The 220030-nt window shown below is 43.0% G+C and overlaps 1 protein-coding gene across 6 annotated transcripts; it reads left to right on the forward strand.

Annotated features, from left to right (window-relative positions):
- Positions 1 to 2049: 2049 nt before the first annotated feature.
- On the forward strand, positions 2050 to 199719 carry gtf2ird1 (GTF2I repeat domain containing 1). 6 transcript variants are annotated; one of them, XM_072243217.1, is made up of 32 exons: positions 2050 to 2373; positions 5343 to 5469; positions 49367 to 49507; positions 52637 to 52778; positions 56208 to 56354; positions 57776 to 57959; positions 59578 to 59894; positions 79858 to 79956; positions 92152 to 92235; positions 110692 to 110875; positions 113081 to 113106; positions 115423 to 115531; positions 129275 to 129303; positions 130362 to 130442; positions 133747 to 133836; positions 134686 to 134739; positions 136153 to 136212; positions 141500 to 141683; positions 147072 to 147130; positions 149241 to 149321; positions 155628 to 155696; positions 155780 to 155869; positions 159192 to 159284; positions 161637 to 161720; positions 164440 to 164623; positions 167466 to 167494; positions 174068 to 174115; positions 180432 to 180509; positions 181977 to 182169; positions 186584 to 186621; positions 188124 to 188239; positions 199503 to 199719. In XM_072243217.1, exons 3-32 carry the CDS (start codon positions 49373 to 49375, stop codon positions 199569 to 199571), a joined length of 3156 nt encoding a protein of 1051 aa, XP_072099318.1. In that variant the 5' UTR covers positions 2050 to 2373; positions 5343 to 5469; positions 49367 to 49372; the 3' UTR covers positions 199572 to 199719. The 6 variants fall into 6 exon arrangements, with proteins under 6 accessions (XP_072099318.1, XP_072099319.1, XP_072099317.1 ...); XM_072243218.1 differs by lacking the exon at positions 2050 to 2373 and adding an exon at positions 2456 to 2547; XM_072243216.1 differs by lacking the exon at positions 2050 to 2373 and adding an exon at positions 2949 to 3465.
- The last annotated feature ends 20311 nt before the right edge of the window (positions 199720 to 220030 follow it).

Consider the following 220030-nt stretch of genomic DNA (forward strand, 5'->3'; position numbering starts at 1 on the left):
AATCTGAAGCTCTCAACTACCTCCACCTCAGCACTGTTGATAAATAAAAGAGGGTGTACTCCACCCCTCTTCCAGAAGTAACTGAACAGCCCTTTTGTTTTGCTGACATTGAGGGAATAGTTGTTGTCATGATGCCATTTTACTAGGCTCTCCTCTGCTCTTTCTTGACATCTGGCCCACTACTTTGATGTCATCAGCAAACGTTCAGATCCAGCCAGAGCAGAGTCTGACCACACATTGGTGAGTGCATACAGAGCAGAGTAGGGAGCTGAGGTCGCATCATTGTAGGATGAGTTTGCTTGAAGTTATGATACTGAAGGTGGAGCTGTAGTTAATAAATACGAGTCTGGTATAGACATCTTTCTTATCCACCTGCTCCAGAGATGACCGTAGGTCCATGGAGATGGGATCTGATGTAAACCTGTTTCAGCAACAGGCAAATTATACTGGGTCAGGGTTGTCTGAGAGGTTGTCATTGATGCCTCTTAAAGCACTTCTTAATAGTGGATATCAGGGGTCAAGGCGTGTTACCTTATTTTTATTTGGTATCAGGATGATAGTGGCATCATTAAAGCTGGTAGGAACCTCAGATTGGAGTAGGAAGAGGTTAAGTATGTTTGTGAATAATCCAGCTACTGATCTGTGCGGGACACAGTCAGGGATATGGTCCGGGCCTGATGCTTTCCATGGGTTTACACTCAGCAAGGTTGGTCTGACACCTGCAATACTGACAGTGGCTACAGGAGTCTGGTGTCACTGTATAGAAATGCATTGGCCTTGTTGAACTGAATTGATTTTATTTCTTACATCCTTCACATACATGAGGAGTAAAAATTTTTACGTTATGTCTGTAAATGTGCAATGTCCAATCATAGTAATTGATAATAATGTATAATAAATAGAACAGTCAGTGTAATATAGAGTACACTAAGTGTGAGTTCATCAGTCTGATGGCCTGGCATTAGAAGCTGTTCCGGAGCCTGTTGGTCCTGGCTTTTATGCTGCGGTACTGTTTCTCAGATGGTAGCAGCTGGAATAGATTGTGGTTGGGGTGACTCAGGTCCCCAGTGATTGTTCGGGCCCTTTTACACACCTGTCTTTGTAACTGTCCTGAATCATGGGAAGTTCACAACTAAAGATGCGCTGGGCTGTGTGCACCACTCTCTGCAGAGTCCTGCGATTGAGGGAGGTACAGTTCCCATCCCAGGCAGTGATGCAGCCAGTCAGGGTGCTCTCAATTGTGCCAGCCAGTGATATCGCTCACCTTTGCTTTGCAACACCCCCCCCCCCCATCACTTGCAAGGCTTACCACAGCTGAAGGCTGGTCTGTGACTCTGGTTTGGTCAGGTATATCTCAAACGTTTAACAGATTTCCAACACAAAGTACCCCAGACATTCTGGGGGGGGGGGGGGTGTCAATGACCAGAAACTGGAATACCGTGGTTATAAGGGCGGAATATGCGCTGTGCTGAGCAACTTGCCCCCTGACACACCAAACCTTGTCACCATCTATAATGCACAAACCATCAGCGATGTGATGGAACACTCTCCGCTGGCCTGGATGCATGCAAGCCTCAACCCTATCCAGGACAGTGCAGCTCAGTTGATTGTCACCACGTCAATGACTTCTCCTGTGCACAGCGGCTGCAGTCCAGACCATCGACAGAACACAGAGCAGTGACCCATCTGGGCGGCTCTGTCCAGTATCTCCACCGCCACGAAGGACAAGAGAACCAAGGACACCACCGTCTGCAGGTTCCCCTCCCAGATGTACACGGCTCAGGCTTTGAAAATGGTGTTGCATTTCCTTTCACAGTTACAGCGGCCACATCCAAGGACTCCCTCCCTGCCACTCTGTGGGAGTTCCTTCACCAAAAGGATTTGCAGTGGTTGTTGACTGTGGCTCACCACCAACTTCTCAAGGGCAATTAGGGATAAGCAATAAATACTCGATTTACCAGGGACGCCCACATACCAGAAATGAATACATAAAGTCTTTGCTCAGCGGGAAGGGAATCTTTGGAATTTTTTACTGCAGAGGATGGGGGTGGCTGGGTTTTGTCCACCAGTTTGTTAACAATTTAGATTAATAGATTTTTTCTCAGCGTTAAGAAATCAAGGGATGGGGGGCTTAGATTAGAAACCGATATCATTGAAGGATCACTACTGTTCCTCTTGAGTAGTGGAACAGATCAGAGAGGCATGACTGAAACTACTATTTATGTTTTGAAGGAAGCATTCTTTTAACTGTGTACAATATAAACCTCTGGGATTAAATGAAAAGTCTTCAAGCGCATTGTGACTGAGCTCAAGCAAGTGGCCCGACACAGCATTCAAAGAGTTAACAGAATGGCTACCAATTGAAGATGTGAGGTGAGTTCAATTTACTTGTCAGCTGTCCGCAGAACTGAGCCGCCGCCGCGCTGCAAAAGTTAACTCCTGGATTTGTTTTTTTTAAAGACGTATTATATATTGTTTGCAGAGGAGCGCGTTATCTGCCGACGATTCGGGACTTCCGCTGAATATGCACATTATGCTTTGCAGAAGGTTTGCTCGCTTTCCTTACGGTCTCGACGGGATGGCGAACTGCGGACTCAGGGTAACAGTGCAGTCGGCCATTTGATGTGAGCGTATCTCTCTCTCTTTCCATGGGCCCCGTGGGAAGATCACATGGTCTCGCTCGCTCTCTCTCTCTGTAATCTACACCCAGAGAAGAGCACTGGAAAAACCCTGCAGCGCCTTTACATTTTGCAGATTAACCAACGTGGTTATTTGATGCATCCTCTTCATAAACGCAAATTAATATGGTTCTTTATTAGAATTTTAAAAAAAGTAAATGCCCCCAAAATCTAACACTCCCTAATTGAGGAGTGGTTTATCCCTGCGCACCCCCTCCCTGTATATTTCCGATTGTTTTTTTTCTTTGTGGGGTGGATGGGGCTGTTTTAATGGAAGAAAATGACGCGCGCGGTTTCACGCGCTCTTTCTTGTCAATTTCTCGTCTCCCCGCCCCCTTTTTCTCTCTTCTTGTCAATTTCAAGGTGCCGTAATTTGGCGAAAGAATGGGACATGTGTGTGCCTTAATCCGTATGTAAATTACAGCCAATGAAGGAGTGTGTAGGACTGGAGCTGGGATTAGCAGGGGCGAATGAGTTTCTGGTTTACTGGGATTAGAGAACAAAGGCTAGTCTGAGCAGAGCCAGCAAAAAAAATCTGCCAAACCGTGCCTACTCTGCAATCAGGACAAAAAGATACACCTTCAGGAAAAGACCTCGGATTGTAATTCTCAAAAAATCCAGAAAATCAAAAAAAAATCCGGATTGCTCTTAAGGAAAAAAAAACTAGGACGTTGGGAAGTTTTTTAAAATTTTTTTTAAACCCAAGGAACTCCTGTATGTTTGTATGTGTGTGTGTTTTTGGGAAAGAAGAGATCAGCGCTGTGGTGGGTCGTCTAAATTTAAAGGTGTAAGTAACAATAACAGAAACAAACCAGAACAAGTTGTCACAATGTTTCATATTTTAAAGATACATATTGTATCCTGCGGTGACACGTGACTTGCTTGGGGTGCAACATGCAGTCAGTCAGGATTTCAACCGAGTTCTAATGGGGGGGGGATTTTATGGAAATCGCTGGTTTATTTAATCTGACATTTTATGCGCGGCACCCCTTCCCCCACTGGCGACTCTTGGCACTTCCAACTCCGATCTGTGTTGTGCAGCAGTCTGCTATGTGTCTCAGAGAGCGGGGGGGCGGGGGGGGAATGAGAGCACGCAGGCCAGGACACAGTACTGTACCCGGTCATTCACCAGAGTCCGTCAGTTTTCAAATTTAATCGCAGTCGGTTTCCGCAGTTGGTGAGCAATCCCGAGTGATAAACAAGACCATTGCTCCCACCCGCACCGCCTCCAAGAACTACGCGGTGTTTATTCCCGATTCTTAACATCTCTGCAGGAGCGCCCGATTACACGAATTTATTGATTCTTTAATTGCCTGAAATGTGCTTTTGCTTTCCTTTTTATACGTCACGCTTTTGATTTTACTGACCATGATTGAATTTGTTCTCTCTCCCTTTGACTGGCCTTAATCTCGTGTTATATTTCAGCGTTGCCGTCCTTTCAAAAGCAACCAATTTAAGGGGTTCCTTAAGGTCACAAGCTCTTCCGTGTCTTGTATTTGCTGACTTGGATGTTATCTGTAAAACAGTGTCTAAGAAAGCAGCAGTTTCTGCGGTTTTCACTGGGATGACTGATGCTATCAGCATTTAGGAAGGGAGGTGGGAGTTATCCAGGTTTTGGGAGATTGTTGGGGGACTTTCTAGGTAGTGAGGCAATTTCCACATCGAAAAATTGTTTTAGGAAAATGTCACTATTGGCAGTGATCCTCGGGATGATACTGGTGTCAATTTTTCTCCAAAGAGAATAGTGGGGTCACTGGCCTGTTCGACCTCTCCTCTGGGCGGTCTGTTAGAAGTTTCCTGAGCCAGTGCAGAGAGCTATTCCATGGTCACCTCTGACATGAAAATTTGGCATGGAGCGAAACTTGCTCTGCACAGGTGGCCATCGATAGCAATACCGGCAAAATTTACCCATTTATAATTGCTCCTGAGAAGGTGATGGTGAGGTACCTTACTGAGCTGCTGCAGTCCCCGTGGTGAAGGCTTGCCACAGTGTTGTTTCCTCTGTCTCCTGTCACATCCCCCCCCCCCCAAACTACTTCACAGCGAGCAAGCACCCGTGAACTCCAGTAACTTCTGTGGGAAGTGCGAAAGTGGATTTGTGGAGGGAGTCCCCACCAGACAGTAACGTGATCAGACAGTCTGTATTTAATTGTGTTAGTTGAGTGATAAATATTTAGCAGGAAGCTCTGGAAGCCTCCCTACCTTGGATAATGCTGTCTCCTCGTCCAAAGGATGTTACCTTGGACAGAGCAAAGACCCTTTTGAAACTGTGAGGAATGAGCCAATGTTTTCATGTTCAGACCCTCGGAGCCATGGCCTTCCGAGGGATACGGGAAGAAAGACGGGAGGTGCTGCCACAGAGATGCAGTTGCTACCTGATATGTAAGATGATGCAGTGTTATTGTTACATCTTGTCAAAGCTTCCAACACAGTTGGCTGCACTTGTGCTTAGGAGTGGGTTGTAAGTTCACTTTCTCTCTCCTTGGGCAGATGGTACCAATGCAAGGTGATGGGAGTTAAGAATTTGAGCAGAGCTATAGTTTTCTCTCTCACATAGGTGTAAAAGAATTGCCTGGGACTAAAAAACACTTCTCTTGCTTTTGGCTAAACTGATACATCATTCGAGACCAGCAACATTAAACGTTTTTGTATATTTATTCACAGGATGTGGCCATCAATAGCAATACCAGCAAAAATTGCCCATTTATAATTGCTCCTGAGAAGGTGATGGTGAGGCATCCTACTGAGCTGCTGCAGTCTGTGTGGTGAAGGCTCTCCACAGTGTTGTTGGGTAAGGAGTTTTGGCTGTCTGCCCATGATCATGTTGTACACGGTAAACCTGCATTATTTCCTACCTCATAAAAGTAGCTGTAATTCAAGCTTGCCCTTATTGGCCGTAAAGTGCTTTCGGTCATCGAGGTTGTGAACGTACGCTTGTCGTCTTTTTATTTATTTGTAACGACTAGGAGAACCTCAAGGATCTTCTTGGTATCATGACCTTGCATTCTGTGGTGCTCTGCAGGATATGATTTAGATGTTATCTTTACAATGAATTTTTAAAAAATTATACTGACTATATTACTGTAGCACAAAGATTTCTTTGTTTCTCCCTCCAGTTTCTCATGAAGCCTATTGGAGGTGCTTTGTTTGTCACGTGTATGTGGAAACATGCCGTGAAATGCATCGTTTTGCATTAAATCAAAACTCAGCAAGGATTGTGCTAGGTAACCCACAAGTCTTGCCGTGCTTCCAGCACCAATGTAGCGTGCCCACCAACCGTGTGAGGAAATGGGAGCACCTGGAGGAAACCTACGCTGTCCTGGGGAGAACGTACAAAGTCCTTCCAGACTGCGGCAGGAACTGAACCTGGGTCGTTCAGCTGTAAAGCGTTGCGCTAACTGTGGCTACGGGCTGCGCCGCAACAAAATTATGGTTGCTAAACCAGCAACTTCTATTTCTACATCACTGTCAACAAGCTAAGTAGCCTGAGATGCTTCTCATGGCGGGGGGGGGGGGGAATGTTGCAAACTTGCAGATTGTCAAAGAAACCTATTTTAAGACTGAATGAGAGGGAAAGGAGAGGCTTAGAGAAGGAGCTCCACAGCATAAGACCTGGACAATTGAAGGCAGATGCACTTGCAGATGCTGCGGTTCAGAGAGCCATAGATATCTTAAAGGGTTAGAAGGCTAAATGAGGTATCTAAATTTGAGGGTGAAACTATAGAGGACAGTTAAGTAAGGATGGTGAATGAACATAAGTTGGTTGAGTAAAGGTAGCAGAGTTGAGACAGCTGCTTCCCTTCAACCATTCGATTCATGAACCAACCTGTACAACCCTAATTACGACCTCATTCTCCCAGCATCGTGACCACTTTACACCACAATGGAACGCGCATAAAAGTTGCTGGTGAACGCAGCAGGCCAGGCAGCATCTCTAGGAAGAGGTACAGTCGACGAAGGGTCTCGGCCCAAAACGTCGACTGTACCTCTTCCAATAGGTGCTGCCTGGCCTGCTGCGTTCACCAGCAACTTTTATGTGTGTTGTTTGAAATTCCAGCATCTGCAGATTTCCTTGTGTTTGCGTTTTTAAATGAGTTAGTGCTGACGAAGGGTCTCAGCCCGAAACGTCGACTGTACCTCTTCCAATAGATGCTGCCTGGCCTGCTGTGTTCACTGGCAACTTTTATGTGTGTTGCTTGAAATTCCAGCATCTGCAGATTTCCTCGTGTTTACACCACAATGGACTTAGTTTCTTTTTGTTCTTAATGTGCTTATTTTCATATAATTTTGCATAGTTTCTGTTTTTCTTGTGAATGTTGTACATCAGATGATATGTGCTGCCACAAAGAAATTTTTCATTGCACCTGTATAGACATGCACTTGTGCACCTGACAATAATTTGACTTTGAGCTCAAGTTAATGGAGGTAGAACACGGGTGGCCAGTCAGGAGCATATTGGAATCATCTAGATTTAGATGTAGCAAAAATATGGGTAAGGGTTTCATCTGCACATGAGCTGTGCCAGAAGTGGACTTAGAGAAAGGCAGCCCCAGTATTGGTGGATATGTAGGCAGATGCTCATAATTGGGTCATCAAGGCAACAGGTAACTCCACTCTCATATAGTTGACAGGATGAGAAATGATGTGGTGAATGTGGAAAATAGTGAGAGGAGCTGATGACAAGTGACTGGTTTGCCTAATACAGTGGGGGCAGCGGGAATTTCTAAGGAAGTGATAAAGAGAAAGGAGGTGGTGAGGGGTTCACAGCTTGGGAAGGGGAGCTGAGGGATTACAGACTTATAATGAGTAATTAATTTCTTAAATTAAGCATTTGATCCCCTGCCTCATAGTTGATCACAATGATCACATAATCATCTCATCTCTTGCTGAGCCACCATTCTCTTAGACTTTGGTCAAAGCATGTTACAGTTGTTGAAAAGCAATGTGACACTTGTGTAATTGGCATATCATGGGAAATCTGGACTGAAGAAATTATGTTATTTCTCAGCCTGGCTCGCACATTATTGCCGCTCACTACTGTAGCACAGTGTTAGTACGATTCCCATACTCTGATCACACAGTGACGCAATTCCTGTTAATTAGGATAGGGGCATTTAATGGGGTAAAGTTCAGAATCTTGATTGCGTTTCTGCAGTGCACAGCCCAACCGAGATATCACTGCCCCACTTTATGTACCTTCAGGCAGAGAGGCGGGTTTTGCCTGAGCTATGATCACAGTGCTTGAGGTTGGACTTAAACAACAGACGACTGACCACGATAGTTAATCCATAACGAAAATGGCAGAAATGAAGAAGTGTAGATAATGTAGTGTGGAGTATCTGAAATATGGATTTATACCAGCTCCAAGCAACCAACAGCAGCCAACGAGTCTGTTGTGTGAAAAAGTTTTTATTCAATGAGGCAATGAAACTGTTCAGGCTTCTTGAAGAGAATACACTCTGATAAAGCAAACAAGACTTGGCTTGTGTTCAGTCACTTCGTGAAAACTTTCAGAAATGGAAAAGACTTCAAAACAGGTTTGCCATCACTTCTCAACAGAACAGTGATGGTTTGTGTGCTTCATACAACATTTCAAGTTTATTGCCGTCTGATTATGTATGACTGAACGAAACAACATTCCTCCAGACCATGGTGCACCCACACAGCTCATGAAGCTGAAATATTATACTATAAATAAGTTAATAAAATATAATTCAATATGCCTGTAGTAAAGTGCAGCACAGATAAACAGTAAACAGTACAGTAAACAGCTCACTGTCCTAGTGACGAGGCCTCGATGGTGGCAGGGTATTCATTAGTCTCAGAGCCTGAGGGAAGAAGCTGTAACCCAGTCTGGCAGTCCGAGTCCTGATGCTCCTGTACCTCCTTCCTGATGGTAGTGGTTCAAAGAGATTGTGCGATGGGTAGGGATCCTCAACAATGCTTTGTGTCCTTCATAGAAAACGCTTCTGGTAAGTGTCACAAACAGAGGTGAGGAAGACATCGATGATCTGCTCAACAGTTTTTACTATCCTCTGTAGTGTCTTGTAGTCTGCTGCCTTGCGGCTTCTGTACCACACGGTGATGCAGCCAGACAGGATACTCTCGATGGTGCTCCTCTAGAAAGTTGTTAAAGTGGGGACGGGAGCCTTGCGCGCCTCAGTCCCTTCAGAAAGTATAGACACTGCTGTGCCTTCTTGATTAGTGAGAAGGTGTTGCGGGACCAGGTTAGACTGTCTGTTATGTGCATACCAAAGAATTTTGTTGCTCTTCACGCTCTCCGTGTGCAATGGGGAGTGGTCAGTCTGTCCACAATCATCTCTCTTTGTCTTGTCCATGTTGAAACTCGAGTTGTTTTCACACCAACCGACAAGCCTGTCTACCTCCTCCCTGTATGCCAACGTCATTGTTACTGATGAGGCCAACCACTGTACCATCGTCAGCGAACTTGGTGATGTGGTTTGAGCTGAATCTGACTGTGCAGTTGTGAGTCAGGAGCGGCTTGAGCACACAACCCCGGGGAGTGGGGGGGCACCAGTGCTCAGCGTGGTTGAGTTTGAGATGTTGCTGCAAACTCAGGCTGGCTGGGGTCTTTCTGTCAAGAAGTCCAAGATCCAGTTACAGAGAGGGGTGTTGAGTCCCAAGGAGGAGAATTTACCCACCAGCCTCTGAGGGATGATCATGTCAAGTGCTGAGCTGAAATAAGTAAACAACATCATGGCGTGTAAGGTATTATTTGCTTGCTGGGACAGGACAGAATGGAGGACTGAGGCTATGGTATCGTCAGTGGACTAGTCTGAGCAGTAGGCAAACTGAAAAGGGCCCAATGTAGCTGTAAGGTGGGATTTTATACAATCCATTACCAGCTGCTCAGAGCACTTCATGATTGTTGAAGTCAGTGCCGCTGGGCGGTAATCGTTTAGGCCAGATACCGTTGCTCTCTCGGACAATGATGGTGGCTGCCTTAAAGCCTTCAGGCACAGGGTGCTGTTTCAGGGAGATATTAAAGATATCCGTGAAGACCGCTGTTAGCTGGACCGCACAGTCCCTCAGAACCTGACCTGGTATGTTGTTTAACTCTGCAGATTTCCATGGGTTTACACTGGCTAGGATCCTCTCCACCTCAGCTGTGGACAGATAGCCTGCCTGTTCCTCAGGGAGAGAGGGGGCTTTCCCTGATGTCACATTTGGTCAAATCATGCATAGAGAGCATTCAGCCCATCTGGAAGGGAGACATCATTGTTGGTGAAGCTCAGGGTGGACCTGTAATTGGTTATGGTGTGTATACCTTTCTACGTAACCCACGTGTCCCTGGTGTCACAAAGATGTCTGTGGATTTTCTGTGCATACTCGGACTTTGCCGTCCTCATGGCGCGGGAGAGCATGGCTGTTGCTGAGCTTGGGTTTGTCCTGCCCCCCGATCTGAAGGCAGCACGCTGATCTCTAACCTGTGCATGAGCTTCTGATCATCCATGGTTCCTGGTTTGCCCTGGCAGTGTAGTGTTCAATCATGATAACGTCCTCAATGCAGCCAGACACTGATCCCACATATTGATGAATGTTGACGTAATGTTGGTAGATAGCCGTCTCCCTGAATGTGCTTTCAAAGCAGACCTGTGACACTGAGCTGGCATCTTCAGGCTAGGCCCTGATCTCCCTGTGAGCTGGTTTGACTTCTTTTACCAGTGGCCTCTGTTCAGGGATTAGCAAATGGCTACATTAGATTAGATTATGAGGACAAGCAGTCCTCTTTTATTGTCATTTAGTAATGCATGCGTTAAGAGATGATGCAATGATACATGGTCTGAGTATCTGTGGTGGGGGTGGGGGGGGGGTTAGCCTTCTAGGCTCCACAAATATTGGCATAAACCAGCTCTAATATATTCTCTCCTCTGGTTGCAAAGTTGACGTGCTGGTAGAAGTTTGGCAGGATTGTTTTTAAGTTGGCATAATTGAAGTCACCAACCGCAGTGAAGACTCCATTGGGGCGAGTGGCTTCGAGGTTGCAGATTGTGCAATAGAGCTCCTGCAACACTTCCCCAGCACTAGCACCGGGGGCGGGGGGGAACGTAAATGCCATTAATCACAATGGCAGCGAACTCCCTCTGTAATAGAAGGGACTGCACTTCACCATTTTAAAAACTCTATCTGCAGTGAGGAGATACATCTGTGGAGATACTATATTGGAGAACATGGTGCAGATAGAGTACGGCAGGAGACATTACTTTTGCCATGCTCACTTGGGATATACTGTAATTTGTACCTGTAGCACACCTTTTGAAACTGGAGCATGTGCTTAAAACAGGGCATGAAATTTAATTGGAGGAAATTGAAGATTTGGTGGGGGCATGTTGTCAAACAAGAGGAAAGTAGGATTGGAGGTGAAGTGGCGGTTTGGGTATTGAGGTAGTACGACTGATTCGAAGAAGACAGAAGTAGTATTTGAGGGGCAATGTATCCATGTTAGTCAAACTGGAAGACTGGTTAATGATTTACTGGGAGCATCTGGCAGTTGGGACCAGTTTAGAGAGGGTACAAGGGAAGGGACTAGAGGAAGATGTGATTTTAGTATTGGACCTGCAGAGAACTCCAGGGAAAGTTTGGTCTAGTTTTAGAGGCAGCTGGTCATAGTTGAAGTTGGCAAAATGGTGAGCCAGTTTGAAAAGACAACAAGCATAGAACTTGCACTAGGCAGTGTAATGGAACAGGGACTTTGGAATACATAGTGTACAGGCCCTTGAAGGAGATGCTGCAACCTGAGTACAGGGACTGGGGCATTGTATTGCAGATTGTGAGACTGCACTCGGAGTATTGTATACAGTTTTAGTCACCCTGTTACAGGAAAAATGTGAATAAACTGAAAAGGGTGCATAAGAATATATGAGGTTGTTGTGAGCCTGGCCGGGCTAGGTCTTTATTCCTTGGAATGTAGGAAAACCTTGTATATTTTTTAAAAATTTGTGAGAGGGATAGATAAAGTGGATGGTCTAGTGTTTTCCCCAAGGTAGGGGAGTCCAAAATGAGGGAGCATAGATTTAGATTGAGATGGGAAAGATTTACAAGGGACCTTGCGGGCAACTTTTTCACATGGAGGTTGGTGAGTACTTGGAGTAAGCTGCCAGAAGTGGTTGAGGCAAATACAGTAGGAAACGTTTAAGAAGCACTTTGATTTGTACGAGGAGGGGCAGGCCTTGGAGGAATATTGGCCAAGTGTAGGAAATTAGGACCAGTTGGGTGGTTGCTCCACGCTGCAGTGTTTCTAAAACCTTGAGCCTCTTGGAGGTAAGGCTGCAGGGGAGTGAGTTTGGATGATGATAATTGCAAGAAGAAAGGGAAGGTGAATCAGGTTTAGTATCACCGGTGTATGTTGTGAAATTTGTTAACATTACAGCAGCAGAAAAATGCAATACTTGATCATAAAGAAAAAAGCTGAATTGCTCTGTGTGTGTGTGTGTGTGTGTGTGTGTATACACATACAAAAATGTAAATATGTATATTAACTAAGTAGTGCAAAAATAGAAATAAAAAAGTAGTGAGGTAGAGTTCATGGGTTCAATGTCCATTCAGAAATCAGATAGCAGAGGGGAAGAAGCTGTTCCTGAATCACTGGGTGTGTACCTTCAGGATTCTGTACCTCCTACCTGATGGTAACAGTGAGTAGAGGGCGATAGGGGTCCTTATTGATGGACACCGCCTTTTTGAGGCATGACTCCTTGAAGATGTCTTGGATACTACGGAGGTTAGCGCCCAAGATAGAGCTGACTAATCTTACAACTCTCTGTAGCTTATTTCGATCTGATGCAGTAGCCCACCATACCAGACGGTGATGCAGCCAGTGAGAATGCTCACCATGGTACATCCGTAGAAATTTGCAAGTGTTTTCGGTGACAAACCAAATCTCCTCAAGCTCCTAAAACTGCATTCCAAGACGTAGTACAGTGCTCCTCATTTCTCTTTCGATAACATTTAAGTGCAATGTATGACCTGTCACAGTACAGCTGGTTCCTTTCTGTGGACTTGGCACAAAACGTCGCTCCCAATGCTTGCACTTGCTGAAATACACATTTCACAATTCTCAACTTTTTTTTGTCTCGTATCACTTTAATTCCCCTTCCCCATGCCCAGCAGTATTTTTTTCTCAGAATGCTGTCTACCAACTCCTCAATGCTCCTTTCACTAGCCAGTGCACCTCCTCCATGAAATTCTCTGTGAGTCTGTAGCAGCCTAGTTATCAAACCACTTCTCCTGGTTTGTTCGATCTGGTTACCCTGCTGGGTTGCTGGGTCACACCGTCCTTCCTTCATGTGACTTTCACCAGGACTATACCAGATCCAGAAGAAGTAAACTGTCTCTGGAGGATTTTGGGAGGAACTTGTTTCATTTTGTTTAGTGCCACATCACAGTGCTGGTGAACACTTGACAAGGCATTGGTGAGTGTGAAAGGATGGGAAGAGGCCTGCCTACCATCTTCAAAGGACCATGCTTAGCTGCTTAAACCTGTTCAAACTCACTTTAATGGATAAGCCCTCCCATTAGTATGCTGAGAGAGAATATACTGAAAATGTACTCCTTTCAGCACAGTAAGTAATTGATGCAGATAATATTTTTCCCTTTCCTGCCCGTTAGAGAAAATCTGGGTAAGGCTGTAGGGATGGGAAGACTCGATCCTCATTTTTTTTTTAAACATGTGACTTGCAGGAATTGGGCTCGCTTGGGAGGGATTCTTGTTGTAATCCCAATGTCGTGAATCATCAGCCTTACAAAACCACCTGATTGTATCTGGTGGTAAAGTGAGGTTGGGGATTGGGAAAGGTGAGATTGTGGAGAAAATATACTAAAATGAATTTGGTCTTTCTTTTTGATTAACTCCTTGGGAATGTTACATTTTCCCAAGGTGGATTAGCAATCATTCTTGTTGCTTCCTCTGCTCTCTTGGTTATACCTTATCTCGGTGAATTCAGTGTAGAGCATGTGAACAATATGCTCTGTTCATTGGAGCTGATGGACTGTGAGTGAGCCCTGACGCTGGGTCTCTTGGCCTCAGGAGGATGCTGATCTTAACTATCCTTTCAGTGGATGTGGAAGATTTTGCTGCCTTGTGTTGGAGAGGTATCCTTCCAGTGTCTTTAAGGTCCCTCTTGTATCAAAAGTATACAGAAATGTTGGGGGTGGGGGAGGTGGTAAACCACGAGTATAGTCCTAGATTTTGATCTTCAAGCACAGCCAAAGCCTGTGCTGGCATTTTGACAGTAATGGTGAATCAAGGTCGACCTTCAATGAGGGTCGGCCCCTGTGATATGTAGGTGGTCCGCAATTTTCTGAGGTGGATCTTTACTGCTGGAAGGCGAAGTGCACAGTAGGGGCAGGTTGGTAGACCGCCTTTGTGGATGTCAGGTGTGAGCCTAATCTTGTCATTTAATTGCTGACTTTACCATTATGTGCATGTGCAAGCATCGTCTGCATACTGCAGTTTGATGGCTGAAGTTGGAGTGATCTTCATTCCAGAGCGTGTGAGATGTAGGTTAAACAATCTCCTCTTAGAACTTGGAACAGAAAACAGTACAGCACAGGAACAGGCCATTTGGCCCACAGTGTTGTTCTGGACCGGCTAAAGAGCAAATCAAAAACACCCTCCTACCTACACAATGTCCACATCCCTCCATCTTCTTTACATCCAAGCATTTCTTAAGAGCCTGTAATGCACTTGCCTCTTACCACCGTACTGGGCAGCACATTCCAGGCTTGGATAACTCTCTGAGTAAAAAAAAAAAATTTACCCCTCACATCCCCCTGAGTCTACTTCCTCTCACCTTCAATGCATGTCCTCTGGTGTTAGACATTTCATCCCTGGGGAAACAGGTACTCCCTGTCTATCTATCTATGCCTCTCGTAATCTTGTAAACCTCTATCAGATCTCCCTCAGCCTCCACCGCTGCAGGAAAAACAACACAAGTTTATCCAGCCTCATGATTGTATGTGCCCTCTAAACCAGGCAGCATCCTGGTAAACCCCTTCTGCAGCCTCCAAAACCTCAACATCCTTCCTATAGTGGGACAGCTGGAACTGTATGCAGTAAATCCCTTGATTAGCTCCACTTCCTTACTTGGTCCCCTTGGCTCCCAGTGGAGCAGAGACCGTTGATGACCTCCCGTCTCCATTGTCCTCTGAAGTCGATGGTATGGTTGGAGTCCACCAACGCTTCTGCAATCCTTTGCATCCACTGTTCAAGGGATTGGTTTATACAGCTTCACCAGAGCCCTGCTGGCTGGCCTTACCCGTTTCCACCTCTCATGACGGGGACCTAGGGCTGGACTTTGAGAGGCATCTCCACTCCCACAGGAAGTTTATTGGAAGTGAAATGCAATGTTGCAGGAAGAACACTTGAGAAATGCTTTGGCATTGATGATGCACCCAGTCAGTTTTGGGACTGGTTGAGGTTAAGCCTTGTATACTATAATATAGCAGGTGTACGGTACTGGACAGCCGCTTTGAATAAGGATGCTCCAAAGGCCTCTGGAATGATGGAATCAAAAGGTTTTCATGAAATGTCCCACATACAGCGCCTGGGAATGTGACCAAGTGGTGATTTGAAATGAAACTTCCGGCCTCTCCTTCACAACTGTCTGAGACAGCAAGTCCTACCGGTAACGCAGTTGGCTCTGCTCCACATATTTTCTCCCTGACCTCCGATAAACTAACCTCACTTGCTCCCACACTGCTAGATAGCATTTAGTTGCCAAGGAGATGCAGGAAAGGTTGTTTAATACCCCGCAAGGACGGACCAGGCTAGTGATGCAGCTGGTCTTTTCCAATCTGGTAGTTCTGTACCTTAGTATATAACGTAGGATATCCTGGTGGAGACACATCTCGACTATATTTACAGCTGGCGGGTCTCCCTTCTGTTCGCAGGCACTTCATTTATTTGTGTTTGTTTATGAATCAACAGCACGCTTGTGCTTTGCTGTTCTGGGACGTGTAATCATGGAATAAACTGTGCAGATAAAAAGATCAGACTCCGAGAGATTAAACACCACAGTTACATTGTTCAAATACCACAAGATTAGTTTCCTAGGAGATGAATCACAGTCACCATGGACACAAGGGTCCTGGAATTAGGATTGCGAATTTTCTACCCTGGTCACATAAATATAGAGGGACCTGAGGCATTGAGATAAAAGGACCCAGTATGAAGCCTACAGCTTGTCTCAGACCCACTGTGCTCCGCAACTACAAGAGCAGCACTCTGCAGGCTGTAGGTGCGGTGTCTTCTCCCTTCCACCCCCCTACCCCACCTTCATAATATCATTCGCACATACTTTTTCAGCACAAAGAGCATGCACCGGAAACAACAGCAGCCTCTTGGTCCTGCCCGTGCTATTGATTTCTTGAGTGAGGAATTTTGAAAGTTTAAAGTAAGTTTTATTAACAAAGTACTTATAGTACATGTAACTATATACAACCCTGAGATTCTCTTTCTTGTAGGCATACTCAATTAATCCTCAGAATGGTAACTATAACAGGATCAGTGAAAGGTCAACCAGGCTGCAGAAGGCAGCAAACTCTGCAAATGCAGACATAAATTGGGTGGCAGAGTAGTGTAGCGGTCAGCACGGCGCTCTACAGTACAGGTGACCCCGGTTCAATTCCCGCTGCTGCCTGTAAGGAGTTTGTACCTCCTCCCCGTGACCGGGTGGGGTTTCCTCCGGGTGCTCCAGTTTCCTCCCTCAGGGAGGTTAACTGGTCATTGTAAGTTATCCCCTGAATAGTCAAGCGTTACATCAAGGATTGTTGGCCAATGGGGCTCAAAGGGCTGTATCTCAGTAAAATAAATAAATAAGATAACGAACCCCTGAAATGAGTTCATTGACTGTGGGAACAAGTGAAGTTGAGTGTAGTTATCCCCTTTTGTTCAAGAGCTTGATGGCTGAGGGGGTAATAACTGTTCTTGAACCTGATGGTGTAAGTCCTGAGGCTCTGATGGCAGTAGCAAGAAAAGAGAAAGGCCTGGGTGGTGGGGGTTTCTGATGATGGATGCTGCTTTCCAACAACAGCATTGATGTAGATGTGCTCAATGGTTGGGAGGGCTTTACCGGTGATGTACTGGCCTGTATCCACTACTTTCCGTGGGATTTTCAGTTCAAAGGCATTGGTGCTTCCACCCCAGGCTGTGATGCAGCCAATATACTCTCCACCACACGTCTACAGAAGGGTTTTTGCTGCAAACAATGAATAGCTCCTCTTTCATCCCAAGCTGGTTCTTTTAAAATGCTTTCTTCTTTTTTAAGGCTTGTTCACTTTATGGGGTGAGGGTCAGGTCTGGTGCCACTGGCAAAGCCAGCTTTTGTTGCTCTTCCCTGAAAGAGTTTGAGAAGATTTAGTGAGCTGTTGCCGTCAGTTGCTGGGCTCCTTCGGGTGAAGGTGCCCTCAGAGTACTGTTGAGGAGAGAGTTCTGGGATAGAGACCCATTGACAATGGAAAATCTGGCAGTAAGACTGGTGTACAGCTTGGAGAGGAATCTACAGGCGTTGATGTTTTTTTTTGCTGCCTTGTCCTTGTCCTCTTCGTTGGTACAGATGTGCTGTCAGAATAGCTGAGATAAGTATCTGAAATGCAAAGTTCAAAGTAAACTTGTTATCAAAGTGCATGTCACCATATACAAACTGAGATTTATTTTCTTACGGCCATACCCAACACATCCAATAACCATAATAGAATCAATGAAAGACCGCACCCAGCGGGGTGGACAATCTGTGTGCAAAAGGCATCAAACTGTGCAAATACACAAGAAAAAAAGAGAAATAATTATAATAAATAAGCAATAAATATTGAGAATGTGAGATGATGTGCCCATAGGTTGTGGGGACAGTTCAGCGATGGGGTGAGCGAAGTTATCCCCTTTGGTTCTGGAACCTAATGGCTGAGGGGTAATAACTGTTCCTGAACCTGGTGATGTGGGTCCTGAGGCTCCTGTACCTCCTTCCTGATGGTTGAGGGTAATAACTGTTCCTGAACCTGCTGGTGTGGGTCCTGAGGCTCCTGTACTACCTTCCTGATGGCAGCAGCAAGAAGAGAGCATGGCCTGGGTGGCAGGGGTCCCTGATCATGGATACTGGTTTCCTGTGTAGATGTGCTCAGTGGTGTGGAGGGCATTACTTGCAATGGACTAACCCATAACTACTACTTTTTGCAGAATTTTCCATTCAAGGATGTTGGTGTTTCTATATCAGGCTGTATTGATAAACTTGTATGCGCCAACCAATCAGTAAGCTCTCCACCACACATCTATAGAAGTTTGCCAAAGTTTTAGATGACATGCAGAATCTTCACAAACTTCTTTTTTAAAAAATGTAGAGGCGGCGTGACACATTCTTTGCAATGGCACTGACATTAACTCCCATGTTGTTTCGTGCTGCAGTTTCATTAGGCCAGCACTTTAATTTTGTGTGACTGAAGCGGTTTTCCATGCCTTTCAGGATTTGTCCTTCAAGGTGGATAATCCGTGCTGGATAATGAAGCTCGAGTGGGGCATATGCTAGGCCACGGAGTTCAGATTGGAGTAGTAGATGTCAATGCCTCACAGTTGTCAACTGCCAGATCAGTTCAAAGACCGTTCCATGTAGCGTACGATATAGTGGAGGGTATCTTCTCATATCATTTGCTCTGCTGGTGTTTGTTTATTTATTTATAGTAAAACAGTCCCTTCCGGCCCTTGGAGCCCTGCAGCCCAGAAATCCCTCAATTTAATCCTAGCCTGATCACGGGACAATTTACGATGACCAATTAACCTACCAGCCGGTACGTCTTTGGACCGTGGGGGAAGACTGGAGTAAGCTCGCACGGTGCACGGGGAGAGGATTCAAACTCCCTACAGGCAGAGGCAGGAGTTGAACCTGGGCTGCTGGTACTGTAAAGTGCTGTGTTAACTATTACACTGCGTTGAGGTCTCCCTATCTGCTTCTCTGACATACCCCCGCTGGTTTTGCTCATCTGTCCGGTTTTATTCTTTCTCTCCTTCACTCTAGCAGGAACAGTGCATCCGGTCATTTCAGGGGGCACTTAATAGTCACTACAACACAGAACACACCCCCTTCGACCCACTGTTATCACCCTCCCATCTTTAATGATGCAACATTCATCCTATTTTTAATTTGCCTAACATTTTCGCCAACTACACTAGAGGCAATTTACAGCAGTTAATTAATCCACCAATCTGCATGTCTTCTTGACTTGAGACGAAACCACAGTCCTTGGTGGAAACTCCACACAGTTAGGACCAGAGGTCAGCATTGAACCCACATCTCTGGAGATGTGAGGCAGTAGCTCTACCATGTGCACCACAGTCCCGCATTGGTAGTTTCAATAGGCTAGACTTTCCTCTTTTGAGGGACATTAGGAAACCAGTTGTGTTTTCACAATAACTTGCTGGTTCTGTGGTCATTATTGTTGATGGCTAGTTATTTTAAAACACTGCATTATCAACTGGATTTAAATTTTGGGAGCTGGTGATGGGTGTTTTGAACTCCGGTATAACACAGCACAGAAATAGGCCCTTCAGCCCATTTCATCATGCATCCTTCCTGCTAGTCCCAATTGCCTGCATTCAGCCCATAGCCTTTCAAGCCTCTCTCCTCTCTGTACCTATCTACGTGTCTCGTAAAAGTTGCATTTGTATTACCTCAACTACTTCCAAAGAAAACTTGCCAGGCATCTGGGAGAGAAAAACTTGCCGACTATAGAGATTTGGGACTGAAGTGATTCTTTACAAAGGGCCATCATGGATTCAATGTGCTGTATAGCCTGTAGCAATTTGGATTCTACACGCTGCCCTTTATAAGAACATTTCTGCTGTGATTAGGGACTCAGACTACGCATTAAATTATCTAAGATATCAAGAGATCATTTTCTGGATGAGTTGGTGTTAATGGTGTACACATTGGAAATGCTCATCTGATCAGGTGACATCTGTGGATAGAGAAGCAGAATGAATTTTTTGGGTTATTATAGTCCAACTGTAATGAAGGGTCATGAATATGAACCATAACTGCTATTCCTCTCTCCGCAGTTGAGGAGAATGTTTCTAATGTTAACAGAATCTTATTTATTATCTCTGACAGTTGTCTGATTTGATAGTTAAGGCCTGCCAGATGATTGCTGTGCCTCATAAATTACTATTCCTTCGTCGTCCCCCACCCCACCCCACCTCACTGCTTTCTAAGCTTTCCAGTATCTACTCCCTGTGTTGATTTTACCATGAAGTTCTGTCGGAGTGGATTACTCCACTAGGATCATTGGGAATAACGCAGCGAGTGAACAGAATAGTTCAGTCACGTTACTATTAAAGGGAATGAACTCAAAACTTTAACAGTCAGAAACATGAAGTCTGCAGGTGCTGGCAATCCAAAGCAACACACACTAAATGCTGGAGGAATTCAGCAGGTCAGGCAGCATCTATGGAAATGAATAAACAGTCAACGTTTTGGGCTGAGACCCTTCTTCAAAAATAACAGTGACTTAAAAGTTTTAGATACAAGTCAGGTTCAACAGATGCCTTTCATAACATCTTATTTATTGATTGATTGATGTACAGTGTGGAATAGGCCCTTCTGGAAGTTCAAGCCTCACTGCCTGATTTAATCCTATTCTAATCACGGGGCAATTTACAATGACCAATTAACCTACCGATCGGTGCGTCTTTGGACTGTGGGAGGAAACCGGAGCACCCGGAGGAAACACACACAGTCACGGGGAGAACGTACAGACTCCTTACAGGCAGTGGAGGGAATTGAACCTGGGTCATTGGTACTGTAAGGTGTTGTAGGCTTTTAGACGGGCATGTGAAAAGGTGGGGAAATGGGGGAGGGGGACATATAGACAAGGTGCACCCAGATGGAATTAGTTTAAATTGATACCATGACCGTTCCTGTGCCGTTTTGTTCTGTTGTGATGAGTGCTGAGCCTGCAGGACACCAGGGGTACTCTTGCCAAGTATTAGCGTTGCTAGTTAATGATATATCTTCATCTCTTGCTTTATGCCAGCTGATTTTTATGTACAGTGACATAAAGGCAATAGACTTGTCCCTTCCTATTTCCTCATCACACCATTGCTGGCTGTGGCATCAGCTGATCTAAACTCAGTCCCCCTCGTTTTAGGAAGTTATTAGAATCTCTGTGACATTCTGGCTAGCTGTCAGTCTTTTCTGATTTTTATTTCTGTATAGTAATGTTTGCGATTTCTTCATGTTAGAGCAGTTGTGTAAATGCAGGCTGTTTTTAACCTTTTGGTCTAGGAGTGAGAATCTATCCTGCTCCCTCGTATGTCCCATTTATCATGCTGGATAGGTGGGTTGGATTATAGGTGCTGGACACTCAGACAGCAGTTGATGGTAAAATCATCATGGGAGAAGGTGGGGCGGGGGGAGAGACAAAGGAATATCAATTCGGGTATTATGTGATTCTTTTCAAAGTCTCATACTTGGACTTGTTCAAAGACTGGACCTTTTGAGAAAGATAGTGAAGGATAATTAAGGTCAGTGGCCCCGGCGAACAGTTGATGCGTTCTGACTGGAAGCATCTCCGCCTGGTACGGAGGTGCCAATGCACAGGATTGAATGAAACAGCAGAGCATCGTAGACTCAGCAAACTCCATCACGGGCACTACTTTCCTCGACATCAGGGACAACTTCAAAAGGTGGTACCTCATGAAGCCTGCATCCATCATTTGGGCTCTCACCACCTTGGACATGCCCTTCTCTTGTTACTGTCGTTGGGGAGGAGGTATGGGAGCCTGAAGACCACTTTCAACATTCCAGGGCCAGCTTCATCAGATCTTCGAACGGTCCATGAACATCACCTCCCTAGTTCCTCTTTAGCACTATTTATTTTGTATTGTCACTTCCAATATTTTTTAAGCCTTCCACCGTACTGCAACAACACAACAAATTTCAGGGCATGTGTTGGTGGCAATAAATCTGATTCTGATGATTTCTAAGTGGCAGTGTTGACCCCGGGAGAAAAGTGGAAGGAGAATAGAAAGTATTACTCCAATTAATGCCACGATCTAGGCTGATAACCTGATTTTCATCTCAAATCCTAATCATAATTCAACAGAAAAGATCTTTAGTTAGCTCTCATTTAGTGCTGCTGATTAGAATGGGTTGTACAAGTTCAAAGGCACTCCTATGATTTACTTTGCAATATTTTTGTTATATAATTTATCAGGTGCTCCAGTTTTCCGGGCTGAGCTCGTTGATCTCACTCCTTAATTGCAGCTGGGATCCTTTCCATCCCTGTGCTCTGCATTCCTTCCTGCTGATCAGTTGATGTCCTGGGCAGAGATCAGCCTAAAACCATTTACTTTCTTTTTGTATGTCAATGCGCAAATGTGATGTTGTACCCCCGTTTTCTCTGTGGCAGGGGTCCCCAACCTTTAGCACACCGTGGAGCAGTTTAATATTGACGATATTCTTGCAGACTGGCCGACGGGGGGGGAGGGGGTGTTCAAGTTCAACAGTATGTGACAGGGAATGAGGAAAGGTGCAGCTGACTCGTATCGTTTCCGCGTGGCCCGGTAGCACATGCTGGTTGGGGACCACTGCTCTATGGAAATAACTTTTAAAATCCTGAATGGAAAAATAGTGTTCCTTTTGTACCCAAAGCAGTTTGCAAGATGTTACCAATTATAAATGTAAGTGGGCATTCATAGTGAGAAGCTGTTATTTACAGCAACATCGCAGGTAGGAGGCTGTCCTCTGGGTGGAGGAGCAACACCTTGTGTTCCATATCGGTACCCTCCAACCCGATGGTATGAATATTGATTTGTTCTGGTGAACAAAATTTCTGCCCCCCCCTTCCTCTATTCCTCACTTCTTCACACCTGCCTATTATTTTCCCCTGGGTCCCCTCCTCCTTCCATTTCTCCTATTGTCCACTCTCCTCTCCTATCAGATTCTTTCTTCTCCAGTCCTTGATATTTCTCACGTACCTGGCTTCACCTATCACCTTCCAGCTAGCTTCTTTCCGCTCTTCCCCCATATTTTTATTCTAGCATCTTCTCCCACCACAACCACCCCCCCCCCCCATTCCTCCTCAGTCCTGATGAAGGGTCTCGGCCCGAACTGTCGATTATTAACCCTTTGCTACAGATGCTGCCTGAACTGCGGAGTTCCTCCAGCATCTTGCATGTGTTGGGAAGGCCTTGTTAGGTGGTTGTATTTTCAAATGATAAACAAACTCAACCAGGCAAACAGGAGTAACTTGTAAATCATATAACAAAAAAATTGCAGAGTAAATTGTAGGGTGCCTTTTAGAACTTGCACAACCCATTCTGAGCAGCAGCATTAAATTTCATGGGCTTCAAAACAAGGGTATGTCATATGATGGACTCGAGTTAGGGTGATCATTTGTATTATCTGAGCTACCTGGAGAGGAAAATGTTTTTCAACATTATCAATCTTTACCTGACCAAACAGGAGCTGTGGTAAGAAGCCTATATTAATAATAGGTATATGGCAATACATTTTGCGTTTAATTTAGAACAAGGCATAATAGGTTTTTACATAATTAAGAGGAATGTAGCTGGACTATATTGCCCTGTGGTAAACTATAAAAGTTTCTATCAATCATTCTTATAAAAGCACAAATGATAGTTCCATTTTCAGAGTAGTGCCTAGCTGGTATTGATCACTGATCTGACTTAAATGCAGCCATCAGCAGTGTAATGGTAATGGGTGTTCTATGAACAAGTTAACCATGTGCCCATTTTGAACATCTGGTTCCATTTTAACTGGTGAAGGTGTGTGTGATAGCAAGCTCCCTACCGTTGAAGCATTGTGGCTGTGAGAACTCTAATCCGTTCCAGCGTATTTGTCTGGGTAACATTATATTTTTGATTGAATTAAGTTCTCTGGTATTTTTTGAAAAGAATTGCGGGGTTAAAACCGGTCTCTCAAGCAGTGCTGCAATCCATGCTTCCTCTGCTGTTAAAATTGATTCTTTCGATTGATACAACACTCAGCCTGAGGGTACATTATTTGATGGAATATGTTTTGCCAATATTGAAAGTGATACAAGAAGACAAACATAATGACCTCGCTATTAACCAAAAAGGCTATTGTATTTCTTCAAAAGTAGTTCTATGAAGTGTTATTGACCAATTGCAGACGTTTTGTGTTGTACCTTGTATGTGCCAAATCTTTATATTCCATATTAACTTACCACACAGAAGGAGGTCGCCTGACACATTGAATTTGTGCTGCCTCACAGAGCAATTCCATTCATCCTGTAATCTGTTCTCCCCTTGCCCTCGTCCATTTTACCAACCAAGTACTCCAGGGGCAATCTACAGTGGACAATTGCCAACAGTTTGCACAGATTTGGAATGCGGAAGAACTTTGCGGAGACCCACGCAGTCACAGAGAGAAGTGCAAACTCTATGCAGACAACACAAGAGTTCAGGATTGAATCCAGATCACGAGGGCTGTCAGTCGGCACCTCCATCAGTTGTGCTGGTGTGACTCCTGATAGATGTATTTATTTAGAAAATATGATCAGGGTTTATACGTGTATCTCTGAAGTAAACTGGTGGAGCATGCAAAATTGTATATGATCTGATAAACTGATTATTACAAGAAGCATCATTTTAGTCCTTGGATTGCATAATTCCAGAAGGAACAGCGGAATTTCTGGACTTGTAGGAGACACAATACACTAAGAAAACAATCTTCAAGCATGAGGACAAAAGAGTGGATTTCTAAATGGCTGGAAACTTTATTGATGTTTCGCTGCCCAAGATCTTGTTTTGAAGTCGGTTTATGGCCTTTTTGATTTCTTGTTAGTCTTGGAGGCTGGGCCACATCGTGGGGGTTAGAGTTGAGAGTGATGTCACAGTTGAGTTCTTCGCCTCCATTCTTTTCTCCTGGGAAGCATCTTTCATTGTTTGGGCTACAGATGGCTTTAAGGGTACTGAGGAATTCAGTTATCTCATGGTTAACCGTGAATTGCTTCATTCCTTCAGTATCTCTACTTGAGGTTATGAGTATTTCGTTAGTCATTGGCCTTTAGGTCCCTGTCAAGTTGTTTCTTTTCCCTTGAGGGGTAGTGGTGTTTCCAACCCAAGAATTTGCATTTGTGGTTAATTACACTGGTTTCTTGTCTTCATGCTCGTCGTGCTGGTATTTTCCTGTAGAGCAGCCTAGAATGTCTTCACACATGCAAATTGTGGCGGCTGTCAGGGTCCTCTGTAGACGTTGTGTGGCTTCTTTTGGATGAGGATCATCAGATTGTCTGTACAGCACTACTTGAGGAAGAACTTTCTTTTCGGAGGAAGAGAGACAGGCTAGCCCCTATTGACATCAATGGATCTGGGGTTGAGGGGGTGAACAGCTTGAAGTTCCTCGGTATACACATTACTGAGGATCTCACGTGGTCTTTACGCACCGGCTATGTGGTGAAGAACAGCACCTCTTTCACCTCAGACCGTTGAAGAAGTTTGGTATGGGCCCCCAAATCCTAAGAACTTTCTATAGGGGCACAATTGAGAGCATCCTGACTGGCTGCATCACTGCCTGGTGTGGGAACTGAATTGATCAGTCTGATGGCCTGGTGGAAGAAGCTGCCCCAGAGCCTGTTGGTCCTGGCTTTCATGCTATGGTACTATTTCCTGGATGGTAGCAGCTGGAACAGTTTGTGGTTGGGGTGACTGGGGTTCCCAATGATCCCTCGGGCCCTTTTTACACACCTGTCTTTGTAAGTGTCCTGAATAGTGGGAAGTTCACATCTACAGATGCGTGGGACTGTCTGCACCACTCTCTGCAGAGTCCTGCAATTGAGGGAAGCACAGTTCCTGTACCAGGCAGTGATGCTCTCAATCATGCCCTTGTAGAAAGTTCCTAGAATCTGGGGGGCTATAGAAAACTTCTTCAACCGTCTGAGGATTAGGTGAATGGGATTTGATGTAAAATGGGAAATAGATGGCATAGGACTAGTTGAACTTGGAGTTGTGTAGGTGTCAGCTGAGAGTTATCCATTAGACTCTAGAATGGTTAGGACTAGAAATAACATGAATATGGATGGACCTTGACTGCAGATGAACTGAAGTAAGGTTGAAGAATGACAATTAGGGATGAGAGAGGGTAATCAAAAGTAATTTGTACTTGGAAGGCAACATTGAGAATATTGTGTATAGTTCTGGATCTAGTTTCTGTAAATGGGAATGAAATAATTGAGGTTTCGGAGACTAGAAGCAAAACTGACTGATCTATAAAAAGAAACTTGTAACAATGAATTTGCTCTAATTGAAAGGGAACATGATCTGGGTTTTTAAATGCTGTAAAGAATACTAACGTAGTTAAAACTAATTGCTTAACTCTGTACCAGAAGACTGCCTGAGTTGGCAAGCAAAAGGATAAAAACATTTTCAACAAGGATTCCCAGTAAAGGTATTCCTTTTAGGGAAGGAATTTTGTGAATAGTGGTTTGAATGGATAAAGGATTGCAGTGGGATGCAATGGAGCTATTATTGTGAACTCTCATAGTGTAAACTTGAGCACTGGCAAATTGTATACCTTTTCATTTTATTTGTTCCCAGCTTTGACTTGGAGCATTCTTGGGTAGATAGAAATTGTCCTTGCCTCAGCCTCTGTCTCACTTCCCCCCCCCCCCACCCCCTGCACCAATATTCTGGCTACCTTTCCTCTTCATTCCTGGTCCAGAGGTGGGGAGTCAACCCAAATCATTGCTCGACCCTTTGTTTGTGCTAGACCCACTGAATTCCTCCAGCAATCTGTTGTTTCAGATCACAGGGATCTGCAGGAACGTATTTTGGTGGAAATAAATGAGGGTTTATTTTGGAGATCATGCACAAGGAATTAAGATAAACACCATTCGATGGGGGTTGTATAAAGGGGAGTGGAGAACTGTTGTTTGTAAAGTTGTCTTTTTAACCACACTGATTATTGTTTGCCATTTACATTATGAACTGAAGACTGGCTCCTGTTTACAACAAGAAGCTAAACAAAAAATATTGGTTGGAAGTTTTACTTAAAAACATCTCTTGGATCTCTGAAAGCTCACAGCTGCTATGTTAGAAAGCTGAGCTTGGCAAAAAAAAAAGGCCCCTTGGCCCTGGACGGTGAATATCCATTACACCACAGTATGGCCAACCTTTGTGTCATTTGCAAATACATTGTGCCCCAGCCAGATTTGTTTTGAAGGAATACAAAGGCTTCCATCTTAGGTGGGTGTATAGTTTAAAAAGAAAATCACACAATGGTTGCTGACCTGTCACATGTCTGCAGCTTTCACTGTTGGTTTCCATAATTAACTTACAAAATAACAATTAGTTAATGAATTTGAACCTACAACATTGCTGCTAAATAAGGCCTCAAAAGGCAAAAAACTATATTTTTTCCCTACTTGTGAAGTGTCCTACCAGCCTTCTAAATAAATTGAAGGCTAGCTCAACTAATAAGTGAGGATGATTCGGAATCAGGTTTATTATCGCTGACGTAAGTTGTGAGATTTATTGTTCTGTGGCTGCAGTCTAGTACAAGATGTAAAAATTACTATGTTGCAAAAATAAGTAATGTGAAAGAGGAATAGTGATGAACCATTCATGGGTTCGTGTTGTTTAGAAATCTGATAGTGACAAGGAAGAAGCTGTTCCTAACGCGTTGAGTGTATGTCTTCAGGTTCTGGTTCCCCCTTCCTAATGAGAAGAGAGCATGTCCTGGTTGGTGAGGGTCTGTAATGATGGATGCCACCCTGTGACTGTGACGGAGAATGTGACTCCTGCTGAAGGGTCTCGGCCTGAAGCGTCGACTGTACTCTTTTCCATAGATGCTGCCTGGCCTGCTGAGTTCCTCCAATATTTTGTGTGTATTGCTTTGGATTTCCAGCATCTGCAGATTTTCAAACGCAAACGGAATTCTGCAGATGCTGGGAATTCAAGCAACACACATCAAAGTTGCTGGTGAACGCAGCAGGCCAGGCAGCATCTCTAGGAAGAGGTACAGTCGACGTTTCAGGCTGAGACCCTTCATCAGGACTAACTGAAGGAAGAGTTAGTAAGAGATTTAGTAAGAGTTAACTGTACAGAGGTCGACTGTACCTCTTCCTAGAGATGCTGCCTGACCTGCTGCGTTCACCAGCAACTTTGATGTGTGTTGTCTGCAGATTTTCTCTTGTTTGCAATTGTGGCTCCACTGCTTTTAAGGAGCGTAATGTGTGCTGTGCCAGTTAGTAACATTGTTTTTAACTACCTGAAAGGAGAAACGTCAGATATCAGACAGAATTAATGAAGCTCAAGCATCATAGGAAGGTAGAGATGAAGTTATCTTTTTAGCTTTTTAGAGATGCGCTTTATGATTGCACGTGGACATTTTGTTGTTTCCTCTCCAAGGGAGGCCTCTTTAGAAAATGAAAGTGCTCTTATTTAAATGGCTTTTCCAGTGGCGAAAGGACCAAATTCTGATCATGATCTTCTGGCTTTGCTAATCCTTGGGTTCATTTCTGTATCCTGTCAGATAGGAAAGTTTTGTTGAAGCAGTCCTAAAGGTTCTGTGGCTGACGGAGGGCATTGCTTTGCATTGTGACCTAAGCAGACTCGTGGGATTGCTACACCTCACTAGTTCAGGCTAGGAGTTGGTGCTAACCAGAGCAGCCTGCAGTTCAAGGAGAGGCTGCGTGTGTGGCCAGCAGTTATAGCTGTTCTGCAGCACTTGGCATTGCTAAAGGGGCTTTGTTAGTATTACAAAAACCACAGCAGATTGTGTTTGTATTTCACAACAACGTCATTCAATTTAATCTTACCTAGTTCACTCAGAGTTTTACGACCGGTGACAATTGTTTCCAGCTTGTCTTTGGATCACTGAGGATTTTGTTTGCTTTCCATTTGAGAGCAAGAATTCAGAAGGGGCAGGAGGAGAGAAAATGTTCTGGGGGAGATTAGTTTCTGATGAGAATGCAGCACCTCAGATAAAGGAGGATGGTGAAGGAAGTAGTTGTGGGGAAGACAGAGCTTCTCCCTGAAATTCAGGGGGAAGAGTGGGGAGGAGCAATGTGATGCACGAGTGGTCAATTGCTTCAGAAAGAGTTGATTTGGGAACCCTTACCACCAATGAAGCAATACTACCTTGCTTCATTATAGCTTCAAAAAGAAACTTGAGAACTCCGAAGAACATTATCAAAGTTGGGTGCAAAATTACGTAACGAGATATTAAGGCAGATGACCAAAAGCTGTTGAGATATGTTTAAAAGGATGGGTTTATGAGTCAAAGAAGAAGTTAAAGAGCTTGGAGCCTTTTCAACTAGAAGGACCACCAAAGGACTGCTTTTCCTGATGGTGGAAGAAATTGCAGAGGGTCGTGAATGCAGCCAAGTCCATCACACAAACCAAATCTCCCCTTCTGTTAGCAACACACATCAAAGTTGCTGGTGAACGCAGCAGGCCAGGCAGCATCTCTAGGAAGAGGTACAGTCGACGTTTCGGGCTGAGACCCTTCGTCAGGACTGGATAGGATGGGGGAAGACAGCAGAATATAAAGGTGGAGGTGGGGGGAACAGGCTAACTGGAAAGTGATAGGTGAAGCCAGGTGGGAAGGAAAGTGTAACGTATGGACCTATTTCTTTTAGACCATTGGCTCCCCCCCCCCCACCTTAGCACTCTTTTGATCTGTTATCTACCCATGCACTGTTGTCTATGCATGTGCATTGTTCTCGTTCTCTCTGTCTCTGTCTCTGTCTCTCTCTCTGCAGTGTGAATACACCAGTTAAAGTCATCTCCTGCGTGTGTGCTTTTATTTAATCGATATGTAGTTGTGCAAAGACACAACAGAAAGGTTAAGGGCTGGAGAAGAAAGAATCTGATGGGTGAGGCGAAAAGGAAGGTGGAGGGAACCTGGGGGAAAGTAATAGTCAGGTGAGAAGAAGGAAAAGTTCAGAGTGGGCAATAGAAAGTGGGGGTGGGGGATTTGTTTATCAGAAGGAGAAATTGATGTTCATGCCAGCAAGTTGAAGGGTACGCAGATGTTTTGCTCTTCCACTCTGATGGTGGCTGCATTTTGGTACAAGAGGAAACCATGGATCAACATATCAGAACAGGAATGGGAATCGAAATTAAAATATTTAACCACCAGGAAGTCCTGCTTGTGGCAGATGGTGCGGAGGTTCTCCATGAAGCAGTTCCCCAATTTGCGATGGGATGCCTGGGTGAGAAAGCATATCTTATAAGGATAGGTTGAGTCAGCTATGGCTTTGGAGGAGAAGAGGTGTTTTGATAGAGGTGTACGAGATGAGAAGAGGCATAGATCGCATGTATATCTCCCCTTCTGTTAAGTCTGTCTACACTTCCCACTGCCTCAGGAAAGCAACAAACATAATCAAGGACCTGTCCCACCTTGCTTATTCTCTCTTTTCCCCTCTTCCATTGAGCAGAAGATGTGAAAGCGTGTAATATCACACTCGGACACGTTCTATCCCGCTGACATCAGACTCTTGGACAGACCTCTTCTACTCTAAAGGAGAGTCCTTGATCTCCCACTCAACCCTTTCATATCTCTTGTACTTTATTTGTCTATCTTCCCTGCACTTTCTCTGAAACTAGAACACCATCTTTCTTTGTTTTTTTTACTACTTTGATGTACTTAAGGCTGATTTATACTTGTGCGTCAAATCGACATCGTAGGTACGGCATAGCCACGTACCCTACACCATACCATACGCCCTAGCCTGACGCGCACCTTCCCAAAAATGTAACTATGCGTCGCAGCGACACAGACCGCAACAACTGTGATTGGTCCGCTTGGTAGCATCGCATTTCCTCCTATGCTGCAATAGCTTCCCATTGGGTGACTGAAGGGCAGGGAAGGAACACTGGCTGCAATGTTTTCCATAAAGCTTTACAGACCTCCGAAATTATGGAGGACCCTGTGCTTGACGCCAGTTTGTAGCTAGCTGCTACAGCCTGTTGACTTCCACCTGAAGCTAAAACTCAAATGGTGATTGTCTCTGAGTATACTGTGCATACACTGATGCAAAATAAATGGTTGGAGACGATGAACCAAATCGTCAAATCTACCCGCCGATATCCGAAAATATTTGAAATGCATTTCCTTTTCCATGTCTCTCAGTGGCCAGACAAGCACAGAAAATTCACCCTCCTTCAGTTTCAGTCGCCATTGTTTGAAGTTTGAGTTTCTTCGTGTTGAGTTTCAACATGAAGAAACTCAACACAGTGGCATAGAAACCCCACCGCCAACTAGCGTTTTGGCAGTGAATTGCAGAGCGACGCAGACGCACCAATGCACAAGTATAAATGCTCACAACGGCATAGGCCACTTGCGTAGGCTACAGCGTAAGCTAGTACGCACAAGTATAAATCAGCCTTTACTTGTGCCGTGATCATACAGATGAAGTTTTTAGCCATGTCGTGGTGCAGGTGACAATAAACCAATACCAATTTAGCCATTGACTCAAAAACTTCTGGGAGTAAATGAGTGTAAGGGGGTGGGGGGGTGTGGAAACGGGTGCTAAGGTGGAAATGCAAATTGAAGACTATGTCATTGAAAGTTGTTTTCCACAGAGGATGATCGGGTTGTTGGGAAGGGTGCTTGTGATTTAAGGAAATGACTAGACGCTGCAGTGCTTTGTGAGATAGGTACATGGAGCTTGGAAAAATAGAGGGCTATGTGGTAGGGAAATTCTAGGCAGCTTTTAGAGTAGGTTAAGTGGTCAGCACAAGATTGTTGGCCGAATGGCCTGTAATATGCTATGTTCTGTGAGGCATCTTGAGATGGAGTAATTTGAGGCTGTGATGGGCATGGTACCGAGCAGACTTCAGCCTAATCAATTTTTTAAAAGATTTATTTAGATTTATTTATTAATCACATGTACGTTGAAACTTGCAATGAAATGTGTTCTTTTGCATTAACAACTAACACAATCTGTGGATGTGCCGAGTTCAGCGCAGAAGTGTTACCCTGCCTTCTGGCAACATCATGGCATGCCCACAATGTTTAGGAGAAAAATACATCCCTCTGGCACTCTCACACTTCCTCAGAGCTCCGTCTTCCAGGATCGCTGGCCGGCAACTTCAGAGTGCTCCTTCCCCTAACTCCCTCCCCATTTACTGCCCCCGTTCTCTCACTCACCTCCTCCCTGTCCCTACCTTTAATTTTTCCTTACACTCTGTCCCCAGAAAACAGCGCTAAGAAGCTATAAAAGTAAGCCTGAGTCACAAGCCTGATGTTCATCACAGCCCTGCGCCATCTTGAAAATATAACACGCAACCTTTGATGTCGCTGTGTGTTTGTAGGTGCCGTCTGGTAGGAGCAGCATGCTACTCATGTCGGAGACACAAGAGACTGCAGATGCCAGAATCCGGAACCACAAACAACCCGCTGGAGGAACTCAGTGGGTCAGGAGGTGCCCGTGGAAGGAAAGGAATTGTTGATGTTGTTGATGCAGGGTTTCAATGGAAACGTGACAGTTCTTTTCCTCCCACAGATGCAGCTCGGCCTACTGAGTTGCTCCGACAGTTTGTCTGCAGCTATCTTAGTGTTGCTAAGATTGCCCAAATTATAGCTTGTAGTAGGTAACTTGGTGCTCAGTTCGTCCGGAACAAATGCTTGTTGCAAATCGTTTTAGTTTACCCATCTACCTTGGCCAAGAAAGCATTTCTTCTTTGTTTTTGTTTTCTGTACTGTAGCAGATAATCAGGCTTGTGCAACGGAGTGGTGTTGAGCCCTTTTTGCTTCACCGATCCTCTCTATGGCACACAAAGCTGTGGCCCAGAAATGGTGACTCGTACCTCTTGAAAATTCATCCACCCTGGCTCAGTTGGACTGGCAGAAAACTATAAACAGCAACATTACCCGCATCGTCTCCTGTGCCATGCTGGCAAGATTTTGCAAGGTCAAATATTAAACGTTACCTGATACTGAATCTGGAAATTACATATGCTCACAGTTTATGACATTTATAGTTTCCCTGGTACAAACGAAAGTAATCCTTTCTGCATTCCTGATTTTGACACAGCAATGCCTGTTTCTGATGAGGAAAACCTGGCTGATTCCCAGTCCAACAAGCTAAATCTATCCCAGCCAGAGACAGTCAGCTGAAGTTGGTTTATTTTTGGTACGGATTAACATGTTTCTGGACTCAGTCATATGGGACTTGAAGGGAATGGGGTTATGTCAATCAAATGATCTTACTTTCTCAGTAAGACCTTTGACCTCTTTCGAACATGTGTCCAGAATTGGTCTGAATGCATCAATTGAAACACAATATATTTTAAGGTTTGGGATAACTTCCATATTATGCTTTATAAATCTAATAATTGGGGCAGGTGAGTTAAAATTGAAAGGAACAGGGAGATTTCAGATGAGTATTCCAGAGGTTTGGATCAAGTTTGAAAAGGTAAAGAATTTAAATACATTGTAGTGTTGTTGCACATGTATGGATTTTATTGTGTTGCTAAATTGTCTCCAAGGTATTTTATCATCTCAAGAAGTTAGCTCAGTTCTCTGCAGAATTTGCAATTATCAGCTTCCTGTTGCCCCCAAGCCTGTGGCCAGGAAGTGGTGAATATTGAGAGAAAGCTCCTTTCAAATTAAGGGCAAATGTGCTGTGTATCCCTGGGATAATGACCGGCTTTACACAGTTACTAAATGAGGAATTTAATGTACATCTTTGGTTTTGATTGAACCCATGTTCACGGCAACTTGCTGCCCTCACACTCTGGTTGAGTTGGTCTTTAGCAAAAGAAAAAAATTGAATGTTTGTCAGAATGGCGTAACATTTTGATGAGGAGGATTTGTTATCTGAAAAAGCCGTGTTTACTGAATGCTATAAGCTTAATGTGCCCTTTGTACATCCATTATGAGACGTTGAAGTGGACCGCTGCATAATCTGCTTCCCTGGGAAAACGCAATTCCTCTGTGTTTAACCATGGCAGCAAATATTTCAATTATCCATGAAAAATGCAAAAGCACTTACTGATATTAATCTAGGGAAGTTTAGCAAAATAGTGCTCTAACTGACAGCATTGGACAACGCTACTAAAGGGCCAGGCAGTATTAGTAACCACACATTGACAAGTTAAGACTAGATTGCCTATTTAAAATACAACTAGATATTCTGTGTCCTCTTCTGCCACAATGAGGCTACCCTCAGGGTGGAGGAGCAACACCTATTATTCCGCCTAGGTAGCTTCCAAATTGCTGGCACGAGCATCAGTTTCTCTTTCCAGTAATTATTTTTCTCTTTTTATTTGCTTTTCCCCTCCCCCTTCCCTCTTTTTTTATATTCCCTGCTCTGGCTGCTTACTACTTCTCACCTGCCTGTCACCTCCCCCTGGTGATCCTCCTCCTTCTCTTTCTTCCATGGTCCACTCTTCTCTTCTATCTGGTTCCTTCTTCTCCAGCCCTTTAACTTTCCCGCCTACCTGGCTTCACCTATCACCTTCAAGCTTGTCCTTCTTCCCTTGTCCCCACCTTTTTATCCTCAGGAAAGATCTGGGTCTGAGACGTCAACTGTTTATTAATTTCCATAAATTCTGCCTGGCCTGCTGAGTTCCTCTAGCATTTTGTGTGTGTTGCTCTGGAATTCCAGCATCTGCAGAATCTCTTGTGTTTATTGTGTAAAACTATTGGTTAATCTGGAGTTCACTAAAACTAGAGTGCTGTGTGTATTCAATGCACGTGAAGAATTCATTAGGAAATGTTGTCAGCACAAGCAGAATAGTTATGCACATTGCAATTGTTCCATTGCCATTGTACATTGTTCCATGGATAAAGGCATTAAGTGAGATAAGAATAGAGGCAGCAGGCCTTATTGTCTGACTATGACAAAGGAGAAATTAAACTAAATTGGTAGACCCATGACTTGCAGAGATGGTGCTGGAGGAAGAAGAAAGATAATCTGGTTATGTACTTTAATGGGTACAGATCGAAGGATCCTTCTGGAAATGCAACCCAAAAAATTTGTGTCCCATCCAGAAATGGGCAGAACTTGTACCTCGAGAAGGACTGGTTTATCTTGCACTGGGCACACCATGTTTTGCCATTTATTTCATCAGAGTATTTCTCTGCTTCCTATTTCTGCCGTTGTCACCTACCAACCAAGTACTTTAACCCAAGTCTGAGGAGCATCTTTTATCCTGTCTCCATCTATGTTATTATTAGCTTAAACCCATCAAGGCTATAGTGACTTGGGGGAAATGAGATTATCTGATCTGTATTTGTCTTGGGAAATGACGGTTTCAAATTCAAACTAGTACAGTACCATAGTTCTTCTAGTTTTTCTACATCAAGACTTTTCAAAGGGGTGATTAAACTTTTGGAGTTTTGCTGTGTTTTGTATTAATCCAAAGTTTTGTGCGGACACCACTTGACTGTGGGACTAAGCTTTTTAAACTCACTGTTCTACGCGATCAGGCCATCTGCAAGCACTTCCTATCTTGGGGAAAAATATTTATTGTTATTTAGCAGATTGGAGTGAATTTGTAGTCCACCCTGGCTCAAATCCCATTGGACCAGCTGGTTTTCTTCCTCTCCTAGGGTGCAGACTGTGATGGAAAGTATTTCCAATAGGTGTTGTCTTCCTTGGGTCTGCAGAGATTCAAATATATCCCAGATTAGCTTTCATCAAGCTTTCACTGGATCAGAGTCTCAGACCAGCTGCCAGTTGTGGCAAAGCTTGGATGCTATAAGAGGCTACAAAATGAAGCTGGTCAGTATCACTGACCACAGTGCATCCCTTCCCAATGAGCTAAATGCATCAGATCAGCCATTTCTGAGAGTGAACCCCATGGAAAGCAGACGACCTGGATGGGATCCCCAGCCCTGTCTTTAGATCCTGTGTGGATCAGCTGGCAGGAGTATTCACAGATGTTGTTAACCACTCCCTACTCCAATCTGAGGTTCCTACCTGCTTCAGGAAGATTGCTATCATCCCTGTTCAGAGAAAAACAAGGTAACATGCCTTAATGACTGTCTCCCAATGGCAGTGATATCCATTATCGTGAAGTGCTTTGGGAGGCTGATCATGGCACACATCAGCTCTCAGCATACCAGACAACTCTGACCCATTGCAATTTGCCTGTTGCTGAAACAGGTCCATGGTAGATCCCATTTCCTTGGCCCTACACTCATCTCTGGAACACCTGGATACAAAAGGCACCCATGTTGGGCTCCTATTTATTGACAATAGCTTTGCCTTTAATACTATAATTTTAAACAAAAATCGTGTCCAAACTCGTCAGTCTAGGACTCAACACATCCCTCTGCAACTAGACCCTTGGCTTCCTAACCAACTGGCTGATGAATAAGGATAGGCCACAACACCTCAAATGTGATTATTCTCAATAGTGCCTTGCAAGTCTGCTTCCTTAGTTTCTTATTTTACTCCCTATTCAATCATGACCATGTGGTCAAATAATGTTCTAACTCTATGTACAAGTTTGTAGTTGACACTATTGCAGTGGGCCGGATCTGAAATAATGATGAGTCGGAGTACAGAAAGGAGATAGTCTAATGGCAAAATGCTATCTTTCCTTCAATGTCAGCTTCACAAAGCAGGATGGAGTACACCCTCTATATATTATCGGCCCCTGAATGTGGATATGGTTGAGAGCTTCAAGTTCCTAGGTGTAAATATCACCAATGGCTTGTCCAGGACCAACTACATGGCTGCTATGGCCAAGAAAGCTCAGCAGGGCATCTACTTCCTCAGAAGGATGAGAAAAGACGAGAATTATTCTAAGTCTATAATTTAAAAGCAAGCATGTAATGTTCAGGCTTTATAAGGCACTGGTGAGGCCTGTCTTGAAGTACTATGAGCAGTTTTGGTACCCTTATCTAAGAAAGGATGTGCTGACTGGGAGAAGGTTCAAAGGAGCTTCACAAAAATGACTCTGAGATTGAAAGGCTTATCATATGAGGAACATTTGATGGTTCTGGGCCTGTACTCACTGGAATTCAGAAGCATGAAGGGTGACCTCATTGAAATTTATCAAGTGTTGAAAGGCCGTGAAACAGTGGATATGAAGAGGATGTTTCCTGTGGTGCGAGAGTCTAAGACCAGAGGACACAGCCTCAAAATAGAAGGACGTCCATTTAGAACAGAGATGAGGAGGAATTTCTTTAGCCAGAGAATGAATCTGTGGAATTCGTTGCCACAGGCAGCTGTGGAGGCCAAGTCATTGGGTATATTTAAGGCAAATTTTGATAGATTCCTGATTACTCAGGGCATGAAGGGATATGGGGAGAAGGCTGAGAGAGAAATGGATCAGCCATGATGAAATGATATTGCAGACTTGATGGGCCAAATGGCCGAGTTCTGCTCCTATATCTTATGGTCTTATGGTCTAAAATTGACGTTTCCTCATTGACTCTTACCTATTTTTATAAATGCAACTTAGAAAGCATCCTGTTAGATGTGTCGTGGGTTAGATGTGTATGGCAGTTGGTCTGCCCAAGACGGCAAGAAATTGGAGAGAGCTGCGGACACAACATTGACTCTGTCTACACTTTCTGCAGCCTTGGGAAAGCAGCCAACATAATCAAAGACCCCTTCACCGCACTCCCAAATCAAAGGTTGAGAACACTTGCCTCCAGATTCAAGGACAATTTCCTGCTGTTATAAGACTCTTCAATGGACCTCATGCAATAAAGATGGTGTCATAGAATCATAGAGTTGAACAGCACAGAAGCAGGCCCTTCAGCCCAACTGATCCCTGCCAACCAAAGTGTCCCACCAAAGCTAGTTCCATCTGCCAGCATCTGGCCCATAGCCTTCTAAGCCTTTTCAATCCATCAGCTGTCCAGCTATCCTTTAAAAGTTGCTACTGGAGCTGCCTCAACCAATTCCTTTGGCAGTACATTCTACATAGATACCCCCATGTTGTGTAGATAAAACAAGTTGCCTCGCAAGTTCCTTTTCTGTAAAAGTCCTGCTTGGATTTCACTTTCCAAAACTTGCTGCTACTTATTATTATTTGTTTCATTTTTGTATTTGCAAAATTTGTCGTCTTTTGCTCATTGACTGTCAGTCTTTGAATCAGGTTTAATATCACTGGCATATGTTGTGAAATCTGTTAGCTCTGTGACAGCAGTAGAATGCAACACATAATAATAGAGAAAAAAACCTAAGTAGTGCAGAAAAAAAAAATGAGGTCATGTTCATGGGTTCAATGTCTATTCAGAAATGGGATGGCAGAGGGGAAGAAACTGTTCTGAATCATTGAGTGTGTGTCTTCAGGCTCCTGTACCTCCTTCCTGATGGTGGCAATGAGACGAGGGCACGTCCTGGGTGATGGGGTCCTTAATGAAGGGCGCCACCTGAGGTTTTCCATTGATTCTGTTGTATTTCATTGTCTTACTGTGAACGCCTGCAAGAAAAAGAATCTCGAGGTTGGAAATGGTGACACGTATATGTACTTTGATAATAAATTCGCATTGAACTTTGAAAATGCAACAGCTCACACTTATCCAAATGAAGCTCCATTTGCCAATCCTCAGCCCGCTTACTCAGCTGATCAAGATCCTCCTATAATTCTTTGTGGTCCTCTCCACCACCTATTGTGGTGAACTCTAGGTCTCTCATTCTTCCTCGTCGTGGCCTTTCTCTGCCGCTGTAATATTATATTCTGCATTCTGTTAGTGTGTTTCCCATTTTACCACCCCAATGTACTTATGTTTGCAATGATCTGTATGGGTGGCATGCAAATACTCAGTGCATGTGACAACAATAAACCATCTAACAATCTTCCTCTTACTCCAATGCTGCAGAATCTGTCCGAGGCAGTTAACCTAGGCAAATAACCAGAGGGAATTAGCATTTTCTCCTTGACAGTTGCATTAAATCCCTGGAATACTGGATCATTTTAAAACTGGCTGAGTCCTGCCCATTTCCAAGAGGAATTTATCTGAAAGTAGCTCCGTCCTTTAACAGCATTATGTTACCTACTAAAACCTGCTGAAATGCACCTGGAAGAAGATGGGGCCAGTGAACGATGTGACCAAGGTTGACAGCCTCCAGATGGTTCACAAAGCTATGTCTTTCACTCCTTTTACGTCTTTTTCTTTCAAATGTGTTCGGCTCCTGTTGGAACTTGTGAGCTACATTTTGGCGGTGTGATTTCGGACCGATTGAGTGATCCAGCGCTTTGCTGTCTCTGAGGGTGTTCGATGAGGTTTCAAGTGAATATGTGGCCTCGAGGTCAAGCAGCCTGAACAACATAATAGACTCCATTTCTCGCCAATCTCGCCCATTAAAGTGTCGAAGATTGAAATAATTGACGCATGAGCAGGTGTTAAGTGCCAACTTCCAGCCTCTTGCTGCTCCTGGAGGGAGGTCCCTGCGTTTGAATGGTCTCTCTCCCTCTCACTCAATGCTACTGGAGGATTGTGCTGGAGTCCTGGGTCTCGGGCAAAGTTTAATCGACGTAGTTTGTGAATTAGACTCTGCGGTACACGTTGTGATGTATTTCTGATTTCTCGTTGTGCCTTTTTTTTTGCTATTTTGGGCAATTTTGATCTGGGCAGCCTGCTGATAACGGATGACAGAGCGCTAGATTGAACTGAATTGAATATGTCTGGACTCCCTCGATTTTGTTTCTTGCTTGTTTGTTTTTCTTTTTGCCATTTGTGTGATTTTTTTTACACACATGGGTTGAGGGTTTGATGTTTTTCTTTGAACGGGTTCCAGTGTTTTCTTTGTTTTGTAGCTGTCTGTAGGAAGATCATATTTCGGTTGTATACGGCATACATACTTTGATACTGTACTTTGAATCTTCAAACTGGACAATTTTTATCAGTTTAATAATTGCAATCGCAATGAAGAACATTGCAGGGTCTGTTTGTCAATGACTCAATTTATCACAATCCAAATCAATCCTGAAAGACTCAATTTAGAAACCTCAGACCTTCAGCATATCTTTATGTTTAAATCACAGTGAGACTGATTAGTCACAGCTATATTATCAATTAATCAGACTTTGTTAGTATGTGTTGAACTGACTTTAAAATGGTATGTTTAAATTTATGTCTTGTACTTTTCTGGTATCCTACTGGCAGGAAGATAAATGGTAGCACCTCGGGGGAGAGAATGCTGTTCAGTATGGCAAGCACATGTTAAACTTTCCAACTGTGGTAAGACTGCTGAACAGATCCTGACCGAGATCTGGGCCGTACCCTCCAAATAGCTGGACCTGCCTCTCGGTTTTTTTGCACTACCTTACTTTCCATTTTTCTACTTTCTATTTATGATTTATAATTTAAATTTTTAATATTTACTAATTCTTACTATTTTTAATATTTGTAATCCAGGGAGCGGGAAGCGCAGAATCAAATATCGCTGTGATGATTGTACGTTCTAGTATCAATTGTTTGGCGACAATAAAGTGTAAAGTATAAACTGTGATCCTGAGATTCAGAGGAGTGTATGTTTAGAGACCATCTTGTACAAAGATCAGCAATTGGCTGTTTTTAACTTTTAATCTTTATAGAAATTCATGTCTGGCGAACATAAATGCAAGTTGATGGCTATTTGGATTGTTTGGCATTTTTAGGAGACATTGTCACTGACAAGACTGCATTATTTATTGCTAAGTTGTCAATAAGTTTTATTTTATCTGTTTTACATGGTTGGAGCAGATTTCCATTGAATCCATCGAAATCAGCAGGCACGAGAGATTGCTCATTCATCTTTTAATCTTAGTTAAAATGAGGGGAGAGAAACTTTCCACAATGAGGGGAGCTCCCCTATTAAATTAATTTTTTTTTTACTTACTTTACTGCTGTTATGCCACTGGCATTTTGGGCTGTAATGAAGGCCCTCCATCTTTGGCAGTGTTCAGTTTTTCCTTCATCGTATCTGTCGGTAGCTTCAAATGCATCTTTACTATTGCGATTTTGAAGCACATGACATGACCTATAAGTCATGAAATGCTTGTCATTAACTTCTCCAGAGAAAAAATGGATGGTGTAAGATTCAGACTCCAATGTGTTCAATTCCTCAATGACCGTCTAGATCTTGGCTGGCAGTAGAAAAGTACATCATCAAACATCAGATTGAATAGAGTTCTTGATAGTTACAGATACATCCTTCATCTGATAGATTATTCCTACCTCCTCCACTTCCCCCTACTGAAAGGGTTGATTCATAATGGGGCGTGGTTTATGGGTCCTTAATCCAACTGTGTTTGGGCTTCCATTGCATTTTGTCGATCACAAGCAAATGTGGTATTAAGATCCACCCTTCAATAGAAGGTTGACTGATTCAGTGTTCAGCATTATAACTTGGTTGTGAAAGCTCAGATTGTCCAGCATCTGCAACAGTTATGAGGCTGCTGATAAAGCGAAGCTCCTATTGAGAAGGAAATACTGTACAGGGAAGAAGAATGGCTGTATTTGTTGGTACTGCAGAAAGAGGTACATTTTGGAAGCTGATTGGATCAGTGTATGGAAGAAAAAGAAAATGCTATCTTGCCTGTGCTCTGGCACAGTACAAGTCAGGAATAAGCTTTGGTTTATCTGCAGTGAATTTAACCATACTTTGCTGCACAATTTTGCAATCCTTCCTTGTAATGAACCTGAACACAACTTCACTGTCGATTTAGGAGATTATCACAGAACACACAAAGAGAGCAGAAAGCATTTTGGCGATTGTTGTTCATGCACTTTCAAATCTGCAGAGGCGTACCTGTGTTGTAGCAGGGTATTCCTTGTGCTACGTGGTGTTTGCTGTTTAAATGGTCATTGAAAGTGACCGATGCTTTGGGTCAATGCATTGGTCATCTGAGCACTGAAACCTCATTCTGATATGTCTCATTTCTAGCTGCTTGCAAAAGGTAGCTCACAAAATGTGGCCTTGTATGCAGACTGGTGGCTAGACTGCTTGTCTGAGGGTGGGAGAAATTGTGTCAGTAGTAATTCTATCCCTAAAGGAACCAACATTAAAGAGAGAGGAGGTTTAATCTAAGTGCCTCCCTGCCCCAGCCTCATCAATATTTGTTAGTAATTCATGGTTTTGATTAGCATTCACATGCACTAGCACAGTGCTATAAGATACAGTGCCTTTCTTGTGAGCTGTGTCACAGAATGATGTGCTGCTCGTGTTGCTACCATTCCAAGTAGTACTTTTCTGGTCTCTTCTTGCATGTCCCAGCTCCTGCTACAACTCTCCGTGTAGATATGATGCCGAAACTTTGCAAACTTTTAAGGGAGTATAGGTGCTGCTGTGCTTTCTTCGTAATCGCCCTTGGAACTCTGGGTCCAGGACAGTCCTCTGAAATGATAACACCGAGGAATTTAAAGTTGCTGACCCATTTTGCATAATTTTCATTTTAATAATTGAAGCATAATAGATTTTGCATAACTTAAGCATATTAGCTTGGAAATTCCTGCACAGAATGTTACCAAGTGAATGTGGAATGCTTTCTTTTTTTTAAAAAAAAGTCTTTTCTTTACTAAACTACTTAAGTAAATAAGTTAAAAAGAAAATTAATTTGTCAGTTATTCAATAACAGTAATTTCCAGACTTGTATACTCTAAATCAAAATAATTTATAAACAAACTATTTATAGTCCAAGTCAATTCCTTCATAGGTATATTTTCTTATAGCACTTTTAAAAAAAATTTCCTAGGCTATAGTTGTTTCTATCTTTGTGTAGAATGGCGAGAAAAAAATTTACTATTGGTGATGCACCATCAATAACTCCAAAAGACTGGAAGTAGAGTAAATACTGAAAGGCTTTTATTAGCAGTAAAATGTGACCTCCAGCATTCTGAGTGTCTGCCCCTGGACTGAGAGGAGGAGCCATGGCCCAATCGCTTTTATTCAGGGGTCTGTGGGAGGAGCCACAGGGGCAGTCAGCAGAGGGGCGTTTCCAGACAGGTAACCCAGTTACAACATATATATGGTTTACCACAATTGGCCATGGAAGATATGTGCATTATAGCTTTTCTGGAGATAAAATCAACACCCACCGTTGCCTGTAAGAAGTTTGTACGTTCTTCACGTGAACCTGTGGGTTTCCTCCGGGTGCTCGGTTTCCGCCCACAGTCCAAAGATGTACTGTTGGCAGGTTAACTGGTCGTTGTAAATTGTCTCGTGATTAGTCTAGGATTAAATCTAGGGATTGCTGGGTCGCGTGGCTAGAAGGACCAGAAGGGCCTATTCTGTGTTGTATCCCAATAAATAAATATCTTACAGCCCTCCTTAGTCCACCAGTCACCTCGGACTCCTTTCTCACCACTCCCCTTCTCTGCCTGACACCAGCCATCTCACCTTTCACCTCTCAATGCTGAAGCGGTTTCGACCCAAAACATCGACAATTTCTCTCTTCTTCCCCCCCCCCACAGATCCTACTCAAGCAGTGAGTTCCTCCAGCAAATCGTTTGTTGCTCCAGATTCCAGTATCTTCAGACCCTTGTGTTTCCATAGATACTGCCAATTCATGGCATCAAAATGAGGTGGCATATCAAGTAGCCACGCATAGGAAATGCATCACCACAATGTTAATCAGAATTTACATTAGTATAATGTTCTATGGTGTATGATGTGTAATGATAAAATATCCATCTGAATCTGTGGTTCTTATAGTTTACATAGGCCATTTCAACTGTTTATATAGATGTGAAGATTTCTGACAGAAAAGCTGACAGGAAATACAAAGAGATACTTTTTACTGCCGCCTTCCACCAAAATGTCAAATTATTTTTTTAATAAACAAAGCTGCCATTTTTCTGCACCTGAAGATTTCTCTTCAATTGATACTGGGCCCGAGGCCAACCTGCAAATGCATTTGGCTTCTAATTAACTTCAGGATATGGACATCTATAGCAATATGACCTTTAAAGGGGTGAACAGGTTATGTCCATAATGATGTCATGTTCCTGCCTTTGTAAAACTGTGTGCTATGAATGAGAAGAGGGAGCTAGTCACTTGTTTTTTTTTAAAAAAGGACTGAAAACAACTATCAATTTACCTGCCACTGTTACTACAAAATATGATTTTTATTTAGAAGAGCTTAAGAAATTGTCTTGACGCACTTGGACCCTACCATTAACTTGGACATCTTTATTTCTGGCTCTGTAGCTCATTTAAAAAAAAATAAGGCTAGAGAGAAATGTTTTCAACTTAAGCTATTTTTATTCACTTTAGTGTAGGTAGTTTAAAATTAGTGGTGATGTTTCCACATTGCTGCTTTGTTTAAAACTCTATTTGTGTTTTCAATAGTTGGCATTTGAAGTAAAGAAGCTCCAGTCTCGCACCAGGTGTGCACCCTATTGAACCTGTTACATTACTGAGTGTGCTTGTGGTTATATGGGGTGGGAGTGGGATGTGGTAATGGTAGAAACTTAAATTCAGCTTTGTGTTTGGCTAGCAAATTTAAGTTGCCTCTCTTTGAGGTGGGGAGTGTCACATGTCTATGCCTGAAAAATTAACCATTCTCCTTCAGCATTGGTTAGAGTTCCCTTACTTCAGGTTAAAGTTACCTTACTAAATCCAAACCCTTGTCGCAAACAGGTTTGGCTTGAGCTATGATACCTCAATAAAATCCACTGCTCTTAACTACTCCAGCCGCCATAGCGGCACCTCGCCACCCTGCAGCCTGTACCGCCAAGGTCAAGGGTAGCAAGTGTTTGGCCGCTCTGCCAGTTGCAGGTTCCCCACTAAATCACGTACCATCCTGACCGGGACATATGTCCAGCAACTCGGTGGAAGTGCCTTCACTCCAAGGAATGTAACTCCGCTTCACCGCTTTCTGAGGAGAATTAAGTATGCTGACCCTGCATGGTCGTGGTACCAAAAATGAGAAAAGAACAAATAACTTGCCAGTTTACTTGGAGAGATACTGAAATAAAGAGCAGCAACTCGGGAGTGCTCTTTGGGGCAGAAAAAAATGACCTTGCATTAAAAAAACAGCCGACTATTAATATGTCTCCTCTTTTGTAATGAACAAATACTCCTTATCAGCCTGAGCTGGCTGTCCAAAGACAGAAGGTTAGAATCCCAGGAATGGATAGGATATTGCAAACATCCAAAGAAGGTTGTCTATTTTGAAGTCTGGGCATCTTTGCTTTGTAATGGGCCTTTCTGCTTCACACTCCAGCTGGGGAGAGAGCTGGGGCCTTGATAATTAGGTAAGGAGAAATAGATGCTTTTACTGTATTAAGCTATGCATAGTTTTATCTGCTTTATATAAACAAACCATTTACTGGTTCAAGACTTCTGTTGTCTTTGTTGCTTATTCTGTATGTCTTCTGAAAAGGGAGGAGAATTCCCATTGGGATCTTCCTGAAACATAAACTGTTTATTCCTCCCCATAGATGCTGCCTGACCTACTGAGTTCCTCAAGCTGTGTGTGTGTGTGTTCGTTCGTTCCCATGGGGATGTTACATTCCAGTAAAAAGTGTGCAAAGTAATGGTTTGTTATGTTTTGTAACTTTGACACATTAAAACTAATTGAAAGCAAGGCAAGGCGCCGGGAGTTAAGTATATGTACTTTGTCGTTACCTTAAGCAAGATGCACACGGATGACATGGTTGCGTGATGACGTATGCCATTTACGTACTTTTACAGATAACCAACAATACCTTATGTAAATGGCAAAGAATGCTTAGTCAAACAATATGTTTACAATATTACTCCTATTACTGAAATATTAAATACACGACGCCTTCCCATTATGATTTTATGATGAGATCCTCAGGTTGTTCTCAGGATATTCTAGACAAGCAAAGTTGCACTTGGTGTGGTTAAGATGTAATGTCCTCTGACAAAATTGGCTCATTGCTAAATTTAAAGAAAATGTAGATCATGACTTGTGGCACATTACCAGCATTCATGGTTAGTTTCATGAAACTGTGTACTACATCAGCATAACATTAGCCCTATTGTCTTTGTATTGGCTCTTTGGTAGATTAATGAATTAATGTTTCCCTTTTGTTTACTCTTTTATCCTCTCTAATTCTTTTTATCTTGTTTGTTTTTGAACATTATTATTGAATCTACTTCCACCTTCTTTTCAGGCATTGCGTTTCAAACTCCTGATAGTATACACAGTTTGAAGGCTTTCGTTCTCCTTAGTTTCTGGGATTATAGTAACCCAGTCTTGAAATATTGGGTGCATTACTTTGATTTTTCTTACTCTCCAGCCACTGTCCTCCAATACTTAAAAATCTGAACTCCAGGCTTCGCACGGTATTTCCCCTTCAATTTCTTTCCTGTGAATCTGATGCTGGCAGGAATCTGGGTCATGTGTCTTTCTCAGGGTTGTGTGTGTGTATATATATATACGTACAGCAATGAATGGACTTTTTCACCCTTGTTGTGAGAGTCAGGTTTAATATCATTGGCATACAACGTGAAATTTGTCCGTTCAGAAATCTAATGGTTGAGGGGAAGAAGCTGTTCCTAAAACATTTGGTGTTTGTCTTCAGGCTCCTGTACCACCACGTTGATGGTAACAATGAGAAGAGGGCATGTTCTGTGGGATGGGGGTCCTGAATGATGGATACTGCCTTTTTTGAGGGCATCACCTTTTGAGGATGTCCTCAGTGCTGAGGAGGCTAGTGCTCACGTTGGAGCTGGCTGAGTTTATAACGTTCACCAGCAACTTTCATGTGTGTTGCTTGAATTTCCAGCATCTGCAGAATTCCTGTTGTTTGCATTTAAATTCACTACTGCGAAGCCTCTTCCGGTGATGCCTACACCGAAGAAGTTTAGATCCTCTCTTCGACGGGAGTTCAGTGAAACCATCTCTCACTGATCCCCATCCTTCAGTTAGTCCTGAAGAAGGGTCTCGGCCTGAAACGTCGACTGCACCTCTTCCTAGAGATGCTGCCTGGCCTGCTGCGTTCACCAGCAACTTTTATGTGTGTTGCTTGAATTTCCAGCATCTGCAGAATTCCTGTTGTTTGCGTTTATAACTTTCTGCAGCTTCTTTCGATCCTGTGCAGTTGCCCCTCCATACCAGATGGCAATGTAATCGTCAGGGTGCTCTCAATGGTACATTGTAGAAATTTGCTAGAGTCCTTCCTTGGTGGCGTAGCAAATCTCCTCAAACTCCTAATGAAATATAGATGCTGTTGTGCCGTCTATGTAATTGCATCAATATGTTGGGCCCAGGATAGATCTTCAGAGCTATTGACACACTGGAGCTTAATTGCTCAACCTTTCCACCTCTGATCCTTCAATGAGGACAGGTGTGTATTCCCTCGACTTCCCCTTCCTGAAATCCACTATCAATTCCTTGGTCTTACTGGTGTTGAGTACAAGGTTGTTGTTGCAACACCACTCAACCAGATCTGTCTCACTCCTGTACACCGCCTCATCGCCAGTGAGCCACACTTGATGGAATGTTGCGTAAAAATATTGTGGAAAAATTGTCACCCTTACAAGTCTGACTTCCAATGGGAGTCGGTGTTTCAGAGTCACCGAATGATGCGTGACAGAGAAAGGTTCTTTGTTCCAGCCTCCTATTCACCCTAATCCGATGTTATTCCAACATTTTCACCAACTCTCCTCAGATCCTACCACTCATTTGCATGCGGGAGGAGTTTACAGTGGATAATTAACCTACCCAAACCATACGTCGTTGAGATGAACCAGAGCACTCACAGAGAGAGAGTGCAGGACGGAACCTGGGTTGCTGGCACTGTGAGGCAGTAGTTCTACTATATGACCCACAGTACAGGTTAGGTCAGGATGATGCCATGAGATCCAGCAGGCCATGAACTTAAACCTCCGATCACTGTTTGTACAATGCCCTCCTTAACCTTGCAGCCTCTAAAATCTCTCTTCTTTTGCAGTCTGAACTCCTTTCCAACAAAAGGATCATGCCTTCAGCTGCCCAGCTAATTGGAATCCCTTCACTAAACCTTCTTGCTTGCTCTGTGCTCCTTTAAGATCTTCTTCCGTACTTTTGCCCAGTGTTGGAGCATGTTACTATGTTAAATATATACAGATTTAATTTATATTTTAGTGTAATGTTCATAGCTGCCATTATTTGGTTAAGAGAACTTTGTCACATTCATTGTGGACAGGAGGATGAATTACTAGATGGAATGTATGTAGTACAATAGATGTGATTTCATTTTGAGGAGTGACCTGTACAAGAGGGACAGGTTGCACCCGAACTGGAGGGAAACCAATATCCTGGCCGCAGGGTTTGCTGATACTACTCAAGAGAGTTTAAACTAGTTATTTACTATTGATTTGTGGTGGGGAGGGAAGCAAAAGCTATCCCTCCTGAAAGAGATGGGGAAGATGATAGATCGGGGAGAGCACTATGTACAATGAAGCAACACACATCAAAGTTGCTGGTGAACGCAACAGGCCAGGCAGCATCTCTAGGAAGAGGTACAGTCAACATTTTGGGCCGAGACCCTTCATCAGGATTAACTGAAGGAAGAGCTGTACTTTTCAGCAATTTTCCTTTTGTAGTGCGGCTCTCAGTGGGATGATGATGCTGAAGGGGGTGATGCTAGTCCCCTGTGTATTTGGATAAATTTGGCCAACACACGTCTGTGGTAGGGTGGGAAATCCTGCTCACCATTCCGGAACTCCGTTGGGGAAATATGAATGAATGGAGGCAGAAGGAAGGCGGGATCGTGTTGAGCTGTGATTTCACTGTACGGTCACTGATGAATTTTGGGCGTTCGGAAAAATTCACAAGAGGCTGTTGGAATAGTACCAAGCGACAAGGCTTTTCCTTAAAAAAGGGAGGTATGAATTAGCAAGAATTAAATGGCTGCATTTAAAGAAGTATTTGTATCACTTGCCTTTAGACAGCTTCACAGCCAGCAATGTCATTAACATGTTTGGATTTCAACAATGGGGAGTCGTCAGTTCAGTCCTCATGTTTGCAGTTCAAATTTCAGAATAGATAGCCACTTGTTTTTTTAAATAAGTCTTCAACATGTTTGTCACTATGGTCCACATCGATTCAAAGATTCCAAGTACATTTATTAACAAAGTATGCATGCAGTATACAACCCTGAGATTCATTTTCTCTTCATATAGGTACAAAAGGAAGAAAAGTAACCATGGAACCAGCCTGTGCAAAGGAAAACAACTCCTCCATGTGCAAAACAAGAACAAATTGCGCAAATGGCTGTAATAAATAATAAGCAAAAGCACAGAATATATAACACAAAATTGAAAGAGTCCAGGCATATTTCAGTTCAGCTTAGTGCTTGTTATCTGTCGGCCAGCCCGATTCAAAATAGCAACAAAAAAAAAAAGGAGTGACCAGAAATACATCATATCGTGAACTAAACAGTTCAATCTACAAAATGCATTGATTAAACCTTGCTTCGGCACCATCCTCCGACTGTGTGTGTGTGTGTGTGTGTCGTGCGTGCGTGCGCGTGTGTGTATATATACATGTATATGTGTGTGTGTGTGTGTGTGTATATATATATATGTATATGTGTGTGTGTATATATATGTGTGTGTGTGTGTGTGTATATGTGTGTGTGTGTGTGTGTGTGTGTATATATGTGTGTGTGTATATATATGTATGTATGTATATATATATATATAAAAATTTGAACGCAAGCACCTTCCTCCGGCAAATGCAAGTGAGAGGCTGTAGACAGCCCTGCGTGGGACGGTGCAATGATAAACAGGGAAGGCACCTGGTTTCAGTAAGAGATGACATTTGTTGCTTTTTGCCTTCACAGGTAAGCATGGCACAAAGAGGAAATCTGGAAGAAGGAGCCAGGAGTAATAACTGTCATGAACAGCTACTGACGCGTGGAGTTCAGAGCCTCTCGGACAAGAAGGACATTATCACCTGCTTGGTCTCTGCCTTGGACTCAATGGTCAGTGGCGTCTGTTCTGTCACAGTAGTCACTCATGACCAGCATAACCTCTCAGTTCATGTTTCATCCTTGTGAATAGCTAAACACCTCTTTCCAGTCCCTTGATTCCTTGATGATAATGTGAGCAAAACTTTCACACTACTCCAGGAGAAGTTTAGTCAAAGTTCAATAGCTTTAGCATGTTTCTGCCTTCGATGCTTGCTTACATTTTGTTATAAGAACATAAGCCTGTGCCACAATTTTAGCAATGAATACACTCAGACCCCAACAGTGTGCAACAATAACTGCTTCAATAATGCATAAATGACTACTTGTGCCACTAAATGATTTAGTTTGCCTGTTAACTTGGGTAACACGGAAGGTAGTGGTTAGCACAATGTTTCACGGTACCAACCACCCAGGTTCAGTTCCTGCCGCGACTTGTCAGGAGTTTGTGCATTCCCCCTGTAACCGTGTGGATTTCCTCCCAGCGTCCAAAGATGTACCAGTTGGTAGGTTAATTGGTTTTTAGATTAGATTATGAGGACGCGCTGCACCTGGTCCATCCTCTGTCTCTCTCTCCCACCTTCTCCCCCAAAACACTGCACATACAATATCTTACAGATATAACAACTATCCCAATTGGTTCATAACATCTTCTTATCGGTAACGTAATTCACACAAACTGCTAGTGGGAAGGACTTTCTCAGCAGTTAACATAACAAAGAAGCCCTTTCAATTATAACATAACAAAGAAGCCATTTTAATTAGTCTACGCAGTGACAAGAAAAAAAGAAACCCCTTACATTTACTTGTAGACATTCAGAGTAGAATGGAGAAATACAACAGAATCAATGAAAGACTGCACACGAAGACTGACAAACATAAGACGACAAGCTGGACTTGTATAAATAAATTAATTAATTAATTAGATAAATAAAAAATGAGAACATGAGTTCTGGAGTCAGGTGCTAAGGTCCAGGATGTCTCAAAGTGGCTGCAAAAGGGAGGGTGAGCAGCCAGAGGTGGGCATCAGTGGCATAGGTAGAAAGGGGGAAGAGGTCCTGTGCAGTGAGTATAGGGAGTTAAGGAAGTGGCTGAAAAGCAGGAACCTCTCTAGGATACTCCCAGTACCATGTGCTAGTCAGAGCAAGAATAGGATGATAGTATACCGTAGATGAATGAGTGGCCTGAAGAAGTAGTGTGGGGGTAGGGATTCAAAGTTCAGGGTCATTGGGATTTCTTCTGGAGAAGGTATGACCTTTACAAAAAGGATGGGTTGCATCTGAACCTGAGGTGTCCAATATCCTTGCGTACAGCTTTGCTCGAGCTGTTGGGGAGCGTTTAGACTAATTTGGCAGGAGGACGAGAACCAGCGTGATGGAGCAGTTGAAAGAAAGTTTGTGTGTTGTATAGTAAGACTGTGAGGAAAGACAGGCAGATGATAGGGCAAAATTACAGTCAGTGGGATGAGCTGAACTGTAGCTTGTGGGCTAAATTGAGAAGGGTGATGAATACAGGGCTGAAGGTGTTATATTTGAACGCACACGGTACATGGAATAAGGTAGATAATATTGTAGTACAGTTAGAGATTGGCAGGTATGATGTTAGGTGCATCAGTGAGTCATGGCTGATAAAAGACCATAGTTAGGAGCTTAACATCCAAGGACAGGCATGTTGGCAGAGAGGTAGTTCTGTTGGTAAATTTGAAGTAACTCAGTAAGCTAAAACAATTGATCATAGGAAAACAGCAGAAGTAGAGGTCAGTGTAGAAGAATTTGCAAATGACAGCTGATATGAACAAGTACACTGCACCCACTGTGGAAATCAGACATCAAGGTGTAAATGCTCACTGTGATAGTACTATGCGACTACTTACAGATCAAAGTAAATTTATTATGAGGGTACATGAGGATTAAAAAGAGGATTTTCATAGCAGTCATAGAGTCCATTCTCACGTACGGATGCGAGACGTGGACACTCACCAAGATGATGCGAAAGTCTGTAAATGGTTCCTATACATGAATGCTCTGGATGGCTCTTGACGTGAGTTGGCTATAGCACATGACGAACGTCGAGCTCCATAACAACCTACCGATGCTCACCACTAAAATCGAGGCGAGAAGACTGCAACTAGCGGGGTACTGTCCACACCACCCCGAGCTACCTGCCAGCCTAGTCATCATATGGGAGCCCAAGCATGGGAGGATGAACCCTGGGCGCCCTGACTTATGGTCAACACGCTCCTAGAAGACAGGGGCACGGCTAATGTAGATGAACTGAACACACTGATGAGGGAGAGGGAGAAGTGGAGAGTCCGTCATCATGCCTGACGCCGGCCCCCTAGGCCTGAGTTGACGTAGCAGTAGAAGGTACATGCATGCCATCGTGTACAACCCGTGAGATTTGTTTCCGTGCAGGCATACACAGTAACTCCACGAAACACAATAGAATCAATGAAAACCTGCACCCAACAGGATGAGAAAAGGACCAATATGCAAAAGACAACAAACTGTGCAAATGTGGAAAAAATATATAAATGAATAAGCAATAAATATCAAGAACCTGAGATGAAAAGTCCTTGAAAGTGAGTCCATTGGTTGTGGTAACAGTTCAGTGATGGGACAACTGAGGTTATCTCCTCTGGTTCAAGAGCCTGATGGTTGAGGGGTAATAACTGTTCCTGAACCTGGTGGTATGAGGCTCTTGTACCACCTTCCTGATGGTGACAATGAGAGAGCATGGCCAGGGCTGGGGGTCTTCATTGATGGATGCTGGTTTTCTGTGATAGTGCTCCATATTAATGTGTTCAATGGTGGGAACACAACAGGGGTAGACTGATTCATTCTTTCATTCTATTCTGTTATTCATTAAATTATGGAGCATCTTAATTTCATCGTCTGGCACTAGTTCTGTAACCATTAACACTCCATTCTGACAAAGAACTTATCCATTACAATTTGAAATGTGAACCCCACACTCAGTAATAATTCTTGGAGAGAGTTCCAGTGGTCAGAGAGTGGGAGTTCTCCCTTGCATTAATTACCTTGAGCTTTGGACAACAGAAGTGAATTTCCTTTCATTTGGTTAATAGCTAATGTTCTGGTTCTGCCCAGAGATATTACCTCTGTGATCTTTTGTTGTCTGCAGTGCACGGCGCTCTCGAAGCTAAATGCTGAAGTTGCCTGCATTGCCGTTCATGACGAAAGCACGTTTGTCCTGGGAACGGAGAAAGGAAAAGTGTTTCTGAATGCCCGGAGAGAGCTACAAAAAGAATTTGTCAAGTACTGTGGTAAGTTTTCACAACACTGTGCTGCTTAGCTGGGCCAAATCAAGATGGTGTTTGAACTTCCAGCATTGTGTTGTAGGCTGAAAGATGCCTTTCTTTCCATAACGTCTCACCTTGGGTAAGAATATGTCGTTGTGGCTGAGCTGTCAGTGTAGAGATAAAACAATGCTGCATTGTTGAAAATACACAGTTTTGTGGTAAGGACCCCAATGCCCCTCCCTCCTCTGCAAAGATGGAAATAATGATGGTTGTCCAGACATCATCTCTGGTTGAAGGACTTTGCTGTACTATATAATCACATCAGCATATTGTGCTCTACCATTTGACTTCATAGCAACTGCAATTAGTTTAGCAGACTCGATGCGCCAAATGGCCTAATTCTGTTCATGTATTTTATGGTCTTTCGCGACACTGGCGTGGGACGAATTTCAAGGTGAGTGAGGAGCAGAGGCGGTCTCAAGGTATTCTAAGTCTCTTTTCGAATGTCATCATAGATGAGCTGGTGTTCATCTCCTTTCTGCTTGTGGGATCTTGACGTGCATAAATTCACAGCCTTTGATGTCTATGTAACAAAAATGACTGCACTTCAAAAGCACTTAACCAGTGGTGATGCACTTTAAAGATATCCTGAAGTGCTCCTTGTGTGCAGTCTTTTAAAGGAAAACATACAAGCTTTTACATTAACTATGAGTCTGTCAAAGACTGAAGAAGATAAGTTGGTGCTTAATCTAATCAATATGAAGGATTTTGATTAAACTTTCGCTTTGTAAAATGACCTCAGGCATATATTGTTTAGTGGAGCCTGACTCTTCGTGACCTCAAGAACCACAGGGTCCGTAGGGTTTTCGTGGCAAGATACGGAAGCAGATTACCAGGCCTTTCTTCCCCACAGATACTGCTGCTGCCCAGGTTGGGACCCAGCTGGGTTTGAACTCAGGACCATCTCCCTTGAAGTCCAGTGCTGATGGCACTACACCACCAGCCAGGCATACAAGCAATCTCTAAATCGTTGCAGAGCTTTTGATCAAAAACTTGGACAGGATCCAAGTTCTGATCAAAAAAAAAATACAGGCAAGGCCATCAAAACACAAGCAAGTTTGCAGATACTATAAATCCAAAGCCATCTATGGAAATAAAAGAACAGTTGACGTTTTGGGCTGAGACTCTTCTTCAAAACTGATAAGGAATTGGGAGGACATCAGAATAAAAAGGTAGGGGAAGGGGAAGGAGGCTAGCTTGGAAGGTGATGGGTGAAGACAGTTCGTGGGAAGGGTCAAGGTCTGGAGAAGGAGGAATCTGATAGAAGAGAGTGGGCCATAGAAGGAAAAGAAAGAGGAGAGGACCCAGGGGGAGGTGGAAAAGAAATAAAAGCTCAGAATGAGGAATAGAGGAAGAGTGGAGGCCATCAGAAGCCCAGAAGACACCCAACTCGACTGCTGGTCTCTAAGAGTAAAAGTGAAAGTTAGTCTCCAGGTGGCCAACTTATTAATTTGAAATAGGCTGGGTCTGAATTGGCTGTGGCCCTTTCTAGTGAACTGGAGGAAGTCAAATGCATATTATTGTGTGGAATGAGAGAATAAGGAACCAAGTAAGCATGCTGTTAGTTACAGTGTTTTGGACCTTATCTTAATAATGCCGTTGAGGGGAAATTGCTGCAGCATTTTTTTTAGTGGAAGATGATTACCTGCCGTTCGTCACAGGCCTTTGAATGGGAGCAGTGGAAGCAGAAGCCTGGATAGAGATCATCTTCCTCTGACAGTGGGAAGGGAGCTGGCATGAGCATTCCTTCCTCTGGTGAGACATCACACAAAGGAATGCATCACTCAGCCAAGTGGTTGTGTTTGCTCTGACTTAGGAATCATTTTCAACACACTTTGGATGAGGGCAACTCCATCACTGCCGCCGACCCTGAAATATTATTGTAAAAGTCTCGCCTCGACTTGTCAAATGCTGCAGTGAGTTTGCTCTGGTAAATCAAACTTGTGCTTGCGCTTCCAGCGCTGGTTTACCGGGCTGAGAGAGATGTAGGCACTTCCTCCTTTCAGAAGGGCTTGGACAAGGTGCCGCACATGAGGCTGCTTAGCAAGATAAGAGCCCATGGAATTACAACGAAGTTACTAGGATGGGTGGTGCATTGGCTGAATGGCCGAAAACAGAGAGTGGGAATAAAGGGATCCTATTCTGGCTGGCTGCCGGTTACCAGTGGGGTTCAGCAGGGGTCGGTGTTGGGACCGCTGCTTTTTACAATGTATGTCAATGATTTGGACTCAATCATTTTGTGCAGTTTTGTGGCTAAATTTGCTGATGATACAAAGATAGGTGGAGGAGTGGGTAGTGTTGAGGAAACAGAGAGCCTTGGATAGTTTAGGGGAATGGGCAAAGAAGTGGCAAGTGAAATACAATATTGGAAAGTGCATGGTCCTGCACTTTGGTGGAAGAAATAAACGGGCAGACTATTATTTCAATGGGGAGAAAATTCAAAATGCAGAGATGCAAAGAGACTTGGGAGTCCTTGTGCAGGATATCCTAAAGGTTAACCTCCAGGTTGAATCGATTGTGAAGAAGGCAAATGCAATGTTGGCATTCATTTCTAGAGGTATAGAACATAAGAGCAGGGATGTGATGTTGAGGCTCTATAAGGCACTTGTGAGACCACATGTAGAGTATTGGGTGCAGTTTTGGGCTCCTTATTTTAGAAATGATATACTGACATTGGAGAGGGTTCAGAGAAGATTCACGAGAATGATTCCAGGAATGAAAGGGTTACCATATGAGGAACGTCTGGCAGCTCTGGGCTATATTCCCTGGAGTTCAGGAGAATGAGGGGGAATCTCAAAGAAACATTCCAAATGTTAAAAGGTCTGAACAGATTAGATATGGCAAAGTTATTTCCTATTGTAGGGGAGTCTAGGACAAGAGGGCACGACTTCAGGATTGAAGGACGTCCATTTAGAACAGAGATGCGGAGAAATTACTTTAGTCAGAGGGTGGTAAATCTATGGAATTTGTTGCCACGAGCGGCTGTGGAAGCCAAGTCATTGGGTGCATTGAAGGCAGAGATAAATAGGTTCTTGATTAGCCAGGGCATCAAAGGGTATGGGGTCAAGGCAGGGGGGTGGGGATGACTGAAAGAATTGGATCAGCCCATGATGAACAGACTTGATGATCCGAATGGCTGATTTCTCCTACATCTTATAGTCTTGTGGTAATGTGTCACTCTAGGAGAAACATGTAATTGCACTGATTTAGCGGTATGGAAACTAAGGCAAGGCTGCATTGTTTAAAAAACTTAATTTAAAGGACATCCTAACGAGTTCATGTTTATTAATGATATCCTTTATGTTAATGAGAGAAGCAGGGTGAAATATTGTGGCTTCAGGGTTGTCATAACCCTATGTATATATGAACTAACTCTCTGTCTTTATCCTGCAGCAAGCTGGAACGCACAATTACGCGGCATGGAGATGTTGAAAATGGTGGCAGAGAACGGCCGGAACATGCAGAAGGACTCGCTGGATCCCATGAGTGATGTTTACGTGCTGCGGAAAATGGTGGAGGAAGTGTTTGCTGTGCTTTACAGTGAGTGTCTGCTGTACTCTGGGTTGATGGGGTGCTCTGTTTTTGATGGAGGATTGGTGCACCTGACACTGACAGCTTTGAAGTTACCATTCAACTGGTCCAGCTGGGAGAGTGATACCAGAGCTGCTGGTTCAGCGGGCAGGCAGCAACACAAGACTTTTCTGGGCTACAGTGGCAGAAGTTTTGTCAGTTTACAGAGGGGGGAGATCCAGCTGCACATGTGCTGCTCATTCTGCTGGACTTCAGAGGCCTTCTGTTCCACTGGGAATACCAGACATCCCACCTCTCCCGGAAGTTCCAGGAGTCTCCGGCATATTAATAGTGGCTCCCTGATGCCTGCAAATTATATACAATATCACGGAAATCAATTTTTTTGACAGCGAGCGAGAGAAAGCAAGAGAGCATGAGAGCGACCACGAGAGAGCGAGAGAGAAAGCGAGAGCGCGAGAGTGACCGAGAGAGAGAGAGAGAGCGAGCGAGAGAGCGAGAGCGCGCCATGGCAGAGTGTTCTAAAAAAAATATAAAATGTACGTCACCCCAGACTACACTAAAGTGTACCCCTGCCTAATAGGGGTCAAAAATAATGACAGTGTTGCTCGCTGCACTGTTTGCAACAGTGACTTTTCTATTGCCCATGGTGGGTTAAGACTGTAAAAGACATGTTGAGGTGAGTTTACCGGGTGTTATTTGTTCATTAGCATAGCTAACGTAATTTAAACTAGCTGGCTAGCTGCTAAGGAGCTACTCTATTGCAAACATCCCACCTCTCCCGGAAGTTCCGGAAGTCTCCCGCAAATTGATGGTGCTACCTCCCTGAAATGAGGTTTTTGCTGGGTGGGATGTCTGGAATACCACTGTTAAGGTACTGGAATATTCTGCTGGAGCATTGGCTGTACAAGTCTTTTCCTATTCTGCTGGCTGATGTGCCAGCTGTTCCAGGAGTTAAATGCACAGTTGCTCCCTGTTCTGCGGTGGTGCAGCAGCATGGTTGCTGCCTGTTTTCCTGAGGGTACAGAGCTCAGGTGCTGGCCCCACTCAGACGGGACCCACCCGCAGGCTGATCTTGTTAAGATCCAACTGCACATAACCCTCCCTTTTGTTCTGCTGGGTAAACGATTCCACAAGTGACATTGTGTTCCAGTAGGGATTGATTCCATCTGTCTGTGATGGAGAAGCGATTTCTTTCATAGTCACAGCATGAAGTTCTGGAATATAGGCTGCCAACATTGACTGATGAAGGGAATTTGCAGATGGAAAATACTTGTGGATAATTTATATGTCATCCTCTTGTTTATAAAACTGAATTATTTGTTTAATAATATCACTGCAAGATTGGAGTTTTAAAGTAATGGGAAAATGCTTTTGAAAATTACGAAGTTATTGTATGGAGTTTTAATATAACGAGTGATAAATTCCCACAGGTGAAGCCCTGGAAAAGTCCACCATTGTTCCTGTGCCTTACGAGAAGATCCTGAAGGACCCGCCTTCTATAATTGTACACGGGTTGCCCGATGGCATCTGCTTCAAGCGACCTTCAGAGTATGAAGCTCACACGCTGAAAAGGATTTTGGAGCGAAGTAACAGGATTCGGTTTACTGTGAAAAGGTATTCACTCACAAAAGATTGCAGTAGAGAAGGCAGGAGGACTGACTAACATTTGGAGGACTGAATTATGAAACGGCTTGACGTCCTGCCCGGAATCTGGACAGGCATAACAAAGTATTTTATTTATGAAATGAAGGAAAGGGAAACTTTTGCAGGACTGGAGCCAGGATGTTCCGAAAGACTTCCCAGCCACTGATGTACCTTTGAAGACTGGTTGCTGTCGTAGTGTGCACAGTGCAGCATCAGTCCGTGGACAATGAGCTCCCATGGTCAGCAATGTGATTGTGACCAGATTATGTCTGCTTTGAATATCAGTTAATAGATGAATATTGGACAATGTTAATTGAGTAGCATTGTGCTATTTATCTGGTTTCTTGGTTTAAAGTTTCAGTGAAATATGATACCTCCAATTGTTCAACACTTCCTCCTGTGTCAGCCTGGATTGCTGTGTCTTTAAAAGAAATGAGACTGAGATTGTTGTTGAATTCAGTCAACTGTCTGGATCATTTCCCTCAAGCAGAGATGCTGCACCCATTAATTCCCAGTCAGTCTCCCAACTAAGTGCTGACCAGGCCCAGGTCTAGGTCTGCTTAGCTTAAGAGCATGACGAGAAGGCTGATAACAAAACTTCCCAGTTGTGTTCAAATTCCAGGAGTCAGGCTTGAACCAACAACTCTGATTTGGAGGGGAAAGCCTTACTACTGCAGAGAGGCTGATCTCAAGTCATGCTATCTTAATTGTTTGTGTTTTTTTTAATGAAGTCCCACCTGCCCCCCCCCTCCCATCCTCACCACATTCTACAGAGGTTGTATTGAGAGCATCCTGAGCAGCTGCATCACTGCCTGGTTCGGGAATTGCACCGTCTCGGATTGCAAGACCCTGCAGTGGATAGTGAGGTCACCTGAGAAAATCAGCGGGGTGTCTCTTCCCGCCATTACAGACATTTACACCACACGCTGCACCTGCAAAGCTAACAGCGTTGTGAAGGACCCCACACACCCCCCAATACAAACTCTTCTCCCTCCTGCCATCTGGCAAAAGGTACCGAAGCATCCGGGCTCTCATGACCAGACTGTGCAGCAGTTTCTTCCCCCAAGCCATCAGACTTCTCAATACTCAGAGTCTAGACTGACATCTACATCATTTATTATTGTAATTTGTCCTCTACTGTGCCTATTGTCTTGTTTATTAATTATTGTACTGCCCTGCACTGTTTTGTGCACTTGATGTAGTCCTGTGCAGGTCTGTAGTCTAGTGCAGTTTTTATGTTGTTCTGCGTAGTCTAGTGTATCCTTGTGCTGTCTCACATAGTCTAGTGTAGTTTTGTGTTTCATGTAGTACCAAGGTCCTGGAGGAACATTGTTTCATTTTTACTGTGTACTGTACCAGCGGTTTATGGTAGAAATGACAATGACTTGACTTGAGAGCTGGAAAGTTGCGGTATGTGATAATTATGAGATTACCATGGGCTTCATTGCTTATCCATGAAACCCACTTATCTCAGTGTGAGTGCTTCTAAACTATAATTTATAATGCAAGGCAGATCAAAAGTGGACTGATGGTCAGTAATATTCCCATTTATTTTTCTGCCCTTCTACCTCTCATCATATGCTTCCAGATCTTTGGACGAGGACATCCAAGAGCTGAGGAATTGTGTGGAGCTGAATCGGGAAATCCAGCCTGGAAAAAGTGTCTCTGATTTTAATCGGGAGAGTCCCATGGCTAAACTTTCCAATCATGACACGAGCAATGTACGGACGCCACCACAATTTCTTTATGAACTCCCAGGATCCAGGATCCCACTGGATTTAAACCAGGAACTTCTCACTGCGAGACCCACTACAAACTTTAACCATGAGCTTTCACCCACTGGAGCCTCAGTTGTGATGGATTCGAAGAAGTTGCCTCCTGCGCGTGACTGTGCTGACGATACTGGTAATGGGCTTTTCTGTTTGGGGGGGGTGGCGGGGACGCCAATAAGCAAAGTTTAGCTGAAAGCAAAGACAGCAAACATTCTGATGGTTTCCAACTGACAGATCAGGTTTAGAAAGTGAGAGAGAGTATAGAGTACTTCAGAGTGAGCCTTCTTCCTCAATCCACCTCACCCTCCATCTCTACCAGTGCCGTCCTTGCACCAGTGTACCAGTTCCCCAGGTGGTCTCTCTGAGCTGGAATCAAGGGCTGAATTCATTGAATGTGGAAAATCCTGGCCTACTAACTGGAAGGATAATTTGATTCCAGCTGAAGGCTCTTGACTCCAAGTATCGACTGTCCATTTCCCACCATCCCCTATTCCTACCAGGCCCACTGACCTCCTCAGGTACCTGATGTGTTTGACCAGCTTTCTTTCCTGCAGGCATCCCAGGTCGCTACACCTTTGTGTCAAAACCCAAGGAAGTTTGTGCTTCAGGGACTAGCTTAAAACTGGCTAAATTCCAGTGTCTGAACTGTATCTGAAGAAGTGAAAGGTTAACAGCTGCTCCATTGCACCTCTCTGCCCCGTTTCTGCAGACATTTCCCCCACCCTGCTCCCCCTGAATTCCCAACATGGCTTGCTCACTGTGGCCCAGTTAGTAGGCCTGTTGTATTTTGTCAGGCTCGTAGAACACAACTGGGGCGGCGCAGAGGGTAAAATGTGCAGTAATTATTTGAATTCTGCTTTACTGATGCTGAATCCCTTCTTGTCTCAACTAATGTTTAAAAAAAAAAAGAGTTTATTTCACACAAAATGCTGGTGGAACACAGCAGGCCAGGCAGTATCTATAGGAAGAAGTACAGTCAACGTTTTGGGTCGAGGCCCTTCATCAGGACTAACTGAAAGAAGAGATAGTAAGAGATTTGAAAGTGAGGGGGGAGGGGGAGATCTGAAATGATAGGAGAGGAGGCTGTGGATAGACATATCAGAATGGGAATGGGACATGGAATTAAAATGTGTGGCCACTGGGAGATCCTGCTTTCTCTGGCGGACAGAGCGTAGGTGTTCAGCGAAACGGTCTCCCAGCCTGCGTCAGGTCTCGCAAATATATAGGATGCCGCACCAGGAGCACCGGGCGCAGTATATCACCCCAGCCAACTCACAGGTGAAGTATTCCCTCACCTGGAAGGACTGTCCGGGGCCCTGAATGATGGTGAGCGAGGAAGTGTAAGGGCATTCTGATATGTCTATCCATGGCCTCCTTTACTGTCAAGATGAAGCCACACTCAGGTTGGAGGAACAACACCTTATATTCCCTCTGGGTAGCCTCCAACCTGATGGCATGAACAATGATTCCTCTAACTTCTGTTAATGCCCCTCCTCCCCTTCTTACCCCATCTCTTATTTATTTTTATTCCCCCCCTTTTTTTTCCTTCTCTCTCACTATCATTCCTTGCCTGCTCTGCATCTTCCTCTGGGCTCCCCTCCCCCTTTTTCTCCCTTGGCCTCCCGTCCCATGATCCTCTTCCTTCTCCAGCCTTGTATCCCTTTTGCCAATCAACTTTCCAGCTCTTATCTCCATCCCTCCCCCTCCTGTCTTCTATCATTTCGGATCTCCCCCTCCCCTTCCCACTTTCAAATCTCTAACTATCTCTTCTTTCAGTTAGTCCTGACGAAGGGTCTCGGCCCGAAACGTCGACTGTACTTCTTCCTATAGATGCTGCCTGGCCTGCTGTGTTCCACCAGCATTTTGTGTGTGTGTGGCTTGAATTTCCAGCATCTGCAGATTTCCTTGTGTTAGAGTTTATTTCATGTGCAATGTAGTGAGTGCTTGACATCTCGAGCTTGAAAATGGCCACTCAGAAACCACGTGGTCCAGTCTGAGTCAATGGTTGGAAACACAGCATTCATCCTGTCCAAGTGGTACGCTGGTTAATCCTTTGAACGAAACAGCAAGAAAAGAGATGTGAAGGTTACAAAATAGGCAATAATAGTGAGGTTAATATCATAAGTAATCTGTGAATGTCTAAGTTGGAAAACAGTCCCTGGTGAATGGCCAATCTTGCAATTTATTTGTCTTGATTGTTTTACCAGTAACATAGTCCAGGGCTGGACCCCTGCTCTGTTCAATCCAATCCTCCTCAAGCAACTTACACGAGGGGTGATTGATAAGTTTGTGGCCTAAGGTAGAAGGAGATGAGTTGATAACTCAAACTTTCCGCATAATCACTCAAAGAGTTGAACCGCATCTGCATGTAACGAGAGATGTACAACTCATCTTCTACCTTGGGCCACGAACTTATCAATCACCACTTGTGTTTGCTAAGCCTACAAAGGCATGGCCCTCTTTTCGATATCAATTGCCTACAGTAGCGATGAATGACTGCCTGTCAGTCCAGGGACCGGGCTGAATATCAGATTAAATGGGCGGCCTGTGCAGAGTACCCCTGTGGCTGTCCCTCGCAATAGTGAGTATACCGCTTTGGATTCTGTAATTGAGGGGGTGGGTGACCTACTGGGGGGGGGGGGGGGAGAAGAGGACTGCAGGAGCGATGAGGGATTCATTCTGTAGTTGGAGGAGTAGACACGAGACTCTATGGACACAATAGAGAGACCCGGATGGTTTGCTCCCTTCCAGGAACCAGGATCAGGTCAGGTACAAGACATTCTAAAGGGTCATCAGCCAGACATCTTGGTACGTATTGGCACCAATGACACAGGTAGGAAAAGCGAGGGGGTCCTGAATAGAGAATTTAAGGAGCCAGGTTGAAAACTAAAATACAGGACCTCCAGGGTAGTAATCTCTAGGTTGCTGCCTATGCATTTCCGATTTCTGGATCATGGGGATCACTTCTGGGGAAGGTATGACCTGTACAAAAGGGACGGGTTACGCCTGAATCAGAGAGGGGACCAATATCCTTGTGGGCAGGTTTGCTAGAGCTGTTGAGGGTTTTAACTAATATAGCAGGGGGATGGGAAACTGATGGGGCAGTTGGCACACAAGCTGAGGCAGTGTGTGCATGAAACTGTCAGGAAAGACAGGCAGATGATAGGACAAAATAGCAGTCAGTGGGTTGAGTTGCAGTGTAACAGGGTTGTCTTCCCATTAAAATTGAAAAGGGTGATGAATACAGAATTGAAAGTGTTGTATTTGAATGCACGCAGTATTCTGAATAAGGTAGATTATCTTGTAGCACAGTTAGAGATTGGCAGGTATGATGTGGGCCTGACTAAGTTGTGGCTGAAAGAAGATCCTAGTTGGGAGGTTAACCTCCAAGGAAACACATTGTATTGAAAGGACAGGCAGATAGGGAGAGGGGGTGGGGTGACTCTGCTGGTTAAAAAATTGAAATAAAATCCTTAGGAAGAGGTGACATGGGATAGGAAGATGTAGAATTCTTGAGAAGAGTTAAGGAACTGAAACAATAAAAAGACCCTCGTGGGAGTTATATGCAGGCCTCCAAACAGTAGGTAGGATGGGGGCTAAAAATTACAATGGGAACTAGAAAATGCATGTAATAAGGGCAATGTTACAATAGTCATGATTATTTCATGGGAAAATCAGATTGGTGTACATTTTGGATACCAAGAAAGAGAATTTGTAGAATGCCTATGAGATGGCTTTTTAGAGCAGCTTGTGGTCAAACCCTCTAGGAGTCAACTATTCTGCAATGGGTCTTGTGTAATGAGCCAGATTTGATTAGGGAGCTTAAGATAAATGAACTCTTGGAAGACAGTGATCATAATATGATAGAATTTACCCTGCAATTTGAGAGAGAGAGAAGCAGAAGTCAAAAGTATCAGTGCTACAGTAGAGTAAAGTGAATTACAGAGGCATAGGAGAGGAGCTGGCCAAAATTGTTTGGAAGGGGACACTGGTGTGGATGTCAGCTAGGAACAATTCGGAAGGTACAGGATAGATACATCCCAAAGAAAAAAAATATTCTAAAGGCAGAATGACACAACTGTGGCTGACAAGATAAGTCAAAGTCAACATAAAAGCAAAAGAGAGGGCATACAATAGAGCAAAAATTAGAGGAAAAGCAAAGGATTGGGAAGCTTTTAAAACAAACAGAAGGCAACTAAAAAGCCATAAAGAGGAAAAAGATTAAATAAGAAGGTAAACTGGCCAATAATACCAAAGAGGATACCAAATGTTTTTCAGGTATATAAAGAGTTAAAGAGAGGTGAGAGCAGGTATTGGACCACTGGAAAATGACACTGAAGAGTTAGAAATAGGGGACAAGGAAATGGCACAGTTTGCACCAGTCTTCACTGTGCAAGACTCCAGCAATATGCCAAAAGTTCAAGAATGGCAGGGGCAGAAATGAGTGCAGTTGCTATTTCTAGGGAGAAGGTGCTTGGGAAGCTGAAAGGTCTGGTTAAATAAGTCCCTTGGGCCGGATGGACAATACCTCAGGGTTCTGAAAGAGGTAGCTGAAGAGATTGTGGAGGCATTAGAACTGATCATTTAAGAATCACTATATTCTGGCTTGGTTCTGGAAGATTGGAAAATTGCATGTCATTCCACTCTCTAAGAAGGGAGGGAGGCAGAAGAAAAATCTTAAGCCAAATTAGACTTCAGTGAAGATGTTGGAATCAATTGTTAAGGATGAAGTTTCAGGGTACTTGGAGGCCCATGATAAAATAGGCCAAAGTCAGCATGGGCATGGTTTCCTTAAGGGAAAATCTTGCCTGGCAAATCTGTTGGAATTCCTGAGTAAGTAACAAACAGGATAGACAAAGGAGAATTGGTTGCTGTTGTGTACTTTGATTTTCTGGTTGCCTTTGCCAAGGTGCTGCACATCAGGCTGCTTAGCAAGATAAGAAACTGGAAAGATACTAGCATGGATAGAGCATTGGTTTTCTGGCTGGCTGCCGGTGACTAGTGGTGTTCTGCTGGGTCGATGTTGGGTCTGCTTCCTTTTACGTTATATGTCAATGACTTGGAAGACAGAGTAGATGGCTTTGTGGCTAAGTTTGCGGACAATATGAAGATAGGTGGAAGGGCAGGAAGTGTTGAGGAAGCAAAGAGGTTGCAGAAGGATTTAGATAGATTGGGAGAATGGGTAAAGTGACAGATGGAGTATAGTATAGGGAAGAGCATGGTCATACATTTTAGTGGAAGGAATAAAAGTGTATACTATTTTCTAAATGGGGAGGAAAATCAAAAATCTGAAGTGCAAAGAGACTTGGGAGTCTTCTTTCAGGGTTCCCTGAAGGTTAACTTGCAGTTTGAGTCAGTGGTAAGAAAAGCAAACGCAATGTTAGCATTTATTTCTAAGATTAGAATATATAAAAAAAAGTATGTAACGCTAAGGCTTTGTAAGGCGCTGGAAAGACCTCACTTGGAGTATTGTGAGCAGTTTTGGGCCCCTTATCTCAGAAAAGATGTGCTGACATTGGAGAGGGTTCAAAGGAAGCCCATGAAGATAATTCTTGGAATGAAAGGCTTATGATATGAGGAGCATTTGATGGCTCGGGGCCTGTACTTGCTGCAATTTAGAAGGATGAGGGGGGATCTCATTGAACTCTTATCAAATTCTGAAAAGCCTAGATAGAGTGGATGTGGAGAGGATATAGTGGAGGAGTCTAGGACCAGAGGGCACAATTTCCATTTAGATAAGGAGGAATTTCTTTAGCTAGAAGGAGGTGAATCTGTAGAGTTCTTTTCTACAGTTGGCTATGGAGGCCAGGTCATTGGGTGTATTTAAGGTAGAGGTTGATAGATTCTTACTGTCAGGGCATAAAAGGTTACGGGGAGATGGCAGGAGAATGGAGTTGAGAGGGAAATGGATCAGCCATAATCAAATGGTGGAGCAGACTCGATGGGCTGAATGGCCTAATTCAGCTCCTGTGCCACATGATCTTATGAACAGTTTGTCAAATATCATTGAGTCATGATACAATTTGAAGTGCAATACCTAAAATTATGCAGGTCATAGATAGGATAGTTAGTCTTTTTTCAAGGCCAGGGAGATCCAGTTCTCAAGCCACAGGTTTAAGGTAAATGGGGAGATATTTAAACAAGATCTGAGGGGTGGGTTTTTACAGAAAGTAGTTGGTGGTTATCTGGAACAGGATGTCAGGAGGCAGTGAGAGCAGATGGAATTACAGAGTTCGAAAGGCACAGGGGGGATATGGGCTTAAGGTAGACAAATATAGTTAGTGTGGTCGGCATCGTGGCTGACCCGGATGAGTTCAGGTAAAAGGGCCCATTTCTGTGTTACCTGATTCTATGACGTGTTCCCCTATTTGTTGCAATAATATTTTGCAAGCTGTTATTTGAGTTGGCTTTGCTGCCTTGCATTCAATAGCTAGTGGGAATGGTGCTAAGGTTTTGGATCTAGAAAACTGCAGGCTCAGTTGGCACTGTGTCACGTATCGAGATGATCTGAGGTTATAAATAAGACCCTGGAGGTCCAGGATGATCTTGAGAAGAGGTTAATGTGGCCCTCATCTGTTGCAAGGTACATGACACTCTGCACATTGTATAAAATCCTCCTTCCCCCCCCCCCCCCCGCCACCCCAGCAGTGAAGATGGACTGAGTCCTATTTATTGAATTTAAGGGGAAGAAGGGCCCCTAAGTCAGGAAAGAATGAACTTTAACTGAAATTACTTCCTTGTTCCTCAGAATATTGCAAAGCATTTCACAATAAGTAGCTTATGCTCTTTAAAGTTCAGTGGGCTGTCTTTATGTAGATGATCATGGCTCTGTTCAATGGTTGCACAAAGATTTATAGAGGTACTCTTTAATATATTTTGATGCAACTACTTGGTAGAAGAATGCTGGACAGGATATTCCATCATGTTCTTTTCTGGAAACTACTGTGGGATCTTTAATATCCTTGTGACTCAGCAGACCATTTATCTAGACAATGCGACATTACCGCAGCAGAGCAATGAAATTTTAACCCAGATTAGGACTAGAAACTCCTCCAGGCTCTGCCGCTGCAATTTAGTTTTTGGGTGTTCAATAGTTACTATTTTAGCATTTGGATGAGATCTCCACTCATCTGCTGAAGTCTGGTAGGAGGGCAGGAGAAGCCTATGGAAAATTCCCGGGTCCGTCACTGATCCAGTAGGGTTAGCAGCTGAGTCAAACTGGCTGAAACATTGGTCAGGCCACTTGTTACATTGTTTGTTGTAAAACATCTGTGTGACATTGCTGCTGGAAACCAAGTGAAGGGGCAGGATCGCCTCGGTGTCCACTTATAGAAAAACAATATGTACTCATCAGTTTGGATGGTTCTTCAACTCTTTTTTTTCCTAAATATAATGTGTATTTTGGTTAGTGGGGTGGAGGTGCATCTCTACCAGAGGAGGTGTAAGCCACTCCTTCCCTGTTCTAGCCTGCAGGCCACCCTTGGGCAAGGTGTAGCACCTACTTAGACTCTGATCAGGGTCACGTGAATTCACGGGAGCAGGTGCTGGATGGTTGTGTGAGCAGCCGGTGCATATCACAGGCCTTGGTTGTGTGACCAATAACGCCAGGCAGACAGTCTCTGAAAAGTATTGATAATGGCTGGGGTCACCCATCTTGTAAAGGCACTGCCCAGAAGATGGCAAAGGCAAGACACTCCTGTAGAAAATTTTGCCAAGAGCAATCATGGTCATGTGACCATGACTGCCCACATCATATGACACGGCACATGACACCGATGTGTATTTAACATTCTTTATTGTGTAGTATGCGAAATGTAATCCTAGGATTGATAATGGTGTACTTGCTGTGAACACTAAGCAATAGTTAAATTTCAGTTTTAATGCATTAGTCCAAGGGCAAAGTGAATTATCTGGGGAAATGCTTGTTGTCTTTGAAGTAATCCTCAGATATTTTACTAACCAACCACAAAATTTGTAGGACATTCCTTGCAATTTGAATAAAACAGTTGAAAATCCTGTTGGACTGATTTTAAGTTCAGTCCTCAGGGTTTTCAAGGGAGAGGCTGCTTGGGTGCATCCAGTAATAATCTTAACTTGAAAAGTTTCTGACCTCCAATAACAAGTCAGGAAGTCATTTTCATGAACAGCTCGCTTCAGATTTAATATTTTGGTAAATGAATGCAGTTAGTCCTAGCGCTAAAGATTCTTGTGCAAGGAAGGACTGACTGACAGCTGTTGCTTTAATCAGGGGCTGTTTTGCCCACGCGCGCACAAGGTTTTCTTTGACTTTTGGTGATGATGGGTGGCGGTCGGTGGAGAGAAAGGGAGGGGGAGAGTTGTAGCTGAATTTACGAAATTTGGTGAAATGAGTGGATTTTTGTTCTGATTGGATTTCTGTTTGAATTTCGTTCAGCTGGGGAGATAAAACAGTTGGGCCTTGAGATATCAGATTTAGATTCAGTGAAATGCGCCATTTTGATTAACAGTGGACACGACCAAAGGACGTGCTGGGGGGTAGCCCTCAAGTGTCTCCACACATTCCAGCACCAACAGAGCATGCCCACGATGCTCAGGAGAGCAAGACAGGGTACAGCAAAACAGAACACAACAAGCACCAAAGCAACAACAGCCAAAACAGAGCGGAGGCCTCGAGTGTGGCCAGACCTCAAATTCTCCCACGTCCCTGTCCCTAACTTCTAACCTGACCCCTAACTCCCCACTCAGTTTTCAAAACCTTCCCTACAAGTTAATGAAAAAGTCTGAGCCATGAACTTGACAGACACCATAGCTCAGCAACGTCACTGAACTATGTGTCTCAAACCTCCTAAAGATAAAACATGCATCTGAAAATTAGTTGAACTAGACTAAAACAATATTGTGCTTATTTGCGTTTGCCTTAATACCCATTGGGAGACCCAATTCCTTGCCAACCAGCGAGAATTCTGTTGGTCCTAACGCTTGTATTCCAGCTTTAAAAAGCCTCTCAATGGAAAATCAATAGTAGTGCAACATGCAGCATTCACAGGGGTGAGTTTTTTCCAACCAAACTGGTTTGAAAATGGTTGTTATTTACTCACAGAGCAGCCAGCTTTTATGAATCCAATTTCCCTGATTATGTACAGGGCCAATGATCATGCTGGATGTTTTTCCTTTTTCCTTTTCAAATCTTTTTATTGTTATATACAGGAAAAATAACATGAGTACATCGAAGTAACAACACTTACAATGCCTCAAAAAAAAATTATCTTAAAGATTGAAAAAAAATTTTGTGATAACAAAAAAAAACCTACTAAGCAGAAAAGTGAGGAAAAAAAAGAACCCATTAGGTGTACAACCCCGGAGTCATGCGTCATACAAAAAGCTTCTAAAAATAAACATCAAACCGCCAGCAAGAAAAGAAAATATACTAAAAAAATTTACAATTAGATCATGGAAAAATTATATCAATTAACTCAAATGATAATAACGAGCAAATGAGCCCCAGCTTTTCTCAAAATCAAAAGATGTTTTGTCTTCACTGAGATCACCTCACCTGGTTCTAAGGTCAGGGTCAGGGTCACTCTCAGCATCCTAGTCTGTGAGACCACCAACTTTTCCTTAAAGAGTGGGCGCAGAGTTTCACCTGCACTGTGGGCCTTCCCTTCAAGTAGGCATTTGTGTGCATGACTTCTCACAGGATCTCCTCCTGACACCACCTTCCTCAGGCCAGAAGACTGTAGCTCAAGAGGGTCACAGCGAGCCCTGGCACGAGGATCCCGCTGTGTGCCAGTACATGCCTGACAGGCTGTGCCTAATCTCCTGTGAGCCTTCTACAGCTCCTTTTTCCCACATCGCCTTCCCCATTGCAGGATCCGTTCATTAATTAGCAATGCTGTCTGTTGCCTGGAAGTGTGCACCTTGTACTGTGGTGGCTGCCAAAGTCGCAGCTGCAGGCCCAAAGCTGGTAGCTCCAAGAACTTGCAACAGATCAGTAGAGACGGGCACCGTGATGTTACACATGGAAGCCCAGTGAAACTGTTCTGCGAGCCTGAGAATTGAAGATTGTGAATTTTGAGGCACTAGGGTGATTCACAACACTTGTAACGTCCAGAAACAATTTTTACGCCCGCACCTATCAGCTGTGATTAAAAGTAGAAAGTGTTGGAAGCACTGACCGATCAGTCAGTAACTGTGAGGAAAGAATATTCCGATGAAAGGAGATTGTCATGAACCGTTAGCTGTTGTTTCTCTATGCAGATGCTGCCTGACTCACTGGGTATCTCAGCATCTGTAGTATTTTGCTTTTCCATTGTTTTCTTGTTGTCACTGCGTTTTGATGATGTGGGATAGACCAGAAATGTCTCAATTTTCAAATTCTCAGCTGTGTTTTAAGTTAGGAGTCATAGAAATGTACAGCAGAGAAACAGGCCCCTTGGCCCTTCTAGTCCAGGCCAATCCATTTAAACTGCCTACTTCCATCGACCATAGACCTCCATATCCCTACCATCCATGTGCCTATCCAATCTTCTCTTAAACCTTGAAGTTGAGCTTGTATGCATCACTTGTGCTGGCAGCTCGTTCCCCACTCTCACAACCCTCTGAGTGAAGAAGTTTCCCCACATGTTCCCCTTAAACTTTTCACCTTTCACGCTTAACCCATGACCTCTGATTGTCATCCCATCCATCTTATTTCTTCTGTTGTTTCTCCCCCCACCCCCTTGTTACCCTCACCCTCCCGTATTATTGCATGTACTGAGATACAGTGAAAAGCTTGTCTTGCATACTGTTCGTACAGATCAGATCATTACACAGTGCATTCTTCTAACTACACAGTTACCTTCTAATTCCCTTCTTCCTCTTCTTCAGCACATCTGTACAATTGGCCTCAACCACTTAAACGAAAGTTAAGTTTATTGTCAAATGCACAGGTACTTGCACAAGTGGCAATGAAAATCTTGCAGCAACATAACAGGCTCGCAGCATCATAGCGCATGCAATGTTGGCATTCATTTCTAGAGGAATAGAGTATAGGAGCAAGGATGTGATGTTGAGGCTCTATAATGTGCTGGTGAGACCTCACTTGGAGTACTGTGGGCAGTTTTGGTCTCCTTATTTAAGAAAGGATGTGCTGACATTGGAGAGGGTACAGAGAAGATTCACTAGAATGATTCCAGGAGTGAGAGGGTTAACATATGAGGAACATTTGTCCGCTCTTGGACTGTATTCCTTGGAGTTTAGAAGAATGAGGGGAGACCTCATCGAAACATTTTGAATATTGAAAGGCATGGACAGAGTGGATGTGGCAAAGTTGTTTCCCATGATGGGGGAGTCTGGTACAAGAAGGCATGACTTAAGGATTGAAGGGCGCCCATTCAGAAAAGAAATGCGAAGAAATTTTTTTAGTCAGAAGGTGGTGAATCTATGGAATTTGTTGCCACGAGCAGCAGTGGAGGCCAAGTCATTGGGTGTATTTAAGGCAGAGATTGATAGGTATCTGAGTAGCCAGGGCATCAAAGGTTATGGTGAGAAGGTGGGGGAGTGGTACTAAATGGGAGAATGGATCAGCTCATGATAAAATGGCGGAGCAGACTCGATGGGCGGAATGGCCGACTTCTGCTCCTTTGTCTTATGGTCTTATATAAACAGCACTCACATGAAAAATAAAATTACCTATAAATTATACACAATTTTTACAAGAAAACACAATTGGAAACCAAAAAAAACATAAGTGCAAGGTGGTCAAATTGGGTATAATGCAGTGATTAGGGTTTCAGTGTTTGGTTCAGGAACTAAATGATTGAAGGGAAGTAGCTCTTCCTGAACCTAATGCATGGGAATAGAGACTTCTGTAGCTTCCGCCATATGGTATCTGCGAGAAGATGGTGGGGACCTATGACGAATGTTGCCTTCATGAAGCTGCAGTTCCTGTAGATACTACGAATGGTGGGGAAGGATGTATTGGGCTGAGTTCTCTACTCTCTGCAGCTCCTTGTGTTCCTGGTCGTTCAGTTTGTTGTACCAGTGCATCTATAGAGGTTCGTTAGAATATTTGACAATAAGCTGAACCTCCTTAATCAACTGAGGCAACGTCCACACTAGACCGGATAATTTTGAAAACGTCGGTTTCGAGTAAAAACAACAGGCATCCACACTAGGCGTTTTTCAAAATATCTCTGTCCACACTAAAATGGATATTTGGGCAAACCTCCTCCTACTGGGCATGTGCAGACACATCTACAGAAAACAAGTGAAGAGGTAACAGTATAATACTTACGTTTCTGCGGCGGCATTGTGCTATTTACATAGGTCAAAAACTAGAGTACCAACAATAACAGCAAAAGAAAGTTTTCAACAATGTCTTCGATGAATACAAAGAAAACCTCCGCTGGGAAAATCAGACCGGACTTCTTCGTTTAGACAAACAATGAAGTCGAGCTGTTTCTGCGAGTTACAAATGACTACAAAGTCAGCAAAGCAGTGGAGACGTTTAATTCCAAGCAAACTATTAACGTAGACAATAAAGTAAACAACACATGCATGAAGCTGTCCTCTACCCAAGATCAACAAGATTAACAATTACAAAATGTTAAGCGGTCAACTCAACGTAGACTACCGATCCCACATCAAACCCGAACCGATTAGGAGCAGAAGAGGGCACTCAACTCAATTTGAAATACTAACTACCAAGTCAGATGTGTACAGCAATTCATTTTTCCCCCGCACAATTAAAGCATGGAATAATCTTAATCCTAACACAGTCATACAACCAAACCCAATTAAATTTAAGGCAGCTTTTCTTCTTCAAAAATCTCCTTCTTAAGCCCACCCTCCGCCACCTCCAGTTTAAATTCCATGCGGAATGTTTTGGAGGATCAAGAACCAAGAACCAAGAGTGGAATATTCTGCCGCCAGACCTGCGCAGTATTTCTGATATTAATATTTTTTTAAATATAGACTCAATCAAATCAATTTAGGGGATCTAGTCAAAAAAGCTCACTTTACATTTTAACTCTCAAGCCGTTCACACTGACTGCGTGTTATAACAGCTACAGTGCCAGCTTGGGGACCCCGGGGTACAGGAGATCAAGGGTACGACCACTGCAGACTGGGAGACTGGAGGGTACGGGCAGAAGAACAGAGGATGCAAACAGAGAAACCGAGAGGACCAGCTTGAAAGCCACCTCCAGTTTAAATTCCATGTGGAATACTTTGGAGAACCAAGAACCAAGAACAGCCGTCCGGCAGTGCTTGCGCAGTCCCAAGCAGAAGCAGAAAAAGCATTGTTGTGGTGTTGTCATGGCAACATTTTAAAATCTCTCCGTTTACCCTGTCCGCACTACAACGCGAAACAATCGTTTTCAAGTTTACACACTCTGGAGAGTGTTTTCGAAAATCTTCATTTTCGGGGGGTGAAAACGCCGTTTCAGTGTGGACGGAAGGTCAAAACGAAGAGAAAAGGCTTCGTTTTCAAAATTATCCGGCGTAGTGTGGACGTAGCCTTAGAAAGTAAAGACATTGTCGTGCTTTCTTTGTGATTGCATCTATGTACTGTGCCCAGGACAGGTCATTGTAATGTTAATGCCCAGGAATGTAAAGCTGTTGACTCTCTCCACTGCCCCCAATGTAGACTTGCACATTTTAAATTTATTTATTGAGAATAGGCCCCTCCGGGCCACACCACCCAGCAATCCCTTGATTTAATCCTAGCCTGATTATGTGGCAATTTACAATGCCTAATTAACCTACCAATCAGTACGACTTTGGACTGCGGGAGGAAATGAGTACCCGGAGGAAGCCCATGCAGTCACGAGCAGAATGTGCAAACTGCCTACAGACCGCGGCAGGCTGTTCGCCCTCCTTCCTTTTGCTGAAGCCAACAATCAGCTCTTGGGTTTTGCTGACATTGCCACTTAGCGAGGTGACCTGTTTAGCTCCAGTAAGTTAACTTATCGTCAGCTGTGATTTCTCCAACAACAGTGGTGTTGTCAGCAGATTAGGAGGTGGCTGTGAAGCTGTGCTTAACCACACAATCATTTGTATATAGGGAGTAGAGCATGCAGCTTTGAGGTGCACCTGTGTTGATGGAAGCAGGTCCCTCATTTTATGACCTTAACAATGTGTGGGACAATCTTTAGTACTTTGTATATACTAGATGACTTCTCGCTCTTCTTACCTAATGTAAAATCTTGCACATATCTCTGTTGAATTTCAATCTCAATTTTTTTTTTTGCATTTATTGTTATCCCTGCATAATTTGTTATGGTCTTCCTTAATAGTAATAACAGTTTAAACTTGGCACAGTTTGAACTGTTCTGAAAGATTTGTTTTTAATTGAGAAACACCAAGACTGACTAGTATCCTGCCACTGTAACCTGAGGAAAAAAATGAATAAGTTTTTGTAGTAACTTAAATTTGTGTTTTTCAAGTGATTTAAGATAATTATTTTTGTGACATTTACTGTCTGCTACATTTACAATGGAATTATTGTTGGCTGTGGAGAAAGGTCCTGGCAAGGGGTTTTTAGTAAATTATTGAAAATAAAGCAGAACCCCTTAGTCTGTAGTGAAATTCTTTTATTTGGGATAGAGATTACAGATGTTTATCAGTTGGCAGTGACAGTGGCATACTCTGCCCTTTCTCTCTATCTGTTTATGGGAAGAAACCTTGTGACCATCCCTGGAATCAATCTGCCAATCCGATGAAGCACCTGCTTCTGCTGTTTGGATAGTCCACTTTTCTTAACTTTAAGGTAAAACCAAGCTTGCCATAAACAGTAATTGCAGCTTTCCCTTGTACAAGCCTCCAAATCCCTTCCTCCCAAATCCTTCAGATTCCATCTTAAAGGAAGTTAACTGACTCAGCAATTTTTGGCAATTGACACTTCTCAAGTTTCTAGGACAGAGCTCAACACTTGGAACCTTTATTTTATGGCAAAGCTTGTGATTATCATTATTTTATAGAATGAAGAAGCAGCAGTGTGTCAGATACATAAGAACTGGGAGTATATCTAAGCCATCTGTCTCTTCAAACTGCACAATCGTACATCAAACTCATGGCTTGATGAATGATCATGGCAAGTCCCAGATGGGAGTCTGGTCGAGAAGGCTGAGTCTCTTGGCGTTCAGGATGAGATTGTAAATTGGATTCAACATTGGCCTCATAGGGAGAAGCCAGAGAGTGGTAGTAGATGGTTGCCTCTTCATCTGTAGGCCTGTAACTAGTGTGCCATGGGGGTCAGTGTTAGGTTCATTGTTGTTTGTCATCTATATCAATGATCTGGATCATAAAGTTGGTAAACTGGATCAGCAGATATGCAGACGACACCAAGATTGGGAGCATAGTGGACAGCAAGGAAGACTCTCAAGGCTTGCAGTGTGATCTGGACTAGCTGAAAAATATCAGATGGAATTTAATGCAGACAGGTATGAGATGTTGGGAGGATAAGCCAGGGTAGAACTCGCACTGTGAACAGTAGGGCACTGAAGAATGCAGTAGAACAGGAGGATCTGGGAGTACAGATCCCTAATTCCTTGAAAGTGTTGCCACAGGTGGATAAGGTTGAAAGAAATGCATTTGTCACATTGGCCGACATAAATCAAATATTGACTACAGGAACTGAGATGTTATGTTGAAGTTGTACAAGATGTTGGTGAGACCAAATTTGGAGTATTTTGGACAGTTCTGGTCACTTACTGATATGAAAGATAGCACTAAGATTGAAAGAATATTGAGAAAGTTTACAGAGATGTTGCCGGAACTTGAGCATCTGAGTTGTAGACAAAGGTTGATTAGGTTAGGACTTTCTTTCCTGGAGCTTAGGAGAATGAGAGGAGATTTGGTAGAGATATTCAAAATGCTGGGGTTGTAGATAAAGTTAATGCAGGCAGGCTTTTTCTGCTGAGGTTGGGTGAAACTGGAACTGGAGGTCATAGGTTTAGGGTGAAAGGTGTGAGTGTGGGACGATTTGCCAGAGGAAGTGGTGGATACAGGTTTGATTTCAAAATTTTAAAAGTTTGGGTAAGTACGTGAATGGGAGGGGTATCCACTCTGCCACTTTTTCCTTAATATCCAGAAATTTATCTATTTCCAGTGGCTGTAGAGGTTTAGTCATTAAGCTCCGAAGTTTCACCACACGTCTTTATTCTGAGACCAAGACTTACAGCTCACGACTCTTCAGCCAGGGGAAATATTTCTCGGCATTCGCCTGTCAAACTTTATACAAATTTTGGTATGCTACAATATGATCACCTTCTTTCTTCCAAATGCAAGAGAGTACAGATCCTACCTACTCAATCTCTTCGCCTCTCAACTGGTGAATCCCACCACTGCAAGAATAAAATATTGTGTGAGGAAACCAGAATGGTACGCATTAATTCTGATACAATATGACCAAGACTTTTTATAACTACAGAAAATCCTACTTGTAATAAAAAAAATTAAGGAACAGTTTTCAAAGGGAGATTAGTGTTTTAAACATAATACAATGCATTGATTTATGCAGATATTGTGTTTGGTAATGCACAGTCAAGTTATTTAAACAATTGCAGTTGCAAAACTGAAAAATATACTCTTCAAATTGTTGCAGTTTAAGGTGAAGTTTGTATCAGAGTTGCTAACTGTGCTCTAAGTTAAAAATCCAGTCCCTTGATGTGTTGAGTTGCCTGTGGATTTGAGTTCAGTGGACTGGGATTTGAATCATATATATACAACTTTGATGGTTTTTTTCATATGTTGTGTAAGTATGGAGGTTCTCCACAAGTTTCACATCTTGAAATGTTTATGAGGATGTAAGTAACATCACATGTGTAACATTTAGGGCATTGCATGTGTATGAAGTGATGTCATTCATCATGCAGTATTTGCCTGGAGTATTTTTGAGACCCTCAAATTCAGTGCTGTATTTTTATAGGCACCAGCAGTTGCCCATGCTGCAAGTCTCCCCTCTCCACGCCACCGATGTTGTCCAAGGGAAGGGCATTAGGACCCATACAGCTTGGCACCAGTGTCATTGCAGAGCAATGTGTGGATAAGTGCCTTGCTCAAGGACACAACACGCTGCCTCAGCCAAGGCTCGAACTAGCGACCTTCAAATCACTAGACGAACGCCTTACCCACTTGGCCACGTGTCAACACTCATTGCTGTATAGAGTCAGAGAAAAGTACAGTGCAGAAACAGGCCCTTCAGCCCAACTAGTCTTTGCCAAACCATTTAAGCTGCCTACTCGCATCGCCATATTTGAAAGACTACCCTGACACATCTTTCTCACTGAACCTTAGAGATACCAGGGCACTTGCTGCATAGGCACCTGTCTTTGTGATGCCTGGTCAGGTGGATGGCCATTTCTCTGGTCATTACCTCTTTGCCATGAGTACTGAACTACTGTAGCGCTGTAACTGGGCGCACTGCACGAGCTGGGCAGCCATCAGAGGAAGGAAAGATATTCATAGGGAACCCTAGAGGAGAGGTGGAAGAAATGGTCTTGGGTCTGTGGTTCTGAGAAGAGACTGCAAGACAAAGTGGACTAAGCTCTCATTCTTCTAAAACACAATGAGTTCAGCCCAGTACCATCAAGCGCTCCTCATACATTAACCCTTTCATTCCCAGAACCATTCTTGTGAACCTCTTCTGGATCCTCGCTAATGCTGGCACATCTGTTTCTTAGAGAAGGGGGCCCAAAACTTGCTCACAATACTCCAAATGCGGTCTGACCAATGCTTTATAAAGCCTCGGCATTACATCCTTGCTTTTATATTCTAGTCCTCTCAAACTGAATGCTAACATTGCATTTGCTTTTCTTATCACTAATTTAACCTGTAAATTAACCTCTAGGATGCATGACGATTCCCAAGCCCCTTTGCACTGCTGATTTTTTGAATTTTCTCCTGTTTAGAAAAGCCTACTCCTTTATTCCTTCTACCAAAGTGCATGACCTTACACTTCCCTGGCCTACATTTCATCTGTCACTTCTTTGGCCATTCTCCTAATCTCTCTAAATCCTTCTGCAGACTCCCTGCTTCCTACCTTCATATTATCCGCAAACTTGGCCACAAAGCTGTCAATTCTGTCATCCAAATCATTGACAAGTAGCGAAAAGAAGCAGTCCTAGCACCGATCCCTGCGGAACGCAACTAGTCACAGCAGCCAACCAGAAAGGGCGACCTTTACTCTCACTTGTTGGCTTCTACCAGTCAGCCAATCTTCTATCTATGTTACTATCTTTTCTCTACTAGGTCACAAAGCAAGAGAGGGGAATTTCATTGTTTTCTAACCAAAATAATGCAAGTTGTTTTGTGGCACACAATGAGCGATTCCAAACTGATCCTTTTAACCCCATAGTGTTAATGTAAAAAGTTGTAAATTTGTTTATAGAGCATTACTTCAAACTTAGTGTGCAAGCTGACTGGGACAATTAAAGGCCCAAAGCGTATCTTTTTTTTTTATTTATTGAGATACAGCGTGGAACAGGCCCTTACGGTCCTTTGAACCTCACTGCCCAATAATCCCCCCATTTAACCCCAGTTTAATCACAGGGAAATTTACAATGACCAATTACATTTTTGGACTCTGGGAGGAAACCGGAGCACCCGGAGGAAATCCTTGTGGTCACGGGAAGAACATACAAACTCCTTTGAACCCCTGCTGTAAAGCGTTGTACTAATCACGACGATACCAAGCCATCCTTATTCTTTCATGAATAATGGAATATTGCAATTTACCAGACACTGGCATTTCACAATATTATTTATAATATTAGCACAATATTATTTTTGTAAGGAGGTAGCTCATCTATGCACTGAGATGCTGCCAGACTAAGACAGAGTCACTCCTCTCCACTGTCTGATACCTATCAGTCCTGTCCAGAACGTAGTGGCTAGGCTGGTGAACAAAGTTTAGGACACTCACAGCTGTTGTCTTTAAATGCACAACAATAAACAGCTCCCAGAGATTACTGACACCCCGGCTGTCTTTTCTTGTCTATTATTCCTCTATCCCTTGAAATAGTGTACTTTCAAGTAAGGGCAATCCAGCTCGAGGATTTCTCAAAGCCAGGCTGCCTTGATTATACCAACATTTCATGCAATTCACAAACCCCTTTCTTTCCAGTCTCAATGAAGGGTCTTCACCCGAAACATCGACTCTTTATTCCTTTTTGTAGATGCTGCCTAGCCTGCCAAGTTCCTCTAGGATTTTGTGTGTTACTCTGTTTGATGCAATTCGTAGTGTTCTGGATGCAGTATTCCAGAAATCTGTGGGTCGTGACTCGTACCTATCCCCTGTCAGTGCTGGAGATGTTGCCCAAGTCTTGCTCAGTCAGTAATGTCCTTTCAGTTCATCCTGTATCTCACCATTTACATCCTCTGCACTTTACACGTTGGAATGGCTGGTTACCAAGTCCATAATCATCACTGTGTTTCACAGCATAGAAACGGGCTCTTCAGCACATCAAGTCCATGCTAAGCAATCATTTACATGAATACTTCACTAGTCCCCCCATTCCCCTGAACTGCATACACCTACACACCGGGGACAGTTTACAATATCCAATTAACCTACCATCCCGTGTGACTGAGGGAGGTGGGAGGAAACCTGGAGGAAACTCGTGCAGTCACAGGTAGAGTGTGATAACTCTACACAGGAGGTACTGGAGGTCAGAATTTATCCCGGAGTTGTGAGACAGCAGTTCTACTAGCTGTGGCTCCCATGTATTTAGCAATATCACTTGCATACGATACAAGTCTAAATCTGATTAATAATTGGATTAATAAAGAGTCCTTAAAACAGAATTGTGAATGGCACCTTTATTTCAAAAAAACCCGTACAGTTAATATGAACTTCTGTACTTTCCCCAGATGGGCGCACTTCATGACAGGTGTAAATCCCTCATTGTGGCTGCGATTGAATCTTCTGAGCTGCTGACCCAGAGAGACTGGGTTAGTGAAGGAAGGGAATTGCCAGTCAATAGAGGGAATCAAACCCTTCAGGGGTCAGTTGTGTGTCGCATCTTGCCAGTGAACTGGAAATGGGACGATCAGTGTGCTGATCACCTCACTAGTCTCTGGACAGTGTTCTCTGGCTGTCTCCATCTCCATGCTAATTGTGTTCTCCTCATTTCCAGGTAAAAATACAACAGGGTTTATTGGTGAACTCAGCAACATCTCTCAACATTCACACGTTTCAAAGCGGCTTCTTTTTTCTATAGTACACGATAAAGCAGGTAACACATTTTACATGTTCTCTCGGGAGCATAGATGGGAGGTGGTCATGGCACAGAACTTAGAATGGCAAGGGTCTTATTGGCCCCTTTGCTGTTCCTTCCTGTGAAGGATAATACCAGGTGGTCCAGCCATCCTTTACTGGAATGGATAACTGTCTGGTTGGCAGGCTTCCTGAATGGTAGTATGTCAGATAGTTTGGTGTTTCTGCTTTCTTAAAAATTCCTGAATCAGTGCAGGCAAAGTGTGTTATCACAGCCACCTTCAGATAGCTGATACATTTTGTCCTCTTCATGTATCCCATCCAAGCGAGAGGGAATTTCCTCACAATCACTCACTTTGGAACATCCCGCAGGATTCCTTCACTTCTGCTCTTTCATTTTACTATAAAGGAATAGCTTTTTTTTCTTCGTAAAACTTCAGCCTTCCACACTGGAAGCTGTTGCACCAGTCTTTTTAGAATTTGCAAGGAAGTCTGCACACAGCATCAGTGAGTTCATCAGCGACAACAGCGCGTATTTATTTAATGTTTCATAGTGCTGCAAGTTTTATCAAACAAACGTTGACATTGATCCTCAAAAGGAGATAGAAAACACATAACCAAGCTTGACCAAAGTTGTATAAAATCTAAGGAAACCTAAATGATGGAAAGAAAAGTGGAGAGGTGGTGTGGTGTCAGTATGTGAGTTTGACACTTACTTAAGGTTATGACGCCAGTGGTAGAGGAGTTAAATAAGGGGGTGATAAGATGCCGGAATTTTAAAAGCCCTGCTAACATTTTTAGAATTGGGGGATTTGTTAATTTGGGATGTGTGTAAATCAGTGAGATGACGGATGAATGGATGTCAATGCTGAAGCACACCAGCCGTGAACTCACCAGTGATTACCGCATTTATCTTGTATTCCTGAGATTCCTTTGGACCTACTGAAACACTTGCCTTTTGTGAAGCTAATGGTATCTGCTACAAACCTTGTGTGGTTTCTTATGATTTATTCATACAATTACAATACCCACTGGCTGCTCCAAGTCAGGGAAGTTGGTGAGCTCAGTCCAGACACTGTCCAAAAGATTTTTCATCTTAGTGAATTATATAACTGTAGCATGAGGCTGTCGAAAAGAGTTCTGCAAATATTTAGTGAGTATAGTGACTAACTTAAACCACTGTTGTTTATTGAGAGTAGCTATGTGAGTATAATCCTTGAAATGACTAAAGATGTCTGCTCTGCCTGAGTGGTTTCTTGTCATTTATTCATGTGATTATAGTGCTTACTGGTTATTCCAAGTCAGGACCTTGTTAAAACCACCTATTGATTTTTGCATTTGTTAATGATGAGGCTGGTTAGTTACAAATCTTCTGCATATTTCATCGGTAGCTGGTAAATAATCTATAATGATTATATTCAATGTTATGCATACGGTTCCGCAAAGTCATGAAGTTATAGTTCTACAGTGTAGAGTCAGGTCCTGCATCTTATTACATCCATGCTGCCCATCTTTCCTATCTACTAATCCCACATGTGCTGATTCCACATCTCTTCATGCCCTGCTTATTCAAATACCAGTCCAGATACATCTTCAATGTTATTACTGCTTCTACCTCCGCCACCTTTTCTGACAGCTCATTCCAGATACCACCCACTCATTGTACTAATCAGAATCGGGGTTTAATATCACCAGCCAAGGTTGTGAAAGTTGTCTTTGCGGCAGCAGTGCAATGTGGTACAGGCTTCAGTAGCTCCTTCCTGATGGTAGCAATGAGAAGAGGGCATGACCTAAGTGATGGGGGTCCTAAATGATGGACGCCGCCTTTTTGAGGCATTGCTTCTTGAAGGTGTCGTGGATGCTACGTAGGCTAGTTCCCATGACGGAGCTGATTGGGTTTACAACTCTCTGCAGCTTATTTCGATCCTGTGCAGTAGCGCCCCACCCATACCATACCAGATGGTGATGCAGTCAGTTAGAATGCTCTCTGCGGTGCATCTGCAGAAATTTGCAAGTGTCTTTGGTGACATACCAAATCTCTAAATGAAATATAACTGCTGTCGTGCCTTCTCTGCAGCTGCATTGATATGGTGGGTCGAAAATAGATCCTCAAAGATGTTAACACCAAGGATCTTGTAATTGCTCACTTGTTCCACATCTAATTCCTGTTTGAGGACTGGTGCATGTTCCCTCGCCTTGCCCTTTCTGAATTCCATAATCAGTTCTTTGGCCTTACTGAAGTTGAGAGGCCCCCTTTAAACCTCCTTCCACCATGCCTTATAATTTACAAGATCTCTACTATGGGAAACACACTGGCTACGTCACATGATTTTATAACCTCTGTCATATCTCTTCTCGGCCTCTTTTACTCCAGGGAAAATAAGACCAGCCTATTCAGTCTCCCCTGATAACTCAAGCACTCCAACCCAGGGAACATCCTTGAATTTTTTCTGCATTTTGACCCGAACCTCAATATCCCTTGTTAACTAAAGTTCCCTAATTTACTGATCTTACTCTTCACTCTAAGAGAAATGTACAGGTCCCAAACTTTTCCCAACTAAATTTTGAAAGCCTCTCATTTGCCTAATGTTCCTTTAGTTGCAAGCAGCCTCTCCAAGTCAACTTTTATCAGTTCCTGTTTGATCCACCAAAATTAGCCCCCCACCCCCAAATTTACAATTTAAACTTATCCGTAACTATCATGAAAAAAGTAAAATTCTGGTGACTACTCCCAATAAGCATCCCTCCCCCTAGACAGATAAAGCACCTCCTCAGCCTCATTTCCCAGGAGGAAATTGAGTACTGCCCTTTCTCTAGTACATCCATCCACATATTGCTTCAGAAAACTTTCCTGGACACATTTAACAAATTCTGCCGCATCTAATCTTTAGCCTAAGCAGTTGCAGTCAATATTAGGAAAGTTAAAATCACATATTATTACAGATCTATTCCTAACTTATCTGTGATTTTTCTACATATTTGCTTCTCCAATTCCTGCTGACTATTGGTGGTTTATATTATAATCCAGTTAAAGTGAACATCTCATTCTTATTCCCCATATTATTCACTGGATGTTTCACCCCAGGATATCCTCTTTAAGTTGTTCCTTTTTGTGCCTTGAGGCAAATCGGGCAGCCGTTTCTGCAGCACTTTGACTTTCTTAAAAATGAGACCGAGTTGCTAGCTTGATGCTCAACCCAGCATGGACAGAAAGCATGCAAGGAGCCGGCTAGATTTGAACTCGAGACCATTCTCCTCAATGCCACTACACCCCCGGCTGACTATTCTCTTTAAGTACTGCTGTGATTTTCTTTTTTTCCCCCCTAAATCAATGTACAACTCCACCTCCTCTCTTTCCTTCTCCTCTGCCACACGGGATGCATTGGTACACTGAAACATTGAGCTTCCAATCCTGCCCATCTCGCAATCATGTTTCTCGTATAATATTACGATGCCATGTGCCGATCCATGCTATGAGTTCATCTCCATTACTTGTGAGGCCCCTTGCATTAAAGTTTAGCCTCTCAGACCTCCCATGCTCCTTGCCCTGCCCTTTACTTGTCCTGTCTACTGGAGGAGAGTTAGATTTATCTTCGAGTAGGTTAAAAGGGTGGCATAACGTTGTGAGCTGAAGGGCTTGTAATATGTTCTATGTTCTTAAATTGTTTCTCCTGAGGTGAAAGCCTGCCTTTGTTATTGTTTGTTGAGCCAAGGTTTTGACCCAGCAGTCACGCATTAGTAATATATTTGCAGTTAAATGTTTTATGTACCTTTAGAGTTGCACAGGACAGGGAAAGACTGTTTGGCCCACATTTGTCCATGCCACCAGCAAGGAACTTGGAGGAGAGCGTTCAGCTGGGGAGAGTTCTCGTGTGCCTGTTGCCCTTGACTTTATTGCTGGTGGCTCGGGGGATTCAGTGGAGTTATCCTAACAATGGTGTAACCATTATGACAATACCCTGATCTGATGATCAGTTGTGTAGGATCACTCTGTTTTTCAAAAAGTGTGCGTATGTGTGCACACGTTATCACCAGCATGTGTCGTGAAATTTGTTAACTTAGCAGCAGCAGTTCAATGCAATACACAATATAGAGTCTTAGAAAGGTACTTCACAGAAACAGACCTTTTGGCCCACCCCAGTCTGTGCCAAACTGTTTAAACAAAGGAATAATAATAAAAAAGTAAATCAATTACAGTATATGTATATTGAATAGATTAAAAATTGTGTAAAAAAAACAGAAATAATACATATTTTAAAAGTGTTCACAGGTCCAATGTCCATTTAGGATGGCAGAGGGAAGAAGCTGTTTCTGAATCGCTGAGTGTGTGCCTTCAGGCTTCTGTATCTCCTACCTGATGGTAACAGTGAGAAAAGGGCATGCCCTGGGTGCTGAAGGTCCTTAGTAATGGATGCCGCCTTTCTGAGACACTGCTCCTTGAAGATATCCTGGGTACTTTGTAGGCTAGTACCCAAGATGGAGCTGACTAAATTTACAACCCTCTGCAGCTTCTTTTGGTCCTGTGCAGTAGCCCCTCCATACCAGACAGTGAATGCTCTCCACAGTACATATATAGAAGGTTTTGAGTTTAACACATTAAACACTGAGTCAATCAAAGGACAGGTGACATTGCGCAAAGCTGATATCAAGGGCCCCCTCCATTCAGGCCATGCTCTCTTTTCACTGCTGACGTCAGGAGGAAAGTACAGGAGCCTCAGGACCCACACCACCAGGTTCAGGAGCAGTTATTACTCCTCAGCCATCAGGAAGGAGGTACAGGAGCCTCAGGGCCCACGCCACCAGGTTCAGGAACAGTTATTACCCCTCAACCATCAGGAAGGAGGTACAGGAGCCTCAGGACCCACACCACCAGGTTCAGGAACGGTTATTACTCCTCATCCTTCAGCTCTTGAACCTGAAGGGATAACTTCACTCATCCCATCACTGAACTGTTCACAGAACCTATAGACTCACTTTCAAGGCTTCTTCATCTTATATTCTCAATACTTATTGCTCATTTATTGATTACTATCTTTGTTTTTTTTGTATTTGTACAGTTTGTTGTCTTTTGCACATTGGTTGTTTGTCTGTCCTGTTGGATGCGGTTTTTCATTGATTTTATTGTGTTCTTGGATTTACTGAGTACTCCCACATAAAAATGAACCTCGGGAGGTGTATATGGTGACACATATGTAGTTTGGTAATAAATTTACTTTAAACTTTGAACTATGAAGCCAGTTACTGGTTGTCAGGGGTGGAAGTGGATTCGAGGTGGCAGCTTCTTGGACCAGATTGTGGTATTGAAATGGTCGCAGAGAGGAAAGATTGGGTACTTTAAATTGGATAATGCAAATGAAATGTTGTGTGTGGAAGTGAGCAGAAGACCACGAGCCAAGAAAAGCTTCAAGTGTAGCAGATCATCAGAATGGGATAAATAACAAAGTGGCAGACTCTGCCAAGATGTGCTAAAAAGACTGTGAGGTAAATTCTGAAGACTGATTAAATCACCCAACCTAAATAAACAGACATAATGGAAACTAGCTGGTGCAAAAGAACTGTATGTCTAACTATCAGAAATTCTAACTAGTGCTAACGACAGCAGGATTAATGAAGGTGGTATTTATAATCCACATGCAAACAGCAGATGACTCAGTGGCATGCTGAAAGGCGTCTTTTGATTGTTACCCTTGTGGGCACATTTGTGGAAATTGCACCTTTTCAAATGGCATGATCACTGAATAAAAACTACTTATTGTGTACAGAGCAATTCACTGCACTGTGTCATCTTCTAACCCAGGAAACAAAAATTAAAAATAAGCTTGCTATTAAATCAAAGTTTAATCTCTGCTGAAGGAGAAGTTGAGATTTGTAGTTCAGCAGCAATGGTGACGACTGCATTTCGTTTTACAGCATTGAATGTGGTTGGGATGGTTTGTTGCTAAATCGGCCCATTTTTGGCACGGGACTCTTAGCATGGATGAGAGAGTTTAGACTTGGAGGAACTTTCAGCAATGTCAGAATCAGTATCAAGTTTAATATCACCAGCATATGTCATGAAATTGGTGAACCTTGCAGCGGCAGTACATTGTAATACGTGATAATACAGGTTTCCCCTGCCATCCGAAGGTAGAGCATTCCTATGAAACGGTTCGTAAGCTGGAATGTCGTAAAGCGAAGAAGCAATTACCATTTATTTATATGGGAAAAATTTGTGAGCGTTCGCAGACCCAAAAAATAACCTACCAAATCATGCCAAATAACACATAAAACCTAAAATAACACTAACATATAGTAAAAGCAGGAATGATATGATAAATACACAGCCTATATAAAGTAGAAATACTTATCTACAATCATTGCTGCACTGTTCTCCGTAGCGAAAATCTCGCGCAAGCGCTCTCGGCAAAAGCGCTCTCGGCAAAAACACTCTCTCCAGTAACCTTTAAGCTATGAAGCTGCCAAATCATACCAAGTAACACATTAAAAATACACAGCCTATATAAAGTAGAAATAATATATGTACAGTGTAGTATCACTTACCAGAATCGGGAAGACATCGCTGAGCACACTGATGATGGTGTGTTAGGCTGAGTCGTCGAAGGTTGGGGTGGTGCAGTGGTCCCCAACCTCCAGGCCACCGACTGATACCTATCTGCGAAGCATGCAGTGGTACAGCGGTCGGCAATCGCTTCTGATCTGGGCCGACATTTACGTGCCGGGCTGCACCTAATTAATTAGCTTGTTTATTTCGGCTTTTTTCTTAAAGATGTGTTGGGAGCATCCTGGCTACCGCTGCATTCTCCGTGACAATGTATCGGTCTGCGGCCCAGGGGTTGGGGTGGTGGGACACTGGGGTGTCATCTCATCTTTGACTGTTTCCCTCAGGGCAGGCAAGTCATCTTCTTCTATGTCTGCCTGCCTCGATGTTGAAGGTCGAGGTTCGTCATCTGCTGTGCCTGATGTGGAAGGCTTGAAAAACGACAGTATGCTTGACTGCTTAGCCTCGCACATTTTTCTATCATACAGTTCTTTGTAAGCACTCAAACCATCCTGCAAATGTGCCCTAAAGCTACGTACCCTTTCAAAATTAAAGTCGTACTTTTCTGCAATCATTGTAGGGAAAATCTCATGCAGTTGCTTCACATTCAGTTCCAGGACAACTTCACTTTTGGTCCGTTCACTACTGCATTCGGTTTCGATTATTATCCTTTCCTCTTCCAATTGCATCAGCTCTTCATCTATCAGTTCTTGATCGTGGGATGTCAAAACCTCTTCAACATCATCTTCGTCAACTTCCACAAGCCAAACTCACTTTGTCCTTACTTCGTTCACCACAATCGAAATGCTTAATTACGTTTAGTTTTACGCTAAGTGTAACACCCTTACGAGCTCTTTTAGGCTTTTCTGATACCTTAGAGCTCATCTTGCTAACGGCTGCTCACAGGCACGTGTTTAAGCAATGCCAGCTAGAATGCATTTCCAGGGGAGGAGCTTGGCTGCTTGGGGCGCGCGCTGCCTTTTTTTGTAACAGTGAAAACGCCTTCTGTTAGCGAAAACAGGTAACTAATGTAAGTCTTTCGTAACAGCGAGGTTTCATAAAGCAAGCGTTCAAAAAGCAGGGGACACCTGAATAGGAAAAACTGAATTACAGTAAATATATGTATATATTTAAATTAAATAAGTAACGCAAAAATAAAAAAAACAAGTAGTGAGGTAGTATCCATGGGTTCAATGTCCATTCAGAAATCAGCTGGCAGACGGGAAGAAGCTGTTCCTGAATCATTCAGTGTGTGTCTTCAGGCTCCCTCCTGTACGTCCTTGGTAGCAATGAGAACAGGGCATGTCCTGGGTGCTGGACGCTGCCTTTCTGAGGCACTGCTGCTTGAAGATGACCCTGGATTCTAAGGAGGCTAGTGCCCATGATGGAGCTGGCTAATTTTACAACCCCCTGCAGCTTATTTCGATCCTGTGCGGTAGCACATCATCACCCCACCACTCTCCAGCTGTAGCAGACAGTGATGCAGCCAGTTAGAATCCTCTCTACGGTACCTCTGCAGAAATATGCAAGTGTTTTAGGTGACTTGACAGCTTTTGTGCTCTTGTCCTTCAACTCTGTATACTTCAGGAGCTCTTCATAACAATATCCCATCATTTGATGTTCTTGTCATGTGCTTTTACCAGCTTGACTGGTGTCCTCATGAGCAGAGTACATCCAGTTCACATCCTGCAGCATTTCTGAACTGGCATTTTGCCTTGCTTCCTCAGTTCCATTAGTCTTGTGTGACAGCTGGATACAAATGGTTTTCTACTTTCTTTTCCACTTTGTTGCTACATGTTCTCCATGGCTTACATACAATGAGTAGGTATTAGCTCTGTAGATGTTTGTGTTCACTTTTTAATTTAATACTTCCATCACAGAATCATTCGCTGGCTTGCCCTAAGCCTGTACTCATGTTACCAGTCCTATTTGCGATTGTCAGTGCCAACTTTTAACAGAGAAATGGCAAATATCCAAACTGTATTTAGTTTTTAAATGCAACATGTTTTAGTCTGAAGTGCTCAACTAACTCTACTTGACTTGTGGGAATTGTTCTGGGATAGGATTAGCCCATTACAGTTTAAGATTTATTTCCAGTTTTCTTTCTACTTTTTAGAGTGACATCAATTTGTCCTCAAGAAATGGCTATTTTAGTTGTTCATATGTGCTTGTTTATGCCTGGCTCTTCAGCTTTCTAAATCCAGACGTATTTTATTCTTCAGCATTTATAAAGCTTTGAAGGGAGTAATCTCTTTGTTATTAAGAAGGGATCTATAACAAACCTCGCAAACACTCTTGCTATTTTTTTGCTTTTTACAGCAGTGGCGGGCATACAGAATTTTCCTGTTGAATCTGAAGTGGTGATGGTGCAGGAGCTTGAGATCTATATCATGAAACAATGTGTGGGTCTGAGTTCCCCCTCTCCACTGTTGGAGCAAGAACACTGGCTCGTTTAAAATGGGTTTAATGTTTGCTAAGTAGCTAATTGAGCAATTTAGTGTGGGTGTGGGAGTAAATCTAGTCCAGGATGATACAAAGAGTTCTGTTTTACTTGAGTGATTATGTAATATTGAACGTTAAATAAGCCTCAGTGGCTCGCTGGCTTGGGTATCGAACTGCTCAGAGTAGTTGTTCTCATTCAGCACTCTCACATGGCAGATGCTTTGGGAGGATGTTAAATGGTAGCCATGTAGAGACTCAGCAGGATGTGCTTCATACTGGTTGTTAATCTTGTTTAAGGAGATCTTGTCTCTGCTCCCCAAATACACCTCTCAGCTCTGCGAAGGTTGTGAAACTGGTCTCACTGATCAAAATAATAGCATATGTCCTCGCATGATGCTGAGATGCATCTTGGGATGCACTGGGACACATCATCTGGGGTCATCGGGTGTTCCGGGTCTTCCAACATCGGACATTCTTGCCCAGACAGTTCAGCCAGGGTTGATCAGGACCTGGTTTGTGTCCCAGCAGCATTGGTCCACAGGTCACATCTCCTGTTCCACAGCTATCTGCAGACTCGTTCTGCAGCCTCTGTAATGGTCCTGATGGCTCTTTTTGAAGCCCTCATAGTGCCAAGGAGAGAGTAGGTTCTGCACAGCGACCAGACCAGCAAAGCCTCTACACGTCACCTCTGTAGGCTGGCATCATGCCCTCGGCCCCATCTCTGTCACTGCTCTACCAGCTCCTGGTATCTGGCTTCCTTACATTCAAACGCATCCTCAATCTGGTCTTCCTGAGGAACTGCCAGCTCTACCATGACGCCTGCTTCAAGGTTTCTAACAAAATCACCACGTCAGGTCTCGGAGGGGTGGGGGGGGGGGGTTGATAATGCGATGAAGTCAGTTGCTCGCCAAAATTGTCTGTCAGTTGGCAGTCAGGCATCACGGCGAGCATGCCTGCTGGTGATCTGAGCTGAGGCTGTGGTTGGTCTCCTGCCTTGACAAAGGCTATGGGCCTGCCGGGCTGACGGAGGTGCCATAGTTGATTTTTACACCAAGTTCCAAATATCCTGCGTAATTGCCACAAAATATGCAATAAAAACAGAGCAATTTTGAATGAAACCTTGTACTTTCGTATCACTTTTATAGTATAAACAGAATGAGTAATGAGGCAGTGCTAATGAACTGGGCCCCGCACGCTATTAAACCTCACTCAGGGACTCTGTACTTCTAGCTGCGACTCCACAGTCGGGGTGCTGTACTGTTTGGTGGTAATTAATCTCCTGCTCCCTCTCAACCTAAGCAAAGAAATCCACACTGCTCTTCTGAAGAGCAGGTGTATTCTCCTGATGTACTGGGCAATGCAATATTTCACCCACAGTGGCCATCCTTGGAGCAGATTATCACATCATTATGCGTGGAACCTGCTGTTTACAAATTGGCTGCCACATTCCCTAGATTAAATAACCACACAACAAAGTAACCTAATTAGTTTTGAAGCACTGTGCCCTGGGGACAAGAAGCATGTTAGGGGGAAGTAAATTCATATCATGTAGGGCGTTGCCATTGACATAAATACTGTATCCAGTAACCTATGCAAGCACGGTAAATGTTTCTTTTAATCTCACTTCATTAGAGGAAACTTTAGAGAGTAGGCAGAAGGGATTTACTGGGATGCCCCCGGACCAGAGAGCATGTCTAGTTACGGAGAGGTTGAGTGCGTTAGGGCTTTTCTCTTTGGAGAGGAGGAGGTTGAGAGGTGACTTTGTAGATGTGTACGAGATGATAAAAGGTATAATTCTAGTGGACAGCCGAAGATCTTTCTCCCCAAGCTGGAAATAGCTAGTACCAGGAGGCGTCATTTAAAAGTGTTTGGAGGAAGGGGGGTTGGAGGGAGATGTCAGAGATAAGTTTTTTTTTTGCACAGAGGGTGGTGGGTGTGAGGACGCCCTGCCAGGGGTGTTGTAGAGGCAGAGATATTAGGAGCATTTAAGAAACTTTTAAATAGGCATATGGATAATTAGAAAAATGTAGAGCTATGTAGAAGGCAAGGGTTAGACTGGTCTTGGAGTAGGTTAAAAAGTAGGCAGAACATTATGGGCCGAATGGCTTGTACTGTGCTATTGTTTTCTATGTTCCAATATACTTTATTTATTGCGATACAGTGCAAAATAGGCCCTTCACCCACCCAGCAATCCCCTGATTGAATCCTAGCCTAATCACGGGATAATGTACAATGACCGATTAATCTACTAACCGGTGTGTCTTTGGACTGTGGGAGGAAACTGGAGCACCCGGAGGAAACCCACATGATCGCAGGGAGAATGTGCAAACAACTCCTTCCACAGCGATGGGAAATGAACCTGGGTCGCTGGTACTGTAAAGCGTTACGCTAACCACCACACTGCCATGCTGCCCGATCTTTGTCTTGCTGTAAGCCGTGGCAGTTCACTGCCCTTGTTGTCCAGGGTCACAATAATAATTAAAAAACAAACAATAAAAGTTAGCTTTGAGCGGTGCTGCAACGTGCAGTGGGATTGTGCCTACTGTAATGTGTAGATTTTTAATTCCTCACTGCCATCCTGTGAGCAGGAGTAATAGATCTGTGGACAACTGGCTAAGTCAACTGGAGTGTAAGGGACAGCAAACATTCAGGGGCAGCCATTCCAGTAAAGCATTAGTTCCTCCCTATTTAATAAGAGCCCTTTGACCTGGAGTGGAGCTCTGCTGTAAAACATCCTTCATTTTGAAGGTATTGGCAGCAGAACGATCTGTGCCAGGTGCAAGTGCTCTCAAATATCCTGAGACACGGGTGGGCAACATGTGAATTAGGGGGACATGGGACAAAGTGAACTCTGTGAACCATGAGATGGTAAATGGGTTGAGATCGAGAAAGAAACCTACCTTCCGTCACAAATCTGTAAAGGGAAGATGGTGGAGGCGTGACTCATTATTGAGAGAAAGGGAAGGCCTGACATACTTAAACCATTTCTCAAAGGCCTTCCCAAGTGGGACAGTCTGTTAGAATATTTGTCAGAGGGAATGTTGGAGGTGGGTACGATTACAATGTTTAAAAGACAAGTTCAAGGATAGGAAAGGAGGGATGTGGGCCAAGTACAGGCAAATGCGACTACCTGAGGAAGACACCTTGATCATCACAGATGACAGATGAATTGGAGCTGAAGAACCTGTTTTTGTGCTGCAGAGTTCTATGTCTGTCTCTAATTCTATTTTGCAGAAAAATGGAACTTGTACATAAAAGAGACAGAAGACATCAATATCCTGAGGGAGTGTGTGCAGATCCTCTTCAACAGCAGATACGGTGAGTCATTGCATCCAGTTTCTGTCATACTTGCTCTAACTCGACGTACACGAGTACTTGTAACTTAATGCAAACTGAAAGCAATGGCATACACACACTGCACTCAAAATGCTGGAAAGCACGTCAGGCAGCACCTATGGCAAGGGCACCCTTGCTTAATGGTGTTGGTCCATGGCCATAAAAAAGGTTAGGAACCCCTGATCTATGGAGAGAAATGAACAGTCGACATCTGACCCTTCATCAGTTCCCCAGTATTTTGTGTGTGTCTGTGTGTTGCTTGAGGTTACCAGCATCTACAGATCTTGTGTCTCCGCAATGCCAATGGAATTGGTGACATTGTCAGTGAAAGTTGATTTGGGCATCTTTTTTATGTTTTGTAACTTCAAAACATGAAATTAATTCAAATGAAACTCATGGGAGTCCAAAAATATGGGTGTAGTTTGAGTTTAATCAATATATTATATAACTAACACACACACACACACACACACACAAGGTTACTCAAATATTATTGAAATATCAAGTATAAAACACTGTTGACAAATCATAAACATGAGAAAGTCTGCAGATGCTGGAAATCCAAAGCAACACCCTCCAGCATTTTGTCCGTGTTCCTTCAGGCAAATGCTGCCTTAAGGAGCACAGACCCCAGCAATTCTGGGTCCTTCTCTCTTTTACTTTTTAAAATTTCACATTGTTTTCCCATATCAGCTCCCATTGACGTAAGGAAGGAAGTACCATGTTAATCACTGTATAGTGACGGAGCAGGTGGATGCATTAGCGAAATATGCCGGATAAGTCATAGGTTTATTATTGACTGTTTCCCCTAAGCTACACGGAACCATGGCCGCACAGTAACTGAAATGCTCCCACGCACTTAGCCTTTGTTGCCCTGCAGCTGAAACTTTCTTTTATTTAATGTTAAGGTGCCACTCTGTTTTCAAGCCATGTAAAAATTTGGTCCGTACAGCTGTAACAAAGATTAGAGGGACATTGGTACCGAGATACAGTGAAAAAACTTTGTTTTGCCTGTCATCCATAGAGATAATTTCACATCAGTACATCAAGGTAGTAAAAGTGAAAAACAATAACAATGCAGAATATACCTGTACTTGGAGAAAGTGCAGTGCATGCAAACAGTAAGGTGCAAGGCAATGACAAGGAAATCTGAGAGGTCTAGAATCCATCTCGTCATACACGAGCTCCAATCGAGAGTGTTATAGTAGCAGGATAGAAGCTGTCTTTGATCCTGTGGTATGTGCTTTCAGGCGTTTGTATTTTCTGCCCACTGTGAGGGGGGAGGAGAGAGAATGTCTGGGGTGGGTAGGGTCATTGATTATGCTCGCTGCTTTACTGAGGTGGCGTGAAGTGTAGAGAGAGTCCATGGAGGGGAGGCTGGTTTTCATGATGTGCTGAGCTGTGTCCTCAACTCTCTGCAGTTTCTTGCAAACACGGGAAGAACAGGAAGTTGCCATACCACGTTACATCCAGCTAGGATTATATCTCAGGTATATCAGTAAGAATTGTTGAGAGTCTACAGAATCAGGCAGTATCCATGGAGGGAGTGAACAGGAGTCAATACGCTGGGTCTTTTTCCCACAGGGTGCGACATGTCACAGGGCCAGATTGACCTCACGCTCTGGAACTGAGTAGCATTCTGGGAGGAAACAGTGCAGTTTATTCTAATTCACTGACCTCTTTCAAATGAATGTGATTGTTCAACTTGGGCCAACCAATGGTGGTTGTGTACAGAGTGTATCCCGGCCCACAGAAGGTCAATTTGAGTTTATTGTCATGTGCATAAGCACCTTGAGGTACAACACAGAACTTGCAGCGGCAGTATCAGCATCACAGGTGCATACAGTGCCTTGGAAAAGTATTCATCCCCCACAACTAGTTCCACGTTTTACTGCCTTGTTTTCTAAATTCAACATATATTGAAGTAGAATTTTATGGAGCCATCTGCACAACATTGTGCATCATGTCAAGTCAAAAGAGAAACACCAAATCCTGTGAACAATTTACTAAAAATTAAAAAAAAAACAAAATTGTAGAGTTGAGAAAGTATTTATCCCTAACTTTCCTCAGGTTCAATATATTACCTTACCAACTCACCCAATTTTTTGATGTAGAAAATTGGAGGATCACCTGTTTTCAATGAATTCATAAGAATGAATACGCCCTCACTCTGTAAGGTCCAACAATATGGTAGATTTTCAACAGACCAAACCAAAATGAAGACAAAAGAACATTCAAGACAAGTCAGGGAAATGGTTTGAGAGAAACACAAATCTGGTGATGGGTACAAGACCATCTCAAAAGCACTGAATGTACCTTAGAACTTAATACAGTCCATCATGGGAACAAAAATGAAACCATAGCCACCCTGCCTACGTCAGGCTGCCCCTCTAATGTAGTCACTAGAGAAGAATGACTCTTGTAAGAAAGACCATAAGACATAGGATCAGAATTAGGCCATTCAGCCCATCAATTCTGCTCCGCCATTCCATCATGGCTGATTCCAGATCCCACTCAACCCCATACACCTCCCTTCTCGCCATATCCTTTGATGTCCTGACGATCAACTTCTATCTAAAATATACACAAGAAGATTCACCCTCCTTCTGCCTCAATCCGTTCAATGATCGTACACACCATCTCCTCCGACGTCTTCTCTCTTTTCTGCATTGCAGTAATTTCAATAAAAGTAACTCTTGTTCAACATTAATTAGCTCCAACTCCAACATGATGCGCTCAGTTTCAGTCGCCATTGTTTGAAGTACACAAGAAACTCAACACAGTGGCATAGAAACCCCACCACCAACTAGCATTTTGGCAGTGAATTGCAGAGCGACGCAGACACGCAGACACACCAACACACAAGTATGAATGCCCACAATGGCATGGCCCACTTGTGTAGGCTACGGCGTAGAGCCTACGCAGAAGTATAAATCAGCCTTAATACTGCACATCAGCCAGGTAACACTATCCCTACTGTAAAGTATGGTGGAGGTAGCATCATGATATGGGGATGCTTTTCAACAGCAGGGACTGGAAATCTGGTCAGGTATGATGGGAAGATGAATGCTGCTACATATAGAGATCCTGGATAAAAACCTCTGCTAGAACACTTAAACTGGGGAAGAAGTTCATCTTTCAACAGGACAATGACCTAAAGCATATTGCCAGAGCATCCATGAAGTGGCTTCAAATGAAGAAAATCAGTGTCCTTGAGTCCTGATCTTAACCTAATCAAACGGCAAGACCTCAAGATTGCTGTCCACCTTCGTTCCCCAACTAATCTGGCACAGCTTGAGCAATTTTGCAAGGAGGAATGGGCAAATCTTGGTCCATCGCATTGTGCAAAGCTAATAGAGACTTATCCGAAAAGAGTACTGGCTGTAATAGCTGTGAGAGGTGTTTCACCTAAATGCTGAGCAAAGGCGGGGAGGAGTACTTTTGAACTGCTGACATCTCAATTTTTGAATTTTTAGTTTTTCATGCTTTATAATTTTACCTGCTTTTTCGGGTTCTACTGTGAAAAAGGGAGCATGTGATTCTCAAATAAAAATTCTCAGTTAAATTGATCAAAATCCCTGGTTGATACTCATTTATGTTAACAAAGGGTTGGGGGATGAATGCTTTTACAAGGTACTATAGATGCAAATACACAGAATAGAAATTCTATATCAACCGTACATACTCTCCCACAGTTTTCTGTCCATTAACCAAGCTTCAAACTATGCCAGCATATTGCCTCCAATCCTAAGTGCTTGAACAGTGATTGTGTGAAGGGCTATTAAAGGCTTTTATAAACTCTGTGCATCATATCCGCTGGTTCACCCTCATTTAATCTACTAATTACAACTCAAATAAATGCTTAACAGCTTTGTCAGACATGATTTCTATTTCATAAATCTATGTTAACTCCACCTAGATTTTTTAATTACCCAAGTATATTGCTACCAATTCTGTGGCATTTTCTGCAGCATTTTCCCTACTCGTGACGTCAGGTTAGCTGATCTACCATTCCATATAGCTTCTTTCTGTTATCTTTGGATCATCCAAATGATGGGGCTCATTCTACAATCCACCAAATTATAGAAAATAGCAACCAATTACCTCCACGTGCACTTCCTCCAAAGCCTTAGGTTGGTAGACCTGTTGTTCTCCACCATTTTAGGAGATGTTTCTGTGTCCGCTTTCATGAAGACAGGTGCAAAGTATTTGTGCCACTTACATATTTCCTGATACAACTTCTCCTGTCTGCCTGTAAAGACTCAAATTTACATTTCTGATCATTTTCTTACCATCATTTCCACATTTCTGAAGAATAAATTGCAGTCTATTTTGTTTTATAAGTAATTACTCCCATAGTTCTACCTTTCCTTATTGTCATTATTTTGTTTATATTTAAAATTTTGTTTGCTTAATTTTGAACTGGTTGCAAAGTTCTAAATATTTTATTTTATCTATTTCTACTCGTGCTTTGTCTTGTTAGCCATATATGGTAGAGTCTTCTAGTTTGATTTTCACGTACTTGGGCATCATCCCTGAAGAAGATAGCAGAGCTTGTCATTGAAATGTCAGTTATAATCGATACCTGTACCTGTCTGAAAGCCCGAAAAGAGTGTATTTATAATACATAACTTTCAAAAACTATATACTAATTCTTTTAATGTTGATCTCTATCTACAATAGTCAACTCACAGTTCGTATCTGTGGTTTTGTTTCATATTTAATACCTTGACTTCAGAGTTAACTGAGTCACATTCAGTCATACAATAAACTTGTATCATATGTTATGGTTAATCCACTGTGAAAGCTCTCAGATTCTAGATTATTAATCATTTGTCATTGCACAAAGCTAGGTGTGAAATAATTTCCATATTTGATACTGATATAGAAAATATTCTCGTATTGACTTCTTGAATTCATCCTCTGCACTATTTCTACTAATTTGGCTCGCCCAGTCTAAATTAAATGAAGTTTAAACCCACTCATAATTATTGTTTTTTTTTCCTCACATACACTCCAAATTTCTGAATGTACCACAGATGTTTGGGAACATTTGGTCAATTTCCAATGTTTACTGTTTCTTGTAGTTTCTTAACTCCACACAAAATAATTCCACTTACTGATTTCTGCAGCTTAGTTTGCTTCTTTTTCCATCTTTTTAAAAATTCTTTGTTGTCCTTTGGAAGGTCTTGGCTGTCCTTTCTCCTTTTTCATTTTGCCCATCTTTTAATATTTAATTATCTCATTTACTATCAAATTAATATTGAATTATATATTTAATTCTCAAACTTGCTAAACGTTGTGGTACTACACTAGGTGTTAGATTATGTCCATTTAATTCAAAGGACATTTATTGTCAATGTATATGCAATGTATGGATCTACTTCTTTTACAGCAATGACACCCCCCCCCCAAGCACTACATGGTAATCTGTTGTCTGCGCATGCATTGTTCTCTCTTGCTCTCATTGCAATGTGAATACCCCAGTTAAAGCCATCTCCTGCGTGTGCTTTTATTATAGTACATGTGTAGTTGTGCACAGACACAACAAATTGGCAACAAGTACGAACCTGAATGTCACCAACTGCTGATAGTTACGGGACAAAACGGCGAGAGTTAAACAGTATGAGAAGGCCGTCACAGACACCAACAAAGGAATGCATGATTAACAGTGAAAGACGCACTGAATTTAAAATTAAAATAACGTAGCAAGTCGGGGAGGGTGACAAATTTGATAGCGCTAATGAAGGCTGGGAGTTGTAAATCAAGAGGGTTGAACTGTATTGTAACGGGAACAGCATGGAGGAACAAAAGAAAGCCCCTACACTTCTTAGCTTAATGGGCCCATGAACATTCAGTCCCTTACGCAACTTAATAGTTCCTGCAAAGACAGTCAACAATTTTACAAAAATCACTTGAGCCCTGAACCACTGGTAATAGCTGAGAGATTTAGATTTTGTAAAAGGAACCAGTCAAAAGATGAAAAGCTTTCTGAATACTTTGCTGAACTATGCAAACTATCCCAGTACTGTGATTTTAGAGATGGACTTCCTGAAGCATTGAGGGACGGGCTTGTATGTGACATGCATGGTCAAAGCACTCAAAAGAGGCTATTATCTGAAAGATACCTAATCTTAGAATGGACATTGACCATTGCAATATTGTTAGAGACTGCGGCAAAGGTTGCAGCAGAACAAAAGAAAAGGAGGTTAGAATGTGATGTGCACAAAAGTCCCTGAATGGTGCAAAAAGCCAAAGATGGTATTGATGTGGCAAATGCTCCCATGATGTAACTGTCTATTTTCAAAGAAAAAGACAGCAGGAAGTGTCACAGACAAGGTTACATAGAGAGAGTGTGCAAGGCAGACAAAAAAGCACAACCGAGTGAAAAGCCTCAAGCACAAAACTAAGCAAATGCATAAAGTTACCGAATGTAAAACAGAATTAGACAACATAGAGTCTGAAAAGGTTGAACTATCATACCTAGAACTGCATAATATAACTGAAGCAGATCACAAAATCTTCTGGATCACAATATATATGTCTGGTGTAAAACTGAAAATGGAGCTGGATGCAGGGCCAGCTTTGTCCATAATTTCAGAGGCTGACTACAATAGACTGTGTTCTAAGATACCATTAGAGAAGACCTCAGTGATGCTAAAGACACACAGGCGAGATAAGTGTCTTCCAAAGGCAAACTGAAAGTAAATGTGACGTACGGAGGCCAAACGTAACAGTTGGAGCTTTAAGTATAGAAAAGTGGGGCCCAGCAGTTTTTGGATGTGAATGGTTGAGAAAAATCCAACTAGACTGGCAATCAATCAAAGCTCTCAGTGTGACATTAACAGGCAACTGCAGTCCAAGTGGTAGTACTAACCAGAGGCTGTCGCAGCTCCTTAATGCTAATCAGAAGATGTTTGAGAAGGGAATAGATAAACAGATCGAAGACTTGGCCAAAAGGTGTTCAGGATGCCAAAAGGTTCAAAATGCACCCTCAAAGGCACCATCACTCCCATGGGAGTGGCCGTCTTCACCATGACAAAGCGTACATATTAACTTTGCTGATCCATTTATGTATTCCACATTTCTAATTGCTGTGGACGCTCATTCGAAGTGGCCGGAGGTTATACTAATGAACTCAACCACCACAACAAATACAGTCTCCACCCAAAAGACTACCTTCGCTGGAAGCACTTGCCCAAACCTTCAGGAAGTCAACAAGGTGGAAAACTTCCTTTTCGTGTATTGGAACTCTGTTCATGTGATGACATATCAATCACCTCAATGCTGTTCATGAACAGGAATCTGAAATCACATAGACCCCCTGAAACCAGATCTACAAAGGAAGTACAGCATAAACTGTTCAGCCAGTTGCCATGCAAAGCAGCAAGGAGCTTCAGGATTGGACAGGAAGTCCAAGCTTGTGATTACCAAGAAGACAAGTGGACACTCGGTGGGATAGCTACAAGAAGTGGACCAGATACTGGATGCTCAATTGAAGAATACATCTGAGTTGACTGCTTGCAACAAGACAGACACATTACTGTCACTGGACTGTCCCCTCAGTGATGATGTCACTGACAGTAACGTGACCCCGGAAACCGAGAATGTTGTCTTAGACAAGACACTCACCAAATCTGATGCCACAGGTCCAGAGGTGCTGTCCTGAAAGAAACGGAGCGATGCACAAGACTGAGCCTTTAGAACTGTGAAGTTAGTTATGGACTTATTATGAAAGCATGTTTATTTGGAATATGGCATTATGAAAGGAAAAATGAATGTTTTGTACATATAGTTTTATTTTGCATTAATCTAAAGTGGGGAATTGTAATGTATGGATCTATTCCTTTTCGACCACCCCCCACCTCTTAGCACTACATATTGATCTGTTGTCTGCGTATGCGCATTGTCCTCGCTCTCACTACAATGTGAATACACCAGTTAAAGCCATCTCCTGTGTGTGGGCTTTTATTTAATATGTATATCGTTGTGAACAGACACAACAGTATGTATGCAGTAAAGAGCCCTAAGATTTGTCTTCCCACAGACAGCCACAAAACAAAGAAACAGTGGAACCTGTTCAAAGAAAAAAAAACGCCGAACACCCAATGTGCAAAAAAAAGAACAAATTGTGCAAACAGCAAAAAAAAAGAGTGGAAAAACACAATGTAAAACATCAAACCACTAAGATCATCAAAGCAGTCTAGGAATGTACAGTTCAATTCAATCTAGTGTCGTTCATTGACTGTAGGCCACGGAGCTAGTCCACCCTGATCAAAATTGCACAAAATAGTAACGAGAAAGGAGGAACCAGAAATACATCATAACATGAACTATAGAGTCCAGTCCATAAACTGCATCCACTAAACCTTGCCCAAGACCCAGTAGTCTGGCACCACCCTTGTAATTTAATGATCACCTCGAATGGTGTCTCTATCCCGATGAAGAGTCTTCAGTTTTTTTATTTAGAGTTGCAGACTTTTCAGCCCCAACAAGCCCACACCACCCATTGACACCAATGTGACCAATTAACCTACTATCCCATGCATGTTTGGACTGTGGGGGTGTATAAGCTCCTTACAGACTGTGGCAGAATTGAACCTGGGTTGCTGGCTCTGCAAGAACATTGTACTAACCGCTAAGCTTGTCTTAAACTATTGTGCCAACTGACACCCATTGCAGGCTCCCTCCCTTCCCGAAAGAGTCTGGCTATCATTACTAATTTTACTTATGTACGGATGGACTTATTTATTTCAAGATACAGTGGGGAACAGGCCTTTCTGACCCAAAGAGCCACGCCGCTCACCAATCCATCTATTTAACCCTAGCCTAAATCACAGGATAATTTTCAATGACCAATTAACCTACTAATCTGTACATCTTTGGACTGTGGGAGGAAACCAGAGTACCCAGAGGAAACCCACACATTCACGGGGAGGACGCAAGAACTCCTATCAGAAAGCATTGGAAATTAAGCTCTGACGTGCCAAGCTGTAATAGTGTTGCACTAACTTCCACACTACCATGATGCCCTATTTTCTGCCCTGCATCGTCACCTTATAATCCTTATAATTTCTAAATTTCACTGTCCCTTATCCTTGGTTTATCTTTCCCCCACCTCACCTCCACCAACTACTTAGTTTAAAGCCTTACGAGCCCGTGAGACTTGGAAAAATAGAGGGCTATGCACTAGGGAAATTCTAGGCAGTTTCTAGAGTCGGTTACAAGGTCGGCACCGCATTGTGGCCTGAAGGGCCTGTAACTTGCTGTGAGTTTCTATGTTCTAAGACGTGAGAGCAGAGTTAGTCATTTGGCCCATTGAGTCTGCTCTGCCATTCTATTATGGTGATTTATTTTCCCTCAAACCCTATTTTCCTACAATCTCCCCATAACTTCTGATGCCTTACTAATTAAGTACCTCTCGACCTTGGCTTCAAATGCACCAAATGAATTGGCTCCCACAGCCATCTGCGGCAATGAATTCCACAGATTCACCATCCTCTGGCTAAAGAAACTCCTCCTCTTCTCTGTTCTAATTAGATGTCCTTCTCTTCAGAGGCTGTGCCCTCTGAACCTGGACTCTCACACTATCTAGGACTTTCAAAATTTGGTATGTTTCACTGAGATCTCCCCATCATTCTATTAAGCTCCAGTGAGTACAGGCCCAGGTCCATCAAATGCTCCTCCTACATTAACCATTTCATTCCCAGGATCATTCTTGTGAAATTCATCCCTTTTGAATGGCAGCACATTATTTTTTAGATGTAGAGCCGAAAACTGCCCTCAATACTCCAAGTACAGTCTGATCAGTGCCTGATAAAGCTTCAGCATTACGTCCTTTCTTTTGTATTCTAGTCCTCTTGAAATGAATGCTAACATTATATTGGCCTTCCTTACTGTGGACTCGACCTGGAGAATAACCATTGAAGAATCCTGCACTAGGACTCCCAAGTCTTTATTGTTTTTACCAGAGTTCATGACCATACACTTCCCTATACTGTATTCCATTTGCCATTTCTTTGCCCATTCTCCAAACCTATCCAAGTCCTTCCACAGACTCCCTGCTTCCTCACTAATACCTGTCCCTTGCCCTATCTCTGTATCGTCTGCAAACTTGGTCACAAAGCCACCAATTCCGTCCTCCTAATCATATAATGTGAAAAGTAGCAGACCCTATCTTAATCTCCCTAATCTTATCCGGTTCTTTACACAACACACAACCCAGAATTGTCTTGTCCCTAGTGGGCTCGACCACAAGCTACTCTAAAAAGCCATCTCGTAGGCATTCTTCAAATTCCTTCTCTTGGGATCCAGCACCAACCTGATTTTCACAAGCTACTTGCAGATTGAAATTCCCCATGACCATCTCTTTTTATATGCCTTTTCTATTTTCCATTATAAATTGCATCCCACATCCTGGCTACTGATTGGGGGCCTATATATAACTCCCATCACTTTTTTTTTTACCCTTGTAATTTCTTAACTCTTCCCATAAGGATTCTACATCTTCTGATCCTATGTTACTTCTTTAAAGAGGATAATTTTTTGTTTATTTTTGCCAGCAAAGCTTCTCCATCCCTCTGCCCGTCTGCCTGCCCTTTCGATGTGACGTGTATCCTTCGACATTAAGCTCCAAACTGTGATTCTCTTTCAGCCACGACTCATTGATGCCCACAACATCATATCTGCCAATTTCCAACTGCTCTACAAGATTATCTGCCTTATTGTGTGTGCTTATATATAACAGTTTCAGTCCTGCAGTGACCACTTTTTTTTTTAAAGTTTCGTCTCCATGTTGCCTGAAGTTGAATTCTTATCCCTTTTTAAAAGTTTTTTTTCCCCTTTCTGGAGACCCCAGTAACCTCTGCTGCATTCTCCTTCTACTTTACTTTATGCATGTTTTTCAAAGCTGTTGAAGCCACATCCTACTATTTAGCTAAAAGCCATTTCAACAGCCCTACTTCGCCAGGACCCTGCATGGTTCAGGTGGAGCTCGACTCATCAGAACAGCTCCCTCCTTCCCCGATACTTGTGCCAATGCCCCACAAATTCAAACCCACTTCTCCCACATCAATCTTTTGCCACACATTTTACTCTCTGGTCTTATCAACCTTGTGCCAAATTGAATGTGGCTAGGATAACAATCTACAATTGAAACCCACTCCTCCAACATCAGTCTTTGCATCATGCCTTCTTATTGATCTTATTCACTCTTTGCCAGTTTGCATGTGGCCCAGGTGATAATCCAGTAGCTCTGTGGTTCTGCGTGTTCACTTGGACGCCAGCTGTTTGTACTACTTTGGCAGAGCGTCCTTTGTACTTGCTAGGCAACACGGTACCATAGCGGTTAGCGTGACGCTATTACAGTCGGGGCATTCTGGTGTTCGGAGTTCAATTCTGTAAGGAATCTCTGTACTTCTTCCCTGTGGAATGTGTGGGTTTCATCCCACTGTCCAAAGACATACTAGGTAGGTTAATTGATCAATGTAAATTGTCCTGTGATAGGGTTAATCGGGCTTGAGGGAGGTTGCTGGGGCTGTGTGACTCAAAGGGACGGAAGGACTTACACTGCCATGTATCACTAAATGAATAAAGAAATGTCATTGTTTCCCTCATGGACCTTGCCAAATGGATCTTGTCCTTCCAACACCAAATACTTCTCTGGTTGCAAGGGAAATGTTCTCAACTGTGGTACTTCAACACATACTTTGGGACTTGTACTTGTGGCTGCAGAGGCTAGTATCTATGTTCCAAAATATACTGTCCCATGTTAGCAGTACATTGTTTTTCTACTCACCCAACTGGAACACTCTGGTGTTATCATCATTTGGCTCCCCCTCCCTACAAGAGCTGAGGCTCCTCCAGTGCTACCATCTGAATCCTTGGGCCTGTCATTAAACTCTACTGTCCTTTTTGACTAGTTAGTTCTGTGAGGGTGTGACTGCTTCTTGGAGCTGAGTATCCAAGTAACTTTCCTGCTCCTTGAGGGAATTCCAGACTCTAGCTCATCAGCTTTGAGCTACAGTTCCTCAAAATGCAAACCATTATCGGGGACATTAGGAACTAGAGGGTGCAGGTTTAAACTGAGAGGGAGAGAGTTGGTAGAAATCCGAGGGGTAACTTTTTCACCCAGAGAGTGGTCCGCCTGTGGAATGGAATACCAGAGGGAGTGGTTGAGACAGGTACGATAACAATTTGGACAGGTTCATGGCAGGAAAGGTTGAGAGAGAGATATGGGCCAAAAGTGGGCAAATGGGACCTGTTCAGATCAGCATTCTTGATTAACATGGACCAAACTGGCCAAAGGGTCTTTTCTGTTCTGGATGACTTGATGAGATGAAAATACCAAGAATCTGGTCTTCCCATCAGCTTCAATGTGCTGCAGCATACCACTTGTCCTTGTGTGGCTCTAATCATAGTCATAGTCATACTTTATTGATCCCAGGGGAAATTGGTTTTCGTTACAGTTGCATCATAAATAATTAAATAGTAATAAAACCATAAATAGTTAAATAGTAATATGTAAATTATGCCAGGAAATAAATCCAGGACTGGCCTATTGGCTCAGGGTGTCTGACCTTCCAGGGGAGGAGTTGTAAAGTTTGATGACCACAGGCAGGAATGACTTCCTATGACACTCTGTGTTGCATCTCGGTGGAATGAGTCTCTGGCTGAATGTACTCCTGTGCCCAACCAGTACATATGTAGTGGATGGGAGACATTGTCCAAGATGGCATGCAACTTGGACAGCATCCTCTTTTCAGACACCACCATCAGAGAGTCCATTTCTATCCCCACAACATCACTGGCCTTACGAATGAGTTTGTTTCTTGATTCTGTTGGTGTCTGCTACCCTCAGCCTGCTGCCCCAGCACACAACAGCAAACATGATTGCACTGGCACCACAGACTCGTAGAGCATCCTCAGCATCGTCCGTCAGATGTTAAAGGACCTCAGTCTCCTCAGGAAATAGAGACATAACATAATTATTTATTTTTATTATTGAATTACAGCTCGGAATAGACCCTTCCTGCCCTTCGAGCAACGTGGCCCAGCAATCCACCTATTTAATTCTAGCCTAATCACAGGACAATTTACAATGACCCATTAACCTGCCAACCAGTATGCCTTTGGAATGTGGGAGGAAACCAGAGTGCCCAGAGGAAACCCACAGGATCATGGAGAGAGCATACAAACTCCTTATTGGCAACATCAGGAATTGAACCCAGGTCCCCTGGACTATAAAGCATTGTGCTAACCACTATGCTACTATGCCGCCCTAATCAGCTGGCTCTGCCATAGTTGGATGCATCAGCAAAGGGAGATGAGGTTGAGTACAGGGCTACGGTAGGAAACTTTGTCACATGGTGTGAGCAGAATTATCTACAGCTTAATGTGAAAAAGACTAAGGAGCTGGTGGTAGACCTGAGGAGAGCTAAGGTACCGGTGACCCCTGTTTCCATCCGGGGGTCAGTGTGGACATGGTGGAGGATTACACATACCTGGGGATACGAATTGACAATAAACTGGACTGATCTAAGAACACTGAGGCTGTCTACAAGAAGGGTCAGAGCCGTCTCTATTTCCTGAGGAGACTGAGGTCCTTTAACATCTGCTGGATGATGCTGAGGATGTTCTACGAGTCTGTGGTGGCCAGTGCTATCATGTTTGCTGTTGTGTGCTGGGGCAGCAGGCTGAGGGTAGCAGACACCAACAGAATCAATAAACTCATTCATAAGGCCAGTGATGGTGTGGGGATGGAACTGGACTCTCTCACGGTGGTGTCTGAAAAGAGGATGCTGTCTAAGTTGCATGCCATCTTGGTCAATGTCTCCCATCCACTACATAATGTACCGGGTGGGCACAGGAGTACATTCAGCCAGAGACTCATTCCTCCAAGATGCAGAACAGAGCATCATAGGAAGTCATTCCTGCCTGTGGCCATCAAACTTTACAACTCCTCCCTTGGAGGGTCAGACACCCTGAGCCGATAGGCTGGTCCTGGATTTATTTCATAATTTACTGGCATAATTTACATATTACTATTTAACTATTTATGGTTCTATTACTATTTATTATTTATGGTGCAACTGTAACGAAAACCAATTTCCCCCGGGATCAATAAAGTATGACTATGACTATGCTACTTTGTATGTATAATAACTTTGTCTAGCCCCTGATTGTTTGAAGACACTGGGGATTTTAATCCAATATATGCAGTCAGTTGTATAGTTGAAAGTAAACAGTTTCACCAAATACACCATCAGATTAACTCGCTGATCCAAAAATAAGTAAGTAAACAGTATTTTTAATCCACTAATGTTTACTTTAATACAGAGCTTCACCTTTGCCCTGGCCTCAAATGTCCGCTTTCCTTTGGATTGGCACCTGAATAGCACTGTACATCGTGGTACTGTGCAGGACCGATAGATTCATACTCCACAGCACTACAAGTTCCAAGCTCAGCTGGCAATAACTTTAGTTAACCAGTTCTAGTTATGCACAAATAACCAGAGCTGTAAGGTTTTACTACTTGCCCGCTACTGCATTTGAGAGCCACAATATTAAGAAATGAAACAATAAATGAGTGTAAAAAAGAATTGAAGAACCATGCCTCCCTCCTTGCTATCTCTGTATCACAATGACACTCCAATAACACCATAAAATGACTGCCAGTCAGTGTTTGATGTCTCCAGTTTAAAGATCATGCAATGAGCAACAAAATACTCTTTGCTAAATTGAAGAAAATCCAAGGAAATAGTTAATTTGCCTGGATTAGTTTTAATTCTCTACCTGCTTAGCAAAACCCTAGCCTGGTGCCTAAGCTTTATTTCAGAAGTTCATTACAGGCTACATCCGGTTTTGAGGTTGCTGTTTGTTGGAATGGGAGAAAATAACAGTTTTTTTTGCATAATCTTCAAACTAATTAAATCATTTCTTTCTGATAGGTCGTTAGATTCATTCATATGTTAACAGTTTCATTGGTTTGATTATGCAAAAAAAACATTCTTTTGTCTTTTCCACTTTTCCATGATATTTTGAAACAGCTGTATCAGGTGAGCTCATTGTGCAGAAATAGCCAGAAAGTTAATTAAAATAACAGCCCAAGATGTAAAAGGCTGCCAATATGGCATTAGCAAAGTTATTTTCAGAGATGACTCTCGTATAACTTTTGGATATTTTAGTAACCCCTGCCAAGAATGGAATAATGTTTCTTAGCATTTAAAGGATTGTGTCTGGAGAGTACAATCATTTGATTATATTTAACAGAAATTATGTTTGATCAGCCTGCCAATCCTCAGGCATTTATTTCATTTCCTTCAGTAAATTATTTTCAATAAAATAATGAGTCATCGCCTAGGGGAATATTATGGTGGTGTCGTGGTTAGCACAACACTTTACAGAACTAGCGATCCAGGTTCAATTCCCGCCTCTGCCTGTAAGGAGTTTGTACGTTCTTCCTGTGACTGTGTGGGTTTCCTCCAGGTGCTCTGGTTTCCTCCCATAGTCCAAAGACGTACCAGTTGGTAGGTTAATTGGTCGTTGTAAATTGTCCCCTGATTAGGCTGGGGTTAGATAGGTGGGTTGCTGGGCGGCGTGGTATGAAGAGCTGGAAGGGACTATTGTGCGTTCTATCTCAGTAAATAAATTAATGAGCTAAAATAAGATCGATTAGAGGCCGTCCTAATCTGCATTCTGAGTCAATTAGAATCCTATATTGTTCTGCTTTTAGCAAGAGTGAAAGGATCGAATACTTAGGGAACACACATAAAAGTTGCTGGTGAACGCAGCAGGCCAGGCAGCATCTCTAGGAAGAGGTACAGTCGACATTTCGGGCCGAGACCCTTCGTCAGGACTAACTGAAGGAAGAGCTAGTAAGAGATTTGAAAGTGGGAGGGGGAGGGGGAGATCCAAAATGATAGGAGAAGACAGGAGGGGGAGGGATGGAGCCAAGAGCTGGACAGGTGATTGGCAAAAGAGATATGAGAGGATCATGGGACAGGAGGCCCAGGGAGAAGGAAAGGAGGAGGGGGGAAGCCCAAAGGATGGGCAATAACGGATGGGGTACGAGGGGGAGTGGGGCATTAACAGAAGTTAGAGAAATACTTAGGGATGGCTCTTTACGAGATGCAGAAATGATTTGCGCTACTGACACAAATACGTGAAACTGCCTAAATTAGGATCTGGTCTCCGAGCAGAAACAATGGCAGGGCAGATCCAGCTGAAGCTGATTAAACATTCTCTTGTGCATAACCTTCATCCTTTTTAATTGCTATTACACCAACAATTCTCTGCACCTCCCACGTTCGTTAAAAGATTCAAAGTACCTTTATTATCAAAGTATGACTTCAAACTGTATGGGTGAAGAGGAGGGGTCTGTTGAGGGGAGTGGGGTTGCTGCTTAAAGGTATATTTACTTTTACTGATATTTACAGAAGTTGTTAGCCCATTCAGCACTGAAGCACAGTTTCGACACTATGTGGTCTCTGTTGGTTTCTTTGGTGTTGCTATAAGATGAAACTAACAATGGAATATATTGATTGAAGGCAAACATTGACACAGTAACATTGAGAGTCCGGTAAAGCAACGTAGCAAGTTGGCACCACACCACTCTCTCACATTTGTACCACGATCAGGGAAAGACGAAAGTCGGCCGCTGCATCAGATGAGGTGATCAGATAATGCAGACTAATTGACTAGGCCACACAGTTTGCTTTAATGGTATCCTTCAACATAAATAATCAAAAAAGATTCTTGATCACAGCAGAGAGAATTGGAATCAGAATCAGGTTTGATATCACCAGCATATGTCATGAAATCTGTTAACTTCGTGGCAGCAGCACCATGCAATACATAATAATAAATATCATGTATGCAATACATGGCTATATATAAATGGTTTTTTTATTTTTTAATTTTTTAAAAAAATTTTTGCTCAGCATAACAAAACTTTCAATTTACAGATAGATTTACATTTCTTCCCCTCACAGATATCAGCTATCAGAACACTTCCATCAAAGTATAGACATCACCCCAACATCCTATACAAACGCCCTTGTTAGTATAGCAGACAGGTTTACATCTACATACTGCGGAAAAGGTTGCCATGTTTTATGAAAACTGTTTGTTCTTGAGTGTACCATACATGTCAAAAAGTCCGAAGAAATGCATTCCATGATTAATTTACGCCAACTAAAAAGTCCAGTGGCCTTATCGGATATCCAACAAAGTAAAATGTTCTTCCTCTCACAGAAAGTCAGGACGTTAAGAAGTTTTTACTGATGTGCATTAATAATACGACTGCTGGGTAAGCCTAAGAGAAAAGACACTGGGTCCAGTTCAAGCTCCATCTTCAGAATCTTTTCCATTTCACCCAGAATATCATTCCAGTATGCCTGAAGTTTGGGACGAGTCCAAAACCAGTGGGTGAAAGTTACAGTATTTACTTTACATTTAGAACACGTCGGAGAAACCCCTGTCTTAAATTTCAAGAGACGATCTGGAGTCAGATGGGCTCTATGCAGAATTTTGAGTTGCAGTGCTTTAGTTCTATTACAAACTGGAATTTTTGTTTCTTTCGGATAAGAGATTATATACAGAAAAAAACATCATTGCTAACTGATTTCTATAAATGGTTAAATTAAATAAGTAGTGCAAAGATAAAAATTAAAAAAGTAGTAAGGTTGTGTTCACAGGTTCAATGTCCATTTAGAAGCAGAGGGGAAGCTGTTCCTGAATCATTGTGTGGGTGCCCTTAGGCTCCTCTATCTCCTTCCTGATAGTAGCAATGAGAAGAGGGCATGTCCTGGGTGGAAGGGTACTTAATGATGGATGCCACCTTAGAATAAAAGGACATTCCAGTTCAGAGGAAGGGAAAAGCTAGATGATTAATACAAGAAGCAGTAATCTATCTTCTGGAGGAACTCAGTGGATTGAACAGCAACTGTGAGAGGAAAGAAATTGGTGTCAAACCCTGATCCAAGTTTTTGAGCCAAGATGTTGACAATTCCTTTCCTTCTACAGATGTTACCTGACCTGCTGAATTCCTCCAGCAGATCGTTTGTTACGCCGGATTTCAGTGTCTGCAGCTTCTTGTCTCTCCTGATGAATACAAAGTGGTCGCCAAGCAATTAGATAGGGAATTCAGAAGGAATTTCTTTATCCAGTGAACATTGAGAATCCAGTGAGAATGTGGAACATTCCTCCACATGAAGTGGATTTGGCAAATTGTATGGATACATGGAAGGGATTAATCACAAATGGGAGAAGGGAATGGAGGGTTATTCTGAGAGTTAAATGAGGAAGGATGGGAGATCTTCAAAGGAGAGTACATTTGTTTCTATGCTGTAGTTCAAAGTAAAGATGCCATGGGCTGCTGAAAACAAAACTACGAATGCTAATGTATCTTAAAGCAGTGTCATCTGTGTTCTTTCACAGCGGAGGCCTTGGGCTTGGATCATATGGTTCCTGTCCCTTACAGGAAGATTGCATGTGACCCTGATGCAGTGGAAATAATAGGGATTCCAGAGGGAATTCCCTTCAAGCGACCTTGTACCTATGGAGTTCCCAAGTTGAAACGGATCTTGGAAGCTAGACATAAAGTTCGCTTTGTTATTAAGAGGTAAGCTGACTCCCTAATGTGTTGTAGGCCTAAGAGCCTATCTGGAATTTGGACTGAAGGGTATTTCACTAGTGGGTGGGTCTTCATAACCCCTTGCCCCTCTTTTTTTTAATACTGGCTATTTCCCCTCAAGCTGGTCTTGAGCCTGGTGGTACATCTTGTCCCGAAGCAGTGACTGTCCACTTCCCTTCATAGAAGCTGCCTGACCCACTAAGTTCCTCCAGTACCTTTGTGTGTTGCTCTGTTCCCAGTCCATTCATAGTTCTTCCTGCAAATCTGGGTTAAATAATAGATCCATTTGGAATTGTGTTTGTGTAGCGCCCAATGGAGAGTATTTTGCTCTGATATCAATCCATTGACACCAACATCATGATGATGGTCATCTTTCATGGATTAACTCAAATGGAAAGTGTTGGTTAGCAGACTGTTCAGTTGCAGGTGTTATTGCATCCAAGTTTAATCCACTGTCGTATATTGTTCTGAAGATCTCACTACCTGTTCTGTGCTGTGTACCCTTGAAAACCCTCAAAAGAAGAAAGTGGTTTGCCACCAAGTTTCAATATCCTCACTGGAGAAGCAGCAAAGACCCGCATTTTATACTCACATCAGCACAGCTCAGGATGTGAATTTAATCAAGTGAAATTTGAGAGTTTTTTTATTCCTACGTTTATGCTGGTTGCAGAGGAATCTGTGCTCACAGAGTTCCCTCCAAATGTCCCAACTTAAATTATTGGATTATATTGAAAGAGAAAGTTCTGCAACTGATTTGGTTTAGTTCCTTGTGTATATATGCAATAGAAGATTTAATACACGGAATAGAAATCAGACATTTGGAGTACTGTACACAGTTTTTAAGGTGTTTCTTTTGCACTCTTTCCAACTCTGCTGTGCTAAGTAACCCAATCTAATCACTATTTTCACTGATAGACTTCAGAATTGAACTGGCTTATTATTGCCACGTGTACCAAAATAAAGTTGTCTTGCATACTGTTCATACAGATCGGATCATTATTTTGAGGTAGATGAAAGTAAAGCTATAATTGTGGAATGAAGTGTAACAGCTACAGAGAAAGTGCAGTGCAAGTAAAAAGTAAGGTGCAAGATAACAATGAGGTAGATTGTCAGAATCAGAATCAGGTTTATTATCACCAGCATGCGTCATGAAATGTTAACTTACCAGCAGCAGTTCAATGCAATATATAATATAGAAGAAAATAATAATAATTAATAAATAAATTTTAGTGTAATTATTGAATAGATTAAAAATCGTGCAAAAACAGAAATAATACATATTTTAAAAGTGTGCACAGGTTCAATGCCTATTTAGGAATCGAATGGCAGAGGGGAAGAAGCTGTTCCTGAATTGCTGAGTGTGTGCCTTCAAGCTTCTGTACCTCCTACCTTATGGAAACAGTGAGAAAAGGGCACTGTTCTTAATCATGGATGCTGCCTTCTGAGACGCCGCTCCCTAAAGATGTCCTGGGTACTACTAATTTACAACCCTCTGCAGCTTCTTTTGGTCCTGTGCAGTAGCCCCCCACCCTCATACCAGACAGTGATGCAGCCTGTCAGAATGCTCTCCATGGTACATCTATAGATATTTTTGAGTGTATTTGTTGACATACCAAATCTCTTCAAACTCCTAATGAAGTATAGTCGCTGTCTTGCCTTTATAGCTGTATCGATATGTTGGGACCAGGTTAGGTCCTCTGTGAGGTCAAGAGTCCAAATTATCACACTAGGAAACTATTTAATAGTCTAAACAGGGTAGGAGCTGACCTTGAGCCTGGTGATACATACTCTCAGGCTTTTGTATCTTCTGCCCTTTCACCTCACAGGAATAATTTACATTAATTCAATACATTTGGCAAAGCTCAGGTCAGAGCTTTCATTTAATCTGCTGTATACATTTACTCAATTTAAAGAGATAAATACCAAATAAAATTAGATCAGAGAGCAGAAGCATTCAAGAGTTCTTGGAATATTTGAGCGTGAAAGGAAAGGTCAATGACCGGTACCAAAGACTGCAGCACGTTAGCAAGTTCTCCCTTGCCACCTGCTTTTCACTTTCTTACTGTGCGACTGATTGCTCAGCACCAAACTTCAAAAGGTTTTAGTCACTAAATCTGAAGATATGTGTAATTGAAGTTCTTACGTTTATTATAAAAGCTCATACTGTTTTATTTTTTTCCCCATTTCCCCTAGGATGTTTGATGAACGAGTTCTGACGGGTAAGCTGGAGCAACATTATCACCTGGTAGTAAATTCAGGCAGAACCTGGTGGGTGTTGAGTTCTCTGTTAAGATCCTAAAACATGTTGTTAAAATACACCTGATCAGTGGGAAAATATAGAGATTATTCTCTTCACAGTGACCTTAGCTTGCTGAATTTGGTGGGGCTCTTATATCAGTTAAGGTCACCAGTTAAGTTCCCTCTAAATGTATTGCGGGTGTGAATGCATGCGCTATTCTTGGATGTCTCTCGCAGTTAAGAAGTCATGACCTTTTGGTTGGGCAAAATGGTTGTAAATTTCTTTTGAAGCTCGGATCTTTGTAAAACATAGATACAATCTTCTCTTGTGGTGTGAAGCAGAACCGACCAAATTGTACACCCATGAGGCAGAACTGTCAAGATGCTCTGATTCTTGAGTCGATGGCTGATGCACTTGGATTTCAACATCAGTTAGTGTATAGGATTGTTTGGAAAGAAGAATGCAGCCACATACTCCTTAGGTAATTGCAGTTTTAGTACATACAAATGCATAATTCTTTAGAATGGTAATAAAGGTTAACAAGGCTCTGAAATAAGCCTTGGCATTGGAATGTGCAGAGTTCTGTTTAACCACGTTCGAACAAGGAAACTGGAGCACTCAGATAGCTTCACAAGGACGGACACAGAATCGAGAGACATAAGACGTAGGAGCAGAATTAGGCCATTTGGCCCATCAAGTTTGCTTCACCATTTCATCACGGCTGATCTATTTTGCTCTCAATCCCATTCTCCTGTCTTCACCCCATAACCTTTCCAGCCCTGACTAATCAAGAAACTATCAACCTCCACCATAAATACACCCTATGACTTGGCCTCCACAGCCCTCTGTGGCAATAAATCCCACAGATTCACCACCCTCTGGCTAAAGAAATACCTCCTCATTCCATTCTAAATGGACACTCTCATTTCTGAACATGTTCTCTGATCCTAGACTCCCCCACTATAGGAACCATCATCTCCACATCCACTGTAGCTAGGCCTTCCAACATTCGATAGATTCAATGAGATTACCCATCATTCTTATAAATTCTAGTGGGTACAGACCCAGAGCCTTCAAACTCTCCTCATATGACAAGGCTTTTCCTGCAATCATTTCCGTGAACCGACTTGGAACCCTCTCCAAAGTCAGCACATCCTTTTTTAGATAGGGAGGGAGGGAACGTCGACTCAGACCATGAGAGGCCTGCGTCGGGCATTTTCATGCCTTACGAGGTGCAGATTGGAAGTCTGTGTGGGGCGCCACTCCTCGCACAGACACTAGAGCAATGTGTGGTTAAGTGCCTTGCTCAAGGACACAAACACACTGCCACAGCTGAGGCTCGAACTAGCAACCTTCAGATCACTAGATGAACGCCTTAACCACTTGGCCACGTGCCCAACACAATTTCTTAGATAAGGGGTCCAAAACTGATTACAATACTCCAGGTCTGGCCTCCCCAGTGCCTTATAATCATCGGGAAGGCTGCTTCACTGCTCTTTACTTTGGGAAATCAGAAGCTGATGGGCATGCTGCTGGAGAGCTTTACAAATTATGGTGGTGTTTTCTAAAGTAGAAGCAGAGAAGTTGTTTGCATTTGTGGAAGGAGCCAAACCATCTGGAATTAGTTAGTTTTAATTAACTAATTATGTTAATTAGGAAGTAACAGAACAAAAAACTTGAATTCCTGAGAAATAGCTTTGCTCAGCAAGCAGCAAGATGTGAAACAGGGATAAAGTTGAAGCCGATCTTAAGGAGGAAGATTAAGTGCAGTGGAAGCATAAAATGTGTGGGGAAATGGCCAATGTCTGTGCATGTGTAGATCAGACAGAAGCCCTTCATATGCATCTCATGGTATTTAAAATGATTCCAGCTAGCGGATCAGACCGGCCCTGTATATGCAATTGTTTATAATTTAAATGAAGTCAGCAACGCCCATTTCGCCGCGAGGTCTTTCCAAACAGCCGTCCGGTGCAGTTGTCACAGGTAGGCACTGAGGATGAAACAGCAGTGTACCACGATTGCTTGCAAAGTAACTCCTCAGCATTTCATTGTTCTTGGGTGGTGCTGCACCCTGAGTGGGGAAGATACAGCAATGTAAAACTGCAGCTCTCCTGTACACTGAGGGGAGGTGGCATTATGTGTGCGTGTGTTACACATCCTTTTTTTTTTGTTTTCTTCCAGTTTTCACCCTCCACCCCATTCACATCCCTTAATTCTTTTGTTCAATTATAAGCCAACAAATCAAGCTCTTCCTGAGGAAGAAAGTTAAGGTAAATAACCCTTCTCTTCATTGTAGGGACAAAATACATACGGGAAGGTTCCAAGCAAGAAGGTCACTCCCCTTTGGACGAGGAGTCCCACAGAGTGATGGCAATAGACATGAACCCCACCAACCATGTCTGCCGGTAGGAAATACCTTCATCTGCCATTAATGTATTTAGCAATTAAAAGCAAAAGGCCTGGCATTTATATTGTGTGCTATTCACAGCCTCAGAATATCACAAGGCTTTTCATCGCCTTTGTGTAATGTGGGAAATGTGGTAAACAGTTTCAACGTGGCATGTCCCTGTAGACAGAAATGTAATTGTGTCTCTTTAGAGAGGATAGGAAAATAGTAGGAAATCTGTTTACATATTATGACTCAGAATCTGGCCATCCAGTCCTTTATGCCAATTCTAGTTCCTAGCAGAGCAGTTGCCACTGTCCCATTCTCCCTGTGACCCAGCAATTTACTGCACATGTCTATCATCTCTTTTTGATTCCGTAAGGGGTATTTAAAATTTTCATTACTCCAGTGCACTGTGCACAGGACAATAAACTTGACTCTGACTCGTAGTGGCCGATTCATCTGGCAGTATGTCTTTGGGATTCAGGAGCAAATTGGAGCACCCAAGGTGATGAAGATAACAGTGCATAAACTCCATTAACTGAGGTCAGAATCGAACTCAGATTGCTGGAAGCAACAATTGAGACCCCTGACTTTAAATAGTGTTGTGGAATTTACCCTGGGTGTGGAGAACATTTACACATAAAGTTACAATCATTTGGTTGCAATTTTAACAACCATGTCCAGTCACAAATCAAATCCATGACAATACTTGCCCCTGAAGGGTCTCGGCCCGAACATCGACTGTACCCTTTTCCATAGATGTGGCCTGACCTGCTGAGTTCTTCCAGCACTTTGTGTGTGTGTGCGTTGCGTGGATTTCCAGCATCTGCAGGTTTTCTCTTGTTTGTGAATAGTTTTTAGAACCGTATTCAAACAAAGGACTGGCATGGAAGCTTTGCACTTGCTGAATAGGGTTTGAACTGGTCGGTTGCCATGGCAGCATAGTGGTTAGAGTGACACTCTTACAGCTCGGGGGCATTGGAATTTGGAGCTCAATTCCGACGTCATTGCCAAGGAGTCTGTATGTACTCCCTGTAGAAGGTTTTCTCCGGGTGCTCCAGAATCCAAGATCTACCAGTTAGTAAGTTAGTTGATCATCGTAAATTGTCCCATGATTATGCTAAGGTTAAATCAGGAGTTTCTGGGTGGCAGGGCTCGAGGGGTGCTGTATCTCCAAATTAAAAAAATAAATAAAAGTGGAAAAGAATGTTAATTATACCAATAATTTTAAGGAAATAGTGGAGGCTTGTCAGAGAGGAAATCCAATAATCTTAGATAATTTTCATATACACTGGGCAAATTAGCTTTCAAGTATGATCTTAATAACAAGTTTATGAAAATGCATTTCAGACTATTTCCCTGGAGCAATATATTGCAAAACAAACCAGGAAGCAGTACTTTATAAGGAGTGTAATTAATGTGACTTCATAGTAAAGAACCTTCTAGGAAAAGTGAACATAACATGACTGAATTTACATTCAGCTTGAAGGTGACAAGTGTAAGTTTGAAATTAGTCTTAAATTTAAATAAAATCTGTTACATAAGAACGTAGGAGGCAACTTTTGATGAAAGTAGTTTGGCAGATAGGGTTTGAAATGGGATTGTAGAGGGGCACTGGAAAAGATTTAAATAAATATTTAATTCTCAATGAAAATCCATCCATCAAGAAAGAAAGTGATCCATCCGTGGCTAACTACTTATGATAAGGATATATTTATTTGAAGGGGAAGCCTGCATATTGGGATGGTATTAGAAATGAGCAGACTTTTAATAAAAATGTAATAGAGGAAGAAAATGAAATCTGAAGATAAACTATCAAGAAACAGTGAAACAAATTGCATAAGTTTTTACATGAGGTTAAATAGGGGACAATAGCAAAGATAAACAAGTCGCTTAGGACTGCAGAAAGGGAGACTAATAAGGAATAAAATAGAAGTGTAATATCTGTCTCCACAGTGGAAAGCAATGTAGTATGTGATCAGGGGGCAAAAGTGGGTGAGGAACTTAAACCAATTGATTTCAGTGGAACAAAATTCTCTATGAATTACAGTGACTCAAGGTTGACAAATCCCCTCGACCAATGGCCTGCATCCTAGGGTTCCGAGAGATGGAATTGTAGGGAGTAGTGATTGTATTGGTTATAATCCTTCAGAATTATCTAGGTTCTAGAAAGTTCCCAACAAAGGATGGGACATAGTGAATGCAACACTACTATTGAAGGGAAGAAAGAGGAGAAAGTAGGGAATTGCAGGGCAGTTGTTTAACATCTGCCAACAAGAAATAATGAGATCTATTAAAACAGGCAATTTATTTTCATGAAAGCCATGACACTTAATAAATTTGTTTGAGGATACAGCTGGATGAATGGATAATAGTAGAACTAGAGAATGTAATATCTGAATTTCCAAAAGATAAAGATTACTGTATAAGATACAGCAAGAACTCTTGGCACTATGAGTGACATGTCAGCAAAGGAGTTGATTAATGAGCTGACAGAAAGCAACGAGGATGAAGGGGTTCTTTTTGGGTTGGAAACATTGGAGATCGATGCTGGGAGTGCAGGAATTTGCAATCTATGTTAATTAATAAAGAGTTTCAAGTTCAAGTTTAATTATCATTCAACCATACATGAATACACCCAAATCCTGCATAATGCCTCCCTATATAGCACTGATTTGTTACAATGCAGCTATCCAACTCTCTATTGAAATTTATAAGAATGACAAAAATTCATTCTAAGGGACACTTAAAACTTCTCTAGAGCAGCTGCCATTACAGTAAGCGTTCAATCAGCCAATGAGAGCACTTTACATACTCTCTGAGCCACTCGCAGCCAATCACGTATTAGATCACCCTCTGCCTTCCCCCACGTATGTAAGCATTCTTGCTTCCTCATCAATTTATTCCATTTTTTTTTTTTCACCCATAATGTCTGAAAAACAGCCTGCAACTTCCAGTGAAGGTGGTACATCTAAGGTGTCTGGGAAAAGCATTAGCATGGATGTGAAACTGCAAGTGATACGGTATTTGGAAGCTGGTGAGCGTCAGGTTTGAAATTGGCTACATCGACGATCAGAACAATTATTTAAAAAAATGCAGACAAGATAAAAGCTTCTGCAACAACAACCTCAAAGTTATCATCAATGAAGGTGACTTGTTCAAGGAGCCATTTGCTTCAAAAACTGGAAAATCGACTAAGTATATGGGTAGATGACCAAACACAATGAAACATGTCCCTAAGCCAGCTGAGCATAATGGAAAAGGCAAGCATCCACAATCATATTCAAGAAGAAGAAATGTCAGTAACATTCACAGCCAGCAGAGTTTGATTTGATAGGTTTAAACAACACAATAACCTCCATAGCACATGTACCTCTGGTAAAGCAGCTAGTGTGGATAGTGAGAGCCTTAATAATGAAGAGCTTTGAGAATTGGCAGAGCAGCGCCTCCTGGTCAATCTGAGGACACAGATGGAGAAGAGCAAGAAACCTCACCTTAAAATTCCTCACAGTAGCATCACCACAATCACACAAATCATGGACCAGCTCATCGATAATGACCCTGACTGGGAGCAAAGCAAAAGGCAAAGAGAGGCGTTCTCAACATGCTTTCCTGCTACCGAGAACTCCTTCATGAGAGGAATCTTAAGAAAAGAGAGTCAAATCTCGACGCCTACTTGAAGAAGAAGCCGAAGTTAGAGGTGGACACATAATCTGGTCTCTCCTCTCAGATGTAACCAGTGCCCGCTTCCCTCAGCTGGTGCTGCGATGTGTTGTTACTCCACTGACGTACAGGTTAGGCCTATTCGCATGTCTGTTACTCCACAAATTACTGTGTATACATAAAATAATACATCATATATCTCGGTTTTGATTTTCTTTTAATCAGGCACACATGCCTACTTACGTAGTTATAATGACCCTGCATAGCGCTGATTGACATAGCACTCCACCTCCAAGGAATGCATTCTCAACGTTAAGCGAGGTCTGAGTGTATAGCCAATTAAAACAGCACTCACAACACGCTGGAGGAACTCAGCAGGTCGGGCAGCATCCGTGGAAAAGATTGGTCGACGTTTCGGGCCGGAACCCTTCGTCAGGACTGTAGAGGGAAGGGGCAGAGGCCATATAAAGAAGGTGGGGGGAGGGTGGGAAGGAGAAGGCTGGTAGGTTCCAGGTGAAAAACCAGTAAGGGGAAAGATCAAGGGGTGGGAGAGGGGAAGCAGGGAGGTGATAGGCAGGAAAGCTGAAGAAAGAATAGGGGAAAACACAATGGGTAGTAGAAGGAGGCGGAAACAAGAGGGAGGAGGTAGGCAGCTGGGGGAGGCGGCAGAGTGACATAGGGATAGGGGAAGGGAGGGGGAGGGAATTACCGGAAGTTGGAGAATTCTATATTTATACCAAGGGGCTGGAGACTACCTAGGCGGTATTTGCTCCGTCCGCCAAAACAGACAGGACCTCCCAGTAGCCACCCACTTCAATTCTGCTTCCCACTCCCATTCAGATATGTCCATACATGGCCTCCTCTACTGCCATGATGAGGCTAAACTCAGGTTGGAGGAGCTACACCTCATATACCGTCTAGGTAGTCTCCAGCCCCTTGGTATGAGCATAGAATTCTCCAACTTCCGGTAATTCCCTCCCCCTCCCTTCCCCTATCCCTGTGTCACTCTGCCCCCTCCCCCAGCTGCCTACCTCCTCCCTCTTGGTTCCGCCTCCTTCTATTACCCATTGTGTTTTCCCCTATTCTTTCTTCACCTTTCCTGCCTATCACCTCCCTGCCTCCCCTTTATCTTTCCCCTTACTGGTTTTTCACCTGGAACCTACCAGCCTTCTCCTTCCCACCCTCCCCCCACCTTCTTTATAGGGCCTCTGCCCCTTCCCCCGACAGTCCTAACGAAGGGTTCCGGCCCGAAATGTCGATCGATCTTTTCCACTGATGCTGCCCGACCTGCTGAGTTCCTCCAGCGTGTTGTGAGTGTTGCTTTGACCACAGCATCTGCAGATTATTTTGTGTTTACAATTAAAATAGCGTTGCTCTGGGGCCAAGGTGCGAAACACATTACCCGCAGCACACAGCACATGGCACGTACAGCACAAATAGTTGCAATAGCAGAAAAACACATAGTCACAAACACATATAACCCATGTCCTCGAGTGGCATGGCCTGCAGAGAGTGCATGGGATGTTGTCTTGGTTCAGCTTGTTCTTCCACCAAGTGAACAGTGGAGGGCAGCACTGAGCGAACACTGGAGGGCAGCACCCAAGGGAGGGGCCAGCCCCCACCCAATTCAGATTCCAGTGCACCCACAGAGGCCTCTGCTCTCCCACACCGCCTCTGGTGCCTCCTCCCCTGGGCAGCTGCGACAGGCAACCCTGTGGCATGACCTCCACTGCTGAGGCAACTTCACTGTCGGTCTCACCAATGAACCAATGGACTGGACTCGCAGTGTTCTACATTATCGACGTCCAGCAGGACGAACCAAAAGAGTTACGCTCACAGATCTCGATTTTGCAGATGACATAGTCCTGCTCTCTGACCAGATGGAGGAAGCACAGCAGGTACTGGCAAAAGTGAAAATTGAGTGCAATAAAGTTGGACTTCACCTAAACGCTAAAAAGACAGTGTACATGCCGTTTAACTGCGACGAAGGTACTCTCAAGACGGTAAAGAATGATACCATTAAGAAAGTCCTTGACTTTAAGTACCTCGGATCAAGAATGATGGGTTCGGAGAAGGACATAAAGGTACGGAAGGCGCTGGCGTGGAGGGCTATGAATGACATGAGGGTAATCTGGAAGTCGAACCTGACCAGAGGGCTTAAAAAGAGGATCTTCGTAGCAGTCATAGGGTCCATTCTCACATACGGATGCGAGATGTGGACACTCACCAAGACTATGCGAAAGTCTCTAGATGGTTGCTATACGTGAATGCTCTGGACGGCTCTTGACATGAGTTGGCAACAGCACATGACGAACGTCGAGCTCTATAACAACCTACTGATGCTCACCACTAAAATCGAGGCGAGAAGACTGCAACTAGCGGGGCACTGTCTACGCCACCCCGAGCTACCTGCCAGCCTAGTCATCATATGGGAGCCCAAGCATGAGAGGATGAACCCTGGGCGCCCTGACTTATGGTCAACACGCTCCTAGAAGACAGCGGCACGGCTAATGTAAATGAACTGAACACACTGATGAGGGAGAGGGAGAAGTGGAAAGTCTGTCATCGTGCCCGACACCGGCCCCCTAGGCCTGAGTCGACGTAGTAGTAGTAGACATCCAGCAGGGTCTTGTGATCACAAGAAAAACATTCAAGACTATGGCCACTTTGGACCGTCAGACACCTCTGTAAAACACAGGGGTTAATAAAATATAAAGACGGGTGAGTCCATTCAATGCTTGGAAAACGTACCTCTTGCTCTCGTCAGCCTGCTCCCCTCTGTGCAATACAGCACTCACCAGCTATCAACGGCCTCACCTATCTGAACATCAAAAACTGAGAATAGACTCAACCAAATCAACACGCTCCTACTGCGCACTGCCGTCCTGGGCTGAGAGACCTCGAACGAGGTTGCTAACAGGGCTGCTCGGTCACTGCCCACCACTGCGAGCACTGGATCACATGCCACACGTTCGACAAAACTACGTTAATTTTTTTTCTATTGACGATCTCTCGCGGAACACCAAGCGACCTCTCATGGAACCCTAGTTGAGAAACCCTGGTTTAAACTGTCTAAGACTTCAAATGGTGGTGTTCCAAGAATACTAGGTATTCTCGTTGGTACAGCAGGTCATTAGAAAGAGAAGTGGAATGTTGATCTCCATTGCAAAGGGGAGAGAACACAAACAGAATGAAGTCAAGCTGTAGTTTGTGCAGGATAGTGGTTCGACCACTTCTGGAGTACTGTGCGTATTTTTGATTAGGGAAGGCTGTATTTTCCTTGAATGAGGTACAGTAAAGGTTTACTAGTATTATTTGTCTGGGTGGTGGGATGGAGATATGTTTACCGAAGGAGGTGTAAGGTGCTCCTTCCCTAAACGCCCGCTTATTCCTCTTCCCCTCTTCCCCCTCTTCCCCCTTCTCTCTCCACACCGCTCCCCCCCCACTCCACCGCCGATTCAGGTAACATGAAGCTATGGGAGCTGGTGGTGTATGGTCGTAAGAGCAGCTAGTGCGTATGCAAGTCCTGGTTATGCGACCTCTTGATGCCAGGCAGACAGTCTCTGAAGAGTATTGATAATGGCTGGGGTCACGTGTCCTGTAAAGACACTGCCCAGAAGACAGCAATGGCAAACCGTTTCTAAAAATTTGCAAAGAACAATCAAATTGGAAAAGTATACATTTCTTGTCAAGACCATGATCGCCCATATCATACGACATCGAAACATAGAAAACCTACAGCACAATACAGGCCCTTCGGCCCACAAAGCTGTGCCAAACATGTCCTTATCTTAGAAATTGCCTAGGGCAGCGGTCCCCAACCACTGGGCCGCGGTCCGGTACCGGGCAGCAAAGCATTTGCTACTGGGCCGCGAGGAAATGATATGATTTGGTGATATGAGTCAGCTGCACCTTTCCTCATTCCCTGTCACGCCCACTGTTGAGCTCGAACACACACGAGGTCATTACGCATGCATCATCCATGTCAGCGCGGGAAGGAGATCAACTCCTCGAGCTTGTAAATGATGGCGGGCTGAAAAGTATGTTTGACGCAACATCTCTGCCAGCATTCCGGATCAAAGTCAAGGCTAAATATCCTGAGATAGCCATGGAAGCTTCCATTTCCAACATATCTCTGCAATGAATGCAACGAAAACTAAATCGTGGAATAGACTGGACATAAGGAATCCACTCGAGTATCGCTGTCTCCCATTGCCCCTCGATAGGACCGTCTTGTTGCAGGAAAACAAGTATTCAGCCCAGGGCTCCCACTGATTCAGCGATATTGGTGCGTTGCAATGATTTTATATGTTCATACGAGGAAAATATGCGCTGTGTTTAATATCCAAACATTACTTAAAGTGTTATGATGCTATTGACTTATAAGTGACTTATATAACCATATAACAATTACAGCATGGAAACAGGCCATCTCTGCCCTTCTAGTCTGTGCCGAATGCTACTCTCACCTCGTCCCACCGACTGCATTCAGCCCATAACCCTCCATTCCTTTCCTGTCCATATAGCCGTCCAGTTTAACTTTAAATGATAATATCGAACCTGCCTCTACCACTTCTACTGGAAGTTCGTTCAACACTTACTTCAAGCTCCCCTGTCCTCCCCGATAATTGACTTATCACTATATTCATGTGAGGAAAATATGAGCTGTGTGTTTAATATTAAATTAGTTAGATAAACCCTTTTAGAAATGAAATTGAGTGTATTAGCCACTTATTACCTATATTCCGGTCGTGATTAACACACCCGCCCCCAACAGAATCGCCAAAAACGATTTGCAGAAAAAAATCGGCACGTGCACGCATGCCCACTGGTGCCCGCGCAAGGCTTCATGGTCATTGTAGTGTTTCTCGGGGTAAACACAATGTATTTGACTGCTATTCTTGTCTGTTGGCAACCATCCTCCCCCCTTCCCCCCCCCCCCCCCCCACCGTTGGCCAGTCCGCAAGAATATTGTCAATATGAAACCGGTCCGCAGTGCAGAAAAGGTTGGGGACCCCTGGCCTAGGGTTATCCATAGCCCTCTATTTTTCTGAGCTCCATATACCTGTCCAGGAGTCTCTTAAAGGACCCTATCGTATCCACCTCCACCACCATCGCCAGCAGCCCATTCCACGCACTCACCACTCTCTGCATAAAAAAAACTTATCCCTGACATCTCTGTACCTACTTCCAAGCACCTTAAAACTGTGCCCTCTCGTGCTAGCCATTTCAGCCTTGGGAAAAAGCCTCAGACTATCCACACAATGAATTCCTCTCATCATCTTATAAACCTCTATCAGGTCACTTCTCATTCTCTGTTGCTCCAAGGGAAAAAGGCCCAGTTCACTCAACCTATTCTCATAAGGCATGCTCCCCAATTTGGGCAACATCCTTGTAAATCTCCTCTGCACCCTTTCTAAGGTTTCCACATTCTTCCTGTAGTGAGGTGACCAGAACTGAGCACAGTACTCCACGTGGGGTCTGACCAGGATCGTAGATATCTGCAACATTACCTCTTGGCACCTAAACTTAATCCCACGATTGATGAAGGCCAATGCACCATATGCCTTCTTAACCACAGAGTCAACCTGCGCAGCAGCTTTGAGTGTCCTATGGACTCGGACCCCAAGATCCCTCTGATCCTCCACACTGCCAAGAGTCTTACCTTTAATTGTATATTCTGCCATCATATTTGACCTACCAAAATAAACCACTTCACACTTACCTGGGTTAAACTCCATCTGCCACTTTTCAGCCAAGTTTTACATCCTATCAATGTCCCACTGTAACCTCTGATAGCCATTCACACTATCCACAACACCCCCAACCTTTGTGTCATCAGCAAATTTACTAACCCATCCCTTCACTTCCTCATGCGGGTCATTTATAAAAATCATGAAGAGTAGGGGTCCCGGAACAGATCCCTGAGGCACACCACTGGTCACCGACCTCCATGCAGAATATGACCTGTCTACAATCACTCTTTGCCTTCTGTGGGCAAGCCAGTTCTAGATCCACAAAGCAATGGTCCCTTGGCTCCCATGCTTCCTTACTTTCTCAATAAGCCTTGCATGGGGTATCTTATCAAATACCTTGCTGAAATCTATATACACTACATCTGCTGCTCTACTTTCATCAATGTGTTCAGTCACATCCTCAAAAAATTCTATCAGGCTTGTAAGGCATGACCTGCCTTTGACAAAACCATGCTGAATATTCCTAATCATGTTATGCCTCTCCAAACATTCATAAATCCTGCTTCTCAGGATCTTCTCTATCAACTTACCAACCACTAAAGTAAGACTCACAGGTCTATAATTTCCTGGGCTATCTCTACTCCCTTTCTTGAATAAGGGAACAACGTCTGCAACCCTGCAATCCTCCGGGACCTGTCCCATTCCCATTGATGATCATTGCCAGAGGCTCAGCAATCTCCTCCCTCGCCTCCCACAGTAGCCTGGGGTACATCTCGTCTGGTCCCCGTGACCTATCCAACTTGATGCTTTCCAAAAGCTCCGGCACATCCTCTTTCTTAATATCTACATGCTCAAGCTTTTCTGTCCGCTGTAAGTCATCCCTACAATCACCAAGATCCTTTTCCGTAGTGAATACTGAAGCAAAGTATTCATTAAGTACCTCTGCTATCTCCCCCGGTTTCACACATACTTAATTGGTCCTATTCTCTCATGGTTTATCCTCTTGCTCTTCACATACTTGTAGAATGCCTTGGGGTTTTCCTTAATCCTGTCTGCCAAGGCCTACTCATGGTCCCTTCTGGCTCTCCTAATTTCTTTCTTAAACTCCTTCCTGCTAGTCTTATAATCTTCTAGATCTCTATCATTACCTAGTTTTTTGGAAACTTTTGTAAGCTTTTCTTCTTGACTAGATTTACAACAGCCTTTGTACACCATGGTTCCTGTACCCTACCATCCTTTCCCTGTCTCATTGGAATGTACCTATGCAGAACGCCACACAAATATCCCCTGAAGGTTTGCCACATTTTTTCCATACTTTTCCCTGAGAACATCCTCTTCTGGAACTAGTTCCATTGCAAAAGAAAAGATGGAAGTTTCCAGTTGATGTGTACCATCTAATTGCACTTAACAAATTATTAGATCTCACTTTGCAGTGTAAAGAGTAATTATCAAAGCAGGAGTATTTATTTCTAAGGTTTCAAAATTTAAATATTTCCATTGTTTCATAAATTTATGTATGGTTCTTGTCAGTCCATTCTCAGGGTATTGAGCACTGATCTAGTTTGCATGTTGTCAATGACTTAGAGGCACATGAGAAAATGTAAAAATTAATACAAGAATCATTTAAAAACTGAGAAATTAACTTTAAAGTCAAAGTCATTGTAAGTTTATTATCAAATTAAGTATATAGACCATAAGATATAGAAGCAGTATTAAGCTATTTGGCCCCTCATGTCTGCTCAGCCATTTCATCATGGCTGATTGATTTCTCTCTCAGCCCCAATCTCCTGCTTTCTCCCCGTGTCCTTTTATGCCCTGACTAATCAAAAATCTATCAACCTCTGTCTTAATGACTTGGCCTCCACAGCCACCAGTGGCAAAGAATTCCACAGATTCACCACCCTCTGGCTAAAGAAATTTCTCCTCATTTCAGTCCTAAATGTTGCCTGGGTTTCATCTCCTAAGTTACAGAGAAAGGTTGAACAAGTTACGTCTTTATTCTTTGGAGCGTAGAAGGTTGAGAGGGGACTTGATAGAGGTATTTAAAATTATGAGGGGGATAGATAGAGTTGACATGGATAGGCTTTTTCCATTGAGAATGGGGGAGATTCAAACAAGAGGACATCAGTTGAGAGTTAAGGGGCAAAAGTTTAGGGGTAACATGAGGGGGAACTTCTTTACTCAGAGAGTGGCAGCTGTGTGGAAGGAGCTTCCAGCAGAAGTGCTTGAGGAAGGTTCGATGTTGTCATTTAAAGTTAAATTGGATAGAAATATGGACAGGAAAGGAATGGAGGGTTATGGACAGAGTGCAGGTCGGTGGGACTAGGTGAGAGTAGGAGCTCGGCATGGACTAGAAGGGCCGAGATGGCCTGTTTCCGTGCTGTTATTGTTATATGGTTAAATGGACATCCCTCTATTCTGAGGCTGTGTTCTCGGGTATTAGACTCCCCAATCATAGGAATCATCCTCTCCAAATCTATTCTGTCAAGGTCTTTCAACATTCGATAGATTTCAATGAGATTCCACCCCCTCATGCTTCTGAATTTCAGTGAGTACAGTCCCAGAGCCATCAAATGCTTCTCATATGGTAAGTTTTTAGTATATGTCGCCATATACAATAGGTTTCAATAGGTGCATTTAATGTCAGAGAAATTCTTTTTCTTTGCAGACATCCACGAAAACAGGAGTGCCCCAAAGAATGAATGACAGTTAAACGTTAGAACCCCAAAGCCCCTCCCCACGCATAAGCAGCAGCAAGGCAACGAACCCACCCCCCCCACCAGCAAAAAGCATCAGCGCACTGCACCAAACACTCAAGCATGCAGCAAAGCATCAGTAAATACATAGACTCGCAGTACCCCAAAAACAGCTCGTTCACCCAATAATTCGACATAACAGGCTCTCTCTCTCTCTCTCTCTCCCCCCCCCCCCAGTAAGGGAAAAAGAGGTGTCCCCGTTTCACTGCGAAAGGGGAGACATAACAAACAACTCGTTTATGATGTTAAAAGTCTGTTGCGTTGCTTTTCCATGCTCTGCGCCGGGACAGTCGGCAACAAGAAGACACAGCTCACTGAGCACACAACCCCCAGCGGCTTACCTGCTGCTCCTGATGTTCCGTGTTCTCCTGCGATGCTTCAATCAGGAGCACCGGCCTAGAATCAGCCCGTCCCCAGAGCCACAAAATCCCAGAACCCTGAAGGTGCACAAGTCTTCCAGGCCCCATCCTTGGGATATCAAAAGGCAGCGGGTCGGGAGGCCCTGAGATCGGGTCCCATTCCCACAAAGGACTGAAGTCAGAGTGTAACTCCAGGTCAGGGCCTTCAAAAGAACCCCCCACACCCTGAAAAGGGGAAAAAAAAGAGAAATCAAAGATAGAAATAAAGCTGTTTCTGAAGATGCAAGCAAAGAAGTCGCTCTTTAGCGCCATCTTAACTACCCCGAGATTCATTTTCTTGCAACCAGGAAAATGAAGAAATATAATAGAATGTGTGAAAGACTACACATAAGTAAAGCCTAACCCTGTGAAGAGGAAGAATAATACGACTTAAGGGAAGTCTAGTAGAGAAATTTCAAATCATTGTGACTTGAAGCAAGCAGACACAAAGATAATGTTTCACTTGGGAAGATCAAAACCCAGTGGTAAATATAAGGGAAACAAGGGAAGCCAATGTGAAAATCAGGAGAAATTTATCAGCAACGGGTAGATATAGAATTTGCTATCATAGTAAGTAATTGAGAAAATTATTTTCAGAAGGAAACAAAATGAGTATCAGAGAGCAAAAATACACTGTGAGACAAAGAGGTGGCAGATGGAATGGAAAGAAGGCCATCAACAGCCGTCAGTTAAGTTGTCGTCATCTTCTTCTAAGGCCCAAACCCCTTGCTGGGGTATAAACCGCAGTCAGCAGCTAGCCAGAGTCTTCTGTCCTGGGCCAGTCTTTCAGTTTTTCAAGGAGTAGCCCATTGAAGATCCTTCCTCTCCAAGAGTCGAGGACTTTGGAGCTTCTGTTGACATTTCTGTACCTCTTGGCTTTTAAGGGATGGGGTTGCTATCACCATACCCAACCATCCTCCTTGCACAGTCGAGCTTGGGACCATCCATGGCGGGGTGGTTGGTTGAGCCAATACTCTGGAAGTGACATAACAAATTAATATTATGTAACAAAATTACCTGATTTACACAGCTGTAAATCGTCGTTTGCCATCATTATTGAATACTTTGAGCAGGTGTCTATCAACACTAAATACAAATACAAAGGCTTCATTTAGTCTTTCAAATCTTTATTCTACCCTGCATTATCAACTACTAAATTTTGCATTATCAAGTACTAAATTTCAAATCTTTATTCTACCCTGCATTATCAAGTACTAAATTTTGAAATGTTTCCCTCTCCTATCAGGTCTATGAAGATAAAAGAAAGTGAAACAGGTGAGGCAGTGTTTGATTTCTGAACTACAGCTACATTGAAAGTTGCATGTCTAATCCACCTGTTTATTTGAACAGCTTCCTCACCTCTAATTTACTGTATTTCAGATTGTTTTATTCTTTCGATTGTGTATTGAGGATTCTGGGGTTCAGAAAGTACATGGAGGCTTTAATGCTGGGTTTATATCAAACAAAGTCCCACTCAGTTTCTCCACAGATGGGTACACTAGCTGTACATTCGTGGTTTGGTTTGTGGAATTGGAAAGGATCTTCTTTATTTTATAAGGCTTATTCTTATATTCAGTGTATATAGTTAGATGACAAAATTGTGCACTCTGCTGTATTTTAAGTTGTTTTCTTAATAATTAATACTTTTAGTGATTTTAGCCAGTAAGTTACTGTTGTTGACGTTCTATGAATGGCCAACTCTTAACTTCACTTTCAGGTGCATTAATAATGAACAGGGAATTGAATATAGTAACATCACTCTTCATCAGTCCTGATGAAGGGTCTTGGCCTGAAACATTGACTGTTTACTCTTTTCCATAGATGCTGCCTGGCCTGCTGAGTTCCTCCAGCACTTTGTGTGTTTTGCTTTGGATTTCCGACATCTGCAGATTTTCTTGTGTTTATGACAATAACATCACCGGTAATTTTCATGCTGGATTAGCTGAGCCAAGAGTCTGTTTCAGTGCTGTATATGACTGAGAGAAATGATGTTCCAAGTTTTATTTACAGCTTTCTCTCCTAATACACTGTGTCCGCAGGCAAATCGTCGACGTGTAAGAAGCAAACTATTCATTTCTTGAATTCTTTTTTCTCCCCCTCTTGGGCTCCCTGGCTTTACTGCATCCTCCCAGTTGGGGTCAAGCAGTGAGATGAAACTGAGATCAGGAAGACACCTCATGATGCAGGATAGGATCCTGCACCATCCATCTCTTCAAGGCCAATCTCTTTAGCGTGAGCCCTGTTCCCAATTTGTGGGTCCAAGTTGTAGAGACCTAGTAGATCACTGATTCTTCCCTGAATGAGAACTACTTCATCATTCTCTCTATTTGCAGGCACTTCCCTTGATCTGTCAACTTTGAAAAAAGTAAAAACAGAGCCAGAAGATGCGGAAATAATTCAAATCACTGTTCAAGGTAAAAAGAATGTAATCCTGGGCTCATTGGATGTAAATTATTGGGTACACTGTAGATGGTGAAATATCAAAAAATAGTTGTTTTGACTTTACACTGGAATAATCTTGTAAAAGTGAGGGAGGGACTCTGTGACATTAACAGATTCCTGCACCTTTAACAGTTGTATCACCCACATTTCTGGCTTTGTTCTTGTCCTCTCCCCTCTTATGTTCCTTCCTGTTTTCAAAACTATTGATTCAAAAAGTATTGATGAAAAGATGAAAGGTGCTTGGACAAGCCAGCCGTCTCATGCACATATCACCAAATGCTGGAGAAGTAGAATGTTAAATGATTGCAATTAGAATAGAGTGTCCAGATCTTGAAAAAGAAATCAAGGTGGTATAAAATATACCAAGACTTTGAACCTATGTAAGCTAAGGGAGATATTAAATTTATCAAAGGCTTGGATGATTAAATACAGCGAAGGTTGCCTAGGTTTTTGTGTCATCTGAACACCAAAATGTAGGCAACCTTTTTTGTTTTTAACCATCAAAGCGTTTGATAAATTTAAAGATCTCCCCTAGCTGCACTACAGAAGCTGGGTTCAAATTCCAGCTCAGGTGATTGATACTAACAGCCATTGCTGTTACCTGAGGGTTATGTACAAAGATGGAAAATTTTCCATCGAAACACCTTTGCTTGTGAAAGAAGCATAAGATAAATCAGCTGTGACTACTGCCACCAAGATACCAAATCAGTACCAACAAGGCTTATTCTTTTTTTGAGAAAGATTTCGTTTCATGGAGTTTTACCTTATGGAATAACCAACCAGAATCAATTATGGAGAAGAGTTTTAACCAGCTATAAGCAAAAAAAAAGGCAAAAGAAAATATCTGGGTGGGTAGTTGAGTTGGGAACGAGCATGGGCCAAGGTTTTATTTGCAAAATGTAGGTGGCCCCGGTCATTATTAGCAAAATTAGTATTTGCTGGGTGTTGTAGAAAAGCAGTTAAGAGTTAACCGCATTTGAGTTACATATACTGAAGCTGGATTGGTAAAAATGGAAGATCTACTTCCCTAGGGAACCAGTTTAACTTTACAAGAGCTTCTAACTTTGCGTGGGCATTATCATCATAGGACTTTTCTTATTTACTTTAAGTGGCTTGTTTATCCCAACTATGATAGGATTTGAACATATCGCTGGACATCAGTCCGGCGTTCTGGATTGAACATCTATAACTTTCTATTTTGCTCTCAAAGCCACTGTGCCAATCATATTCTATAAATACCTAACTGAATGTGAATCCCTCTCTGTGCTGTACCAGAGCCCTGCCCACAGGCTCTCTGTTCTTTGCACGATCATGGCAGAGCAGCAGCTAAGGGCCGCTACTATTAAAGAGAAATCCCATGTTTATTCCTGCCACACAGGAATTTGTAACTCTGTAACCGTCTGTGAGAAAATACCAGCATCAGATTGGGCCCAGCTTTACTCAACTGGGGAACATCTTTGTCTGATCCCTAAGGAGTGTTGGAAAGTGGCAGAATTAATGGCTTTGTGGCCACGTGCGCGGATGATACAAAGATAGTTGGAGGAGCAGGTAGTGTTGAGGAAGCAGGAGGACTTGGACAGATTGGGAGAATGGGTAAAGAAGTGGCGGACGGGATGCAGCAGAGGAAAGTGTACGGTCATGTACTTTGATAGAAAGAATAGGCTATTTTCTAAACAATAAACGAATTCAGAAATAGTAGGTACATAGGGACTTGGGAGTTCAAGGGCAGGATTTCCTGGAGATTAACTTGCAGAGTTGCTAGTAAGGAAAGCAAATGCAATGTTGGAATTGATTTCGAGAGGATTAGAATCTAAAAGCAAGAATGTAATGTTGAGGCTTTATGAGGTGTTGATCATATCACGTTTGGGGTATTATAAGCAGCTTTGGGCCCTATATTTTAAGGAAGGATGTGCTAACGTTTTAGAAGGTCCAGAAGGAGATTTATGAGAATGATCCTGGCCTATGAATATAAAAGGGTTAACACGCAAGAAGAATTTGATGGCTTTGGGCCTGTACTCACTGAAGTTTAGAAGAATGAGGGGGGGATCTCATTGAAACTTACTAAAAATTAAAAGGCCTGGATAGAGTGGAGGTGGAGCGAATGTTTCCAATAGTGGAAAGTCTAGGACCAAATGGCACAGCCTTAGAATAGAAGAATGTCTCTTTAGAACAGAGATGAGGAGGAATTCAATTAGCCAGAAGGTGGAGAATCTGTGGAATTCATTAGTACAGATGGCTGTGGTGACCAAGTCATTGGGTATATTTTTAGATTATAAAGACACGTAGTCCTCCTTTATTGTCATTTAGTAATGCATGCATTAAGAAATGATATATTATTTCCTCCGGTGTGATATCACAAAACACAGGACAGACCAAGACTGAAAAAACTGACAAAACCACATAATTATAACATATAGTTACAACAGTGCACAATACCATAACTTGATGAAGAAGTCCATGAGCACAATAAAGTTCAAAGCTTCTCAAATGTCCAACATCTCACGCAGACGGGAGAAGGAAGAAAAACTCTCCCTGCCATGCCGACCACAATCCGACTCTGAGTCATCCGAAAACTTCGAGCTCTGATCAGCTCTCCAACACTGAGTACTGAGCGCCATCTCTGTCCGAATGATTCGACCTCCTTCTCGGTCGCCAAAAGCAGGCAAGGCCGGGGATTTTGAGGCCTACCCTCCGAAAGATTCCCGACCACACAGTAACGACAGCAGCTAACGGGCGTTTCAGAAACTCCTCCAGATGTTCCTCTGTGCTTTCACGTCCATTCTCCATCAAATCAGAATTGTCCACGGCCCCTATTTAACAGATACAATATCATTTTTCACCGGAGGGCTGCACACACGCAGGCGTGCCGCCATCTTGTCCTCCCGCCTATTTAAAGCGGATGTTGATAGGTTCTTGATTAATAGAGCATCAAAGGTTATGGGGAGAAGGCAGGAGAATGGGGTTGAGAGGGAAAAATCAGCCACGATTGAACAGACTCGATGGGCTGAATGGCCTAATGCTGCTCTTATATCTTACGATGGCACAATGCTCCCCAGTTTCTGTTGGATCAGGACAACTGACGCAGTTTCTGGGCAAGTGTGAAGCTTTATTTTGTGCCCTAGACCTGATATCATACAAAATGAAACCGGAAGTGAACAGTGCTGGGGAGGAGGGGTTTCGACATTCCTGTGTATCTGTGTGACCAAAGGTGCAAGATCACCATTTGGAAAGGGCCTTTTCCCTCTCACTAATTCACTAACTCTCTTCACCTAACAGATGCAAGTACATCCTTGGATGATCTCAGCGAAAATCTCTCTGATAGGTCAAGCAGTGATGAGCCTGACATCCTGGTGGCATCTCCTTCTGGTACGTGTTCTTCATAACTTGGTCACGCTGTAGAGAAATTGATGATATGTAACCCCTATCCACCTCTGGCCCTTCTTGATGACTGATGACCGCAGTTGCGGAGGTTCCAGATGGTGAGAACTGTGCAGAAAAACCATGTGAGGGAACGTACCAGCTTCCATTGCATCCATCAGGACACGATGTGAGTGCCAGCGGGGTCCAGTCAGTATGTGAATGTGCACAGCAAGCGCTGCTTGACCCCAGCAGTGGCCCACGCTCTCTGTGCTGTCCAGGCCATAGATCGCAGCGCTAAGCTGTCCCACTGCTCCCCCCAACCCAGCCTGTACCAGCCCCTCTACACTGACCGATGGGATGATTCAGTGCTGTGGGAGGGGGGTTTGCTAACAGGTGGTGAGGACTAGTGTACGCATCGGGTTCCCGGCACAGCCAGGGTGATTGTCGGTTTAAGAGTAGAGACGGGTAAGTGCCTGCATGTTCACGCAGGAGGGCAAAGTGCACGGTAATAAATTGTCACCCTGTGAAGTGGTGTCAGTGTACAGGACCACTTCACCACTGGGTTGTCCTGTTGGTGGACGTGTTAGTTGTGCTTTATCGGAGAAATCTGAAGCCAAAGAGGAAGTCTGAATGAGTGGAGAGGAGCTCCCTGCACACACTGCCCCAGTGCTACCACTTGTTTTGTGTGAGCATCCTGTGCATCTTTACATGAGTACACTTACTGCATAGACCGCGCTCTGCTCAAACTGGTCATTGTCAATGTTTACTCTTGACTTGAATGTGAACTGGAAATGGTCTGCTAAATGTTACCAACTAAGTAAAATGGTGTGCTGCCTTTCTCCCTCCCGTCCTTAGATTCTGTACAGGATGACGTTTCTAACCACAAGGACCAACATGTGGTGATGGAAGGTCAGTGGTTTGCTGTCAAATGTACAAAACAAAGAGCGGCGGGTAGTACAAAGCCCTCTAAGTGACCTTTATGATTCTATATGGGGATATCAACACAATAACATTAGGGAATTCAATTGACTGGTAGCTGAGAATGAAGTGAATGTGCCAATGTGCCATGGACCAGCTTTACTGGGGGGGGGGGGGGGGACCTAGTTGACCCAAATTGTGGGAGGGGATCTACCCATGGATATTAAAGAGTCATAGAAAAGTACAGCTCAGAAACAGGCCATTCAGCCTATCTAGCCCATGCTGCCAACTTCCATCGACCTGCTTCGGGACCATAGCCCTCCATACTCCTATCATTCATGTACTTATCCAAACTCCCCTCAATCGTTGAAATCAAACTTGTGTACACTACTTGTGGTGGCAGCTCGTTTCACACTTTAATGACCCTCCATGTGAAGAAATTTCCTCTTGTGTTTCCCCTAAGTTTTTAAAACTATCAACCTTACCTCTGACCTCTAGTTGTAGACCCACTCAACTTCAGTGGAAAAAGTCTGCTTGCATTTATCCTATCTATATCCCGCATAATTTTGTATACCTCTATCAAATCTCCTCTCAATCTTCTACATTCCAAGGAATAAAGTGCTAACCTATTCAATCTTTCCTTATAAAGAATGTCCCTCAGTCCGGGCAACATCCTTGTAAATTTTCTCTGAACTCCTTCAACCTTATTTAAATCGTTCCCGTAGGTAGGTGGCCAAAACTGCACACAATACAAATTGGGCCTCACCAAAGTCTTGTACAATTTCAATGAAGAATCATTGTTTGGATTGGGGGAAGGATCTATCAAAGTCATAAATGAAAGATATCTGGAAGAGGATCTAATGAGGAAAGGATCTATCAATGAGTACCAGGCAATAGAAAGAAAAAGTATTGATTTTTGTATTTCTTCATTTGTGACCTTGAAATGAATGTGGCCCACATACAGCAATGAGACAGTGGCCAAAGGTCTTATTGATGTTGCTTGAGGGAGAAATATTTGTCACATTAATAGGAAGCTATTTTCATTTTCAGAATAATTCTGAAAATTCTGAGGGCTGAAGGGATCAGTTTCATCTACAACATTGAAAGTGCTTAGAGGATTGTATTCCATCAGCATTGCACTGGGCTCTCCACTTCAGCTTTGTGTTCCCATAGAGGGCTGAGTCCTTGGCATGTATCTATTGATAACTATTGGAAGAAGTAAGTGGAATAAAAGTGAAAGAGTAGTGGGCATTTAGTGAAAGGTAAGGAGGAGTATTTGATAGTTAACTTTTCCATGGCATTTTTGACTAGCACTAAAGTCCCTGGGTAAAAGTCTTTATAATAGTGAGCGGGCTCATTGTATATTGTCTGCATGATTCTACTTCTGATGCGATTTTCTTTCAGAAGAGTGGAAGATTGTACAACTGAAGAAACAAGTGGAGAATCTTTTCAACAGAAAGTATGGTAAGTTAATAATGAATTAGAATATTTATCTCTCTCTCACACACACACACTCTCTCTCTCTCACACACACACTCTCTCTCTCTCTCTCTCTCTCTCTCTCTCTCTCTGTCTCTCTCCCACTCACTCTCATACTCAGACTCAGACTCGCACATAAAATCTCCATCTGCCCCTCTCCCCGTCTCGTTCTCCCCTTCCCCCTCCCCCACTCTCCCTTCCCCCAGTCTCCCCCCCAACTCTCCCCCCTCCCCACTGTCTTCTCCCCCTCCCTCCAACCATCACACAACTATCTCTCATCAACCTGACACATCCTCTGGAATGTGGAGTCAAGGTGACGGCCGATACAAATATGTGATGTCATTGGAAGTAAAGATGGTGACATCACTGTGATGTTCTAAAATGTTTCTGAGCAGAATTATGCTGACGTTGTAATGAAAGATTTTTGATCTCACTGGTCTAGAAGATGCCAAGTCTTAAAGAAACATTATGATTGTTATTAGAATGGAATGTGATTGCATCACTGAACACTCACAATGTGCTGGAGGAACTCAGCAGGTCAGTCAGCATCAGTTGAAAAGATTAGTCAACGTTTCGGGCCAAAACCCTTCGTCAGGACTGAAGAAAGAACTTTGGGGAGGGTTTGAAGAATGCTGGTAGTTGAAAAAAACAGTAATTTGAAAGACAAAGGGGTGGGGAGGGGAAGCAGGGAGGTGATTGGCAGGAGAACAATAGTAGAAGGAGGTGGAACTATGAAGGAGGTGATGTGAAATAGGGATAGAGGAAGGGAGGGGGAGGGAATTACCGGAAGTTGGAGAATTCCATGTTCATACCAAGGGGCTGGAGACTACCTAGATGGTATAGGAGGTGTTGCTCCTGCAACCTGAGTTTAGCCTCATCATGGCAGTAGAGGAGGCCATGTATGGACATATCTGAATGGGAATGGGAAGCAGAGTTGAAGTGGGTGGCTACCGGGAGATCCTGTCTGTTGTGGCGGACGGAGCGGAGGTGCTCGATGAAGCGGTCCCCCAATCTGCGTCGGGTTTCACCGATGTAGAGGAGGCCGCACCGGGAGCACTGGATGCAATAGATGACCCCAACAGATTTGCAAGTAAGGTGTTGCCTCACCTGGAAGGACTGTTTGGGGTCCTGAATGGTGGCAAGAGAGGAGGTGTAGGGACAGGTGTAGCACTTACGTTTACAGGGAGAAGTGCCGGGTGGGAGATCCGTGGCGATGGACATGCAGATAAGTGAGTCGCGGAGGGATCGATCCCTGCGGAAAGTGGAGAGGGAAAGATGTGCTTTGTGGTGGGGTCCTGTTGAAGGTGGCGGAAGTTGCGGAGGATAATGTGCTGGATCTGGAGGCTGGTGGGGTGGTAGGTGAAATCCTAGGTACCCCCAGTTGCGTCACTGTGATGTCTTTGGAACAGATGATGACATCACTGCACTGTCATTGGAATGGAAATTGTTGGTAAGACTGTCTGTCAGCTCACCAAAGCTTTTGTAACCTCTGTAAATTTCCCGCAATTCTGGAGAAGATCTAGGAAATTGTCCAGTGAGAGCCATACGACAGAACATTAGGACAGTTCTGAGCACACTTGAAGTAAAAAGCCCCGTAAAGTTTGACTGAGAGACAGTGCTGGATTTGAGTTATCATGGAATTCCGGTCAGGTGGAGGTAATCAGAGAGAAATGTTTGAATTCACCAAGTGCAAATTACCACATCATCTTAATTTCCCTTATTTATCCAAAAGTGTTTTAATGTGTTGTCACGTCCCACATCTATTTTACACTCAACTCTGTCTGAATGTTTGTAATCTGGTTTCTAACCTTGGTGTATGGGGCATCCAGGGAGGGGTAGCATCTCTGGTGGGGGGCCTGCTGTGCCCTTTTTCATTGCAGCTCGTCCACCTTTGGTCCCCACCTGGCACTTAGCTCTCAGTTGTGGCTCCAAGTAGCTGTAGCACGCGTAGCGGCCACACCCCGGTAAGCCGTCTCGGCAGATGGGCCAAACCAGGTGAGGGTAGCCGACGGGTCTTCGACCCTCGGTGAGTTAGGGGATCTGCCTGTCCCAGCGTGTGAAGTCTGGCCCTGGCGGATTGAGCGGAAGAGACCGATTAATAGTCCAGCGGTCAAGAAGGCAGGCCAGCAGGCGTTTGTGGAGCGCTAAGAGCACGACAAGGCACTTAGAGGTCCTGGTTATCCACTGCAAGAGGTGGTGATCTCTTTAAACTCACCCGGCAGAAGGCAAAGGCAAACCACTGCTATAACTTGCCACGAACATGATTTCCCAATATGTCAGAGCGGCGTGGAGGGAAATCGATGGTTATCTGATGGTTATAGTAAAGTTGTTGCTCCTGATCCTTGTGATGTGGGACTTCAGGTCTCTGTACCTCTACCTGATGATAGTAACGAGAAGAGGGCATGACCCAGATGGTGGGGAATCTTGATGATAGTTCACCTTCCTGAGGCAGCAGCTTCTGTAGATGTTGTCGAAGGTACCAACTCACACAGATGTGGTGAACCTTTTTGAGAGCGTGTGCCCAAACTGGTGATAATCTTCTAAAAATATTCTCATGCATGCCAGGGTGATTCTGAGCAGAGAGTATCATTGATTAATGAATTAGTAACAATGGATGAGTCAAATTGCTTATTTATCTGTATTAGACAACAAATTTTTTTGAAGCCGTTGCTTCCTTTTTATGGTTATGATAGACCACTTGAAGTTGAACACAAATATAATTTCAAACTACTTGTATCAGGTAGGAATTTGGAGAAACAAGAAGCTAACTTTTATTGAATATAATACACGTAGCTGCATAACGGTGCTGATGCTCTGCAATAGTTCAACTAGGCTAAAAATATTTTTCTTGATGACTTTTGTTTATACTCAGTGTCTGAGGCTTCTCAAAGCATTCAAAATACATTTATTATCAAAGAAGGTATAAATTATACAACCTTGAGACTTACCTGCTTACAGGCAGGTGCAAAGCAAGGAACCTGAAATAATCCAATTAGAAAAAAAATTAAGACCAACCCCCGATGTACACAAAGAAAGAAAAAAAAATCATGTGATCAAAAGAAGTGAGCAACAACAACAGCATTTCAAACTAAATTGAGCCCTTAGATCCAAATCCCCAGAGTAGGCCCAAAGCCTCTGTATTGAGTTCATTATATTAGTGGGACAAATTACCGCAGAGTTCACAGACACGAAGCACAGTAGCCAGGACAGTCTCACAGTCTTAGCATTGCAGAGAGAGGAGCCCCCAGTCTATCTGGGCTGGCGTGTAAATTGTCCAAACAGCGGATTGCACCTCACACTGGGGCCCTGCACAGTGTATCACTCTGGGCTTAGATTTCACTGCCAAAGAAGCCATTCTTGACCTCTCCAAATCGGTTTGGCGCCCTGAGCGATCCAACCTTGCTCAGCTCTGGAAACCCTGACCTTCCAGTCTATGTGGGCCAGCGTTTAGGTTGTCCAAGCAGTGGATTGTACCTCACTTTAGGACCTGGTCCTCGCTGTGGCGAACCGCTCTTGGCCCTGAACACTCCAGCCAGCGATTCTCTTTGGACCTGGATTTTGCCGCTGAAGAAGCTATCCTCGGCCTCTCCAAATCGGCTCGGCACTTAGAGCAATCCACCCTCGCAGCTGGACGGGCATTGGAACTCCCCTGTCCTGTCTTCTTCCCTCCAAATCAGCCACTCCAGCAAACATGGCTCCAACTCCAAGTGCATCGATTTTGCAGCGCATCAGCAGAGCACCTGTCGCAAACTTTCTTTGCCTTCATTCACCTCTTCATTGTTTGCAGTAGTAGTTCACAATTCACCTCAAAATAAAGTGTTATTAGTAATGTTTTTAATTGAATTCCTTTGCTTTCGAACTACCAGTAAGCTGTCACATGTCTTTGGTAATGCCATCTTAAATCTTCTCACTTAAGTGTACAACAATAATCAGCCAGCATTGATGAGTTCCAGATGCCCTGATAATGTTTCGTAATGACCCAATGTCCTAGTGAAACCTTTCACCATGTTCGTCATTGACAGCACCAAGATTTACGGGGAACAAGTCTAAATGGAAGTGCAGAAAATGTCACATGTTGCACTTCATGGTTTTGTATGCTTGAAGCATGTTGTCAACCAGCTGCATGTAGTTTGGTGTTCCGTAGTTGCCAAGAAAATTTTCAACTACATCCTTGAATGCATTCTCTGGTCCCACTGAAAGTTCTTTGAATTACCTGTCATTGATGACCTGTTTGATTTGTGGACCAACAAAAATACCTTAACCTTGGCATCAGTTATTCTGCCTTGAATTATGAATTGAAATAACAAATAGAGCAGATTTTAAAAAATATGATGCATGATAGGGCATTGCATGGTGATTTTCATGAGCAGTAGTCCAAAATCTTTGTTGTCCAGTATTATTTATAAAATAGAAATAAAATTATTAACAGAGACAGATTGTAATAATGAAGCACTTTTGAAAACCTGTTCAAAAATTTTTAATAATCTTCTCAAAAGAGAATTGAAAAATAACATCATTCCTAAATAGCATTGTTATTGATAACAGAAATGTGAATATGAAATTATAAGCTTTGGTGTATATTCATAAAAAGGTCAAGGAAAGAAAAATAATCACACTTTAACCCCAGTGAGACTTTTCGTGCCGTACTAACGATGACAATTATTTAATATTCAGTTTGTACTTGGTTGGTTTGAGACCTCTGCACATAACACTAGTCTCAGCATTAAGTCTGCTCCTGTGATTAGACTTGATAAACAATAACTCACATGAATATTCATGTTGTTTCTAAATTACCATACATGCAGTATTTACGTTTATTGTTGCTGGGTATCCAGTGCACACTCGCAAATAACAGAAGAAAAAAATATCAGCAGAGTGAAGCCAATACCAACTGGCCCGATCATTTGCAGTCCAAATGCTGATGTGTATGCCAGTTTTGCGAGGACTTCAAAACGTATCATATAACATCACATGTTCTTCCAACTGTCCATCTACCACCAAGTCAGTAGGAGACTTTTCCTGCGAAAGCATTTCACTACTCTCGGGCTATAAAATATAATTTGCTGCTTCATTTGATGGTGCAGATAATCATTAAGTATCTTTTTAATTTGGATAGGGTTAAGTAATCCAAGTGGCAGCACTGCATGCTGCATGCCAATAAATTTTTTTGCACTTGCCATAGGTTGCCACCCCTGAGTCCACACACAGACATTCCTGAGGAGATTTGTACAATTCACCCTATTGATGACCTTCAATCTGTTGTTTGTTTCAGCTGAAGCAATGGGATTCTCCGATCCAGTGAAAGTCCCGTATATGAAATTCCAGTCCCATCCTGAAGATTTGTTTGTCGATGGATTGCCAGATGGTATTTCATTCAGGGCACCCAGTTGCTTTGGAATTTCCAAACTTCAGAAGATTTTGGAAGTGAGTGAGAACATTCGGTTTATCATCAAAAGGTAAGACATATTGGAAATAGCTCATGCTAATGAACCTCAAACAGGTCATGAGGGAACAAGAATTCCTATTAATACTGCCTGACTGACTCACTCATTCAGGGAGTACCTGAGCGATACACAAAAAGGCTATAAAACTGGAAATAATGAATTAAAATGCTAGAAGCAGTTATTGAAATGTTTATGGGAGAGACTTGAAGAGAAGCAATTAATGTTACAAGCAATTTCCCTCCGACAGAAAGAAATAATGAATTGCATGAAAACATTGGGAGGAGCAGAATGAGGAAAAGAAGAAGGGGGAGCCTCAAAGAAACCCTAATGCTAGTTGTTTGCTTGGCTGGAAGAGGTTAACTAACAGAAGTGATAACATAAAAGAAAAGAGAGGCAGAATGAAAAGAACTGGATAAACCCAACATACGAAATGCAGGGAGGGTGTGAACAGTTGAAACAGGAGATGGGGAGCAGGCAACTTTGGCAAAACAACCTCCATCGGGACACAAGCCACGTAGAAGAGCAGAAGATAGTGCATTCCTTTGCATCGAAGGTAGTGAACTGACAGAAGATTCCCAGTGCAGCACCAGCAAACACCCTCTCCTTCCCTGGCAGGACCTTTGCGCACATGACTGCACTCCAGCTGTAAAGAGTTCAAAGTACATCTATTATCAAATATGTATACTTTATACAACCTTGAGATTCGTCTCCTTACAGGCAGCCATAAAATAAAACAAAGAAACCCAGTAGAACCATTAAAACAAAAGAAGCCCATCGAACACCCAATATGCAGAGGAAAAAGGAAATAGTGCAAACAATAAAAGCAAGTCAGTAGCATTCTGAACTGAAGTTCATGAAAGTAAGCTAGTTGCAGGCCACAGCCTCAGTTCAGTGCAGAGATGAGTAAATTTCACAGAGCAACGAACTGAACATCAGCCCATCCCTTGCCTCCAGCCCCGACACATTGACCTTTTCAATCTGGCCTGGTGCTTAAATGGGTCATTCCTCACTCTTGGGCCTGAGTCCCGCTGCCTAGAGAGACTGATCAAAGGTCTGGAGGAACAACACCTTATATTCCGTCTGGGTAGCCTCCAACCTGATGGCATGAACATTGACTTCTCTAACTTCCGCTAATGCTCCACCTCTCCCTTGTACCCCATCCGTTATTTTCACACATTCTTTTTCTCTCTCCTTTTCCTCCCTCTGTCCCTCTGACTATACCCCTTGCCCATCCTCTGGGCTTCCCCCCACCCCCCTTTTTTTCTCCCTGGGCCTCCTGTCCCATGATCCTTTCATATCCCTTTTGCCAATCACCTGTCCAGCTCTTGGCTCCATCTCTCCCCCTCCTGTCTTCTCCTATAGAATTGTACAGCACAGTACAGGCCCTTCGGCCCACAATGTTGTGCCGACCCTCGAACCCTGCCTCCCATATAAGCCCCCACCTTAGATTCCTCCATATACCTGTCTATCATTTTGGATCTCCCCCTCTCCCTCCCACTTTCAAATCTCTTACTAGCTCTTCTTTCAGTTAGTCCTGACGAAGGGTCTCGGCCTGAAACGTCGACTGTGCCTCTTCCTAGAGATGTTGCCTGGCCTGCTGCATTCACCAGCAACTTTGATGCATGTTGCTTGAATTTCCAGCATCTGCAGAATTCCTCGTGTAAAGGCCTGAAACTGTTAAATTCAGCATTGGACTGCTACAGTGCATTGATTAGAAAAACATGAGCATTAGCTCATGAATTCAAGCCTATCAATCTAACTAGCAATGTCCTTCCTTAATAAAAAGAATCAAACCAGCAAATAGAAGAACGTCTGTGATGGGGTGCAGACCAAAGTAGTTAAGGGAAAAACAGAAAGAAATTAAAACATAAATGTTCAGTCTTATTCATGGCCTGTGAAAAGGAAGCTATTTGAGAATTGTTAAATTTAATACCAAGACCAGTGCCTGCAAAACCCAGGCAGAAGATGTGATGCTATTCCTTAAGGTTCCATCGCTGAAGCAGTGTAGGAGGTTGAAATCAGATGGGTAAGCATGGGAGCTGGATGGGGAATTGAGGACTGGGAGCTCAAGGTTGCTCTTGCAGACCAAGCAGAGGTGTTCTTCAAAGCAGTCACTGATCCACTTTTGGTTTCTCCTTTGTGGAGGAGACCAAATCATGAATGCAGTATAATAAACTAGAAGAAATGCTTCACTTGGAAGGACCATCTGTGCTGGTAGATGGTGGGAAGAGGTTAAAAAAAAAGCCTCTCCTGCGGTTTTATGGGGCAGTGCCATGAGAAAGGGAATCATTGATAGTTGTGGAATTCTCTGCCCGATGAAACAGTGGAGGCTCCCTCAGTAGATATATTTAAGGCAAAGTTGGATAGATTTTTGCATAGTAGGGGTATTGAGGGTTATGGGGAAAAGGCAGGTAGGTGGAGATGAGTCTATGATCATGATCTTATTGAATGGCAGAGCAGGCTCGACAGGCCAGATGGCCTACTCCTGCTCCTATTTCTTGTGTTCTTGTGTTCTAAGAGTGGGCCAGAAAGGCTTAGAGTAAAACTTCTCTTCAGAATGATGAAGGTTAAAGGGAAGGGTAACTGTGTCTATGCGGGATACCTTCTGGAGATGATGAAAATTATCTGTTAGATTTTGCACTTATAATTATTTCAATAATATGCAAAATGTGGTTGAATCAAAAAGAACCTTAGAGACTGTGATTCAATTATTACCTCATAGAGTAAGGTCATGTGGCCCAACAGCTCCATGCCAGCACCCAACAGAACAGTGCCATCGTCCCAATCTTACCATTTCATTGTAGCTTGTTCTCCCTTGCATGCCTGTCAACTCCCTATCTCGATCCTTTTTCCTTCCAACACTAAGGGTAATTTAAAATTCAAGACCCACCGACCCATACATCTCTGGGATGCAGAAGGGAACTGGAGCACCTGGCAGAAAACGCAGTCACCATGGGGACCATATACAAACTCCACATGGATAACACTCAAAGTCAGGAGTGAACTTGGGTCGCTGGATGGCATCCTCGTGTTGAAGTCACAGCCATGTCTGTTCCAAGGGAACAAACTCTTCCACCAAGCCATCAGACTGATTAGCTCACACTGATTTGAGCGTTCTATTCCTTCCTTCTTAGCGTGTCGCACCAGACAGTCAGCCAGCCATTCTTGTCTGGCGCGTAGTGTCAGGGTTGGTCTCCTTTCGGATTAACCGGGTCACAATCTGAACATTCCTGACTCGACCCTTTTTTTTTACGAGGCCAGGTGGCTAGCTTGACGCTCAACCTGGCACGGATGGAAGGCGTGCTCAGGGGGGTGGCCCAACTTGGATTCGAACTCAGGAGGCTCCGCTCCAAAGTCCGGCACTGATGCCACTGCGCCACCTGCTGGCCAGTGTTCTATTGACAGTGACTGTTCTATTTATTATAAATTACTATGATTGCACATTGTACTTTTAGACGGCGGCGTAACGTAAAGATTTTTACTCCCCATGTATGTGAAGGAGGTAAGAAATAAAGTCAATTCAGTTCAACAAGAGTTGCAGGAAAGAGATGTTAGATTGGTCCCTGGTTCAGCAGTAAGTTCCATCTCTGTGTCAGCAAATGAGTCCCTCATGTTCTAGGAGAACTGCCTATAGGTCACAGTCTCTCTCGTGTTGCTGGGACTTTCTTTTCAAAAATATTCTTTAATCGTAACAGATACACACATAACTATACTTCTTTCACTGTACCTTCGATCCAGTACCTTCTCCATCGATGTCAATGTCACACGTTTCCTCCTTGAGCAGGACACATGCACATGTGAAGAGTTTGAGAAACCCAGCCCTTTGGGTGCAGTGGCAGCAGGACCGTTGACTGTGGTCCTTCCCTATTGAATCTTTGTGGTGGTTGCACAAAGCTTCAGTGCACCCATCAGCATATAGTGTACGCATTGGAATGTGCCGGTTAGTAGCATTTGCTTTTGGGCATCTCCGGGCAGTGGAAGGCCAAAAGGTTTCGGGCAGACCAAGGTGCACATTTCACTAAGTAGATGGTTTTCCTGCAGAAATCAATATTTGCCTCGTTGCATCCTTGTAAATGTCCAATGGAGCACAAGGCGCTGTGTTTCACAGCAGCTTTTGACAAACCTCAGCAAGGACCACTGCATCTTTTTCCAGCTCTTCTTGGCAAATGCACAGTCCACGAGGAGGTGGACAAGGAATTCTTCTGCACCGTAGCCATTATCAAGGGCAGTGTGCAGCAGAATTGAGACTTGAACTATCTAAGAGGAACTTGCTGGGAGGTGCTGCTCCCCACCCCAGTCTTGGTGCTGGTTCTTGAGCTCTGGCGATAAGACATTCTTCCAGATTGCTTTGGAAGTCCACTTGGGACCTATCCCACAGGATTCATTGTCTTGTTCTTCTGCAGGACGGTCCATGCAGACCACTGTCCGATGGGCTTGTGGTTAAAGGTGATTATCTGCAGAAGCATCTTCTACAGGTGGGTAAAGTGGCAAGGTCCAGCTGAATCCCCTGCTGCTTTTGAGGCCAACAGGTAGATGGTGTACTGCTTTTAACACCTCTCAAAACACACAATTCACGCTAATGAATTGGAGGAGGGAGGAGAAGATGGCGGCGCGATGCAGCGCGCGCAGCTGTTCCAAGTGATATTGTATGTGTTAACTAGGGGGCCGTGCACAATCCGGATTTGAGGGAGACAGCCGTGAGAAGCACGGAGGAACACCTGGAGAAACTTCTGAAATGCCCGCTTCGCTGCCGCTGCTACTGTGCGATCGAGAATCTCTGGAGGGGAAGGCCCCAAATCCTTGGCTTTGCCTATTGCTTGTTGCCGGGGCCGGGGTCAAAGTACTCGGCAGAGATGGTACTCGGTGCTCGGTGTCGAATAGGTGGTCGGAGGCTCGGAGTTTTCGGACGGACTCGGAGTTGGACTGTGGTCGGATGCTTCCGGGATGCTGCATCGGCAAGTTTGCGGCGCTGGAGGTTCACCGTCTGCGTGAGATGATGGAACTTTCGAGAGACTTTGAGACTTTTACCGTGCCATGATCTGTTCTTATCAAATTATGGTATTGCTTTGCACTGTTGTAACTATATGTTATAATTATGTGGTTTTTGTCAGTTTTTAAGTCAGTTTGTCATGTGTTTCTGTGATATCATTCTGGAAAAACATTGTATCGTTTCTTAATGCATGCATTACTAAATGACAGTAAAAGAGGACTGCGTCTCTTCATAATCTAATCTAATATTCCTTAATGTAAAGGTGTCCGAATTTCACAATGTATTTGATAATTGCAGATCTGGTGCTGGTTCTAATTTTCTATTTTCCCTTCCTTGCATTTTATGAAAGACATTGGTTTTATTAGATGCAAGTTAAGTTCTGAATTAACACATTAATATTACACTCACAGGCCGCAACTGCTGCTGAGCGAGGTGCAAGACACGTGCAAGGAAAGAACCAGTTCAGGAGGTAAGGAAAATGTAATGTGATGTCGATCATGATGTGAGACATCAGGTTCTAACTCACACCCCATCCCCCAAACTCAAGGAGATAAAAGTTTGGTTAATCAAAGTGACAGTCCACTTCCTTGCTTATTTCCTTCCTCCACATGTCCCCAGCTTCAGATCCACTCCCACACTGTTCCGGTGCTGACTGCCTGCACCTACAATAAAACTATTTGTATTTATATAGCACCTCTTAAAGTTGTCCCAGTCTCCAGGCATTTACAAATGATATCTGGCCTTCACTTCAGCCAAGGTGAGATCTCTACTGCCTCTCTGCTCTTTGAAGTGATCTCAGCCTTCAAGGGGAGGGAGGAGAGGGGAACGTCGACTCAGACCATGAGAGGCCTGTGTCGGGCATTTTCATGCCTTACAAGGCGCAGATTGGAAGTCTGCGTGGGGCGCCACTCCTCGCACAGACTAGAGCAATGTATGGTTAAGTGCCTTGCTCAAGGGCACAAACACACTGCCACAGCTGAGGCTTGAACTGGCGACCTTCAGATCACTAGGCGAACGCCTTAACCACTTGGCCACGTGCCCAACACCTTCAAGGGTTGGCTTCAAAAAGTTGTAATGAGTTTGAGAAGGAGCAAAAAGGGGACTGTGTGGATGAAGCTGACACAGCAGCCTGTGCCACGTACAGCCATCTATAATGCAGTGTGATCATCTGCAGATCCTTCTGCCTTGTAATAATTATAGGGCACAGAAAAAGGGCCTTTTAGCTTCAACTCCGTTCCATATAAAGATTATGTCCTATTCATAGAAGCATATGTCTGAAAATAAACGTGATCTCAGGGCACCCCATACACTAAAAGCTCTTAAAGTGTAATGTAACTGTTGAAGGAAATACAGCAGGCAGCTTCTGTCCAGCAAGCTGCCATGAAAAGCAATGGGATGAAGCCCTAGTAACCAGGCTTCCAGGAAGATCACTATACTGTAAGAGAAACTGTTAATGGCTCAGGTGCAAGATCTTTCACAGAACTGAAAGAGAGAAAGAAACACTAGTTTTAGGTAGCACAGAAGGTAGAGCACCACACAAAATGCCTGAGGAACTCAGCAGGCCAGGCACCATCTATGGAAAAAAGTACAGTCAACATTTCGGGCCGAAACCCTTTGGCAGGACTGGAGAAAAAAAGGCTGAGGAATAGATTTAAAAAGTGTGGGGTGGGGGGGGGAAGAGAGAACCACCAGGTGGTAGGTGGAACCTGGGAGGGGGAGGGATGAAGTAACGAGCTGGGAAGTTGATTGGTGAGATGTGGTGAGAGAGGGAAAGGGGTATGGGAAATGGAGAAGGAGGGGTTGGGTTGGGGGGCATTACTGGAGGTTTGAGAAATCGATATTCATGCCATCAGTTTGGAGACTACCCAAACGGAATATAAGGGATTGTTCCTCCAACCTAAGTGTGGCCTCATCATTACAGTGGAGGAGGCCATGGATGTGCATATTGAAATGAGAATGGGAAGTGGAATTAAAATGGGTGGCCACTGGGAGATCCCACTTGTTCGGGCAGATGGAGCGTAGATGCTCAGTGAAGCAGTCTCCCAATCTACGTCGGGTCTCACCGATGTACAGGAGGCCACACCCAGAGCACCAAACACAATCAATGACCCTAACAGACTCACAAGTGAAGTGTTGCTTCACCTGGAAGGACTGTTTAAGGTCCTGGATGGAAGTGAGAAGGTAGAGGAGAGAATGGGTAGAACAAGGGTATATCTCTGATAGGGTGAGACCAGATGACTTTGTGTGACAATTAAATAAGAGCTAAGATACATTTAAGATTCTTTGGGTGCTGCTCAATGAACACCACTTTGTGCAGAGATGTTGTTGGTTGACAGTGAATTATAAGAAGTGTACAGGAATAGGTGTAGAGTCATTGATTCAAGCTCTTCAGCCCACTAACTCCACACTGACCATTGAGCACACAATTTCTATCCAAACCCTTCTTTATTCTCCCTATATTCCCATCAACTTCATCTCCCCTCTCCCTCTCCCCCCGCCTCCATTTCTCCCACTCACCTACACACTGGAAGCAATTTTCAATGGTTAATTAATCTACCAATCTACACCTTTTTTGACAGGTGGGAGGAAACTGGAGCACCCTGAGGAAATCCACTCAGTCACAGGGAGAACGTGCAAACTCCACACAGACAGCACTGAAGGTCAGAATTGAACCTTGGCATCTGGAACTGCAAGACAGCAGCTCTTATTGGCTGAGCTATGGTATAACTAACAACTGTATCGGCAGTGTATGAGGTTTATGGGGTTTCCATCTGAGATGCTTATTAAAATAGGAAATAAAGCAAATGGAGTAAATGGGGTAAATGGAGTAAAATGAATAAATCTCAAAATTCAGCTCTGTAGCTTTGCGCCAGTGAATGGCAGGTTACACAGCAAAGGTACTTTCTGAGAGAACTCCATCTGCTTTACTCGTTCACACATAGGAAATCAATCAGTCACTCTCTCTCAGTAGATGTGACACTTGTGCTTCCAACTAAGTAGAACAAATAGTCTCTTAGGAAATGAGTTGAAATGATTTAATAGCTGCAAACAAGACTACAAGATAAATGCAGTGATACTTTTGTAGATACATTAATTTAGAACAGTGATCCCCATGTGCTACCGGGCCGCGAGGAAACGATATGATTTGGCGATATGAAATGATACGAGTCAGCTGCACCTTTCCGCATTCCCTGTCACGCACTGTTGAACTTGAACACCACCCCCTCCCCCTTGTCGGCCAGTCCGCAAGAATATCGTCAATATTAAACCGGTCCGCGGTACACAAAAGGTTGGGGACCCCTGATTTAGAATATTGCAGAACAGAGTACAGAAGCGGGTAGATTGGTTCTCTTCTTTCCTAGATCACGTTTTCCCATGTCGTGTAAGATCAGTGCTGATCTGTGGTTCTGCAATTAAAAATTCAATTCTTCAAATGTAAAGTTTGAGGGCACATGATTGGGAAAAGAGGGAGTAGATAACTCAAGAGAACGGCTTTATTATTGTGACATACTTATTTCAGAGTTTGGCTTGTCAAAGACACTGCAGTGGTCAGTTTGCATGCTCTGGCATCAGAATCAGGTTTAATGTCACTGCCATATGTCGTGAAATATGTTCTTCCGTGGCAGCAGTACATCGCAATACTTAATAAATTTTAAAAACTGTGAATTACAATAAGAACAATATTAAAAATTTAAATTAGATAAGTAGAGCAAAAAGAGAGGAAAAAAAGAAAAAAGTCAATGAATTAGTATACATGGGTTCGTTGTCCATTCAGAAATCTGATTACATTTTGTACTACTACAAAATGCCATCAGATTTCTGAATGGACAATGAACCCATGTACACTAAGTCATTATATTTTTGGGTCTCATTTTCCACTTCTTATTTAATTCAAATTTTACATATTTTTATTTACACTTCTTTTTGTGTAATGGATGGATGTGCTGATGAGGAAACTGAGCCATCTGAACCTGGAGAGGTCAGCAAGAAGGTTCCTTACCTTGTGCCAGCAACATCTCCATCATTTTTATCCAAAGATTCATCCAGCTCAACTCCACACCATTTGCCCTTTGCAAAATCCGTTTCTCCCACATACTTCACCAATCCAGTTGTGGTTCTTCCCAACAGGAGTTGATCTTGGGGTAGAAATCTGCAGTGGTGATTTAGGACAGAGTACCGGACTGAGTGAAAGGTATTTATTAGTAATACAGTTAAATGGAATGTATCCCAAAGTATAGAGATGGTTGGAGCCTTGTCACAGATCCTTCATTGGCCACTGGTGAGGTGAAGAGGATAGGAGAGCAGCAAATGTGGTTACTTTATTCAAGCGAGGTAGCAGAGATAAACCAGGTAATTACTGAAAAATGTATCTTATGTCAGTGATCAGAAGGTTACTGGAAAAAAAACTGAGGGACAGGATGTGAGATAGAAATATGGGATTGATTAGGGTTAGTCAAGATGGCTTTGTGGTTGGGATGTCCTATTTGTCTAATTTGATTGAGTTTTTCCAAGATATATTGTTGAAGGCAGATGAGGTTTACGTAGACATTAGTAAGACATTTAGACCGTAAGACTGTGAGATATAGCAGTAGAAGTGGGCTATTTGGCCCATCAAGTCTGCTCCACCATTCAATCATGGGCTGATCCAATTTTTCCAGTCATCCCCACTCCCCTGCCTTCACCCCATACCCTTTGATGCCCTGGCTAATCAAGAACCTGTCTATCTCTGCCTTAAATGCACCCAATGACTTGGCCTCCACAGCTGCTCGTGGCAACAGATTCCACAGATTTACCACCCTCTAACTAAAGTAATTTCTCTGCATCTCTGTTCTAAATGGACGTCCTTCAATCCTGAAGTCATGCCCTCTTGTCCTAGACTCCCCTACCATGGGAAATGGCACAGGCAGCAATCCTGAGATTACACCCTAGAGGTCCTGCTTTTCAGCTTTCCGCCTAATTTCCTGAATTCTCTCTTCAAGACCTCTTCCCTTTTTCTACCTATGTCATTGGTACCAATGTGTACCAAGACTTCTGGCTGTTCACCCTCTCCCTTAAGAATACTCTTCACCCGATCTGAGACATCCTGTACCCTGACACCTGGGAGGCAACACACCAGGTGGGTAAATCTATCAGGCTGACAGAACCTCCTGTCTGTTCCCCTCACTATGGAATCCCCTATGACTACCGCATTCCTCATTTTCCTCTTTCCCTTCTGCACCACGGAACCAGGCTCAGTGCCAGAGACCCAATCGCCATGGTTGTCCTCTGTCAGGTCACCCCCCCTCAACAGCATCCAAAAACGAGATAGTGATTACTGAGGGGGATGGCCATAGGGGAGCTCTCTACTAACTGAGCTCTCCCCTTCACTTCCCTGACCGTCACCCACTTAACTAACTCCTGCAGCCTCGGGGTGACTAACTCCCTGTAGCTCTTCTCTATCTCCTGTTCACAGTTAGCAGGATCCCACAAAGAGTCCATGGGATCCGTGGCAAATTGACACACTGGATCAAAAAATAAGTTTAATAATAGACAGAGTGTAGTGATGGAGAGTTGCTTTTGTATTTGGAAGCCTGTTGCGGGGATCGGTACCAGGGCCCTTATTGCTTGTTATATATGTCAGCAACTTAATGTTAATGTAGAGTATATGATAAGTAACTTACAGATGACATAAAATCAGTGCAGATAGTGGGGAAGATATTCTCAGGCTAGAGAGAGATTGATCATTCAGAATTAATCTTGATAAGTGCCAGGTGATGCATTTTGGAATGTCAAATAGAGGTAGAAAATGCACAATAAATGGTGGCGCACTAGGGAGTGCTGAGGAGCCCATGAAACTTGGTATGGAAGTCCAAGAGTCCCTGAAGACGGTATGGGTAGAGTGGGTGGTCAAGAAGGCAAATTGTTTGCTGTTGTGTGCTGGGGCAGCAGGTTGAGGGTAGCAGACACCAACAGAATCAACAAACTCATTCATAAGGCCAGTGATGTTGTGGGGATGGAACTGGACTCTCTGACGGTGGTGTCTGAAAAGAGGATGCTGTCTAAGTTGCATGCCATCTTGGACAATGTCTCCCATCCACTACATAATGTACTGGTTGGGCACAGGAGTACATTCAGCCAGAGACTCATTCCACCGAGATGCAACGCAGAGCGTCATAGAAAGTCATTCCCGCCTGTGGCCATCAAACTTTACAACTCCTCCCTTGGAGGGTCAGGCACCCTGAGCCAATAGGCTGGTCCTGGACTTATTTCATAATTTACTGGCATAATTTACATATTACTATTTAACTATTTATGGTTCTATTACTATTTATTATTTATGGTGCAACTGTAACAAAAACCAATTTCCCCCGGGATCAATAAAGTATGACTATGACTATGAAATTGGACGCAAACCCTCATTGAGCAGAGGGCATAATTTAAAGGGTAGGGATATTATCGTTCAGCTTTATGAAACACTGAGGAGGCCACATAGAGCATGTAAACAGGCCATTTGGCACGGTTTTGATTGCCGCAGTATGGAAAGCAATTGTTCTGGAGGGGGTGCAGAGGAGTTACTGCAGGATATTGGGAGAGAATAGTTCAGTTATAAGGGGAGACCAGTTCGGTTGGATTTGTTGTCCTTGATGCTGAGGAAGGGGGTAAGGGGGTGACCGGAGATTGGTAGGGTGGGGGAATTTGATAGTGGTGTATTAAATTATGAGGTGTAGACAGTGGGAAACAACAAAGTCTGCAGATACTGGAAACCCAAAGCAACACATGCAAAATGCTGGAGGAACTCCAGCAGGTTAGGCAGCATCTATGAAAATGAATCAACCATGCCAAGACCCTTCATCAGGACTGAAATGTAAGGGGGAAAACGCCAGAGTAAAATGAAGGGGTGAGGGGAAGGAGGCTACCTAGAAGGGGTGTGAGAAATTTTTTCCCATAGCAGAAATGTCTGCAGCCCGAGTGCATAGGTTTAAGATGAGAGTCAGAAGCTAAGAGGGGATATAAAGAAGAAAATTTTAACCTAGAAGCTAGATGAAGTTTGCAATCCATTGCCTGAAGATGTGGTGGAGGCAGAGAGTCTCAGAGCATTTTTAAAGATATCGAAGGGAATGCCTCAGTTATCAAGATTTATAAGCCTACAGATCAGCATCATGTGCTGGTAACAGGATTAGTATAGACAGTTACTTTATGGTCAACATGGACAGGTGGGTCAGAGAGCCTGTCTGTGTGCTGCATTGGTATTGTTCTATTAGTTATCAGAGCATTGAATACCTGCTTGCAGCCCCAACATGTAGAACCCTGGTGTATGAAGCTATTGCTGTTCTTGTATCCGCCACTTAGTGGCGCTGTGGCCTTTAAAATTAAACCGAAGGACAGAGCTGGAGGCCACATAACCCGAGGATAGGAAATTATGAGCTTTAGCAGCCAATATAAAGACAAAATGGCAAGCAGTTTGGTAGGAACATGGTGGAGGGGCCAGGATATGGAGCTGAGAATTGGATGCGTAATTGAATAAGGCTAGAACTTTATAAGAGGAAGGAAGCCGCACAGGCAGCTGAAACAGTGGCCCACCGGGCTCATGAGCTTTCTGCTGAAATTGAAGGTGCAGACAGACAGTTGATGGATTTAAGAAAAGAATTGGGGAAGAAAAGCAAGGGCTTAACTTTCATGTTATGATGCTGGAGTAAAAGGAAGCTTGCCTGAGGACCTCATTATACTGTCTGGCCGAGTCTAGTCATAGTCATACTTTATTGATCCCGAGGGAAATTGGGTTTCGTTACAGTTGCACCAATCAAGAATAGAGTATAAATATAGCAATATAAAACCATTAAAAAAATTAAATAATAATATGTAAATTATGCCAGGAAATAAGTCCAGGGACAACCTATTGCCTCAGGGTGTCTGACCCTCCAAGGGGGGAGTTGTAAAGTTTGATGGCCACAGGCAGGAATGACTTCCTATGACACTCAGTGTTGCATCTCGGTGGAGTGAGTCTCTGGCTGAATGTACTCCTGTGCCCAACCAGTACATTATGTAGTAGATGGGAGACATTGTCCAAGATGGCATGCAACTTGGACAGCATCTTCTCTTCAGACACTACTGTCTGAATAGTAATGAATAGCAAGTCACTATGCACTGTAGACTCCTACACCTGCATTTCATGGACAAAGGGAGCAAACAGACATGAGGGCTTCACCAGGGTGAAGCGAAGGAGTGCTATAAACAGAATGGGAATTCAGGGAGCTCAAGGAGTTAGGATGGAGTTGAACCCAAAGCTAAGTTGAGCAGGGAGAAGAGCAAGGAAGATCTTGAGTTTTAGGACCACGGGTGAAAAGTAGGTGCCTAAGGAAATAGGCAATTCACAAACAAAAATTAAGTTAATGAATACTGTGAAAATTTTGGAGTGGGTTAAAGCCAGTCACCTTACTTCTGGTAAGATGGCAGCGTGCTCAGATGCAGTGGCTTCTTCGGGGTCAACCAAAGGTGTTGTTGTCTTTCTTAAGTGTATTTGTTACTACCACAAGACCCTGCAGGACATATTGAAGTTAGAGATGGAGGAGGATGGAAAGGGAGAGAATCCTTCAAGACAGAGCCTGTTTAATATCAGTGCACTTAATGTCCTGTACATCCTATGCAGGAGGATCTAGTAAGTAAAATAGAACAGATGACAAGCTTTCATTGCGGTCCTGAACACAATAGCATGTCAGATGTAACGTTTCTGCAATCCGTGTGGCATCCTTTAATCCCAGTCAGACAGGGTAGTGAAGTGCAGTCCACCAAGAAATGATCAATCAGCTTGAGAGCTACTCAGAGATCAAGGCAGAGGGCTCTCTTTCTTCCTGCCTCGTAGATTTGAGGTGAACACTCTTGTTTACTAAGCATTGCTGTCATGCAGAATGAAAAGGTAAGGTGACTGAAGCCAATAAAAGATAGGAGAATAATTCTGATCCATTTTGTCATCTTTGTGCTTATTCCAGTTTCACCCCAGGAACCCCGTGACTCAGTGAAAGATGAAGCAATGCAGCTGAAGAGACAAATCCAAACAGGTCAGTCCAGTACATAATAACTGGACAAAAGGAAGTTAATCCTCTTCGCAGAGGTCCATTCATCTTTGTTTTCTTCTCCTCAGGCAGCCCCTTGGGATCACGGATGGTTTGCTTCCACTCCAGTTCTGAAGTGCCTGATGAAGCCAATGCGGGCCTTGTAGACTCCGCCACAGGTAGGCAGGGCAGGAAGTCCCTGATAGGGCAGGCGTGGGTATTTTTGGACACGGTGTGTTCCTTCTGCTGATTATACCAGGCTTCTGTGCAGTCCTAGAGAAAGAACTCAAAAGTTCTCAATGCCATCCCTAACACTGCTCCTCCATTTTGAGAGGTCATTGGTTAAAAGTTCCCACAAGTTGGTGAATGTGCTACACTTATACAAGGGAGCTTGGAGAACTTCAATGAAAGTTTTTCTCCATCTACCTGGAACTTTCTCGCCATGGCAGAACTCAGAATAGAGTCTCTGTGTCAGGGTCCTACCCACACGATCTTCATTTACACTCCATGGCCACTTTGCTACGTACCTCCTGTCATTGAGTGTATGTTCATGGTCTTCGGTGCTGTAGCCCAACCATTTCAAGGCTCAACGTGTTGTGCATTCAGAGATGGTTTTTTTACACACAACTGTTGTAACACGTGGTTATTTGTGTTACTGTCGTCTTCCTGTCAGCTTGAACCAGTCTGGCCATAATCCACTGACCTCTCTCGTTAACAAGGCGTTTTCATCCACTGAACTGCCACTCTTTGAATGTTTTTGTTTTTCCCATTATTCTCTGTAAACTCTAGAGACTGTTGTCTATGAAATTTCCAGGAGATCAGCAGTTTCTGAGATACTCAAACCACCCGTCTGGTACCAATCGTTACTCCACAGTCGAAGTCACTTGGATCACATTTCTTCCTCATTCTGATGTTTGGTCTGAACAACGACTGAACCTTTTGACCCTGTCTACAAGCTTTTATGGATTGAGTTGCTGCCACGTGATAGCTGATTAGATATTTGTATTAGCGAGCAGTGTACATGTGTGCCGAATAAAGTGGCCACTGAATGTATAGTACATAAACTGTCTGAGCCTTTTGACTGGATCCCAGCCAAGAGTTCACTCCTATGCATTTGTTATTCCACACACAAACCTTCAACCAAGTTACACTCAGATTATATTTAAACCTAGATTAGATTTCAGCCTGTAATCTCTCCCACTGTCCATTGTAGCTAGATTTTGCATGATAGTGCAGCTGGTGATGAGTGCTGAATAACCACTACTTTTAGCAAATGAAATTGTTGAAAAATTTTCTGTATTGAAATAAACCAGTTTTCTGTATTTGAAATCCCTCGCTGCTCTTTTCGAAGCTGATATCGTGAACAAAGTACCCCCTTTGCTGCAAGAAATCCCCTGAACGCAGCTGTGGAGAGGAGCAAGATTTCACTAACAATGGCTGCCTGCTCGGTCTCAGCTCCCTCGTACATTCTGTTTTCAAAGCCACTTCCTGAGCAGCAAATGGACCAAACCACTCCGTGGTAGGGTGCACTGACGACATAAACCCAACGCAGTGTTTCACTAAGCTGAATGCTACAGAAAAAGCTTTCTAATTAATTCATATAGTGGTAAGGTGCATGTCCATGTTCCAGAACACTGAGAACCTTTAAGAGGGGGCTAACATCTGTTCAGCGAGTCACCTTGGCGACAGGCTGTTATGGCCTGAATGTCATGAACTTCACTGAGAGCAATTGTGTAGCTTACGCTTGTCATTCTTAGCTCTGGAGAATCAGCGTTTGTGGCCTGGCTCCCAGCAGCTACACTGCTAATTCTTCTCGAGACTTGGCAGGCCGGTGACGATGGCCTAATCAGACCCATTATGGCATAGAATATACATTGCAAGAGCGGGTAATTCAACCCACTGATCAATGCTCCTGTAGCACATCTCCTCTTCTACTCCTCTGTGTTCCTACTTGTGTCTCCCCTGCATTGATATATTTAACTTCTCCTTAAAAGCACCATCAAAGTCAGCATAACTTGTGGAGTAAAGAAACGTGGTCACAGGGGAATAAAGTGAGTAAATTGCATAGGGTCGTGGAAACAAGCCCTTTGACCCTACTTACCCATGCCTATCTAAACTAATCCCTTTCTTCTGCACTTGGCCCATATCTGACTAAACTTTTCCTATCCACGCACATGTCCAAATGTCTTTTCAACTTTGTAACTTCCAACTCTCCCACTTTGGCAGCCTGTTCCATATATGCAGTACTCTGGAAAAGCTTGCTCCTCAACCCTTTCTCTCGCTCCTTAAACCCTTGCTCACCTTAAACCCACACTTGAGCTTTCAGAATCAGAATCAGGTTTATTATTAATGACATATGTCATTAAATTTGTTGTTTTGCAGCAGCAGTACAGAGCAATACATAAAAGTTACTATAAATTACAATAAGAATTTTTTTTAAGGCATCCGTTAGTCTCATGAGACCATGGATTTGCGCCTTGGAAGGTTTCCAGGGCACAGGCCTGGGCAAGGTTGTATGGAAGACCAGCAGCTGCCCATGCTGCAAGTCTCTCCTCTCCACGCCACCGATGTTGTCCAAGGGAAGGGCATTAGGACCCATACAGCTTGGCATCGGTGTTGTCGCAGAGCAATGTGTGGTTAAGTGTCTTGCTCAAGGACACACATGCTGCCTCAGCTGAGGCTCAAACTAGCGACCTTCAGATCACTAGACGAACGCCTTAACCACTTGGCCACGCGCCAATAAGAATATATGAAAAATAAATAGTGTGAAAACAGATGTAGTATACATGGGTTTATGAGCTGTTCAGAAATCTGATGGTGGAGGGAAAGAAGCTCTTCCCAAGACATTGACTGTGAGTCTTCAGATTCCTGTACCACCTGATTGACGGTAGTAATGAGAAGAGGCCATGTCCTGGATGGTGAGGGTCCTTTATGATAAATGCCACCTCCTTGAGACATTACATTTTGAAGATGTCCTCAATGGTGGGGATGCTAATGCCCATAATAGAGCTGGCTTAGTTTACAACTCTCGGCAGCTTTTTTTGATCGTGTGCACTGCCGCCTCCATCCCAGATGCAGACGCAACCAATTAGAATGCTTTCTACGTATGTCTGTAGATATTTGCTAGAGTATTTGGTGACAAACCAAACCTCCTCCAAACTTCTTTTTGTAATTGTGTCAATATGTTGAGCCCAGGAACCTGAAGCCATTCACCCTTTCCACTGCTGAACCCCTCAATGAGAACTGATGTGTGTGCTCCTGATTTCCCCTTCCTGAAGTCCGCAATCAGTTCCTTGGCCTTACTGGCATTGAGTGCAAGATCGTTTTTACAACACCTCTCAACCAGCTGATCTATCTCAGTCCTGTACGTCTCCTTGTCACTACCCTGCCATGGGCAAAAAGACTCTGACCACCCACCACAGCTGTGCAGGTTAACCCTGACAGGGGGAAGGTTTGCTGAGTCACACCTCTGTTCTAATGCTTGTTTCTTTATTGTGTTAGAAATACCAGATAAAGCAACCGTGAAGCACCTGACAACCTCTGATGGAAATAAATCAAACAATTCTCTTAATATTATTGAAGTGACAATCCCAGGTAAGGAAAACTTACTCTGTACCTTGGTAACCTGCTAGATGCTGATTTCTAAATTTTTGCCGTATATCATGATTGTGACGAATTAGTTTAGCTTAAGTACTGCTCCAGAGAAAATAAAATGCCATCCATTATCAAGGGACATACTTGTTAAGTGAAAGCGGTATAATCTCCAAGACATTGGTGAATTGCCTTCATTCCAACATTTATTCTTGGAGCAGAAGGTAGTTGCAGCAAACTGTGACCTAGAAATGCCTTTGTACAGCTACAGCAGGAAGGAGCTGTGCTGTTGAAACTGAGCTTAGCCCAGAGAAAAGCAACCTTGACAAACGTCTGGGCACCTGTCACAAAATTTGAATTCCAATAGGGTTTTTTCTCTTTCCCTCTGTGAAATCACCCCCAAACAATAACAATTCTGATGCAGTGCCCACTATTTACCTACTTGCTCAGCATTCCTGTGACCCCCTGTGTGCTGCTTCATATTCTGATCATGGTTGACATTGTCAGGTACTCATGTTGAGTTTAATATCATGTGGCTCACCAAATGTGGTGAGGTACAGGTACAATGAAAACCCTGCTTGAGCAGCATCTCCGGCATGTTGGTATGGATAACAAAACAATAAAGGTTGTATCTAAGAATTATACAATAGGATGGAAAAAAGACTGCATATAAGCAAGACCTTAGTACTTCATAAAAGCGAAGATGCAGTCAAAGCAAACCTGTGGCAGTGTCGAAGATGGTCGATAGTGTCTTGTTGCTGAGGTAGGGTTGTGATAGTATAGGTTGGTTCAAAAGTCTGATGGTGGTAGTAAAGTGGTTATTCCTGAGCCTTGGTGGTGTGGAACTTCAGGCTTCTGAACCTCCTGCCCCCCCCCCCCCCACCTTTTAAATCTACTCCACAGCTTTTTCTCCCCAGTCCTGCTGAAGGGTCTCGGCACAAAACGTGGACTTTACTCTTTTCCATAGATGCTGCCTGGCCTGCTGAGTTCCTCCAGAATTGTGTGTGTGTGTGTGTGTGTGTGTGTTGCTTGGATTTCCAGCACCTGCAGATTTTCATGTTTTTGAGAAGAGAGCATGACCTGGACGGTGGGGATTTTGATGGTGGGATGCCACCTTCCAGAAGCAGCATCTCCTGTCCATGGCAACTCTTCAGACTCGTGCATTCCTGTGCATTGGAACTGCCATAACAGGCCGTGATGCAACTGGTCAGGGTACTTACAACAGTGTAAGAGTTAGTCGAAGTACTTGGTGACATGCTGAATCTCATAAGTTTCTAAGAAAGTAGAGGCACTGGCATGAGTTCACAGCCACGATCTTTGCCAATCAATCCTGACAACATGAATTCAAATGGCTCCTGAACTTTCCTCTGACAGCCCCTAGCAAGAAGGAGAGTAAGGCTGCTCAAACACAGGCAGACGGTGCCAAACATCCGCCTGCCCATCCACCACTCTACTCTTTATTGACTTCAATCATTACTCGATGCCTCAATCAGAGAGAAGCAGTGGAATCGATCATGGGCTCACGGCCCACTTCCCGGCTTCCAGGCTGCACTCAACCTCTCCGAATTCCCTCTGAGATAGCAAGCACTAGATCACTCAATCGGCCCAAAAACACACAATCAAAATGTAAATCACAGGTTGCTTTTGCACGCAGCGTAGTAGCAGAATCATATTTGAAAGAAGAGGTAAAAGAAGTAGCTTCATGAACTGTGTGTAGGAAGTCACCATTGATCACGTTGTTTGCTGGCACCACCTTGAAGCCCTGTAATAACAGCAGGAAATGCTCAGCATCTGTGGAAAGAGGAAAAGAGTTAACATCTTAGTTCAAAGATGGTTAATCAGAACCGAGAAAGAGTGAAAAATCTGTAAGTTACAGAAAGAGTAGGAGTGAGAGATTAACTAATTTTAATGAAAGACTTCATGGATCCATGTTCTGAAGCTGATGCAATACAGAATTACACAGGAAATCCCAACAACACTGCTCTGTAGACGAGTTGTTTGAAGATCTTTATCTTTTTGGGACTCACAGTGTTAGGGTGTCACAGGCGGCTATTTTAATTCCACTGAAAATTAGTAAAGCTATTTCTAGGCTTTTGTCTGAAGTAGATTGCCTACTAAATCAATAAGTGATCAAGACCCTGCAGAGTCAGACTCCATCACTCTGGGTCTACAGCCAGACAAAGTACAAGTACATAAACCAGCAAGTACACAGTGTTCCCAGTCAAGATCTTGGGATCTTGTAAAATGATATCAGTAAAGCCAGAAAGCTGGTTGCCATTTACTGTGCCCCAGAATAGTGTGTCTCTGCACTCTGGAGTCCAGCTCTATTGATATATATTTTTATGTTATTTGCAGAAAACTATGACGCAAAGCTGACCAGAGTGGATATTGCCAATAACCTACGTGAACAAGTGCAGGACCTGTTTAATCGTAAATATGGTAATTTCAGACTTTCTGCTGTGCCACACTTGGAATGTAATCTTGTGAGTTGCTTAGAGAAACCAGTGCTATGGTAAAGTGTTTGATACCAATGTGAGTAATAGAACTGTCACCATGCTTCATGGTGAACTTGCCTTTCTGATCACACACTGGGTCCTTCCATTCCCTCGGTTTGAACATTATTAGGAGGAACTGGAACCCCAGTCCAGTCCTGTGAGATATTGTAGTGTCAGATCAGGCCCATATGGGGAAGGCCCCAGGACTTTTTCTAATCTCCTTTTAAAATTCCTTTAATCTCCTTAAATCTCCTTTATTTTGCATTGGCGTAGGCGGCTGAGTGAAGGAGTTAGCTTATTTTTATGTTAAGTGAGAAGATGTTGGCAGATGCCCTGCAAACATTCCAGTCCATGCAGGACATTTCACTAGCATCTTTATACCTCTATCGATCAGAATGTCTCTCCCACCTTCAGATAATAAACCAAGGGAAGAGGTAACTTGAACGCCAGGGAAACTGAGAGCACTGCAACTGGGCCTGATTTCTTACCTCAGCCGCTTTTGTGTACAGCAAAGAGCTACACCTAACCTCAGAATTACCAACCTGCTGGTTTACAAGGAGGGTCAATCTGTGTGGCCAGAGGTCTTGTATCCCAGTTCTGTGGGTTATTTCATTTATTAATCGCTTTATTTGTTTGGGATTTGTAGGATGTGGGGTTGCGTATGGGTTTAGATCACCACTATCACTTCATTGATAGATAATTCTTGAACAAGAAACAATAAATCCACTGTTTTCCATCGAACCTTGGGACCACAGTTCCAGAACTTGAACCCTTTGCCTGTCTGTTGAGTAACAAAACGGGGCAGGGGTGTGGGTGATGGCTCTAGGATCATGAGAGTTTTAGAGGATTTATTCCTTGGGGAAAAGGCAATTTCACTAGTGAATCAACAGAGGGGATGGCAAGCCAAGTAACTAGTTAATCATCAATCTCAGTATTTATCCCTTAATCAAAATTTCTAACCTGGTCAGTTGGCTGTGTGTAAGCTGGCTGTTGGGTTTCCTGTGTTATAAGAATGTCTACACTCCAAAAGTTAGAGAACTGATAAGTTCTAAAGGGTGCATTGTGAACATACCTTGTTAACTGGAAGATGGCATGGCTGACAGAACAGTATCCCTTCAGTTCTGCAGAGCTGTGTCGGGCTGAATTATGTGCTTCACTTCGTTGTATGTTTGTTCTTGGATTTCTTTAAGTTCCTATTTTGAGTGAGTTTAAGGGTGTTGAATGGACAGCTAGCAGCTGTTTCCTATTCTCCTCTCAGCGAAAGACTGAGGAAGCAGGAAACCAGGCAAGCACAGTTCATGATCACCATCACTAAACACTCGCCTGATTTCTATAATTGTACTTTAATCTGAATCAGGAGGTGAACAGTTCATGTTCACTAAGTGAACTGAGCACAGAATTTTGGCTATGGTAATGTATTATTATTGCACTTTGAAACTTTACCTTTTAAATAACAGGATTTCATACCACTGACCAATAAGTCAATTTCTAATCCTTCTGTTGCGTTAGGGTTAGCTGATCTCCAATAATACCCAAAGACATTATTTGTTTTGCACTCAATGAGTCAACATTAGTTAGTTGCCTTTATTGCAGACATTTCCTGTTTCACTCAACGCCAAGCAATTTCTGCCAGGCATGCCAAATCCCTGTTCTCCACATAGCCTAGTATCTGTTTATGCAGGCACCAAAGAAATCTATAAAATGGCTATATTTTTCAGGTGTACTTTGGCCAAGGTATATCACTTCCCAAAAAATAAAATGGCCTTTGGAGAACCCATTTGATCCTTGAACGTTGATACAGTGAGGTCCAAAATATTGGTCCTACCTAAGACATAGGACATAGGAGCAGAATTAGGCCATTCGGTCTATCAAGTCTTTTCTGTATCTTGGTCGCAGTCATGGATAAATGACCACTGTGGCATGTTAAATGTTGACGCCCCAGTAATCATTTCTTAGCCTAACACTATTTCCAGCATTACTTAAACCTCTTGTGTCTTTGTATTTACATTAAGTTTCTTTGATTTAGACAGTTATCTTGTCAACCAATTCTAAGTTGATCTTAAAGTTGATGTGTTTCTGTACAGGTTATTTTCAGGATGAATCAGTCACAAAAGTTGTAGGGAACTATATCATAAAAATAGGTTCTTTGGTCCACTAAGTCTGCACTGAGCACCATCTGCCCATTCATATTAGTCCTTTATTAATTCCAGTTTCATTCTTCCCAAACCTTCAGTGACACCCCCAATTCACGTACATCTCATCTGCACAAAGGGGCAGAATATATTGTCCAGTTAACTGACATTCCACATCTCTGGGACATGGGAAGAAACCAGAGCCCCCAGAAGAAGTCCATGAGACTACAGGAGAACATTGCAAACTCCACACATGACAGGACCCAAGGTCTGGACTGAACCCAGGTCTCTTGTGCCATGGGATAGCACCTTTACCAGCTGCACCACCATATCTTGTATTAAATGAGAGTGATCTGTGGAAAAATACTTAACTCTATTCACTGCCCACATTGGGAAAATACTCTCCCGGTAATCTCTACCACTCCAGGTTACATTGATTCAAGCAAGGTTACATTGACTCATGAATTATCCGAAAATAAATACAATGTGGCATGGTGTTGGAGATAGGGTCTCATTTTTCATTATTTACAGGTGAAGCTTTGGGTATTAAGTACCCTGTTCAAGTTCCCTACAAGCGAATAAAAAGCAACCCAGGCTCAGTTATAATTGAAGGGCTCCCACCCGGCATTCCGTTCCGAAAACCTTGTACGTTTGGATCCCAGAATCTGGAGAGAATCTTGGCTGTGGCTGACAAAATCAAGTTCACTATAACCAGGTAATACCATTTGGGAATTGTAGGTAACCCAGATAATGCCAGGAAGTTGTGATTAATTAGTTCACAGCCATGTGAATCTCTAAGTCACCACGCAATAGGAAATAGAAATTGTAGGTAGATATGTTGGAAACATAGAAGGATATTAAGTAACCTGTTAAGCAAACTGGGAGTTGTAATTGGGTAGTGATGTCATGGGACTATAGCTGGTTAGCATAAGGTAACCAGGTAAAAAGAACAAAGAAGTTAAATGCAATGTGGTGCTGGCAGAGAGAAGCTCCAGATAGCTAACGATTGTCAGTTAGAGTGTTACATGTAAGCGGGCAGAAAATAAACATTAAATAATCCTTTGCTGATTCAGAAGCTTTAATTAACCAGATAATAGCAACTAATTGTTGCAAGTAACAGGATTGGTTAATTAACAGGATTGGTGTCTGTGAGTCCTCAGGTGTCTAGAACATACCGTGAAGATCAGATCAGTTTAGAATGTACGTGTATAAACTCGGCAATCAGCGAGAAGGTTTGGACGACTGCAAGCACTCTGGTTGGGGTGGGGGTGGAGGGGGTGGATAATATAGTGGTGAGAATTAAAGCACAGCTTGAGGAAAGGCGGGACTGGGTGCTGAGTTCTTGGTGAAGTACTACAGGGAGCAGATCCTTGAGAGAGCAGTGGCAACCAGAGGTTTATGTCATGGGCAACAGGAAGAAACATTGCCATCCATCAGTGCATCATTTTAGCACATCCCAATGAATGCGTAGAATTTTCAAGCATTAAACTGAAAAAATAGAGCTGACAAAGAGAATGTAAGGGTAGATAACATTAGAGCAAACTTAAATGTCTTCTGTAGGCACGTAAGCATGTAGTGGGGGAGAGATGGGGACAAATTAAGGAATGGATCTATGCAGAGAGATGGGACATGACGGGAATACTAAATTTGTATTGGTCTTTATAATGGAAGAGGATGCTGCCCGAATCTGGGTAAGAGGTGGTGGAGATACTGGATGGGGTGAAAGTTGTCAAGGAGATACCATGACAGCTATCAGAGCTTAAAATCACACTGGGAACATGATGTATTCATGGATGCTCTAGGAAGTGTTTGAGTTGGGGGGGGGGACTGGAAAATGGAGCATGCTATTCAAGTAAGAGTTAGTGGATTTGTCAGGCAACTATAGACCATTTATTTTAATCTCAGTGGAGTGTAGACCTTAGAAACAATAAGGAGAAATAAATAGAGACACTTGTGTTAATAATGGAGAGGGGGCACAGATTTTTAAAAGGCAATTCACATCTGACCAATCTAATTGAAATTTTTGATTTGGCAACAGTCAAAGATGATGAAGGGGAGGTAGTAGATATTCTTTTATCTACATTTTCAGAAGACCAGCTAGAAAGGATGAGATGCAAGGGTTAGTAACAGCATGAATGGAAGAAGTGTATTAAAGACAGAAGCAAGTTGTGGGAAATAGTTGCCTTTTCAGACTAGAGCAGGGCTGCCATGTTGACCCCACTGGCTTTGATATATTTTGGTGACATGGATGTGGGTGTGCAGGGTAGAATTTTGAACTTTGCACATTTCAGAAAACTTGGTATGATGAACAATTAAGAAGATAATAATAGAGTTCAAGAGAAGATGCGTAGGGAGATTAGGCAGATTAGTGGCAGATGAAATTGAATAGGAGTGCAGAAAGTGTGGAGGTACAATATAGATAAATGGCACCATCCAAAAATTTGTGCAAGTATAGAAGGTGCTGAGTCAATTCAATAAATGTTTAATTGCAGAGCATATTGAGAGAACAGTTAGTAACGTATGTAGGATGAAGGAGTCATAAAGATAAGCATAGAGAGCGAAGCAAGGAGATTCTGTTGAACTTGACTACATGTTGGTTAGTTCACAACTGGGGTATTGTGTTTAGATCTTTTGCCCATACCGCAGGAAGACTGAGGAAGAATGCAGAATATATCTAGTGAAGGGGATGGAGGGAGGAGGAAGTTCAGCGACAATGTTAGGTTGTCCTGCCAGGAGTTGCTGTTTGTGGGGGAAGAAAAGGAGGTTTGGTGGAGTACAAGATCAAGTCAAGGTTCAACAAAAAGGGAAGCTGTTTCTGTAACGAACATGTTCATGTTTCAGTGGGTATAACCAGAGTGTAGTCAATCTGTGCAATTCATTGCCTCAGGCAGTTGTGGAGGCCAAGTCATTGGGTATATTTAAGGCAGAGATTGATAGATTCTTGCTTAGTCAGGGCACGAATGTATACAGGGAGAAAGCAGGAAATTGGGGCTGAGGAGAAAGTGGATCAGCCATGATGAAATGGTGGAGCAGACTCGATGGGCCAAATGGCCTAATTCTGCTCCTGTAACTTCTGGTCTTATGGTGAAGGACAAAAGTTGCAGGAAGAAAATGAAGGAAATATTTTACCAGATGGGTATTGATCTGAAACTTACTGTCTAGAACAACATCAGCACAGTCAATCAGGGCTTTCATGATGACCTGGAGGTGTACTTGAGTGAAAATAACTTACAGGATATAAGATAAAATTATGAGAACTATTAAAATTGGTTCACAAAGGGCAGAGGTAGACTTGATGTCCTGTGCTGTGAAGGGTCTATGATTCATCCTGTTGCTGGTGCCTGGGTTCAATCCAGGTTAAAGGATAATGTCTTCTCTACTGTGCTGCATTCCCCGTAAACACAGGAATTGCAAAAGCAAGTGCACAAAGATTTTACATGTGCAATGTTCATTATCTGGTTCGACTGTTTTCTGATTTTAAATACCGTTGAATGGCATTTCATTCTGAGAATATTTTTGTAGGTTTTGATGTGTACATTTTTTTTGTCATTTTGCAGGCCTTTCCAGGGATTGATCCCCAAACCTGGTAAGGATATCTTCAGTGCTCCAAAATCATTTGCACATTATTCACCTTGCATTTGAAAGCAAGCTGGTATTGGTAAATTAACCCTGACACCACCCCCACCCTACCCCATTCCATTTTCTTAGGCCCTGTGATGGGAAGAATCCCCTGGTGTTCAGAGCTAGGACCATACGGAGATCGGAGATGCTGCCTACTCTTTTTCTATTTCTATGACTCACTTTGCAGCAACAAAGATTGTCCTAGAAATACCAGGAGTGGGGGTTAGGGAAACTACAGTTTAAGAATTCCTAAGGTGTATTCCTGGCACTGGAAGTTTCCTAATTGCAGCATCACGTGGTAACATTTACCATGTCTTTCTCAGATAGAAAGGAAGAGAATGCAGGCCGCACGTGTGCTCTTCTCAGTATCTCACAACATAACAGACACATGGACTGCCTATGAACTCCTTTTCTGAGTGAGAAAAATCTTCAACTGTGCATGAAGGACATGCACAAGAGAAGACCAACAGGATTTGGTGGTAATTTGGGCTTTGCTCCTCTGCAGAACAGGAGACCATCCCTCAACAGCGCCCTCTCTTACCTCTGGTCACTGTTAGTATTACTGGGCAATGCCTCACTGAGTGGAAAGGTTTCTGGTCACTGATGCATATACCAGCCAGACTTACCAGTGGTATTATGGGCCTGGCTCCTCTATGTAGCTGGAGACCTCTGATCCATGGTGTGTCTATAGGGCTGGGTGCCACTTGATCACAACAGCCTGAGCTGTTTTTATAATCCCATGAACCTTACCAAATAAAGCTCTTCATTCAGAGATCAATCATTTGTTTATTTGTGCAGTGCTCAGTCATTCGTTTCCCTCCCACATGCAAGGAGATCTAATTGTTTCAAGGGTCATAAAACTAACATTGTGGAGGAACACACAAAGGAGCTGGAGGAACTCAGCAGGTCAGGTATCAACAATAGAGGGAAATGGACTGCGAGTATTTCAGGTCAAGACACTCCGCCAGGACTGAGCCTTGTGGAGCATCCTTGTTTCTTCTGCTGCCAGTGGCCAGCCCAGTGCAAGCATGTCGTGCTTCTTCTACCACCTACATATTTTAAAAATGTCCAGCATTAATCATTTACTGGGAGGAGGATCATTGAGTTTCAGCGGGAAACTTACAAGACAAGTGCAGGAAGTTGAGACATCTTATTACCATGTCTTACAAAATGAGTCGTTATATGCAGGAATGGAACCTTCATACCAACCTACTTTATATATTCTTTATCAGGCCAATGTAGTGACAGGAAACTTCCTACTCTTCACCAATACTCGGTCCCTGAGTTAAGTTTCTTGGTTTATACTTAAGTCCATAAAACATAAGAGCAGAATTGGGCTATTCAACCCATCTGCTCCGCCATTCCATCATGGCTGCTTTATTATCCCATTCAACCCCATTCTCCTGCCTTCTCCCTATAACCTTTGACGCTCTGGTTAATCAAGAACCTATCAACCTCTGCCTTAAATATACCCAATGACTTGGCCCAGACAGCCGTCTGTGGCAATGAATTCCACAGGTTCACCACCCTCTGGCTAAAAATAAATTTCCTCATTGCTGTTCTAAATGGACATCCTTCAATTCTGAGGCTGCCTCCTTTGGTCCTAGACTCCTCCACTATAGGAAACATTCTCTCCACACTCACTTTATCCAGGCCTGATATTCAATAGGTTGCAATGAGATCAGTGAGTACAGGCCCAGAACTATTAAATGCTCCTCCTATGTTAACCCTTTCATTCCTGGGATCATTCTTGTGAACCTCCTCTGGAACCTTTCCAATGCCAGCACACCACTTCTTTTGGCAGTAGTACTTTGTTGTTCTCCAGTCTCATGATAAATTATTTATCATTTTGGAAAACTAGCTTGTACAGGACTTGCAGAGGAAATATCACCCTGTCATTTGCAGATCTGTTCCCACACAAACAGTTAGTTATGGAGCTTTGGGGAGAGTTCCCAGCAACTGTAGAATGGCAGGGTGAAGGAGACACCTCAGTAAGATGTCTCACCAAAAATAGATTGCTGTCTTTCTTTAAGATATGTATGAAAGACTCAGAGAGATTTACTGACTCAATGACTGAGGTGTCTCTTGTGACTGGTACTGTTTTGGCACACAGTGATACTGAGCCATTTCTGCCCTGAGAAGTAGTGAGACACGTCAAATCCATTTCCATTGGGGAAATTTACAAAGCAGAAAAAAGATGATATGCCGGATATATCCCCATGGAAGCCACTAATACATTGTGTGTGTGTTTGTGTATATACCTGTATGTGTTTAGTATTATTTTAAAACATGGGGTGTTTACTAAAAGCAGCTGCTGAGTTTGTGTGGAGCAATTTAACACTGTAGGCAATGGCACTCCCATTTATGTGACAGGCAATGTGGAGCAAGCAACGATTTTGGTTCAGGTTTTAAAGCAACCATTGAAGTAGCTTTTCCACTTGCCAAACGGTTGCTGATTAGGTAGAAATACACCTGTCTATTCAACAGAGGTATATCACAGAATTACATTGTATTAGGAAATGGAAGACTTAAGTAGTCCATGCAGATATAGCAAATGTAGACTGGACATCTGTGAAATCAGAGTATAAATGTTATCTTGATGGTTACTGATATCTGTGAAGAGGGTGAAGTGATTTGTTGGTGTAGCTGCTCCCAGTTCTTTGGCAGTATACTTGACAATTTTACATCAGCATATTTAAGTGTCATATACCGTGTTCACAAACAAGATATATAGGCAAGTATAAATGAAATTACACCAAAAGTATTTCCACTAGCAGAAATGTTAGTGACCAGAGAAAATCATTGGAAAGAAAGTAGGAGGAGCGATGAGAACTTCCCATGCAACAGCATGGTGTAGTCTAGAATACACTGCATGAAAAGATTGTGGAAGAAGATTCAGTGCCAGCTGTAGAGGACAAAATGGATTGATCATTTCTCAGAGAAAAGAATGGGGAAAAGTGGGATTATGAGGTAACTTATTCAAAGAATATGCACAGTTGTGGCAAATTGATTGATTTTTTTTATAACTTTATGATCTAAGAAGTGGATGTTGACGTTTCTATCCATGGAAATATTGTGAAGTGTAATGCAAGGCCATACACTGTCCCAGCAACAGAGAGATGATGCTTTTAATCTTGTGCAATACACAAAAATGTTAGAAGAACTCAGCCTGTCAAACAGCAAGTATGGTGGGAAATAAACAGTTGCTGTTTTGGGCTGAGACTCGTCATCGGCACAAAGGAGCAGCCAAAGGAAAGGAAGACAGTCCTGATAAAGGGTCTCAGCCCAGATTGACTTTTATTCCCCTCCATAAATGCTGTTTGACCTGCTGAGTTCCTCCAGAATTTTTGTGTGCATTGTCCCAGCATCATTCAAGTTCTGCCATGTTGTCTTCTTACTGTTTTCCCACAGGTCCTGTGTCAACACGTCACTGTAATGATTCACAAATCAATCCATACTTAATATCCTGTATTAGACTCAATTAGTTGAATTAATGTTTCAAGCATTACCACACCTATCACTCTACCAGTCATTTCCTGTGGGAGTTGTTAAAATTGCTGTGCCACGCATATGTAACTTCCAGAGGAAATTTATGAATCCAATCACATGCTTATATGATCGTGATCTACCTTAGATTCCCATTACCCAACTTCACTTAATCTGACCTTTGCTGTTTTTTTTACCCCAAGAACTGTTAAATGGTACTTATCTTCTAAAACCATCCCCTTCTCTGTGAGAACATAAGAGCAAAAGAACATAAGAAATAGGAGCAGGAGTAGGCCATCTGGCCCGTCGAGCCTGCTCCGTCATTCAAGAAGATCATGGCTGGTCTGGCTATGGACTCATCTCCACCTATCTGCCTTTCCCCTGTAACCCTTAATTCCCCTACTATGCAAAAATATATCTAACCTCGTCTTAAATATATTTCCTGAGGTAGCCTCCACTGCATTATTGGGCAGAGAATTCCACAGATTCACCACTCTCTGGGAAAAGCAGTTCCTCCTCATCTCCATCCTAAATCTACTCCCCTGTACCTTGAGGCTATGTCCCCTAGTTCTAGTCTCACCCACCAGTGGAAACAACTTTCCTGCCTCTATCTTATCTATCCCTTTCATAATTTTATATGTTTCTATAAGATCTCCTCTCATTCTTCTGAATTCCAGTGAGTACAGTCCCAGGCGACTCAATCTCTCCTCATAGTCTAACCCCCTCATCTCTGAAATCAACCTGGTGAACCTCCTCTGCACTGCCTCCAAAGCCAGTATATCGTTCTTCAAGTAAGGAGACCAGAACTGCAGGCAGTACTCCAGGTGCGGCCTCACCAGTACCCTGTACAGTTGCAGTGTACCCTCCCTGCTCTTAAGTTCAATCCCTCTAACAGTGAAGGCCAACATCCCATTTGCCTTCTTGTGCCTGCAAACCAACCTTTTGCGATTCATGCACAAGTGCTCCCAAGTCCCTCTGCACAGCAGCATGCTGCAATTTTTACCATTTAAATAGTAATCTGCTCTTTCAATTTTCCTTCCAAAGTAGATGACCTCGCATTTACCAACGTTGTACGCCCATCTGCTAGACCCTTGCCCACTTACTTAACCTATCTATATCTCTTTGCAGACTCTCCGTACCTTCTGCACAATCTTTTTTCCACTCAGTTTAGTATCATCAGCAAACTTAGATACACTACACTTGGTCCCCTCTTTCAGGTCGTTAATGTATATCATGAACAGTTGTGGGCCCAGCACCGATCTTTGCAGTACACCGCTCACCACTGATTGCCAACCAGAGTGACACCCATCTATCCCAACTCTCTGCTTTCTATTAGTTAACCAATCCTCTATCCATGCTAAATCCAAGTAAATTACATCCATCTCTTCTTCTCTATCCACTGTGCTTGTTATATCCTCAAAGAACTCCAGTAAGTTTGTCAAATAGGACCTGCATTTGTTGAATCCATGCTGCGTCTGCTTGATGGATCTACTTCTTTCCAGGTGCCTTGCTATTTCTTCTTTAATGATAGCTTCAAGCACTTTCCCAATTACAGATGTTAAACTAACTGGCCTATAGTTACCTGCCTTTTGCCTACATCCTTCTTGAACAGTGGCATGACATTCGCCATCTTCCAATCTGCTGGGACCTGCCCAGAGTCCAGAGAATTTTGGTAAATTATCACCAAAGTCTCTACTATAACTTCTGCCGTTTCTTTCAGTACCCTGGGATGCATTCCATCAAGACCAGGGGACTTGTCTATCTTCGGGTCCACAAGTTTGCTCAGCACTACCTCTTTAGTGATAGCCATCGTATCAAGGTCCTCACCTCCCATTGCATCCATAACATCTCTCTTTGGCATATTAGAAGACTGCTATTATTAGATTCCTGCCCCTTCAAAAACTTCCTTCTTGTGGTAAGACGCATATCACTTCTTTTAACTACAGGAAATAGATTTCCACTGCCTGTATCCTTAATTAATCTCAGGACATGACACTTCGGGCACTCAGAGGTGGAGAGCCACGCCTTGAACTTCTGTCTAAAACAACCAACACTGGAAGAATCCACAGGTCAGGCAGCATCTGTGGAGGGAAATAAACAGTTAATGTTTCAGGTTGAGACCCTTGGTCTAGACCTTTCTTCCTCTCCTATGGCTACTTATGCCCAGTATTCCCATTTTACCTTTGCCCAGACTTTGCCATTCCTGAAATCCTTGTCCAAGTCTTCAATGGGCTTAGCTGGTTGTCTCCCAGCTACCCACCTAACTCATATAAGCTATTATAGTGTGTCCTCCCTGCAATATAGGTAGATCAACTCTTCTCCTAAATTTAATCAACACGATTCTGTTAGCTAAAGTCTTTGCTGATCAGTGTGTTGATAAGCATGCATATAATGGAATTCAATTGTTTGTGTCGCTGATGAACTAAATCCCACAAGTCTTTTCCAGGTTCTGAAACTTCTGGAATAAGTTCTCAGCTGCAAATATTCTTGTATTACGTTTCAGATTAGTCTCTAGGTTAGTTTGTTCCCTTGGTGTTATTTCCAGTTTGAACTGTGTTTTACCTCATTCCATTTCTTTGGCTCCTCCCTGGTGTACCGACTACATTCTGAGGTAACTTACGTCAAGGACCAGTGTTGTTTTTAGATCAGCCAGAGTAGAATATTTCTCACATCCTTGAAAGTTCCTATCTTAAGTTTTTTTCAAGTTGTTTGACCTGATTTGGAGAGTAGAGCTCTTACAGGGAGCATTGCCATACACAATTATGTGATGCCTCAGGGAAGGTGAACTTCAAACTTCAGTTTAGATTTATCAAGTGATAAAGATTGGGGTTAACCAGTGGACCATCTAATTAGATACACTTTGAAGATGACTAATTATCATCTGGAAGGGTAATATTCAGTTGAAGAAGATGCTCTTAAGTTATATTGACATGAAAGTTTAATAAATGAATAGATTCCCTTTAGTCTGGAGATAAATAAGGATCGTTGTTTTTTTTCTTCATACTAATAGGATTCTGTGTTTAACACTCTCTCTGTTCTCTCCACATTCTAGCACCCAGGCGAATAACATCACTAGAAAAAGCATATGCTGCTTTACAGGGTAAGCCTTCTCCTCCCCTTACTGTACCCTGACCAAATGCGAGTGCAGCTCGCAACATACAGCACATGAAAGCATTTTGCTAGTTGCGACAATTGATAGTCTGAGTGTCTCTCCATATGAAATGAGGGAATCCACTTTCTGGTATAGATGTAAACGAGGTGTGAGATGAAATGAGACATTTCCAGCTGAGGAAACACCGCAAGTCTGTCAGGGTCATCTACTGTATTTGGTGCAGCCTCTTCTACTTCAGCGAGACACAATGTAGATTGGGGGACCAATTTGTCGAGCACCTTCCCTCTGTCTGCAGAAATTTGCCGGTGGCCAACCATTTTAATTCCCCATTCAGACATGTTGGTTCATGGCAGTAGAGGAGGCCACAATGAGACCACTCTGGGGTTGGAGGAGCAACAACTCATATTCCGTTCGGGTAGCCTTCAACCTGACGGCATGAAGGTCGATCACTCCAGCTTCCATTAATATCTTCTCCCCCTCCCTCCCTTTCCATTCTTCATTCTGGCTGCCCTCATACCCTTTCTCTTTTCCTCGCCAGCCTATCACCCCCTTCTGATACCCCTCCTCCTTCCATTTCGCCAATTGTCAACTCTCCTCTCCTATCAGATAGCTTTCTTTATCCCTTTGCCTTTTGTACATCTTATTTTTCCATCTTTCTCACTTCTTCCTCCCTCCTACACCAGCCTAATTTCCCCCTCACCTGGTTTCACCTATCACCTTCCAGCTTCTACTCCTTCCCCCCTCCCCCACCTTCTTATTCTGGCTTCTACCCCCATCCTTTCCAGTCCTGATGAAGGGTCTTGGTCTGAAACATCGACTCTTTATTCCTTTCCTTAGATGCTGCCTGATCTGTTGAGTTCCTGCATCATTTTGTGTGTGTTACTCCAGATATAAATGAGTATGACCTAACCGTGTTTCTTATGGAAACCCTGACACAATTTTCCAGCCAGACTAGGTGCTATATTTATGTAATTTGGGATTCTGAATCAGAAGCAATAGAAGTAAAATCTACTTCCCTTCAGTCGATTTCATTTGGCTTGGAGTTTGGTGTTCAAGAAATCAGATATGTTGGACGTTTCCAAATGGAAATATTCCTTCACTGGGAGCTCTATGTTCCTTGAAATTAAACAACACAGTTAGTTTTCTTCACCTGGAGTAGAAAAATTCTTGACTTTTTCACAGTCATCAGGAAATTTGACCTGTCATTGGATACCCTTGTGACCCCAGCGTGACTTCTATATCAGAGGGTGCAAGTGATGACATCATTCCCTACAAAATGCTCCTTTCAGAGCTTTGTAAGGGAACTTAGACTGAGCTGTTCTAACTACGTGTGTAAATATATTGTGATCCTCTTGGACAAGGGCCTTGTGCTTTGTAACAATGTAATACTCAGTCCATAGCAGGAGCTCATGCCCAATATACATATAGATTAAACATATTGGCTTAATAATAATGCACTTTTTTTGTATGTGTATATGCTCTGCCTTGGTGCTTTGGAGAAGACATTACAAACTGGCAATGGAAATGGAGAGTTAGTGATTATTTTCTTTAGGATTTTTTGGTGCATATTGAAGATCCTTGCTTGGCAAGTGGAGGATCAATTTATAGCACAAAAATTGATTTTTTTGTGAAGTATTTTCCTGCAACCACTTGCATGTACCAGCAGGCATTGCACTGCAGAGTAAACAAATATATATATATAATATGTTATTGTTACATGTACTGCAATACAGTAAAAAGTTTTTGTTTAACTGCCATCCAGATTATTGTATGAAATTCACAAGTATATCAAGATAGAAAAGGAAAACAGGATGCAGAATAAGGTGTTAGTTACACAGCAAGTACAGTGCAGATAGACAATGTAAATTAGGAAATCTTTAGGAAGAGTTCATCTTTTTGCAGAGAGGACTGCTCAAGAGCATGATAACAGTGTGCAAGTTAAATAAGATGATGTGCCAGTAGTTGCAGGAAGATACCTGTTCCTGTTTTATAATCGTGCACCTTGGTTTGAAAGTTAATGCAACGATCTGAAGTAGATGAAGAAAAAAAACCAGCAGTGCACCAAAAGCTGAAAGTTCATCAGGAGACTGCACGCACATTAAGATCAGAGAGTCGTGGTGAGCCTGCTTTGTAACAATGCAGTGACAGCAGCTTGAAACTTTAACGTGTACTGTTAAGGTGTCTGTCTTCCAAATAAGCCATGATTTATTGTGCTGTATACAAAATGTGCAATAATGTTGACATTACAGATCAAGTTGTTTTGAGAGTGAATGTTATTGGGCACTCCTTCCTGGGACGTGATGTTAATCATGCTGCATCAAACTGAGAGGCCTTCTGCCCCATCACTAAAAGCTCCCCATCCCGCAGCTTCCAGTGACCGTCCTGTCTGAACCTGTACTCCGTGACCTCACCCAGCCATGCTCAACACACCTTTTACCCCTCTCTATGATCTCACTCTCGCCATCCTTGCCCCATCCTCACCCAATCCAGCCCACTCCCCCTTCCACCAAGACAAGAAGATTCCAAGTGCTGCAGAGGCCGGTAAATACCTGACCCAGAACCCCCCCATTCCTAACCCTCCCCTACCCCAGACTCCCACACACAGCCACAGGAGGGAATGGGGAGTGTTGAGGGGTGCAGTTATTCTTGAGTTCAGGAATGACCAACTCTAACTACAGTTTGCTACCTTAACCAAGCCACTCTTACATAACCATTGGTACATTGGAATTTGTTGGCAGGTGTGTGTGTGTGTGTGTGTGTGTGTGTGTGTGTGTGTGTGTGTGTGTGTGTGTGTGTGTGTGTGTTTTTGTTGGTGTGTTTGTTTGTTTGTGTTTTATGAACCGGATAGATAAATCAGCTTGCTGCATCTGAAATCACTCCTCAGTCCGTGACTGCTGCTGAGCTTTGGCTCAGATCACACTGGGATTTCAGACAAGGTGTGCTGACGACGTCACGGCCCTTATGGATCACTGCTGCTGGTTGACGCAGAATGCTGCAAAATTCACCAGAGATATGTTCAAGATAGAAACGGGTGAGAGTCACAGAGGGGAACAGCACAGAAATGTGTCCTATTGAAACCTTTAATACATTATGTCCATACAAACCTTTCTGCCCTTCTACACTAACTCTGCTTTCCCACGCCATGTCAGTACTCTTCTATGCATAAGTGCCTGTCTAAAAGCCTCTTAAACAGTGATTGTTCTACAATGCGAAGAAGATTCTCACTATTTATCCTATCTATGCCTCTTATCCTTTTGTTTATCCAATTGATGGCTCTGGGCCTGGACTCTCAGGAATTCAGAAAAATGATGGAGTATTTCATTGTAATCTATCGAACGTGAAAGGCCTCAATAGAGTGCGTGTGGAGAGAATGTTTTTGATGGTGAGGAAGTCCAGAACCAGAGGGCACAGCTTCAGAATAGAGCAGGGGTTCCCAGTCTTTTCTATGCCATGGACTAATACCATTAAGCAAGAGAGCCCATAGACCCTAGGTTGGAATGGATGGACATCCATTTAGAATGGAGATGAGGAAGAATTTCTTTAGCTAAAGAGGGATGAATCTGTGGAATTTATTGTCATAGCTGGCTGTGGAGACCATCATTGGGTATTTAAGGCAGAGGTTGACAGATTCTTGATAAGTCAGTGTGTAAAAAGTTATAGGGAGAAGGCAGGAGACTGGAGTTAACGGGGAAATCGATCAGCCGTGATGAAATGGTGGGGCAGACTCGATAGGCCAAATGGCCTTATTCTCCTCCTATATCTTATGCTCGTAAGTGCTAATCAACTGGCTGGAGTGTTCAGTGAGATTTTTAACCTCTCACTTCTGCAGTATGAGGTGTCCACCTGCTACAAGCGGGCTTCAATTATACCAGTACCCAAGAAGAATGTGCTGACCTGCTTCAGTGCTGATTGTCCAATAGCATTTACATCTACAGTGATGAAGTGTTTTGAGAGCTTGGTGATGGAACATATCAACTCCTGCCTGAGAAGGGAGGTAGATCAGCTCCAATTTGCCTACCTGAGCAAAAGGTCAACAGCAGATGCGTCTCACTGGCTCTTCACTCAACCCTGGAACATCTGGAGTGCAAAGACGTATACATCAGGATGTTCTTTATCAACTATAGCTCAGCATTCAATACCTCAAAACTAATCAATAATCTCCTTGTACAATTGGATCCTTGATTTCTTCACTGGCAGACACCAGTCAGTTCAGATTGGCAACAACATCTCCGCGATCTCCATCTGAACAGGTGTAACACAAGGCTGTGTGATTAGCCCCCTCCTCTGCTTTGCATTTATGACTGTATGGCTAAGCACAGCTCTAAAGCCATATTCAAGTTTGTTGACAACACCCTGTTGTAGGCCAAACCAAACCCGATGATACATCAACCTATAGGAGGGAGATTGAAAATATGGCTAAGTGGTGCCTTAACAACAACCTGTTACTCAATTTCAACCAGACCAAGGAGCTGATTTTGACTTCATGAGAAGAAACCAGAGGTCCATGAGCCAGTCCTCATCAGAGGATCAGAGGTAGAGAGGCTCAGTTACATTAAGTTCCTAGATGTTATTAATTCAGAGATCTGTCTTGTGTCACCACATAAATGTAGTTGCAAAGAAAGCACGGTAGTGCCTCTACTTCCCTAAGAGTTTGCGAAGATTCAGCTGACATCTAAAGCTTTGACAAACTTTTATAGTTGTGTAGTGGCGTGTATATTGACTGGCTGGGCTGCATCACAGCCTGTTATGGGAAACACCAATTGAACAGAAAATCCTACAAAATATGGTGGATACAGCCCAGTTCATGGGTAAAGCCCTCTCCACCATTGAGCACATCTACATGAAATGCTGTAGCAGGAAAGCAGCATCCAGCATCAAGGGCCCCCACCACCTGAATTATGCTCTCTTCTCATTGCTGCCATCAGGAAGAAGATAGAAAAGCCTCAGGACTCATACCACTGGGTTCAGGAACAGTTCATTCAAAGTGGATAACTACACTCAACATTGCTTGCCCCATCATTGAAATGTTCCCACAACCAATGGACTCACTTTCAAAGACTCTTCACCTCGATATTTATTGCTTATTTATTTAATTCCTTTTCGTATTTGTGTAGTTTGTTGTCTTTTTCACACTGGTTGGTCTGGTCTATCATCGATTATGTTACCGTTATTATTTTATGGATTTATTGATTATGCCCGCAAGAAAATTAATCCCAGGGTTGTATATGGTGACATATATGTACTTTGATAATAAGCAACATGCACAAAATGCTGGAGGAACTCAGCAGGCCAGGCAGCATCTATTGAAAAAGTACAGTCAACATTTTGGGCCGAGACCCTTCGACAGGCAGTTTGCCTGACATCAGAAGGGTCTCAGTCTGAAATGTCGACTGCACGCTTTAGCATAGTTGCTACCTGGCCTGCTGATTTCCGCCAGCATTTTGTGTGTGTTGCTTGGATTTCTCTTGTTCGTACTTTGATAATAAATTTACTTTGATCTTTGAAATCAGCTAGTCCACGGTCTTCCTCTGCACTTTCTGCAGCTCAAGTTCATCTTTCCTATAGTGTGGCAATCAGAACTGCATACAATATTCGAAGGTCAGCCTAACCAGTGTTGCAAAGATGCAACACAACATCGTAACTTTTACTTTAATGCCTGTAAAGAGTAATGTGCCATATGTCTTTGTCATCAGTCTATCTGACTCTGTTGCCATTTCCAGGGAACTGTCAACTTGACCCCCAAGGTTGCTTTGCTCAAAATCAGAGGTTTTCAAATTGTTCCTTTGAGCCAAATGTTCACAGTTTGCCTGACATCATGTTCAATTAAACATTACTCAGTGTTACAACACATTCCTTGGGAACTGAACCACACAACTTTTGTGATGGGTTTACATATATAAATCAGACCTGGGCTCAGTTGTGACACTGCAAACATTAAAAGTTGAAGATCTGGGTGTTCAATTTTCTTTTTTTTAACTGGAGTATTATGTTTTACCCATTGGCCATGCCCTGTCACCATATACTCGAGGATTTATAACTGCAAACCTTGTGATAGGCTTAAATGGAAATATGTAGTGTCACCACCGAGTAGCTGTTGATGTATGATACCATATGTTGTTGGCAGTGTGTAAATACCATGAAGAGTTAACTGTAATGCAAAGCACAACATGTGATGATTGGTGAGGAACACTGGGGTTGTTAAAGGTTAGAACTACTGCCATTTCATAGGCTACACCATTTAATTCTGTTGATTCTGCCATTGTACTTAATTATTGTAATATTTTTGTCAACTTTTATAAATTAGAGGATGAAGAGGCAAACCGACTTGGAGAAAAAGTAATCCTCAGGGAACAAGTAAAGGAATTATTCAATGAAAAATATGGTATGTTTATCTTCAAACTTTGCTCAATCTTGCTTTCAGGTTTATACTCAGGGGCTACTTTATTAGGTACCTCCTGGTACCTAATGACTATGAGTGTTATGTTTGTGATCTTTTGCTGTTGTAGCCCATCCACTTCAAAATTCGACGTATTGTTCATTCAGAGACGCTCTTCTGCACACCACTGTTGTAACACCTGGTTATTTGAGTTACTGACACCTTCCTGTCAGCTTGACCCAGTCTGGCCATTCTCCTCTCACATTCCTCATTAACAAGGAGTTTCACTCACAGAGCTGCCATTCACTGGATGTTTTTTGTTCTGTTTTCCACACCATTCTCTGTGAAGTTTAGAGACTGTTGTGTGTGAAAATCCCAGGAGATCAGCAGTTTCTGAGGTACTCAAACTACCCCATGTGGCACCAATAATCATTCCATGATCAAAGTCACTTAGATCACATTTCTTCTCCAATCTGCTATTTGGTCTGAATAACAACTGAACCTCTTGACCATGTCTGTGTGCTTTTATACATTGAGTTGTTAACGTATGATTGGCTGATTGAATGTAAACGTTCAGATGTACAAGTGTACCTAATAAAGTGGCCATTGTGTCCATTCCAATATCTATAATTTCATGATGTTCAAAAGTAATAAATTTTCTTTTAAATTATGCTTTCTTGTAATTTGCGCCAAATCAGTAAACGGTCATAATAATTTCCCTTTTCATTCTGTGAATCAGAAACGTAGCAATGTTACCATTGGAGGCACACATTTGGCTTGGAGCTGAACTCTGATTACCAGTATTCTGACTTAAGAATGCACTAAAAGACACAACACCTGTTTCTCCCCCCACCCCCACCCCCACAAAAAAACATGTGAATGTTAGGTGGTCAAATGGAACTTTCAAGATTAATGAGGGTATCAGAATTCTATTAGTACCTGCCTCCTGATCTTATCAACCAGACAGGCCTCTGGACAGCTAGGAATAACAGGAATGGGAAGCTTTACCGAGCGATCAAGCAGTTTGAACCATGCAAGCTTTAAATATAATATAAAATATAAAACAGTTCAGCACAGTAACAATCCCTTCAGCCATAATGATGCCAAATTAAATCAATTCCATTTGCCAGTGCCTGATCCATATCCCTCCATTCCCTGCATGTTCTTGTGTCTATCTAAATGCCTCTTGACCATCACTATCATATCTGGTTCCATCACTGTGTAATCAAAAAAAACTTGCCTCACAGATCCTTAGACTTTGCCCTTCTCACCTTAAAGCTATGCCCTCTTGTATTTGACAAATCTGCACTGGAAAAAAGAAACTATCTTCCCTATCTATGACGCTTGTAAACTTATATACTTCACCAAGACACCCCTCAGCCTCTGATGCTGCAGAGAAAACAATCTCAAGTCTGACCAAATAGAGTCTCTAAAGCACTTTGTGATTTCTATCCATGGTATTTTACCTTACAGGAGAAGCTCTTGGACTGAATCGACCGGTTTTGGTGCCGTACAAGTTGATCCGAGATAATCCAGAGGCCATTGAAGTAACAGGACTACCAGATGATGTCGCCTTCAGGAACCCAACTACCTACGATCTTAACAGGCTAGAGAAAATCCTGAAAGTCAGAGATCGAATTAGGATGATTATTAAAAGTCAATTACAGTAAGTGTGAACCATCTACTCCTATCAGTCCATTTCTTCAACCCATGTGGAAGTAGATTTGAACTGAGTCACTGATGTGGAATTTGACTGTTCATTAGTAGATTTTGACTGTGGAAACAAAGGCTCAATGACTGCTAACATCTCCCCAAACATAAATTGTAGGTTTTGCTCTGAGCTGTATAAAATAATACAGTGGATTCTAATTAATTAGACTATCATTTAATTGGGACAGCTGCTCATTTGGTACAACTCTTAAAAAACAAAAACAAATTGAGAAAATTGTCAGGATTCATTTATTTGGAACACTCTGCCAGTTAATTGGGTCAGGAGACAGTTGCCAAACATATTCTAACTAGTGTCAATCATGTGCACTTGTGTGGCTATTAGACACTACACCACATTTAGAGTGAGAAGTTTTTAAATAGTGTCAGTTGTGTGTGTTTGTGTTCAAAAAGCAGTAATTTTAGTCACTGATTGTTGGCAAGAAATAAGTGGTAAGGTTTCAAGCATCCAGGCTTGGGAATGCCAGAGATGGCTGGGAGTGAAATGAAATGATTTTACTACTTCAACAAGTTTGGAACTATGAAGAATTTGAGGGTACCAACAATCATCTTGAAGGTTACAATGAAAATGAAGATTTGGAGGAGGCAATTGTCAGTAGCACTGTATGAAGGCAATCCATTATCTGCCCTAGGTTTCTGCACTGATTTTGTTCATTGAGTACACTGGATGAATTCCTCCGTCGATAACTATTAGGAACTACTAGGAACTAATACACAATTTTATAGTACTTTTTGTAGTACGATCGGTAGCGTTCTAATTTGTTCTGTATTATATTTTGTTACCCAGTTAGTCTTTTTATATTTTAACTACATCCATGAAACTTCAACTTATTGGAGTAGCTACTTAATTGGACCAAAATGTACTGGTCCCTATGTGTCCCAATTTACTAGAATCCACTGTAGTTAATTCATTGTGATTTGACTAGAAATGTGAAGATCCTCAGAAAATGAATATCTAATGTTTCTTTTAGATTATATCATCTTGTTGAGATTCAGTCCCACATATAGTTGCCCTTAATAATCTGAATTATATAATAATTACAGTGTCTGATTCAAATAGCTGCTTTCTTAAGAGCAAGAAATGGAAAAGTTGGAGTGGATTAAAGCCTAACTTTGAACACAAGCTTGCGGTAATCATTTTAATGTGGTTCATTGTCAATAACGCAAAGACTTTTCTTACTCCACTAATAGAGAGAAGATGTTAAATGATGCAATTTACAATATTTAGGAAAATAAAGGCAAAGATGGGACTTTTCCCAGTTAGGTAACTTTGATTTGTCAAGCACCATCTCAAAAGCTAGTGATAGCAGCTGTAAAGGTAATCGTGTATAGTTTTGGAAGGGAATAAATTACAGAACTGTAGATGTGAGGCAAAAGAGTGAGACTATGGAAAGAGCTCTTTCAAAAAGCCAGTGGAGTCATGATGATGCTAATAGTACCCTCCATCAGTGTTTGATTTGCCCAGCACTTTGTCATTAAACAGCAATACAATTTTTTTTCCCACACATGTTTCTTATAAGGGTATTTGGCCTACTCTGAGTGTTTCTGGTTACACTAGACAGCAGTTTTTTTCCAAACGTGTTGTTCCCTCAGAATTTTTTTTTTTTTTGTTTATGATAGACCGCTTGTGCCAGTGACTTAACGATCAAGGTAATAAGTAAAATAAATAAGTCTTTAAAACAGGAGGGTAGATAGTGTTAAAATGACATAATGTAGGATCACAAGAAATTAGAAATAGAAATTGATTGTGGACCTCAGAAAAGGAAAGTTGAGCAAACACACACCAGTCCTCAAGGTGGGATCAGCAGTGGAAAGGGTGAGCAGTTTCAAGTTCCTGTGCATCAATATCTCTGAAGGCCTATCCTGGGTCCAACGTATTGATGCAATTACGAAGAAGGCACAACAGCGTCTATATTTCATTAGGAGTTTGCGGAGATTTGCTATGTCACCAAAGGCTCACAAATTTCTACAGATGTACTGAGGAGAACATTCTAATTGGTTGCATCACCGTCCGGTTTGGAGGGGCCACTGCACAGGATTGGAAAATGCTGCAGAAGTTGCGAGCTCAGCCAGCTCCATCATGGGCACCAGCCTTGCCAGCATCCAGGACTCTTCAAAAGGCGATGCCTCGAGAGGGCAGCATCCATTACTAAGGGACCCAACACCCAAGATGTACTCTCTTCTCATTGCTACCATCAAGGAGGAGGTGCGAGAGAATGAAGACATACACTCAACATTTTAGGAACAGCTTCTTCACCTCCACCACCAGATTTCTAAATGGACAAGGAACCTTTTACACGACCTCACTATTTTTCCCTCTGTTTTTGCACTATTAATTTAATTTAAATATATATATACATATAGTAATTGTAATTTATGGTGTTTTTATGTATTGTACTGTACTGCTACTGCAAAACAACAAATTTCACGACATATGCTAGTGATATTGAATCTGATTCCAAAGTAGTGCACAGCATAGAAAGAACCTTGCAATTAGTAGAGCAATAAATTTGTCCAACCTAGTTTAGTAATAATACAATTTATTTTTATTTGATACACTGCAACCACGTTGTGTGATCAACTATAAACTTTTCAGGTGTTATATTGGATGAAGGTATTAAACTGCAATTTCAGATTCTTTTTAAAGAGGTTACTTGTACTGTCCTTTGAGTCAGCTACTTGTAGAGAGGACACACTGTAGTGCAGAAATGAGATCCAGGGCATTGCTCAGGGCTTTGTGCCTCACTTAAATGACTGGATGTAAAAAATCCTAAAGCAAATTTTGAATCGCTTTGCAAAATTCTGTAATATTCTGGACAACATTTATCCCAACAGCCAAGGCTTCACAAAAATAGATATAGAGCACCAAGGCTGTTTTTGACATCTCCAAGCATGAATACTTGAAATCGTGGTGAGCGAAACTGCTCAGAATTGTCTTATCGCTTATTACTGGCTAACTATCAGTAACAAAAACCACTGCTTTTTGAACACAAATACACGCAAGTGACACTATTTAAAAACTGTTTGGTCCAAGCACGGTGTATTGTATAATGGCTACACGACATGCATGCAACAACGCTAGTTAGAAACTGTTTGGAAAGTCCCCTGTCCCAATTAAACATCATAGTGTCCAAAATAAACAAAGGGAATCCAGGCTATTTTCTCTATTTATTTCTGTTCTTTAAGAGTTGTGCCAAATAAGCGGCTGTCCCAATTACCTGATAGCCCAATTAACTGGAGTGCACTGTATTTGATTATGATGGGGAAATTAGCACCTATGTTTGATATCATAAACTGACCTCTAGCAGCTATGGGCAGTCTTCCTGGATTGGTGCGTGTTGAAGCAAACTCTATCCCCTTTATGCAGAGTGCCCATTTCATCTTTTTTTTTTAAATGCCAACACAGAATTTTGAAGCTACTACTGAAAATTATGAAGATATCTAGACAATAATTTACATGGTGCAACACAAAACATTGGAAGAACTCAGTGGGTCAGGTAGCATCTGAAGAGGGAGATGCGAGGAAACATTTTGGATTGTGACTCTTCAACTGGACATGATGAAGGGCCTGGAACTAGAACCATTAAACTGCCCTTTTCATTCCGTCTATGCTGCCTGACCCATTGAGTTCCTCCAGCGGTTTGTGTGTTGCTCCGGATTCCAGCACCTGCAGTTTCATGTGATTCCTCTAATTCACATGGTGCCTGAGGAGAGATGCAATGCAACACCGGGCTGAGTCACAGTGACTATCCAAAGGGATTCCCACTCATGTGGCTCCTGGACTTGCAGAGCTACTATGAGGCCAGGGGTAAGCAACAGATGCCACTGCAACTGTCACTCCACTCCACTGATGTACTCTACAGGATGTGGCAATGGAACCAAATCTAGTTGGAGTACTTCAGCATCACACTGGGAAACCCACCCTCCCAATCCTATATAGATCAGTCTTGGGGTAAGGTTGAAGACCACATAGATTTCATTGTGATTTCCTCTGTCTAGAAGGAGATGAACCTTTTTTTTTTCAAATTTTATTTCGGTTTAATATATTTTTTGTAAATTTTAATTTTATCTTTATAGCTTGAAAGACATAAAAATGAAATACATAATTTTAAGAATTTGCGCTGAGACCTTGTTACATTTTCCCAGCTCCCAGGTGCAGATGGTCAAATGAACCCTCCCCACCCAGTCCAGGTAAGCCGGCGGGAACTGTGGACAGTCAGCCTGGCTCAGGAAGATTCACCCTAGTAATTAAGAGGAGGAGACTGTTCAAAGTTTGGTTGGATTTGACTGACAAGTAGTGACTTGCTTTATACAGTGGTAACCGATGTGTTTTTATTTCTGTTCTTCCACAGGCCTTTTGCAGAAATTTGCAATGAAGCATCTAAATCAGGTGAGATATTATATTTTTCTTGTTATTCCACTAAAGGGTTGTGTGGGAGCATCGACGATGATGTACCCATTGGTAGATGCCCTTCCAATGTGATAGAGCCGAACATGTCGCCAACTTCAGTCTTGTTGAGGGTGGCAGATTAACTGATGGATTGCTCTCCTGATCCTGATCATTGTATAATGATTCCTGCAGAAAGACTGAGTCGACATTGGTGAGCAAGTAGAACCAGTGATAGCCTTATTGGTTCAGTAAGCTCATTCGAAACCAAATCAGGTGGTCAGGATTACAGATCTCCATTTAAGTCAAGATGCAACAGGCAAGATCATGTGAAGAATTTGTGTCTGCATGAGCAGTCTCTCAGTATAAAGGAGGACTCCTTTCCCCTTCAGTTCTCAAGGAGCAGATAAGTCCAGTGTGGGGCCTGCAGACTCAGGCAGGGGAGAGGCAGGAAGTGTGTGGATGGTTCGGGAGCTGATGCGTTCCTTATGCCATTTACACTGGGCTTCTGTTTCCCCCCCAGTCAAAGTCAAATGTTACACCTCCATTTTGGGCCAGGGATTCCCCAGAATTTGGCAGAAATGTTGCACTTTTTAGACTCAGCTTTGAGAATGTCCTTGTATTGTTTTCTCCTAGCAGCTGGTAATGTTTTGTAGTGGTGGGGCTTAAAGCACGGTGCTTCTTTCAGAAGTTGGGTACCAGGCATGTGAACAACATGACCTGTCCATTGAAGAAGGTTGAGCACAGATGGAGCCTGAAAGACAGGGTAGATTGCATTGCTTATCCTGCCAGTAGACTGAGGATGTTGTGAAGACATCATTAGTGCTATCACTCCAGCACTTTATGGTGCCTACTGTAGGCACGGCGGGGTGGGGGGGTGGGGGGGGGGCAAGGATCACCACTGTCTCCTCCTGGAGGATATGAATTTTAGATAGTTTTCCTTAGGTGCCCAATAGGTGCCCTGGCACAGTGAAGGTAATAGGGAAATTCATTAGTGCCCTCATTTGCTGGGACTTGGCTTTCATTATGGGCCTTTGTTATCAAAGGGTATTATTGTCCAGTAGAGAAATGAGCTTGGTGGGTAGTTAAGAATCATTCAGTATGAAACCACAGGCTGCATATATTCTGAACAAAATTCTCAGGTTTCCTTTCCCATTCCAGTTGGGTTTTGCCTGATGCCAGGTTTCCATTTCTAGATTTCTTTAACTGAATGCAAACTCATCTGGCATGGTATTAAATAACAAACCAAGCAGTAATAATTACTGCAGTAACAACCATTGCTTTTGTTTGCACATAAGACAGTCACATCTAAGGTACAACACACTAACTGGCTTCTCTGGACTCTGTTCCCTTGGGAGAGAAAAGGATACAAATCCTCGGGGAATAACGTGCACAGAGTCAGCAAGTCCCATGGGAAAGATATGATGTTAGCTACTGTATAGTTGAACAGCAAACCTAACTAGCGTACCATCCAGAGGTAACATCATGTGCTTTATCATTTCAAGCATCCAAACCAGAAGCAGTGCACAAACGAAAGAGAAGAAGAGTGTCAGAGGGGAACATCATACCATCATCTTCTAACATGGAAGCAGGTGTATCGTCAAATCCCGTCTCCCTTGTGGTAATGATTTTTTTTAATTACAAGTGGTATGATTCAATTACTTTTGATTCCTCTGCTAGTAAGTGGGTTATGATGTACGAGAACCACAGTTACGCATCCTCAAACATCACATGTCACACACAGATGATGAATCTGAACACAGGCTGTGCCCCACCCTTGCCAGTTCTGCTCCGTAAAGCCAATGAATGACATATGGGGACGGGTCCCACGCTCACACCTCTTTCCTCCCACCCTCTGGGAATCTAAATGTGGAACTGTCCCAGTACTTGTCACTAAGCTAATAGATACAGGTGCCGGAATGAATACCCAACCACCACAGAGCTTCTTGGTGAGTGCCAGGGTGCTGCTTAGATGATAACACCTTTTAATCAGATGAGAAAGAGGATTCCTTACGGTTAGTCATCCCAGTTTCCCTCCTCGCTGGAGTTGGAGGGGAATGCAATGGAGATTAGCTTTAAAATTTAAAGAAAAAAGAAAAGGAAGATTTGCGATGACACAACGACTGTTGGCAGAATTTCAGATAGCGACAAAGAGGCATACAGGAGTGAGATCGATCATCTGGTTGAGTGGTGCCATAACAACAACTCGATGTCAGTGAGACCAAAGAACCTGACTGTGGACTTCAGGAAGGGGAAGTCAGGAGAACTAGTGCTCCTTTGTGCACTAGTAGCAAAAGATGTGTGCAGGTGCACGTCTTGGAGAGAATATTGGTACCATGGTTAGCATTGTAACTGGTTGCATCTCTGTATGGAGGGGTGACTGCACAGAATTGGAAAAAGCTGCAGAAAGTTGCAAAGAGGAGGTTCAGGAGCCTGAAGACACACTCTGAATGCTTTAGGAACAACTTTGTCCCCTCCACCATCAGATTTCTGAATGGACAGCGAACCCATTCAATTTTATCTTTTCTTGGCTCTCGTTTTGCTCTACTAATTTATTTTTTAAAATATATTTCTTATTGTAATTTATATTTTTATCATGTATTGCAGTGTACTACTGCTGCAAAATGACAATCTAGCGACATGCCAGTGATATTAAAACTGATTCTGACTCTAAGTTTTTTGTCACATATACATTGAAACATAACAGTGAAATGCATCATTTATGTCAAGGACCAACACAGTCCAAAGATGTGCTGAGATATCTTGCAAGTACTGCCATGCTTCTGGCACCAACTTAGCGTGCCCACAACTTACGGTACTAACCCATATGTCTTTGGAATGTGGAAAGAAACCAAGCACTGGAGGAAACTCACGTAGTTGTGGATGAACATATAAACTCCTTACAAACAGGGGCATGAACAATTAACCCATGATCGCTAGCACTGTAAAGTGTTGTGCTAGCTGCCATGCCACTGTGCTGCCCTCCTACACTACTTTGCTGCCCTAGCCACAGTTTTAAGCCAGAGGTAATTTGGATTAAAGTATTCATCAATTAACAAGCGCAGATCAGCAGAAACAGAGATAAAATACACTCGTTGCGTATTTTGGCAGAAAATGTTAACCAGCAGAAATTCTGGAGAGAAGTTCCGAGTAAACACTATGAAATTCTGACAAACAAAAAGGTGATAAATCTTCTGAGCTGTATATATTTCAATGCTAGGAGTATTGCGGGGAAGGCGGATGAGTTGAGGGCGTGGATTGACACGTGGAATTATGACGTTATAGCAATTAGTGAAACTTGGCTACAGGAGGGGCAGGACTGGCAGCTTAATATTCCAGGGTTCCAATGTTTCAGATGTGATCGAGGCAGAGGAATGAAAGGTGGGGGAGTAGCATTGCTTATTAGAGAAAGTATTACAGCTGTGCTCAGGCAGGACAGATTAGAGGGCTTGTCTACTGAGTCCTTATGGGTGGAGCTGAGAAACAGGAAAGGTATGGCCACATTAGTGGGATTATATTACAGACCACCCAATAGTCAACGAGACTTGGAAGAGCAAATCTGCAGAGAGATAGCAGGCAACTGCAGGAAACATAAAGTTGTGGTGATAGGGGATTTTAATTTTCCATATATTGATTGGGACTCCCATACTGTTAGGGGTCTAGATGGTTTAGAGTTTGTAAAATGTGTTCAGGAAAGTTTTCTAAATCAATATATAGAGGGACCAACTAGAGGGGATGCAATATTGGATCTCCTGTTAGGAAACGAGTTAGGACAAGTGACAGAAGTCTGTGTAGGGGAGCACTTTGGTTCCAGTGATCATAGCACCATTAGTTTCAACTTGATCATGGACAAGGATAGATCTGGTCCTAGGGTTAAGGTTCTGAACTGGAAGAAGGCCAAATTTGAAGAAATGAGAAAGGATCTAAAAAGCGTGGATTGGGACAGGTTGTTCTCTGGCAAAGATGTGATTGGTAGGTGGGAAGCCTTCAAAGGAGAAATTTTGAGAGTGCAGAGTTTGTATGTGCCTGTCAGGGTTAAAGGCAAAGTGAATAGGAATAAGGAACCTTGGTTCTCAGGAATATTGCAACTCTGATAAAGAAGAAGAGGGAGTTGTATGAAATGTATAGGAAAATGGGAGAAAATCAGGTGCTTGAGGAGTATAAGAAGTGCAAGAAAATACATAAGAAAGAAATCAGGAGGACTAAAAGAAGACATGAGGTTGCCTTGGCAGTCAAAGTGAAGGATAATCCAAAGAGCTTTTACAGGTATATCAAGAGCAAAAGGATTGTAAGGGATAAAATTGGTCCCCTTGAAGACCAGAGTGGTCAGCTATGTGCAGAACCAAAGGAAATGGGGGAGATCTTAAATAGGTTTTTTGTGTCTGTATTTACTAAGGAAACTGGCATGAAGTCTATGGAATTAAGGGAATCAAGTAGTGAGATCATGGAAACTGTACAGATTGAAAAGGAGGAGATGCTTGCTGTCTTGAGGAAAATTAAAGTGGATAAATCCCCGGGATCTGACAGGGTGTTCCCTCGGACCTTGAAGGAGACTAGTGTTGAAATTGCAGGGGCCCTGGCAGAAATATTTAAAATGTCACTGTCTACGGGTGAGGTGCCAGAGGATTGGAGAGTGGCTCATGTTGTTCCGTTGTTTAAAAAAGGATCGAAAAGTAATCTGGGAAATTATAGGCCGGTAAGTTTAACGTCGGTAGTAGGTAAGTTATTGGAGGGAGTACTAAGAGACAGAATCTACAAGCATTTGGATAGACAGGGACTTATTAGGGAGAGTCAACATGGCTTTGTGCGTGGTAGGTCATGTTTGACCAACCTATTGGAGTTTTTCGAGGAGGTTACCAGGAAAGTGGATGAAGGGAAGGCAGTGGATATTGTCTACATGGACTTCAGTAAGGCCTTTGACAAGGTCCCGCATGGGAGGTTAGTTAGGAAAATTCAGTCGCTAGGTATACATGGAGAGGTGGTAAATTGGATTAGACATTGGCTCAATGGAAGAAGCCAAAGAATGGTAGTAGAGAATTGCTTCTCTGGGTGGAGGCCTGTGACTAGTGGTGTGCCACAGGGATCAGTGCTGGGTCCATTGTTATTTGTCATCTATATCAATGATCTGGATGATAATGTGGTAAATTGGATCAGCAAATTTGCTGATGATACAAAGATTGGAGGTGTAGTAGACAGTGAAGAAGGTTTTCAGAGCCTGCAGAGGGACTTGGACCAGCTGGAAAAATGGGCTGAAAAATGGCAGATGGAGTTTAATACAGACAAGTGTGAGGTATTGCACGTTGGAAGGACAAACCAGGGTAGAACATACAGGGTTAATGGTAAGGCACTGAGGAGTGCAGTAGAACAGAGGGATCTGGGAATACAGATATAAAATTCCCTAAAAGTGGCGTCACAGGTAGATAGGGTTGTAAAGAGAGCTTTTGGTACATTGGCCTTTATTAATCAAAGTGTTGAGTATAAGAGCTGGAATGTTATGATGAGGTTGTATAAGGCATTGGTGAGGCCGAATCTGGAGTATTGTGTTCAGTTTTGGTCACCAGAGTACAGGAAGGATATAAGTAAGGTTGAAAGAGTGCAGAGAAGGTTTACAAGGTTTTTGCCAGGACTTGAGAAACTCAGTTACAGAGAAAGGTTGAATAGGTTAGGACTTTATTCCCTGGAGCGTAGAAGAATGAGGGGAGATTTGATAGAGGTATATAAAATTATGATGGGTATAGATAGAGTGAATGCAAGCAGGCTTTTTCCACTGAGGCTAGGGGCGAAAAAAACCAGAGGACATGGGTTAAGGGTGAGGGGGGAAAAGTTTAAAGGGAACATTGGGGGGGGGGCTTCTTCACACAGAGAGTGGTGGGAGTATGGAATGAGTTGCCAGATGAGGTGGTAAATGCGTGTTCTTTTTTAACATTTAAGAATAAATTGGACAGATACATGGATGGGAGGTATATGGAGGGATATGGTCCGTGTGCAGGTCAGTGGAACTAGGCAGAAAATGGTTCGGCACAGCCAAAAAGGGCCAAAAGGCCTGTTTCTGTGCTGTAGTTTTTCTATGGTTCTATGGTTCACTGGCCACCTATTCTCCATCCACTGTTGGTGTGGCAAATGCTGAATCAGTGGTGCAGACAAACGTCTCCTGCTCCAAGCTCTTATTTTTAGAAAGAATATTAAAAAAGACCGTACAGCAGCATAGCTAGTACAACTGCTGACATCATTAAGGACTGCCATTCCATGATTAAGAACCTCATCACCCAGGTCAAGCCTTGTTCTCATTGCTACCATCAGGAAGGAGGTACAGAAGCCTGAAGGCACACACTCAATGATTCTGAAATAGCTTCTTCCCCTCTGCCATCTGACTCCAAATGGACATTGAACCCACGAACATAACCTCACTACTTTTTTAGTTCTATTTTTGCACTACTTATTTAACTATTTTCAATATGAGAGAGAGAGAAAGACTATAAAAAGCAACAAATTTCCCAATGTATGTTGATGATGTTAAACCTGATTCTGACTCTCAGCATCTGAGAGCCAGGTTCAATTCTGACCTCGGGTGCTGTCTGTGTCAAGGTTGCACCATTCTCCTCGTGAATAGGTGAGTTTCCTCCTGCATCCTAAAGATGTATCCGCTGATAGGTTTCTTGGTTACTTTAAATTGCCACTAATGTGTAGGTGACTGTTAGAATCTGGGGGAGCTAATCAATGTGTGCTGAGAACAAATAGTAGGATTAGTGTAAATGGGTTGTTGATGTTCAGTGCGGTCTTAGTTATGCTGTCTCTCTGAAAACGGTTAACATCACAGTTGGATGACCGTCAATCAGAAGTGACGCTAATTAGAAAGCTGGTTATCCAAAATTGTTGCATTCAACCTCCTGAGGCCTGTAACGTGCCTAGTCAGTATGTTCCTTATATGTAAGTTAGGCTTTGTTGCAGTGGCTTGAGACCCAAGGTGAAACAGATAGTAATGTGGGCACACAAGGGAGGTCAAATGAGAGCCTCACTCCAACTGGCACTCTGATAATCACTCACAGATGATTGAGAGTCATGTCCATGATGGAACAAGCCTGAGGGGGCAGGTACCAATCTGTGCCATCTCACTCTTCCATGCATCACTGTGAGTGGTTGAATCTCTGGCCCTCAGCCCAGCTGCCTCTATTTTCACCATCTCCCAAATATTCGTCCATTTGCACTCACCTCTTCCCTACTGTTCTCAGTCAGATCGTACATTTCACATATTCATTTTATACATAACAGTCATTCCCTTACCATGTGCCTGGCTGTTGAGTTTTAATGTTCCTGGAGGTGCATTCCTGTTGCCCAAGCTGGTGACCTCTCCTAGCTTGTATCCTTTGCACTTGGCCAAGTGTCCCAGGCAGATACGAAGCTCAACATTTCCCTACTAATATCCTACCAGAGCTAATTATGTGGTTTGTTTCAGGTGGCACTTATGTCAACTGTGTGTGCAAACTACTTTACCAGCAGTGTATTTAAACAATTGTCAGCTTACTTGATTACAATCTTATACTTCTGATAACCATTGCCAGTATTAATATGGTTTTGCATACAATAAGCTAGATTGCTTCATATTAGAGTTGGGTTTGGTATACTCCTATTGGCATTGTTCTCACACACTCCCTCAGCAGAATTAAAGAGATGTGGCTCATTGGGTTGGAAGGGCTTGTTCCACACTGTATCTCTAAATAAATAAACAAGGTCAAGGTCATGCCTGCAGATTGAACTGTGTTTTGGGTGTGGAAACAATAAGCAAATTATGTAATATATCGAAAGGATGCAAAGACAAACCTAAGCTTCCTGATACTGATCACTAAATCTTCTATTCCACTAAATTTCTCCTAGCTCACTTAAAATTCCAACAGAGTATGACTTGAATTTTGTGTATTGACCCTTATTTCCACAATTGATTTTGCCTTTCCAGTGAGTAATTATCACTTACTCAGTTAATTAGTTACAACTGTTAACTGCCACTGTGTTAAGTTGTTTACTTTTCATTACAACATATGAGTAATTTGTCAAACTGGACATAAACTAGACATTTAAAAAACAAAAAAAAACTTCACATGAAATTCTGCAGTTGCTGAAAATTTAGAGCAACATGCAAAATGCTGGAGGAACACAGCAGGTCAGACAGCATCCATGGAAATAAAGAAATAGTTGGCTTTTCAAACTGAGACTTTTCATCAGAACTGGAAAGGAAGGGAAAAGATGCCAGACTGAAAAAGACTATGAGATATAGGAGCAGAATTAGGCCATTTGGCCCATTGAGTCTGTTCCAACATTTCATCATGGCTGATCCAATTTTCCTCAGGCCCAGTCTCCTGCCTTCTCCCGTATCCCTTCAAGCCCTGACCAATCAAGAATCTATTAAACTGCCTTAAGTATACATAAAGACTTGGTCTTCACAGCTGCCTGTGGCAAAGGATTCCACAGATTCACCGCTCTCTGGCTAAAGAAATTCCTCCTCATCTCAGTTCTATTCTGAGGCTGTATCTCTGGTCTTAGACTCTCCCACCATAGGAAACATCTTCTCCACATCCACCTATCAGGTCTTTCACCATTCGATAGGTTTCAATGAGGCCACCCCTCATTCTCCTGAATTCTAATGAGTACAGGCCCAGAGCCATCAAACATTCACAAGCCATTCAATCCTGAAATCATTTTTGTGAACCTCCTTTGAACCCTCTCCAGTTTCAGCACATCCTTTCTAAGATAAGGGCCCAAACCTGCTCACAATACTCCAGGTGAGGCCTCACCAGTGCTTTATAAAGTTTCAACATTAGATCCTTACGTTTATATTCTAGTCCTCTTGAAATGAATACTAACATTGTATTTGCCTTCCTCACCACCGACTCAACCTGCAAATTAACCTTTAGAGAATCCTGTACAAGGACTCTCAAGTCCCTTTGGATTTTTTGTATTTCCTCTCCATTCAGAAAATAGTCAACCCTTTTATTTCTTCTACCAAAGTGTATGACTGTACACTTCCCAACACTGGATTCCACTTGGCTTTTCATTTCCCATTCTCCTAATCTGTCCAAGTCCTTCTGTAGACTCTCTACTTCCTCAAAACTACCTGCGTCTCCTGCTATCTTCATATCATCTGCAAACTTAGCAACAAAGCCATCAATTGCATCGTCCAAATCATTGACATCTAACATAAAAAGAATCGGTCCCAACACAGACCCCTGTGGAACACCATTAGTCACTGGCAACCAGTCAGAAAAGGCTCCCTTTATTCCCACTCCTTGCCTCCTGCCAATCAGCTACTGCTTTATCCATGCTAGATTCTTTCTTGTAATACCATGGGCTCATAGCTTGTTAAGCAGCCTCATGTGTGGCACCTTGTCAAAGGCCTTCTGAAAGTCCAAGTACACAACATCAACTGATTCTCCTTTTCTATCCTGCCTGTTACTACTTCAAAGAATTCCAACAGATTTGTCAGGCAAGATTTTCCCTTGAGGAAATCATGCTGACTGCTGCCTATTTCATCATGTGCCTCCAAGTACCCAGAAACCTCATCCGTAATAATTGACTCTAACATCGTCCCAACCACTGAGGTCAGACTAACTGGCCTATAGTTTCCATTCTTCTGCCTCTCTCCCTTCTTGAAGAGTGGAGTGACATTTGCAATTTTCTAGTCTTCTGGAACTACTCCAGAATCTAGTGATTTTTAAAAGATCTTTGCTAATGCCTCCACGATCTCTTCAGCCACCTCTTTCAGAACTCTGGGGTATACACCATCTGGTCCAGGTGTCTTATCTACCTTCAGACCTTTCAAGTTTTCCCAAGAATCTTCCCTCTAGTTATAGTAACTTCACACACTTCATGCCCCCTGACACCTGGTACTTCCATCATACTGCTAGTACCTTCCACAGTGAAGACTGGTGCAAAATACTTATTCCATCTTTCTGCCATTTTATTTCCCCATTACTACTTCTCCAGCATCATTTTCCAGTGGTCCAATAACCACTCTCACCTCTCTTTTACACTTTTGATATCCAAAGAAACTTTCGGTATCCTCTTTAATATTGTTGGCTAGTTTACTTTCATGTTCCATCTTGAGCTTCTTAATGACTTTTTTTTTATTTCCCTTCTGTTGGTTTTTAAAAGCTTGCCAATCCTCTAACTTCCTACTATTTTTTTCTTTATTATGTGCCCTCTCTTTGGCTTTTATGGTAGCTTTGACTTCTCTTGTTAGCCACGGTCATCTTTCCCTTAGAATACTTCTTCCTCTTTGGGATGAAAATATCTTATGCTTTCCGAAGTACTTCCCGAAATTCCAGTCATTGCTGCTCTACTATCATCCCTGCCAGTGTTCTTTTACAATCAATTCTGGCCAACTCCTCTCTCAAGCCTCTGTAATTCCCTTTGCTCCTCTATAGTACTGATACATCTGACTTTAGCTTCTCCTTCTCAAATTTCTGGGTGAATTAAATCATAGAACTTAGAACATAGAAATTTACAACACATTACAGGCCCTTCGGCACATAATCATATTATGATCACTCTCCCCTAAGGGTTCTTAGAGCTTAAGCTCTCTGATCAATTCTGGTTCATTACACAACACCCAATCCAGAATAGCTGATCCACAACCCAGTGGGCTGAACCACAAGCTGCTCTGAAAAGCCATCTCACAGGTACTCTAGAAATCCCCCCCCCCAACCCCGGTAATCCAGCACCAACCTGATTTTCTCAATCTACCTGCATGTAGAAGTGGCCATGACTATAACATTGCCCTTTTGGCATGCATTTTCTATCTCCCATTGTTATTTTGTAGGTTACTTCTGTACCACTGTTTGGGGGTCTGTATACAAATCCCACCAGAGTCTTTTTACCCTTGCAGTTCCTTAGCTCTGTCCACAATGATTCAACACCTTCTGACCTTATGTCACCTCTTTCTAATAATTTAATTTCATTTTTACCAACAAAGCAACACCTCCCCCTCTGCCTTCCTGCCTATCCTTTCGATACAATGTGAAACCTTGGATATTAAGCTCCCAGCTTTAATCTTTCTGCCATGATTCACTGATATGCCTACAACATCATACCTGCCAATTTGCAACCGTGCTGCAAGTTCATCTACCTTATTACATGTACTGCATGCATTCAGATACAATATCTTCAGTTCTGTATGCACCCTTTTTGAATTTGTCCACCTTTTACGCAGTAACTCGTCCTGTTGACCGCAATTTTGCCCTATACTTGCTACATATTGCCTCTGTTTGTAAACCAGCTCCCTCATCTCGGCCCAAAACGTCGACTGTACCTCTTCCTATAGATGCTGCCTGGCCTGCTGCGTTCACCAGCACTTTTTGTGTGTGTTCCCTCATTTTCAGCACTGTTATCCGCCTTTCCTACGATACTACTTGCATTGAAATATACGCAACATGCTCAACCTTTTGATTCCTGACTTTGTCTGAAGTCTTACCAACACCTGCCTCCAAACTTCTCCACCAACTGTTCTGGCACTCTGGTTCCCATCCCCCTGCAACTCTAGTTTTAACACCCCCATGCAGTACCAGCAAACCTTCCCGCTAGGATATTAGTTCCCCTCCAGTTCAGGTACAAACCGTCCCTTCTGTACAGGTCTCACCATGCTTGAAGAGAGCCCAATGATACAAAAATCTTATGCTCTCCCTCCTACACCAACTCCTTACCTTAAACTATATAATCTTCCTAGTTCTGGCCTCACTAGCATGTGGCACGGTCAGTAATCCTGACATCACAACCCTGGAGATCCTGCCCTTTAACTTAGCACCTACCTCCCTGAACTCCCTCTGCAGAAAGATGGAGGAGGGGATGTGGGACAAGCTAGAAGGTGAAGCCAGATGTGTGAGAAAAGTAAAGGGCTGGAAAAGAAGGAATCTGATGGGAGAGGAAGGTGGACCATAGGAGAAAGGGAAGGAGGAGGGGAATGAAGGGTTGCTGGGGTGGGTGAGGAGAAGAGATAAGAGGCCAGAATGGGGATGAGAAGAAGAGGAAGGGGGAGCTGAAACAAATTGCTGGAAGGGGAAATCAATGTTCATGTCATCGGGTTGGAGGCTACCTAGATGGAATATGAGGTTCTGCTCCTTCACTCTGAGAGTGGCCACATCGTGGCAGAAGAGGAGGCCATGGATTGATATATCAGAATGGGAATGGCAATAGGAACTAAAGTGGTTGGCCACCAGAAAATTCCACTTTTTCTGGATAGTGCGGAGATGCTTGACAAAGCCGTCCCCCAATTAATCTCAAGTCTCAGATTTTTACTGCAGTAGCACTTTACTCCTTTGGTTCTTACTACCTCTGTTGTACAGGAGGTTCAGATTTAAACTCAGACTTGAACTGTATGCTACAACTCTCAGTACTGAATCCACTTTACATGTTGTTCAACTGAAAATTTATGAATTTCAGAACCATTTTAAATAAACTTTAAGTGAAGCACCGGTAGCACTTTGTGTACCTGATTATCCTCTTCCAGCAACCCTTTCTTTACACTCCACTCCCCCACCTGGCTCCATGTGTTCTTTATTCCTTTATTTGTTTATCTGCCACCATCCATCATTCACCTGCCCGCCTCCCAACTCCATCCTCACTCACCTCCCCTACCTGGCACCATGTCCCTGTCACCTCACCCCCCCCCCCCCAGTCCACCAATCACCTTGGAATCCTTTTTCGCCATCTCACCTCTCCCCTCTCAGTACTGATGTGGGGTTTCAATATGCTGAGTTCTTCCAGCAGGTGGTTTGTTGCTCCAGATTCCAGCATCTGTGGTCTCTTGTGTCAAATTAATTCATATCTACAGCTTACTCTGAGATCAGTGATCTACCCATAATGTATAATAATGTTTTTATTTCTTCCTCTCCCCTCAGCAATGGCCGATGTACCTGGTGGACTATGGTGCAGTCAACATGCAGATCCAAGGGCCTGTAAATTTTTAAGCAGCACCTTTCTCCAAACCAAGCATGACTGAAAATAAGAATATGTAATTATGTACCATAATTGTATAGTATAAACTGTAATATTTCCTTCTAGAATGCATCCTGATTTTTACACTGTCTCCATGTGATCAAGGGCTTTAAATAAATGTGTTGCCTTGCATTCAAGCAAACTGGCTGTTGTGTTTGTGACAAGAGCTCACATAGGCCTATCGAATAGTGAAACTTGAGACATTCCACCAAATCAAATATCCTGAACTATCTCAGTCGGCTAGAGAGCTGCTGCTTCTCAGGCCCAGTGATCCAGGATCAATCCTGACTGTACTGTCTATCCCAACCTAATGTCAACTACTTGAATCAGAAAGAACGACAAGATGGAGTCTTAACGAAAGTCAGAGACATTTTGAACAATCTCACTCCAGAGAAGTTTGACAAGCTATGCCTTGAGCTCCACAATGTGAATGCAGACTCAAAATTGGTTTTAAAAGGGATCATTTTACTGATAGTGGACTGAGTTTTTGTGTTCTCACTGTGCTCACTTGGGTTTCCTCTCATATCCCAAAGATGTGGGTTGCTAAATCGACCATTGTGAATTGTCTCTGCTGTGAAAGTAAGTGGTAGAATCTAAGGGGAGATGATGGGAATGTCGGGCAAATACGTTACAGGAAAAAATAGTGGGAGTGAGATTATCCTATGGGCTGGTACTGACTCAATTAATCACATATCAGAAGGCAGTGGAGCCCAATTCTCTGGATGCTTTCAAAAAAGAGTTAGATAGAGCTGTTAAAGATGGTGGAGTCAAGGAACATGGGGAGAAGGCGGGAACGGGGTACTGATTGTGGATGATCAGCCATGATCACAGTGAATGGCGGTGCTGGCTTGAAGGGCCGAATGGCCTATTCCTGCACCTATTGTCTATTGTCTATATCCTCCTTTGTTTCATTGAAATATGAAACAGGATTGTGGGCAGGGTTTTTATTGCAGACTTTTTTTTTCCACCCAAACTGGACCCCCTACAATTTGCCGACACAACCGATCGACAGACAATGCAATAGCCACTGCTCTACATACCATCCTTACACATCTGGAGAAGAAGGATGCTTATGTGAGAATGCTGTTCTTAGACTACAGTTCGGCATTCAACATCATAATTCCATCCAGGCTCGACAGGAAACTAAGAGACCTTGGCCTTGACTCTGCCTTGTGCAGCTGGATCCTGGACTTCCTGTCAGATCACCAGCAGGTGGTAAGAGTGGTCTCCCTCACCTCCACCCATCTGACTCTCAATCAGGATCCCCTCAGGGCTCTGTACTAAGTCCCCTCCTTTATCCCTGTATACCCATGACTGTGTTGCTACCCAGAGCTCTAATCTGCTAATTAAATTTGCCAACAACACTACATTGATTGGCCTAATCTCAAGCAATAATGAGGTGACCTACAGGGAAGAAGTCATCTCTCTGACACAGTGGTGTCAAGAAAACAACCTCTCCCTCAATGTCGCAAAAACAAAGGAGCTGGTTGTGGATTACAGGAGGAATGGAGATGAGCTAACCCCTATTGACATCAATGGATCTGGGATTGAGAGGGTAAATAGCTTTAAGCTCCTCGGCATCCACATCACATCACGTGGTCTGTACATACCAGCTGTGTGGTGAAAAAGGCACAACAGCACCTCTTTCATCTCAGCCAGTTGAGGTAGTTTGGTATGGGCCCTTAAATCCTAAGAACTTTCTACAGGGGCACAATTGAGAGCATCCTGACTGGCTGCATCACTACCTGGTATGGGAACTGTATCTCTCTCAATCACAGGATTCTGCAGAGAGTGGTGCGACAGCCCAGTGCATCTGTAGATGTGAACTTCCCATGATTCAGGACATTTACAAAGGCAGGTGTGCAAAAAGGCCCCGAAGGATCGTTAGGGACCCGAGTCACCCCAACAACAAACGGTTCCAGCTGCTACCATCCGGGAAATGGTACTGCAGCATAAAAGCCAGAACCAACAGACTCCAGGACAGCTTCTTCCACCAGGTCATCAGACTAATTAACTCACACTGATTTGAGTGTATTTCTATGTTACATTGACTGTTCTATTTATTATAAATTACTGTGATTGCACATTGCACATTTAGACAGCGACGTAACGTAAAGGTGTTTACTCCATGCATATGAAGGATGTAAGAAATAAAGTCAATCCAATTCATTTCAAGTCATTAGAAAATCCATTTTAGTCTTCTGTCCAAAAAAGGAAATGCTGCATGGTGTTTCCACCTTTGATAAGGGCTATCCATGAGCCAGTAATGAAGTCAAAACAGAATCATCAAAAGAAAAACTTCTCTCTGAGGGTGTTGCAATTTGCAGGGATCAGTATGGAATTCTCCAGCCTTAGATAATTTGATCCTTCTTTCTGTTTTTGCCTATCATCATTTCTTTGAATATTCTAGCTTGCCGGCCATGTCCCCATAGGCCAGACCATAAAATATTAGCATAAAGCAGCTTATTCTAATGTTAACTCCTTTTTATCTAACCTATCAGAGAAAGTTATTTGATTCACCTAGATGGCCTGCCCCCAAGTCTGTATCATCCAGACTGGTTTACTTCTCTCTCAGTTCTATTGAAGGATCGCAGACCAATGCATTGTTTCCTTTCCTCAGATGCTATCTGACCTTCTGAGTGTTTCTATCATTTTCAGCCTTTCTTTACAAAAGCCTTGCTTTTAAGGTCACAACACCACCCACTTCACAATTGGGTTTTGCTCTGAGCATTATTATCTCGGTATAACAGAAAGTCAAAACACTTCTCAGTAAGGTTTCAGATCAAAACATAAATAGCTCTATCTATTTGCTTATACTGGAAAGAATAAGCATATGGATTTACCCATGAGAAAAGGGAATTTTGCAAAACTATTTTACATGGAGTTAGTGTCATAATGGTTTATAGACAGTACACAGATATTGCCTGCTGGCTTTGCAAAATTCAGCTGTACAACAGTTAAAGCAAAATTGAAATGTGATTCTTTCACACAAAGTGGATTCCTTAACCATTTCCTGATCTTAATCTCTTCGGCGTGACAATAATGAGCCATTTTAAAACCCAAGAACACAGACCCATGAAGCCTGGCTGTAGTGCCCTACTACTGGTCAGGTCAGCATCAGCTAACTCTGCATAAATTGGTGTTTAAAGACCACACATTTTCTTGCAAAACCATGCTGAGGAAATGAATGTGAAGCCAATAGTCAAAACATCTTGCAGACTTTGCAGAAGCTCTCAACTCAAAATGGTCACTGTACATTTCCCTCCGTAAATAATGCCTGACCCACTGAGTTCCCTCAGTGCCATTGTGTGTTGCTCCAGACCTTACAAGTTCCAGTCACAATCAGATCCTCCACACAAGCCCCAGTGTATGCCCACAGAAAAGTAAATTAATCCAGAGGCAGCTGCAGGATCACACATAAGCTGCTTTGTTAATCCATAGCATCATGATGTAAAACACAGAATAGTACGCGAATGCCTTCTTAAACATCCTATCAACTTGCATGGAAACGTTGAGGATCTATGGACTTGGACCCCAAGATCTCTCTATTCCTTCATACTGCTAAGATTCCTGCCTTTAACTTTACGCAGTGCCTTCAAGTTCAACCTTCCAAAGTATAATCACATCACATTTTTTTCTGGATTGAACTCCATCTGCCACTCCTTAGCCCAGCTCTGCATCCTGTCAATGTCCTGATGTAACCTATGACAACCTCCTATTCTCCACAACACCATCAACCTTTGTGTCACCTGAAAACTTACTAACCCACCGTTCCACTTCCTCATCCAAGCTAAGAGCAGGTGTCCCAGATCACTTCCGAATACCAATAGTCACCAACCTCCAGGCAGAATATGATCCTTCTACTACTACCCCCTGCCTTTTGTGGGCAAGCTAATTTTGAGTCCACAGACTCAAGTTCCCCGAATCCCATGCCTCCTGACTTTCTGAATAAGCCTACCATAGGAAACCTTGTCAGGTGGTGTTCCGTAGGGATCTGTGCGGGAATTTCTGCAGTTGTGATGTATATACAGTAAATGACCTTGATGAAAATGCAGATGGGTGGATTAGTACATTGGTGGATGATACCAAGATTGATGGAGTTGAGGATAGTGTGGAAGACTGGCAAAAAGTACAGCACAATGTAAATTATTTACAGATATGGACAGAGAATTGGCAGATGGAGTTTAACCTAGACAATTGTGACAGCAAATGCAAGAAGACAGTACACTGTTATGGGCAAGATCCTTACCGGTGTTGATAAGCAGAGAGATCTTGGGATCCAAGTTCATTGCTCCTTGGAAGTGGCTAAGGCTCCTTGATAGGGCAATAACGTGGTTAAGAAAACCATGGAATGTTTGTTTTTATTAGTCAAGGCATTGAGAACAAAAGTCAAGAGGTTATGATGCAAATTTATAAAACTCTGGTTGGGCCACATCTGGAGTATTGCACACAGTTCTGGTTGCCCTACTATAGGAGGATATTGCGGCTTTGGAGAGAGTGCAGAAGAGGTTTACCAGGATGCTGCCTGGTTTAGAGGGCATGTGCTATCACAAGAGGCTGGATAAACTGGAATTGTTTTCTCTGTAGCGCTGGAGGCCGAGGGGAGATCTGATAGATGTTTAGAAAATTATGAAAGGCATAAATAGAGTGGACAGAGAGAGTGTCTGTTTCCCACAGTTGAAATTTCTTACACCGGGGGCGTGAATTGAAAGTGAGAGGGGTTTGGTTCAAAGGGGATGTGAGAGGTAAGTTTTTTACTCGGAGTCGTGGATGCCTAGATTGGGCTGCCTGGTATGGTGGTAGAAGAAAATACATTGGAGACTTTTAAGAGGTGATTGGATAGGCACATGGATATAAGAAAGATGGAAGGATATGGACATGGTGTAGGCAGGAGGGATTAGTGTTTGGGTGTTTTTGATTTTCTTTTTAGCTGGTTCAGAGCAACATTGTGGGCCAAATGGCCTGTTCCTGTGCTGTACTCTTCTGTGTTCTATGAAAGCCTTACTAATATCCCTATATACCACATCCACCATATACTGTCAGCAGTTTGTTTTGGCACGTCCTCAAAAAAAGTCAAATAAGCTCATGAAGCACAACCTGCCCCTCACAAAGCCATGTTGACTATCCCAAATCAAATGCTCATAAGTCCTGGCTGAAAGGATCCTCTCCAATAGTTTGCCCACCACTGGTGTAAGACTCAATGGTCAATATTTCCCAGGATTATCCCTATTATCTTTCTTGAACAAACGAATAACATTTCCCATCCTCCAGTCTTCTGGTACTACCCAATTGGCCAGTGAAGACACACCAATGGCACAGTAATCTCTCCCTTCGCTTCCTGTAGTAACCTGTGGTTTACCCCATCTTGCCCCGGGACTTACCTATCCTAATGTTTTTCAAAAGTTCCAACACAGCTTCTTATTTAACCTTGACATATTCCAGCACACTAATCTGTTCTATGCTGACCTCACATTCGTCAAAGTCCCTCACTCTGGTGAATACTGAAATAAAGTATTCATTAAGGACCTCTCCTACCTCCTCCATCTCCACCCAGGCACGTTTCCTCTTTTATTTGTGATCAGTCCTATCCTTACACTAGTCATCCCCCATACTTCACACATGTGTACAATGCTTTGGAGTTTTCCCTAATCCTTCTGATGTCCCCTTCAAACCCTCTTAAATCACTTCTTAAATTCCTTTCTGGCAACTTTATAACTCTCAAGAGCACTGTCTGATCTTTTGTTTCCTAAAACTTAGGTATGCTTCCTTCTTCCTCTTGACTAAATGATCTGCCTCTCTTGTCAACCATGGTTCTTTCACCCTACCATCCTTTCCCTGGCTCAAAGGACCTATAACAATCCCACGCAAGTGCTCCCTGAAAAACCTCCACGTTTCTGTTGTGATTTTCCTTGACTACATGGTTCTAATTTTACGCTCCAAAGTTCATACCTAAGAGCATCATAATTACCCCTCCCCCAGTTAAATACTCCTATATATCCCTGTTTAAGGCTATGCTAAAAGTCAGGGAGTTGTGGTTACTGTCTCAGAATTGAATTGACTTTATTCTTACATCCTTCACATGTGTGAGGAGTAAAAATCTTTACATTACGCCTCCGTCTGAATGTGCAATGTGCAAATCATAGTAATTTGAAATAAGTGGTATCTACAGTAAGATATACAACAGAACAGTCAATATAGTTTAGAAATACAATTGTGTCAGCGTGAATTAATCAGTCTGATGGCCTGATGGAAGAAGCTGTCCGGGAACGTTTTGGTCCTGACTTTAATGCTGCGATACCGTTTCCCAGATGGTAGCAGCTGTAACAATTTGTGATTGGGGTGGCTTGGGCCCCCAGTGATCCTTCGGGCCTTTTTTACGCACCTGTCACTGTAAATGTCCTGAACAGTGGGAAGTTCACATCCACAGATGCACTGGGCTGTTCACACCACTCTCTGTAGAGCCCTGCGACTGAGGGAAGTACCATTCCCATACCAGGCAGTGATACAGCCAGTCAGGATGCTCTCAGTGTGCCCCTGTAGGAAGTCCTAAGGATTTGGGGACTCATGCTGAACTTCTTCAGTCATCTGAGGTGAAAGCGGCACTGTTGTAATGTTTTCATCCCACAGCCGGTATGTACAGACCAGGTGAGATACTCCCCGACTGAGAGATTTGTCACCTGACCAGGTTCCTTGCTTAGAACTAGATTCAGTATGGCTTCTTTAGTCTACCTTTTGACATTGCAGACATGAGGAAATCTGCAGATGCTGGAAATTCAAGCAACACACACAAAAAATTGCTGGTGAACGCAGCAGGCCTGGCAGTATCTGTAGGAAGAGGTACAGTCGACGTTTCAGGCTGGGACCCTTCGTCAGGACTATTTTGACATATTGTATTTGGAATCCTTGTTGGACAATTCTAATGAATTCCATCCCATCTAAATCTTTTGCACTAAGGAGGTGCCAATTAATAGCAGGGAAGTTGAAACCACCCATGTCAACAACACTGTTATTTCTGCACCTTTCCAAATTATACCTCTGATCTGTCCCTCAGTGTCCCTGTTGCTATTGGGGGTGGGGGTGGGGAGGTGGGGGTTATAGAATTCTCTCAATATCATGATTGTTCCCTTCCTGCTTCTTTCTTCCACTCTTACTCAGTAGGCGAACCCTCCATTACATTCTCCCTTTCCGCAGCTGTGATATAATCCTGATTAGCAATGGTAATCTCCCAACTCTTTTCCACTGTCTACTTCTGTTGTGTCCTGTTTTGTTATTATTGATCCAGAGTCTAACTTCACTGTGAAATAAGAGATAGATCCATATTGTGCATTGTAGAAGTGCAGTGGAGAAATACTCAACCTTCACAGATACTTGGGAGACTTTGTGCAGGATTTCCTAAAGGTTAATTTATTAGGTTGAGTTGGAGGTGAGAAAGGCAAATACAATACTAGCATTCATTTCAAGAGGACTAGAATATAAAAGCAAGGATATAATGGTGAGGCTGTATAAGGCACTGGTGAGGCCTCATTTGGAGCATTGTGAACAGTTTTGGACCCCTTATCTAAGAAAGGATGTGATGACATTGGAGAAGGTTCAAGAAAATTATTCCGGAATTGAAAGGCCTGTCGCGTGAAGAGTGTTTGATGGCTCTGGGCCTGTACTCACTGGAATTCGAAAGAATGAGGGGTGACCTCATTGAAACCTATTGAATGTTGAAAGGCGTCAACAGAGCAAATGTAGAAAGGATGTTTCCTATGATGAGGGAATCTAAACAAGAGGGGACAGCCTCAGAAGAGAGGAATATCCTTTTAGAATGGAAATGAGGAGGAATTTCTTTAGCCGGAGAGTGGTGAAACTGTTGAATTCATCGCCACAGGCAGTTGTGGAGGCCAAGTCATTGGATATGTTTAAGGCAGAGGTTGATAGATTGTTGGTTAGTCAGAGCAGGAAGAGTCATGGGGAGAAGGCTGGATATTGGGGCTGAGAGGGAAAATGGATCAGTCATGATGAGACGGCAGAGCAGGCTTGATGGGCCAAATGACCTAATTCTGCTCCTATATCTTCTGGTCTTGTAGCATACAGTATGAATATTCTGGATCATTATTGGAACAACAAATGTGATATGACCATGAGGATAGATATCAGGGGTGAACTATAAGTCTGGGTCTTTTTCTTTGGAATTGAAGCAACACACACAAAATTCTGGAGGAACTCAGCAGCATATTCAGATTTTCTCTTGTTTTCATTTTGAGATTGAAGATGACTTGCTTTCACTCCAATGTAATGATGTCTGGGGAGGCCAAAAAAGTTGATGTGGGAACGGCAGACCCTTCAACGAATTGAGTAGGGTCTTGCTGAAGAGGCAGACAGTCAAGATAATTTCTGAATAAGTGCACACCTCCCAGTACTTATGAGAAGCTTCTGCATGCTCCCAATGCATGGCCTCAATGTTCTCAATATCATCCTGAAATTTCCCTTTCCACTTCAGAATCATAATGAAAGACAGAATCAGAATTAATATCATTAGCATACATATATGTTGTGAAATTTGGAATTGGAATTGGATTATAATCACAGGTACTGAAACACAGTGACAAACATCTTGCATACTGTTCATCTGAGATGTTGAGAGTCCATCTTATCATACTAGGGAACCATTCAATAGTCTTATAACAGTGAAGTGGAAGGTGTCCTTCAGCTTGGTATTTTGTAACTTCTGCCCAATGGAAGAGGAAAGAAAAGAGAATGGCCAGGATAGTTGTATTCTCTGATATGCTGCCTGCTTTACTAAGGCAGTGAGAAGAGTACACAGAGCCCATAGAAGGGAGGCTTGGGTCTGTGATGTGCTGAGCTGTGTCAACAACTTTCTGCAGTTTCTTCAATAAGGGTACATTTAATGTCAGAGAAATGTATACAATATACCTTCTGAAATTCTTTGTCGTTGCAAACATCCACAAAAACAGAGGAGTGCCCCAAAGAATGAATGACAGTTAAATGTTAGAACCCCAAAAACCCCTAGCTCCCCCTTCCCATGCATAAGCAGCAAAAAAGCGAAAACCCTCCTCTCCCCCACCAGCAAAAAAGCATCAGCACCCCCCTCCCCTCCCCACCAAGCACTCAAGCGTGCTGCAAAAGACACAGACTTACAGTACCCCAAAGACTACTCGTTCACCCAGTAATTCAACATACCACAGGCTCTCTCTCTCCCTAGAGAATCATGGTCTGATCAGGGACAGTCAGCATGGCTTTAGAGAATCATGGTCTGATCAGGAACAGTCAGCATGGCTTTGTGAAGGGCAGATCGTGTCTAACAAGCCTGATAGAGTTCTTTGAGGAGGTGACCAGGCATATAGATGAGGGTAGTGCAGTGGATGTGATCTATATGGATTTTAGTAAGGCACTTGACAAGGTTCTACACAGTAGGCTTATTCAGAAAGTCAGAAGGCATGGGATCCAGGGAAGTTTGGCCAGGTGGATTCAGAATTGGCTTGCCTGCAGAAGGCAGAGGGTCATGGTGGAGGGAGTACATTCAGGTTGGAGGATTGTGACTAGTGGTGTCCCAAAAGAATCTGTTCTGGGAACTCTACTTTTTGTGATTTTTATTAACAACCTGGATGTGAGGGTAGAAGGGTGGGTTGGCAAGTTTGCAGATGACACAAAGGTTGGTGGTGGTGTAGGTAGTGTAGAGGATTGTCAAAGATTGCAGAGAGACATTGACAGGATTCAGAAGTGGGCTGAGAAGTGGCAGATGGAGTTCAACCCTGAGAAGTGTGAGGTGGTAACACTTTGGAAGGACAAACTCCAAGGCAGAGTACAAAGTAAATGGCAGGATACTTGGTAGTGTGGAGGAGCGGAGGGATCTGGGGGTACATGTCCACAGATCCCTAAAAGTTGCCTCACAGGTGGATAGGGTAGTTAAGAAAGAATGGGGTGTTAGCTTTCATAAGTTGAGGGATAGAGTTTAAGAGTCACAATGTAATGATGCAGCTCTATAAAACTCTGGTTAGGCCACACTTGGAGTACTGTGTCCTGTTCTGGACACCTCATTATAGGAAGGATGTGCAAGCATTGGAAAGGGTACAGAGGAGATTTACCAGGATGCTGCCTGGTTTAGAGAGTACGCATTATGATCAGAAATTAAGGGAGCTAGGGCTTTACTCTTTGGAGAGAAGGAGGATGAGAGGAGACGTGATAGAGGTGTACAAGGTAATAAGAGGAATAGATAGAGTGGATAGCCAGCACCTCTTCCCCAGGGCACCACTGCTCAATACAAGAGGACATGGCTTTAGGGTAAGGGGTGGGAAGTTCAAGGGGGATATTAGAGGAAGGTTTTTTACTCAGAGAGTGGTTGGTGCATGGAATGCACTGCCTGAGTCAGTGGTGGAAGCAGATACACTAGTGAAGTTTAAGAGACTACTAGACAGATATACGGAGGAATTTAAGGTGAGGGCTTATATGGGAGGCAGGGTTTGAGGGTCGGCACAACATTGTGGGCCAAAGGGCCTGTACTGTGCTGTACTTTTCTATGTTCTATGTTCTATTTTCTAATAAGGGAAAAGAGGTATTCCCATTTCACAGTGAGAAGGGAGACATAACAAAATAACTCGCTGATTTTATCGTGTTAAACGTCTGTTACATCACTTTTTCTGAGCTCTGTGACCAAAGAACTCAGGTCCCTGGGCACACAGCTGGCAGCCAGCTCACTGCTTTTGATCTTCCGTGTACTCCCATGACACATCAGGTGACAGCACTGGCCTCGCATCAGCCCATTTCCAGAGCCACGAAAATCCGGCAGCCTGAAGGTGCGCTCGTCTTCCAGGGCGACTCTTGTAGTCATGCACAGAGTAATTGCCATACCAAACCATGATGCATCCAGATAAGATACTTTCTATGGTGCATTAACAAAAATTGGCAAGGGCTCACAAGGACGTGTCAAATTTCTTTATCCTCCTTTGACACCACTAGTCAGGGATTGGTCAGCTTTCTTCGTTGTGGCATCTATGTGGTTGCATCAGGTAGGCTTTTGATGGTGGTCACTCCTAGGAACTTGAAACTCTCAACTCCCTCAACCTCAACACTATTGTCGATAGGGGTATGTGCACTGCCCCCTTCCTGAAGCCAATGACCAGCTCATTATTTTGCTGATGTTAAGAAAAAAGTTGTTGTTTTGCTGTGAGGCCATAAAAAGGAAGATTGTACAGTTTAACATGTGGCTAGGGAGTGATGTGGGAGGCAGAACTTAAGATTTGTGGATCATTGGGCTCTCTTCCAGGAAAGGTCAGACCTGTACAAGAGACACTGTTTGCACCTGAACAGGAAGGGAACTAATACCCTAGTGGGTAGGATTGCTGATACTGCACGGGGGTGTTAAAACTAGTTGCAGGGGATGAGAACCAGTAGCAGAACAGATAGTGGAAACGTTGTGGAAAGGTTGTGGAGACATATGTTGTTAAGACCTCAGATAAAGTCAGGAATCAAAAGGTTGAGCATACTGCAATTAATGTCCTGAGCTGCATATATTTCAATGCAAGAAGAATCGTAGGAAAGGTAGGTGAGTTCAGGGCATGGATCAATACCTGGAATTATGATATTGTAGCCATTCGTGAGACTTGGTTGCAGGAGGGGCAGGGCTGGACGCTCAGTATTCCAGTGTTCCATTATTTTAGACTCAACAGAGCAGAGGGGATCAAAGGAAGAGAAATGGCATTACTAGTCAAGGAAAATGTCACGGCACTGCTCAGTCAGAACAGAGTGAGGCGCTATGGGTATAAGAAAGCTATGATGAGTATGAACCCTTTGATGAAGGGTTTCATTGGAAGAATTTATAATTTACTATTACAATGGGATAAGTGTCCTTTATTTAAGATTAAACAAGATTGGGAAAAGGAACTTAATTTGACTCTTATGACAGAGGACTGGATGCGGATTCTGAAGTTGGTTAACTCTTCTTCGACCTGTACTAGTCATTCACTGATTCAATTTAAAATTGTACATCGTTACTATTTGACAAAGGGGAGATTGTCTAAAATGTTTCCTAATGTTGATACTTATTGCGATAGATGTAAGACTGAGACAGCTACACTGACACACATGCTTTGGTCCTATTCTATACTGGAACAGTTCTGGAAGTCAGTTTTTCCTACAATTTCTAAAGCACTTAAAATTAATTTACAACCTGACAAATTAGCTGTGCTTTTTGGAATAATTCCTCAAAATATCAGCGGTATCTCTTTGTCTGACCAATATGATTATTGCATTTGTTACATTGATAGCTAGGAGGGCCATTTTGTTGAAGTGGAGGGATACGTCGGCTCCCATTTTGTCACAATGGTACTCTCAAGTGATACTATGTCTTAGTTTGGAGAAAATTAGAAGTCAAACCTCTGAACCTATGTTTGATTTTGAGAAAAGATGGGGTTCATTTGCTCGTTACTATCATTTGAGTTAATTGATAGATTTCCTCCACGATCTAATTGTAAATTTTTGGTACTTTTTTTTCTTGCTGGTGGTTTGATGTTTATCTTTAGAAGCTTTTTGTATGACACATGGCTCTGGGGTTGAACACCTAATGGGTTTTTTTCCTCACTTTTCTTTGTTTTAGTAGGGTTTTTTTCCTCTTTTTTTTGTCACCAAAATTTTTTCAATCTTTAATGTTTCAATGTTTTTTTTTCTTGAGACATTGTAAGTGTTGCCTACTTCGATGGACTCTTGTTAATTTTGGATAATAATAATAAAAAGATTTGAAAAGAAAGAAAGTAAGTTATGACCTCATTAATGGGGCTATATTACAGACCACCCAACAGTACGAGGGATTTAGTGGAACAAATTAGTAGAGAGCTCGCAAACTCTTGAAAGAAACATAAGGTTGTTATAGTAGGTGATTTTAACTTTTCCACATATTCATTGGGACTCCCACACTGTAAAAGGACTCAAGGGTATTGAGTTAAATGTGTTCAGGAAAGTTATCTGAATCACTAAATAGAAGTCACAGTGACAGAGTGAGCGATACTTGATCTGCTATTAGGGAATGAGACGGTAGGTGACAGAAATTTGCATCTAGTGATCACAACACCATTAGTTCCAAAGTAAATATCCCAAAAGATAGGTCTGGTCTGCGGGTTGAGATTCTAAATTGGAGAAAAGCCAATTTTGATGGTATCAGAAAGAATCTACCAAGTTTCAACTGGGACAGGCTGCTTTCTGACAAAGGTGTATTTTGTAAGTGAAATGTTTTCAGAAGTGAAATTTTGAGAGTACAAAACTTGTATGTGCCTTTCAGAATGAAAGGTAAGGATAACAGGTGTAGGGAACTTTGGTTTATCAGCGAAATTGAGCTCTGGTTAAAAAAACAAAAGGAGATGGATTGAAGGTATAGACAGGTAGGAACAAATGAGGTGCTTACGGAATATAAGAAATGCAAGAGAACACTTAAGGAAGAAGTCAGGAGGGTTAGAAGAAGGTATGATGTTGCCTTAGCAGAAAAGGTGAAGGAGAATCCTATGTATGAAATTATGGATATGTTAAGACCAGAAAGATTGCAAGGGACGGATTTGGTCCTCTGGAAGATCTGGATGGTAATCCATGTGTGGAGCTAAAAGAGATGGGGGTGATCTTAACAGCATTTTTCAGATCTGTATTTACTCAGGAGATGGACATAGGGTCTATATAAGTGAGGCCAAATTGCATCGATTTCATAGACCCTATATAGATCACAGAGGAGGAGGTGCTTGCTGTCTTGGGGCAAATTAGGGTAGATAAACCCCAGGCCTAACAAGGTGTTCTCTTGGACCCTGCTGGAGACAAGTGCAGAAACTGCCAGGGCCCTAGCAGAGATATTTAAATCATGCTTAGCAACAAGTGAGGTACCAGAGGATAGCTAATGTTGTTATGCTGTTTAAGAAGGCTCTAAAAATAAACCAGGAAATTATCTGGGAGTGAGGCTGACATCAGCAGTGGGAAAGTTATTGGAAGTTACTTTAAGGGACCGGACATATGAGTATTTGGATAGACATAGACTGATTAAGGGTAGTCATCATGGTTTTGCAGGTCTTGTCTAGCCAAATTTATAGAGTTTTCTGAGGATGTTACCAGGAAAAATGATGAAGGCAAGGCAGTAGATGTTGCCTGCATGGACTTTAGAAAGACATTTGACAAAGTCCTGCATGGGAGGTTGGTCAAGACGGTTCGGTCAGTGGGTATTCAAGATGGGGTGGTAATTGGGATTAGACATTGGCTTTATAGGGGAAGCCAGAGAGGGGTAGTAGATGGTTGCCTCTCTGACCGAAGGCTTGTGACTTGTGCAGTGCCGCAGAGATCAGTGATGGGTCCATAGTTGTTTGTCATCTATGTCAACAAACTGGATGATAATGTAGTTAACTGGATATGCAAATTTAGGGGTGTAGTGGACAGCGAGGAAGACCATCATGGTTTGCAATGGGATCTGGACCAGATGGAAAAGTGGGCTGAAAAATGGCAGATGGAATTTAATGCAGACAAGTGTGAGGTGTTACACTTTGGTAGAACCAACCACGGTAGTTCTTAAACACTGAGGAGTGCGGTAGAACAAAATTATCTGGGTATACAGGTCCATAATTCATTGAAAATGGCATCACAGTTTGTTAGGGTTATAATGAAAGCTTTTGGCACATTGGCCTTCGTAAATCAAAGTATTGAATACAAGAGATGGAATGCTATGTTGAATTTGTATAAGACCTCTAGTGAGGCCTAGATTGGAGTATTGTGTACAATTTTGGCCACTTACCTGCAGGAAAGACGTAAATAAGGTTGAAATAGGATAATCCCAATTACCACCCCATCTTGAATGCCCACTGACTGAACCTTCTTGACCAACCTCCCATGCAGGACTTTGTCAAATGCCTTTCTAAAGTCCATGCAGGCAACATCCACTGCCTTGCCTTCATCACTTTTCCTGGTAACATCCTCAGAAAACTCTATAAGTTTGGTTAGACAAGACCTACAAAACCATGATGACTATCCTTAATCACTCTATGTCTATCCAAATACTCGTATGTCCGGTCCCTTAAAAATTTACAAGGACATTGCCAGGTCTGGAGGACCTGAGTTATAAGGAAAGATTGAATATGTTACGACTTTATTCCTTGGAACACAGAAGATTGAGAGGAGATTTGATAGAGGCTACAAAATTATGAGAGGTATAGATAGGGTAAATGCAAGCAGGCTTTCTTCCACTGAGGTTGGATGGGATTACAATTAGAGGTCATGGGTTCAACCATACATGCATATACAGCTAAACAAAAGAGCATTCCTCTGGGGCCAGGGTGCAAAACACAGTACATACAGTCACACACAGCACATATAGTTATGAATGTACATACAGTCACAAAATAGTATCAGCACAAGTCCCAGAGTGGCATCACGTGAAGATTGATGGTGCATAGAATGTTGTCCCGAAGCCATGTTTCTGCAAGAACAAGTATGCAGCAGTTCCTCATCTCGCGTTGTGTCAGCCACAGATGACAGCAAATGAGCTTGTCTCACCCTGGGTTAGCCACAGATGAAGGCAATCCAGCAGCCTTCCAGGGAGTGAACACTAGTGAGGAACACCAATGGGAGAGCCTGCCTGCAGGGGTCAGCCTCCAATTTAGCATGCATTCCAACACGCCCGCTGCACCTGTATTCCCTCCCACACTGCCTCCGGCATCTCCTTCCCTGGGTGGCTGTAACAGTTGACAACTCAGCATGTGGGCCTGGTCTACGCAACAACTGAGGCCATGCAGTTTCCTCACTGTCAGTCCAACCAATGAACCAGCCTTGCAGTATTTTCCATTCCCAATGTGCAACAGAGTCTTATGATAACAAGAAAAATGTTTAACTCAAGCAGTTGCACCATTTGCCGGACCTGAAGAAGCCACTGCCACCTTTCCGAAGTTTAATAAAAAGAGGGCATGTTATAGATGGTGAGCTCCTCACCATTCAGTGCATCTTCAAAAAGCAGTGCGTGGAGAATGCGGCATCCATTTTTAAGGACCCTCACAATCCAGCAAATGCTCTATTCTCATTACTGCCATCAAGGAGAAGGTGCAGGAGCCTGAAAATGAACACTTAAAATTTTAGGAACGGCTTCTTCCCCTTTACCATCATTTTTCTGAATGGTCCATGTACCTATGAACACTATTTCACTATTCCTCTATTGCACTATTTATTTTACTTTCTATTTTAACTTGGAGTAATTTTTTATGTCTTGCACTGTAATGCTGCCACAAGAACAATAAACTTCATGACATATGTCAGCGATAGTAAGACCATAAGACATAGGAGCAGAATTAGGCCATCTGGCCCGTCGAGTCTGCTCCACCATTCAGTCATGGCTGATCCTTGTTTCAATCTCCTCCTCAACCCCAGCTCCCAGCCTTCTTCCCGTAACCTTTGATGCCATGTTCAATTAAGAACCTATCAATCATTGCCTTAAATACACCCAATGACCTGGCCTCCACAGCTGCATGTGGCAACAAATTCCACAAATTCACCACCCTTTGGTTAAAGAAATTTCTCCGCATCTCTGTTTTGAAAGGGAGCCCCTCATCCTGAGGTTGTGCCCTCTTGTCCTAGATCTCCCACCATGGGAAACATCCTTTCCACATCTGCTCTGTCTAGGACTTTCAACAGTCAAAAGGTTTCAATGAGATTCCCCCACCCCCCCCCCCATCCTTCTGAATACTAGCGAGTACAGACCCAGAGCCATCAAATGTTCCTCGTATGATAACCCTTTCATTCCTGGAATCATCCTTGTGAACCTCCTCTGGACTCTCTCCAATGCGAGCACATCTTTTCTAAGATGAGGAGCCCAAAACTGTTCACAATACTCAAGGTGAGGCCTCACCAGTGACTTTTAAAGCCTCAGCATCACATCCTTGCTCTTGTATTCTAGATCTCTTGAAATGAGTGCTAACATTTGCCTTCCTCACCACTGACTCAGCCTGCAAGTTAACCTTCAGGGTGTTCTGCACAAGGACTCCCAAGTCCCTTTGCATCTTATATTTTTGGATTTTCTCTCTGTTTAGAAAATAGTCTGCACATTTATTTCTACTGTCGAAATACATGACCATGCCTTTTCCAACATTGTATTTCATTTACCACTCTCTTGCTCATTCTCCTGATCTGTCTAAGTCCTTCTGCATCCTACCTATTTCCTCAACACTATCTGCCACTCCACCAATCTTCATATCATTTGCAAACTTGGCAACAAAGCCATCTATTCCATCATTGAAATCATTTATATACAGCATAAAAAGAAGTGGTCCCAACACTAACCCCTATGAAACACCACTAGTTTCAGGCAGCCAACCAGAAAAGGTTCCTTTTATTCCCATTCGCTGCCTCCTACCAATCAGCCAATGCTCTAACCATGTTAGTAACTTTCCTGTAATACCATGGGCTCTTAACTTCATAAGCAGCTCATGTGTGGCACCTTGTCGTAGGCCTTCTGAGAGTCCAAATGTACAACATCCACTGCATCCCCTTTATCTGTCCTACTTGTAATCTCCTCAATGAATTCCAACAGGTTCGCCTGGCAAGATTTTCCCTTAAGGAAACCATGCTGACTTTGTACTATATTGTCATGTGTCACCAAGTATTCCATCACCTCATCCTTAACAATTCCCTCTAACATCTTCCCAATCACTGAAGTCAGGTTAACAGGTCTATGATTTCCTTTCTGCTGCCTTCCTTCTTTCTTAAGGAGTGGAGTGACATTTGCAATTTTCCAGTCCTCTGGCACCATGCCAGAGTCCAATGATTTTTGAAAGATCATTTCTAATCCCACCACAATCTCTAACACCTCTTTCAGAACCCTAGGATGCAGTTCATCTGGTCTGGGTGACTTATGAACCTTTAGGTCTTTCAGCTTTTTGAGCACTTTCTCTCTTGTAATAGTAACTGCATCCACTTCTCTTCCTTCACACACTACAACATCAGGCACACTGCTAATGTCTTCCACAGTGAAGACTGATGCAAAATACTCACTTAGTTCATCAGCCATCTCCTTGTCCCCTCTTATTATTTCTCCTGCCTTATTTTCTAGTGGTCCTATATCCACTCTCATTTCTCTTTTATTTTAACATACTTGAAAAAAACTTTTACTATCCACTTTGATATTAATTGCTAGCTTGTTTCCGTATTTCATCTTCTCCCTTCTAATGATTTTTTAATTGCTCTCCATAGGTTTTTAAAAACTTCCCAATCCTCTATCTTCCTACTAATTTTTGTTTTGTTCTATGCTCTTTCTCTTGCTTTTACAATGGAAAAAGAAGGCATGTCCCAGATCATGAAAGTCCTTAGCAACAGATGCCACTTTCTTGAGGCTGGTGGGGCTCCGCATCCAGCACATAATTCTCTGTTACTTCCGCCATCTCCAACGGGATTCCACCAACAAGCTCATCCTTCCCTCCCCCTACTTTCTGCTTTTTGCAAGATCGCTCCCTACACAACTTCCTCGTCCATTTGTCCCTCCCCACTGATATCTCTCCTGGCACATTTCCTTGCAAGAAGAACAAGTCCTACTCCTCCTCCATCAGTACCATTCAGGTCCCCAAACAGTTCTGCCAAGTAAGGTGACACTTCACCTATGAGTCTTTTTGGATCATCTACAGTATCTGGAGCTTCCAGTGTGGCTTCCTGTATATTGGTGAGACCCAACATAGATTGGGAGACCATTTTGCTGAACACCTTTGCTCCGTCCTCCAGAAAAAGTGGGATCTCCCAGTGGCCACCCATTTTAATTCAACTTGTCATTCCCATTCCAACACATCAGTTCATGGCCTCCTCTGCTGCCACGATGAGGCCACACTCAGGTTGGAGGAGCATACCTTGTATTTCATCTGGGTAACCTCCAACCTGATGGCATGAACATCAATTTCTTGAACTTCCGATAATGGTCCCCCAACTTTCCATCACCAGTCCCCATTCCCATTTTCCTCTCTCACCTTATCTCCTTACCTGCCCATCACCTCCCTCTGGTGTTACTCTCCCTTTCCTTTCTTCCATGACCTTCTGTTCTTTCCCATTAGATTCCCCCTTCTCCAGCCCTTTATCTCTTTCAACAATTGACTTCCCAGCTCTTTACATTACCCCTCCCCCCTCCCAGTTTGACCTATTACTGACTACCTTGTATTTCTTCCTCCCCTCCACCCACCTTCTTACACTGACTTCTCATCTTTTTTCTCCGGTCCTGATGAAGGGTCTCGACCCCAAACATCGATTGTTTACTATTTTCCATAGATGCTGCCTGGCCTGCTGAGTTCCTCCAGCATTTTGTGTGTGTTGCTTTTTCTCTCTCCACCAGTTAATCTCCTCTCATAACAGAGAATACATTTTGAGAATTTGATGTTGGGTAGGAGGACAGGAGTGGTCATTAACACTTAAAGGATACATCAAACTTTGAGTCAAGGACACTGATAGAAGACTGCTATACAATGTCGTCTCTGTGGGATTTATGAGATGAACAGACATCAATCGCTGATGCACATTAATGACTAGCCATCCAGTGCACAGTATAAGTGAGAATGGAGTTGCCTAGGATGTGATGACATTGGAAGCTCTTTCTCTCAATTTATGCATGAAATAATGAGATGCCTCAGAAGGTTAACTTCACATCAGTTTTCCAAACTGTGATCATGCGGATATATGCACGGCTGTAAAGCAGTTGTCAATAATGGCCATGCCTTCTACTTTCCTGGGAGAGCCTAACTGATCAGCTTTGCAATTGATTATTTTGGTACCAAATAAAGCATGTTGAACCTACAACTTCAGTCTTGTGTAAGGTTGATCTGCAACATTGACAAGTGGCATCCATCAGGGATGTCTTCTTATTCACCATTTCCTTTTACACATTCTGACATTTAGAACATTTCCAATGCATTGACTCTCCAAGTTTTCTCTGGCACTGGCTACTGCCTTCACTTTGCAAGCTAGTGCTACAAATATTATGATTGACAATTTTCTAAGATTTAGTATGTACAAACGTTGTATGTATAAGAGCATTTCACATTGCTCAGTAATGGAAGCCTTGAAAGACCTGAGGCAACAATATTTAGGCAAGATATAGTATCTCTGAAGGTTCCTTTGGAATAGGCTGTAAGCAATGCCTCCAGCCCTGAGGTTCCTGATCCAAGATGAGAATCAGCCATAACCTTTATTGTGCCTCTAGTAACATAGTATTGTCTGTGGATTCTCTTCTTAGTAAAGTACAAATATTCCAAAATCTAAAGACTGCTTATTTCAACATACACTGTGAAGTTTGAGAAGCATTTGAACAACCAGCAGTTAACTCTGAACCTCCTTGGTCACTTCTCCTGCAATTGTTTATACAGTGGCAAAAGCAACAGATTAATGAGCTTCTAGGCAAACTAATATTGCCTCATATTGCACAAAGATAATACAGTGCAGCTTTGAACTT

This window comes from Mobula birostris, chromosome 25, assembly GCF_030028105.1.
Source record: "Mobula birostris isolate sMobBir1 chromosome 25, sMobBir1.hap1, whole genome shotgun sequence".
Lineage (NCBI taxonomy): Eukaryota > Metazoa > Chordata > Chondrichthyes > Myliobatiformes > Myliobatidae > Mobula > Mobula birostris.

Bases quoted from the DNA above. Each gene is read 5' to 3' on its own strand.
- gtf2ird1 (XM_072243217.1), top strand. From the start codon at position 49,373: ATGGCACAAAGAGGAAATCTGGAAGAAGGAGCCAGGAGTAATAACTGT. The intron at 115,532-129,274 runs GTAGGAAATACC...CTCTCCTATCAG, and splicing joins CCCACCAACCATGTCTGCCG to GTCTATGAAGATAAAAGAAA. The intron at 136,213-141,499 runs GTAAGTTAATAA...TGTTTGTTTCAG, and splicing joins TCTTTTCAACAGAAAGTATG to CTGAAGCAATGGGATTCTCC.